This window comes from Elephas maximus, chromosome 26, assembly GCF_024166365.1.
Source record: "Elephas maximus indicus isolate mEleMax1 chromosome 26, mEleMax1 primary haplotype, whole genome shotgun sequence".
Lineage (NCBI taxonomy): Eukaryota > Metazoa > Chordata > Mammalia > Proboscidea > Elephantidae > Elephas > Elephas maximus.
The window spans coordinates 18,593,522-18,837,314 of NC_064844.1; the positions used below are offsets into that span (position 1 = coordinate 18,593,522).

Sequence of the window (243,793 nt, forward strand, 5' to 3'; positions counted from 1 at the left end):
GTAAATGGCCCCTCCATTTACCCAGTCACCCAAGTAAGGTTGCCAGATTAAATGATGATGCCCAGTTAAATTAGAATTTCAGATGAACCACGAACCATTTTTTAGTATCAGTATGTCCCAAAGACTGCACGTATTTTTGTTAAACCTGGCAACCTTTCACCCAAACTGGAAACCATGGAGCCATCCTCGATTCCTCTCTCTTTCCCCAAATTCAATTCCCTTTCAAGTCCTGCTGATTTTTGCCATAGTATTTCTCAACTGTCCCCTGCTTTCCATCTCCACTGCCTCTCCCCTCTCTCAAGGACTCCTGTAACTGCCTCCTGCCTGGTCTGCCTGTTTCCAGCCTTACCCCTTCTACTTCATTCTCTATACAGCAGGCCAACTGGTCCTTCTAAACGGCAAACCTAACTGCTATGGATTGGTTTGTGTCCCTGAAAAATATGTGTTGGAATCCCAACCTGTGGATGTAGTCTAATGTAATCATTTTCCATAATGCAATCTAATGTAAAACAATCAATCAACTGAGGTCATACTAGTTAGGGTGGGTCCTAAACCCAATCACTTCTGAGTTATATAAAGAGCAACATAGACACAAAGGCACAAGCACATACTGGGGACAGCAGGTGTCATGTGAGGATCATCAAGGGACCAAGGAATCACGGGGCTGCCAGCAAAGAAGTAATCCACATAGCTGTGACCCTGATTTGGACTTTAAGCCTCCAGAACTGTGATAAAATTAATTTCTGTTCTTCAAAGTCATCCACTTGTGGAATTTTCTTCTAATGGCAGCACTGGGAAACTAAGACACTGGCCATATCACTCCCGTTCTGAAAATCCTTATATTGCTCCCCATGGCTTTCAGGATAAACTACACACTTAGCCGGGCCAATGAAGTCCTTGATCATGTGGCTGCCCTCTCTCTAACTCTCTAGCCCCGTTTCCCTCAGGCCCTGACTCATACCCATCTCCCATGCCCCAGCCACTCAAGCCTCTTAGAGCCCTATAGGGCACCCCACGTCATGCGTTTTGGCACTGTTTCCTCCACATAGCAAGCACCTTCATTCCCACCATCATCTCCACACTCACCCTACCCTCTTCCTTTGTCTGCCTAATTGGAATCATTTTGAAAAACCCAGCTTAAATGTCGCTTCCTCCAAGAAGCCTTCCTAGCTTATTATCTTCAATACATATTTTTGCTCCCACAGTTCTTGACACAGTAACCAGCACCAGTAGACAATGAATAAATATTTGCTGGGTGAATGATGGTTCTCCGACTTAAAATGTTCCTATTCCCAGACAAGAACTATTTTAGGTGAAGGGAAAGACAACACACAATACAGAAGAGGTTAGCACAACTGGACTTTACCAAAAACAAAGAAGTTTCCTGAATAAACCGAATGCTTTGAAGGGCAGAGTAGCAGGAGTGGGGGCCTGGGGCCCATGGTTTCAGGGCACATCTAGGTCAATTGGCATAATAAAATCTATCAAGAAAACACTCTGCATCCCACTTTGGTAAGTGGCATCTGGGGTCTTAAACGTTAGCAAGAGGCCATCTAAGATGCATCAATTGGTCTCAACCCACCTGGAGCAAACGAAAATGAAGAACACCAAAACACAAGGTAATTATGAGCCCAAGAGAGAGAAAGGGCCACACAAATCAGAGGCTACATCGGCCTGAGGCCAGAAGAACTATATGGTGCCCAGCTATAACCTATGACTGCCCTGCAAAGGAACACAACAGAGAACCCCTAAGGGAGCAGGAGAGCAGTGGAATGCAGACCTCCAATTCTCATAAAAAGACCAGACTTAATGGTCTGACTGAAACTAGAGGGACCCCCAAAGATCATGGTCTTCAGACCCTCAAGGCTGGAACCATTCCCAAAGCCAACTCTTCAGATAGGAAAATGATACTAGTGAGGAGTGAGCTTCATGGCTCAAGTAAACACATGAGACTATGTGGGCAGCTCCTGTCTGGAGGGGAGATGAGAAGGCAGAGGGGGACTGAAGCTGGCTGAATGGATATGGGAATACAGGATGGAGAGGAGTGTGCTGTCTCATTAGGGGGAGAGCAACTGGGAGTACACAGCAGAGTGTATACAAATTTTTGTGAGAGACTGACTTGATTTATAAACTTTCACTTAAAGCACAATTAAAAAAGCAAAACAAAAAAAGTCCCTACTCCCATCCCTGGCTGGTCCTGCGTGTCTTAGTTGGAGCTTTGCTCCATTTCCTGATGCAGGCCTTTCTGCACTAGCCTCAAGCCTGCTGTATCTTTATCCTCACTGAAACTCTGGGCTTTGATTTCCATGGCTCAACTATGATGCCAACGTTTCTTGTGCACTCCATTGCTCACCTACGTAACAGATGTTGAAATACAGAAGGAGGTCCCAGCTAGTTCCCCTTACCCAAGCTGAGCTTCAGATCATGATTCCAGCTGACACTGGGCAGCTGTTGGATGAGTTTTTCCCTTGTCCTCCCAGCCCCCATCACATGTCCCCAGCCCTCCCTCAGCCCCTGGGGAAGAGCTTCTCTTTTTTATGTTTTGGACCATGGCAGTGTTTAGCAGGAGCGAGTAGCCGTGCCTTGTTTGAGCTCTGATCTAACACCAGCTGACAGGTGGGTTTCGGGGTGTCTCTGGGGTCGTGGCCTGTTTAGTGGATTTACCACTCTAAACTCAATTACAGGAGACTTTCACGCTCCACAGGCAACTCGGGTCCCTTCTTGATAAAAACTCTGGTGAGTAAATAAGTCATGATGGTGATAGGGGCCAGCCATTTAATATTCATTGAAGTACACATGTTTGAAATTGGAAGCAGAGTTTAATCCATTTTCATATTTATATCAACACGCACCTTTAAAGAGCTCTCTTTTTCTCAAGCCATCTTGTCAAGTTCTTGTTGGGAAAGATAAAGGTAAAATGGGCACGAGTTTTATTCCCCCACTCCAAAAAACAGATAGAAATATCTAGAATGGTAATAATTAAAGTGTGAGTTTTAGACCTGTTCATTTTTAACTCAGAACTAATTCTTTCATTTCATTTGAACTCGGGGGAGAGGTGGGTACCAGATAAATCAGTCATCACTGTTTCTTGCAGTTAAAATTTTGGATTTAACTTTGCTACGGGGGCTCAGTAAAAAGGAAAAGTCGGGGAATACAGTGACCTCAGCCCCAAGAGCTTACAATTTAGGGGAGTGTTTCATAGCCTTGCAAACGAAGGTAAAAATATCACTTTTTTGGAATAAAGACAAGATTCACAAAATAACAGGCATTTATGTTCAACCGAAAAGGTTATAGGTCTGTTTGTTGAAGGAGACAGGGGACCCGGGGCTGGGGAGAGAGTGAATACAGTGAAGGGTTTGGGTCATTGCGATGTCGTCTTTCTCGCTTTCTCCCTGGTTTTTTAAAAATGTGGATGAATGTTTAAGTACAGTGCTGTGGCTGAAGTCATCTCCTTTAATAATGCAACACTTGGCTTCCTGAGGGGACAGCAGTTGATTTGGAAACAGAATATGGCGCACTCTAAATTCTCGTCTCCAAGGAAGGCTGACTAACTGATAAGTGCCATGAGCGAGCATGGGGACTCATTCTGTCAAATCAACTTGCCGGGAAGGCCCGGTGCAGAATCTTCTCCAGTCTCCGGAAGCTAATGTGAGCAGACACTTGTGACATTAGACAGTGCAGCAGGCCTGGCGTGAAGGAAAAGTTCACCAGCTGACGACAAGGTGGTCTTTAGATGACAAGGATAAAGAAATCAGTGCAAATTTGTTAATGTAACAACTTGGAAAAGTATGCTTAAAAAAAAAAAAAAAGCCACTCTTTGGGGAGAGAGGATCAAAAGAAAAAGGAGGCAACAATAGCAGTTGGAAGCTTTCTTGGACCTTTCTGCGCTGTTGTAGCCGTTGCATTTTCTCCTGATCCTTCTTCTAGTATCTTCAGTTCAGTGAGTGAACCCCCAACTTCGTCCTCCCACAAGCCACTGCTCCACCTAAAACAGAATAAAGTAAAAGAAAAGAAATGGAAAAAAAGAGAAGAGAAATTCTGCTGTCTTTTTTGCCTTACAGAGAAAATAGTATCTTTCCCATTTCAGATTATTTCTAAGTGAGAATTCTTATCTGATTTTGGTTCATCTGGCCTAGAGGAAAACAGAAGTGATTATGACCTGGAAAGAGATACAAAATACAACTAAATGTCTATTACTGGATCATATGAAAGTATCTTAAGAATTAAATAGTGCTAGAGGGAAAAATCTTTTTTTTTTTTCTTTTTCTAGTTATTAACATCAGTTAGACTAATTTTATTGTTTTCTGTATCTGATTCAGAGAATTGGTTTTAACTTTCCTCCACCCCTTGGCTGGGTGAATTCAATCAAAGTGGAAATTTGTTACAGGATGCTGTTGTTCTTAATTGTCGTTGAGTAGATTCCGACTCGTGGCGACCTCATGTGTGCGGAGTAGAACTGCTCTGTAGGGTTCTCAAGGTTGTGACCTTTTGAAAGCAGATTGCCAGGCCTATCTCCTGAGGCACCTCTGGGTGGGTTCCAACTGTTCACTTTTTGGCTAGTAGTTGAGCACATAACCACCTGCACCACTCAGCAACTCCTTGTTACAGCATACACACTCCAAATTTCACCTAGAAAACCATACGGCTCTTGCCCTCAAGTATGACATGCAGAGTCAGCATGGAAGGTGTGAGAACATAGGCTCTAGAGAGAGTCTGTCTGAGTTCAGGTCCTTGTGATCTTGGGAAAGTTGTTTAATAAAAATACCCATCTCATAAGATTATCATAACAGGAGTTAATACATATGAAATTCTGAGAAGACTGCCTGGGGTATACTAAGCACTCAAAAAATGTTGGCCATGATTATTATAAAAATGAATCTAAATAGGTTCTCATTGGTTCTTAATGACTGCAACTAAAAATAGCAGTTCTGTGGTCAAATAAGTTTGGGAATCAGGTCTAACACAACTCAATGCTTTTTAAAAAAAAAAATCATGTTACTTCTCAGAGCCTTTGCTCTGTGAATGTCCATTATGAATACTCAAGGAAGAATTTACTTTCTAACACTTGACCATAGAAAGATTTTTCATAATCAGTGCTGATCCCAAATGAAGGAACAGCAGAATTCCCAATGTCTAGCTCCCATACTTTGTACATGTTATCAGGAGAGAGCAGTCCCTGGAGAAGGACATCATGCTTGGTAAAGTAAAGGGTCAGCGAAAAAGAGGAAGGCTCTCAATGAGATGGACTGACACAGTGGCTGCAACAATGAGCTCAAGCATAGCAACAATTGTGAGGATGGCACAGGACTGGGCAGTTTTTTGTTCTGTTGTGTGTAGGGTCACTACAAGTCGGAACCAACTCGACAGCACCTAACAACAACAGCTCAAAAGGAAGCTGTGGCTACTAATCAAAAGGTCGACAGTTCAAGTCCTACAGCTGGTCCTTGGAAACCCTATGGGGCAGTTCTATTCTGTCCTATAGGGTCATTATGAGTTGGAATCGACTCAACGGCAACCCATAGCTCAGAAGGAAAAGGAATTGCTGAGTCATGGTGTCTGAACCACTAGGACAGTAATTTAAAGCATGGTAAGTGGTTATCATATAGACCTCTTACCCACTGCTGAGTCAATTCCAACTCATAGCAACCCTATAGGACAGAGCAGAACTGCCCCATAGGGTTTCCAAGGAGCAGCTGGTAGATTCAAGCCACCTACTGGTTGGCTTTTCTTGATGTATATATTCCAACAGAGGGACTAATATTTGTCAACAAGTAATGAATTAGTTATTCTGTTCTCAATCACTCTACTTATCCAGAGCGCTTGGTGCCTCTAAGGTTGCAGTAAGAAAAAAAAAAAAAATCACTGTAATGGAAATCAGCACCTGTGAATTTTAGAGCACCCTACGTCATTCACTTGATTGAGTCGTTAGTTACCAAAGTTACCCTATCTCTCTATGCTCAGTTTTCTCATCTCTGGGGGAAAAAACACTTTTCCTGTTGTCTCAGGGTTATTGTGAACATCAGGAATACTTGTGTACATAGGATTTGTTAAACTATGAGGACCTATACCTTTTTCAAACGATAATTTATTGAGTGATTACTATGGCCCGGGAAGTGCACTAGGTCTTACCTGCAATTCTTCATCTTAACCCTTGCAATGAGGTGGATATTATCATATCTATTTACATTCAGGGAGGCTAGGTACTGCTAATTTGCCCCAAAATCTCATAGCTAATAAATGACAGTGCAAAGAATCTATTTCAGCTTTGTCTGACTCCAAAGCGCCTACCTAGAACCACTGTGCTTTAAAAGATAATAATATTAAGACACATTTTAAGCTCAAAATTAGTATTGGGCATATATAATTCATCTTTCTACCAGGCTCTACAAATATCTTTTTGAAATTGGAAAAGTCCTTAACTTGGACAGCAGTCACCAGTTAAATGAATGAAGATGATGCATCGGATAAAAAATAGAATGGTCAACACAAGGCCCAGGCTCTTAATTAGATGATTATTTATGGACACTAGGTAGTTGATTAATTTCCCCTGTGACCCATGTGTATTTTCTATGATTATTATTATGATTAGCATATGTTTGAGGACACCAATTGGGGAAAGTCCAGCCACCTGTAGTAATTGATTACTACCCCCCGATGTTCCTGGATGGTACATTGACCTACACAGCAAACAGCCTCAAGAACTGAGGGAGAGCAAGCCCCGTTAGAGAGGGAAAATCTATATTAACGCTATGCTATAAAACACTTTTTGTTAGTTACATATATTCCTTTACTTTCATTTCCCAAGAATAGCTCAGCTGTCAAAGCATTTCCCAGATTTCTGTAGATTCGACAAATACTGTGCGATCGAATTACTGCTCTGAGAGGAGCTACAATTAAAACACGTTAATCATTGTAACAAAAGATCCTTATTGAGGCTGACAAAGATGGTGAAATCTGATGAATAATTAGTCTGGTTCATCTTTTAAAAGTGAATTAAACTGCTAACAAGTTAAATCACTGTGATTTTCAAAATAAGCCTCCAGGGTGAGCAGAGATCAGGGTATTATTGTTATCACTTTAAAAGATATTTTCTTCCTTTCTTCTCTGGGGTTGCACTGGAGGCCCTGTGGTTAGAAGAGTAGGACCCTGAGAGCCCGCTGAGGAGAATATGGCTGGTCAAGGTGTGGAGGCACGTTCTCCACTTTTTTCCCCCAATGATTTCTGCATATATCTCTGAGAGTTGTACAGTGGCTGGAAGAGGAATCACGTATGACCTTTCATTCTGATCCAGAGTCAATATGCCACTTACTTGACAGTCATTCTCCATGACTTCAGTTGGATCCATCGTGATGTTCTCATGTCTTCTCCACTGTAAGTCAACCAACCGGGACAACGGGGCCACTCTGTGTAATTTCCCCTTATTGTCACCTTTCTCTCCAGCCAGATAGCTTAGTCTTCCAGGTGTCACCTCTTCTCTTTGCATTTCAATTTACTGGGGAAGATTTGCCATGCTCTGAAATAAACTGAGATGCTTATCAGTTCAGATGCAAATATGAACTGATAAATCATGGAAAATGGTTTATTTGAGCTTTAAAGTCTTTAGCTGAGCTCCTACACCTTTAGGGAGTTGTGGTGGACACTGAGGTGCACTGTCCAGATTCTTCTTCAGGAATGGAGGACTTATTCCAACTGTTGAGAGTGGTACTGGAAGACGGTCCTCAGGTGTCAACTCCCTGTGGGGACTGCCTAGCATGAAGAAAAATTACCCATTCAAGGTCATATTTCCTTCCAAGGGTATCTGGTCTCCAATTACTGATCGATGCAGGGTGTAAAGATCAGCCCAACTTGGGACAACTCTGCAGGGCCATCCTGGTGCCAGAGCTCTCTGTGGGGCTGGCTGAGACGTTTTTTTGGGATGGCTTGACAGCTCAACTTCTCCCACTACCAAATCCTAATGTCTTCTCCTTCTATCCATTAGGTTTGATCACAAGAGTCCTTTCTAATAATAAATGTCCTGAATGCTAGTCTCCATCCAGAATCTGCTTCCCAGGAGTCCCAACCTATGACAGGAGAGGTCCCACTTCTGAGGTGCAGATCTTTGGTAACTATTGGTACCATGAAAACAGGTAGGAAAAATGAATCAGCGAGGCTCCCAATTCAGCTGGTAGGAAAACTCTCTACTGCTGTCTCTGGCTGCCTATCGCTCCCATACCGAGTGTGTTCCTGTCAGCAGCTGCCACAGGAGATACCAAGAATCATAAAAAAGAGAGTTGTGGTCACTGGCAAAAGGCTTATAGCCTTTAAAAGTGTTCTTTGTATAGTCCCTATCTTCTATCCCTGGCACATTCAAAGTCAGAGGGACCTTAAGCAAGTGAATGAATTTGGGCTTAGCTACTTAACTTTTCAGAGGTTCTGTTTCCCACCTTCAAAGTGGGAAAGTACAATTGGCCTCACACGGTTGTTGCGTGTTAAGTGATATGATACCTGCCAATTGCCTAACCCCAAGCCCAGCCTTTGGTAGGTACTTAAAAATAAAACAGTTGCCACCAAGTCAACTCTGACTTACGGCGACCCCTTGTGTGTCAGAGTACAACTATGTTCCATAGGGTTTTCGACAGCTCATTTATTGGAAGTGATTGCCAGAACTTTCACTTCCAAAACAAACCAAACCCAGTGTCGTCGAGTCGATTCCGACTCATAGCGACCCTATAGGACTAGAACTGTCCCATAGAGTTTCCAAGGAGCGCCTAGCGGATTTGAACTGCCAACCCTTTGGTTAGCAGCACATAGCACTTAACCACTACGCCACCAGGGTTTCCAGCCTTTCACTTAGGAAGGGTTTATTCTTCTTCTACATCCCCTGTCTTCCTTGTCAAGTTTTCCGGATTCCAGGAAAATCAGTGCTTTTCCTTTCAGGCCTGCCCCCAAGAGGCATTGGGTGTTCCTGAGGATGCTTAGCCACCCATCTTCACAGCAGTCCTTCTCTAGATGATTGATCTAATCAGTTAGATGTTCGTACTTTTTAGTTCCACTGGTCCTAGGGGCACCTCACTCTAATCCCCTAGGGACTGCTGGCCCTTCCCATTCAGAAAAGACAGAGGACAACCAGCCAGTGTTGAAATGTGATTATTGCCCATTTAAATCTGGGCTCTGTTCTTGATTTCACGCGTGGCAGTCACTTCTCCCCACTGAGCTGTAAATTCTGTGAGGACAGTTAGCATATCCTGTCCAGTAACCAACAGGATCTAGCCCGAGGGAGCATTTTTTGTTTGTTTGTTTTTTGCCAAATTACTTGGGGTCTTGACAAAGGAACTGTAAAGAGAATAAGCAATACCCTTAATATTTAATATTTTTTGGGATCTCCCCAATCAGTCCACGGCAATTACCAAGCCACATTAAATACCCTTTAACCTCCTGGGGGTGCTCCTGCTTGAGTAATTGTGAGAGATGGCCAAATTTACGATGTCCTTGCCATGAGTCAGATCTCTTAGGCTTGAACCTAAAAAAATCTTCATAAAATTGCAAAGTATCAAGGGAAAGTTTTGGCAGCAGACTAAAATTGGACCTCAGAGAAATGGAAAGTAGAATTGAGATCATTTGGCCCAGGATAAAGGAAGTTCTGTTAACTGCCTTCCAAGGCAAAAGGTCAATTTTGAGGAAGCTGAGCAAGCTTTTCTTTGACTTAACATAGGAACAAGCAAGGTTGAGACAGGACAGACTGGGCTAGAATTACTAATCTCCTTGTATGTGTGTTTGTTTTATTTTTTATTTTCAGGATTGCTTTTTCAATATTATTTTGCTTTATAGTGATGTAACATACATATAAGGAGCCCTGGTGATGCAATGGTTAAGCGCTCAGCTGCTAACCAAAAGTTTGGCGTTTCAAACCCACCCAGCCTCTCCTCCAGATTAAGACCTGGCGATCTGCTCCTATAAAGATGACAGCCTAGAAAACCCTCTAGGGAAGTTCTACTCTGTCACATGGGGTCGCTACGAGTTGAAAATTGACTTGACAGCAACTAACAACAGACATACGTGGTTTCAAAGTCAAATCTCCACCCATGAACACACCTAGATCCAATTCTCTGTATCCCATCCCTCACGCCTCAGGAACTTGCTCTACCAATTGCCGGCTCCCCTCTTTTTCTGTATCTTTAACTTCTCCCTCTCCACGGGTCCTTTTAATTCAGCATATAAACATGTTTGTAAAACAAAAACTCTCCCCTTACCATCTTGTTGTTGTGTGCTGTTGAGTGGATTCCAACTCACATTGTGTGCTGTTGAGTGGATTCCACCTCATAGTTAACACTATACGACAGAGCAGAACTGCCCCATAGGGTTTTCTAGGCTGTCATCTTTACAGGAGCAGATTGCCAGGTCTTTCTCCTGCAGAGCTGCTGGGTGGGTTTGAATTGCTGACCTTTCAGTTAGCAGCTAAATGCTTAACTCACCGTTACCCTCCTTTAGCCACCCTCTTCTCTAATTCTTTTCTTAGGCAATTTTTGCAAGGTCTGTCTCCATGACTTTATTTCCCCTTCGCTTGTCAACCCCTGAAGTCTGGCCTACACCTGCGAGACATATTTTTCAGTTTTTATCTTCTGTGACCTCTGTATGCTCTCTGACATTCATCTGTTCTCATTCCGCCCAGTCTCTCTCACGCTCCTTCATTCTGTCCGCTCTGAACTCATTCATCTTCTCAATTTCCACTACTCATATGCTAATAACTTCCTATTTACTTATATCCCACCTTATTTGAAAGTGAACTTACAATGCCTTCTAAAATATATATTGAAAAAAAATTAGAAAATCTTACTGGGTGGTGGGTAGACAACAAGTACGAGGTAAACGTACAAGTAAGATCAGAACACAAAATTCAGCTCTAAGATTTCTTAGAACCAGTTAACCTATTGTCATCAAATTGATTTGATTCATGGTGACTCCATGATTAGAACTGTGCTCCCTATGGTTTTCAGTGGCTGATTTTTCGGAAGCGGATCACCAGGCCTTTCTTCTGGGGTGTCTCTGGGTGGGCATGAACCACCAACCTTTTGGTTAGCAGCTGAGCACATTAACCATTTGCCCCAGGAACTCCAAATTTTTCTTATGGTCAGTGCCAAAAGGAAAACAGAATAATTTATGTTTTGCTGTGTTCCTGAAATAAAAACAATCTGTTCATTCAATAGAAACACAGAATTCATGGTTATGACACAAACATGTTGCCCCACGGGTCCGCATAAAGAGGACACCACACTATGTAATGTAGTGTTCTCAATGTATATCAGGATAGTGAATACAGCAGTGTTTTTCTACAGGTTGTTTCTTATAAAGCCCCTCAATATTGTTGGGTGAAAATTTTTAAAAAGTAAACATATGAAGGCCAAAACAATGCAGTCCAGGTACTCTGGTCTCTGACAACCAAGCCCGCAGTTTTCATACTTCCTTAATAGCAAATTACCAAAAAAAACCCCAGTGCCATTGAGTTGATACCGACTCATAGCAACCCTATAGGACAGAGTAGAACCACCCCATAGAGTTTCCAAGGAGCACCTGGCAGATTGGAACTGCCGACCCTTTGGTTCGCAGCCTTAGCACTTAACCACTACACCACCAACTTTGTTAAAAATGAAATCACATAGGAGATCCCAACGCCTGAAGCAAATTAAGGTGGAACAGTTCCTGTTGAAAGAAACGGCAGTCCATTCCTTATACCTCCTGCTTACTTACCAGCTAGCCTCATCATAACTTAGATTCAAGGGTAAATTCAGAGAAATCAATTATTGGAGATCTGAGTCGCCTTTAGGCAATCTATAATTATTTCCCTAAACTGAACTTTGGATCAATATTAACCAAGGACATGGGGAAAAGTTCTTTGTCAATACATTAAGCAAATTAGCACGAGCATTTTGGAATATAATTTAGCAATATCTATGAACACCAAATAATAAGTAATAAGTAGTAGGGAGGTCAAGGAGCCCTGGTGGCATGATGGTTAAGCACTCGCTACTAACCTAAAGTTTGGCAGTTCAAACCCACCCAGTGGCTTTGCAGGAGAAAGACCTGGCGATCTGCTTCCGTAAAGATTACAGCCAAGAAATCCCTCTGGGGCAGTGCTGCTCTGTCACTTGGGGTCACTATGAATCAGAATTGACTTGAAGGCACCCAACAACAGTAGGGAGTTCAAGGTTATACTCCCAGTCAAGTACAAGCATTCTAAGTTGCCATTTAAGTATAGAGCTGTGTAATAAAAGTGTCATAGCCTCCTAGAGCTGCCACAACAACATATCACCAAGCTTGAAAGAACAGGAATTTATTTCCTCACAGCTCTGGAGGCTAGAAGTCCGAATTCAGGGCATTGGCAGGGCTGTGCTGTGTCAGCTCTAGGGTAAGAGCCTTCCTTGTTTCTTTTTGCTTCTGTGGCCCTGGCATTTCTTGGCTTTTAGAAAGAGCCTCATATGTTGTCTTCCCATTTATGTGACTCTGTTTCTGTGTCTGTCCTCTTTTATAAGAAGGCACTTGGAAAGGATTAGGACCCACTCCCACTGGTATGACTAAGTTGAATTTAATTGCTAACATCTGCAAAGAAAGACTCTTTCTCCTCAAACAAGGTCACGTTCATGGGTCTAGGGGTTAGGACTTCATTACATCTTTTGGGGAGACACAATTTAATTTGTAACAATAATGGCCGTCCAAGTTGGAGATAGGATTGAGATCCTTATACACAGTAGTTCTCAAACTTAAGCGAGCATCAGAGTCACCTAGAGGCTTGATAAAACAGATTGCTGGGCCCCACCTCCAGAGTTTTGGATTCAGTAGGTCTCAGAAGAGGCCTGAGAACTGCATTTCTCACAAATTCCCAGGTGATGGTGATACTGCAAAGCCTAGGGACCACACACTTTGGGAATCACTGCTCCTAAGAAACTTAATGAACCCGAAGGTGGTTGTCTAACTAAGAAGCTACCCCACCTCTCTAGAGGGAGCATCCGGTGGCAGGTGGATACTTCTCCTCCAAACATAACCTTAGAGTACAACTTAACTCAGGGATATTTACCAATAGAGAGATTTTAAAGAGCTGTAATTAAAAAAAAAAAAAGTAGCAATAAATGTTGTAGTGAGAAAAATCCTAAAACACAGCTGTCAAACATCCATCCTGATCTTAAAAAAGTAATATTGGTAAAGAACCCTAGATGTCTAACTGACTGGTACAACTTCCTGATAAGCAAACAATCAAAACAAAATACCCCCGACCTAGAATCTTGTCTACTTTTCTTTAATTCTGAGTGAGATTTCATGTCTTATTTCTTTTTCTGTGAACTACCTTTGCACAAATATCCATTTTAATAGGGTTGTTTATCATTTTCTTGTCGATTTAATATAACTCTGCGTATGTCATGTGTGCTGGAAATATTTTTCAGATTTGCCTTAACTTTGTAATAGCCTTTGATATACACGTTTTGACATGTGGTACATTCAAGCAAACATACCAATCTTTTTATTATTTTTTTAAAATTTACTGTGCTTTAGGTGAAAGTTTACAGCGCAAATTAGCTTCTCATTCAATAATTTATACACATATTGTTTTGTGACATTAGGTGCAATCCTTGCAATGTGTCAGCACTCTCCCCCTTTCCACCCTGAGTTCCCCATGTCCATTTGTCCGGTTTTCCTGTCCCTTCCCACCTTCTCATCTTTGCTTTTGGGCAGATGTTGCCCATTTTGTCTCATATACTTGATTGAACTAAGAAACACATTCCTCACCTGTGTTATTGTTTGTTTTACAGCCCTGTCTGATCTTTGGCAGGAGCCTTAGTGGCACAGTGGTTAAGAACTCTGCTGCTAACCAAAAGGTCAGCAGTTTGAATCCACCAGTTGCTCCTTGGAAACCCTGTGGGGCAGTTCTACTCTATCCTATAGGGTAGCTGTGATTCGGAATCAACTCGACAGCAACTGGTTAGGTTTATCCTTGGATGAAAGGTGGACTTCAGGAGTGGCTTCTGTTCTGAGTTAGCAGGGTATCTGGGTACCATAGTCTCAGGGGTTCCTCAAGCCTCTGCCAGACCATTTACTCTGGTCTTTTTTTTTTTTTTTTTTTTAGTTTTTTTTGTGAATTTGAATTTTCTTCTACATTTTTCTCCCGCTCTGTCCAGGACGCTCTATTGTGATCCCTATTAGGGCAGTTGGTGGTGGTAGCTGGGCACCATCTAGTTCTTCTGGGCTCAGGCCGGTGGAGGCTGTGATTCATGTGGTCCATTAGTGGTTTGGACTAATATTTTCCTTGTGTCTTCGATTTTTTCATTCTCCTTTGCTCCAGGTGGAGTGGGACCAATAGATTTAACTTAGATGGTTGCTCATAAGCTTTTAAGATCCCGGATACTACTCACCAAAATAGGATGTAAAAAGTTTTCTTTATGAACGACGTTGTGCTGATTGACCTGGATACCCCTGGAGACCATGGTCCCCAGCCCTCAGCTTCAGTAGCTCGCTTGGTCCCTCGAGATATTTGGATGTGTCTAGGAAGCTTCTATGACATTGCCTGGTCAAGTTATGCTGACTTCCCCCATATTGTGTGTTGTCTATCCCTTCCCCAAGTTAACACTTGTCTACTATTTAGTTTTGGAGCCCTGTTGGCACAGTGGTTAAGGATTTGGCTGCTAAGCAGAAGGTCGGCAGTTCGAATCCACCAGCCGTTCTTTGGAAACCCTATGGGGGGCAGTTCTACTCTGTCCTATAGGGTCACTATGAGTCGGAATCCACTTTTGGTACTATCTGGCTAGTGATTTCCCCTCCTCACCTCACCCTGTCCTTAATCCATTGCCATCATGTCAATTCTGACTCAATTTTTTTTCCCTGTGTGTAAACCTTTTCTTGAGTTTTTATAATAGGGATCTTATCCAGGCTTTGTCCTTTTGTGATTGACTTACTTCACTCAGCATAATCCCTTCCAGATTCATCTATGTTGTGAGATGTTTCGAGGATTCAACATTGTTCTTTATTGTTGCAGACTATTCCATTGTGTGTGTGTACCATAATTGGTTTATTCTTTCATCTGTTGATGCGTTCAATCTTTTCCTTAATACCTTTTGGTTTTATGTTTTGAAGCTTAGAAAGGGATTTCCCACTTTGAGAGTATATTTTTAAAATTCCTCTGTGTTTCCCTCTATCACCTTTTATGGATTCATGTTTTTCTATTTAAATTTTTGATTTATCCAAAATTCATTTTGATATACAGTGGGTTCCAGCTTTATTCTTTTTCCCCTAATTATTAGCCAAGTATCCTTAAACCATTTATTAAATTATCTACCTAATATAAAGCTGCCTTTTTAAAAGAAGGAAACCCCAGTGATGTAAAGGTCAGCAGTTTGAATCCACCAGGTGCTTCTTGAAAACCCTATGGGGTCATTCTACTCCATCCTATAGGGCCACTATGAGTCGGAATCAACCGAATGACCAGTGTTTCCCATACTTCTCTGATGATAAGAGTCCCCTAAAGCACTTATTTAAATACAAATTCCCAGGCCTTCCCCTACCCCCCACCCAGACTGTAACTAACTAGCTCCATGGAGAGGGCCAGGAGTTTATATTTTTAACAAGTGCCTCAGGTGATTCTTATCATCTGGGAAATTTGAAAAATACTAGATACATTCTTCTCTGGGTCTAAATAGACAGGACCATGTCACCAGAGACTGGATTCTGACGTTTCTTGAGAAATTCTGGAGTAAAGGAGTAAATCTAAACCTATGTTTCTGACCTCACCTCCTAATAATTCTCCCTAGACCCCCTCTCTGCTTTATTTTTCTGCCTTGACTCTATCATCACCTGACATACTATTTGTTTCTTTATCAATACAGATAGGAATTTTTTTGTTGCTGTTTTTTTGTTCACTGCTATATCAACATTAGGACATAAATAGATGCAAATAACTAGTTGTTGAATGAATTAGTACTTCTCCAGTTCAGAGGTCTCTCCTGTGATTCTAACTCTATTATCTCTTCAAAGACCCTGACTCCATTTTCCACTGTCTAATAGGTACTTCAAGGAGCCCTGGTGGCAGGGTGGTTAAGTGCTTGTCTGCTAACCAGAAGGTCAGCAGTTCGAACTATGGGTTGGAATCGACAGCAATGGGTTAGGAGACACTTCCATTTAACAGCTTCATGGGGTGCTCGCTTTGGCAGCACAAATACTAAAATTGGAACGATACGGAGAAGATTAGCATGGCCCCTGCACAAGGATGACATGCAAATTTGTGAAATGTTCCATATTTTTATTAGATAGCAAACAAGGGTTATTTTAAGTTAAAGAAAGGACAATACACAATACAGAGGAAGTCAGCACAACTGGACTAAACCAAAAGCTAAGAAGTTTCCTGAATACCACGAAACACTTGGAGGGACAGAGTAGCAGGGGCAGGGCTCTGGGGACCATGGTTTCAGGGACATCTAGGTCAAGTGGCATAACAAAGTGTATTAAGAAAACATTCTGCATCCCACTTTAGTGAGCGGCATCTGCGGTCTTAAAAGCTAGCAAACAGCCATCTAAGATGCATCAATTGGTCTCAACCCACCTGGAGCAAAGGAGAATGAAGAACACCAAAGACACAAGGAAAATATGAGCCCAAGAGACAGAAAGGGCCACATAAAACACAGACTCTATCAGGCTGAGACTGGAAGAACTAGATGGTGCCTGGCTACCAGCAATGACTGCCCTGACAGGGAACACAACAGAGAATCCCTGATGGAGCAGGAGAAAAGTGGGATGCAGACATCAAATTCCAGGAAAAAGATGAGACTTAATGGCCTGAGTGAGACTGAAGGGACCCCAGAGATCATGGCCCCCGGACTCTCTGTTAGCCCAAAACTAAGACCATTCCTGAAACCAACTCTTCAGACAAAGATTAGACTGGACTATAGGACATAAGGAAACCCTGGTGGTATAGTGGTTAAGTGCTACGGCTACTAACCAAAAAGTCGGCCATTCAAATCCATCAGGTGCTCCTTGGAAACTCTATGGGGCAGTTCTGCTCTGTCCTATAGGGTCGCTATGAGTCAGAATTGACTCGATGTCAACGGGTTTGGTGTAATTTTTGGTTTTAAGACGTAAATGCAACTGGTGAGGAGTGTGCTTCTTAGCTGAAATAGGCACATGAGACTATGTGGGCAGCTCCCGGCTAGGGGTGAGATGAGAAGGCAGAGGGGGACAGGAGCTGGCTGAATGGACACAGGAAATACAGGATGGAGAAAAGAAGTGTGCTGTCACATTGTAGGGAGAGCAACTAGGGTCATATAACAATGTGTGTATAAGTTTTTGTATGAGAAACTGACTTGAATTGTAAACTTTCACTTAAAGCACAGTAAAAAAAAAAAAAAGCTGAAATAGGCTTTAAAAGAAAAAAAAATGCTTCATGGGAATTTGAACTTAACATGTCTAATATCAAGCTCATCATTTCTTTTACCCCCGGTCCAAACCCTGTCTTCTTCCAGTGCCTTTACAGTCACTCTGCTGCTCAGGTAGAGGTCATCCTTGAGTCCCCCTCATCCGCATCCTATCAACCACTAAGGCTTGTCCATTCTGCTTCTCATCCATGTCTCAAACTTGTCCTCTGCTCTCAGAGCCTTAGTTCAACTGATAACCTCTTGCCTGGATTATTACAAAAGGTTCCCCCTGTCTTAACTTCCTCCCCAGTCCATTTTCCTTACAGAGTGATTGTTCTAAAATACGTATGTGATTATCCTTAAAACCTTTCCATGCTTCCACTTTACTTTTAAATGAAATTTAAATTCCTTAATTTGAGGGATTAGCCTTTGATGACCAACCTCTATCGTCTATTTCCCCCGCCCCCTTCACCCACTCGATCAAGACAAAATGAGCTATTCATTCTTCTTTTCTCAAACAGACCAGCAGTGACAAACCCAAGAGTGGAGTGGTGACAGCAGTCTGCCATGAGTGTAAGCAACAAGGGGTGCATTCTTTATAGGGAATTTTTTTTTTTTAAGTTAATGTGCTGACAATTCTAAATGAGGTCAGTGAGGAAGAAGAAAGGCCATCCCAGATACTGGAAACTGATCTGTCACAGGGAGACCTGCATGTTTTTACAAACTGGTGTGATGCGTTATGCCGTTCTCTTGTTGAACGTAAACATTCTACAGAACATCCCCTCCAGACAAGATCACTGGGCAACACAAACAGCTAATGTGATCGACTACTCCTCTTTGTCAGCCATAGCTTTACCTTCTCTCTGGTCTGTCCTCCCTATAGATAAACTTTATTGAGATGCCCAGTCATAGAGCTGCCCCTGCTTTCTCACAGCACCCAACTCAGGGCAAGCCCCTGCTTCCTTAACCCTCCCCAAAGTTATTCAACCGAAGCACAAAACTGAAATAGGTTCTTTTCTAACACTCTTGGAGTCCCTGGGGGGCACAAACGGTTATGCGCTTGACTACTAACTGAAAGGTCAGCACTTCAAACCCACCCAGAGGCATCTTGGGAGAAAGTCCTGGCCATCTGCTTCCAAAAGGTCACAGTCTTGAAACCCTATGGAGCGCAGTTGTACTCTGCAACACATGGAGTCTCCATGAGTCAGAATCAAGTTGACAGCAACAGGTGAACTGGTAACACCGTCTTACTAAAACACCCCACGGTTTCCCATGGTGTGTTCTCTCATGCTGCAACAGAGGTAAACCCAACTTGTTCACTTACAGGTGTGTTCCTCCTGATAACTGACTAAAGTTGTTGTTGTTAGGTACCGTTGAGTCGGTTCCGACTCATAGCAACCCTATACACAACAGAACGAAACACTGCCTGGTCCTGCGCCATCCTTACAATCGTTATGCTTGAGCTCATTGTTGCAGCCACTGTGTCAATCCACCTTGTTGAGGGTCTTCCTCTTTTCCGCTAACCCTGTACTCTGCCAAGCATGTTGTCCTTCGCCAGGGACTCATCCCTCCCGACAACATGTCCAAAGTACGTAAGATGCAGTCTCACCATCCTTGCTTCTGAGGAGCATTCTGGCCACACTTCTTCCAAGACAGATTTATTCGTTCTTTTGGCAGTCCATGGTATATTCAATATTCTTCACCAACACCACAATTCAAAGGCGTCAGCTCTTCTTCGGTCTTCCTTATTCATTGTCCAGCTTTCACATGCATATGATGCACTTGAAAATACCATGGCTTGGGTCAGGCGCACCTTAGTCTTCAGGCTGACATCTTTGCTCTTCAACACTTTGAAGAGGTCCTTTGTAGCAGATTTGCCCAATGCAATGCGTCTTTTGATTTCTTGACTATTGCTTCCATGGGTGTTGATTGTGGATCCAAGTAAAATGAAATCCTTGACAACTTCAATCTTTTCTGTTTATCATGATGTTGCTTATTGGTCCAGTTGTGAGGATTTTTGTTTTCTTTATGTTAAGGTGTAATCCATACTGAAGGCTGTGGTCTTTGATCTTCATTAGTAAGTGCTTCAAGTCCTCTTCACTTTCAGCAAGCAAGGTTGTGTCATCTGCATAACGCAGATTGTTGATGAGTCTTCTTCCAATCCTGATGCCCCGTTCTTCTTCAAATAGTCCAGCTTCTCATATTATTTGTTCAGCATACAGATCAAATAGGTATGGTGAAAGAATATAACCCTGACGCACTCCTTTCCTGACTTTAAACCAATCAGTATCCCCTTGTTCTGTCCGAACAACTGCCTCTTGATCTCTGTAAAGGTTCCTCATGAGCACTATTAACTGTTCTGGAATTCCCATTCTTCCCAGTGTTATCCATAGTTTGTTATGATCCACACAGTTGAATGCCTTTGCATAGTTAATAAAACACAGGTAAACATCCTTCTGGTATTCTCTGCTTTCAGCCAGGATCCATCTGACATCAGCAATGATATCCCTGGTTCCACGTCCTCTTCTGAAACCAGCCTGAATTTCTGGCAGTTCCCTGCCGATATACTGCTGCAGCTGTTTTTGAATGATCTTCAGCAAAATTTTGCTTGCATGTGATATTAATGACATTGTTCTATAATTTCCACATTTGGATGGATCGCCTTTCTTGGGAATAGGCATAAATATGGATCTCTTCGAGTCAGTTGGCCAGGAAGCTGTCTTCCATATTTCTTGGCATAGACAAGTGAGCACCTCCAGTGCTGAATCTGTTTGTTGAAACATCTCAATTGATATTCCATCAGTTCCTGGAGCCTTGTTTTTCGCCACTGCCTTCAGAGCAGCTTGGACTTCTTCCTTCAGTACCATCGGTTCCTGATCATATGCCACCTCCTGAAATGGTTGAATATCAACTAATTCTTTTTGGTATAATGACTCTGTGTATTCCTTCCATCTTCTTTTGGTGCTTCCTGAATCATTTAATATTTTCCCCATGGAATCCTTCACTATTGCAACTCGAGGCTTGAGTTTTTTCTTCAGTTCTTTCAGCCTGAGAAACACCGAGCGTGTTCTTCCCTTTTGGTTTTCCATCTCCAGCTCTTTGCACATGTCATTACAACACTTCACTTTGTCTTCTCGAGAGGCCCTTTGAAATCTTCTGTTCAGTTCTTTTACTTCATCAATTCTTCCTTTTGCTTTAGCTGCTTGACGCTCAAGAGCAAGTTTCAGAGTCTCCTCTGACATCCATCTTGGTCTTTTCTTTCTTTCCTGTCTTTTCAGTGACCTCTTGCTTTCTTCATGGATGATGTCCCTGATGTCATTCTACGTGTCTGTCAGTTTGTCATAGTGTGGGAGCTTGTGTGTTGCTGTGATGCTGGAAGCTATGCCACTGGTATTTAGATACCAGCAGGGTCACCCATGGAGGACAGGTTTCAGCTGAGCTTCCAGACTAAGACAGACTAGGAAGAAGGACCCAGCAGTCTACTTCTGAAAAGCATTAGCCAGTGAAAACCTTATGAATAGCAGTGGAACATTGTCTGATACAGAGCCGGAAGATGAGCCCCCCAGGTTGGAAGGCACTCAAAAGATGACTGGGGAAGAGCTGCCTCCTCAAAGTAGAGTTGACCTTAATGACGTGGATGGAGTAAAGCTTCCCTGACCTTCATTTGCTGATGTGGCATGACTCAAAATGAGAAGAAACAGTTGCAGACATCCATTAATAATTAGAACCTGGAATACATAAAGCATGAATCTAGGAAAATTGGGAATCATCAAAAATGAAATGGAATGCATAAACATCGATATCCTAGGCATTAGTGAGCTGAAATGGACTGGTATTGGCCATTTTGAATTGGTCAATCATATAGTCTCCTATGCTGGGAATGACAGCTTCAAGAGGAATGGTGTTGCATTCATCATCAAGAAGAATGTTTCAAAATCTATCCTGAAGTACAACTCTGTAAGTGATAGGATAATATCCATATGCCTACAAGGAAGACCAGTTAAAATGACTATTATTCAATTTACACACCAACCACTAGGGTCAAAGATGAAGAAATAGAAGATTTTTATCAGCTGCTGCAGTCTGAAATTGATCAAACATGCAATCAAGATGCATTGATAAGTACTGGCGATTGGAATGCAGAAGTTGGAAACAAAGAAGAAGGATCAGTAGTTGGAAAATATGGCCTTGGTGATAGAAACAATGCTGGAGATAGAGTGATAGAATTTTGCAAGACCAACGACTTCTTCATTGCAAATACCTTCTTTCACCAACATAAACGGTGACTATACACATGGACCTCGCCAGATGGAACACACAGAAATCAAATTGACTACATCTGTGGAAAGAGACTGTGGAAAAGCTCAATATCATCAGTCAGAACAAGGCCAGGGGCCGACTGTGGAACAGACCATCAATTGCTCATACGCTGTTTCAAGCTGAAACTGAAGAAAATCAGAACAAGTCCACGAGAGCCAAAACATGACCTTGAGTATATCAGTGAACTGACTAAAGAGCATTAATAAAATACAAAAAAAATCTCTTGTGGGGTGTAAGTTCTAAACAATTGATGTGGTTACCATTGAGCTTTAATAATATATACATAAGCTTCAAATTAGCATATTTTTATTACTTATCCTTTAATAAAAACTGTATTCTTTGTGAAAGTTAATTTGGAGAACTTTGAATGATATAATCTGGCCCTATGCACATATACTCAACTATATGTCTTTGTTTCAAGAGTAAGTTTGTTAACAGTTCAAGACCGTTATGGCTGTCAAGTCTCCAGCCCCTGTAATACTACATATTCCTTTGATTATGTGTTCCAGTACCTAGTCTAGTGGAAGAAGAAGTAATCCAGTAAGCAGGGAGATTTCAAATAACAATAATGGCACAGTGATTGTAAAGTTGAAGAAACACACACAAAAAATTTTTTTTATTTTGCTTTAGGTGAAAGTTTATGGCTCAAGTTAACATCTCATTCAAAAATTTATACACATACTATTTTGTGACATTAGTTGCAACCCCCACAATGTGACAGCATACTCCCCTTTTCCACTCTGGGTTCCCTGAGTCCATTCAAGCAGCTCTTATCCCTTCCCACCTCTGGACAGGCTGCCATTTGATCTCGTGTATCTGATTGAACTAAGAAGCACATGCCTCACATGTATTATTTTTTGTATTATAGTCCTGTCTAATCTTTGTCTGAAGAGTGGGCTTCGGGAATGGTGAGGAAACACAATTTTAAATACAAATCAAAAACTCCAAGTGGAGGCATTTAAAAGTTGCTAGAGGCAGTTCTGATGAAATAAAGGCATGGATAGTATGGTAATTTCTGGCAGTCATTGGTGGTAGCCAGGCACCATCTAGTTCCTCTGGTCTCAGGCTGATGGAGTCTCTGGTTTATGTGGCCCTTTCTGTCTTCTGGCCTAATATTTTGCTTGTATCTTTGATGTTCTTCATTCTCCTTTGCTCCAGGTGGCTTGGGACCAGTTGATGCTTCTTAGATGGCCACTTGCTAGCTTTTAAGAGCCCAGATGCCACTCACCAAAGTGGGATGCAGAACATAAAAATTATTGTTAATAAAACTTTCTTTGATTGATATAAATGAAAATAGATTGGCAAGTCTACATTGACTGCTGAATGGGAATATACAAAGAAAACCAATTTTGATGTAGTCCTCGACAAATGTGCAGAAATTAAGTCTCAAAAACAGAAACTGTATTGTTTTATTCAGTCAGCTGCAGACCAATACATGTATGAAATTAGAAATGTTATTTTATTAATTTTTTCCTTTGTAATATTTTAAATGTTTTATTTTTATCAGTTTTTTCTTTTATATGTTGTAATATCTATTGCACTTTCTTTACATTTTTTTACAGGCATTTAAGTTTTTTTTTTTTTTATATGATGCTGAATAAAAGAAAACTTTCACAGTCCGGTTTTGTTTTCTGGCCATCTTTTTCTTTGTTTCATTTCATGATTATTTCCAAATAATTTTGTCGACTAGAGAAGTAGGTACTTAAAAATAATCTGCTCCAGATATTCGGTACACTAGGTCCACAGCTACAAACCAGGTTCTCAGCCTCAGGACCTCAGCCTGGATTGCTCTTCCTCCTTCTTTTGCCAGGTTACCTCTACTTGCCCCTCTTCCAGTCCCTACCTCTCCTCACCCTCTAATATCATAGAGGTGTCCCAGGAAAATTCAGTGTAAAGATAAAGAAGGTAAAAACCCACTGGAGATGTCTGAAACCAAACTGAATACCAGAAGGGAATAGGGGCAGGAGGGGCGGGGGAAGAGAAGACCACATGTGGAAAACGTGAGGGGTAGGCACTCCCCTCCTTACCTTTAACCCCAACCTGCCATACGCAAAATTCTCAGCACTGAAAGGAGTGAGGGACAATAAACTTAGGCCTTCAAAGGGAATGGCAAACCCAGAGGGAAGAAAATAAGAGAGTGACTCCTGGGAAGGGAATCAGAGAGCCTGCAGCTTTCCTGCGGATCCACCGATAGCCCAGGTCAGCAGGTAACAATCGAGAAGCGGCTAGGCACCCTCTCCAGGAAATGGCTGGAAATCCCTTGTCTTTAGCACTTTGACATGAGGAATACTCACAAGGGACCCACATTCCTGGGAGGCCTTGTGTCACTTGTGTCCAGGGATGATACCCAATCCACATGACGACTCACAGGTACCCTGAGCAGTGCCACAACCCTGACCACACACATTGCCCCAGGAAGGTAAAACAATATGATATGGAGATCCAGTATTGGGATGGCTGTCCAGTATGGATAATCGAGTCTGCTTTCCCAGCAGAGAAATATAGCATTCCACATATAGTATTACTGTACTATTAAAACATATGTTTTGAGGCAGAAAAACATTCCCTACGTTATAGCAGGACTGAGAACTCACACATCAGGCTGAAGCTTGATCCAAATTAAACAACTGAGCAACAAACCTTTCCCAGAGAGGAGCCTGTAATGGAAACACTGACGGGATATAATTATGATCTGAGTTTGATCACTACATTCTATTGAAGACACCTTTGGTATCCAGTAGTTATATAAAATACTTGTACACTGTTGTCAAGTGGCACTTTAGAAAAGCGTTAGGGTAAAGTTAATTTTTTAAGAGCCTCAAAAACCACGGTGATGATTAAATGAGGAAGAGAACACAGCATTCTCTTTGCTACAAAGGAATTTGGGAGAGACTGGTTTGGGGATTGGGGCAATCCACTCAGGTTCTGTCTATTTTTCCTTCACTACTGAGATGTTCTCAGCCCTCACAGTCTGCACTGAAGGTCTAATTTAGGAGCTGGTACACAGATGTAGCCTGATACACACAATTTTTCCAAATAATGAAACTCAACCAGTATTTATGAACTGCCCTGAGGTACATACAACATAAGGCCCAATTGCTGCTCTCATGGAGCTTACAATCTAGTGGAAGGAGAGATAACGCACGGAGGACTAGTAGGCAAAGTTATACATTGTAGGTGCTATTAAGCCTTGAAACCAAGCCAAACCAGTTGCTGTCGATTCCAGCTAATGGTGACCCCGTGCGTTTCAGAGTAGAACTGTGCTCCATAAGGTTTTTAATTGTTGTGACCTTTCAGAAGTAGCTCACCATCCATGGTTTCAGGGGACATCTAAGTCAATCGGCATAATAACATCTATTAAGAAAACATTCTGCATCCCACTTTGGAGAGTGGCATCTGGGGTCTTAAACACTAGCAAGAGACCGTCTAAGATTCATCAATTGGTAAGCCACCTGGAGCAAAGGAGAATGAAGAACACCAAAGACACAAGGTAATTATGAGCCCGAGAGACAGAAAGGGCCACATAAACCAGAGACTACATCAGCCTGAGACCAGAAGAACTAGATGGTGCCCAGCTACAACTGATGACTGCCCTGACAGGGAACACAACAGAGAACCCCTGTGGGAGCAGGAGAGCAGTGGGATGCAGACCCCAAATTCTCGTAAAAAGACCAGGCTTAATGGTCTGACTGAGACTTGAAGGACCCCTGTAGTCATGGCTCCCAGACCTTCTGTTGGCCCAGGACAGGAATCATTCCCAAAGCCAACTCTTCAGACAGGGATTGGGCTGAACAACGGGATAGAAAATGATGCTGGTGAAGAATGAGCTTCTTGGATCAAGTAGACACGTGGACTATGTTGGCGTTTCCTATCTGGAGGGGAGATGAGAGGGCAGAGGGGGTCAGAAGCTGGCGGAATGGACACGAAAAGAGAGAGTGGAGGGAAGGAGCGTTCTGTCTCATTAGGGGGAGAGCATTTAGGCGTATGTAGCAAGGTGTATATAAATTTTCGTATGAGACTGACTTGATTTGTAAACTTTCACTTAAAGCACCATAAAAATTAAAAAAAAAATAAAAGTAGATCACCAGGACTTTCTTTCAAGGCATCTCTTGGTGGATTGTACTGCCGATGTTTTTGTTAGTGCTTAACCATTTGCGCTAGCCAATGACTCCTATTGGATCTTAAAGCCCCTTATTTAGTTGGGAGAATTAGGAAAAGCTTATGAAAACAAAGGGTTTAAAACATGGGTACAATCTTCAGGGCACGCCAGGCAAATGGGGACAGTGAGAACTATGGCATGAAGGCCCAAAATGTCTGACTGAGGAAAAGCAGTTGATGAGAGAAATAGAGCCTTCTGGTGGCTGTTGGTCATTAGTATGAGGTCAGCCTAGAGAGAGCCTGGAAAAAGACACCGTGAATACCATGTTAAAGACTTAGAGTTATAAGACTGCATTGTCTATTGAAAGCTTGTTAATCAAGAAAGGAATCCCATCAAAGCTGTGTTAATATCTTCAATAATAGGAAAATTGATAATGCCTTTCTGTGATAAGATTGTCCTTTTTTTTTTTAAGGAGAAAATTCGCTTCAGATGTTTTTTGTAAATTCTCGATAACTTTACATTCCTCTTTCCATCCTTTTCTTCAGCAAAGAATGCTATCCTATCTTGCCTCCAGCCCTGAGATGTCATTTAAGCTCAACCTTGATCTAAGCCCAGTCAAGAAGTTTGAAAATGAGAATTAAAACACCAACAAAACTCAAAATTTGCTCTTAATATTGGGTCATCTAGCCCCTGCAGGGTTTTGTCCTTTTTTAACTTGGGTCTTAGCAAGAGACAAACTGAGGGAGGGCCGCAGACCAAGAGAAATGGGCTGATCTTGGGATGCTCAACACCATGACCAGCTAGGTCCCATGTCTTGGCTCTAGGGAAGGCTGAGTTCAGAAGGCAAAATCTCCACTTCAGAATCTCCCTATTTTCTTTTTCCAGGGTCTTTAGTTTTTTTTAAAGAAGAATTAGCTTTACTCCACTGAAAGCTTTGAGTTCTGTGTGTGTGTTTGTGTGTGTCTGCATATATGCACACCAAGTCCCCACAGAGACCACACATGGGGCTTTCCTCTTCCTGGCAGGAATCCAAAGAAAAGGAAATTTGCTAGAAAGATTAGTCTTGAAATTCACCAAAAGATTCCATTCCACTGGTTGGGTTAGACAGACCTACTACATCAAGTTTAAACTCTTGCCAGAAGACAAAGCGTGTAGCCATGGTATGGCTGTCCATGGTGCTGACATAGCACTGTAAGTTGGCATGATTGCTTTTCTTAACCCTGGGACACTGATGATGGTGGATTGAAGGTCCTTGTGAGTAAAAAAAAAAAAAAAAAAAAAGAGTACTTATGTCAAAATGGCCACAGTTGTACGAATTTTATTTTCTATCTGAAATAACATGTAGTATTTACCATATTGCAGAACAAAATAAAATTTTGATTTATATACCCCAATGTATGTAGAAGATTCACATACACTGTGGTGGCTTGTGCGTTGCTGTCATACTGGAAGTTATGCCACTGGCATTTCAAATATGAACAAGGTCACCCAGAGTAGACAGGTTTCAGTGGAGTTTCCAGACTAAGATAGACTCCAAAAATTATTCAGTGAAAGCCTTACAGAGCACTAGAGAAAACTGTTGGGCTTGCTTGCTTTGGACACATCATCAGAAGAGACCAACTGCTGAAGGAGGACATCATGTTTGGTAAAGCAAAGGGCCAGCAAGGGCAAGGGAGACCCTCAGTGAGGTGAACTCGCACAGTAGCCACAACAACAGACTGGAACATACTGGTGATTATGAGGATGGTGCGGGACTGACAGCATTTTGTTCCATTGTACATAGGGTCACCGCGAATTGGAATCAACTCAACAGCAGCTACCTATCTAACCATGAAAGATAATGCTTATAGTATGTGTATGAAATTACATATACAATATAAATTATTTGGCACACAATTGGCTCTCAATATGTGTTTTTGTTCCCTTCCTTTTCCCCACTGTAGCCTTCATACCACTTAACATAATGTTGAGAACATGGTAAATGTGGCTCTCTTGAAATGTGTAGATAATTGAGCTTGTCCGCTCAACTCTTCTGTGTGATCCACCAGTAAGAAACTGGCCACCTCTGAACAGACACATTTTGGTCAGAGAAGTGTCTGCAAAACCTGAGAGAGCAAACATGAGAGAGGCCATTTTGAGGTGATGCTGAAAACACTTGGCTCTTGAAATGGTTGTGCTCTCAATCAAAGCCTAATGAATGAACGGAAAACAAAATGAACGCATTCATAGGTATGGGCATCGGCAAAGGGGGCAAGTGGACCTGGAGACCTGACTTCTGCACAGGCCCTGCCCAAATCCCTGTGAAATTCTAAGTGCAGTGCTGGAGAAAATTTCCACTCTTTAAAGCATGTGAAATTTTGACATTTCCCCCCTGACATTCTTTTATTTTCTATTATCAGAAAGGGCAGAATTTCTTCTGAAAAAGAGAAGAAAAAGAAGATACATAGAATATCACTTTTGAGTGTTATTTTTGTTCTTGAAAAGGCTTCTCAGAGACTTTAAAAGAAGGCTTTTTTTCCTTCAGAGATTTATTTTGATAGAATTATCTAAGTCTTGTCAGGGAGAACAAAATTTTTGTGAGCCTACCGTACCGGTAAAATGCCAAATTACATGCTGTAAGTTTTTTGTTTTATTATATCTGGGTCCAGCCAAAGAAAGAAAAGATTTTGAATCCAGAGCTATTAGCATTGGAGACAAAGGAGAGCCTTCACTGCAGCCATTCTCCAGGGGCTTGTTGTTTCCAGCCCTCCAGGCTCCAACACTCAGGTGGGAAGATGCTGCACTCCCCTCCATACCTCGCTTCCAGAGGGCCAAGGAGTTTACAAACAGGATCAATTTCCTCAGCAACCTCTTTCAAAAGCCTTTAGATCAGCCTTGTAAGAAGCCAAGTCCCTGGGTGGTGCGCATGGTTAATGTGGAAAGGTTGGAGGTTCAAGTTTACCCAGAGGCACCTCTGGAAGAAAGGCCTGGGGATTTACTCCAAAAATCAGCCTTTGAAAACCCTATGGAGCCCCCAGGGCACCCTTTTAAATCAGTACTGAAGTCACTTCTCAAGTTCAGCCAAAGCTTAGACAGGCCCATAAAACAAACAATAATACACGTAGCTCAACCACACATATGAGATTAAATGGGCATCCCAGCTCATGGGCAAGGACGAAAAGGCAGGAGGGGATAGGAAAGCTGGACAAATGGAAATCGGGAATCCAAGGTCGGGAAGGGGAGAGTGCTGACATGTCACGGGGTTGGCAACCAATGTCACAAGAACAACATGTGTATTCATTGTTTAATGAGGAACTAATTTGCTCTGTAAACCTTCATCTAAAGCACAACTAAAAAAATAAAGAAAGAAAGGAAACCATATGAATACATAGGGTCACTGTTAGTCTGGATGGACTCAATGGCAACTGGTCAAAAATATTTCTATATTCTGTGTTTTATTTTACAATAAAAAGTTAAAAGACAAAACAAACAAAAAACCCCTATGGAGCACAGCTCTATTCCGACACACATAAGGTCGTCACAAGCTGGAATTGACTAGATGGCAGGCGGTTTGTAACGAGCAGGGATCCCAGAATATCAGCACCCCTCCCCTATCCTGCTTGCCAAAGTGAAATGTTACGGAGTGTTATATATTGAATTGTGTCCCACAAAAATGTGTTATCAACTTGTGTAGGCCATAATTTCCAGGATTGTGTGGTTGTCCACCATTTTGTGGTCTGATGTGATTATTCTGTGTGCTATAAATCCTAACCTCTATGATGTTAATAAGGCAGGACTCAACCTACAGAATTCGGTTTCATCTTGAGAAAATCTCTTTTGAGATAGACAAGAGAAAAGCGAACAGACAGGAGAGGGACCTCATTACCACCAAGCAAGAATAGTCAGGAGTGGGGCACGTCCTTTGGACTCGGGGTCCCTGGGCTGAGAAGCTCCTAGACCGAGAGGAAGATTGATGACAAGGACCTTCCTCCAGAGGCGACAGAGAGAGACCGTTTCCCCGGGAGCTGGCGCCCTGAATTCAAACTTGTAGCCTCCTGAATTGTGAGACAATAAATTTCTGTTTGTTAAAGCCATCCAGGTGTGGTTTTTCTGTTATGGCAGCACTAGATGACTAAGACACTGAGGGTCTCCAGTCAGCATTGGGGTATCCTGGGTTACAACGAGGGCACAAAGGGCAGTGCAATGTAGCAGGAAAACTTTAGACTACAAAATCAGACAGATCTGGATGTGAATCCCAGCTCTGCCATCTATCTATGCTACTTTGGGCAAATTACCCAGCTTCTCTGAGGCTCCGTTTCCTTGTTTGTAAAGATGGGACAATAGTGCCTATGCTGAGGGGTCATGGCTAGGATTAAAAATTATGTATGTAAAATATCTAGTGGACTGGCTTTCACATAAAGGAGCTCAATAACTGGGAAGCTGTTATTATAAATGAAACCTGGACTATGATGTCTGAAAGACAAACGTTAGGTGTTGGAGACAAAGGAGGGAGGCTACTGTGAGTGGAAAGAGGCACCAGAGGGAGCATGTTGGTGAGGCAGGAGAAGTGAGCAAGGATCACATCATGTAGGATCTTATACAACCATGGTAAGGACTTTGGATTTTTCTTCTAAGTGTGATGAAAAGCTATAGAGAGTTTGACCAGGGGAATAAGAGGATCAGATGTAGACTTTAAAATGTGACTTTGATTGTTGTGTGGAGAACATAGTTAGGAGGCTATCCCAGGTGTCCAGGTGAGAGGTAAAGGAGGTGGGCACCAGGTGGTGATGAGGCAGGTGATAAGAAGTGTTGAGAATTTGCATTTGTTTTGGTGGCGGAGTAGGCAGGATTTGTTGATGGATTGGATGTATCAGGTGAAAAGGAGGGGAGGACAAAGACGATTTTTAGGTTTTTGATCTGAACATTGGAAGAACCATAAATGAAACAGGGAAGACTGTGGGAGATGCAGTTTTGGTCCTAGAGAGTGGAGAATGAAGAGTTCTGCACTGGACATGTGAGATTCAAGATATATATTAAACATCTAAGAGGGGATCAGAGGCTGGAACTCAGGGGAAAAGATAGGAATTTGGGTGCCATCATCCATAAAATGGTATATAAAGCCACGAGACTAGCTTAGGTTGCCAAAGAGGGGACATAGACAGAGAAGAAACCCAAGGACTGAGCCATGGGGCGCTGCAAAGTTTAAACGTTGGAAAAAGAGGAAATCCAGTAAAAGAGAATCAGGAGGTGGTCGGTGAGGTGGAAAAGAAACTAGGAGAAAGCGGCATCCCAGAAGCCTGACGAAGAAAGTGTTTCAAGAAGGAGTGATCAACCATGTGAAGTGCTGCTGATAGGTCAAGTAAGATGAGGACTGAGATTCACCCCTGGATTTGACCACATGAAGGTTATTGATGAGTGGGATGGTGGGAACAAAAGGATGTTTGGAATGGGTTCAAGAGAGAATAGAAACTGACGAAGTGGAGGAGAAACTCACATGAACAAACAAACCTGTTGCCGTCAAGTTGACTCAGACGCCACGTGTTACAGAGCAGAGCCAAGTTCCATAGGGTTTTCTTGGCTGTAATCTTAACAGAGAAGGAGACCTGGTGGTGCAGTGCTTAAAGCACTCAGCTGCTAACGGAAAGGTTGGCAGTTTGAACCCCCAGCCGCTTAGCAGGACAAAGATGCAGCAGTCTGCTTCCGTAAAGATTTACAGCCTTGGAAACCCTATGGGGCAGTTCTCTGTAACACATGGGTTCCAAGTCAACTTGACGACAACAGGTTTGTTTGTTCATGTGAGTTTCTCCTCCACTTCGTTTCTATTCTCTCTTGAACCCATTCCACTATGAGCTGGAATCAACTCGACGGCGATGGGTTTTGGTTTTGGTTTAATCTTAATGGAAGCAGTTTGCCAGGCCTTGGTATTTCTCTGTGGTACTGCTGGCTGGGTTAGAATTGCCAAACTTCGGGTTAGTAGTCAAGCGCAAACCATTAACACCATTTAGGGACCTTGAGGCCGATACGTACAATGCTATTCAGGAATTCCATTGTAAAGGAAAAAACAAAGAGGGAGTTGCTGGAAGAAGAAGTAGAGTCTAGATAGTTTTTTTTTCTTTTTTTAAGATAGAAAATGTGCTAGAATGTATGCTGATGGGAATTGTCTAGCGGAGAGGGGAACATGAACCAAAAGTCATTGCTGTCGAGTTGATTCTGACTCAAAGCAACCCTACAGGACAGAGTGGAACTGCCCCATAGGGTTTCCAAGGAGCACCTGGTGGATTTGAACTGCCAATCTTTTGGTTAGCAGCTGTAGCTCTTAACTACTATACCATGAGGGTTTCCAGGGGAACATCAAGGATGCAGAAAAAAGAAGAGAGAATTTCAGGAGCAAAGTCCTTGAGCAGGCAAGAGGAGGTGACATCTGAACGTAAGTGGAGGGTTGGCCTTAGACACAATGGATTAAGAGGAGAAAAAGCCAAGTTTATGGGCACAGACGCAGGAGGCTGGTAGAATAATTGTCTTGTATATTCCAGAACAGGGCCTGGGCCAGGGCACTTTACTGGCTAGTACCCTATGTAGGGAAAGGAGGGCATTTTATTAGCACGAGATTTCACAGCACAACGTATGGAAAGTTAGTTTTCTTTTTTCTCCTGACTCCCTTCTCATCATCCCTCCTCTGGTCTCCGTGGCTATTCTAACCAGGCTCTTGCATGGATGCTGCATGCTAATGAGACAACACTTGGTCCAATACCAGGCACTTGTTTTTGAATAATTAATCTGGCGCTTCACCAGCACCTAGAAGCCTCAGTTTTACTGAGGATTCAATAAAAGGCCAAAGCTCTTAACAACTGCCAACTAGCCCTTCAGGATTTGGTTTGGCTTTGTGACATATTAACACACTGGGGAGCTGGGAAGATCTGATAGAGAACACGCTCCCCCCTTTTATGTCCCCCCACAACCCACAGCTCAGACAGCAGGAGGTTCAACTCAGTCATTCCAGAAAGGAGGAGGAAGACAGGGTCCCCAGACAATTCCCACCTCTCATACCCATTTCAAGGGTCACCTGGACCCTCTGGCTTTCCTAAGCCCCTTCTCACCATTCAAGTGCCTTATTTTTGTTTGCTTTCTGGCAGTTTAAGACTCCCTCCTCTTTGTCTGGAAACCCTGGTGATGTAGTGGTTAAGTGCTACGGCTGCTAACCAAAGGGTCGGCAGTTTGAATCTGCCAGGCGCTCCTTGGAAACTCTATGGGGCTGTTCTACTTGGTCCTATAGGGTCTCTATGAGTTGGAATCGACTCAACGGCACTGGGTTTTGTTTTGTTTTGTTTTGGTGCCTCTTTGTCCTCCAGTATATTTCTCCTGAGTGTGATTAACGTCAGCGTAAGTTCCCCAGACTGTAGCACCCAACCCCTAAATTCAAAACAAAAGAAAGTCTTCTTTCTTCTAAGAATTAAGGGGAAAAAAAATCAGATTTCTCTAAATTCAATTTTGAAAATGCCAAACAAAAGCCCCACCTTTTAAACAAGCTTCTAGGCTTCTTTAAGAATGACTTTGAACCACTATTGAAGAGAAAGGGAATGGGTAGCAACTGGTTTTCAATTTCACAAAGTCCTGCCAGCCTTGCTGAGCTTCCTGAATTCACAAGGGACATCAGAGGCACTGAGATGGCAGAGATTTTTGTGGCAGAAGCAACTGGAAAATGTCTCGAGACTGAAACAGACAGGTTAACATCACCCCGGTGGACACTAACGACTTGCACTTTGAAATGCCAGAGGCTCACACTGCCAGTTAAGACAAGGAAAAAACACATTTCTCGTCTCCAAAGACCTTAGATCTTTCCAAAGTCTGCAGGCAAATGCAGCCATCATGCATTTTTGCAGCAGGGCTGGGCAGCCCCTTTGTGCCGCTAGGGGAATCATGCCTAGAGTTGCTATGGGCAGCGTAGTCAGTAAAGCTGAATAAAACAATCACTGAAAACCTCCCAGAGGTTAAGTTAGTAATGATTCAATTTATAATTCAGTGCAATCAAGCCTGCAGCATCTGCAAACATCAGGCTTAGTTTAGCAGCAGTAGGCAGCTCCATTCTTTACTCTGAACATTCACAAGCTCAACCAATGAGCTTCCAAACAAGTTTCATGATTCGCTTTCGACGCATCATTAGAATGTCTTTCCAATCACTGGCATCTGGATAAGTCGTTTGGCCACAGCGGTGGGCATTTCTAGGAAGCAAGCAAAAGTCAAAGAGGAAAGAGCTTGCTGGAAGCTTTCTCAAAAGTCCAATCTTTCAAGAGCTGATCTTAGCTGCAGGAAGGGCATGTTCCCACAGCGCTTTGATTAGTAAAGTATAAGTGGATTCTGAGTAATGGAGATTAAGAAAAGTATTTCTGATGGAACCGAAGAAAGAAATATCTAGTTAAACATCTAAAATTGCAAAAAGGTAGGGCCTGATAAAATGTCATGTAAATCTCATTGATTCAGTCCTAAATAAATCTAAAATTCACAAGTAACAGGTTTCTAAAGTCCACTTGCCAGTTGCCATAGAGTTCACGGCGACCCCATGTGTGTCAGGGTAGAACTGTGCTCCAAAGGGTTCTCAATGGCTAATTTTTTTGGAAGTAGACGTCCAGGTCTTTCTTCCAGGCACCTCTGGGTGACTTGAACTCCAACTTTTCAGTTAACAGTCAAGCACCATTAATCTTTTGTGCCACCCAGGGACACCTAAAGGTCACTTCCAAAAAACATGCACTTTGCCAGGTGCTACAAGAAAACAGAGAAGTAAAACTAAACCTGAGTTTTCAGTAGATTGCTGATGTAGTTGAGAAGGCAAGGCCAACACAATGAAAGGGGAAATAATTAAAAGCTAAATTGTGTGATAATGATTTTAAGTATAAAGAATATAGAGTTCAAAATTGACAGGAATCACTGTTGGCTGGAGTAGGAGAGCTCCTGGGAGGAAGAGTAGCAAAAGACTCCAAATGAACCCAACTATGTCTTCTACCAGCCCGCCTGCCTGTAATGGTCACCATGATAGTTGCGCCTTTGCATTAAGGCCATGTGTTCACGTGGTACATGGTACTGGTTAAATTCACAGGCTTTGGAACCAGCCTACCTGGGTTTCGAACCTAGTTCAAAAACTAATGGTGTGATCTCGAACAGCTTATCCTTCCTGTGCCTCAATTTCCTCATTTATAAAATGTGGTTAATGATAGAATCCGTCTTGCAGAACTATTACAGGTGTTAAATGAGTTGATTTATGTAATTTGCTCAATAATTTTATAATTTGGTGTACATCAGAATCACCTGGGGAATTTATTTAAAATATGTATGTCATGAGATCTGTAGAAGTTGAAGCAATTATACTCGAGCAGATGGTAGAAGCACGTAGCGTAGAATTTCATTGAGACTGTTTTCTCTGCAAGTCTCATTTCCAAGCTACTTGATTGGCAGGTCTTTTTTTTTTTTTTTTTAATAATTTTTATTGAGCTTCAAGTGAACGTTTACAAATCAAGTCAGTCTGTCATATATAAGCTTATATACACCTTACTCCATACTCCCACTTACTCTCCCCCTAATGAGTCAGCTCTTCCAGTCTCTCCTTTCGTGACAATTTTGCCAGTTTCTAACCCTCTCTACCCTCCTATCTCCCCTCCAGACAGGAGATGCCAACACAGTCTCAAGTGTCCACCTGATACAAGTAGCTCACTCTTCATCAGCATCTCTCTCCTACCCATTGTCCAGTCCCTTCCATGTCTGATGAGTTGTCTTCGGGAATGGTTCCTGTCCTGGGCCAACAGAAGGTTTGGGGACCATGACTGCTGGGATTCCTCTAGTCTCAGTCAGACCATTAAGTCTGGTCTTTTTATGAGAATTTGGGGTCTGCATCCCACTGATCTCCTGCTCCCTCAGGGGTTCTCTGTTGTGCTCCCTGTCAGGGCAGTCATCGGTTGTGGCTGGGCACCATCTAGTTCTTCTGGTCTCAGGATGATGTAAGACTCTGGTTCATGTGGCCCTTTCTGTCTCTTGGGCTCATAGTTATCGTGTGACCTTGGTGTTCTTCATTCTCCTTTGATTCAGGTGGGTTGAGACCAATTGATGCATCTTAGATGGCCGCTTATTAGCATTTAAGACCCCAGACGCCACATTTCAAAGTGGGATGGCAGGTTATTTTACCTTTACTTTAGATGTCTCTCCTCAACCTCTGGCACTGTTTTGCTGTGGAATATTGTTGGTGTGTTAGTTTCAATTTGGAGTATATCTGGTCAAATTTTTTTTTTTCACTTATCCTTGACATTTTCCCTATTGTTGAAACTTAGGAATATAACTTGTTTTTTTTTTTTTTTTTTCAGTGTCCACCTGATTTAATTAGCTCACTCTTCATCAGCATCTCTCTCCCCCCCACTGACCAGTCCTTTTCATGCCTGATGATTTGTCTTCGGGGATGGTTCCTGTCCTGTGCCATCAGAAGTTCTGGGGAGCATTGTCTCTGGGATTCCTCTAGTCGCAGTCATACCATTAGGTATGGTCTTTTCATGAGAATTTGGGGACTGTATCCCATTGGTCTCCGGCTCCCTCAGGAGTTGTCTGTTGTGCTCCCTGTCAGGGCAGACATCGATTGTGGCCGGGCACCAACTAGTTCTTCTGGTCTCAGGATAATGTAGGTCTCTGGTTCATGTGGCCCTTTCTGTCTCTTGGGTTCTTAGTTGTCGTGTGACCTTGGTGTTCTTCCTTTGCCTTTGCTCCAGGTGGGTTGAGACCAATTGATGTATCTTAGATGGCCGCTTGTTGGCATTTAGGACCCCAGGTGCCACAATTCAAAGTGGGATGCAGAATGTTTTCATAATAGAATTATTTTGCCCATTGACTTAGAAGTCCCCTCAAACCAAGTTCCCCAGACCCCAGCCCCTGCTCCGCTGACCTTTGAAGCTTTCGTTTTATCCCGGAAACCTCTTTGCTTTTAGTCCAGTCCAATTAGGCTGACCTTCCTTGTATTGAGTGTTGTCTTTCCCTTCACTCAAAGCAGTTCTTATCTACAGATTGATCAATAAAAAGCCCTCTCCCTCCCTCCCTCCCTCCCCCCTTTGTAACCACAAAAGTATGTGTTCTTCTCCGTTTTTCTGTTTCTCAAGATCTTATAATAGTGGTCTTATACAATATTTGTCCTTTTGCAACTGACTCATTTCGCTCAGCATAATGCCTTCCAGATTCCTCCATGTTATGAAATGTTTCAGAGATTCGTCACTGTTCTTTATCGATGCGTAGTATCCATTGTGTGAATATACAATTTATTTACCCATTCATCCATTGACGGACATCTTGGTTCCTTCCAGCTTTTTGCTATTGTAAACAGAGGTGCACTAAACATGGGTGTGCATATATCTGTTTGTGTGAAGGCTCTTGTATCCCTAGGGTATATTCCGAGGAGTGGGATTTCTGGGTTGTATGGTAGTTCTATTTCTAACTGTTTAAGATAATACCAGATGGATTTCCAAAGTGGTTGTACCATTTTACAATCCCACCAGCAGTGTATGAGAGTTCCAATCTCTCCGCAGCCTCTCCAGCATTTATTATTTTGTGTTTTTTGGATTAATGCCAGTCTAGTTGGTGTGAGATGGAATCTCATCGTAGTTTTTATTTGCATTTCTCTAATGGCTAATGATTGGGAGCATTTTCTCATGTATCTGTTGGCTGCCTGAATATCTTCTTTAGTGAAATGTGTGTTCATATCCTTTGCCCACTTCTTGATTGGGTTGTTTGTCTTTTTGTGGTTGAGTTTTGACAGAATCATGTAGATTTTAGAGATCAGGCGCTGGTCTGAGATGTCATAGCTGAATATTCTTTCCCAGTCTGTAGGTGGTCTTTTTACTCTTTTGGTGAAGTCTTTAGATGAGCATAGGTGTTTGATTTTTAGGAGCTCCCAGTTATCTGGTTTCTCTTCATCATTTTTGGTAATGTTTTGTATTCTGGTTATGCCTTGTATTAGGGCTCCTACGGTTGATCCTATTTTTTCTTCCATGATCTTTATCGTTTTAGTCTTTATGTTTAGGTCTTTGATCCACTTGGAGTTAGTTTTTGTGCATGGTGTGAGGTATGGGTCCAGTTTCATTCTTTTGCAAATGGATATCCAGTTATGCCAGCACCATTTGTTAAAAAGACTATCATTTCCCCAATTAACTGACACTGGTCCTTTGTCAAATATCAGCTGCTCATACGTGGATGGATTTATATTTGGGTTCTCAATTCTGTTCCATTGGTCTATGTGCCTGTTGTTGTACCAGTACCAGGCTGTTTTGACTACTGTAGCTGTATAATAGGTTCTGAAATCAGGTAGAGTGAGGCCTCCCACTTTCTTCTTCTTTTTCAGTAATGCTTTGCTTATCCGGGGCTTCTTTCCCTTCCATATGAAATTAGTGATTTGTTTCTCTATCCCCTTAAAATATGACATTGGTATTTGGATTGGAAGTGCGTTATATGTATAGATGGCTTTTGGTAGAACAGACATTTTTACTATGTTAAGTCTTCCTATCCATGAGCAGGGTATGTTTTTCCACTTAAGTATGTCCTTTTGAATTTCTTGTAGCAGAGTTTTATAGTTTTCTTTGTATAGGTCTTTTACATCCTTGGTAAGATTTATTCCTAAGTATTTTATTTTCTTGGGGGCTACTGTGAATGGTATTGATTTGGTTATTTCCTCTTCGGTGTTCTTTTTGTTGATGTAGAGGAATCCAAGTGATTTTTGTATGTTTATTTTATAACCTGAGACTCTTCCAAACTCTTCTATTAGTTTCAGTAGTTTTCTGGAGGATTCCTTAGGGTTTTGCATGTATACGATCATGTCATCTGCAAATAGTGATAGCTTTACTTCCTCCTTACCAGTCTGGATACCCTTTATTTCTTTGTCTAGCCTAATTGCCCTGGCTAGGACTTCAAGTACGATGTTGAATAAGAGAGGTGATAAAGGGCATCCTTGTCTGGTTCCCGTTCGCAAGGGAAATGCTTTCAGGTTCTCTCCATTTAGAGTGATATTGGCTGTTGGCTTTTTGCATAGATGCCCTTTATTATGTTGAGGAATTTTCCTTCAATTCCTATTTTGGTAAGAGTTTTTATCATAAATGGGTGTTGAACTTTGTCAAATACCTTTTCTGCATCTATTGATAAGATCATGTGGTTTTTATCTTTTGTTTTATTTATGTGATGGATTACATTCATGGTTTTTCTGATATTAAACCAGCCTTGCATACCTGGTATAAATCCCACTTGATCAGGGTGAATTATTTTTTTGATGTGTTGTTCGATTCTATTGGCTAGAATTTTGTTGAGGATTTTTGCATCTATGTTCATGAGGGATATAGGTCTAAAATTTTCTTTTTTTGTAATGTCTTTACCTGGTTTTGGTATCAGGGAGATGGTAGCTTCATAGAATGAGTTGGGTAGTATTCCGTCTTCTTCTATGCTTTGAAATACCTTCAATAGTAATGGTGTTAAGTCTTCTCTGAAGGTTTGGTAGAACTCTGCAGTGAAGCCGTCTGGGCCAGGACTTTTTTTTGTTGGAAGTTTTTTGATTACCGTTTCAATCTCTTTTTTTGTTATGGGTCTATTTAGTTGTTCTACTTCTGAATGCGTTAGTTTAGGTAGGTAGTATTGTTCCAAGAATTTATCCATTTCTTCTAGGTTTTCAAATTTGTTAAAGTACAATTTTACGTAGTAATCTGAAATGATTCTTTTAATTTCATTTGGCTCTGTTGTGATGTGGTCCTTCTCGTTTCTTATAAGGGTTGTTTGTTTCCTTTCCTGTTTTTGTTTAGTCAGTCTAGCCAATGGTTTATCAATTTTGTTAATTTTTTCAAAGAACCAGCTTTTGGCTTTGTTAATTCTTTCAATTGTTTTTCTGTTCTCTAATTCATTTAGTTCAGCTCTAATTTTTATTATTTGTTTTCTTCTGGTGCCTGATGGGTTCTTTTGTTGCTCACTTTCTATTTGTTCAAGTTGTCGGGACAGTTCTCTGATTTTGGCTCTTTCTTCTTTTTGTATGTGTGCATTTATCGATATAAATTGGCCTCTGAGCACTGCTTTTGCTGTGTCCCAGAGGTTTTGATAGGAAGTATTTTCATTCTCGTTGCTTTCTAAGAATTTCCTTATTCCCTCCTTGATGTCTTGTATAACCCAGTCTTTTTTCAGGAGGGTACTGTTCATTTTCCAAGTATTTGATTTCTTTTCCCTAGTTTTTCTGTTATTGATTTCTAGTTTTATTGCCTTGTGGTCTGAGAAGATGCTTTGTAATATTTCGATGTTTTGGACTCTGCAAAGGTTTGTTTTATGACCTAATATGTGGTCTATTCTAGAGAATGTTCCACGTGCGCTAGAAAAAAAAGTATACTTTGCAGCAGTTGGGTGGAGAGTTCTGTATAAGTCAATGAGGTCAAGTTGGTTGATTGTTGTAAGTAGGTCTTCCGTGTCTCTATTGAGCTTCTTACTGGATGTCCTGTCCTTCTCCAAAAGTGGTGTGTTGAAGTCTCCTACTATAATTGTGGAGGTGTCTATCTCACTTTTCAATTCTGTTAAAATTTGATTTATGTATCTTGCAGCCCTGTCATTGGGTGCATAAATATTTAATATGGTTATGTCTTCCTGATCAATTGTCCCTTTTATCATTATATAGTGTCCTTCTTTATCCTTTGTGGTGGATTTAAGTCTAAAGTCTATTTTGTCAGAAATTAATATTGCTACTCCTCTTCTTTTTTGCTTATTATTTGCTTGATATATTTTTTTCCATCCTTTTTTTTTTTGAGTTTTAGTTTGTGTCTCTAAGTCTAAGGTGTGTCTCTTGTAGGCAGCATATAGATGGATCGTGTTTCTTTATCCAGTCTGAGACTCTCTGTGTCTTTATTGGTGCATTTAGTCCATTTACATTCAGCGTAATTATAGATAAATAAGTTTTTAATGCTGTCATTTTGATGCCTTTTCATGTGTGTTGTTGGCCATTTCATTTTTCCACATGCTTTTTTGTGCTGAGACATTTTTCTTAGTAGCTTGTGAGATCCTCATTTTCATAATGTTTAACTTTGTGTTTGTTGAGTCGTTACGTTTTTCTTGGCTTTTTTCTTGAGTTATGGAATTGATATTCCTTTTTGTGGTTACCTTATTATTTACCCCTATTTTTCTAAGTAAAAACCTAACTTGTATCGTTCTATATCGCCTTGTATCACTCTCCATCTGGCAGTTCAATGCCTCCTATATTTAGTCCCTCTTTTTGATTATTGTGATCGTTTATCTATTGATTTCCATGATTTCCTGTTATGTGTATTATTTTGTTTATTTATTTATTTTTTAGAATTAGTCTTAATTTGTTTTTGTGCTTTCCCTATTTGAGTTGCGTTGATATCAGGGCGTTCTGTTTTGTGACCTTGTATTGTGCTGGTACCTGATATTATTGGTCATCAGGCCAAACAATCTCCTTTAGCATTTCTTGCAGTCTTGGTTTAGTTTTTGCAAATTCTCTAAACTTGTGTTTATCTGTAAATATCTTAATTTCTCCTTCATATTTCAGAGAGAGTTTTGCTGGATATATGATCCTTGGTTGGCAGTTTTTCTCGTTCAGTGCTCTGTATACGTCGTCCCATTCCCTTCTTGCCTGCATGGTTTCTGCTGAGTAGTCTGAACTTACTCTTATTGATTCTCCCTTGAAGGAAACCTTTCTTTTATCCCTGGCTGCTTTTAAAATTTTCTGTTTGTCTTTGGTTTTGGCAGGTTTGATGATAATATGTCTTGGTGTTTTTCTTTTTGGATCAATCTTAAATGGGGTTCGATGAGCATCTTGGATAGCTATCCTTTCGTCTTTCATGATGTCAGGGAAGTTTTGTGTCAGGAGTTCTTCAACTATTTTCTCTGTGTTTTCTGTCCCCCCTCCCTGTTTTGGGACTCCAATCACCCGCAAGTTATCCTTCTTGATAGAGTTCCACATGATTCTTAGGGTTTCTTCATTTTTTAAAATTCTTTTATCTGATTTTTTTTTCAGCTGTGTTGGTGTTGATTCCCTGTTCCTCCAGAAGTCCCAGTCTACATTCTAACTGCTCGAGTCTGCTCCTCTGACTTTCTATTGCATTGTCAAATTCTGTAATTTTATTGTTAATCTTTTGGATTTCTACATGCTGTCTCTCTATGGATTCTTGCAACTTATTAATTTTTCCACTATGTTCTTGAATAATCTTTTTGAGTTCTTCAACAGTTTTATCAGTGTGTTCCTTGGCTTTTTCTGCATTTATCCTAATTTCATTTGTGATATCTTTAAGAATTCTGTGAATTAGTTTTTTATATTCTGTATCTGATAATTCCAGGATTGTATCTTCATTTGGGAAAGATTTTGATTCTTTTGTTTGGGGGGTTGGAGAAGCTGTCATGGTCTGTTTCTTTATGTGGTTTGATATGGACTGCTGTCTCCGAGCCATCACTGGGAAACTAGATTTTCCAGGTAATCAGCTAAAAAAAATGCAGTCAGATCCCTATCTGAATTCTCCCTCTGGCTCCAGGTATTCGGATGTTAATGGAGCCGCCTGGGGAGGGTGGGGGAGGGATCAGAGAGCTAGGAGTGTAGCACCACAGAATACAGAGCTGATCACCACATTCACGCTCCGCCTCCGTCCGCCAAAATCCGGGTGGGACGGCTCCCCGGTTGGGACGCTACTCTTCCCACTCCGAGATCTGTCACTTCCTCCCGGGAACTTCTCCCTCCGGTGCACGGCACCGCTCGCGCGAACTGGGTGGGCGTCTCCCGCACGAACAGGTGGGCCCGCCCCCAGCGTCTATTCAGGAGAATATAATTGGACCCCGCGCTCACGCCCTGCCCGCTTTTGCCAAAATCCCAGCGGGACGGCTCCCCGGCTGGGATGCTGCTCTCCCCACTCTGAGACCAGTCACTTCCTCCCGGGGATTTCTCCCTCCGGTGCGCCGCACCGCTCGCGCAAACTGGGTGGGCGTCACCCGCACGACCAGGTGGGCCAGCCCCCTGGGTCAATTCAGGGGAATATAATTGGACCCCGCGCTCACGCCCTGCCTGCTTTCGCCAAAATCCCAGCGGACGGCTCCCCGGCTGGGACGCTGCTCTCTCCACTCCAAGACCAGTCACTTCCTCCCGGGGACTTCTCCGTCCGGTGCGTCGCGCCACACGCGCGAACTGGGTGGGCGTCCCCCCGCACGAACGTGTGGGCCCCGCCCCGGGGTCGCTTTAGGGAAATACAGCTGACCCCGCCCCCCCGCTCGCGCCCCGCCCGCTTCCCGCCAAACCCCCGGCGGGACGGCTCCCCGGCTGGGACGCTGCTCTCCCCGCTCCAAGATCAGTCACTGCCTCCTGGGTGCTTCTCCCTCCGGCTGCGCCGCTACGCCGCCCGCGCCAACCAGCTAGAGTCTCTCCCGGGATGGGTTCGGGGGGGTAGGATTGGGCCCCTTGTCTGTGCCGTCTGCCCCCCTGGGCTCTGCCCCAGATCGAGCTCCGAAGGTCACCTGCCTGGTACGCTGGCTCCTAGTTCTGAAAACGGTAGCTGTCTGCCTGTATTTGTTCGTTTTCTGTCTCTAAGTCTGTGCTTGTTGTTCAGAGTTCGTAGATTGTTATATATGTGATCGATTCACTTGTTTTTCCGAGTCTTTGTTGCAAGAGGGATCCGCAGTAGCGTCCACCTAGTCCACCATCTTGGCCCCGCCCTTTCAGGAATATAACTTGTTTTATTTTAAGCTTTTGCCATTTTCAGTGCATCATTTTTCAAAAATGAAGTTGGGTTATAATCAACAAAATGATAAAAAGAAATTATGGTAACACAGAGAGTGAATTAAAACATTTAAATAATAATAATAAAGAATCAAAACCCATTTGTGTTTAATGGCAACATGCTGTTAAAGAATTAAACCTAATACTACAGAGAGTGATGATCTTACTTAAAATTCAACATGTATTGTCAGACTTCCTAGTGCAAACAGCAAAAACCTCTCTCAAACTAGCTTAAGTACAAAGATAATTTATTGGCTCATGTAACTGGGAAGTCCAGGGGTAAATGTGGCTTGAAATACAACTGGGTATAGAAACCGCAGTGAAGTCATCAGGCCTTACTCAATTCCTTGGCTCCACCCTTTGTGTTGTTTTCATTCTTTCCTACTACTGTTTTCTTTGTGAGGCAGGGAGGATAGCCACTAGTGATTACTGATGCATATTTTTATGGATCACGACTCAATGATAAGACATCTTTGCTACTAACCCTAGTTAATACAGTTCAATGAATTATTTTGGTTGACTTAGTTTCCACCCCCCACACAATCAATCTAGCCAAAAGGATAGGATTCTCCCATAGGCTAGGCCTGGGTCACATGCTAATCTCTGTGGCCAGGGGTGGAGGGTGATATCAGAAATCAGAACAAGATGCATGTTTGGTGAATACTGTGGGACAACCAAAAACAAGCTGACATAGTCTACTCCTTGGCTTCTAACATGCAACAATGCACAGCTATCTTTCCTCCATATATAATTCAAAAAATACTTTAATTTAGCATAATTCAATTGTCCCACACTGAACAGAAAACACCTCACTCATTCTGCAGTGAGAGACAACCCAAAGACACACATAGGCACTACACCCTGCTCTGTGTACAGTATTTCTAGGTAATGTACGTTCCTCCCAATTAGGCCTGGATGTGGCTGCTCATGATCCAATAACTTAAAGCTCAATAACAACTTTAAGTACCCCTACATGCTCAGTGGAAATGCTGGTGGTGCAGTGGTTAAGTGCTATGGCTGCTAACCAAAGGGTCAGCAGTTCGAATCCACCAGGTGCTCCTTGGAAACTCTATGGGGCAGTTCTACTCTGTCCTATAGGGTCGCTATGGGTCGGAATCAACTCGATGGCACTGGGTTGGGTTTTTTTTTTTTTACTTGCTCAATACACAGTGGTAGAGGGCAAACCAGATAACCACAACAAAAATTCACATTTAAGAAAGGAAAGAGGGGCAAATAACCAGCAGTGGCACAGTCCAGAGAATGTACCATTTCCTGTCAGGCAGGGCTCATGAAGACTCCTTTCACTGGGAATGGGGTAATTTTCTTGATTTGGATATAGCAATGCTACCTGGTGGAAAGATTTTCTTGTCCGTTATTCTTAATGGCTATATCTGAAATCAATACTTGAGTGAATTTTATTGGTGAGTTCAGAGCGCCTGGGGATTATCTTAGAGTTTGAGCAATCACAGGGCCCTATTTACCAGGGTCATGGTTTCTCAGGTAGTCCTTTTACCTCAAAATCCTAATTAACTGTAGACCAGTTCCATTTCTAGGGCTTACATTAGGTAGTAAACAATGCCAGAAATCTTATCAAGTCATGGGTCCTGAGTCTGGACCCCGTTCTTTCAATTTCTATCTCTTGGTTACAGAACTCGGGTTTTATCTCACCTTAACAACTTTAATATGCCTTCTCCCTCTGAGTAAAGTGATACCATAGACTGGTGTAGTGGATACTTTGCCATGCCACCCAGATTCCCTCTGCAGAACTGAGGTACTCATTTCCCCGGTTGCTGGGAATGTTGGCAGCTGATGGCTTTCAGCTTGAGCTTTGTGGGACTTGCCCTCAGTCTCACGTGTACGACTTTTAAGAGGTAATTATTTTTCAACCCGTAGAAAGTCAAGAACTCAAAGTTCTACATCGTCTATTGCTCAGAGAGAATTAAATACATTTTCTAGTTTCTTAGTAACAAAAACAAAATAATAAACATAAATCAACCAGGAATTTAAAAGACCCATGTCACATTTTAGGAATTAAAAAATGACTGATCGATAAAGACTTCCTAAAGTTTATTTTCTGCTATTACAAGAGTATACCGTTTTCTGTCTTGAGGGGGCTCAGTTCCTCAGGACACTGAGATGCCAATTATGTTTGACTACTGTTCTATATTGATTTGTCCAGACATATTTGCCCTGTGGGAAACACATAAACTTTTCAGCCTTCACACATTTTATCACTGGGAAAATATCAGCGACAACCTCTCGTTGCCAGCCCTGGTTACTTTCTTAAAGTAAATGGCCCCACTTCTGTCTTCCTGGTTTGTGCACTTATGAAAGAATCATTGTTTGACAGAAGTGTTGCTGAAGGGTGTAACAATGACAAACCGGGCCTCCACTTGTAATGAGAATCTTGGGGCTGTTTACAAATAAAGGTCTGAGCAGAAAATTTGAATAATTGGGAATTACATACATGAATACATTTGGAGATGGAAAATGTAATTGCAGATGGACGAAGGCCTTAAGAGAAAACACAATCATAGCCTGAATCTGCTGCTTAAAATATGCTGAGGCTTTTAAGCAAAATAGGCTTTTAAACTCAAGGCAATCACTTGGTTCTTTGCTCATGCTATTTTGAATGAGTTTGTGTGAAAATTGGAGGAGACTCCAGAAAGGCTGGTATACAGTTATGATAATCAGTTCTATTTTCTGATTTTGATTCGTTGCAAATTGTTATGAGGCCAAAAAAAAAAAAAAGTTAGCTGGTCAAAGCAGAAACAAAATCTATGTCTACTGCGGTCTAAATTCCCCATTCAGCGTGTTGAGTATCATAGTTTCAGCTGAAGATTTTGAAGATAAACATTCCTTTCTTTACTTTTAACCTTTGGTCTTAAAAGAAAATCTTTGTCTTAGACTGTCATAGCTAAAACCATAGCTATTTCCTCTTTTATGTAAAATGATTTAATAACAAAAGCAAGTTTTGATGCTTGAGCAACTCACTGGCTACTCCTTGGAGAAGTCAATTGTCTATGTCTTTTGTCCTACAAACAGGTCTCCAGCTTTCAGAAGGTACAGTCTGTTGCTTTTGTCTACTGTACATTTATATTTCCATGATTGAGTGCAGTGTTTTTCAAACTCCAAGTCTTGCTGAATTAAAAGAAAGAGTAGCGAAATCAGAGTATAACCAGCATTTAAAGCGTTTTACTTTGTGAATGTTATTAAACATACACAAAAGTAGAAAAGTCAGTGCTGTTGAGGTAGTTTCCAACTCATGGTGATCCCATGTGCGTCAGAGTAGAATTGCGCTCCCTAGGTTTTTATGTGGCTGATTTTTTGGAAGTAGGTCTTTCTTCCCAGGTGCGTCTAGGCGAAGTCAAACCACCAAGCTTCCCATTAGTAGCTGTCATGGATTGAATTGTGTCCCCCAAAAATGTATGTATCAATTTGGCCTAGGCTATGATTCCCTGTATTGTGTGATTGGCCGCCATTTTGTCATCTGATGTGATTTTCCTATGTTTTGTAAATCCTGCCTCTATGGTGTTAATGAGGGGGGTTAGGCAGCAATTCCGTTAATGAGGTAGGGCTCAATCTACAAGATTGGATTGTGTCTTGAGCCAATTTCTTTTGGGATATAAAAGAAAAAAGTGAGCAGAGAGACAGAGGGGACCTCACACCACCAAGAAAGCAGCACTAGGAACAAAGCACGTCCTAGGGACCTGGGGTTCTTGCCCAGAGAAGCTCCTAGTCCAGGGGAAGATTGATGACAAAGACCTTCCTCCAGAGCCAACAGAGACAGAAAGCCTTCCCCTGAAGCTGATGCCCTGAATTTGGACTTGTAGCCTATTAGACCGTGAGAAAATAATTTTGTCTTTGTTAAAGCCATCCACTCGCAGCATTTCTGTTATAGCAGCACTAGGAGACTAAAATAGTAGCCGAGTGCATTAATAGTTTGCACAACCCAAGGACTTCACACAAAAATAGAGAGAACAGTAAAAAAGAATCCCATATACCCATCACCCAGCTTCAATAATTATCATGATTTTATTACATTTGCTTCCCCTATCCCTTAGCTTTTTTTTCTTTGGTGAAATATTTTAAAGAAAATGCCAGACATCATATTAATTTACTTCTACATATGTTAGCACACACCTTAAAAAAAAAAAAAAGGATACCATCTAACATAACAAAGCCCACCAAAACTAGCAATAATTCTTGTATTTTATAGCACCCAGTTCATAATCAAATTTCCTTGACTGTCCCAAAAATGCCTTTTTTTTTTTTTTTCCTCTATCTGCCTTGATCAGGTCAGGATCAACCAGCATTTTTAAAAAATTGCATAGAAGAAAATAGATTAGTAAATACCAAAGGGCATCACACATAGTAAGGCTAATTATTACTTCATGAAATTTCTTACTGTATATGAATACTTTCATTTATATAACTATTCCTTACTATTGGTCACAGTCACACAAGCTTGAAAGCCACCGGGTTAATGATCCTCCCCTTTACTCTACAAGCTCTAGGCAGGCCTCTGGGAATTCTGTGTCCAAAACCACTTTCTGCAATTTAAAAAGGAGTTTATGGTGCAAGAAAGAACGCTCTGTACCTGGTTCTTGCTGGTCCCTCTACTTGCAACTCCCCTCTGTCTCTACTATTTCACATCTTCCCTGATCTTCAAGGGTCAAAATGCCATTTGCACCAGGAAACCCTCTTTTCTCCCACCCAGCTGTCACTTGGTTTGCCTCTTCCTTGTACTCATCACACTGCCTTATGGAATGGTTATCTGTGTTTTAGCCTCCACTATGAACAAAGCGGAAACCCTGGTGACATAGTAGTTAAGAGCTACGGCTGCTAACCAAGAGGCGGGCAGTTCGAATCCACCAGGTGCTCCTTGGAAACTCTATGGGGCAGTTCTACTCTGTCCTATAGGGTCGCTGTGAGTTGGAATTGACTCAGCAGCAACTGGTTTGGTTTGTTTTTGTTTTTTTTAATATAAACAAAGCAGGAACTCTGGAGGCACAGTGGTTAAGTGCTCAGCTGCTAACTGCAAGGTCAGTGTTTTGAACCCACCAGCCGCTCCATGGGAGAAAGATGTGGCAGTCTGCTTTCATAAGATTACAGTCTTGAAAACTCTATGGGAGCAGTTGTACTCTATGCTATAGGGTTGCTATAGGTGGCATGGGTTTGGTTTTTTGGTTTTAAACAAAGCTCATCAAGTATGCATAACTTCTTTGCCCTGGAATGTCACTCACCTAGTACTTTGCACACGCTAAGCATGAACAATTGAATGAACTGAATTAGAAGTTCGAGACACCATCTATAGGTTATATGGCAATGAAGATATTGGTATCAGAGATCAGACACCAAGGAGAGATGGGAGAACAGCCCAAATTCATGGAGTTTAGACTTGATAACGAACAGTAAAAACAATAATAACCACAGCCACACTATTTTTCAGAGTCCCCCATGTGCCTGGTACCATAAGCACTGTACTGATGTTATTTTCTCAAAAACCTCTGTGAGGAAGGGCTGGTTGTCTTCAGTTTTACGCGTAAAGAAGTCAAGCAGTTAAGTACTTTCACAAAGCCTGGCTTCTAAGCTATTCTTAACAAGAGTCTGCACAGAGGAGATTCTGCTTTCTGGGATAGGCACCCATGATTTTCTACCTGACATTTGAGTCCCTTTCTTATTTTAGAATACGCTAAGGGAGAAACCAAGGATGATCAGCCTGGACTTCTCTTTGACTTTGTCATAGCTCCTGAAACCCAAAAAACCAAGCCAGTTGCTGTGGAGTTGATCCCAACTCATGGCAGCCCCATGTGTTACAGAGTAGAACTGCTCCATAGGGTTTTCTCGGCAGTGGCAGGAAAGTGGTAAGCCCTGGACTACTAACTATAAAGGTTAGCAGTTTAAACCCACCCAGAGGTACCTTGGAAGTAAGGCCTGGTGCTCTACTTCCAAAAGGTCACAGCCTTGAAAACTCTATGGAGCAGTTCTACTCTTTATACATGGGATGGTCACGAGTCAGAATTGACTCCATGACAACTAACAACAACAACAACAATCATACCAAAAGCAGATTGCCAGGCCTTTCTTCCAGTGGGTTCCAACTGCCAACTTTTAGGTTATCAGTAAAGCACAAACCATTTGCACCACCTAGGGTGTAGCTAAAGAAATCTGAGAAGACCCTGGGAAGTCTGAACTGAAAAACAAGCAAGCAGCAGTCTTTCTTTCTCTCACACACACTTTCTCTCCTACACACACGTACCAGGCACATACAGACACACGTGTGTGCACACACCCTGCAAGTGTTAACCCCTATTCATTCTTGAGACCTCAACCTAAGGGTCCCTTCCTTGGGAAGCCTTTCTGACTCCTCAGGCTAGGGCTACTCTTTCATGGAAACATGTCTCTTTCCTTCAGACACCCTATTTCAGTGTGTAATTCATTTAGTGTAGTTATTTTATTAATACAGTGAAACCCGTGAAAGCCAGAACTCGACAGGACTGCCTTGTTTTTCCAGGTCTTGAACGTTTTCCACCTTTGACAGGATACAGACTTATCATTTTCTATTGCTTGTTTTAGTGGAAAATATTTGAGTTTTCCTTCTCTGACAGGTTTCTGCCTTACACAGATTCCAGCTTTCAAGGGTGTCTTGGTCTGGGTTCTCTGGAGAGGCAAGGAAATGGCTCATGGGGTCGTACAGGCTGGAATGTCCCAAGTCTGTGGGTTAGGATAGAGGCTTCTCCTGATTTACATAGCCACAGAGGCTGGTGAAGCCAAGATCAACAGGTCAGAAAGCAGGGCTCTTGCTCACAGGCTGAGAAGACTGACAAATCCCAAGATCAGCAGGCAAGACTGCAGGTAAGCTGCTAGCTCAAGTCCCAAGAACTGGAGGTCAGACTAACAGGAGCCCCCTGCAGTATCCAGCATGAGCAGAAAGCACCCAAGCCTTGCGAGAATGTCCACTTATGTTCAATGGAGGCCACGCGCCCAAGGAAACTCCCTTTCAACTAATTGGCTACTGACAGCAGATCCCATCGTGTGGGTGATCACACATCAATTCTCAACAGAGAAGTGATCACAAAATTATACAACTGCCAAAACACTGAGAATCATGGCCCAGCCCAGTTGACACACTATCTTAAGCACCACAGAGGGCTTTACTGTACCTGCATTGCTCTCTGAAACATAAGCTTCATAATTGTAAGGATCACTCCTGCTTTTGCCCACTATATTTTTCCTAGCACTTAACTTGTTCACTGGCAGATAGTTAAAAAAAGATGCTCAATAAACAGTGAATATATTCATGAGTGAATAAATGAGTGCCTAGGCAAATTTCATCAGTAGTTGCTCCATATTTCAAGAGGCAACGTGGCACAGTGGTGGAGCAAATGTTGGTTGGAGATTAGAAGAGGAATACTTACTCACTTCCACGACTGCCTCTACTGGCCTTGTTGCGTCTGTACCCACATTCCTTGCCTTCCCTTTTCTGACAACAGTTGGACTGTCTGGATTCCTATCTAAAGCCACCCCCTTGACTTTTGTACTAGATCCAACCCCTCTTGCCTACTTAATGTACTCTCCCTCTCTCGCATTATCAGTTTTTTACTCTCTACTGCAGCACTGGATCTCTGGAGGCACAGTGGTTAAGCACTTGGCTGCTAACTGAAAGGTTGGTGGTTTGAACCCACCAGGCACTCTGCGGTAAAGAGATGTGGCAGTCTGCTTCTGTAAAGACTACAGCTTTGGAAACCCGATGGGGCAGTTCTTCTCTGTCCTACAGGGTCGTTATGAGTTGGCAATGGGACTGCAGCTCTGTCCAATAGAACTTTTTTCAGCAACGGAAATGTTCTCTCTCTCTGTTGTCTAACACGGTAGCTACTAGCCACGTGTGGCTAATGAGTACTTGAAATATGACTAAGTGACTGAAAAACTAAATTTTACATTTTAATTAATTGAAATTGAAATAGCCACACGTGGATAATTCCCATTAGCATCAAACATGCTATTATTTCTCCTATCTTAAAAAAAAAAAAATCTCTCTTGACTTCACACCTCCTTCTAGACGCTACCCCATTTCTCTTTCCCTCCTTCAGAGTATACTCTACAAAAGATTTGTTTATACTCCTTGTGTTCACTTCCCCTTCTTCCACATACTCTTAAGGTAGCTTCAGTCAATCTTTTGACTCACCATGTCGCCAAAATGTTTCTTCTCAGTGTCACCAACCTGTTGCCATTGAGTAGACTCTGACTCATAGTGACCCTAGAGGACTGAGTAGAACTGCCCCATAGGGTTTCCAAGGAGTAACTGCTGGATTTGAACTGCTGATCTTCTGGTTACCAGCAGAGTTCTTAACTGCTACACCACCTGGCCTCCCTCAGAAATACCAGGGACCTCTAAATTGCCAAATCCTACAGTCAGCGTTGCATTGAAGTCTCATCTTACCAGGATTAATAGCAACATTTTATGTGATTGATAACTTCCTCCTTTTAAGACTTTCCTTACTCAGTTATCTGGACTCCTACCACTCTTGCTAGACTATATGAAGAAGAACGTGGCATCAGGACTGAAGGGAGATTTATTAACAACCTGCGATATACAGATGACACAACCTTGCTTGCTGAAAGTGAAGAGGTCTTGAAGCACTTACTGATGAAGACCAAAGACCACTGCCTTCAGTATGGATTACACCTCAACACGTTGTTGTTGTTGTTAGGTGCTGTCGAGTGGGTTCTGACTCATACAGATCCTATGCACAACAGAACAAAAAACTGCCCGGTCCTGCACCATCCTTCCAATTGTTGTTATGCTTGAGCTCATTGTTGCAGCCACAATATCAATCCAGCTCGTTCAGCGTCTTCCTCTTTTCCGATAACCCTGTACTCTGCCAAGCATATGTCCTTCTTCAGGGACTCATCCCTCCTGACAACATGTCCAAAGTACGTAAGATGCAGTCTCGCCATCCTTGCTTCTAAGGAGCATTCTGGCCACACTTTTTCCAAGACAGATTTGTTCATTCTTTTGGCAGTCCATGGTATATTCAATACTCTTTGCCAACACCGCAATTCAAAGGCGTCTACTCCTTCTTCGGTCTTCCTTATTCATTGTCCAGCTTTCACATGCATATGACGCGACTGAAAATACCATGGCTTGGGCCAGGCACACCTTAGTCTTCAGGGTGACATCTTTGCTCTTCAACACTTTGAAGAGGTCCTTTGCAGCAGATTTACCCAGTGCAATGCGTCTTTTGATTTCTTGACTACTGCTTCCATGGGTGTTGATTGTGGATCCAAGTAAAATGAAACCCTTGACAACTTCAATCTTTTCTCCATTTATCGTGATGTTGCTCATTGGTCCATTTGTGAGGATTTTTGTTTTCTTTATGTTGAGGTGCAATCCATACTGAAGGCTGTGGTCTTTGATCTTCATTAGTAAGTGCTTCAAGTCCTCTTCACTTTCAGCAAGCAAAGTTGTGTCACCTGCATAACGCAGGTTGTTAATGAGTCTTCCTCCAGTCCTGATGCCCTGTTCTTCTTCACGTAGTCCAGCTTCTGTTAGTATTTGTTCAGTATACAGATTAAATAGGTACGGTGAAAGAATACAACCCTGACGCACTCCTTTCCTGACTTTAAACCAGTCAGTATCCCTTGTTCTGTCCAAACAACTGCCTCTTGATCTCTGTAAAGGTTCCTCATGAGCACAATTAAGTGTTCTGGAATTCCCATTCTTCGCAATGTTATCCATAGTTTGTTATGATCCACACAGTTGAATGCCTTTGCACAGTCGATAAAACACAGGTAAACAGCCTTCTGGTATCCTCTGCTTTCAGCCAGGATCCATCTGACATCAGCAATGATATCCCTGGTTCCACGTCCTCTTCTGAAACCAGCCTGAATTTCTGGCAGTTCCCTGTCGATATACTGCTCCAGCTGTTTTTGAATGATCTTCAGCAAATTTTGCTTGCGTGTGATATTAATGACATTGTTCTATAATTTCCACATTCGGTTGGATCACCTTTCTTGGGAATAGGCATAAATATGGATCTTTTCCAGTCAGTTGGCCAGGAAGCTGTCTTCCATATTTCTTGGCATAGACAAGTGAGCACCTCCAGTGCTGAATCTGTTTATTGAAACATCTCAATTGATATTCCATCAATTCCTGGAGCCTTGTTTTTCGCCACTGCCTTCAGAGCAGCTTGGACTTCTTCCTTCAGTACCATCAGTTCCTGATCATATGCCACCTCTTGAAATGGTTGAATATCAACTAATTCTTTTTGGTATAATGACTCTGTGTATTCCTTCCATCTTTTTTTTGATGCTTCCTGCGTCGTTTAATATTTTCCCCATAGAATCCTTCACTATTGCAACTTGAGGCTTGAATTTTTTCTTCAGTTCTTTCAGTTTAAGAAACACCGAGCGTATTCTTCCCTTTTGGTTTTCCATCTCCAGCTCTTCGCACATGTCATTATAATACTTTACTTTTTTTTTTTTTTTTTACTCTCTAGAGGCCCTTTGAAATCTTCTGTTCAATTCTTTTACTTCATGAATTCTTCCTTTTGCTTTAGCTGCTCGACGCTCAAGAGCAAGTTTCAGAGTCTCCTCTGACACCCATCTTGGTCTTTTCTTTCTTTCCTGTCTTTTCAGTGACCTCTTGCTTTCTTCATGGATGATGTCCTTGATGTCATTCCACAACTCTTCTGGTCTTCGGTCACTAGTGTTCAATGCATCAAATCTACTTTTGAGATGGTCTCTAAATTCAGGTGGGATATACTCAAGGTTATATTTTGGCTCTTGTGGACTTGCTCTGATTTTCTTCAGTTTCAGCTTGAACTTGCATATGAGCAATTGATGGTCTGTTCCACAGTCGGCCCCTGGCCTTGTTCTGCCTGATGATATTGAGCTTTTCCATCATCTCTTTCCAAATTGATGTAGTCAATTTGGTTTCTGTGCGTTCCATCTGGTGAGGTCCACATGTATAGTTGCCGTTTATGTTGGTGAAAAAAGGTATTTGCAATGAAGAAGTCGTCGGTCTCGCAAAATTCTATCATTCAATCTCTGGCATTGTTTCTATCACCAAGGCCATATACTCCAACTACCGATCCTTCTTCTTTGTTTCCAACTTTTCCATTCCAATCACCAGTAATTATCAATGCATTCTGATTGCGTGTTCGATCAATTTCAGACTGCAGCAGCTGATAAAAATCTTCTGTTTCTTCATCTTTGGCCCTAGTGGTTGGTGCGTAAATTTGAATAATAGTTGTATTAATTGGACTTCCTTGTAGCCGTATGGATATTATCCTATCATTTACAGCGTTGTACTTCAGGATAGATCTTGAAACGTTCTTTTTGACAATGAATGCAACACCATTCCTCTTCGAGTTTGTCGTACTGTGGGGGCTTGCGTGTTGCTGTGATGCTAGAAGCTATGCCACCGGTATTCAGATACCAGCAGGGTCACCCATGGAGGACAGGTTTTAGCTGAGCTTCCAGACTAGGAAGAAGGACCCGGCAGTCTACTTCTGAAAAGCTTTAGCCAGTGAAAACCTTATGAATAGCAGCAGAACATTGCCTATATAGTGCTGGAAGATGAGCCCCCCAGGTTGCAAGGCACTCAAAAGATGACCGGGGAAGAGCTGCCTCCTCAAAGTAGAGTCGACCTTAATGACGTGGATTGGGTAAAGCCTCCGGGACCTTCATTTGCTCATGTGGCACGCCTCAAAATGAGAAGAAACAGTTGCAAACATCCATTAATAATCGGAACCTAGAATGTATGAAATATGAATCTAGGAAAATTAGAAATCGTCAAAAATGAAATGGAACTTATAAACATCGATATCCTCAGCATTAGTGAGCTGAAATGGACTGGTATCGGCCATTTTGAATCAGACAATCACCTCAACATAAAGAAAAGAAAAATCCTCACAACTGGACCAATAAGCAACATCATGATAAATGGAGAAAACATTGAAGTTGTCAGGGACTTCATTTTACTTGGATCCACAATCAACATCCATGGAAGCAGCAGTCAAAAAATCAAACAATGCATTGCATCGGGCAAATGTGCTGCAAAAGACCTCTTTAAGTGTTAAAAAGCAAAGATGTCACTTTGAGGACTAAGGTGGGCCTGACCCAAGCCATGATGTTTTCAATTGCCTAATATGCATGTAAAAGTTGGACAATGAATAGGAAAGACTGAAGAAGAACCCATGCCTTTGAATTAATGGTGTTGGCGAGGAATATTGAATATACCACAAACTGCCAGAAGAACGAACAAATCTGTCTTGGAAGGAGTACAGCCAGAATGCTCCTGAGAAGTGAGGATGGCAAGACTTCATCTTACATACTTTGGACATGCAACCAGGAGGGACCAATTCCTGGAGAAGGACATCATGCTTGATGGAGTAGAGGGTCAGTGAAAAAGAGAAAGACTCCCAATGAGACGGACTGACACAGCGGTTGCAAGAAGGGGCTCAAGCATAACAAAGGTTGTGAGAATGGCGCAGGACCTGGCAGTGTTTCGTTCTATTATATATAGGGTTGCTATGAGTCAGAACCAACTCGATGGAACTTAACAACAACCACTACTCTTGCTTGTTCTTCTTTCTCTCTATTTCTTCTCAGTTCCCTTTTTGGATTCTCATCTTCACATTCTCTAGTATTGAAATGTCGCAAGCCTCAGTCCTCGGACCTCTTCTCTTGTCTATCTATATTTTCCTCCTAGATGCTCTCATCCATTTCTGTGGCTTCAAATATTAAGAATAGGTTGTAGACTCCTACATGAATCTCTACCCCTGACTTTCCCCCTGAACTCCAGACTTGCGTATCATATATAGCCAACCACCTACTCAAACTGGACACTTGGATATCTAGTAAGCACCTCAACTTGACATCACCTTTTAAACCTACTCCTTCCTCAGTCTTCCCCATTTTAGTCAATGCCATCTCTATCTATCTTAGTTTCTTAGTGTTGCTGTCACAGAAATACCACAAGTGGGTGGGTTTAATGAACATAAATTTATTTTCTTACAGTTTAAGAGGCTAGAAGTCCGAATTCAGGGCGTCAGCTCTCAGGGAAGGTTCTCTATTTACTCTGGGGAAAAAATCCTTGCCTCAGCTTCTCTAGCCTGCCATTCTTGGAGTTCCTGGGCTTGAAGACTGGTCTACCTCCATTGTCTTCGGATAGCCCAGGTCTTCCCGGTATGTCTGCCTTCTTCTGTGCTAATCTACTCTTTTACAACTGAAAAGTGATGGTTTAAGACACACCCTACACTGATATAATATTCCGAGAGCAAATAATCCAAGAAGCTGGACTATATAAAAAAGAACCGGGCATCAGAATTGAAGGAAGACTCATTAACAACCTGAGTTACGCAGAAGACACAACCTTACTTACTGAAAGTGAAGAGGACTTGAAGCACTTACTGATGAAGATCAAAGACCAGAGCCTTCAGTATGGATTACACCACAACATAAAGGAAACAAAAATCCTCACAACTGGACCAATAAGCCACATTATGATAAATGGAAAAAAGATTGAAGTTGTCAAGGATTTCATTTTACTCGGATCCACAATCAACACCCATGGAAGCAGTGGTCAAGAAATCAAAAGATGCATTGCACTGGGCAAATCTGCTGCAAAGGACCTCTTTAAAGTGTTGAAAAGCAAAGATGTCACCTTGAAGATTAAGGTGCGCCTGACCCAAGCCATGGTATTTTCAATTGCATCATATGCATGTGAAAGCTGGACAATGAATAAGGAAGACTGAAGAAGAATTGATGCCTTTGAATTGCGGTGTTGGTGAAGAATACTGAATATACCATGGACTGCCAAAAGAATGAACAAATCTGTCTTAGAAGAAGTACAACCAGAATGCTCCTTAGAAGCAAGGATGGCGAGTCTATGTCTTACACACTTTGGACAAGTTGTCAGGAGGGATGAGTCCCTGGAGAAGGACATCATGCTTGGCAGAGCACAGGGTCAGCAGAAAAGAGAAAGACCCTCAAAGAGATGGATTGACACAGTGGCTGTAACAATGGGCTCAAGCATAACAACGATTGTAAGGATGGTGCAGGACCGGGCACTGTTTTGTTCTGTGGTACCTATGAGTCAGAACCGACTGGACAGCACCTAACAACAACAACAACACTGATATGGCCTTATTAACATAAAAAAGAAATCCTATTCCCAAATGGGGTTATATTCAGAGGTATGTTGTTCTTGTTGGATGCTGTAGAGTCAATTTCCACCCAAAGCCACCCCATGTGACAGAGTAGAACTGCCTCATAGAGTTTTCTAGGTTGTAATCTTTATGGGAGCAGATCACAAGGTCTTTTTCCAGAGAAGCTGAAGCCACTGGGTAGGTTCAAACTGCCAACCTTTCAGTTAGCAGCCAAGTGCTTAACCATTCAGCCCCTAAACCCATTGCCGTCGTGTCGATTCTGGCTCATTGCAACCCTAGAGGACAGAGTAGAAGTGCCCCATAGGGTTTCAAGGAGCTGCTGATGGATTCAAACCACTAACCTTTTGGTTAGCAGCCAAATGTTTAAGCACTGCACCACCAGGGCCCCACGTTTAGCCCTTAGGGTTTCCTATACCCATAGGTATACCGGAAACCAAACTCATTGCCGTAGAGTCAATTCTGACTCATACTAACCCTATAGGACAGAGTAGGACTGCCCTATAGGGTTTCCAAGGAGCGGCTGGTGGTTAGCAGCCAAGCTCTTAATAGGGTATAGGGGTTAGGATTTACAACACATATTTTGGGGGGACATAATTCAATCCATAGCACCATTCTTCCCATTGCTCAGGCCAAAAAACATCGGAGTCATCCTTAATTTACACACCACAGTCAATCCACCAGTAAATCCTCTCGGTTCTACTATGTAAATATAGTGAGAACTTGAGTCTCACCACCTCAATGACACCTCTCTAGACCAAGCTACCACCATCTCTAGTCTGTATTAGTACAAGAGCCTCCTAACTGGTCTTCTTCCTTTTATTTACCTTTGATCCCTTAAAATCTCTCCCACATAACTGCAGGAATGATCCTTTAAAAATGCAAATAGGGAGAACCCCTGAGGGAACGGGAGAACAGTGGGATGCAGACACCAAATTCTCATAAAAAGACCAGACTTAATGGTCTGACTGAGAATAGTAAGGGCCCTGGTGGTCATCACTCCCAGACCTTCTGATGGCCCAGGACAGGAACCATTTCCAAAGCCAACTCGTCAGACATGGATTGGACTGGACAATGGGTTGGAGAGGGATGCTGGTGAGGAGTGAGCTTCTTGGATCAGGTGGACACTTGAGACTATGTTGGCATCTCCTGTCTGGAGGGGAGATGAGAGGGTGGAGGGGGTTAGAAGCTGGCAAAATGGATACAAAGAGAGCAGAGGGAGGCAGCAGGCTGTCTCAGCAGGCGGAGAGTAATTGGGAGTATGTATCAAGGTGTACATAAGTTTTTATGTGAGAGACTGACTTGATTTGTAAACTTTCACTTAAAGCACAATAAAAATTATTTAAAAAATGCAAATAGGCTTATGTCACAGCAACACACCAAACTTTCCAAAGGTGTGTTCCATCTCATTCCATTTAAAGGTTCAAGTCCTTACAGCGGTCTCTGACGCTGCATGATCTGACCCCAACTACCTGACTTCCAGGCCCATACCTCCTCTCTTGCTCATTCCTCTTGATCACACAGTCCTCCTTAGTATTCTTTGAAGAGGCTAAGACTGCTGTTACCTCAGGGCTTTTGTATTTGATGTTCTCTATGCTCAGAGTCAAGGAGCCCTGGTGGTGCAGTGGCTGAAGCGCTTGGCTGCTAACTGAAGGCTCAGCGGTTTGAACCCACCAGTCTTGGGAGAAAGATGTGGCAGCCCGCTTCCATAAAGATTACAGCTTTGGAAATGCTATGCGGCATTTCTACTCTGTTTCGTAGGGTCACTATGAGTTGAAATGGACCCACTGGTTTTTTTTCTTTTGTTATGCTTAAAGCAAGGTCCTTGGGTGGTGCTAAATGGTTGGCAATAGTTTACTAATTTAAGGTTGCTGGTTTGAACCCAGCCTAGCCGGCTAGTCGAAGAAAGGCTTAGTGATCTACAGAGAAGTTTTTTTCTGACCCATTTTACCCAAAATGGTAACTCAATCCCCTTCCAATGACACTCTCAATCCCTTTCCTTGACTTATTTTACCTGACTGTTCTTATCTGTCTTCTCCCAAACTAAGAAGAAGAGGGCTTAGTCAGGGTCTGGACTTGCTATGTTTTTGTTCTCTGCTGTATTCCCAGGATCTCAAAGTGTCTGAATATATGCTGTGAGAGAGTACAAACAGCACTGAATATATATGCTCAATAAGTAAGTGTTGAAAGTAATATATACATTATGTAGCATCCCCTCCCCCACAAAAAAACCCAAACCCACTGCCAGGAGTCCATTCCGACTCATAGTGGGCCCATAGGATTTCCAAGGCTGTAAATCTCTTCGGAAGCACACTGCCACATCCTTTTCCTGCGAAGCTGTTGGTAGTTTCGAACCACTGTCCTTTCGCTTAGCAGCCGATGGCTTTACCCACCAGGTTTTTATAACCTAGAGTAATTTAACCTTTATTAGGCCTGAGTTTCCTTATCTCTGAAAGAAGAGGCAGGCTAGGTAATCTCCAAATAAACACTAATTCTGCAGATATTTAATGCAACCTACTGGGTGCCAGGTAGTGAGGTAAGTGCTTCGTTTATAATAAGGTCACAGTCCTGGCTCTTCAGGAGCTCTTTGTCCAGTGGGTGAAACAGCCAAATGGGAAATCCGTGGGACAGTTTCCCGAGGAAATGTCTGTGAGTTCACCTGGGGTGGGTAGGAGACAGCTGAAAGAGTGGAGATTCCTGGCCTCTCACGCGTGGAGACTGGGAAGGCTGTAAGCCCTGTGGAGGCAGGGGCGTGTTTAAGTTTGTCTTATTGTTTTGTCCTGAGACTTGGCTCCAGACTCATAGGGCAACAGGTTTGGTTTTCGGTTGGCCCAGACTCTTAATTCATTTCCTTATATTATCTCTTGATGCTGGTGCATTTTCCTGAAGGAAGGAGTAAGGGGGGGAAGATAATGAGTTCAGTTCCAGCTTTAACCTTGGTTAGAATTAATCTATTCTCCTGAGCAAGGCATTGCGTTTGAAGTCTCAGGGCTGGATGTACATACTCCTGTATGTACATCCTGTATACCGTCCTCAGGCTCCAATAACACAAATCGCATCATATTTAACCTTGGAGGCCTTTAGCGTAGTGCAAAGACCCTCGAGCTTTTTCTATCTCACGTTTCTGACGCTACAGCACGTTCCTGGCCGTAAGCGCCAGCAACTTGGGTTCTAAGGAAAGAGCCGCGGAAACGACATCAGCAACCTCCGCCACTCAGGGAAGAGATTTGCCCCACACTCTGGGATCGTTCATAGTCGGCTCTTCCTGAGCGTTCCCAGGTGTTCTCGCTAGTTGGCCCGCGGCAAGCCCTTGCGCTAACCAGGGCGCCGTCGACCGCTGCCGACTCTACCAACTGAGAAGCGGAGGTGTGACTTGATTTAACACGGGAAGATAACTTCAGACGAAACAAGAAGCTCAATTTCTCAATACATAAAGCAATTGGATTTGTTTAAACACAGTAAGAAGTTAATATATCTATATGGAAGGACGTTTTTCTCCTCTCCAACCTAAAAGAACCCTTGTCTCCCCCTCCACTTGGCGTGCTCCGCTTTTGGTCTCTCCCGCGCAGGGCGACCCCGCGGTCACGTGCTCCTTCTGTCCTTCTGCGGAACGTGCTTCCTGCTGTAGGGTCGACGGAGCCATGGCTGCTCTGCTGAGATCATCGCGCTGGCTCCTCCGCGCCGGGGCGGCCTCGCGCCTCCCGTTCTCCTTCCGTCTCCTCGCGGGCGGCCCAGGCCGGCTGCACCCTCTCCCCTGTCTGCCCGCCGCTCGCGCGGGCCCAGCCGCCGGGTGAGTGCCCAGGCCTTGCCCCCGCCAGGCTGTAGTGAAGGGAGCCGATGTCGTGGGCCTGGGCGGGGGTCGGGTCCGGCCTGCGACCTCGTGGCCCCAGGGCCAGGCGTCTCGAGGTGTCGGCCTGCTCTCCCCGCCTGGGGTTTTCGGGCGACAGGGCCGGGCGACTTCAGAAGGTCATCGCCGCGGTCATGGCTCGCTTCCGGCTTGGATCCCTCCCCCACCTCTCCTGAGCTGGGTCTTTCTGCCCTGGGGCTGCCGACGGCGGCCCTTGGTCGGGGCCTATGAAGTTGAGGGGGGCCTTTGTAGGTTGCGTGCAGGGGTCAGGTATATTCCACTTGTCAGAGTTGGCGGGCTTTGGGGCCTGTCCCACGTGGGAGCCTTGTCGGGGAACATCAATCACCTAAGATGTGGTTTTCGAGAGCTTCGGTTTTTGGGGTTGGAGTTTTGGATGAGCGAAGACAGCTAAGGGATGGACGTTTAATTATGATAGTTTGGGGTTTCCTATGCATTTTCTTGAATGGCGTTTTCTTTCATAATACACAAGGGTGTTGTATGATTTGGGAATTGTCGCGGTAGGCTACGTATCAATAAATGAATGAACGCATGCTAGGAACTTGTCGGGTTCTGGGGTGCAAAGGCAAGTAAGACTTGCGGTGGACGTCACGTGTTTGAATGAACGTTCTAGTGGGTTGAGGTCTTTCAGGATATAGTCTTGTATGGATTTTTGGGATAAGAAAGGTTGTTGGAGGTGTCAACTTAAGCAGGGTGATGAGGTTTTTTGCCATTGGGCAAGCTACTTAACAGGCCTCACTTAGCAATGGGAGTAATAGTGTTGAGTATTGAATGAGATCATCTACGTAAAGCACTTAATATAAAACAAACAAACAAAAAAACCCCACAAAGCCAAACCCAGTGCCGTCGAGTCGATTCCGACTCATAGCGACCCTGAAGGACAGTAGAACTGCCCCATAGAGTTTCCAGGGAGTGCCTAGCGGATTTGAACTGCCGACCCTTTGATTAGCAGCCGTAGCACTTAACCACTACGCCATCATCTAGGTAAAGTCTTTAATATAGGACTTGGTATATAGCAAATAAGGAGCTTTGGTGGAGCAGTGGTTAAGCGCTTAGCTGCTAATTGAAAGGTCAGCCGTTGGAACTCATCAGTCGCTCTCCCCAGAAAGATGTGGCAGCTTGCTTCTGTAAAGATTCACAGCCTCGGAAATCCAGTGGGAAAGTTCTGCTGTGTCCCGTAGGGTAGCTGTATGATTCGGAATTAACTCGATGGCAGCGGGGCATATAGTAAGTACTTCATTAGTTATTATAATGGTGATAATAAATATTATTGATTATGTGGGCATTTGTAGAGCATCCTGGAAGCCTTATCTGTGCATAAAATTATATGGGGGGAATGTTTTATGATTTCTTAACAACTTAATTATAACAGTTTGGAATGAAGCCTATTTGTAATTTGGAGCTTGTCTGTATTTTCTTATTAGACTTGAACAGTGATCTTCAGAAGTCATGCTTCTGTTTTCACAGGACTACGTCTGTTGGCTTTCAAAGAGTTTCTGTTAAAAGTTATGCTAATTATGCTGTCCTTATCCTCAACAATGGGCCAGAGCAGGGTTGATGATTTCTTTTGTCTTCTATGTTGCATTTGAGGAAGACTAAATAAAGAGGGAACACGAACTAATAGAAAGGGTGTTGGTTCTGAGGTCAGACTTGGGTTCCATTTACTTGCTGTATTGATCTTGGACATCTTACTTAACTCCTTCATCTCCGGTTTCATTATCTGAAGTTACAGGGCCTTTTCCTCTTGTCTTTGTAAAGCTGGCTTTGGGGCTTGGCTCAAATGTGATCTCTTCAGAGAAGCTTTACCTCAACACTGAATCTAAAAGGTTGTATGACCCTATTTCAGGTTTATCCATGGCACGTCTAACTGGTCTGATATTTTTACTTATTTGTTTTCTTAGTAGAAAATGAGCTGCATGAGCTCAGGTCCTTGTTGCCATCTAGTCTGCTTTGACTCAGGGTAACCTCATTTGTGACAGAATGAAACAGTGCCTCGTCCTGTGCTATCTTCACAACCGTTGGTATGTTTGAGTCCATTGTTGTGGCCACTGTGTATTTTGAGTGCCTTTCAACCTGGGGGGCTCATCTTCCAGCCCTATATCAGATGGTGCTCTGTTGTAATCCATAATGTTTTCATTGGCTGGTTTTTGGAACTGGATCACCAGGCCTTTCTTCCTAGTCTGTCTTAGTCTGGAAGCTCTGCTGAAACCTGTCCACCATGGGTGTCCCTACTGGTATTTGAAATGCCAGTGGTGTAGCTTCCAGCGTCATAGCAGCACACAAGCCACCACAGTGTGACAGACTGACAGATGGTGGCTCAGCTCGTAGTAGGCAATTAAATATTTGTTCCCTCTTTCTCCTGACTCTGAACATTCTACACTTTCTTCTACCCGATAGCCTGTAAGCATGCCCAGATCTTTCCCATATAAACAACAAAACCTTTCCTGGGACTGTACTTTCACTAGATGCTCCCCTGTCTCTCTTTGTCCCTGCCCATACTCCCCTTTCTCCTTCATTTCCTCACTTCTCACTCACTGTTCCACCTACTGCAATCATACCATTGGCAAGGGCCATCGTTGATTATTTATTAACTTTTTATTGAGTTTTAAAAAAAATTACAAAACTCATGTTCCTTGAGGAACAATTGCAAAATACAGGGGGGAAAGCGATGAAATAAAAATTATTCTTAATTCTCTCCCCCTGAGAGAGCTATCTTTGTAATCATTTATGTTATGTGTGAGATGTATGCGGTCTTAGTTATCTAGTGCTGCTATAAGAGAAATTTATTTTCTCACGGTTTAGGAGGCTAAAAGTCCAAATTTAGAGTGCTCTAGGGGAAGACTTTCTCTCTCTGTCAAATCTGGAGGAGTGTCCTTGTCTCTTCAGCTTCTGCTTCCTGGTTCCCTGGAGATCTCCATGTGTCTTGGCATCTATTTTACCCCGTGTCTTCTCTGCTGGCTTGCTTGTTTAATCTCTTTTATATCTCAAAAAAGATTGACTCAAGACACACCCTACGCTAACCTGCCTCATCAACGTAAGGAAGAACTCATTCCCAAATGGGGCTATAGTCACAGGCATAGTGGTTAGGATTTACAACATGAATTTTGAGGGGAACACAATTCAATCCATAACATATGCTTATTTTACTTAATTTTTCCAAAGGTCCTCTTAATTACCAAATCCATTTTTTAGGCGTTGATCTCTGGCATATTACTGTGTTTCTCATTTTCCCCTTCCTGAGACCCTTTTCTTGGCATTAATGACAGTATTTCTTGATTCTCCTCAATTGCTCTTATGCTTCCTCTTCTCTTTATCTCTTAAATGTTGATGTCCTTGGGGGTTTTGTCTGAGGCCCTTTATGTTTTCTCCACTTTTCATTTGGGTGACCTCTTTCATCTTCAGGGTGTCAGCCTGAACTAAAACTATATGGTGATGGCATAACTCTTAACTATATGATGATGGCATTATTTCTCTTCCTCGATACAGATTGTCTATTAGACACATTCACCTGATTGAACTATGGGTAATTCAAATCCGGCACAGCTCAAATTGGACTCATCTGTCCTCCCTAATCTGTTCTCTGTGTAGTCCCTGTCTCAAAGAATGTTGTTATTTCTACCTGCTGCCCAGGAAGAACCTGGCCTTCGTTGTGCTTGACTCCTAATTCACACCTCACTGTCTCCTTCAACCCCCCAGCTTAGTGACTGAACACGTGATCTAGTCCTGTTAGATCTACTTCATCTGGGATGAATCACCTCTGCCGGTAATCTCCATCATCATTCCCTAGTCTCCCTAGTAAATTTGATCATGTTGTTTTTCTATGTAAAGCCAGACACTCTGGTGGCTCCTGTTGTCTCTAGGATCACGTCTAGAAACATTAGTACAGGTACTTTGTGATCTAGAGACGCCCCTGGAACCTAATCTCTTTTAAGTTCCTTCCTGTGGTATCTAATTCTAGCCATACCAGGCTACTGCTTCTAGAGCAGAGCTTCTCAAACTGTAATGAACATAAGAACTCCCTGGGGGTCTTGTTAAAATGCACACTCTGACTGGACTAGTTTAGACGGGGGACTGGGATTCTGCATTTCTAACAAGCACCCAGATGATAGAGGCCTTCTTGGTCTGTGGACCAGCAAGAGTCTACTGTTCTCTCTTGGGATGTCTCTCCCACCTCCCACCTACTCAGGTGTCCCCATCTTCGTTAAACCTTGTCTGCTTCTTCCATTTGACCATGCCTTTCTTGTGCCTCATCTCAGATCCTGTATCGCTTAAAGCACCCGTTAACACTGTTATATGCATTCCCACCCACACCCCGGACCTGGATATAAGTTCGTTGAAGTCAGGGACTATGTCTTACTCTTCTTGCGTCCCCCTGTTGTCTGACTTTGTAGCATATAGTAGGTTGTGTAAATCAATGAAAAGCCTAGAGGCTGAAGAAGAATGTCGTGAGATGCAAAGAAGAGTGAAGGGTACCTAAGCAGATTCATGTAGTGCGGTGGATTGCCAGTTCCAGAAATCTCCTGTCTGTGAAGGACAGATGAGTATTATTGAGTGAAATTACTAAAATTTTTAATCATTTGTTTTTAAAATTAATGCACCTAAAAAGTATGCACTTTGTATCCTTTAGCTTTGTTCTTTATTTTTCTATTTCAGCATTTTTTTTTTTTTTAAAGAAATGTTTTTTAAAAACCAGTTGTTACCCTATCCTCTGTGGGGAGGTCAAGGAGTAAAGACTCTTTCTTTCTTGTGAGAATTTTTAGAATAGTATTTGTGTGCTCCAGAGGAAAGGTGAGCATTGAGCTAAATACTTTTGAGAGTAGGTCTAGACTAACCATCGGCCTAAAGGTGCAAACCACGTATTGCTGTCTGATGGAATGCTGTGGCTTTTGCTTCTAAAGTTGGAGGGAAATAAAACTTTCCCTTGTTTTTCTCTTTTTAAAAATGATATGATACCGAGTGAAATAAGTTAGACACAGAGGGACAAATATTGTATGAGCCCATTTTTATATGAAATATCTTGTAAAGGCGAATGCATCAAGACCAAAGTTGATTAGTGATTATCAGGGATGGCTGGAGGGGGAAGCGGGAGCTATTGCCTAGGGTACAGTGAGTGTCTCTAGTGGGTGAGGAAAAACACTGGGCACGGGTAGTGGCAGTGGTTGCCCAACATAATGAATGTAATTAATGTTACGGAATTGTACAAGTAAAAATGGTTGAAACGGCAAATGTTTTGTTGTATATATTTTGCCACAATAAAAAAAAAATACCAGCAAAATAAGTAAAACTACCAAAAAAAGTCTTATCTGGGTGCTTTGGGGGTTGCAAAGTCTGTAAGATTCAGCCTCTGCTCCCTGTGTGTATAGGTTTATGAGTTTATCACAGAGGGCTGTGACAGCACACATACAGCTTTATGTATGTGCTGTCCATAAGAGAGGAATTTAATATGTGGTACTGCAGAGAGGAGCTGTCACATTTGGTTGGTGGCAGAGTATCACTTGAGGTTAAAAGGGAATATGCTAACGGCTCTTCAGAGTGTTCCAAGGGTAGAGAAGAGCATGAAAAGACTCAGTGGCCGGATTTCTATGCCTTGAGGCTACGTGGAAAGTAGAAGTTGGTATTGGAAAGAAAGGCCTGTTGATGCCTTGAAGCTAGCAAGGCTGGCTGGAATTCTGTTTGTCCATTTGATGATTGGGATTTGCTGAAAGATTTTGAGAGGTACAGGTCTTGACAAAGTTTGTTTATGCTTCCAGAGAGATGGAGACTGGGGATGAACACACCCCTGGGAACAACATTCGTACTGTAGATGAGGGGTAGTAGGACCTCAACTAGGTGGTGTAGAACTGAAGAAAAAATAACTTCCTTTTCTTCTTGAGAGAAAAAAAAAAAAGCAGAAGGTTGGTAAAGACATTAGCAGAATTAGGAATAATAGATTTGGATGCTACGATAAACACATAGTACGTTTAGCATAGATCTTCCCATTTTCGAAGTGTGTTTTCATGCCTGTGTCATACATACACTTCGTCTTTGTTTTTTAAAATTATTTTATGATTTTTCTTGAGAATATACACAGCAAAACATACACCAACTCAACAGTTTCTTAAAAAAAAAAAACCTATTGTCATCAAGTCAATTCCGACTCATAGCAACTTTATAGGACAGGATAGAACTGCCCCATAGGGTTTCCAAGGAGTGTATTTGAACTGCTGACCCTTTGGTTAGCAGCCAAGCTCTTAACCACTGAGCCACCAGGGCTACCAACAGTTTCTACATGTACCATTTAGTGCTGTTGATTACATTCTTTCAGTCTTGCAGCCATTCTCACTCTCCTTTTCTGCGTCGTTCCTCCCCGTTAACATAAACTCACTGCCTAGCTATCTAATCTTTCAAGTTGCTGTTGTCAGTTTCATTCCATATAGATAATTCTTAAAAGAGTATAATGCTCAAGGCAGTTCTTTTTTACTAGTTAAGCTAAACTATTGTTTGTTTCAAGAAGACTTCAGGGGATATTTTTGGTTTAAGGTTTAAAGATTATCTCGGGACAGTAGTTTCAGGGGCTTATCCAAAATCATGACTCCAGGAACTCTGGATTCCACTAAAATTTGAAATTTTGTTGTGTATTTTCCTCCTTTTGATCAGGATTCTTCTATAGACTCTTTGATTAAAACGTTCAGTAATGGTAGCCAGGCACCATCCAGTTCTTGGAGGGAACACATTCTATATCTTCCTTCTATTGCTGAAACTCTTTGTAGTTCCAGGGGAATTGAGACCAATTGTTGTGCCTTTGATAGCCTCTTGCAAGCTTTTAAGACCCTAGGCGCTACACAATGAACTAGGAGGTAGAACAGAAGCACTAAACACATTATTAGGCTAATTAACTGGGATGTCCTGTGAAACCATGACCCTAAACCTCCAAACCGAGAAACCAAATCCTATGACGTTTTTGGTTGCACGTAAGTAGCTTAAGCTTTATCATCACACAACTATTGCCAATTCAACTTTTTACAGGTGTACAGCTTACTGACAGCGATTACAATACCCAGCTGTGCAACCCTACCCTTAATCAATGCGATGTTTCCGTCACTGTTAACCGCCTTTCCCCCCGTCCTTGGTACGCATCCCAAACTCACTGCCTTCCAGTGGATTCCAACTCATAACGACCCTATGGGACAGAGTAGAACTGCCCCATAGGGTTTTCAAGGCCGTAAATCTTTACGGAAGCAGATTGCCACATCTTTCTCCTGCTGACTGGCTGGTGGGTTTGAACTACCAATCTTTTGGTTAACAGCTGAGTGCTTAACCACTGTTCAAACCACTGACCTTTTGGTTCTCAGGTGAGTGCTTTAACCAGTGCACCACCAGGGCTCCTTCCTGCTCCTGGTAACCACTAATAAACTTTGTTCTCTGTACATTTGCCTTCTTACCTTTTTATATGTGAGGTTATACAGTATTTGTCCTTTTGTGATTGACTTATTTCACTCAGCAGAAGGTCTTCCAGCTTTGTGAATATTGTGGCATGTATCAGCACTTCATTTCTGCTGCTGGCTGAGCAGTATTCCATTGCATACATTTCCTCTTTTGTTAGGTTGATATTAAAATTAGGAAACTGAGGCTTAAAAGAGTGAAAGGATTGATCCAGGATCTCAAGTTGGGATTAAACTGCAGACACCATGATTCCCAATTCTGAAGTGTTTTGAACGTATTGTGTTTTAGGTGCTGGAGGAATTACTTATGTATATTAAAACATTTAAAAATTTTTAAAAAGGCAATACATTATAAATTTTGAAATTAAGATTATCACAACCAAGTAAGCATACGATAATATCTCAGAATAGAAAATCTGGAGGGCACCTTTAGAATGATCTAGTCCATTGCATTCTCATTTTATAGATCTTAAAGAGGAACTTGCTCCACATTACATCATAGGTACCCACCTGCTCACCTGACTCTCTACCACCTCCTGTGACGCTGAGAGATAGGGCGCCTTCCCTTGGCCTTGGAGGAGCCTGAGACCAGGGAGCAGAGCTTGGCCTCCGAGTATATGACTTCTGGATAGTTGGAAAGGAGTAGGATTGGGATTTCAGGCTAGGAAGCTTAAGCAAGTGTAGGAGGCTTGCTGGTGGCTTTTCTAGTCTACAGTTCTCTGACTAAGCATAAAGCTGGTATCTGGGAGACAACTGAATTTGGCAAGACTTCACGGAAAACCTTTCAGGGAGAAAGTTCAGTGTGACTTAGGTTACAAAAGTTTTTTTTTTTTTAAAGATCAGTCAACCGATACTTAACACCTTCTTTAATAAGAACTATTATTATTTAGTACTACTTTGTTAGAAGTCTTACTTTCGTTTGATTTTTTTCCCATATAATCTTCACAAGGTAGATTTTTTTCCCCCTTTTCTTCAGATGAAGAAATTGCTGCTCAGAAAGACCACGTCCCTTGCTCCAGAGTCACATAGATATTGTATAGCAGTTGCTGGATTTTAATAGACCTTTTAAAATAAGCCTTGTGATTTCAGCTAATACATTTTTAAAAAGAAAAAAATGCTGTAGTAAATGCTTAGTTAACATTTATTAAGCCTCCTTTTAGCCGGGCTGTTTATGTATACTTCCTCAGTATTGCCCAAGCTTTGGGCATTTGTGTACCTCCTTCAAAATTTTTGCCAAATCGGAGTACTAACCCTTATTTATATTTCATACATATTTTTTTAACTTTAGGTTAAACTGACTTTTTAGGTAACTTAATGTAAAATAAATAGCTTGATATGAAAGTTATTTTTTGGTATTCATTATAATAAAGTCCTAAAATTGAAAATCTTTGTTTAAATGCTATCTAAAATCATCTTGGCTAGCAGAAGTGTGAAATTTTGGGAAATGCTGCATTATCTCAGTTAATCTTTGTAATGTCCCAGTGAGGTAAGTACTACTATTATCCCCAAATTAGAGACGTAACATGGTAGCAACTTGGCTACAGTCATACTGCTTACAAGTGACAGAGCCTGAACTCAGGCCATCTGTCGGATTCCAGAGCCCATGCTCTTAAAGCCCGTGATGTCCCATCATGCCATGAAGCCTCCTGTTTGGGTCTCTGAGATTGCGCTTGTAAAGTGTCCATAAAAAAAATGACATAATACGGTAATAGGTTAGGAGGTAGGCAGAGGACCAAGTAAGGCTCTCCAGGCACTTTTACGTGAATTTCTTTTCATTCCGTGGGAGTGAGAATTAACAAATTGTATTGATGAGACCTTTTGCCAAGAATTTGGAGTTCATTCAGGTGGGGGCCTTGGTGATCTATATATTTTTTTCCCTCTCCACTGCCAGCCCGGGCCTCGGCTTCCATGCTTCTTACTGGGCCAGTGCAACAGCCTCCTGACTGGTATCTCCACTTCAGTTCTTACTGCCTTCTCTTCTACACCCAGCAGCTAGACTCACCTTTTCAAAACAGAACTAGATTATGCCACAACTCCGGCTTTCATACCCTCAATAGTGATCTAATTGTATACCTGGAATAAAATCTGTACCTAGGATAAAATCGAGACTGTCTGCCTTCAAAATCCTTCATGTTCTGGTCTGGTCTTTCTTCTCTATTGCTCACTCAGTTGACCTGCTGACTATTCCCCCATCTGCCTGGGATACTTAACCCCTACTTGAGATAACTGCTCCTTCTCATCCTCAGTTAAAACTTTCAAATGTCATCGTACCTGAACATTTTATCTAAAGTAAGACCTTGCTTGCTGTTATGCTTTTATCACAGTCCCTTGTTTATTTCCTTGGTAGGATTTACCACAGGCCGTATTTTGGTTTTGGGCACGATTGATCTGGCAGGTATGTGTACACCTGGAGCAAACCTAAAGCTTAAGAAACTATTAGGGGCTCACTGCAGAAATCCAGGGCCTCACAAATGGAAATAAAGAGGTGTCTGAATACTCAACAGATGGGGTATGAAGGGTGAGAGGGATTGCAGTAAGCTAATTACACTTTTGAGCTTGAAGGAACAATGTAGTAATGGTAAAAAAAAAAAAATCTTGCCATGGAGGGAATTCCACCTTACAGTAACCCTGTAGGACAGAGTAGAACTGCCCCATAAAGTTTCCAAGGAGCACCTGGTGGATTTGAACTGCCCACCTTTTGGTAGTAACGGTAGTAGTAGAGAAATCTTAAAGAAGCACCAATCACTTTCAGAAGGCATCATCTTTCTGAATTTTTAACAGGTTAAAACTCAAGTGGAATCAGCAACACATGTCCAGGTGGGATTTATTCTGGTAATGCAAGGGTGGTTCAACGTTTGAAAATCAGTAGATGTAATACACCGTATCAACAGGCTAAAGAAAACCCAGTGGTATGGTTAAAAGAATTGGTGAGAACACAGAGATTCCCATGGCTCACAGATTGGTGCAATAAAAGAAGCGGAGAGAGCAGCTTTATGGAAATCAGGCTTGTAGTTTATAAACGTGTCATAAAATCAAAGTTCCTTAATTATCTGCCATGGGAGGTTCTTTGTAGTTTAGTCTCACCTTCCCTGTCTAGGTTTAATTTTTACCACTTTCCAGTGCAGATTAGTATGCTTGGTCCCCTTCAGCTTCATAGAGCTCATTTTAGAGACTCCCGAGTACAAAGCTGGGCCCTGTCATCAACTAGCTTTACTGGGACTTAGGGCAAGTCACTTCAGTTTTCTCATCCATAAGTGGGAATTATAGTAATAATTTTTTAGTACCTGGCATGTATTAAATGCATAATAAATGTTAAGTGTTTATACCTTATCCATCCTATATGTATATCCCCCTTCTTTAAATTCCTGTAGCTCTAAATGGGCGCTAGACAGGGTGAAAAGGTAGAAGAGGGTAGAGCTGGGCTAGAGGAGGAGCACAGGTAGGTGGGGAATTTAAGGACACAGGCGCTTAGTTTGGTGCACAGTTGAAGTTAGGGAAGAGTGAGTACCACGTTAATAAAAAGGTTACTTGAAAAAATAAGTACTGAGGGGGAAAAAAGACTTTTTAAATGCCAGATTTACCATAGAGTATTCATGACTAACCTTAGAATATTAGTGGTGAGTTGCCAGGAGTCTCAGGAGGGAACCTGAGAAGTGTAACTGGAAAGTGTAAAGGAGCCGTTATGATACTTTGAAGAGGTGTTGAAGTAATTTTCCCTTGTGGGTGGGGTCACATCAGCTTTGGTCGTGAGAATTTAGAGGCGGTGTGTTCTGTTTCATACGCGCCATCTTGCAGGGACCCACCTTAGCCCCTGGGCTTGTTCTTTCCTTTATGTCACATCATACCTGTTGTTTCAAGCTATGAGTTCTTCTTTCCTTCAGGGTGCATTCTGTGCCACCGTTGTAAACGTAAAAGTGCTGCCACTTGGGGACGCACTGGAGAATCCGCTTGAAGAGTGAAGAGTCCTTTGGTTAACTGTGTAGTCCTTCCCTCCTACTCCAATTTATTTTATAGTAGATTCATATTTCTACTAGCCTTTTTTTTTTAATTAAAGCTATGGATACCCTGGCGACATAGTGATTAAGAGCTATGGCTGCTAACCAAAAGGTCGGCAGTTCAGATCCATCAGGTGCTCCTTGAAAACTTTATGGGGCAGTTCTCCTCTCCTCTAGGGTTGCTAAGAGTCGGAATTGACTTGTTGATGGCAATGAGTTTTTTTTTTTTTTTTTTTTTAATTAAAGCTAAGTTTACTGGAGGCTTGACTGCATTTAAAGATTTATTGTAAGAAAAATTAGCCTTAGAATGTTCAGAATGATGGGCTAGTTTATAAACATCCCTATCTTCCCTTGTCCTGAATTTTATTTGTATTTATTTGAGCTTACTTTTTTCAACTGCATTTCAGTAATGGTTTTATTTTTGTGCTCTCTCACAGTTTATCAGATTAGAGTTGTCTTCCTTTGCTTAAACTTTGGCAAATAGACTTCCCTACAATTTTGAGATTTCTATATTAATCGGCTTTCATGGTTGAACAATATTCCCACGCAGTCACCTGAGCTTGACACATTGGTCTGGCTGGTTTAAAATATTGCTATTTTGTGTTTGCCTGACACTAACATGGAAGTAGTTTAGTAACAATTCATTCAGTAACCAGACAAATGGCCATACAAAATTCTGACTCGTAGTGACCCTATAGGACAGAGCAGAACTGCCCCATAGAGTTCCCAAGGCTATAATATGAATCTTTACAGAAACAGATTGCCACATCTTTCTCCTGCTGAGTGACTGGTGGGTTTGAACTGCCAACCTTTTGGCTCACAGCTGAGCGCTTAACCACTGTGCCACCAGGGCTCCTTTAAGTGGCCATAGAGTCCTTTAAAAGTAAGGGAGAGTAGGAGTGTATCTTTTGTGGTTTACATGTAATAATTAACATTTAATTAATTCAGCTCATTTAACAGTGAGTTAACTACCAACAATGTGCTAATCATTAGATTTACAAAGATAAGTCTTTGTCTCTTTTGGTTAGTATCCTGGCTTTTTTTTTTCCCCCCCTATTGTTTTCCAGTCTGTTATCTGTAGGTGTGGTCATTGATGGTCAGAGTGGTTGTGATTTGCCCCAGATCATAGTGGTAGAATTGGGGTTACCATCACCGGTTCCACTGAGTCACCCCTGAATCATGGTGATCCCATGTGTATCAGAGTTGAACTGTGCTCCATAGGGTTTTCAATGGCCGATTTTTCACAAGTAGATTGCCTCGCCTTACTTCCAAGGCACCTCTGGGTGGACTTGAACCTCCAACCTATCAGTTAGCAGCCGAGCGCTTAGAGTTAAGGGTTAGAACTAAATTAATCTCCTTCCTAGTCCAGTATCGTTTTCTTAACTGCTCCTGTAAAGGTCAGCAATTTGAATCCACCAGGCGCTCCTTGGAAACCCTGTGGGGCAGTTCTACTTTGTCCTTCAGGGTTGCCATGAGTCGGAATTGACTCAACAGCAATGGGTTTGGTTTTTTTGGGGTTCTACCTGTGGTGAAACCTTTGAAATAGCTTCCTTTAATGCAAATGTCACAACTTAATCATTCAATTCGTGACTGGCTTTCCAAGTTAACAACCATAAAATGCTATGACATAGGTTAAGAAACCAAGAGTAGTTTTATTTTTAAACTCACCAGGAAGTAAACATTTTGATAATTGCTGGTGGTGCAAAGGCACACACCCGAAGACATTCCTGGATTAATAAGAGTATTATCTAGTTAGTATATATTTAGTAGTATATATACTTCATTATACTTAGTGGCAGCTGGTGGAAAGTTTACGCTATTTTGAAGTATATGTGTACGTCTCTAAACACAGAGATTTTGACTGTTAATGCTGTTTGAACTCAGACATAGAGTTTAGATAAAAATCAGTGATTTTTTGACAGGGTTTCCTTCACACATAAGGATTATTTTCAAGTTTGTCATTTGTAAACCAGGACAGCCTGTATGCAGCGTGGAATACCTCTGGTTTCATGTTTTAGGGCTTAGCTTTGCACACTAGACTGTATTGTTAAAATACTGAATTGTTCACAGTTGTTTCCTCTTTGCAAGCACACATGTACTGTTCTGAGCTTACCTCGTTCGTAAACATTTTTCCTTCCTTTCTGACTTCCCTAAAATTAATGATGTTTAACACCAGAAATCTAGTTTTCTTTTTGGTGGTTGCAGTTGCTCCTTTTCTGCATATGGATAATTAGAAAAATGTTAAACTTGCATTTTGAGAGGTAGAAAGCAGGTGTGAAGAAAGAGCTGGAACACCCTTTATCACTATCAAGTGTTTTTCATTTATTTAGACAGATAGGAAATTATTTTGGCCTGAATGAGCCTTTGAAAAAACTGCTTTGTTTTAAAACTTAGACTTTGGTCTTCCTTTAAATTCATACTAAGCTTTTTTATGCCCAGAAAACACTGAAGGTATTTATTATCATTTTGACTATATTTTAGATCTCGTCTCATTTGTAGAAGTGCGAAGAGCTTTGTAGCACATGCTGCTTCGTTTCTATTCATTAACCTGGTTTTGGTTAAGGGCAAAAAAAAAAACAAACTTAAAACACCGTATTGTCATCTTATTTTTTATTAAACGATTCCATGTGGAAGGTTGTGGGAAAACTCAGTTATTCAAGAGATTTATTGTACTCTGTGTGCTTGTGCGCATGCGTACAGTTATTTAAAGCCAAAGTCGAGACTTCCTACCAGTTCATGTTTTTCTGAGTATTTTTGATATTGCACTAGGATTTTAGATATTTAATAACTAATAAATGAAACTTCGTATATATTTTACTCAAAAAGATGACCTACATGGATAGTAGCTGATTTAGTTAATTATTCATCGTGTTTTATTTTATAGAGACCTAGCCAGCCAAGCCAGGCAATATGCTGCTATTGCTGCTAAAGAACAGAACGACCTTCAAGAGGAGTCCGCGTCTGCTCGTGGAAAGAATGTCGGACAATTTGAGTGGGCTCTAATGAGACTAGATGATTCTGTCCGAAGAACTGGCCGCATCCCAAAGACACTTCTAGAAAAAATCTTTATGAACACGTGCCGCTCAGGTATTTCAAAATTTTCTGTTCAGAAAGTTGAACTCCTTTATGAGAATGTATTTGGGGGCAAGCACATTATAGAGTACATCATCGAATGTTTTTAGTTGCTTGTCATGCTCTTTTCATCGTCATGATTTTTTGCTATGACTCTCTTTGTCTTTTCAACTCAGCTGGACAAAATTGGGACTATCTAGAATATTTTGGTTATTTGTTCTAGAGTCAGCAAATAAAAATTGTCTTTTTGCTTTGCGTAGCTTGTAGAAGAGTCGCTTTCGGTGGTGAACTGTTTCAGAAGATACCAGTTTGTCTTCATCTTCCGTTGTATAATGTCAGCTTTTCTTAAGATGATCGTATGTGACAGATTTCCAGAAAGACTAATCATTATTTCCCTTTCATTTTCACTTAGTTACTAAAATCTACCTGGGCCACTTATACCCTTCATACTCTGATGAAAGCTATAGGTACTCCACCCAGCCCCCCCCCCCCCAAAAAATGCCCACATACAGATTTTTATATGCACTTCCAGGGTATTTATCAGCTTGATGAAGCCCATCTTATGGGTCTCAACCAGATAAGAAGCATAGCTATAAAACTTAAGGATGAAGGATACCAAAAAAGTATAAATTGTAACAGTATAATTGTGTGCATTTCAAGATTCTGTATCATTTGGCACCCTGGTGGCTCAGTGGTTAAGAGCTACAGCTGCTAACCGAAAGATCGGCAGTTCAGATCTACCAGCCCTTCTTGGAAACCCTATGGGGCAGTTCTGCTCTGTCCTGTAGGGTTGCTGTGAGTTGGAATCAACTCAGTGGCAGTGGGTTGGGTTTGGTATCGTTTCTTTCTCTAACCTTCATTTCTTTTGTTTTGATTTTTAATAGCTTTATTGAGATACCATACAATTTGCCCATTTGAAGTATACAATTCGGTAGCTCTTCAGAGTTGTACAGTTGTCACCATCATCGATTTTAGTACACTTCCATCACCCCATCCTCCTAGACACCATCCCCAGTCCCTTCCAGCCCTAGGCAACCGCTAGCCTACTTTCTGTCTCTGTAGATTTGCCAGCTCTGGGTATTTCACATAAATGGAATCATACAGTAGGTTATTTTGTTTTGTTTTAAGTCATGCTTTTAGGTGCATGTAGATAAAAGTCACGGATAAAGAGAGAAGGAAGTTTGTGTTATTTTGTAACTGATTATAAACCTAAATTTATTATTCCTAGGTTTTACTTGTCTGGCTTTGTACAATTTCATAAGATGCTGAAAGGCTTAGCCTTTGAATTGCAGCAAACACTGTGTATAAATTAGGCTTTTTGTATTTCATAGATTCGTGTTCTTAGCCGTCTTAACAAAGCAAACCGATGATAAGAATTCAAGTTATAACTTTTAATAAAATTGTAAAAGATACCTGTGGATAAGGATGGGATTTTCCAAATTTATGCCTACTTTCTTAATATTACCTGTGGTGGGCCGGGAGACTCTTGAGTATTTATAGACTTCAGTTTAAATTTTGATATTTATCTATATGATACTGGTTCTGTGTTAAATAGTATTTTAATCTTTTTTTTTAGTAGGTACCCCTGGCAGTAATCAAGTCTTGCTTCTTCTGCGCAGCTGTGGTTCTCTCTTGCCTGAACTAACGCACTCAGAGCGAACAGAATTTGTTCATAGGATATGGGACCAACTTCAAAAATTGGGTATGATTGTATCATTATAGATAACATATCAAAGGTGTAGGTATTTTTTCTTTTAGAAAAAAAGTGTTTCTTTACATAAATGCTGTAATTCAATCTTGTACAAGGGCGACTTGATTTACTTTTTTTTGGGTAATACGATTTATTTGGTGAGTTATAGTGACATCTAGGGGCATTAATAATGAAATAATTTTTCTTAATTTTTCATAAGCATTACTTTTATAGTAAGTTAAGAAAAAGAACAAAGTAGAAAACTTTTTGGTCTGTCAAAGTTATAAATGCGCACGCTGTTTGACCCGGCAGTTTCATTTGTTAGAATTTAGATACAGATATACTCACATGGACAAAAGGACATCGTTTATTGTAGCTTGTTTCTGATAGTGAGAAGTTGGAACCAATTCTCCTGTCCCTCAGTAGGAGATTGGATAAATAAATTACGGAGGATCCATAAAATGGAATGCTGTGCTACTGCTAAAAAAAATTAAAAATTCTTCAAATACTCATAGGAATATTCTTTAAGATATAAATGAAAATTAAGGTACAGAACTTGTGTGTAGTATCTTACCATTTTAAGGAGAAGTCTTTACGTGTGAGTGTGTACACATATGCATATCAAATATTAAAATAATTCTGGAAGGATGTATTAGAAACTGGTAAATACTGGATACAATTTTTATTCTATACCTCTTGGAACTTTTTCAGTTTTGAACCATGAGAATATAGTACCTATTCAAAATATAGTTTTAAAAGGCCATTTGAAAAAATCTTTAACATATTAAAATCTAAAACCAACAACTAATATGTGTAATGGCAATGGAATAAGCTGTGAAACAATAATAGAAATTATTTTTTTAGGTGTCGTGATTGTTTGCCTGTAAAATCCCATAAAATTAACTTACAATAAGGTAGCTAGGCATATAAAATGTTCAAGAATCTCTAACTTTCCTAGTTAGGGAATAAAATGGATAAAAAAATCCAATTCAGTATAGCCACAAAAAAGAAGTGTGTAGGACCTATATGAAAAAAACTACTATAGAATAGACAGATCCTTACAGTTTTGAATGGATCTAGAACTGTGTAGGACCTATATGAAAAAACTACTATAGAATAGACAGGCCCTTACTCACAGCTTTGAATGGATCTAGAATTCATTCTGATGACTAGTTAATTTTTGTAAAGTTTTAAAAAAATTTTATAGATAAATGTTGGATTTCAGGAGGAAATATTTTTGCCATCCATAGAACTGTGACCTAGTAGCTATTAACCTGCCAGTGTGGCAAAAAAAAACAAACCTGGTAGTGTTCTGCTGCTGAACATTGTTCAGTTGGACGTGGTTGCCTGTAAGGCCCTGTGTAGAACGTTAGAGGTTGGCTTCTCTAGCCTAGATTCCTAACATGTTGTCTAGGTTCCAGTCCTGTGGTCACTTACTAGCCCTGTGGCCTTGGACAAACAGAAGAGGCGGTTTTCCTGATCCATAAGATAACAGTACCTGCCTCAGTGCTGTGGTGAAGGATAACTGAGCCTCTGTATTCAGAGCACTTAGTACAGTGCCTGAAACAGTAAGTCTACACGTTTCCTATTATCAAAACAAGTACTAATTTAATAGAACAGGTTTCTGCCTCATAATCTAGCGCCAACCGTGATCACCGCCCTCTGTGGCCACAGGCAGTTGAATAAAAATAAGAAATTTGATGGTTGAAAATTTAGTGAAACATATGGTAGGGTTTGAGACTGATAAGGCGGCCATGGTGTCAGGAGTGGAGTTGTAAGGCCGAGCGGCGGGAACCTTAATTGGTCCAGCCTGAGGCAAATGGACGCAAGGATTTCGAAGGGCATTTGGAATACAGGTAGTTAACAGTGTCAGACTAGAAATGGTGCTGAGCAACTGGAATTGGAGTGGTTCCTTCAAAAAGAGGTTTTGGGTAGCCTGGGTAGTGAACAAGCAGAATTGCCAACACAGTCTTACCTGTGAAAAACCAACTGCAGCCACAACCCATCCATCTCAGGGACTGTAATGTGTGAGGACTGCTGGATATGGAAAAATCTTCCAGTCGCTTTTAAATACAGGGGCATTGTCAGCTTTTTCTAACAGAAGGGAGTACTGTGCTTCAGAAGTAAGAGACCTCTTTTTTTTTAATTGTGCTTTAAGTGAAAGCTTACATTCAGGTTAGTTTGTCATACAAAAATTTATACACACGTTGTTATATGACCCTAGTTGCTTTCCCTGCAATGTGACAGCGCACTCTGCCTTTCCACCCCGGACTTCCCATGTCCGTTCAGTAAGAAACCTCTTAATATCTGAATAGGCAGTTACTTATGACTGTATGGTAAGTATGTCTTACATGCTGAACTTGCTCTGTTCTGACAGGATTTCTGTATAGATGGGTCTAAGTATTAAGGTAGATGGGTGAAATGCTAATGTGGTATACCCCCACCCCCATTCCCCCTTTTTGGGCTCAATTTAGGTGCACGTGATTTATTTCAATTGTGATTGAGATACTTTTCAAAACATTTGGTTAACAAAAATTCGATTACCATTTCCTTTGTAGGTACTACATATGACATAAGTCACTACAATGCTTTACTTAAAGTCTATCTTCAGAATGAATATAAATTCTCACCCACGGACTTCTTGGCAAAGATGGAGGAAGCAAATATCCAACCCAATCGGGTAGGTGTTTGCTGCTGCAAATCATTAGTGGTCACATTCACTTCTTTTTTTTTTTACCGATAAGAAAATATTCACTGGCCCGTTTCATTGACAGGTGACATACCAGAGGTTGATTGCTGCTTATTGTAACGTAGGAGATATTGAAGGTGCCAGGTACGGATCTCTGTACATTTGTAAATTCTGTAAACCTAGAATGTTTTCACTCTTTTTTAGAAAAGAAAGTTTCTTCTTTAGTTAGGGAAATTATTTTGGAAGCAGTTTAATCTAGCAAGTATAATTTGAATAAAGTATAAAATTGTTGTGTAAGACAGGAAAAATAGGTTCATAATTGATGTTTTAATGAAAAATTTGTTTTACCGGAACGGAGGTTTAAAATTGTTGAGGTATAAAACTATCTTTGCTTTTTTTCTTTTTTTGAGTATTGCCTAATATTCTTAGCTGTTTAAACTGTTCATTTGAAGAACTGGGTATAATCGCTTTACTTCACTGACTCCTTTAAATTCAGTAGGAGTGTTTCTCAGCTTATGTAAAATTTACTGCTCTTCTGGATGGAGGATTTGGGAAATCAGGGATAACTTGAAATGTACAATCTCATTTTTAAGTAAATGAATCTTATTAAGCCTTATGCTTTTTAACGGTTAATTAGTAGTATATAACAAACAATCAGATTTTTAAAAATTACCAAGTATTCTTTGTGAGAGTACCTCTTATTTATATTTTCAGGGAATGGAATTGAGTAGGAAGGAGTAGGTTTTCACTTTGAAGTTTTAAAAACAAGTATGTGTTACGGTTATATTTTAGAAACAAAAAATAAGACAAAGTAATTCAAGGCCTGATTCTATAGATGTTGTAAAAACTGTTTTTGATGTATATTTCCAAGAAATGTCTTCCTTTCTTTTTTCGTTACAGCAAGATTCTTGGATTTATGAAAAGCAAGGATCTTCCAGTGACAGAGGCCGTGTTTAGTGCCCTTGTTACAGGGCACGCAAGAGCTGGGTAATGTTCAAAACAAGATCTGGGTTCTTAAGGGAGGTTTCAATTAGAAATTATTAAACCATGTTTATCTACCCCCTCAAAAAATCTGTGGGAGGTAGAGCATATTAATTCTTTCAATAACTTGCTCGTAATGTTTCACACAACTTTAAAATTATCCTGCTTTAAAAATTGGGCCTGAATTGTACATGTAGAAACTGTCGAATTAGTGTATGTTTTGCTGTGTATATTCCCAACAACAACAACAAAATAAATTAATTTAGAAAAAAAAATTGGGCCTGATCCAAAGTAACTAACTTTGTGAAGCTTATTACTGCTTTGTTGGTGTCCTGGAAAATATTTTTATTTTTGAAGAGTCAGTTAATAAATGCTATTCTTCCCTTAAAAGACTAATTTTAGCTTAATGTAAGAGAGCACATTATTTAATGTTCATGTAGTTATTACACAATTTGATTTCTTTTTTGGAAAAGTTACTTGTCCAAATTTGAGGTGTTTATGATCTTGTTTCAAAAACATGCAACCAGTTGAAAATATACTTGCCCCTTTTTGAGATTATCATGATTCTGAATTGTACTGAAGAATTTTCAATTTTGTAAGAATAGGCAATAAATTGTAGATTGAATAGTAATATTATGTTTTTGACAATTTGACCTTATTATAGTAGTCTGAAGGAGCCCCAGTGGTGCAGTGGTTAAAGTGTGGTTGTCTGCTAACTGAAAGGTCAGCGGTTCATATCTACCAGCTGCTCCATGGGAGAAGGATGTGGCAGTCTGCTTCCGTAAAGACCTCAGCCTTGGAAACTCTATGGGGCAGTTCTACTCTGTCGTGTAAATTCCCTAGGAGTTGGGATTGACTTCAGTGGTAGAGGGTTCCGTTTTAGATAGTAGTCTGTTTTCTTTTGATTAACTTACAGGGATATGGAGAATGCAGAAAACATTATCACAGTTATGAAAGAGGCTGGAATTGAGCCTGGTCCAGACACATACTTAGCATTGTTGAATGCATATGCTGAGAAGGGCGACATTGACTGTGTTAAGCAGGTATGACTTGTGTGATGTAAATAAGTAGTATACTTCAAAATCATTTGTGTAAACTAGTATGTTTTGCATAAGGCAGAAAAGTATAGTTTATACAGCTCTTTTTAAAGTACTGCAGTGTTTAAGGATAATTCTTATTATAATTCAGAACTTTGGTATTGATATTACTGTTACTGTCGAAGTTGAGTATTTCCCACTATTTTATAGAGTAAATCCAGATAGTGTTTATTTCTAATATTTTGTATCTTGTTATTTTAACTTATCTAACTTTAAAATAAAATGCGAAATAACACTGGTTTCACAAGAACACCAAGGTCACACGACAACTATGAGCCCAAGAGACAGAAAGGGCCACATGAACCAGAGCCTTACATCATCCTGAGACCAGAAGAACTAGATGGTGCCTGGCCACAACCGATGACTGCCCTGACAGGGAGCACAGCAGAGAACCCCTGAGGGAGCAGGAGATCAGTGGGATGCAGACCCCAAATTCTCATAAAAAGACCAGACTTAATGGTCTGACTGAGACTAGAGGAATCCCGGCGGTCATGGTCCCCAAACCTTCTGTTGGCCCAGGACAGAAACCGTTCCTGAAGACAACTCATCGGACATGGAAGGGACTAGACAATGGGTTGGAGAGAGATGCTGATGAAGAGTGAGCTACTTGTATCAGGTGGACACTTGAGACTGTGTTGGCATCTCTCCTGTCTGGAGGGGAGATAGGAGGGTAGAGAGGCTTAGAAACTGGTGAAATTGTCACGAAAGGATAGACTGGAAGAGCTGACTCATTAGGGGGAGAGTAAGTGGGAGTGTGGAGTAAGGTGTATATAAGCTTATGTGTGACAGACTGACTTGATTTGTAAACGTTCACTTAAAGCTCAATAAAAATTATTTTAAAAAAAAAAGAGATTGACTCAAGATATAACCTAAAAAAAAAAAAAAAAACACTGGTTTCTAACTTTTCTTCTAATTTCTGGAATTGTCTGTAGACTTTGGAGAAGGTGAAGAAGTCTGATATTTATCTTATGGACCGGGATTTATTGCAAGTTATCTTTGCCTTCAGTAAAGCCGGGTATCCTCAGTATGTCTCAGAAATTTTGGAAAAAATTACATATGAAGGAAGATATATTCCAGGTAGTATTTTAAAAATTGATTTGCATAAAAATTTGGATTGTGACTCTAAAATGATGGAAAAGGCATCCCCTTAACAGTAGGGGAGTATGGATTGTGGTTGATGAACACAAGACTCTTAAAGACAGCATAGTAAGCTAAAAAACTTGAGTTGATGAATGGCAATGTTTTGATTTGGAAGTATTTCATCATTATTTTTAACATATACCTTAAAATAAGTCAGGCAGATCTTTTTGCTGTTTGCAGTCATAATTTTGTTTTCAGTCCTGGTTACAGTGTAAAAATATTGTTCAATTCAGTAAAAAAAGATGTCTTTTCTTCCCAGATGCAATGAACCTCATTTTGCTTTTAGTCACGGAAAAAATGGAAGATACAGCGTTGGAAATTTTATTAGCATGTCCTGCACCAAGAAAAGAGAATCTGAGTGATTTCGGAAGTTTCTTTTTACAGCATTGTGTGACAATGAATACGGTATTCTATCCATTTTTACTTTGTACGTAATAAGCAGTGAAATAAGATTCTTTAAAATATAGTGAAATATTATAAAATTAGAATTAGAAATAGGATGAGGACATCAAATCCTGAAAGTGGTAAAATATTTGCAGAAGGTCAAATGACAGAATCCTTGCAAATTTAGCTGATGTGTGACTTTTTTTTTCCCCCTAGCCTGCAGAGAAGCTGCAAGACTACTGTAAGAAGTTAAAGGCAGCCCAGATGCATTCCTGTCCTTTACAGTTCACACTGCATTGTGCTTTGTCAGCCAGAAAAGCTGGTACTGTATTTTTATAATGGAAATCAATGTAAATAAATTTTGCTGAAGTAGCTTTGTAATAATATTTTATGGTATCTCTTTCAGATTTGGCAAAAGCTCTAATGGAGGCTCTGAAGGAAGAAGATTTTCCTGTCAGAGCTCATTATTTCTGGCCACTGCTGGCTGGTCATCAGAAGGAGAAAAATGTTCAAGGTTAAGTTTTCCCTTTATAGATTTGTAATGGTTCAGAGATCTAGTTTATATACACATCGAACTGAAGTCTTTGGGAAAACATATTTATTCCTGAGTAGGAGATCTTCTGAGAAAATGGAATCATCATAAGTTATAATAAAAAGTATTTCTAAAGCATTTTTAAAAACAAAACCTGATGGACTTCTTTCATCTTAATTTCATTTCTTAATTGATCTCTAATCTTGATATTCAGGTTCGTAAGCATAGTTTTAAACAGCACAAAATTTTTAAGTTTTTAAGAAACTCTAGTTCTTGATTTCACATCCACTGTTTGAAATTAGTTTGTCTAATCCTTAAGGAAGATTTAAAGGTAAAGTCGCATACAGTCAGGTTCATCACAATAAGAAGCGTGGCCATTTTCTTTGTGGGCCAGCCTGTCTCTTCTTAGCTGAGCTGTGTTACAGTAAGGAAAGGCGGAAAACTTTGATTGGAAAGTGAGTGCTCGTGACCTGACAGTCTGGTGATTGAAGGACAGAAATGCTCAATCTTTCAGGTCCTTAAGTAGGTTTAAGCATTTAGCATGCTTTTCCCTGGTACACATGGGATGTCTATAGGATGTGAATAAGAATCGAACAAATATTAAATTTTAGAGTACAGTATCTAATTCTTGGGTTTGCATTATTGGTAATTCAGAAAGAGTAGTCTCATAAAAAGATGCTTTTAACAGAAGTACTTCCCCCTTGGGGAAACAAAAAATGGTCTTTTTCATTTTATCTCTCAGTATAATGTGCTTTAGAATGAGATGTAGAGTTGTTAGGGTGACATTGGGTGACAAACAAAATGCACAAACAACAAAAAAAAAGTGCTTTTAGCACACTTTCATATTGCAATTTTATTTTAAATATATAGTCGTCTTTGGGTTTAAAGGAATATTGAAACAAGTATTCCCTAATTGTTTCTGGCTTTAAAAGTCTCTAAATCCTTTTTAGAAAAATCCTTGTAAAAACAATATGCTATTTGATTAACTCTTTACGTATCCTCCAGCTCTGAAATCTTCAAGAGGAACCTTTAACTTCGTGTTTTTGAACCACAGAAAGATTACATCATTCCTTGAGAATCTATAGGTATATTAGTGTTGTCCACCTTTACACAGGATATGAAAATAGTTTTGGTCCCCTGTTGAATATTCGTCTATTCTTCAGGTAACTTTGCTTCCCCCAACCATCTCACGGTACCTAGACTTGAATTAGGTAAATATAAAAGAAGTTAGGTAATTTCTTTTTACGGTTGTAGCTTGAACTAGTAGAAAAATAGGCTTTATCTTGAATTCATCTTTTCTTAGAATCTTAGAAGTTAGATTTCAGAACTGGCCTCTTGAAACCTCACATTTTATGAACGAAGAGACAGAGGTGCAAAGAGGTTCGTTGACTGACCTGTGACTCCGTAAACATCTACCTGTTGGTAGTCCTAGGATTAGGGCTGAGGTTCTCCTCCTCCTATTTTAAACACCCTTTTTATACCACATCACTTTCATATTAGACTTTGTAAATATTATACTGCATTTGTAAAAAGTCTTAGCTTTTGGTTAACAATCGGGTACCAGTTTTTATTTACCATTGGGACATTTAAAAAAGAGATACCAACTTTTTTAATCAAAGAAAATTTTATCTGGAAAACCCAAAAGCTTATCTTTACTGAGCACTGTGACTTGAGAATATAAGGGATTGTCTATAAAAAGTAGGTTCTCCCTGGCAGAAGGTCCTAAAAATATATATTCTGTAGCCTTTCTTCATATGACAGGGAGCTGGCCGTGTATTCCATATAGTTTCTTTAGTGTAAGGTAAGAAGTTAATATTCATATTAGTGCAGCGAACTTGTTGTTTGTCTTATGTTGGTTACTGCCTGTCCTGTGAATTCACCCATGGAAATTATATGTAAGGAGCCCTGGTGACGCAGTTGTTAAAGCACTTGCCTGGTAACTGAAAGGTCGGTAGCTCGAACCGGCCAGCTGTTCTGCAGAAGAAAGATGTGGCAGTCTGCTTATGTGAAGATTTATAGCCTTGGAAACTCTGTGGGGCCATGCTCCTCTGTCCTGTAGTGTCGCTGTGAGTCAGAATTGACTTGACGGCAGTGGGTGGTAGTGGGTGGCCTGTGAAAGCTAGGTATAAACTGGTAGAAATAACAGGAAAGCAATGACTGGAATGATGTAGATGCCGAGGAGCGTTTCATAAGGAATAGATAAAATTCTTCAGGAAATAAAGAGATTTGGAGGTTAGATAAAACCGAAGGAAGAGGTCTCAATAATAGAATGATCAAATTTCTATTGAACTGTGGAATTTTCCTTGCTAAAAATTAAGCTATCCCCAACCCCTTTAAAGGGTTCCTCTAATGACTTTCTCGTGGTTCGTCTTAACCATTATTTTTCTCAGTAGCACAAGTAGAAAAGTCACCACTTAGAGTAATACATTTTTAGCAAGTTGGCCTAAATGAGGTGGACTAACCCAGAATTATTGGGGGTCTGCACCCTTTGGCATATTTAGAAAATATGAAAGTAAGAATATAAGAGGGTAAAATGTATAAGGAAGGGCCAGTCTAAGGTCTTGGTGCCAGCTGAGCAAAGTGGCTAAAGAAAGGGAAGTTACTTTTCAAGTATTGAGCTATTGCCTCGTAATAAAGTGAACGCGCTGGGCAAGGTCTAAAATCATTTAAACAGTTATAGTCAGGTAAACCATCCTATCTTTTCTAATACTTTGCACTATTTTAATTCAAAGCATTTTGAAAGGAGACTTCTATCCAGATTCATGAGAATTTTTTGTGGCTCCTTTTGAGATACTTTATTAGAATGTTTATTTACTCTTAGGTTAGATTTTCTAAGTTCACAGACATTCCGGATTCATTGTTATCAAGTTAACATAAAATTACTTCAACCAGCTGGCAAAATTGTCATGAAAGGAGAGACTGGAAGGGCTGACTCATTAGGGGGAGAGCAAGTGGGAGTACGGAGTAAGGTGTATATAAACTTATATGTGACCGTCTGACTTGATTTGTAAACGTTCACTTGAAGCTCAATAAAAGTTAATAAAAAAAAAAAAAGATTACCTCAACCCTTTTTGTTTTAAAAAGAAATGAGTTGTATTTTTTGAGGATTTATTGTAGTTATCTTCAATCAAACACTTTTTTCCTCCTGATTGGTAAGTGCTTCCCTCCTTGATCTGATGGTAGTTATTTAAGTGAATTATCTTTGTAGCCTCTCAGGATGACTGTGGGAATGACTGAACTGACCTGAGCAGAAGTTGCAAGCCCAGGTTTTTTTTTGAAACCTGCTTTTGTTTCAGCTAGAAAGATACACCAAGTTACAAGTAACAGCATTACTGATCATCTAAATGACCAGAATGTGTCCCTCCCCCGTAAACATTATTGAAAAAAATAAAAAATTAAGACACTGAAATACATCATTGTTACTTTTAATACTGGTATTTTTAGGGTTTCAACACAATTTGTTTTTTTCTTTAATTTTAAATGGCCACGCTGAGAGGTAAATAAGGAGCTTGGTTATCATCATTCCTGTATTACAGACAAGGAACCACTAAAGGCCACGCCTTTTGGTGGCAGAACAGGGTCTTGATCCCAAGGAAAAAGCGTAGGTGTTAGCAGTCTTGTAGTGTTCCCATAAGCACCTGCCAGCAGTTGGGAGGCTTGGTTTCAGATCCAAGAGCTGCCACTAACTGTGACCTTGGAGAAATCACTTTCTTAAAATGACTAGATGACTTCTAGAGGTATTCGCCAGCTTCGTTTACATAGAAAAGTACATCCCCTAATTGAATCCAAAGCATCGTTAATACATTAGAGCTTGATACATAGATCCAAGCTGAGTTGTAATACTGGGATTCTTTTTGTTAAGCATGTTACAGCCACTTTTCTTGATGTCATCAATATCGCACTAAGCGTAGACCACAAGAATGTCTTTCATATTCCATTGTCCCTTCCACTGAGTGCCTTGAGACACACTGCCTCGCTTAATCCATGTATGGTAGTTAGAAGAATTAAGCAAACCAATATGTATAAAAGTGTCTGGAAAGCAGTTTCCATATTGCCATTTCTAGTATGTAAGCTAAGAGATAAAGGCTCAGAAAGGTGAAGTTATTTGCTCAGAGTTAGACTGCCATTAAGTGACAGAACCAGGGTTGAGAGCTAGGTTTCTTTAAGCTACAAAGCTTTTCGTGTCACTTCACCAGAGTGTCTCACTGTAAACCTAATTATTTACCTTAAATGGTGGTCATGGAAGCAACGTTACTGGCCAGAAAGGATGTTGGGGACATTAGATTAGCAGTTGAAAGGTAACTTAGCTTCGTTCTTTCAGATGCTTAGTCATCTTTGCACCTGAAGAAGAGCACGGTGTGATCACCTCCTTTTATGGTCATTATAAATGTTATTAGTACTGATTCCCAGTGAATTGTTTGAAGAATCATTCTAATTTTTTTAATTGTGCTTTCGGTGAAAGTTTCCAGAGCAAATTAATTTTTCATTCAAAAATTTTTACCCAAATTGTTCAGTGACATTGGTTGCAGATTTTGCAATGTGTCAGCACTCTGCCCCTTTCCACCCTTTTCTGTGGTTCCCTGTGTCCATTAGTCCAGTTTTCCTGTGCCTTCCTGCCTTCTCATGGTTGCATTTGGGCAGGTGTTGCCCATTTGGTTGTGTATACTTGAGTGAACTGAGAAGCTCGTTCTCCACGTGTGTTATTGTTTGTTATATAGGCCTGTGTAATCTTTGACTGAAAGGTGGGCTTTGGGAGTGGCTTAGCAGGGTGTCTAGGGGCCGTAGTCTCGGGGGTTCCACCAGTCTCTGTCAGACCAGTAAGTGTGTTCTTTTTTTGTGAGTGTGTGAATTTGAATTTTGTACATTTTTCGCCCACTCTGTCTGGGACCCTCTACTGTAATCTCTGTCAGAGCAGTCTGTGGTGGTAGATGGGTACCATGTAGTTTTTCTGGACACAGGCTGGTGGAGGCCGTGGTTCATGTGGTCCATGAGTCCTTTGAACTAACATTTTCCTTGTGACTTTGGTTTTCTTTCTCCTTTGCTCCTGTTGGGATGGAGCCAATAGTTGTAACTTATAAGGACGCTCACAAGCTTTTAAGACCCCAGATTTTGTTTAAAAATATTGTTGTTTATGTGTATTAAATGGCTAACTACACACACATTCTCCTAAGTTTATAATAAATAAGCACATGCTTTTGTTTTTTTTAATTGTTTTTACGTCTTGAAAAATACATTTAAACCTCTAAGATTTTGAAGATAATTAGGTAATTTTAAATATAAAGATCTTTTAAAATGTAAAAAGCTGTCCATACTCTGCATTTTATTTAAAAAAATATATACAAATATAATGTAGTCAGACATGGCCATATATCTTTGTACTAGAGCACATTATATAACACATTTATAGAAATTTTTTTTTCTGTAGGGGATATAGGGCAAAAATGGACTTTCAGGGGAAGTTTTAATGTGAAAGTAATGAAACTTAGAAGTAAGTTTTAAAAACCAAAGCTAGCGTGTCCTTTATGTTAAACTACAGCACCTGTCAAGTCAGGTGACACTCCAGTAGTTTTACACTTTTCTAGAATTAACTGGGTCTAATATAAAGAAATCAGTTTGTACTATTTGAAGCTGACTGAGGTTTTGGAAACCTTGGAATGGCCATTTAAGAAGTTATTAAAAGACTTTGCGGATGGGGAAAGGAGAAAAACAACTAAACTTTTTAAATTTTAAATGCAAAGAGACAATAATTCCTTACAATCAAATTGCTCTCTATCCATTTTATATTCTTATATTGTAAAATATGAAGGAGTCAGAAGTTAGTAACAATTAGGGATTTTTTCTTTTTTTTATGTAAGTACTTAAAAGCACTTTTGAAACTGGCTTTGTCTTTGACAGATTTCCCCTTACGAACCCCACCCTGCAAAGTCCATCTACTTTGCTAGCATTTATTCTTGCCAAGTTTCATTGTCTAGGTCCCCCATTGCCCTATAATAGCAGTGGTGTTTTATCATCTCTCTTCAGTTGGGGTGCCAAATACATTAGGCATATTGCTTAATTGTTTGAAGTTTCGTTATAGTCATAATTTCTAGGGCATTTCCCTAATACTCACTGGTGAGTTAATAGAGGGAAATGAAGAATAGAGGAATTTATTTTTTTCTTTTATCATCTTACTTCCAATTCTGTTTGCTTTTCTGCCTTTTAGAAGAACAAAATACTGAGGATTTTTCCTGCATTGTGATTCAGAAAGTAATTGAACCAAAGTTTGTGATCTTTTGTAATTTATTTCAAGTTTTTCATCACTGTGCTTCCATTTTTTATCTTCTAGGTATTATTGAAGTCCTCAAAGGAATGCACGAAGTGGGGATCAATCCTGATCAGGATACTTACATAACCTACGTGTTTCCTTGCTTTGATAGCGTAAAGTCAGCACGGACTGTTCTGCAGGTGCGTGGAACTGCGGTTTTAATTTCATAATTGAAGAGAATTTCTTTTCTCCTTAATGTTTAATGCAGTGGTGACCCCCCAAAAAAGGTTATTGAACTTTATTTTCTAAAGCTTTATAAAAATATAGGGTAACATCTATATAGATTGAGCTTAAAAAGGACAAGCTGCATTTTCCTTCTGTGTTAAAAAGACAGTATGCCAATATTTAAATAAAACGATATTCACTGCTTAATCTCACCCTATAATGCAACTATGGAAACCCTGGTGGGGTAGTTGTTAAGTGCTATGGCTGCTAACCAAAGGGTCGGCAGTTCGAATCTACCAGGTGCTCCTTGGAAACTCTATGGGGCAGTTCTGCTCTGTCCTATAGGGTCGCTATGAGTTGGAATCGACTCGGTGGCAATGGGTAATGGGTGTAATGCAACTGTAGTTTTCATTTTTTGAATATTACTTTTCAGTGTATGTTTTTATGAACGCAAGCATAGTGTATTTGCTATCCTCTGTTATTTTTTATTTTAATAATCTTTTGTTTGTCTCCAAATCATTGTTTACCTGCCAAATACTTTTTGTCCCAGCAGAATAGACAAGGGTCTGATGAGGGGCATATGAAGAAGTTGACTCAGGCAGTGAGTTGGATCAGCAAGGGTTGCTGTTTCCATTTTCAAAGCAAAGAGCTGTACAATTAGGAACGACATGGCAGAGTAACAAATAATTTACCAGGGAATATTTTGTTCCAAAGATCTGCTTTCTAGGCGCTTACTTACATAATGCCTTGGTTTTTCTAATATTGTTAGAATGTTCCTTTCTTTCCTTCAAATAATTACATAATTATAATTCTCTTACAGATAGAGTTTATGTCTTGAGTGTTTATTTCTTTTACCTGAAAACTTAGAGTATTTTGAGCCTGTGCTATACATATTCTACTGTTAAAAAACAAATAATCGTTTCCACATTTTATCTCCCAGAATGTTTTCTTTCTCTGCAGAAATATGACCCAGGATTTCAATGCCTTCTTGATACTACTTTTGGTTTTTCACTAGTGGCTTATCTTAGGGAAAATCAGATCTCATTTGGGAACTTGTCTTAAATTTGGTTACATTCATTCTCAATTACCTTTTGCATCCATTGCCAGAATTTCAGTATTCAGTATTTGTTTTGGAGACAATGACTCTGTTATGTGCTTAATAGAATCTACAATATTGATACATTGTTATCTTTAGCTACACATGGATACAGTGCATATTGTATGTATTTTCAAAAAATTACATAATACATGTTTACTGATGTTAGGAAATAGAAGTGATATGACTACACAACTCATCCACAGTTCTTTGAGCTAGCCCTTATTGCTTAACCTCTGTAGATCCTCTCAGATGTGAGTGTATGCTTGAAAAATGTTTTAGAAAAAGATGGATTATACTATCCATATTACCCAGCAATGTATATGTTCAGTTAGCACCTTTCCATATCAATATAATTCCATAAATTCTTTTTTATGCCTCTATACTGTTTGTTGTATAAATATACCAGGATTTATTTTTATCAATTATTATTATCAAGGTGGCTTTTAATATTGGACTATCATAAAATGACCCAGTGAATATATTTGAGCTAAATTTTGGCCCGTATACTTAAATTATTAAACAAATGATGATATTGGGACAAGTGACTAATGATTTAGAGTTACAAAACAAATTGAATTTGATCCTCACCTCACTTTTTACATGCTGCTGTCCTGAGACGCGCTTGAGTTGGTTATGACTTGTAGCGACCTTGTGCACGAAGGACAAAGCACAGCCTGGTCCTGCGCCATCCTCACAATTGTTGCTATGTTTGAGCCCATTGTTGCAGCCGCTGTGTCAGTCTATCTCGTTGAGGGTCTTCCTCTTTTTCACCGACCCCGTACTTTGCCAAGCATGATGTACTTCTTCAGGGACTGGCCCCTCCTGATATTATACCCTAAGTATGTAAAACGAAGTCTTGCAATCTTTACTTTTAAGGAGAATTCTGGCTGTACTTCTTCCAAGACAGATTTGTTCTTTCTTATGGCAGTCCATGGTATATTCAGTATTCTTCAACATCATAATTAAATGCATCAGTTCTTCTTCGGTGTTCCTTATCCATTGTCCAACTTTCTTACGCAGATGAGGTGATTGAAAATACCATGGCTTGGGTCAGATGCACCTTAGCCTCAAAGTGACATCTTTGCTTTTCAACACTTTATTTGCCCAAGGCAATGCATTGTTTCTTGACTGCTGCTTTCATGGGTGTTATTTATGGATCCAGGTAAAATGAAATCCTTCAATCTTTTTCTCCATTTGTATGATGTTGCTTATTGGTCCAATTGTGAAGATTTTTGTTTTCTTTATGTTAAGGTGTAATCCATACTAGAGGCTATAGTCTTTGGTTTTCATCAGTATTTCAAGTCTTCACTTTCAGCAGACAGGGTTATGTCATATGCTTATTGCAGATTGTTAACGAGCCTTCCAATCTTTATGCTGCATTCCTCTTTATACAGTCCAGCTTCTCAGATTATTTGCTCAGCACATAGATTGAATAAGTATAATGAAAGAATACAACCCTGACATAAACATTTTCTAATCTTAAACCATGTAGTATCCCCTTGTTCGGTTTGAATGACTGTTTCTTGGCCTATGTACAGGTTCCTCATGAGCACAATTAAGTATTGTGGAATTCCCGTTCTTTACAATGTTATCCATAATTTGGAGCCAAGATCCATCTGACATCAGCAGTGATATCCCTCGTTCCGTGTCCTCTTCTGAATCCGGCTTGAATTTCTGGCAGTTGCTGTTGATATACTGCTACAATTGGCTTTTAATTTATCTTCACCATAATTTTACTTGCGTTTATCGTTAATGATACTTTTCGATAATTACCATATTCTGTTGAATCACCTTTCTTTGGAATGGGCCCATATATGGATCTCTTTTAGTCAGTTGGCCAGGTTAGCAGTCTTCCAAATTTCTTGGCATAAACAAGTGAGCGCTTCCAGCGTTGGATCCATTTGTTGAAACATTTCAATTGATATTCCGTCAATTCCTGAAGCCTTGTTTTTGCCAATGCCTTCAGTGCAATTTGGACTTCTTCCTTTAATATCATGGGTTCTTGATCATATGCTACCTTATGAAATGGTTGAATGCCAACCAGTTCTTTTTTGTAGGGTGACTCTTTTGTATTCCTTTACTTTATCTTCTTTTGATGTTTCCTGCATCATTCGGTTTTTTGCCTGTAGAATCCTTCAGTATTGCAACTTGAGGCTTGAATTTTTTCTTCAGTTCTTTTAGCTTGAGAAATAGTGAGCATGTTCTTCCCTTTTGTTTTCTAACTCCAGGTCTTTGCATATTATAATATTTTATTTTGTCTTCTCAAGCCACCCTTTGAAATCTCTGTTCAGCTCTTTTCAGTCATCATTTCTTCCATTCACTTTAGCTGCTTTACATTCAAGAGCAAGTTTTAGAATCTCTTCCAACATACATCTTGGTCTTTTCTTTCTTTCCTGTCTTTTAATGACATCTTGCTTTTTTCATGTTTGATGTCATCCCACAGCTCGTCTAGTCTTCAGTCATTCGTGTTCAGTGTGTCAAATCTGTTCTTGAGATGGTCTCTAAATTCAGGTGGGATATACTCAAAGCCGTATTTTAGTTCTCGTGGACTTGTTCTAATGGTCTTCAGCTTCAACTTGAACTTAGATATGAGCAATTGATGGTCTGTTCCACAGTTGACCCCAGCCTTGTTCTGACTGATGATATTGAGCTTTCCCATCGTCTCTTTCCACAGATGTATTCGATTTGATTCTTGTGATTTCATTTGGCAAGGCCCACGTGTATAGTTGCTGTTTTTATTGTTGAAAAAAGGTATTTGCAGTGAATAAGTCGTTGGTTTTGCAAAATTCTATCGTGCGATCTCTGGCATCATTTCTGTCACGGAGGCCATGTTTTCCAACTACTGATCCTCCTTCTCTGTTTCCAACTTTCGCATTCTAATCACCAGTAATTATCAGTGTATCTTGATTGCATGTTTGATCAATTTCAGACTGCAGAATTTGGTAAAAATCTTCAGTTTCTTTATCTTTGGCCGTAGTGGTTGGTGTGTAAATTTGAAAAACGGTTTTATTTGTTGCTCTTCCTTGTAGGCTTATGGATGTTTTCCTTTCACTGGCAGTGTTGTACTTCAGGATAGATCTTGAAATGTTCTTTTTTGACAATGAACGCAACGTCACTCCTCTTCTATTTGTCATTCTCGGCATAATAGGCCTTATGATTATATGATTCAGAATGGCCAATGTCAGCCCATTTTAGCTCACTAATGCCTAGGATATCAATCTTTATGTATTACATTTCATTTTTAACGACTTCCAGTTTTCCTCGATTCATACTTTGTACATTCCATGTTCTGATGACGTTCTCAGCTGTTTTTTCTCATTTTGAGTTGTGCCACATCAGCAAATGAAGGTCCTAGAAGCTTGGCTCCATCCACATCATTATGGTCAACTCTACCGTGAGCAGGCAGCTCTTCCCAGTCGTAGTTTGGGTGCCTTCCAACCTGAGGGGCCCATCTTGCACTGTATCAGATAATGTTCCGCTGCTTTCCATAAGGTTTTCACTGGACATTTTCTTCAGAAGTAGATTACCAGGTCCTTCTTCCTGGCCTGTCTTAGACTGGAAGCTCCACTGAAACCTGTCTACCAAGGGTGCCCCTGTTGGTGTTTGAAATACTGGTAGCCTAGCTTCTAGCATCACAGCAACAGACAAACCACCACAGCAGGACAAACTGACAGACAAGTGGTGGACTTTTTACATAGACTCACTGAAATTTTATTTAGCTGTGAATGAGAAAATAGTTACAGTGTCTTCAATAGTAAAATCTTCTTAGAAGGAAGGTGTCTCTAAGGGTAACAGATTATCTGTAATTTGAAGGTATCCACTAGATCTGAAATGTTGGAATTCCTTTATCTTAACATTCCTAATGTCCAGTTATTCAATTTATGTATTCTAGAAAAAATTTTTTCATAAATGAAAGATTATCAGAATATGCTGATACAGAGAAATAGGAAAAGTAGGAAATTTCAGTAGCGTATCATCATATTTTTAGCTAAGGCATGTTATTATTAAAATATGCTTTATCCCTAGGAAAATGGATGCCCGGTTGACAACGGTACATTTTCACAAGCTGAATTGAGAAGTGAAGCACTAAATGGGAACTTAGACTTTGTTTTATCATTCTGTAAGTATGTAACATTAGCAAGTAAACTTGACAGATACTGATTTCGGGTACTTTTGAGAGCATACAAGATAGTCCATATGATGAAAGCAAGGAAGTTTTTATATATTTTGTGAAGGCCAGACTGATAAGACAGTTTATGAGTTGAACTCATCAGTAGTTGAGAAGCAGTTTTAAAGTTGGAAGGACATTGGAGATAATCTAAGAAATTTTAGGTATGGCATAGTGTCAGGGTAGAGTTTGGAGTGGGGGCCCTGTTGACGTGAGTCTTATTTATTCTTCAGTTGCCGATTATGTGGCCTGGAATAAGCCTCTGCTCTGTGCTTCATCGTAATGAAATAGAGTTAGTGCTACATATCTGTCTACCTTGTGGGGTTGTGAAAATTTGATATTTCTGAGAGTGCTTTCTAAACCAATGTCTATTATAGTAGTAAGTTTTATGAAATCATCTGCCTGTCACTATTTAAAAAACAAAAGAAAACACACACACACAACAGACCTTTCTTAAATGCTTATAGATGCTGGGGTGCTTTACAGCGCTCATTGCACGTTAATCAATTACCCCCACTTATACATGAAGAAAGGCATGTTGTTGTCGTTAGGTGCCATCGAGTCGATTCCGACTCATTACAATCCTATACGTCAGAGTAGAACTACCCCATAGGGTTTCCGAGGAGGATTCAAACTGCCAACCTTTTGGTTAGCAGCCATAGCTCTTAACCACCATGCTACCAAGGCTCCAAAGAAAGGCTTAGTGAGGTTAAAAGTCTTGCTTTGTTTTTGCCCATGCCCATCACATTACTTGGTAGTTTTTCAGATCTTGTGAAAAATATATCATACAAACCTACCAATTTATAGCTTCCTAAAATGTTAAAAATTCAGCTCTGATTAATGTATATTCACATCATATAGGTGGGAGCTTTGTAAAAACCAGATTATTGCTATGTATTAGCCTTGTATGTCATTTAAAATAGTTCATCATAATATTGGAAAGGAAAAAAGTGTCCAGTGTGAAAAGTGTCCAGTATGAAAAATGATGCCTGTCAGACTCAGAGGTTTAATTGAGTTGAAGGTTGGCTATTAATGCTGGCTGCTATCAGAGTGTATTGATTTTGCTTTCCATTCTGTATAGTACATACTGACAAGGTGAAAACAGAAATATTAGCCGAAGAATCTGGGCACATAAGGTGCATACATGAGAGCTGCCTTTTCCTTTTAGCATACCGTCTATTCCACTTCATTGTCAACCTCTTGATTTTTCACAACTGTTTGTCGCTGAGGAAACTAGATGCCTTTTGTCAGTGGCCTTCCAGCTTGCTGAGATGTTTCTGGTCGTCTTTTTTTTTTTTTTTTTAATTAAATTTTATTGAGCTTCAAGTGAACGTTTACAAATCAAGTCATTCTGTCACATATAAGTTTATATACATCTTACTCCTTACTCCCACTTGCTCTCCCCCTAATGAGTCAGCCCTTCCAGTCTCTCCTTTCATGACAATTTTGCCAGCTTCCCTCTCTCTCTATCCTCCCATCCCCCCTCCAGACAGGAGATGCCAACACAGTCTCAAGTGTCCACCTGATATAATTAGCTCACTCTTCATCAGCATCTCTCTCCTACCCACTGTCCAGTCCCTTCCATGTCTGATGAGTTGTCTTCGGGGATGGTTCCTGTCCTGTGCCAACAGAAGGTTTGGGGACCATGACCGCCGGGATTCCTCTAGTCTCAGTCAGACCATTAAGTCTGGTCTTTTTATGAGAATTTGGGGTCTGCATCCCACTGATCTCCTGCTCCCTCGGGGGTTCTCTGTTGTGCTCCGTGTCAGGGCAGTCATCGGTTGTGGCCAGGCACCAACTAGTTCTTCTGGTCTCAGGATGATGTAGGTCTCTGGTTCATGTGGCCCTTTCTGTCTCTCGGGCTCTTAGTTATCGTGTGACCTTGGTGTTCTTCATTCTCCTTTGCTCCAGGTGGGTTGAGATCAATTGATGCATCTTAGATGGCCGCTTGTTAGCATTTAAGACCCCAGACGCCACATTTCAAAGTGGGATGCAGAATGTTTTCATAATAGAATTATTTTGCCAATTGACTTAGAAGTCCCCTTAAACCATGGTTCCCAAACCCCTGCCCTTGCTCCGCTGACCTTTGAAGCATTCATTTTATCCCGTAAACTTCTTTGCTTTTGGTCCAGTCCAATCTGGTCATCTTTTTAATGAATAAAAAACTTGACCATATTCCTATAAGATACTATCGTGAATAATATAAAAATAAATTCTCAAGAGGGTATTTATTAAGTTTGAGGAAAAAAAAAAAGAAACCTGGAACTCTAAGGCTAAAGACTGTTTCAGCGTACTCCTGCCTGTGCCCTCCCTTCCCTCTTTGATTTGCAGGTCTTTGAAGAGCATTTCATTCTTTAATTGTTGTTACTTGGATCAGGCAGCCCCTAGGTATCGCTATTGGTAACTACATCATATGGACTGTCAGGTAGTAAAGTAAATGGCTTATCTTGATCAAGTCTGTGGGGTAGTAAGAAACATTTTCCCACTTGTGCTTGTGGGCATGGAAAATCACCAAAAATTTGATCAAGCAAAATTGAAGGTTGCTGAGAGATGTGGTTGTATCTACCTTGACACTTCTTGAGTGGCTAAGCATAGGTCAGTTTATATGATTTTTAGATTTTCAATCACTATGAAACCACAGAGAAACTTACACTCCTATTTAAGGAATAGAACAGCTGATCTAAAATATTTTTTCCTATGTGTGTTGGCTAATTTTTTATTTACATTTAGAGGAATTGAGTAAGTAATCTTAAAATGACTATGACTTCCCAAGAGTTTGTTCTTTAAGCCAACCAACTAAATTTTCACCTAACTGTATTTATTAATTGTTTTCAGAATTTACCTTTACTATGAATTTCCCTCTAATTCCATCTATCTTGGGTCATTCATTGGAAATCCTGGTGGTGTAGTGGTTAAGTGCTACAGCTGCTAACCAAAGGGTCGGCAGTTCAAATCCTCCAGACGTTCCTTGGAAACTCTATGGGGTAGTTTTACTCTGTCCTGTAAGGTCTCTATGAGTCAGAATCGACTCAGTGGCACTGGGTGTGGGTTTTTTTGTAGAGGGGGGAGGTCATTCAGTAGCCAGTTACATTTATCCTGAATAGCTTAACTTAGTTACTTATAACATGGTGCCATTTTAATACACTGGCACGGTAAAATAAATTCAGGACTTGCCTCCTTGATGCCGTCCCTTGTGAATCATGGCAAGGGTTATGTGAAGAAAAAGCATGAGGCCTGATTTTTCCCTTAAAGCAAATCAAGCTATAACATCAGCATTGAAACATACGAGTTGTGGACTGTTAGATGCCAAAATGGGTAGTACAGCAAACAGAAGCTCCAAAAAGGGCAAGATCAGTGTAAATCAATTACATAGTAGCTGCGAAGATTTATTTTACCGTGACTTGGGAATGTCACTCTTGTATGGATGCGGATCATTTATCGTAGCAGAAAATAGAATGGAAAAGTGTGGATGGTTCAGCAGAATCCATCACCACTCTTAGAAAGAAAAGCTTTCCTCTTCATCTACCGTCTTTAAAGGACAGAAGTCCTATAGGGTAGTTACAGTCTCTCCCTTCATAGTGGTTACAGTGCCCAGTAAACATACAGCCTCAGTGTGTGGACCAAGCAGGCACTTGATTATGCTGGTATATTAGTAATTACCATTTATATGAAAGACTATAAATTCATTTGTTGTATATATTCGTGAGAATAAAGTAAAAATGCTTTAAAAGGATATTTTTTTATTATAAATACATATTATTGCATTTAAATGTATATTATTGCAAATTATTATTATTTTTTAATATGGAAGCATTTTTATTTTTTAAATAAGACTTCCAAAATGAAATTTAAAAGGAATTAGTGTCAATGTATTTTCAAGTAAATTGATAATTTAGAATTTTTTACCGTCTGGGATTTAATGATGATCATTTCTTTTGCAGTGAAATCAAATACATCGCATTTCTCATATCTTTATTTGAGAGGCAGCGTGATTTTAGCCTTTAGGAGGTAAGATGATTATTTTATATAGTGTTCTTTGCCTGATTTTCACTATTTATTTTCTCTTGTCTTTCTGATCTACTCTAAGAGCAAATACAGATGTTTTTATCTTCCAAAAATACCGATTACCTGAAACAAAAGTGTCTGCCTTATTCCTCCTGATAGTTGACTTGAATTTAGGCAGCTTACCTTCAATGTCTGTGGTCCACTTTTTTGTCTTTTCCAAGAAATACATGCAGATTTGATAAAGGTCCTGTTTCAAGAAAGCACCATTTGAAAATGGCAAGTTGGAGTAATAGACAAATTTGAGTGTGTGTTTGGTTTGCGTACTTTGAACATTTAATTACAAGGTGGCTTTTACTCAGTATAATTCTACTCTCCTCCTCACTACTTTCTGTACAGACCCTATGCTCACGTCCTCCTGCCCTATTTTGTTAATTTGAAAGTGTTGAAACATAAAAGTTGAAAAAACACTATAGGGAACACCCACGTACCCTTTAGGTTCACCAGTTTTTCGTATTTTGCCATATTTATTTGATCTTGTGTGCACTTTTTCTGTTCTATATATGTGTATATATATATGCTTTTTTTTTGACACTGAACTTGAAGTTACAGAGATCATGGCCATGGACCCTTTACCGTATGTCTCTGAAGAATAAGGTCATCATCTCCGTAATTATAATACCAATATTACTCCTAAAAATCTAACAATCTATAATATAATCTGGAACCCTGGTGGAGCAGTGGTTGAGAGCTGCGGCAAACTACACCTGCTAAGCAAAAGGTTAGCAGTTCAAATCCACCAGGCGATCCTTGGAAACCCTACGGGGGAGTTCTACTCTGTCCTAGGGTCACTATGAGTCAGAATCGACTCAGTGGTAGAATTCACTCTGCTGTGTGAACTCTGATTGTAAGCCTTGGAATTCTCAACTCAGGAGACCTCTGGGTTCTGGGTTTTCCTTTCTTATGCTGCAGCGTAGAAACTCTCCAAGCAATAAGCTAGGACAATTGTAGGGCTTCTCTCAGGCCTCCCTTCTTTCCGTGTTACCTGTTATTTAATGTCTGAAAACCATTGCTTCCAATTTTTTAGTTGTTTAAGGTAGGAGGTAAATCTGGTTTTTGTTATATTCCATCCTTGCTGGAAGCAGAAGCCTTTTTGAATCATTTTTGAATTAGATTAAGCATGAGGTAGAATGTCGGAGGTTTCCAAGACCACCTGTGGGTTCTCAAGGAGAACCCGTAAGATTCAGCATATAGTCATACTAAGATTACTTACAGTGAAAGGATATAATGCAAAATCAGCAAGGGGAAAAGATACATGGGGCAAAGTCTGGAGGAAACCAGGCTTCCAAGAGTCCTTTCCCAGTGGAGTCGCATAGGAGGTGCTTAATTCCTCCAAGAGCAAGTTGTGACAACACGTGTGAAATGATGTCCACCAGGGAAGCTCACCTGAGCCTAGGAGTCCAAGCTTTTTAGCAGGGATCGGTCATGTAGTCACCCTTTGCCTAGTATGTACTAAAATTCCAGACTTCCAGAAGGCAAACAGTTGTTCAGTCTAGACCACATTTTTTGTAGGAGCAGTTGAGGCACAGTGAGCCACTCTTACTATTTAAGGAATGGTAGGGACCCTTTCAAAATCTGCTCTTTGACCGATTGGCCAACCAAAGGCCAACCTTATAAGCAGGACTTTCTGAGGATAACAGTGTCAGCCCGCTATGGATGTGGGTATAACCAGCAGGTGAGTGATTAAAGCTGTACACCATTGAGGGAAAGAAGGTAGATCAGTGATTCTTAAGCTTTTTTGTGTCATGGATTCCTTTGAGAATTACTTGAAAGCTGTGACTCATCTTCCCAGAAAAATGTACATATGTATAAAATTTTAGCTGTATTTTTACAGGGTTCACAACGTACTCTCCTTTTCCCAATTCAAAAACCCTTGTTGCGGAAACGAAAATTAAGAACCTGGAATGTATTCCTGTACTCTTTCTCTAAGTATAAATGAACACCTGTAAAAAAAAAAAAAGTTTCAGTTAAAAAACAAGGTATCATACTTTACATACCACTGTCCAATCTGTGCTCTTTACAGAACAGTACTGCGTAGATACCTTATTGGGCCACCAATATAAATCTAATTCTTTTTTTTAATAGCTGCAGAAGATTCCGTGTTATGGGTATACTGTAATTTTTAAAACGATTCCCCTAATGATGGACTCAGATGGATTCTAGTTTTTGTCACTACCAAAAAATCAAAATAGTGCAATAAACATTGTGTACATATAGCTTATGTGGAAACTCCGGTGGCGTAGTGGTTAAGTGCTGCGACTGCAGTTCGAATCTACCAGGTGCTCCTTGGAAACCGTATAAGGCAGTTCTGCTCTGTCCTACAGGGTCGCAATGAGTCGGAATCAACTCGACAGCAATGGGAATAGCTTATGTATTGACTTCTTTTCTTTTCCGTAACGTATAGACCCTTAAAAAGAGATTGCTATGTCAAAGAATATGTGTATTCTTTATTTTCATTGCTACTGCCATATTACTTTCCAAAAGAAGTTATCTTGACTCATACCAGCAGTTCACACTTCTACCAGCAATGTATGAAAGTGCCCATATTCCCGCAGCCTCGTAGGTACTGGATGTTATAATGCTGTCCCATTTTGGCCCAGCTGATTTGTGACCAGTGGTATCTCAGTGTCTAATGAAGCAGGTTAGAACATAGGTTCATGTGCATATTGGCCCTTTTGGTTTCCTCTTCTGTGAAGTACCTATTTAAACCCCTTGCCTGTGTTCTTCTGGGTCCCATGCTTTTGTTTTAACCACTGTGTGAGATACATTTGTGTATAAGGATGTTCATCCTCTGTCATATGTGTTATACATTAAATGTGTGATCCTTGTCCTGGAGCCAGTGTGAAGGAGAAGACAAGAGATGGAGTGAGACTAGTAGAATCTCAAAGGCAGATTGGAGGCTGTGAGAATCTTGATGTCTAACTGAATTATATACAGTAAAACCCAGTTGATCTGCTCTTTGGAACCATGGAACTATTTGTATTTTTACTGCAACGGTTACATTTAGAATTTTGGAAAATCGCTTGGCCGTTAGCTTATTATTGCTCCGCTGTTCACCTGACTTAAATACTCCAGTCATTTTCCTATTAGTTAGCATCTAAAATATCTAATTGATTCCTGGGGTTTAAAATAGCCACCTAGCACTATATTTTTAAAATACGTTTAACAAATAACTCAGCATCCGGTGTTCAGACAGTTGCAAATTCCTTTTTGTTCTTGTGCTACCATAGCTTAGTAAAAAACTTTAGTCCCTTCCAGCAAAGTTTAAAAACATGTAGGTTCTAAAATTGTATTTGCTGATGATTTTTTCTTATTGCGGATATAGAAAAATTTTAGGATGTGGTAATTTGGCATTATCCATAAATGGTGTGCATAATTTGAGACATTTGTAACTGAGGTGATTTCTTTCCCTCCCCCCCCCCAAAACTACTAAAAATTCAAAACAGTTGATGTAACTGCAGTCCATTATCTCAACATTAATGTAATCAAGCCATTCTTTCACTCAATTCCGAATCAAATGGTATGTGGATTTTCAAGCCCCGTTGTCAGTACATTCAGTGCAGTTACTGAAACAGTCTCCCTATCAGGTGCTTCTCGGGGTCCTGTTGTACTCTAGCAGCTTTAAAATTGGCTAAGTGACAAAGAGAAAACTGTTCATGGCACTGAATCGCACGTCAACCCTAGTAGCCAGTAGAGCCCAGATTAACCACCTGTAGCTCCTGTAAGGATTAGTCTGTCAGGAAAAAACCAGAAGTTATTCCTTGACAAAAATTGTTCATGGTTATCAAGACATAGTTACAGAACCCTATCGTGAAATGTAGTAGTCACTTCAGCGAAACGTAAGGGAACGTTGAATATGTATTTCACTATTGGAATACAGTTTTTGGAATAGCTATGTACCTTTAGATTAGTCGCCTAACCTTGGTAGGTCCAGTGTCTTAAGAAGCAGTGGCCTGAAACCGTTTTGTTTTGGCACAGTTACTTTATGATACCCCACAATATTTTTTATTTGCTGTTTTGTTTGCATGTTTTGAGAGCAGTGTTTAAGTGACAAGCTAGTATTTATTTTTATAAGTTGATAATGCTCAAAATATGGTAATACCAATAAAGTATAAGGCTTTCCTAAATTTTTATAATTTATAAATTAATTTAAATAGTCTGTTAACAAATGCAGGCAGTGTCACCTTTAGAAAATATTTAAATTCAGCACTGCTTAATTAGGATGAGTTATTCAAGATTATTGGAGCCCTGGTGGTGCAGTGAAGCCCTGCTGGCTCAGTGGTTAAAAGTTTGGCTGCTAACCAAAAGGTCGGCAGTTTGAATCCACCAGCCGCTCTTTGGAAACCCTGTGGAGTAGTTCTGCTCTGTCCTGTAGGGTGGTTAAGAGCCGAAACCAAATCAATGGCAACAGGTTTACTCAAGATTATTACGGAGTTTTTATTTCCAAGCTTTATAAGACTATTTTAAAGGGATTTAAACCTGACTAATAAAGCGAAATCTTAAGTATAATCCAAGATGAGAAGATGTTTAATACAAACAAGTGTTTTTATTTATGTATTTTTTCTCCCTAGCATTAGCTGGATAAAGTTTAAATGAGAAACAGGGCAGTATGTTACTGAAAACTGCACCACGAGAAGTGTCACTTCTAAGACAAAATGGCAATAAAGCTAGTTCAAAACTTGACTGGGAATACAGCATCAAAAAGAGCAATGTGTCTATCGGAGTTGGCAAGGAGGGATATAAGTATTTGTAGCACATAGAATAACAGTTCTGTAGTGTAAGGAGGTTTTTCTGACCCAACGCATCATTCTGAACTTGGCAAGCGGGAGTCTGTCCCGTCAGAGTACTGCCTTCCATGTGTTGAAAAAAATCAAGTTTCTAATCCTGAAATCTTAGGGTCAGGTGATAGCCCTGTTGAGTTCACAAAATTAAATGCTACATTGTAAGGTTTTCTTTTCAGACAGTGAAGCACCCAGGGATGACATTCCGACCTCACCAGAATTGGGAGATGGAATGAAGTGTTTGCTCTTAATTCTATCCTAATCAGTGTAGAAAATGAGTCATATGTTCAGGGAAGAGAAATAATGAGAAAGTCAGAAATTATTGACATTTGTATCTCTGTCTGGTGCACCACATTGTTGTTCACCGTGGTCAACAGAAAGTCTTTTGTAATTTTAACCCCCCTTTCTGCCCTCACATGTGCATGCTGAACTCTTTGCCAGATAGCCACAGGCACGCAGAATAGTTACTAGGAGCGGTCTGCATTATTGTTTTCCTTGTCTGACATCATATTTGAAAATCCTGGTGCGTGGTGGTTAAGAGCGGCGGCTGTTAACCAAAATGTTGGCAGTTCGAATCCACCAGGCGCTCCTTGGAAACTCTATGGGGCAGTTCTGCTCTATCCTATAGGATTGCTATGAGTCGGCATCGACTTGACGGCAACAGGTTTGGTTTTTTTAGCATCATATTCTTAATGTAATTTCTGCTTTTAATTGAAAAGGAGGAAGTTGAATATACACCCACTCCTTACTGATATGAGTATTTTCCAAACACCAGGCCATTATGCAAAAATCGGTGTTATGTGAAAACAGGATGACCACATTAGATCACACAATGGAGGATAACTACATCATTACATAACTGCCTAATTACACCATTACATAACCACCAAATTACATCACTACATAACTGCCAAACCATTGAGGATCATGGCCCAGCCAAGGTGACACATAACCGTAACCATCACAGCCAGTGTTACTCTTGCCTCACATCTTGGCTTTCATTACTGCCAGATGTACGTCAATAATGTGCAGAATACAATCTAGTAGCCCATCCACGTATATTGAAAGAAAACAAAACAAGATAAGACTCAGTGAGCAAATATAGAATAAATCACTACTATATCTTAGTGATGGCTCAGAGACAGCAGTCGATAACAAACCACATAAAGAAGCAGACCATGACAGCTTCTACAACCCCCCAAACAAAAGAATCAAAATCTTTCCCAAATGAAGATACAATCTTGGAATTATCAGATACAGAATATAAAAAACTAATTTACAGAATGCTTCAAGACATCAGGGATGACCTCAGAAATGAAATAAGACAATCTACAGAAAAAGCCAAGGAACACACTGATAAAACAGTTGAAGAACTCAAAAAGATTATTCAAGAACATAGTGGAAAAATTAATAAGTTGCAAGAATCCATAGAGAGACAGCATTCAGAAATCCAAAAGATTAACAATAAAATTACAGAATTAGACAACGCAATAGGAAGTCAGAGGAGCAGACTCGAGCAATAATGTGCAAAATAGCTGGATGGTAGATTTTTTACTGTAAATGCAGAATGTCGGGTAAGAAGATAGTTGATAAATGACAAGTAGGGCTATCTTATTTTGTTCTGCCTTTAGTATTTATTATATGAAGTAAACTGTTTTGTGAGTTTTTTTTAAACTAAAATTTATCAGAAAATGCAAGCTGAAAGCGTGTGTGTATAAACTCTTAGGGATAATGCAGAAGTGTTACACAAAGAGAAGGAAAGGGGGGAAGGGATGGGAGGAATATAAGTACGTATGTAAAATAAAGAGTATGTGTTAATAAGGGCTAAAACTGGATAAGACCTCAAGCTTTCAGATAAAACTCAGATTACGGTTCTGTGTTTTATCGATGTTTTATGGGCACGTGCATGTATGTGATCCTGGGTAAGTTAATATTTCAGTGTCTCTGTTTTCGAACTTGCACGATAGAAAAATATCTAAGTGCCTATGGTGATTGATTAACATAAATGTTTAACGTAGTAATTTGAATATAGCAAAAGCTTAATAAACCCAAAGCTAACCCCACTGCTCTGCTGTTGAGGAGATTCAGACTCACAGTGACCCTATAGGACAGAGTAGAACTGCCCCGTAGGGTTTCCAAGGCTGCAAGTCTTTATGAAAGCAGATGGCCACATCTTCTTCCCTCGAAGCGGCAGGTGGGTTTGAGCTGCTGACCTTCTGGTTAGCAGCCAAGCACTTTAACCGCCATGCCACCAGGGCTCCTCAAAAACGTATTAATAAAGTGCTGGTTATTATTATTCTTGTGAATACTGTTATTATTCTTGGGAATACTACTATGTAGTAGGCCTTGACTGTGTCACTAAAAGGATGTTTCCGAAAGATTATTTGTACATATATTCTCATTTAGGGGCTGTTTTGATGGGTTATTCAGCTTTAATGTGTGAAATTTATAAAAAGTACTGTTAAAAAGTTAACCAGGTCTTATAGGCTCCTCTGCCTATTACAGGGGTGGAATATTAATGATTAGGTGACGTTTTTTTTTTTTAATTTCATTTATTCTGCTAGAAAAACCTCACTTAAAAGTTGAAATCAGGTCTTACCAAAAATGGAAGGAGTGGGAAGAAAGATGTGAATGGAATTGAAGTGTCAGAAAAAGAATGCCTTTTTTTTTTTTTCAAATTCTGCTTCTTCTAAAATTAATTCTGGGGTTGGGTAGAGGAGAAGGCGAGAATTAATTTGTTAAATACCTAACACTTAAGATTGTAAGAGAGACTGCTTGATTTCAAAATGACTCCGCTGCTTTATTAGTATAAGAACTTGGAAATTTTTTTTTCTAAATTTTACTTATTTTGTTGTTATTGAAAATATACACAGCAAAATATACGCCAATTCAACAGTTCCTACATATATGATTTAGTGACATTGATTACATTCTTTGAGTTGAACGACCGTTGTCACCCTCCTTTTCTGAGCTGTTCCTCCCTCATTAACATAAATTCACTGCTCCCTAACCTTTTGATCCTATATAGATCATTCTTAAAAGAGTGCAATGCTCAAGGCAAACAATTTTTCACTAGTTAAGCTAAACTATTATTTGGTTTTAAGAAGACTTCAAGGGGCTATTTTAAGTTTAAGGTTTAATGATTATCTCAGCGCAGTAGTTGGCAGGGGTTCGTCCACCTTCCATGGCTCCAGAAAATCTGTTCTGCATTTTCCCCCTTTGGATCAGAATTCTTCTATGGAATCTTTGATCAAAATGTTCAGTAATGGTAGCTGGTCACCATCCATTTCTTTTGGTCTCATGACCAAGGAGGCAATTGTTCATCGAGGTGGTTGCCAACACATTCCGAATCCTTCTCCTATTCCTGACTCTCCTTGTTTCTCTGTTGCTTTAGGTGAATAGAGACCAATTGTTATACCTTGAGTGGCCACTTGCAAGCTTTTCAGATTCCAGGCACTACACAGTGAACTGGGAGATAGAACAGAAGCGTTGAACATGCCATTAGGCCAATTAACTGGGATGTCCCGGTTTTATTTTTTATTGTGAACTGTATTGGAAACCCTGGTGGCGTGGTGGTTAAGTGCTATGGCTGCTAACCAAAAGGTTGGCAGTTCGAATCTTACAGGCACTCCTTGGAAACCCTGTGGGGCAGTTCTCCTCTGCCCTGTAGGGTCACTGTGAGTCAGAATTGACTCGACAGCAGTGGCTTTGGTTTGGTTTATTGTGCACTGTATTTTTTTTTTTTTATACTTTAGGTGAAGGTTTACAGAACAAACCAGTTTCTCATCAAACAGTACCCACGTTGTTCTGTGACATTGATTAACAACCCCGTGACATGTCAACACTCTCCCTTCTCAGCCCTGGGTTACCTGTTACCAGCTTTCTTGTTCCCTCCTGCCTTCTAGTCCCTGCCCCAGAGTTGGTGATGCCCCATTAGTTTTGTTCCATGGGCCTGTTCAATCTTTCACTGAGGTGTGAACCTCAGGAGTGACCTCATTACTGAGCTGAAAGGGTGTCCAGGGGCCATACTCTCAGGGTTTCTTCAGTCTCTGTCAGGCCAGCAAGTCTGGTCTTTCTTTTTGAGTTAGAATTTTGTTCTACATTTTTCTCCAGGCCTGCCTGGGGCACTGTATTGTGATCCCTGTCAGAGCAGTCAGTGGTGGTAGCCGGGCACCATCTAGTTTTACTAGACTCAGTCTTGTGTGCTCCCTAATCCAGGACTCCTTCCCCAGAGGCCCGGCTGTCCTGACTTGTGTGTTAGTCATTCCTTTGCTTTTCTCTCTGATTGTGCCATTTTACATACCCCTGAACAAAGTATTGTTTAGTTTTGAAAAACTGAGTAGCAAACCAGTCTGGCAGTGAGGACAGAGTAATACTGTCATCAGTGTATCAAGTCTTCCAGGAGGAGGTAAACTGAACAGTCTCTGGGTGAAGGTTTCCTAAGAGTTTACAAAAGCCCTTTCCAGCGAAGTCCGTGGGGAAGGTCATGAGCTCATGATTTCATGAAGTCTGGAAGGGCTCTAGTGTGGCCAGGCAACTAGGCATGTGGCAGAAGTATAAACAGGTACTTTCGCGTCTTCTGCGTCTAAGCTCACCGTGCTGTTTCTTAAGCTTACGAGGTGGTCAGAGGAAGAAACTTCTATGGGATGAAATGAGAATCCTCAGCCAGTCCTGCAGCAGGGCATGAGGAAGGGGAGAAGGAAGTGCTTTGATCAGTACCTTGTCACAACGGTATAGATAATAATACAGCTAAGACTCCGGGCGCGACTGCACAGGCATTGTTAAGTAAAAAAGAAGGCATAGTGACAGGCACGCTTGTAGTGACAGCCCACAACATACCTGTCTCTCAAGTCACACTGCTTCAGTCTGGACGAGCTTCACACATCTACTTATCCCTCCACCCAGCTTCTTCCTTAGCCTTCATCCAGGAGATTCTCTTTGCTGTTTTCTTGTGAGTTGAATCTTTTTTGCTTTCTGTGTCTGGGACTTTCTCGGCTTCCTCTCTTTTTTTAGCAGACATCTTTCAGTAGCTTCTTTTTTTTTTTTTTTTTTAATTGTGCTATAGGTGAAAGTTTACAGAGCAAATTAGTTTCTCATTAAACAACTTAATACACAATTTGTTTTGTGACATTGGTTGGAAAAACCAAATCGTTGCAACTCATAGCATCCCTATAGGACACTGTGCCACCAGGGAGTAGAGGATGTAAAGACTGATTGGGAGTTCAAATGGGGCTTCTTGGCTTGGAGCTTCACTCTAGGGTTGTCTAAGCTGTCTGTATATGGCCTGTTGAGATGGCCAGTGTCAGTATCATTGTGTCTGTCTTCTTAGGATGGTGACATTCCCTAGTGAAAAGTCTTTTGGATACTGCATGAGGAAAGTTCTGGGGACTCCTGTGTTCGTTCAGCAGGCATTGTTAAGTAAAAAAGAAGGCATAGTGACATATTCCCTGTTGTCATTTGGTAGCGTCAAGTCTATTCCGACTCACAGTGACCCCATGTGACAGAATAGAACTGCCCCATAGGATTTTCTCAGCTGCAGCCTTTACGGAAGCAGCTTGTGAGATCTTTGTCCCACAAAGCCACCAGGAGGATTCAAACTGCCAACCTTTGGTTACCAGCTGAGTGCTTAACTGTTGTGCCAGCAGGGCTCCTGTTTGTGCATATTGTTACTTAATTCTGCTCAGTTGTCTAGAGACTCCAGAGAGGAAACATCCAGATGTCTGCTTGGCTAGGAGAAGGGTGGTATTCCAGCTGTGGAGCTGAGAGAGGGAATCTAGGGGCCTACTTAGCCCCTTTTCTTCTCCGTTTGTAATGCAGATCCTGCGCCCTGAGAAGATTCTGGTGTTTAAATTGGTTTAGCAGAAAAGAGAATGTCAAACCCGTCTCCACTGATAAGGGAATTGACATTCATTCTCTGTTCTGTACCCACAAAACCTCTGGGCACCTTTTAACTACTTTGTCACTCAGTTTCATCATCTTTGTCATTAAAAACCTAAACCACTGTGAGTCAGTGCCAACTCTAGCAACCCTGTAGGACGAAGTAGAACCACCCCATAGGATTTCTAAGGCTGTGATCTTAACAGACACAGACTGCCACATCTTCCTCCCGCAGAGCAGCTGGTGGGTTCAAAACCGCCGATTTTTTAGTTCTCAACCGAGCGCTTAACCACTGCACCACCATGGCTCTTTATCTTTGTAATAGCTCTGATAATTGTATGTAACTCAGAGATCATTGTGACCATTAAATAAGGTAAAGTGCTTAATACATTTGTGAGTACTCAGAAAATTTTCTTAGTAGCGGTGCCAAAGGCTAGGAGTGCTAGATGATAGTTAATTAAAAGGTAAATAAGAAACTTGTTGCCCTCAAGGAGGTCATAATCTGTGGGAGACTAGAAAATGAGAAAACAACTGTAATCTTGGTAAAGGATTTATGAATTCTTAGAGGAGGAGGCCTTTTCTTACCCTGCAGGCTGATGGAGGGATGGGGCAGGGTAAGATGTGCAAAGAAGATGCTAAGCTTAGTATTGAAGGATGAATAAGAATTTGTCCAGGGAAAGAAGGCATTCCAGGTAGAGGGCATAGCAAGTATGGAGGCATGAGGCGGAGACAGCGGTGCCAGTGGGTGCCTACAGGTAGATTGAGATATTAGTAACCCAGGAAACCATGAAATAATGACAAGAAATGCAGCTAAAATTGTAGCCTGGGGCTTGTCATGAAGGGTTTCATTTGAAGGTGTGAGGTTTGGACCGGGAGGGATGATGTTGACTCGTTGAAAGATTCCCCTGATGAAGAGAAAGTGGACACTGGATATTAGAAGAGGCGGGGAAGGGAAGGATGCAGAGGAGGGTAGATAGGGAGACAGGACAACATTAAGAGATGGTTAACATACCACATTAATAGAGCAAAGGGAAAAAACACACGATCGTCTCACCTGGAGGAGGTATGAAACACAGGGAAAGAAGCAGCTGGCTCTGAGTGTGTTAGGTGGTAAGAAGCCTGCCTGGGAATTAAAGTTAAGTGTCTGCATCCTTCCTTGAATTACCAAGGCCTCCACTAAAACCCACTGCCATCGAGTCACTTCCGACTCATAGCGACCCTATAAGACAGTAGAACTGCCCCATAGAGTTTCCAAGGAGCGCCTGGCAGATTCAAACTGCCGACCTCTTGGTTAGCAGTGGTAGCACTTAACCACTATGCCACCAGGGTTTCCAAGGCCTACCATAGTCTTATTTTGCCAGTTCTTCAAGGCTTAAAATATAACTAATGACAAGCTCCGTAAATATATTTGAGATTCCACTTGTTAAATGACACTAACAATATCTGTCTCCCTCTTCAGTTACTCTGAGCATATAGGGAGGACCTAAGAAATATACATGAAAGTCCATCAAGTTCTTTGGAAGAAACAGTATAAATTATTGAGCTTGATTCTCCCTTAGCACATGACAGTAAAGCCAACATCTAGGTTCTCCCTGTCTCCTTGGCCAGCTTCTTCAAGGAAACATTACAAACAAAAGGTTCATTATATTTACTATAGATGACTTCAAAGTGATGGCCATAATGCTCTGAGTCATTTCCGCATTTCCACCTGGGGTCAGGATTTTGGAGCGCCATCTTGAATGGCATTTGGTACTGGCATCATAGTCATCATACAGTGCTCGATACACAGAACAACTCCAGGAGCTTTTGTGGCAGTGCCGCCATGTACCAGAAGGAGGAGTGTGATCTGAAAGCTGCTGGAAGATAAAGCTGTATCTCTAGATGCAGAGGGAATATAGGGAAAGGAAGAAAATATCTACTCCTCTCCATCTTAGTGTACCTGAAGAAGGTTGCAGCTAGTGGCTCAAAAACTGGGAAATAGAGGAAGAGTATAAAGGTGAAAGGCTGGGAAAAGTTTGGCAAGATCCTTCTATTTCTAATAATAGACAGCAGGAGCAGGGAGAGCACAGCATTTACTGGAGGAACTCCTTGGGTGAGGTGCTATTGGTGCAGAGGATGAGATCTCAAGGACATGTTCATTCACCCAGTTTGCTAAGCTGCTATTCAGAAAATCAGATGAAGAATTTGTTTTTCTTCTGAAAGAGACAGAGAGAAGTGAAGCCACTGAAGGGACTTTCTATGAGTTGACCCCTCTTCATGATCCCACATACGTGAAGTCTATTAAAATTCACAAAATGGTGGGGAAAAAAAAGAGATGGTTAACAATTTGGAGGCTCTTTTGAGGGACTGCTCAGACTTCCAGGTGAAGATACCTAGCCTTTCGAAGTCTTTTTCCTTATCTGTGAAACAGGGAATTTAAAACTGTACATGCATGATTGTCTTCAAATAAAGTGCACTTAGAGCCAAGTACACAGGTCACTGTTAAGGAGCAGGTAGGAAGGAGAATTTCTGAAAGGGATTGAAGAGCACCAAAGGGAAGTGGATAGAGGATCAGCTAAGCAGAGAATGGTCAAAAGCAACACAAATCCAAAAAACTTAGTCAAAGAGGACCAAAAAGTGTTAGTTGGATTTTGAGTTGAGACTGTTGGTGACTTTAGCAAGGGTTCAGCGGACGTATGGGTCAAAATTTAGACCAGAGATAGTATGTGTTTATTTTTTATTATGGAGTTTTTAAACATTCACAAAAGTAGAATCTCCATGTACCCATCGCCCAAAGGGGTCAACAGAAAAGACGAAGGACCATTGCAAGTCTTGGCACTTACATTGTTCAGTTTTAGCCATTGGCCTCTCATTTCCTCGCACACTCTGATTTCCCACCTTTCTCCTCCTGTTCCTTCAATGTGGTAAGCATCTACAGACTGACATTCCTTGAAATTAAAGCTGATTATAGCCTAACCAAAAAAAAAAAAAAAAAAAAACACAACACTAATTTTAATCAACATGGGTTTTTATTGTATCTCAGTGTCACTGGAAAGCACTTACTCTTCATTTTCCAGAGGGACACAGAAACATCTCTTTTTAATACATAATTTTTTATCTTGAAATAATTGCTCGGCTGCTAACCATAAAGTTAGTGGTTCGAACTCACCAGCCACTCCACAGAAGAAAGATGTCTGCTTCTGTAAAGACTACAGCCTTGGAAACTTCATGGGGCAGTTCTACTTTGTCCTGTAGGGTTGCTATGAGTTGGAATGGACTCCATAGCAGTGGGTTTGGGTGTTTTTTTTTTTTTTTTGGGAGAGGTGTGGTCGGTAATAGAATCATAGGAAGTTGCAAAGATAGTATACAGGGAGCCTATGTATCCTCCACCTGTTTTCCTCCAGTGGTTCCATCCTGTGTAACTAGTACAGTATGAAAACCAGGATTCTGGCATTGGTACGATAGGTGTGCATAGTTCCTTCATTTTATCACATGTAGGTTTGTGTAACCACCACAAGTATCCCCCTTGTGCTAGCACTTTATAGTCACACCCATCCCCCTCTTCCTAACCCATGGCAACCACTAATTTGTCCTCTATGTCTGTGTGATTTTGTTATTTCACAAATGTTACATAAGTGGACTCATACAGTATGTGATCTTTTAAGGTTGACTTTTTCTTCGCTCGGCATAATCCCCCTGAAATTCATCCAGATTTGTTTCATATATCAATAGTGCCTTCCATATATATTTTAAAAGTAAAAATAAGTGCCCGATTAACTCCTTATATCAAAACTCAGTCTACCCAAAACTGTCCAACTTTAAAAAAGCCTATCTGGATGTATATTTTATATTGTGTAACTACCATTAAAACACATAACAAGGTTACTTAAATTATATGCTTGAATTAAGATAACTCAAGCTTTGAAACAGTACAGGCTAAATAGAATTACAGGAAGTTGCAAAGATAGTACACAGAGAGCCTGTGTTCATTGGTTGTCCTGATTTATAGATGGTTTCTCATTTAAACAGAAAATTGGGGTCGGCTCTGCTTTTTGGTTTCATTTTGTAATAATTTCAAATTCCTAGAAAACTGAGAATATCACGGAGAACTCCTATATACTCTTTACCCAGATTCACCATCTTTTAACATTTTGCCACATTATTTTTATTTATTCCCTCCCTGTCCTGTAATCTATCTGTATATACATACAGACACCCGTATAAAGACACACACTCACATACACGCACATATACACAAATAGATGTAGATTGCATGAAGCATGTCCCTTTACTCTTTAATCCATCAGTTGGTAATTCCAGGGTGCGAGGGTATTCTCTTCACGACAGTACCCAAAACCCACTGCCGTTGAGTCAATTCTGACTCACAGTGACCCTTATAGGACCAAAGTAGAACTGTCCCGTAGGGTTTCCTGGTGGATTCAAACTGCCTACGTTTTGGTTAGGAGCCCAACGCTTAACCACTGCGCCACAGGGCTCCCTTAACAGTTAACAAGTTAAGAAAATGTAACATTGACGACTTTTTTATCTAATATAGTCAGTATTCCAATTTTATCAGTAGTGTCCATTTTGGCATTTTTCCCTCTACAGAATCCAGTTCAGGGATGGACGTTAGTTGACGTTTTTCTCTATAATTTCCTTTAGTCTGGAAGAGTTCTTCAGCCTTTGTTTCTTATGACATTGACGCTCTTGAGCAATATAGACCAGTTATCTTATAGCATGTTCCTCATGATGGTTCCCTATGGTCAGCTTCAAGTTACGACTTCCCTGCTGGAAGACAACGTGAGTGACTGTCCTTCTCAGGGAGTTACACTAAAGGCACACGGTGAAGTCAGTGGGGACCCCTCAGTCAGGGTGTTGTGTGATTTCTCCATCATACGGTGAGTATTTTTCTGTTACGTGTAACGAGCATTCCACCGTGAACACTTAGAGACCGTGCGCATATCCTGTCCTTAACCAAACTCAGACCCCTAGATTTAGGACTCACTCTTGACAGTTCTTGCCCAAATCAGTCTTTATTTTGATGGTTCAAAATGGATGAGGGTCATACCTTTCCGATTACTGTGCCCTGAAAATTTAGCCTGATTTTTGCGGTGTCTATTTATTTATTTGAAGGCTTTGATCTGTACGAAATGTGTACGTAAAGTAATTGCTAGTGCATCGGGACCTGAAATGGTTTTAAACTTCTGGGTCTTGTTTTGTTTTTAATCCTCTGCTGCCCTCTGCAGGTGTGTGGATATAAATCTTTGGAGCAAGGTAAGTTCTAATGTCACAGATCATGAAGTGATGTATAAAAAGTCACTAAGAACAAAAATCATCATTTATGATGTGCTGTTAAAAGTGAATGAATTTAAAGCCTTGAAACGGGCAGTTTTAAAACTCTTCTCCTGGAACGTAAGATTTATTTTTGAAGTAGTCCTTGACTTCGGTCCAGAATTCTTCGTAAGACTTTCAGTCATTCCAAAAGCCGTCTGTGCAAAGTATTGCAGTGACATTTGCCATACCTGTGTAGTAATGAACTTTTCAGATATATATGTGTGTGTCTGTGTATGCATCTATATAGAGGAACCATATGCAGACAGACATTAAACTGCTGTCTTTTAAAAAAATATTAACTGATTTTATGCAGGAAGCACACTATCCTTATGCTGAATTCCAGGAACGACTTGTGTCTTAATAAAATACACGTTATCAGTTGAGATTCAAATTTATATATTTTATAAAATCCAAATTTAGTTCATTTTTTTTTAATATTGCTTGTACTGCCATTTAAAATACTATGGTCAGTTCTCATATATGGTTGGGATATAGTTTTTTGATTAGAGAGATTTTCGTTGGTTTATTCATTAAATGTGCCTTTTTTGAAAATTTGGTATTGAATGTGGCTGTCTTATATCTAACGTTTGGCTACAACTTGTGGCATCTTCTACATATGTCTGGTTTAGTTACAAAATAGTTTGAAGGCTTAAAAGGTTCTCATTTCTACCTTAATTACACTTTGAATTGCCATTAAATGCAACATAAATTGCAGGGTGGAGCAAAGTAGGATATGGTCAATTTTGCCAAATTTTCCATATTACCAGATAAATAGTAGAAGTAACTGTAATTGTGAGTTGTTAGCACTTAAAATATGTGCCAGGCACTGTTTTAAAAGCTTATGTGCTCAGTCATAGTATATACAAAAAATAATTCAGCATTTCTAACCAATATCACTTTGAAAAGCAACTGTATGTTACCATTCTTATCTTCAGCCTGAGGATATGTAGTCAGATACTGTGTGCAAAAATTACTTAGGTTCGTTCCTTTTTCTTCTTCTTTCACTGTGGTTATTCTATTTATTAGGAATATACTAAAGTTTATATTTCAAGATTTTCCCTCATCCTAGTGGATATAATCTGTCTATCCATTTATTTGTGAATATATGGAACATTAAAGTGGTTCCAAAAGTCATATTTTTGATCATAAAATACACATTGGGAAATTTTTTGTAATTAAAATTTTGCCTGTAGAATAAATGTTTAAAAGTAAGTGGTGTGTACATTTTTTAGTGTTTGTGGATTTAATTGATGAGACTCCATGAGAACAAACACGTTAGAATTTTTTACTCCTTTCGTTTAGTGCTGTTAAAATAAGTGGAAAAATGTCATTGAGTGATTATAAAATAAGCTATTTAGTACTCCAGGGTATTTTATCATCTTATTATTTTTGTACAACCTCATTTAAAAGGAATAAACTGGTCCAGTTCCAACAAGACCAAAAACAGTATGATGAGAAATAATTTTGGTTGATAATTCTGATAAGCTGTTTCCTATTTATAATTATTCATTTAAAATGACAGAAACAAATCAGATTAGAGACTAAGTGACATTTCATAAAACATTGCAGTTTTTCTTTAACATGGGTTTGTTTTGTTTCTAACAGGCAAACCTGTTATTTAAGAACAAAACTGTTTCCCTGGCGGGTGGGGGTGATGTTGAATTACTGTGATAGAGAGTAATACCTTACTGGGGAAAGGCTTTATTATTTCAAGAATTCAATTTCAGATTGTATTTGTTCTCGTTTGCTTCTCTTGCTGCAACGCACGAATTTTCTGTCTTACCAGATAACAGAACTGTTCTACAAGGATAAACGTTATTACCTGGGCCCTCAAGGACCAACAGGTAGCGTTTCAGTTTCGATGATTGTAACTTATCTGTAAATCCATTCTTCTGGGTAATGGTGGGCTAGAAGAATTAGAGCAGTAAACACTTCCTTTTTGAAAGTGAAATTTGGGAACGTTTGGTTATAAATCTTTATATTGCTGGCACAACATTTTGAGATGCATGAGGTTTTTGATTATTCATATATATATATATATATTTTTTTTTTTAAGGCCGGGTTGAAATAGTTTTTCTTTTCAGCTGTTGAGGGAATGTTTCTTAAAGCACCTATGGAAACAGGGTTAAAATCAGTAATTATTAGTATGCATGTGATTTTAATGTTTTGCAGGGTATAGTTACTTTCAAACATGAAAAGCAGTGAAGAGCTCTTGGGGCTTTTTTTCCTACTTAAATATATTTTGTTATCCAAAATACAGTATTTTGACATTTAGTGGTTTTCCTTTTCCATATAATGAAGCCTTGAATATATGGCATTTTATAAGTAGGTGCCCTTATTGAAAGTTCAGATTTTCTGTCCTAGGTATTAACACATGGCCCTATATGTTTTATGCTTGAATGCATAGGAAAATTACTGCTGTTAGAAAACATCTTCGTTAATCTCGGTTTTTCATTGGCTAATAGGCAGCTCTCCACAGGATTACTCTATCTGCTTATTAAAATTATTTAACTTTCTATACTCAACATTTAATGATCCTTTCTAATTTTATGTGTTTCCCTGAATATTGTCTACACAAAAAAATCAGTATAGTATAGAAATGTGTGCAAGACAGTATTTGTTCTCATTACTTGTGATTTGGACAGGAAAGGGGTAAGGCCTTGGGCAGGACCGCTCTGTCACAGAGTGGTGGAAAAAAATAGATTTGAAGTAAGATTCAGTACTGAAAAGCTGTCACTCGGTCTGAAAATAATTAATATTCCTTTCACTCACCAGTTAGATATGTGCTCCCAAACCACATAATCTCTATGCCTCAGTGATCATTGTTGCCATTTCAGAGCCTCTCATCAGGGTGACATCTCACACCAAAATGAATTCTTATAAATTAATCTTGATAACATGACAGTCTCAGTAATTTTAGTGGAATGCTTTCTCGTTTTTTTCCGCAGAAGCTGTTGGCTATTTTCTTTACACCTTGATTGACAGCATGAGTGACTCAGAGGTACAGGCCAAGGAGGAGTGTTTGAGACAATACTTCCATCAGCTGAAGAAGATGGTACCGTTTCATTTTTTGCTATAGAATGCCTGTCCTGCCTGACATGTATCTATTAGATTTGAAATTGCTGCTTTTAAGTACAGCCAGACCACTTCTCAATGACCTGCAAGAGTTGGAAACTTAAATTATGTCTGAGATAATATCTGTTAGACAAATTTCAATTTGGTTGTCTAAAATTCACTTTTTCCCCCCTCCCTTCTCTTCATACAGAACATAACAATTTCTCAAAATATCTACAGAGGCATTCGTAATATACTGGATAGCTATCGTGTTCCTGAATTGATTAAGGTGCGTTTGAAATAATTGTTAAATGCTTAATTTATATATAAAAACATGTTAAAATTTTATTGAAGTGATGATGCTTTTGGCAAAAAAAAAAAAAGTTATTTAAATAACCATTAAAACAAGGTCTTTCGTTGATTGTTGGTAAATACTGTTTATATATGGGACAACATATTTAAAACATTAATTACAATGGTTTATAAAGCATGAACTGAATTCCTAGGAAATTTTAGAAATAAAAAAATAGAAGTAAAATGAGGTTAGACTTTCAGAATTTGTTTTTGACTTTTGTTATTATATTTTCCCATGTGCTTTCTAATTCTGTGCTAATTTAAATTCCAATCTCAGGATGTTAATGTGTTGGTTGAAGTAGAGAAGACAGACTCTGAAAAAGTAAGTAGGTTTTTTAATAGATCTACATGATGTACATGATGTAAAGACAGGCTTAATGCAAACTCTAGGCTGCATCCTTAAAAGACCGGTGTTTCCAAATATTTTTATTACCTTGTATACCTCTGAGGAGTTGGTAAATGTTATTCCCCATCTCAGAAAAATTAACATATGCAGGAAATTTGCATATAATTTCAGGAGATGATAAACTCCTGGAGTCCATCTCCGGATCTCCAGGTTAGTATCCCTGCTAGCATTGATGACATTTAGGAAAAGTAGCAAGGGGAGGTCAGATTAAAGGCAAGAAGGACAAGGGTACATTTTTTATTTTTAGTAAATTCCTTTTTTTTTTCTTCCATTTCTGTAGACTTCGCAACTTAAATCATCTGATTTGGAGTCTAAACTTGAAAACCTGAAAGCTGAAAATCAACCTATAAGAGATACCCTAAGGCAACTCATACTAGTGTTGTGTTCAGAAGAGGTAACATTTGTTTAAATATTTTAAATATGTTATTAAAGTTAGAAAAAAAATCTTTATAAAGATGAGTAAGCAAAGCCAGATACAGTAGTTAATGATTTTTACGATTAATTATTGTAAGTCACTCCTGTGAAGAATGCAATTAAATGAAAGGTTAACTAATTTCAGCTACACCTTGAATGGCATGTTTTCGGGTTGCTGTAGTTTGTTTACGATAATCTGCGAAGTGAATGATAGTAACAGCCGTGATAGGTTTATCATACATGCCAAATGTCCTTTCAAGCCATGGCTCCAGTCTCATATCTAGATTGTCAAGCAACTGATACATGCGGTAGTCATTTGCAAGTCAAATATTACTAGGTTGTTAATGCAGGGATTGAAATTCCATTTTCCTGCTGGAAAAAAGCTCTTTCTGAGATAAAGGGTCTTTTGCCTTCTTTCAGCAGGCGTCCAGCTGTACTTTGTGTTCATTTTAGCGTGTGTCTGCAATTTGTGGGATATCACTAGACCTTTTTTTTTGGTTTCTAGTTCAATATGACTTGGTCATATGCTTGTGGTTTCAGGAAAAAAATATCATAACTGTCTTTAGATTATAACATTGTACTGTTAAATTCTAAAGTATTCATATCATGTGGCTATTAAACTAGACTGCAAGGAACTTTGCAATGATATATATTTCTGTGTATGGAAATTAGATTGTGAGTAGGGTTTGGCTTGGTAAATATTTAATCTGGAAGTCGTTTTTTAAAAAAACATAACAGTACACAAAGCTAAAACATCAAATTTGGCATAAATAATGGCCCGTTTTGCCTTATAGGTAACAAAATTTTAAACTCCGCACATATATCTGACTGGCCTGCTTTTTAAAAGTGAATAAAAATACCGAGGAGCAAGATCAATTGAGAACATGAAACCATTTATTTTTAAAGAACTATTAACTTTTTCTCAAATGTGAACATGAAAACGAGAAGCTTGTTATTTTTACCTTTATAGTCATTTCTTCCTCCTTTTTTCCTTCTATGTTTAAGAATATGCAAAAAGCCCTTGAAATAAAAGCAAAGTATGAATCCGACATGGTTGTCAGTGGTTACGCAGCTTTAATAGGTTTGTGCTGTCGACATGATAACGTGGAGGATGCCCTGAACCTGAAACAAGAATTGTGAGTACCCTGGCACTGAATCAAGTCCTCGAGATTTATGCTGATATACAGGGCTCGATGGATCCAGTAGATGGAATATTACTTTCTTACGTAATGTAATTTGTAGAAATTCCTTTGTTCTCAGTGTTTTTCAAGTTTTGTAAAGTGAGGCTCTTTGATTAATTATGGCTTGTTTTCAGCAAGATGTCTTTGTTTAAGTATGATAAGACATTTCAGTTTTTAAAGCCAAGTGTGTATCACAACAGTGTGGAGATGGCGACTGTTTTATAAGGCTAGTTAAACATTTTCCTTTCTACATTGTAGTGTGAACAAAATTCTGCCCGTTTCTTGGGTATCTTTAGTTGCCTGTCCTGATAGGTTTAAACCCCAGAAATGAAAATAGACCTTGGGATTTCAGTGTTCACGATAAAGTTAGAATCACCTAAATTGTTACAAAGTCAAAGAGGTTCTTCCTTGTATCGATTGTAAATGGATGATATAGTGTATATGTAGTGTTGGTAGAGTTCACTTTTGTCACTCTGAATATAACTGTGAATTTGTGTACGACTTCAAAAACAAATCCTAACAAACCTAACTCAAGTGTAAGGGCCAGTGTTCAATGTGGACTTCTGACGAGTTTGTGAACGCGATGAGATGGATATTGCTGTCCTTGCAGTTGATCAATTTTTAACGTAATATAAATCTGGCGTTAATTTTTAGTGACCGCTTAGATTCAACTGCTGTCCTTGACACCAGAAAGTATACGGAACTCGTAAAAGTATTGGAAAAGCATGGCAAGCTCCAAGGTAAGCCTGGGCGTAGAAAGGAAATACACAATGCCAGTATCTTGCCACTGGAGTAACATGTGAATTGGTATGAATGGTATATCACATCCTGCAAAGTGCTTGAACGCTTTGCATACAAATTTACATGTGAATCCAACCAGAGCTGCATGGACAGTGTAGGCCATTAGTTTTAATGGATTGGCAAGCTTGTCATTTACATTTGCACAGCTCAGTGCTTTTTACATTGCTGCAGCTATTTTTTATTAGCGTCGCTGTTTGGCTTGAGTTTGAAGATCATGACTTATGGCACAGTTTGCTTATGTGCCTGGACTAATGGCTTTGTTTTTGCTTAAGAAGTCTGAAGGTGGAACATAAAACCCATAAACATAACCTCATCTATAAGAATCTGAACGTGGTGGTAGTCCTTGTGTTATGTTTTAATAACATTAACAAAATAGATACTTGAATAAGTTTTTGTTTAGGAATTCATGCAAAAAGCATCGCTGACTATATAGCTGATTTGCATAGTCTAATTTTCTTGTTATGATAATGCCAAGCCTCATAGTTAAATTACACTTGATGATAAATTCTTACTATTTGCTTGTTTCTTAGCTTTTTGATTGGGCTTTATTTTCAAACTTCCTTTTTATCCTTCTCTTCCTTTTATTCCAAGATAAGCCGGGTTTAATTTTATTATAGTGCAAAAGGCATGGGGAAAATAATTTATCTGAGTATTGAATTATTTTCCTAGAGAGCCTTTCTACCACAGAAGACTCTTTATAAGGATTAGCTTATTTTGTAATAGCTTATTTTAAAATAGTGCTTATTTTAAATCACTTTTTTGTCAAGTGGTCAAAAAACATTTCGTCTGTGCAATAATGAAGAAGAACATTATAAAAATGCGCTTATTCCGTATCCTAAAATGTTTGTTTCTGCCTCCCTAATGAAGCTTAATGAACCTAATGTATTAACATGCAGTCTTTTGGAAAGCTTTCGTTGGCTCTGCTTGGCTAATTAGTATCGACAGAGCAAACAGGCCCTATCGGTATCAGACCATTAGTCTGGCTGTATGTACAGTGTAAACACATCTTTATTATCTGGCCTCCTGACAAGCCATCTGCGGAAGAAGTAATGGCGTGACTTAGCAGATGTTAGCACTGAACGATAGAAGCATCCATTTAGGAGGGCCGCACAGCTATAGGGCAGCCCGTGCAGGGCTGCATGGTGCAGAGTGGGCACACAGTCCCTATCTATAATTTGTAGTCAAAGTTGCAGGGAAATGATAAAACGACGCTATTGTGGATTTATAATTGTAGTCTCGTTTAGAAATGCAAGTAGTAATTAACTTGAAATCGGCATTATACACTAGAATTTACATTCCTGCTGGGCTTGAAATGCTGTTTTAATAGCAGTTTGTTTTCCCTACATGAAATTACCTAAGGGTCTTTTGTGTTACTTCATTGTAGATGCTGTTAACATTCTAAAGGAGATGAAAGAGAAGGATGTTGTTGTCAGAGATGGAACAATCCTGTCCTTTTTCCACATCCTCAATGGCGCAGCGTTAAGAGGTGAAGTTGAAACAGTAAAACAGCTGCATGAGACCATCGTGACTTCAGGGTTAGCGAAACCATCCATCGCCATAAGCTCCCCATTGGTCACTGTGTATCTGGAAAAGTAAGTTAACTGAATTTAAACGTTGGCATTTAAAGGGTGAGACTAATGATCTTGTGATTATACTTTGTAAATACACTGTGGTGACGTGGAAGCCTTTGGAGGTTATTTGCCACATTGTGGAATAAGAGGATTTATGTGGAGTAGGCGACTTTTGGGGACTCGGGTAGGTGACCTTTGGAGCCCTGGTGACAGTGTGGTTAAGAGCTTGGCTGCTAACCAAAAGTTTGGCAGTTCGAATCCACCAGCCGCTCCTTGGAAACCTTATGGGGCAGTTCTGCTCTGTCCTGTAGGGTCGCTACAAGTCAAAATCAACTCAACGGCAACGGGTCTGGTTTGGTGACCTTTAAGATCACTGGTAGCGCCGTCATCCTGTGGCTTACTTCCCGAGGGAATGAACTACGGTGATTTTTTGGCAGGGCATATGATGGTATTACATGAAACCGAGTCTAGTTTTTCCCAGCTTTGAGTCTTATAAGTGGTGATGGTTGATAAATATAAGAAAGAAGGCCCTGCCCTCTTCAGCTTTTGGTCATATATCATGACTATTTTAGCAATAAAGTAGAAGCATCTCTTCAGTGTTCCTTTTCTGTATATGGTATTATGTTTTAATTGCATGTATCAGTACCGTGATTCTAGAGTTGATAAATGTTTTAGAAGATGTCTCTGCACTGTAGGAAAAAAATGAATTCTGTTGAGACAGGGCCAGAGTTATGGAGCTTGAAAAGTCTTCCATCCCAAATGCTCAGGTGCCTAATTTAAGGTATTATTTGCCATGTAAATCAAATCAATCTGTAGTAATAAGTAAAACACTTTAGCAAGATTATAAAGCATACTTTATTGTCTCTTTTTTCTTTTGGGTTTGTTTTTGTTGTGTGTGTGTGTGATCTGCTTGTTTTGTGAATGGGATTTTCTGGTTTTTGTATGGATGTTTCCTTACCAGTGCCAGGAGAAAAATAACAGATATATCTTGACAGTTGTCTTATTTGTCCCTAATTTCTGGTAGTTTTTCTTTATTTTTAGTGGGTATAATTAATTGAATCTGATTTAGTTTTGAATAAAAAATGTAGGATAAGAAATGTCTCTTTTACCACCTTTATGGTAGGAAATGTATGCATAAATACACGTGTACATATAGATACATGTTTATGAAATAATTCCTTTGCCATTCAGTCGTCAAACAGTTATCAAGTTAGATGATCGGCCAGATCTTAACCTCCACAATCTTGGCATTATATCCTTTTAAAGAAATAGCAATTCAAACAATTACTGTGTTACTAAGTTCTTGTATTCACAGCCAACTTTATATAGAAATCCTATAATTAATATGCTTCCTACTAGAATTTTTTTGATTGTTTAAAAGACCCATCTCTGCAAATTGCATGTGAAGTTCTGTATAGGGATTTGAAAGAAATGGGCCCAGTGCCCAGAAGACTTAGGCCCTCCTCCACTACTGGGCAAAAATAAAATAATTGGCAGTGAAAACCAGGCCTTGGTACAAAGATACCTTACAAGCAGAAATGCTTTGAAGAAAGAGGAAACATAAAAGTTTTCCTGAAGAGGTTTGCTGGTGGGGTCATGAACCAAGGAGCACTTACCCAAGTGACAATGGGAACAGCGGGGAGTTCAGCTGCTCCAGGGTAGTGTAGAGGGAGTTGGCTGCTCTGTGCTTCCCACTGCATTATATATATATATATATATATACAGTACATGCAGGTATTTGTGCATCTCAGTAAAATCTGGCTGCACTTAACCGAACTACCCAGTGCCTAGAGGAGTCTCAATCATTAACTTTTCCTTCATGGCTTCTTCTTTCAGATACATATAGAAATTATTTTTATTTGCCTAGGTTTTGTTTGTTTTTGCTATCTTTTCTCTTCATAGGCATTCCCCATGGCAAGACCTTTCAGTTTCATTTATGATAATAAAAAGGCTTTGTTGACTGTTCAGAGTCATCAGAATAATAAAAGGGAGATAAAGTGTTTCATATTTATAAAATTGCAGAAAACAGTGGTGGCATTCCTGGTCGGGGAAATGTTAGAGGAAAAAGGGATTTTGAAACTTGTTTTCATTTCTATTTTTCCCAAATGAATGAAGATATCTAATGAATTCAGAATCATGACAAGTACTCTAGTTACTAGGATTAACTGCCCTGCCAAAAAGTCCACATGTATTTGATTTGATTAAATATGTTTAATCTTCAGTCATACCGTGTAAGTTGACCTCAGCAGGTATGAGCTCATCTGAGAAATGAGCCTCATTTATTCAAACTTGAGATAAAATTATGAAAAACATTTCAGAACATTATATAAAATTTTCATCCTTTTATTTAAAGGTGAGTGTCTTTTGGGGGATGTCGTTGCAAAAGTCTGTGAAGAGAATATCACATGTATATTGATGTATTACTGTAATTCTAAAACAAATTCATGAGATTGAGTTACTTAGAAAGGTGATCTTGAAGATTCAGTAGATTTTAATTTTGAACTGACTTCCTACATTGGATAAAGCACAGGAGGGATTAATACTGTGTCAGTTTATGTTACTTGGATAATGTAAAAAATCTTTGTGGGTATGCAAACGATGCATTTTGTTTTTAGTCCTTTGTCAAGGGAAACCCAAAACATTTAACAGGTTTGCAAAATTATAGAACTTGGTAAACTCATCTGCTTCTGTACGTTTTGGTAATACCTACTTGCATTGAACAGAAAAGAAATATTCAGTTGAACAAAATAATTTTCATGTTTTATTTACATTAGATTATTTTCTAAGTCACGTATCTAAATGTAGTCCAAATGAATGTTATTTAAAACATTTTCATTTGTAACTATTTCATTTTAAAATCTATTTCTTTATTGAGATCATGCCTGATTCAGGGAGATGACATGGATTCTTCATGTTAAAGAAGAAAGAAATCCTTTAAAATAGGTTAAAAGAGCTTGATGTTATAGTAAAGGAAGTGAAATTAATAAAATCTGGGCCATTCCATTAGATTTAAAAGTATAAACAAGTTTACATGTTTTATAGGTGATTCATTTTGGCTTCATTGCATATGAAAAATATCTGAAGCTATTTAACTGGATTATATCAGTGCAAGATATCAAAGCAGCTTTAATTTTGGCTTGTCATTAAGAATTTTGCTGTGCCAATTTGTGCTATAATCTGTATACACACATACGCATTTCGTTTAAGTGCAGCGTGGACTTTGTATTTACAGACAGTCCCTGGGTTACAAACATCCGGCTTACGGACACCTCGATTTAAGAACGGACACCCATGAAGCCTATAATATTAAAAATTTGGGTTAAATACAATGGTTTGTAATAACAGGCACATTAACGAACTCACACACTACTTTGTGATGAAAAACATCTCGTGGTTTGGAAATGTTTCTTAAGTGTTTTGTATGCATAGAAAGGTAAAATATATACTGTACGCCGAAACAAACATTTGACTAACTGATGCTAAATAAGAACCGTATGTACCTGCTCCAACTTACTACAAATTCAACTTAAAGACAGATTTAGGAACGGCCTGTGTAGACGTCCCATAACTCTTGCTAAATTAATCTTGAGTTCTTCACAGAGAGATCACAGTTTCTACAAGATTTACCTATCACAGTATAAGTTTTAAAATTCACGGTTAACACTTTGATGTGTTACATAAATGGGAAATACCAGACTTTTTAAAATCTTGGTTATTCTGTCTCGCTCACACACACCCCCCTTCAATTTTAGCATCTTCATTTGTACTAGATACTTTTATTATTTGTGGGAATGCTTGCCTTCTAGAGTAAAACTCTTTATGTACTGAAAGGAAATTAAGGAGGTTTGGCTCTTTTACTCCGTTATTGCAATTAAGAATTTAGCATCATCAGTGCCAAAGGACAAAAGTGGTTCATTTGCCCTAGGGGGACAGGACAGTGATAAGATGATTCTTCGTCAGGGATCATTGGGTCGTAATTAAGTTACATTCATGGCTATTGCTTTTTGAAGGATGATTGGTAAATGACAGGCTTCGTGTGCTCAGTACGGACAGTGTTCAGTAGGGTTTTTTCTCCCTCTGTCAGAAAATCCTGTTGAGCCTGGTAATGTAAATGTGGCATTTTATTCTGAACAAAAGAGCAGGGAAATGAGCTATCTTGTCTAATCATTCAGTTGTTTAACACCGACTTCCAGTTTAGACTCAATTGGCTGGAAAGCACTTGACATGTGAAGTTAGTGCTCTTCCCAACGCATGTTTGAGTAAATTTTAAAGTAAGTGACAGCTAAATTGTACCTAGGGAAATTACAAAGCCTTCAACACAGTTAATTTTTTGGGGAGGATTAGTTGTAATTGCAACACCAGTCTTCTTGCAGATTACTCATTTATAGATGATGAGCAGAAAAAACATTTAGCTTTTTCAAGGGCTGGTTTTCTCAACAATCATTTTTGTGAAGATGATGGTGTCTCCTGAATTGATTTCTCCCCATACTGAACATCTGCGTAAGGTTTGCAGAATAGCTTGTTTTTAGGGTGTTGAGGCTTTATTTTGTTGTTTTTACGCTCCCCCTCCTTGTTTTAAACTTTTTCTTTCTTCCCCAGTCCCCTTTTTTTTCCAGCGATTGCAGATTTGAGAGCTTTTCCGTCAGTAAGCCCTTTAGGTAAATTGCCACTTCACTAACATGGTGTGTGTAATGTTGAAGCACTTTCTCCAATTAAAATTTAATGTTTGTCATCTTTTTTGTTGTTTAAATTAAGTATTCCCTGTGGATTGGAAAGTTACTGTAAGTAAGGAGACTTAAGTTTACAGCTGCTGATTGGTGAATAGATATTTGTCACCGGTCATTCTCATTTTAACAGTTCAAGATCGTATGAAGCACACTGGTGATTTTTACAGTCACGTGTATTGAGGAATTTGTTTGACTTAGGAGTGCTTTGTTTCCTGATACCTTTATGGAGATATTTTCAGGATGGGTAGATGCATCGTACGAACGTAGTCCAGTCAGCTGACATTTTTTGTGTTTCTGTCACCGACATTGCCGCATATTTTAATTTCATAATAAGGACTATGAGCCGTATGAGCTTCAAGCTTGCCTTTTTGGATGTTCCTTCACATAATAACGAAAAATTACAATTTTTAGTAGTTTTATATATGATGATGTTTTCTTAAACTACGAACTGTAGATTCTTGACTTTTGATCTGAGCTAAGTGATACCTTTCAGTTAATATGTGGCATTCTTTTGTAAGTGTTCACATTACTTACTGGGCTCAGCTGATTACATATACATATATACATATATGTATTCTGAAAATTTAGAATCATAGGATCATATTTACACTGTTTTGCCTTTATCTCACAGGGTCAGAATTTTGGTAGAGCTTATACTAATTTGCATCAATCAAAACATTACTTTTTGTATTAGTATATATAGTTTTAGTCATGCAAGTTGTTCTATATTCCATCAAAAATTTTTTTGGCACTTTAAGGGGTGGTAGTATGTTATAGAGTTTATTTTCTTTTGGTGTTATTTGAAGTTTGAAAGCATAGTGACTAAATTTTTATCAGGAATGGGCTTTTTAAAATTTGTGACTCACTTGTGTATAAAGCTTTAGTTAGTTTTAGATGCATAGAAGCTATGCTTGTATACTGGAATAAGCATGCAATCAAAGTTCGGAATCCAGAATTAATGTTATAACAAGATTTCTTCGAACAATTGCTGTGATTTTAGAGTAGAGTTTTAAATCAGTTTTAGTGTCAGAATTGACTCCATGACAGTAGGTTTTTTTGTGTTTTAAAGTGTACAGAGAAGATCACAGAATCACTTTAGGTCACAGAAACCCATTGCCGTTGAGTCGATTCTGGCTCTGACTCATAGCGACCGTATAGGACAGCGTAGAACTGCCCCATAGGGTTTCCAAGCAGCAGCTGGTGAATTCCAGCTGCCGACCTTTTGATTAGCAGCCAAGGTCTTAACCACTACGCCACCATAAAGCAGCGGTTCCCACCCTTCTCCTTTAGATATTTTGCTGCCCTTACTGATTTCATCTTGCCTAATAGGAGTGGCACTTTTACGGTTTATTCCCCTTTTTCAAAAAGGGGAATAAACAGTGAAAGTGCCGCTTTCATTGATGAATTTCTCTGCTGGTGCCAAACATCTTTTACTAAGTAAATTTAATAGCACAAATTCATAGAACCTCACAGTTATTAGAACTGGGAGGGAACCCAAAGTTCTTTAAGTTCAGCCGTTGTGACAGTCTGCTTCTTATCACCACTTCTAGAAAGAAGTGTGTTACATCGCTACATCCAAGCTGTATGTAGTACTTATCAATTGGAATTGAAATCCAAAAGTCATAAGAATATGACTGTCTGCATAAGCAGTGTGAATTTTAGATAATATTGTCTTCATATTTTTCTTTTCTGTCACCCAAATCTTTAAGCTTTAATAATAAAAATTAATGAAGACATCAGATTGTGTGAGGAATATGAGTTTTTTTTTTTTTTTTCTTTTTTTAAAGTGATCAACCACAAGTCAGAATGTAGAAGAAGGGGATTGGAAAAACCAACTGGTCATTTAGTTCATTTCTGTCTTCGCTACACTTTGTATGAAGTTTTTCGTTATAGATTTCTAATTCATTTTGTTGGTAACCTAAGAGGAGTTAACATTGGTTCTTAGAATTACTAACAAATATATGAATTATTTCCATTTTGCTATTTGTGTCTTTTCTGTTGTTGTTCTGAGCATGTATAATCTTCAGAAACATGTATTTGGAGACCAAGACTATTAACATGTCCCTTTGATTGACAGAACAATTATTCACTCATTTATTGATAGCCTTGACCTCGTGTAGGGGAAATACAGTTGAGACAATACAATTCTAGTTTGGGAATTGATCTGAAAAAGCGAATCTTGCCATTAAAAAAAAAAAAAACTAGTATGTGTTAGTTTTACCCTTAAAGATGTTTTAGTTTTCCATTAAATGGGATTGTAGAAAGGTAATAACTGAGCCTACGTTGGAAGCGCAGGAAAATCCTGATTATATCAAGCTTTATACGGTATGTGGTAGCTACTGTAGCATTTCTCTTGTATGACAGTAATCTAGCCTGCAACATCTACTTGCGGTTTTGAAATTAACCTGTAATTTAGTCTTCACCCCCAATGACAAAAATTCAAATGACTCTGTGGGGTGCCGGAAGATGTACTGTAAACAGGGCTTACTAAGGGGCTAAGGTAGAGATCCGTCAGGATAGGCTCGTTTTTCACTGTGTCAGTATTATTGCAATAAAATTAACACTTCGTCTTCATTGTATTTTACTCTTTAGTACAGCTTAAAATCTTAATCTAGATAAAATAGTAATTCAATCTAGGGCAACATAACATTTGTGTAATAGACAAAATTGTTAGGGCTTTGAGGGAAAATAAGGCTTTTCTTCCTTTTGAAAACTGTTGCATGTGTGAAAGAAATTTGTTTTCTCTACAGAGATTCTCTCTGGTTGTCACTAGTTGTGTTTTGGTCCTTGTCTCTAACCAGGCCTCTTTTTTATGTGTCTCACAGTCTTTTCAGCACTCTTTAGTTTCTTATTCCAAATAGCACCACCTTCTTAGGTTAACAGACAACGGTGCTTTGAACAGAGCATAATGTTTAATTAGATGGGCTGAACTGAGAGTGGGAGGGAAGTCTGGGGTCCTGCTTCCAGTGCCTTCTCTGTATGCTTTGGAGCCTTAGGCAATCAGCCAGTCTCTAGATGCCTCAATTTCCCCACCTATTTAGAAGTAAAGGGGACTGGCCTGTAGAGTTGGATCACATAACCCCTGTAACTCCCCCAAGACCCTACATTTCATAGCAATATTTCTCATACTCGACGTTTTCCTTTTAAAGGAAAAAAGGGTACTTTTCAAGGACCCGTAAGAATATATTTGCATACTTTTTAAAGACACTCTGACTTAATTAATTTTTTAAATTATCTTAACTAATCACTACATAAGCAAAGCCTTGCCTTCCTAACTGAGGAGAATTTTTAAATAAAAAATTTTAAAGGTCTCTTAGAATTCACTGGCTCACAAAAATATCTGAGTTTTAGCAACATTTCGTTCCTGCTATATGTAAATCCTGAGGCTATTCTCTGCTTATCTCAGAAAGCTGCCAGTATCCAGAAATATGATGACAAAGTGAAAAGTGCTTGAAAATTCCTTGATAACTATTAATGTAAATTTAATAAAGTTTCCAAAATCTGAAATTGTTGAGGGCTGTGAAGGTACATAAAAGTAGTTGGAAAAGATATTTGACAGTAGTTCTTGCTTATAGAAATCATGCAATCTTATAAAATCAGATTTCACTTAAAATTAGTTCAGAGCACACCTTCATCTATTTAGACTTTTAAAAAACACCACGAAGCAAGCTAATAAAGTATGAAGCAGAGAAAACAGGGAACCGCTCATGATGTCTGTATTCAGAACATTGTTTATATACGAGGACTGTTTTCTTGGACTTTTTTCTGTTTTGTCTTTGTGGTTTTCTACCTTAGTAAAGCTTAGTCATGTACATTTTAGTCTCTCCAAACTGCTACTGAGTCTAAACAGAATTACTCATTGTGAACTGTTGATGTTTCTAAGGGATGACGTACGTGCTGCTCTTGAAGCCTCCGTGGAGTGCTATGAAAAATATAAAGTACTACCAAGGATTCATGATGTCTTATGCAAACTGATGGAGAAAGGCGAGTCTGATCTAATTCAGAAAGGTTAGTCACCTTCTAATATCTACTATAGTTGGGCTTTTTTCCCCTCTGGCTTTGCCATGAAGAGAAAATTTAACAGGAAGGAAGACACATCCAGAGAACCTTGGTCACAAGTCTGAATTGAAAAGAAAAAAAAAAATCAGGTGGATTTTCAATAGTATAAATGTTCTTGATTTTAATACCTTCATTTTGAAAAGTTGTCGCTCTGTTATTTTTGTGCTCTACTTCTCGGTGATCACCCTTTAGAAGGGCTGTTTTAACCTCAGTCTCACCAGTTCTCTTTGAAGGCCCTTAATGCCGTACATGTATCCTGTTAGCCAAGGAAGATGACAGAAAATTGATTGATGCAGCTGTAATTTTTAAGTTACTCTGAATGTGTAGTTTTAAGATGTATATTTGTCCAGAACTTCATGCTGTACAGTGCTTCTCTGTGTTTATTTCTTCTGATACATCTTCTTCTTTCTTCCCTAGTGATGGACTTTGTGAGCCATGAACAAGGTGAAATGATGATGCTGTATGATCTGTTCTTCGCCTTCCTGCAGATGGGAAATTACAAAGAGGCCAAGAAGATCATTGAGGTGCGGTTTGAACCACAGTGTTCTAATGGTGCAGCTATTTGGACTTTAATTAGAGCACATTTAAAATTTTTAACCTTTAATTACACTCGTTCTGATTCATGTTAATAGAATTCAATCCCGATAATGGGGTAAAAAAAAAGAACTGGGCCAGCTTCTTTATTGTATATAATTACAGTTCAGAAAAGGCAGTCGGGTTGTATATTGCATTTGTTTTCTCACTTTGTTAAATTCACTGTTATATATCAAAATGATATTTGCATATTAAATCTTGGATTGTGGAACAATTAAATTAAACTGGCATTCCTGGGTGTAAAGTTGCTAATCCTCTTTGCCAAGGAATTCTTTGTTCTTAAAAGCGGTGGAATTTAATTTGCCGCAGGCCATGCTCCGTTATTTGTAATGCTTGTCTACAAGTTAATCAGCCAAACAGGTGCTGTCTGCAACTGTTTGGCATTTAATTTAAAGTTTCTCCTTTTTTTTTTTTCCTAACTGTGGTAAGCTGCTTATGGGAAGTGGTAGGTGACAAACCTGGCCTTTTTAGGATTAGTATATTTTATCTAAGCTTGATTGAATTTTGCTTACTGACACTGATGAGTCAGAGGGCACCTACAATTCTGTGTCCCCTAAGAAAACAAAACATTCCACAGAAAACATACCTGTTGCCTTAAGAAGAATGATTTCACGTGATTAAAATCATGGACTTATAAATAGATCAATAGTCATGTTTCTCTTAGATCCTACTTTATCCGTCCTCCTTCCTTTTCCCAAAAGCGCCTGTGGGGGATGGGAGGCAAAGGTGGGATTTGGCCCCCGTGTTTGCATACTGATGACTGCTTATCGGGAAATGTAAAACAGGCATAAAACCCAGAGAGGTATTGTTTCTCCTGATGTTTTCCAAAGAAAAGTCTAGTATGGGAAAGGAGGACTGTGAAATTAATTCAGAACTTTCTTCTCTTTCTGTCTTATGACTCCATCTACCCACTTGTCAGAGGGCAGCGGAACATGCTGTCTCAGGCTGATGCTTCTGTAGCTCAAGCAGTTTGTTTGCGTTTTCTGGAAAACGGTATAAACTCTCGCACTGAGCATGCACAGTGCTGCGGAAAATGAGGGGGCCTTCTGCTTGTTGAGTTTTGTTCTTTATGTGTGGTATAGGTAGGTATTAGACACTCATGAGAGTAAAATGAAGCTCAGGTTTTCAGGTGATAGTGGTGAGAGGCTACAGGAGAGAGTCATGTGCCTCTCTTTACAGAATGGGCAAGGCATAGCAGAAAGAGCCAAAGGCATCAGAGTCAGTTCTCCTTTTTCCATCGACCTCTTTATGGGATAATGGAGAAGTTATGAAACCTCTCTCTGCTTGCATTTCCTCATCTATAAAGGGGAACATAGTATGTCTTTAAGGTTCAGTCACATAATATGTATAAGGCATCTTGCGTGTTTCCTGAATTACAGTAGGTGATCAATAAATACACTTCTCTTTGTCCCTTAAAGGTACGGATTGTATTGTCTTCTTTAACTTCCCCACATAATTCACACTATGATGCTTAGTGTAAGGTACGTTTGTAACATAACTAGGCAAGAGAAGACTGCCTCTTAAATTACTTCAGAGCTTTGCCAGTGTATATTAAGGGTAGTCTTTTAGGATTGGCTGTCTGCTGATGCCCAGAGTTTTCATGGTAGATGTAGGCAGTATTGTATAAAGGGTAAAAAGTAGTTTTTACAGAGCTCCTATAGTAGCCTGGGATAGAATGGCAAGGTGTGAAATGCTCTGAGAATATACTGATGCACATTTTCAGTTGTGTTTTTTTATGGTTAGTGGGAAGTGAGCTAAAGATGTGCTCTTTAGGCGGGAAGTTCTTTTTTCACCATTAGAATTCAAGGCCTGGGACTTCTGTCTTACAGTTTTCTAAGGATTATTGAAAATATAAAAAGTAAGGAAAATTAATAAGCCAGGAAAGAGTACTGAGTAACATGTTATCATTTCCCAAAAAGCAGTAGTATCAATGGATAGACTCACTACAGTTGAATTTCCAAAACTAAATATACAATAGAGCTTTGTATCTGCTGTACTGTGGGAGGTAATCAGGTGAACCAGTCGGAAAAATACTCACGTTAAATGACAGAAGATTGAGGCAGGATTCAGTGCATGCTCTGTTTTGTTTTAAAAATAAGATGGTGTACATATATTCTGTATCATCTATAATACATTTAACATAGTTTTATATTTTGTTTCTACACATGAAGTATTGCTGGGAGGTAGGATTATACCTGGTATTTTTCTTTATACTTTTCTGTATTTTGTGAGTTTTCTATAATGAGCTTATATTCTTATACTCAGAAAAAGTTATTTTCTTCCAAAAGAAAGAGAGAAAATGAATCAGACTAAGATCAAATGCTCAAGGAGCTACTGTGAGAGTAATACGTGGAGATAACTCCTATGTAAGACTAAAAAGTTGCAAATAGTACTGAGCACTTAAGAGTGAAACTTATTCCCGGGGTAGGAAATTCAGTGACTTTCTGGAGGAAATGGGATATGAGGTGGGGTTTGATGGATATTGACTCCACGGCAGTGGTGGGTGGGTTTGATGGATACAGTAACATTTTAACATTCAGGAGTTTGATGGGGTTGGGAAGTGCATTAGAGGCGGAAGGGAATACCCTAACAAAAGAAGGAAAATCTGTTAGCAGCTCATTTGTCCTGGAGTATAGGATTTGTGAGGAGGGCTTTGGAAGGAGAGATTGTTTCCAGATCTTAGAAACCCTTCAATATCAGAATAAGGAAGTTGGGATTCACTCAGAAGACAGTGGACTCTGAGCAGTGTCAAAAAGATTTCATACTAGCAGAAGGATGTGGTATATATAGATTAAAGGGGGTTTGAGGCAGTGAGATTTAATAAGGATCTGAGTTGGGATCATAGCTGTGGGGATTTTTCAAGATATTTTTCTTGGTCATCTCAAATGATAGTTAACAAAGTATAGTGACCTTAGTTACCAGAAGGCAGGGTGGATCAGGAGTCCCTGGGTGGCACACTCAACTACTCACCTCAGGGTTGTTGGTTCAGACCCACTCAGCAGCACCATGCAAGAAAGGGCTGGCAACCTGCTTCCATAAGGCCAAGAAAACCCTATGGAGCAGCTCTGCTCTGTAACACATGGGGTCTCCATGAGCCTGAATTAACTCGACAGCAGCGAGTTTGTTTTGTCTCTTGGTGTGGTTTTTTTTTTTTTTTTTGGGTACGGCAGGTTGCAGCTGGTTAACATGCTTCGCATTTGGCTGCTAACCGAAAAGTTACAGGCATGTTTCTACTCAGAGATGTCTTGGAAGAAAGGCCCAGCAATCTACATCCCCAAAATCAGCCATTGAAAACCCTGTGGAGCACAGCTGTACTCTCACACACGCGAGGTCATCATGTGTTGGGGTTGACCCCACAGCAGCTGGCACTGGTACCAGAATGAATTAACAGATGACCTCCAAGGGCTGACTTAGATCTGATGTAGCATCTCCCACCATGCTGGGAGTTAAAGTTGACATTGGCATGTTTCTTCATCTGAAACTTCCTTAATGAAACCCTTTAACTAAGGTGAGTGATAGCATTCGAGTGGCTTCCCAGTTAAACCAATTACTGTCCCTCCTCTTCCTCCCTTCCTTTCTCCCTCTCTCCCTTCCTTTAATTACTGATAATGACTCTTGACAGTAGAGTCGGAAATCTAGACCTTAAAATATGAATCTGTGAAATGTCATAATGGCTTAAGAGAAAGGACCTGTTTCAGTCTAGATCTTTCTCAGGAAGTAGTGTCTGAGGTGAGAACTAAAGGGTGAATTAGGAGCCAGCCACACGAGTGGAGACAGCAGTCTGGGCAAATTGAACTGCCTGTGCAGGGGCGGGAAGGTCTGTCTCTGAGGACTCTGTCAGGTAACACCAAAAAGACCACATTTGCAAACTCCTTGTATAAGACATTCTTGCCAGTGTTTGAGAACAACCGTTTGTCTCTTCTGCAGTCTTACCCTCTGCAGCCTAACCATTCCTAGTTCCTTCCGACGTTGTTCTCATGACACCTTGTCTTATGAGATGGGCCATCAGAGAATTCTTCACAAATTCTTACTTTTACAAACTTACGTAAGAATATCAGGTAAATACAGTTTGTGAAATATGTTGACTTACCAGTAATGATGCTCAGTCTGATTTTTTTCCTTGTGTGTAGTCTCAAGTAAATGTGTTATTTTTTAAAATATGCCAAGTCTAAGGTCTCATTGGAAACCCTGGTGGCATAGTGGCTAAGTGCTACAGCTGTTAACCAAGAGGTCAGCAGTTTGAATCCTCCAGGTGCTCCTTGGAAACTCTACAGGGCAGTTCTACTCTGTCGTATAGGTCGCTATGAGTCGGAATCGACTCGGCGGCAGTGGTTTTGGTAAAGTCTCATTATTAGTTACTAAAATCTTTACGTATAATTGAAATGAATCAGAACTTAATACTTCATCCTACGTCCACATGTAATCAAGGCCGCGTCGTTCCATTGTACATACGAACGAAAATTTATTTGCTCATTTCTCTTGAGAAAAAAATTTATGATAAGTATTAATTGTAATTCATATCTTTACCTACAGACGTATTTGGTCCTTAGATTATTTACTTAGGGTCATTTCTCAGAAGTGGGTTAAATGTCATGCCTGTTTTTAAGGCCCTTGATACACAGACAAAAATGTAACTCTTTATAGATGAGGAAACCTCATTTGTGGTTCATAGTAGACAGATTGGACTAAAACCCAGACCTTCTGAGTCCTAGTCCAGCACCCCTTTTGCTACGAATTATGAAGTGGTATTTCTCTGTAAGCCAAAAATTGACTTTATTCTTTTAGTCAAGTACATTTTAAGGTATGTCAGTCACCTCCCAGGAAGAGAGTATTGCAGATTATTTAAATAAAGTAACAAAGCACCTTTTGCATAATTCATTCCTGGTTTTAAGCTGGGATGAGATGATACCTGCAAGTGTCAAAAGTTAAATAATAGTGTGAAATGTTAAATAACCGTATCAAAGGTTTCTATAAAGAAATACCTGATTTAATTTTATCTGTAGCCCTGTGCTTCCTGGCACAAACACAAAGCTGCATAAAACCTTGTTCCCTGACGTTGAGACCTGAATTAGCAGCTTAACAGTAACACTTTTTTACTTCTCAAATGGATTTCATGTACATCTTCACATGAGCCTCACAAAACAACTCTGAGAAGTAATTCAGGGAGAAGAACTGAAGTTCAGAGATTGGTTGTGGAGCTTGTTAGCTAATAGTAATCACGGGGTTTGAAGTCAGGTCCTGATTTCACATTTTTGTTGGTTCCCCTGCCCCCACCTCCGTGATCTCCTGACCCCTCAATATCCAGACTATCAAAACCACTCACCGTTCCTTCAAAACAAGCCTTTCTTGACTTTCCCTGGGGCTACTGTCTAACCAGTCATCAGAGCTTAAATCTCCAAATCAAGTTTATACCATTTTCATATCTGCTGTTGCCCTTCCGCCTCATCCAGTCACCACACTGCCTCCAGAGTACATTTACTGTCTTCTCACTTGGGGGAAGAAACAGGGAAACAAACCCCTCGTGGTATGGCTGTTGTTTTAGGATCAAAAGTTTGGATTACAGTGATCTCCCAGTCTTTGCTACTCTTCCCTTTGTTCTTTCTTAGATAAAATTCAGGGTTTTATCCCGATTTGCCTTCCTTAATAAGCCGGGGTGGGTCTTAACATATACAGAATGGATTGTAGAGGTGGTTGCTTTGTTTTCTGACTCCCTCCAAATTTCAAGAGATGTCACTGCTCATACACGTTCATACCCCCTTTCCCGTGAATTGTTTTCCTTAGTAGCTCCTGTAACAGCTGGTTAAGTGCATAATGTTTAGTTTATGATGGTTAGACTGTTAGACTTGTTCAGCCACAGACACAGTCTTTGAGTCTGCCTCTCAGGATTATAGAGACAAGGACAAAGTACCATGATACCCTTTTTCTTACCTTGTCGTCCCAGCTGTGAGGAGAGATAGTTGGGTTGGGTTTTTGTTACTGTTGTCATTTCTACCCTCTGCCCCTCATGACATGATTTTTCCTCCTAAAGGACAAGAGGTCAGGGGTGCTTCGTTTTGGGTTTTTCCCCCCATTTTTCATTTCTACAGTAGTGGTAAGAAAAATCAAAACTGATGAAAATTTCTATACCTCTTTGGGTGAAATTTAGGATGATCTTACTTGAGATGGAGTTCAAAATACAGTAGAAGAATCTTCATTTCTTTTCACTTTATATGGTAATAATTCTTTGATATATATATTTTACTAGAACACTAGTAGAAAATACATATGTTTACTAGGATACTAGTAAATGCTACCAAATTTATTACATCAGAGTAAACTAATGAAAATTATTTTGTATTTTGGATTACTTTTTCTTTTCCTGCACAAGTAAGCCTAGTACTGCACTGCCAGTGGCAGAAAGTGCTTTGAAACACAGTAACCCAGGAGAAAACAGCCCTGACAGTTTTTATTATAACAATGACTATCCTCACTGTCCATGAAATAGATTGCACGGAGCAAAAGCATAGAAACTAGAAGTGAGTTCATTGTTTTAATTAAGCAGTAGCTCGTTTTTGGTAAGCTATGCTCACATCCCAGTGAGGTTTTTTTTGTTGTTGTTATTATAATTTTTTTTTCTTTCTAAATTTTATTTTGTTGTCGTCATTGCAAATACACGTAGCAGAACATACACCAATTCAACAGTTCTAGTTAGAATGTTATTCTCCATGTTTTCATTACATCCTCTTTCTATTTCTGCTTTCAACTTACAGTGTTTAAAATTCAGTAAGATGCTAAGAGATAAGCCGGAAATGTAGACCGTTACAGAAGCCTAGGAGATTTAGTTGATCTGACCTAGATGTTCTTTTGATGATTGAGGTTCATGTATGAAAACCATTCTCAATTTCAAAATGAAACCTAGGAATAGCTGCCGTCTAAGTCAGCTCTCCTGCCAGTGATGGGCAGATTAATCAGCCCAAACAGGAGGAGTTTGCCGTCACAGTTGTCCCATTTCTTATCACTGGCCTTTGGATCAGCAGCAGTATTGAAAGGTGCAAGTGAATGTCGCCCTTGCATTTTGCCAGGTTCTGAAGAGGATTATCTACAGTTTTTTTCCGAGGGCTTTTTGTAGACATCGATGTCGACTTCATTTTCAGTCTGGTGCCTGTGAAACAAAGCAGATAATGTGAGAAAATCCTTAGTAGAAATTGTGTTCAAATGTAAATATTAATGATACCTGAGCATGTAGTCCAACGATGAATTTATTCAACTTTTATTTCTTGTATCGCAAAATGTGGGAAGTTTAGACAGTCAAAATGAGAACTCTCATAAAATCTCCTCTGCTGTGCCACCTTTGCTATTATTCTGCCAAAGATGTAAGATATTAGTTTCTTCTTCAGGCCTTAATTTAAAATTGGACATTCGTCCATCAGTATCCCACGGCCCCCGCCCCCGCCATGTGCAGATACCAAAAGCCGAGGGTGTTTAAGTTCCTTGTAGAAAACGGCACAGTATTTGCATATTACCTCCGAACATCCTCCCCTATACTTTTTTTCCTCCATTTTGTTTTTTTTTATTGAACTTTAGATGAAGGTTTACGAACAAGCTAGTTTCTCATTAGACAGTATACACGTTGTTGTATGACATTGGTTAACAAGCCCACAGCATGTCAGCACTTTTCCTTCTCAACCCTGGGTTCCCTATTACCAGCTTTCCTGTTCCCTCCTGCCTTCCGGTCCCTGCCCCAGGGCTGGTGTGCCCCTTTAGTCTTGTTTTGTTCCATGGGCCTGTTCAATCTTTGGCTGAAGGGTGAACCTTAGGAGTGACTTCATTACTGAGCTGAAAGGGTGTCTGGGGGCCATACTCTCAGGGTTTCTCCAGTCGCTGTCAGGTCAGCAGGTCTCGTCTTTGTTTGTTTGTTTTTAATTGTGCTTTAAGTGAAAGTTTACAAATCAAGTCAGTGTCTCATATAAAAACTTATATACACCTTGCTGTGTACTCCTCGTTCCCCCTAATGAGATAGCACACTCTTCCTCTCCACCGTGTATTCCCCGTGTCCGTTCAGTCAGCTCCTGTCCTCCTCTGCCTTCTCTTCTTGCGTCCAGACAGGAGCAACCCACATAGTCTAATAGGTCTGCGAGCCAAGAAACTCCTCACCACTATCAATTTCTGTCTTACAGCCCAGTCCAATCCCTATCTGGCGAGTTGGCTTTGGGAATGGTTCCAGTCTTGGGCTAACAGAAGGTCTGGGACCATGACCTCTGGGGCCCCTCCAGTCTCAGTCATACCATTAAGTCTTGTCTTTTTACGAGAATTTGAGGTCTGCATCCCACTGTTCTCTTGCTCCATCAGGGAGTCTCCGTTGTGTTGCCTGTCAGGGCAGTCATTGGTTGTAGCTGGGCACCATCTAGTTCTTCTGGTCTCAGGCTGATGTAGTCTCTGGTTTATGTGGCCCTTTCTGTCTCTTGGACTCATAATTACCTTGTATCTTTGGTGTTCTTCGTTTTCTTTTGCTCCAGGTGACTTCCCATATACTTTAAATCATCTCTAGATTACTTCTGATACCTAGTAGAATGTAAATACTATCTAAATAGTTGTTTCATCACAATTGAAGACTTGCTCTGGAAGCTCTAGAGCTCTTCTGGGAACGCCGATGCTGCCTGGCCATCATCTGATGGGATTCACTCATAATCTTGAAGTCCTTGAGGCTGTAGTCCTTTGCAGAGCTAGCCAGCCATCTCTTCCTCCATCCTGCACTCCTTCCTCTCGCTCTCAACGTCCTCACAGTAGTGCTCATAGAGGTGAAGTGGGTTCAGTGTAGTGCTCAGTGTGCTGCAAATTCAAGTTTTGCTTTTTGGAACTTTCTTTTTATTTCCCCAAATATTTTCCACCCAAGGTTGGTTGAATCAGCAGATGCGGAACCCGTGGATACAGAGAGCCGACTGTACAATGTTAACTTATGTAAAAATAAAAATAATGGGAACTTACAAGTAAGAGATCATATGCAAGTGATACCTGATTTCGTCTACAGAGCTGAGTGGAGAGAGCAGTATAGACACCTCCTCGGCACGCAGCTGCCCGGCTAGTGAGCATGTAGTTTCCTTATCGTAATGTGATTGAAATGAAGCCCTCGCACAGACGATGGAAATACTGTAGTTAGGGTGATAGATCCTTGGAGTTACGTTGAAATGGTTTCTCTTTTATTCCAGTATCTAAAATTATAAATTACTTCGAAGCCAGAGTTAGTAACTGAACCTTAGCAATTCCTAATTGGGGATATAACATACATCTCAATTACTGAAATAAACTAAGACTATGAACTAGTTTTAAGTACTTGGCTTGCTTTACTCTTCAGACATTTAGTTTTAGGTACTAGGCAAGCATTTGTGTTGTTAAAGTTCTTTCATCACTGTAAATTTTACAAAACATATTTCTTTTAAAAACAGAAGCCAATCACTTATTGTTGTGACAGTTGAATTGTTAATGATTTGGTGTAATAAAGTAATAACTAACTTCCTGAATCTATATAAATCACTGGAGTAAGCGTGTGTGTGTTTTACATATTTTGGAGTTATTTAGTTCATTACTTCAAAAGATATCTTTTTCAACCTAAGAGAGCTGAGCTATTTTTATTAATGAAGGATTTAGAGTGAACATTGGCCTGCAAAGCAGCAGTTTGAAATAACTTGAATCTTCTTCTGGACACAGGTTAAATACAGATCCTAATTAAAGGTCTTCGATAACTGTGGGGCTAAGTTAGGTTTCTTTCAGTGTATACGTTTGGAAGGGAGGCAGTGAGTTCATTAGAAGGAGAACTGTCTTTGAGGAAAAATTAACATTTCATCAAAAGCCTCATTGTGTGTGCTTTATGACTTGTATTTTACAGACTCCAGGCATTAGAGCCCGCCCTGGAAGACTTCAGTGGTTTTGTGATAGATGTATTGCAAGTAATCAGGTTAGTGTTTAATTTCTGACATCTTAAATCGTATTTGAGCTTTTGGGGATTTCAGGGGATATAGCACTATGGAAAAAGTGTGTGGTAGTTTTCCAAAAGACAGTAGTTCTTGTTTCGGAGGTCCAGTAGAATCCCTGAAGATTTTAACTTGGGCCTGAAGATTTTAACTTGCTTTATCCTAGTTTTTGGTTTGGGGAGGCTGACTTTGTTGCCTTAGCAATTGAAACCTGCATCAGTCTTTAGTGGCTGGAGTTGTTGCTTGGTGGAGCCTAGCGGACGTCCTGCTTAACCCCTCTCCATTGCAAGTATCCGTCCACGCCGTGCCAAGTGAAAGCCATGGGGAGGAGGAGTATAATGCTTGGATGAAGGAGGATATGCTCATTGAGTTCTCCCCACCCCGACCTCCTCCCCAAGTATCTTTGCGTTCTCCACAGTGTGGCTTCGTGAAGGGCCCCTCAGCTGGATAGTTAGTTGTTCATGTGGTGTTCTTGAGTCCAGAGTGTCCTTCAGCCGTCTAGCTTTTGAAGTGAAGCTAATCTACCCTTTGAGTGACACTAATTTGAAAGATTATTCAACTGAGATTTGTCAGCTATAAAATATGTTCTTTACATGATCTAAATCCATCTGTTAATCTTATTTTTAAGGTTGAAACCCTGGAAAAATTAGTGGAGCTGACACAGAAGCTGTTTGAATGTGATAGAGACCAGCTGTACTACAATCTGTTAAGACTATATAGTAAGTGGTCTACTATTCCTCATATTTGCATTCTGAGGCATTTTTTTATTCTGTTGAAGGCAGCAGCAAGAAGGAAGTATCAGGCTTTCAAGAAGCTTCCGGAATTATCAAATGCTAAGTCTTCAGCAGAGGCTTAAAGGGAGGCCAGACTGAACTTTGTCACAAAATGTTATATTGTATCACTAGACATTATACAGTTTCTGACATTTTTCTGCAGCGATGGGAAGCTGAGAGAAAATCTTTATCAGAGCCGAAGAACCATCACTGTTTTAATTTGTATAGGTCTTTTTCCAGGAAAGTGCACATCTATACAAATGCACTGTTAAACACTTTTTTAAAAATGTGATCATATTATAATTGTTTTGACTCAATAATACACTATAATCTCTCTCTTTTTTTTTTTTTTTTTTACATTTTATCACCTATAAATGACTAATTAATACACTCAGTGTATGTACTAGAATTTATCCAACCAATTTCTTATTGCTGGACGTTGAATAGCTTTCAGTTTTTCATATTCTAAAGCAACAGTACATTATTAATCTTTGTTCAAATACTTGTTTCCTTAGGCTGAGTTCCAAGTATTTGTATTAAGGGTTAAAAGTGACTGACATTTCTAAAACTTTTAATCTCTACTATCAGACAGTGTTATTTAGTAAGATGATACCAGTTTACACACTTGGGAGCTTTGCCTACAGTCTCTTTCAGGGGAGTTGAGGGGAAAAAGACTCTTAAAACAGACAGCGCCCTTTCCCTTTTTCTTCTGTAGATATTTGATCTAGATTTATTGGTGTCTTTTTCTCATGGCAAATTTTCCTTCAGCAAACATAGACAACAATGAATAAATTGACCCATTAGTCTTTTTGAACTTGTATTTATTATAAGCTTTACCTTGGATCTTGGTGGTGTAGGTATAAGACATACCTGCTTTAAAATATACATACCAGTTGTTAGCTGCAGGCTTCATAATATTATTCTTAAAACTTTGGCTTGAATGATGGTTAAAGTCTAGCACACGTTGCTGAGGTTGCTGTTGAACGTACAGAATAAGAAGTCTTAATTTTTCACTATAAGCAGCACTATTTTTGATTGCAGAAGCCCTGGTGGCGTAGTGGTCAAGTGCTACAGCTGCTAACCGAAGGGTCGGCAATTCGAACCCGCCAGGCGCTCCTTGGAAACTCTATGGGGCAGTTCTGCTCTGTCCTGTAGGGTCTCTATGAGTCAGAATCGACTCGATGGCACTGGGTTTGGTTTTTGGTGATTTTTGATTGCTAACCCCCCTCCCCTTTTTTCTTCATTTTAAAGAGCTATTTCATGCTTAAGTATTATTATTTTTTAATTGTGGTGAAGATATACATAACAAAACATACAGCAGTTCCGTGACATTGATTGCGTTCTTCAAGTTGTGCAACCATCTCGCTATCTTTTTCTGTATCATCCCACTACCGTTAACGTGCATTCGGTGCACCCTGAGCAGAAGTTCTTGTTTCCTCTTGTCAGTATTAATTTTAGGCAAATTAAAAATAAAGGTTATCAGAATTTATGATTCCAAATGAGCCTCTGCATTTAACGTAGTCCGCATAGAAGACTGGATGAACTTTTATTCAGAAAGAGTACCTGTGAAGCGCTTACTCTGCGAGCCATTTTGGCAGGCACCGCAGATGTGAAGGCTCTAGTGACAGGACACGTAGCCGAGAGCTGCAGTAACAGCATCTAAGGATACACGAGGTAAAGGTGGTAGTCCCAGGAGCGGGGAGAGGTGGCCAGCCTCACAAATTCTTTTTCCTGTGCAGATGAACTTTTATTATTGTTTTAAACAAGAAAAACAACTTTTAGATTCTTCTTAAAATTTCTCTTAGTAGTCTCTGAAGTTTAATACTGTTTTTTTCCTCCTTAATGGCCTCTATCCGCTCTGTTGACAAAAAAAAAAAAATAACAACAACAAAAACCACTTGCTGTTGAATCAGTCTCAGCTGGTAGCGGCCCCACACGTGTCAGAGTAAGCGTGTCCTCCGTAGGGTTTTCAGTGGCTGATATTTTGGAAGCGGATCGCCAATCAGCAGATTAACAAATGGAAAGTCCAGGATGCCTCTGGGTGGACTTGAACCTCCAACCTTTCCATGAGCAGCCAACCAAGTTAACCTTTTGTACCACCCAGGGACTCTGTTGGGCACCTCCCTCTAATTTCGTCTTGCTCTGTATTTGGGCCAGAAGTCTAAGGAGCTCTCCGGGGTGTCTTTGGCCTCTTGCGAGGCTGGAAGCCAATGGAATCCTTATGGGGAAGTATACTTTCTAACCCTAATTGTATACTTCCTATCATCTGTAGCTCTATAAGTAGATAACCTGGTTCTAATAACCCCAGTTTTTTCCTTTCTGAAGAAAAAGCAAGCTGTCCCCTTCCTCTGCCCCCTCTCTACATTTTATCCTCTGATTTTGACCCCTACTAAATACTGTTACGTAGTTGATGAAACACTATTAAAAAAGCTGACTGCCATCGAGTTGATTCCGACTCATAGTGACCCTGTAGGACAGAGTAGAGCTGCACCAGAGGGTTTCCAAGGAGCAGCTGGTGGATTCTAACTGCTGACCCTTTGGTTAGCAGCCAAGTTCTTAACCACTTCACCACCAGGGCTCCAATAAAACACTACAGATTTGATTTACTTTAAAAGAAACGTGGTATATAATGATGTGTGAAATGTGGTCCTGTTACACTGGAAAATCCGTATTTTGGATTGTGGATTTCTGAAAAACTGTTTGGCTTACCTGAATTTTTTACAACTTGTTCTTTTTCATAGTGTAATTTTCACGCTTGGAAGCGTTGACTTAATTATTTTTAGATATTTGTTGAAGAGCGGCTTCTCTCTGTTTTTATTTTAAAATATCCTTAATTTTGTTGGGAATGGCAGCATATTACAGAAATGTACACAAAACGAAGATTTGTAGCTCAGTGATTTTTCAAACCCAACACCGAGTAATAAGAAATAGAAAGAGTAAGTCCTTTGTACCTTTAAATGGTAACTTCTAGAAGTGTTTTCATTTTCCACAGATACCAAAAAGTTTAATGTCTGTCCGTCATCTGTTAGGAGAACTTGTCATAACTCACACTTCAGTTCTGTCCTTCCAGTAAATTTAGACTTTTCATTGGGCCAGACGTGCAAAATTAACTCCTTAACCTGCATAAGGAATGTCCAGTTATTTCTAAATGACAAAATGACCTTCTTACCATTTTCTTATTTTTTAAACACTTGAATTTCTTCTTTACATAAAGGATGTTTATTCTTTTTACACATAAAGTACTATACCTAAAAATAAAGCTGCCTTACATTTACAATATTCCAATAAAAATTTTTCAAATCAATTAAAAAAAAAATTTTTAAACCTCAGCATTTCTAATATCTCAAAATTTATTCACCTGTCATTTTCTTCCAGTGTTTATAGCTGTTAACATTTCTTTTTATACCGTGTGGGCTTTTTCCCTCTATTATCATATGAGTAAAACATTACTAAAGATCCAGATAATACAATTGAAAAAAACGTTGCTGCCAAATCAGTCCTGACCCGTGGTGACCCCATACATGTCGGAGTAGAACTGTACCCCATAGGGTTCTCAATAGGCTTTTCTTACGAGGTGCCTCTGGGTGGACTCAAACTTCCAGCCTTTCAGTGAGCTGCCAGACGTATTAACTGTACCGCCAGCGACTGTAATACAATGGTGTACGGAGATAAATGTGGAAATGTTGTTGCTTTTCCTCACCGTCACCCCAGCCTCCCCACCTCAGAGGCAGCTTGGTCCGTGGTTGTCCGGTGGCCATCCTTCCGATCCTGTCTCTACATTTAGATCCATATATTTTTACGTATTTCTTATTCTGATTGCTTTACCCAGGGATGGCATTATACTCTACACGAGGCTCTGAGGCTTCCCTTTTTTACTCAGTAATATGAAATCAAAGGAAAAGAAAAGATAAATGCTTAGTTTTTCTCCCTTTTGTGACCAAGTTTTAAAATGATGAGCTGGTGTCCTTGCAATCTCTAATGTTGATCAGTGATTTTTTTTTTTATTTACGAATTAATGGATTTTTATATGTTTGTGTTTCATTCCGTTACAGTCGTAATTCTTTTTGTTGCTCAGATTGTCCCGTCTTTTCCGGCGGGATCCTCTTCATGTTGGCTCCTATGTCACCTGAGACCACTCCGACAGTCCTTGCTAGTTCCTTGTTTTCAGGCACAAGAAGACAATCAGGCTCACGTTGCATAGTTCCTGCCCTAGGCCTGGAATCCTCATTTTAGAAAGGAAAGCTATTTAGAGACCACAATCAACTGATTAACAAATGGGGAGTTTGGAGATGGCCTCATCATATCAGTAACATGTTAAAACTATCAGCTTTGTAATTAAAGTTCTGAACTAGAACCTTAGCACCATAGAATATCGCGTGTGAAGCGCCAGCCATTACACCTGGTCACAGAGCTTGAAAGTGTGGCCTCACAGCTGTGCTCTATTCTTGTAAAATTCACTAATAATGTCAAAAATCTTTGCTCTTGCAGCATTAAGAGTTCCTAGAGATCATTTAGTACAGTCCTCTCCTTTGTTAAAGGGGGACCGTGAGTTCTAGGATGGTGACAATAGAGGCAGAACTTCCATTTCCTGGTCACCACCTGTGGCTGTTTGATTCTTCCAGTAGCAAGTATGATCATTGTTCTCTGAGTGGAAAGACTATGAAGCCGTGAAGGCTTAATAGGGAAGTCATAGCCTTTCAGCACCTTTGTGAGATTTTATACACAGCTGCAGATTTTGACATACTGACTGGTTTGATAGCTTCAAATTTTTGTTAAGTGTCTTATGATCCAGGTACATTTCCGTGAGATTTTTTTCCCCTTAAAACTTTTCATGTAGGTATATGATGAGTTGTTTCATGCTGTATTACATTAATTCTCATCTGCATTTTGAAATATTGTTAGAAGTTGCTGGTCCATTTTAACAGGTGCGCCTTGGTAATGTCTTGTCCTCCCAAAGCATGGTTTTGGAATACTTTTGTGAGCTTAAAAATTCTCTCTCTAAAAGTAGCTTAGCAGTACTGTTACCTTCTCTTGGGAACCTCCCATAACTGTGTATTTCCTATAGTCCACAAGTCGTCTTTGGCAGTAAATAGAAAAGCTCTGTTTTTCTCTTTGAACTTTAGGCTAATTTCTGTTATTTGGGCCTCCTTTCAGTGTACTCTGGGTGAGAGTTAACGCTTCAGTCTGTGTATGACGTGGCGAATATTTTCTACTCATTATTTACCTGTTTCGTTTTGCTCTGTTAGAGATTTCTGATGGAGTGTGGGTGTTTTTTCTTCTTTGAGTTCTGCAATTCTAGGAGCAATTAGTTTTCATTTTGGTGGGGAAAAGCCTAGGAAGATCACATTTATTTTAGTGTTTTGGTAATGTTCCTCTTGAATGCCTGGAAACAGATTTATTCATGTTTTCTGGAATGCTTCTGCTGTAAAACAAACCTTCTTCCTAGAGCTAAAGATATTCTTTATTTTCACATTTGAAAATAGAAAACATTTAAAGCAACAGTTCTTTGTGCTTAATAATTATGTTGAACTCAGTGTCGTGACATTTTTCATATTTTTCAATTTCTATCTAAGCAAAGGTTATTAAATTAAACGACTTGATCTTTTCTCCCACTCAGTGGTTTAGAATGCCTAAAACCAAAGTCTTGATTCTTAAGTTCTGGCTATTTATGAAGATGGGTTTAGTATTTAGAAGGAAGTGAACTTTTCAATGTGAACGAATCTGCCTATTTCCTTTTTAACAAACCTCCTGTCCCATTTAACACTTATTTAGTCTGATAGTATCATTCTGTGGAAATTGGAAATCTAAGAAGGTACAACGTATCACACACTGTCTTAGAAATTCAAGTCAACAGGAGAGACACAGGCAATCCTCTCCACTTGGCTAAGTGAAGCGGGTTTATAAATTTGTCACTTTTGGGGAAAATTATACATTGTAAAACTTCCAATCATTTTAGACCCTCAGCTGTGCACTCCACAATATACGTGTTTCCGTTGTTTTTGCAAAGACTAAAAAAAGGCATCATTGAATTAACTGTCACCTGTTTCTGATTTTGATTTCAGCAACGGGCAGTTTTCTCAGTTACTTGATTATAATTTCTGCTACCTGATCAACGTGCTTTTCAAAATGTTTAACAGATAAAGTGTGGTATTATTATTTTTTTTTTTAATAGGTAAATTTAAAAGATACAAGAAGGTACACAGAAAATAGCCACCTCTCACCTGTGGTCCACAGTCACCTTTTCCTTTCCCTGGAATCACCATTTGGAATAATGCTTCCTTCATCATCAAATAAGACCAAGTTCTAAATATCCTCATGAATTCTCTTTAGTGTATCTGTTAATGTCTGCCTCATCACATTTTACAGAAATGAATGGTGACTGGCAAAGAGCTGATGTTGTCTGGAATAAAATACAGGAAGAAAATATTATTCCTCACGAGAAGACGTTGAGGTTATTAGCGGAAATCTTTAGCAACGCTAATCAGGAGGTTCCATTTGACGTGCCTGAGGTAATTTGTTTTTTACTCAAAGCATAACAGATTTCATTTTCTGTATACTAATTTAGAATGTAGATTAGCCCTATTTTACATGAAAAGATCACTATATTTACCATTTGGTGTTTAACTGAGAAATTTTGTTTTTAAGTTGTGGTATGAGGATAAAACACATGGCCGGATAGTTTTATCACCCTCACATGAAGAAACTGATTTGCAGAACGAGATGTTGAAAGCCTGCCAAAGGAAGGATAGTAAAGGTAAACATGTACGCTGGGGTCTTTCTAATAGCAAAGTGGATCTAAGCCCAACAAATTAGAAGCGCTCTGGGGTATTGATGGAGCTTGAATTTTATGTATTAGTTGTTTCTTTCTTACTTTAAATTAGTGAAGATATTTTGGGTTGGTAAAATTAAAATGTTGACTAAGTGGTAGGTGATATTAAGAAATTGCTCTGGTTTTTATTAGATATGGTAATAAACAGTGTTATTATTTAAAGGAAGATATCCTAAAATGTTAAGAATCGTAATGAAGTATATTGAGGGATGAAAATAAATCATGATTTCTGTAATTTATTTTAAAATACTTAAGCTACAAAGAGCAAAGATAAAGCATGTCTAGAAAAATATAATAATAATTGTTAAGTATGGGTGATGGGCATATGGGGGGTCATGATAAGATTTTTTATAGTTTTCTGCACATTCAAAAATTTTCATAATAAAACCCTTACAGGCATACATTTTATCAAAAACTAATTTGAAAATAGCATAATCAAAAATTCTTTTGGCACATATTATAACTTTTATTTGGAAGTGAAAAATGATTACGACATTAATCATCGTACTAGTGTGTGTTAAAGTGATCAAGCCAGTGTCTCAAGGTTAGAGGCAGGACACGATGAACCGCGCTTCTGGCTCTCCTTCCCTTTCTCTTGTGGTAAATCTTCCTAAAGACATTCTTTCTGTTTTCTGACCACTTTAAAATTTTTATGGCCATCTTTAACCCTCTGATGTAAGCTTCCTTATTGAACTCTAGATGTTTTTATTTAGACTTTCTTGTACCCTTCCCAAATCACATCTTATTCTTATTCCCATATTTTTGTTGACTTCTCTTCACGGAGTGCTACCATTATCTTTAATTCCTTCAGCTTTTGTGTGGATTTCAAGGACACTGTATGATGATTTAACCATTAAAGCAATAAATGCAGCAAAAAAATTTTTTTTTTATTTTAGTATTGATGGCTTTGAACTCTAAATCAGGGGTTAGGAATCAATTTAGAAACTTAAGAGCTTCTTGATTTTCTGATTTAACTAGAAATTTTGTCATACTGACATAAAGTGTATCAAGTAAGAATAAGCTAAGTTCTTAAGCTTTGCCAATCACTCAGGGTCATTTTTTTTTTTTTTTTTTAATTCTTAATCGTTTTCCTTTGTTCTGTATTCATTCAGTCTAGCCTTGGCTCTTTACTGTACGTCTGTTTTAGTTCCATTTCTGTCTCCTTTCAGTTTAACCTTATCTAATGCCTTGTGATCACAAGAACCTTCTAAAGGAATTTCCCTCAAGTGTACCATAACTGTATGCCTGGGTTTGAAAAGTCATTGTTTCCCTCTTGTCAACCATATCATTTTCCAAAATGAGGTCTTCAGATCCAGGTCCTTTGGGATGTTAATAGATCTTATTTGAAAAAAGCATCCTGGGGTCAGCTGTTTGTGAAATGCTGTTAATCCGGGTTTAATTCATTTCTCAGAGTTCTAATATGCAGATCTGCATTGTGAATCTCCAGGAGGGGACATAGCCTTTTGCATTTACAGGTCATCATCACAAAACCTTTTTTTCTCTCTGGATCAAACTTATAAAGTAATTGCAGGACAAATCCAAGCTGTCTTGTCTGACAGTCAGGGATGTCCCCATGTCTAGCTTCAAATGTCACATCAAACCCACACTCCTGCCCGCTTCATGTGAATTTTAGTGATGAGGGTCAAATTTTGCTAGGCTGTTAATGTGAAATTTCCATAGAATCCTTTATATTGGATTAATTGGCTTGCATTTTTATGCTCTTTTTTTGGGTGTAGGACTAAGGACTTGAGTTGCCGTTGAGTAGTATAGGGTCGCTATGAGTCGGAATCGACTCAACAGCAGTGGGTTTTTTTTGGTGGGGGGGTAGTTGGGGCACAGCCACAAGGACGTATCCTGTACAAAGAACTTGGAGATTATAGATTTCTCTAAACTTTCTCTCAAAAATTAAACCCCCAATAATTTATTTAGAAATATTTTAAAGATTATTGTATATTACTCATTAGTTAAGGTAGTAGTTTTAATCTTTGTATAATATCCACATTTTAAAACATATATGATTGCTAATTTCCTGAGCATAAATGCATGAAGTTCTTTGTCTGATGAGTTTTGAGAGTTGACAGCTTGATTGGAAGTTGTTTTCTTTCCCCAGGTATCGTAACTCTTACCTTGTTTAAAACTAATCATAAAATTTATTACCTTTGTCGATTTTATTTAAATATTCTGGTGAAATTTTTATTTGACAAAGATGATTATAAGGTTAATGTACGGTTTTTGTTTAGAGATTCTGAAATCCTTCATATGCTTTATATATTGCCCTTTTTCACTGTTGTTTCTTATTGAAACATTTAACCAGTTAACAAAATATTATGTTTATGTATAAACATATAAATGTAGATGTTTATTATAAATGTAAGGATAAATCCCCATTCTGGTCTTAATAAACAATTTATATTTATCTAATTGATTTCTTCCTGTTAACCTTTCAGTTTTTAGTTATTTTGTGTATATTTCAGGATTCGAATGCTTAGCAAAATACGATTTCTTTGAAAATTAAATACTTGAGTTAGCACTTTATCAATTCTTAGATAGCTTAGTCTACTTAGTGGGGTGTTACAATTTTCACAGCAGAAGTAAGCCAATGGTGAATGAACTTGATAGATTACAGTGGTAACTTTTTTTTTTTTTAACTAATGGAGAATAATAAAGACTGCCCCTTCAATTTGGTGTGAAGACCAGGGTTTTAGAAAACAACTAGTAAGTTTTTCCAGATTTAGTTTGTTGATCTTAAATATTGAAAATGCACTTACTTTATATCTGTATTCACCAAACTAGAGAACTAGTTATTCATTCTTGTTAGCAAGTAGATGATAATTGCATTACATCTTACTTTTTGCCTCCTTTACAAAGAAAATGTGTGCACTGTGTGCTAAACAGCACACTCTATTACAGTCATGTTACTATGTATCAGGATTTAAAATATTTATTTAGCAGGGATATTCTGTGACTAACAAGTAAATAAAACATTCTTTTTGAATTTGTAATGGGTTAATACTGGTACTCAAATGAAGATATGACTTTAAATTTTCTCCCATTACAGAAAAGTAAAATACACTGAATAGACTAGGTGTTTGATAGAGTAATCAATAAATAATAGTCAAATTCCTTCTCAAATATTTGTTTGTTTTCCTTTTCTATCAGTTCATTGTTTGCCAGTGTCATGGAACGTAGAGTTATTCACAAACAAAAGTCTGATACAAGGCACTTGGTAGTTTAGTGACTAACAGAGATTGTTCTTTGGAAGGACTAATTTACAATTTGATTAACTTGTGCCCCTTTCACATGCCCAAACTGTTCTCCTCAGTTAAGAGACAAATATAAATATGTCTCTTTTTCTTCAAATTTAACTTGGCGGGATAAATTTTTGAGACTGCTACTTCAGTCTGAGGGGCTAATGGAAACTCCTCTGCCCCTGTAACTTACAAGTCCAAGCATAACAATTTCTGCTTGTTCAGAAACCTCTAAATTAGCTTCGTATGTTCTGCCGAACATTAATACCGTGTTCATTCCTAGTCGTGTGTTGTCTCTTTACGCTTGAGTCGTATATTCCCGGAAGGTCGTACGTGATTGTTCAGTTATGTCCCCTCTTTATTGTGATTTGTTTATACACACAAGAAAGTGGATTGTGGTTTCAGTTGGGTGTTTATAGCCAGGCAGTTTTATTTCAGAAAAGTAAGTGACTGAAAAGTGTAGTTACTTGTCTTTTGGTAACATCTTTTCAATTTCCTGACAGTTATTGTGAACGAGTGAAATAAAACTGTTAATCAGGCAAACAAGTGTTGCTTAGTTTACTTGTTAAATATCTGTATATTTGAAAATTGTATGTTTTTGTATAAGTCCTGTCGTAGCCAAATAATCTGATCTCCTAATTTTAGAATTATAGGCTATATTCACTTCAGTGCTATTGTGCTGCAATGCTAACCATTGTAACCACCCACTTAGAGATTAAAGATTGCTTTAAAATGAATCTTTTGCTCCCCTCAATCTGAATTATGCCTCTGGCTTACTTGGACTTTAACACACATTTTGCAATTTATGTTGAAATTGATATCAGCTTTTGACACAAATTTAGAAGAGCTGTTTCTTGCTTTTATTGGCATGAAAATAATTTATCAACCTAAGAAAGCTACTATGGAAAGTAATTTTTTTTTTTTAATTTTAAAAGGATAACTTTTCAGGTACTATCCATCCGTTTGAATTAAGTAGTTGTTCCTTAGAAGGTCTGTTAAAAATTGGGAGAATGACAACATCTGCTTGCTCAGCCCACGTGTGTAACATTGTAGAGTGGTAAGAGTGGGTGGGTATAAAAAAAAAAAAAAAAACAAATATATGGGCTTGGGGCTTTGTTTTGTGTTTCTTACCCTGTTTGCCATTTCAGAATATCTCATTTTTTGTTGCTTTTTTCCTTGTAGGTGCATATGATATTTTCCTGAAAGCACAAAATCAAGATACTGTGTTTTGCAGTGAAGCTTATAGAACTCTTGTAAAATTACTGTTGGTGGATGGTTACACAGACGCAATGGAGGTGAAACAAGCGTAAGTACTGTATTTATAGTCCATTTATTATGCCTCTCACTTCAAAAAATATTGGCCACTGTTAGGATTTTTCTAAAGATGTGTTACTATAGTGGCTTAATGATCACCTACCCCTAAAAACCATGTGAAATGGTTAGCCAGTTTTATGGCTTTTTTTTTTTTTTTCTACCATGTAAAAAATATAACCTTTCCTGTTTCCACACAGTACTATACATTTTATTTACTTTATATTCCTTAGTGTCTCATTTAAGATCCCTATACACAGGAAGTGTGGAGCCCTGGTGGCAAAGTGGTTAAGAGCTCGGCCACTAAGCCAAAGATCAGCAATTCTTTTCTACCAGCCAGCCCTTGGAAGCCCTGTGGGCCAGTTCTACTCTGTCCTCTAGGGTAGCTATGAGTCAGAATCAACTGAAGGGCAACGGATTTGGTTTTTGTTTGTTTGTTTTTAAATACACAAAAAGTAACTTTTTATCAAACTGTTTCTTGTTAAGCAGCAACAAGGGCTATGTACCTTTTGCAGTGGTAGGAGCAGCCTGATATAATGAAGACATTGAGGGCTTTGAAGTTAAGACTCAAGGCTTTGAACTTAAATCTCACTTGTTAAGTTCTGTGACCTCGGGGAAATTGCCTCCCATCTCTTAGTCTCAATTTTTCTCCTATGTGATGAGCAGGTGATAATATTACTTAATAGGAAAGGTTTCTTCTAGGTACTAAAGGAGATAGAGTGAGGTGGAAAAACCATAGGTGTTCAACACATTTTAGATGCTGTTTGCCTTTCTTCTGCTGTTATGGTTTTTGTTTGTTTTCAGATTATTTACTGATTGGCTGTTTGGTGGTGGTTTCGTCTTTCTGGCTAGTTCCCAGTTTAAAATACTTTGCTAATCAGAAAAAGGGTAAAGATCTGTTACCTGGTGTGCCAGTTAGCCTTTGTCTGTCTGTTGTCTTATCCTCAGTGAGCTGTGTTCAAAACTTGAGTTATTAATCAGAAAGGGGTATTATTAGTCTAGAAAAGGAGAGACCAAGTTCACCTGCCTTGGAACATAGACATATCCTCTTGGTGGCTCAGTAGCTTTATTTGCAGTGGGAAAGGCTAACCTTTTCCTAGTGTGTTGTGAACTGTGTTGTGTGTGACTGGGTCTTGAATCATAGTTTGTATGACTTTATAATGGGACCATCACACTAAAACGTCTAAGCTCAGGTTTTTAATGCACCGTGTGTCTCATTTGTGTGTTTGTAATTGTTGTTAGTTGCTGTCAAGTTGGCTCTGACTTAGGATGACCCCATGTTCAACAGAACAAAAAGTTGCCCAGTCCTCTGCCATCTTCACAGTTGTTGGTATGCTCAAATCTATTGTTGAAGCCACTGTGTATTTTGAGAGCCTTCCAACTAGAGGACTTATCTTCCAGCATTAGTGTCAGACAGTATTCTGTTACGATCCATATGGTTTTCTATGACTAATTTTCGATAGTAGATCGCCAGGCCTTTCTTTCCTGCTGGTATTTGAAAGACTGGTGGCATAGCTTCCAGCATCATAGCAACACATAAGCTACCACAGTGTGACAAACTGACAGACAGCTGGTGGATTTTTGTGTTTACTGAATTATTAAATTATGCACCTCTAGAATACTCAATATGGAGCCCTGGTGGCACAGTGGTTAAGAGCTACAGTGAGCTACGGCTGCTAACCAAAAAAGGTTGGTGGTTCGAATCTAACAGCTGCTCCTCGGAAACCTTGTAGGATTGCTATGAGTCGGGATCAACTCGACAACAGCGGTTTTGTTTTTTTGTTGCTGTTTTTTGGAATACTCAGTATACTCTCAGTTAGTGATTTGGAAATTGACATTGAACAAAAGAATCCTGTCATCTGTAACCACTGAGATTGAAGGTGTGGATTTGTTGCCACAGTTATTTTTCTCAGAAAATGATTGTCTAACACTTTCCATAATTTAGGTTTTCTGAGGCATTGGTGATTTGGGAAGAAGGAGAGGTAGAAAAAAGAGAAGAGCATTTTCTGTTTAAAATTGTGTCTGATTAAGTAAGAGAACCAAAGAGAGAACACTTAAAAATAACTTTAAATCCTAAGATTGGTAACAAAGTCCTCTGAAATACTCCTCAAAAGTACAGATTATAATTTATTTTAAATGGACTTGTTCTAGAACAGTGATGCTCACTCACACTGTGGTAGCATAAAGATTCCCCACTGCCCACCTCAGTGGCTCTGATTCAGTTGATCTAGTGTGAGGCCCAGGAATATGCGTTTTGAAAAGTGTTTGCACGTGTCTCAAACATTTTGATCACATACCGTTAATAGTGAATTGTACTAACATATCTCATGTAAGTGTATTATAAAACATGCTCAAGAAATAGAAACCTTTCATAGAATGAGATTTTAAAATACTAGAAGTTTCTCATGCCTCACACCATACACAAAAGCTAACTCAAAATGGATCAAAGACCTAAATATAAAGCCTAAAATGGTAAAGATTGTGGCAGGAAAAATAGGGACAACACTAACCTGTTGCCGTTGAGTCAATTCCAGCTCATAGCAACCCTACAGGACAGGGTAGAACAGCCTTGTAGGGTTTCCAAGGCTGTGATCTTTATGGAAGCAGACTGCCACATTTTTCTCCCATGGAATGCCTGGTGGGTTTGAATTGCCTTTCGGTTAGCAGCTGAGGCTTTAACCACTTCACCGCCAGTCCTCCCTCAGGATGCTATGCTAGGGGGCCCTAATGCATGGCATAAATAGAATACAGGCCATAACTAGCAATTCACAAACACCAGAAGATAAACTAGATAACTGGGAGCTCCTAAAAATTAAACACTTATGCTTATCAAAAGACTTCACCCAAAGAGTGAAAAGAGAACCTACAAATGGGGAAATAATTTTGGGCTATGACGTATCTGACAAGGATCTAATCTCTAAAATCTATAAAATACTAAAACACCTCAACAATGAAAAGACAAATAATCCCATTAAAAAAATGGGCAAAAGATATGAACAGAGACTTCACCAAAGAAGACATTCAGGTGGCTAACAGACACATGAGAAAATAGTCCATTAGAGAAATGCAGATCAAAACTACAATGAGATACCATCTCACCCCAACACAACTGGCACAAATAATAAAAAATAAAAAAATAATAAATTAAAAAAAAAAAAAAAAACAGAAAATAACGCATTTTGGAGAGGTCGTGGGGAGATTGGAACTCCTAATGTACGGCTAGTGGGAGTGTAAAATGGTATAACCACTACGGAAAACAATATGGCGCCTCTTTAAAAAGCTAGAAATAGAAATACCATATGACCTAGCAATCCCACTCCTGGGAATATATCCTAGAGAGATAAGAGCCATCACATGAATAGACATATGCATACCCATGTTCATTGCAGTATTATTCACAATAGCAAAAAGATTGAAACAACCTAAGTGCGAATCAGCAAATGAATGGGTAAACAAATTATGGTCCATACACACAATAGGAGCCCGGGTGACGCAGTGGTTAAGAGCTCTTGCTGCTAACCGAGAGGTCGGTGGTTCAGATCCACCAGCCGCTCCTTGGAAACCCTATGGGGCAGTCCTCCTTTGTCATATAGGGTTGCTTTGAGTCCAGATTAACTCGTTGGCAATGGGTTTTAGACACAATAGAGTATTACGTAATGATAAAGAACAAGGATGAATCTGAGAAACATCTCACAATGTGGATGAATCTGAAGGGCATTATGCTAAGTGAAATAAGAATCACAGAAGGACAAATACTGTATGAGACCACTCTTGTAAAAACCCAAGAAAAAGTTTACACACAGAAGAAAACAATCTTTGATGGTTACAAGGGTGGAGAGGGGAAATCACTAAGTAGACAGTAAACAAAAGGTAATTTTGAAGAAGGGAAAGACAACACACAATATAGGGGAAGTCAGCACCACTTGACTAAGGCAAAGTCATAGAAGCTTCCTAGACACATCCAAACATCTCGAGGGACCGAGTTACTGAGTTGAGGGCTGGGGACCATGGTCTTGGGGAACATCTAGGTCAGTTGACATAACAGTTCATAAAGAAAATGTTCTGTGTCCTACTTTGGTGAGTAACATCTGGGGTTTTAAAAGCTTGTGAGTGGCCATCTAAGATACATCTACTGGTTCCATCCTGTCTGGAGCAGAGGAGAAAGAAGAAAACCAAAGACACACGGAAAATACTAGTCCAAAGGACTAATCACATGAACCATAGCTTCCACCAGCCTGAGCCCAGAAGAACTAGATGGTGCTTGGCTACCACCACGAATTGCTCTGGCAAGGATCACAGTAGAGGGCCCCAGACAGAGCAGGGGAAAAATGTAGAACAAAATTCAAATTCACACAAAAAAAAAACCCAGACTTACTGGTCTGACAGAGACTGGAGGAACCCGCAAGACTGTGGCCCCCGGACACCCTAACTCGGAACTGAAGCCACTCCCGAAGCCTACCTTTCCGCCAAAGATCAGACAGATAATAACACAAGCAAACAAGATCAAATGGTCAACACCTGCCCAAAAGCAAAGATGAGAAGGCAGGAAGAGACAGGAAAAGTGGACTAATGGACATGGGAAAGGTGGAAAGAGTGCTGACACATTGCAGGAATTGCAACCAATGTCACAGAACAATTTGTATATATATTTTTGAACGGGGAAAAATAAAACAGTAGAGCTTATTACCCTAATATGTTCATGGAGTTTGCACACCTCTATTTGAAAGCCACGTATCTAGACTGGTGCTTTTCAGACTACAGCTGTAACCAATTAAGGGGTCATGGAATCTGTTCGGTGGGACAGGACCAGCTTCTTTTTTTTTAATGAAATAGAAAATATCTGAGCATTTCATGTGTAAAGGTATTATGTTGTGAAACTTTGATTTCAGTCGTATGTGTATGCTAGGATGTAATCTAAAATACCATTTCTTGACTGTACTCTTAGTATGAATCTTAAACAAGTTTGAAGCTGCCAACTCAGAAGTTGGTGAGAAGCACAGCCCTTTTTTCCCCCCTTATGGCACAATCTGTAATATGTAGGTTTTCCTTCTTTCTTTCCTTCTCTCTCTAGATCTTCACGAAGCTTCTCTGTACTCTTGAGGGCACTTTTTTCATAGCTTTCTTATCCTACCAGGATTATTCCATGTCGCTGGGTAGGCAGGATCAAGAGAATCTTGCTTCCAAAGCCCTAAAATGCCCAGAGGCACCTAAGCTGGGAATTGGATGCACGTCCTTTCCCTTAAACCAATAAAATGTTAGATCTGGCTATATGTAGAATTGTATCTTGGTTTGAAGATAACCGTGGCCTGGGATCTCAGAAGTGGAAGTTCTAGTTGGAATTCTCCAGCTGATTAACTGTTATCGGAGGAAAGTCACCCAGCTTCTCTGGATTTATTTCCCAGTTTGTTGCCAGCATTAGACTAGGTCATCTCTCTCCAGCTCCATATCAGTGGTCAGAGTAGAAAAGCACCATTGCTTTGATAGGCAGCTTTATTGTAATGTGGTGTGTCAGAACAAGCCGCTGTAGCAAGTGACAGTGCACGCTAGGATGACTCTCAGTCCGTAAATAGCAGTCACTTGTCCATAATGTCACCTGTTCACACTTAGGAGCAGTGGTTTTCCTCATGAGCTGAAATGCAGTCTTTGTTTTTATTATACCTTTGCTGTCTCTAACGTGTCGCAGATTCACTTGACCCCCAATGAGATTCCTTCAGTTTTATTAACAAGGTAACTTAACCTTCCAAGAAATTGCAAAAGCAACAGCAACGACAGACAGCCTTTAGAATTTTAAAAGGAACCAACTGTATTTGATGTTTGGTTAGAATTACAACATTTTCTCATGTTTCAAAATAAAAATTTACCTACAGTGAGTTCTTTCAAGGGAGGGGAATTGCTTATTCAAAGAGCACCAGAGAATATAATTATTATTTTAAATCTCTGGTAACACTAAACTGTATTCGTAGAGAATTTGAGAGTCATGTAACAACCGCTCCTCTTTATCTTTGAAGCAGTTCTTCATTTTCTTTAGTCTTTACTAGCTTCGTGTTTCATTCTGCTTAGAAATAATGCTGTGTCGCTGGTGGTTGTTACTGGACTGGCCAGTTTTTGTTATCCAGAATAATGTAAACGATAGTTTATGGGTGTGTTGTGTAAGCATAGTCCGTAGACCAGGTACTGCTCTGAAATTTCTAATGTGACACTTCTCCTGTAATACTATTTTCTTTGGTTAAAATAGATTCATTTTTGCCAAAGATTGTTAAGAGTTTGATAGCCTTTTCTCCCTGTAATTTTTTTTTTTTTGGCACCTGTGAGAATGTAAGCAAAATGTCTAGAATTCTCAAGTGTATAGTAGCGCTGTGTGACTACCACTACCCCGTTGGACAGCACAGACAGAATAATCCCCGTCTTGGCAGGAAGTTGGGTTTGGCAGTGCTGGACTAGAATTTTCCAAAAGGAAAAGTCAAAATTATGGATCAAAAATAAATTCCAGAGAAATTGTATTATGTGCACACCTGAATGATTGCAATACAGAGATCTCTACTGGTAACTTTTTGTAGTTTTTCTCTTTTTGCCAGTTTGGAATATATTTTGAATTATGAGTAGTCAGCTTGTACATACGTAACGTCAGTGTGTTCGTGTGTGCGTTCAGTAGGTCTGGGGAGTTCTTTCCAGCCTGTATTTATCTTCACTTTCATGTTTGTAATGAATAAGCAGCTTCTTGAGATACGAAGAGATACTTGAAAGAATATGTTTTGTTTTTTGAGGTTCCAAAAAGTTTGCAGATCATGCTTGATGTCAGTTAAAAGAGAAGTTTTGTTACCTCGTGATTTTAATGAATTTTAGGTACTATTTTAAGTGCCTGTGGTATAATGAATGTAATAATATTGGCATGAGAAACGAGTCTTTAAATAGTGTTAATGTTTATTTAATCATGCTGAAGATTGAGAAAGGAAATCCTTTGTTTTATGCAGTTTATGGTCTCACGCATAAGTTGTTGGCTTAAGAGCTTTGACAGATGGGACAGAGAAGGACGTCAAACTGAGCAGTGGGTGCTTTGCGGGATTAAGAGGATTGGTGGGGAGCACGGAAATCCTGCGCCCAGGGACTGCGGAGGTGAACGTCAGAGGCCAGGCTCATCGTCGTCGTGTCTTTGGAGGATTTTCTTGGGACTGATGAGAATAATTTAGCAGTGACCCTGCTTTTCTCGCCATCTGCTCAGCTTATGTGTTCCTGTTGGCAGGCCGTGCACTTGTTGGCAGGAAGGTCATCACTGAGCTTGATAAGGCCTGATGGGGAAATGAACCCTGGGGCATTGAGGTGCTGAAATTTCACCAGAGGAGGTGTGCAAACAGAGTAGGAAACAGATCATCTCCAGCTAGGCTTCTTTCTTTCTTTTTCTTTTCTTTTTTTTTTTTTTAACTCTCACAGGTTTTAGTGATAAGTAAAACCATGTTTTGCTCCTGAATGTTAAAGAGTTGGGTTTTTTGTTTGAAATTTAAGACTGCTTGGGGTGAGACTATTGTGTGAAATTTTTAGTTTTCATGTAGCAACGGTTGTAGTTCTGCCGTATGTTCAGCTTTAAAAACTCGTATCTGCGTATCTGGATGACAGAAAAGTGAACGTTAATCAACGAAAGGGTAGGACGCGGTGTTAGTTCATAATATGCTTTAGTTTATATTTTAAATATACAGCCCTGAAAATAAATGTTCATTTTTGTTGCTGGAAGAATAGTTTTGCATTTTATAATTATGGTGAATGTAGAAAAAAGAGGAAAAAGTACCCAGCTTAGGATACAGCCGAACAATAGAGGGCATGCGGTTATTTTAGTCATCGAATATGTCAGCATTCAAGAATCTGAACCGATTGTTTAAAAAAATCTTGTACTTTGTTTCTTTTGTTGCTCATTTCCAACTTTGTCATCTGTCAGAATGCAAAAAAAAATTATCCTTCTATAACCATTGACAGGATAACACAAAAGCTGTCTCCAGGTCGATATTTTGCGGCAATATTTTTAACATACGAACAGTAGTTTTTATAATTTCACCTTGGTGCTCAACCATTTATTATCGTATCAGAAGCATGTCAGTAATTCCTTTCTAAATGTCTGCTTCTTTTAGCGCTGAGACCCACATCAAGGGCTTCACACTGAACGAGGCTGCCAACAGCCTCCTCATCCTAGCGCAAGTTAGGCGGGATTATTTGAAAGGTATGTCACAATGCTTGACCTTTACGTCACATTAATGCCTCTGCAGATTTTTCTTGTAACGCCCTTCGAATACTTGGATAAAGGAGTCCATTTAGCAAATTACCTGCTTATCAAGAGCCTTTTGTGGTAGCTGAGAGCCGTAAATTACTGTACACGCATTTATAATACAGCTTGAATATGAATGTGCTTGTCATTTGACCACTTAGTCCGGTTTCCATTCCATTTAACACAAGATGGGTTTTCTTAAGATGAATCACAGCTCTTCAGACATGCAAAATTCGTGTTCCAGAATGAGAGAAAGTACAGGCTTTCAAGTGCGTTAAAATTCACAGCACAAGTCATTTTGCCCTGGAAATTAACATACTTAGAGCATCTGAAACAATTCCCGGCCGTTGTTTCTTGAATATTGTGTTGGTTGTGTGTGAGATAGCAAATGAGTTAAATTGAGTGTTAAATGTGTGGGATTGTGCACCAAATGATTATAATATTGATTTTTAAAACTTAATCTAATACTTTTTTAATAGTTCATAATACCAACAGCAATGAAAATACGATGTTTGTTTGGGGTCAGAGTTTTTAAGTGAATATTAAGAGAGTAACAACACCAGAAAGATGTGGAAACGACGTTGGGGAGAACTGGCCGGGAACCATTTGTTTGGTAGAGACTGTTCATAGGTTTGCAGTGGGTGTGTTTGCATCTGGAGGTCTTATGAGTGAATTCCCAAGACAGAAAGAAAACGGTGAATCTCTTAAATGTAGAGAAGTATCATCTCATGTTGTTTGATATTTGAATTTTAGTCAACACCATAACACCAGCTTTACCAGTACAGTAAAACTCACTTAGGAGATCTGTAAGGAGAGTTAAAAACACTCTTTAAATGTTACGTATGTTATCCCATTTCATCCCCTGTCTGTGGTAATGGTGGTTTTCCTCATTTACAGGTTCAAAAATAATCCCACGTCACTGAAAGAACATTGCCGTCTGATTGTGCAGCGTTAGTGTTGCCTGTAATACCTAATCACACTGGTCTTTGGCCATCTCCCTAATTGAATGAATATTTAAGTGGCAGTTTCTCCCTTTGCAAAACTACCACCTCAGCATTTCACAGGCAGGGCCAGCCCATCTAGGCAGCCTTTTTAGACAGTCTTAAGTCAAAAGTGAGTGGTAGAGGGCTTATTATTAAAACTTTTAAAAAGCTTTCGTTTTATTTCCAGGAGTAGAGAAGACTTTTTGTCAAGTCAATATTTTATGTAGATATGATAAATTAAAAGCATTGAAAAAGTAAATTTGTTCTCCATATAAGTAAGCAAATTTTAGTAAATAGCTCACGTTTCTGTAAACATAGAGATAAGAACAAAACATGTTTTTAATTTCAAAGGATTAATTTTTTTAACTGAATCTGAATTGGATTTGTTTAACTTCGTTACTGTCCTTGACTTGTATGTTAGCTGCCCTGTGACAACTACAAGAAAGACATGATGCAGTTTTACAGCCACTCTTAGCAGCTAGTCAGCTCAACTGGAGGCCCTGTGAGAGCGGGAGCCACGAGCCCCGTGCTCCCCCACTGCTCCTCCACACATGTACACCCCACACCTCACCACAGTGATCACCGGGGAGGGGAGGAATGGGACCACCCTATTCTCATCTCCTTATAAACTGTTCTTGAATAGTAATAGCTGATACAAAGCCCCTTTGAAATATAATCAAGATCAGTGGTGACTAATTGAGTAAATGTGGGACTTAGGTGACCATGGGAAAAGAACTAGGGAGAAAGGGCAAGATGGCTACCACTTTTGGTGTCCCTTAAACTGCACAGAAGGCAAGTCCTGTATGGGAGTATGCCCCAAACTGCCTTCGGATAGACGTAGAGTGGTCTATCCTGCTGCCCTGCCCTCCCCCCACACGCACACCGTTGATGCCAGCTGTGGGGTGGTTAGACTCTTAGAGTTGGCGTCTAGCACTATGATCTTGGGTAAATTAGTAAACTTTGCCTCAGCTTTCTCATCTGTGTAATCAGACTTGCCTCAGGATAGTTGGGAGTGTATGTGCCTAGAACTGTGTTTGGCACGTACTAAACACTGAACACAGGTAGCAAACGCTCAGTGAATGTCAGTCACCACTATTACCATCATCATCTTTGTTTTTGTTGTTATTTTGATCCATTTGGGGGAAGAGCCTCTGTAAGGACATTCACAAGTCGATGATCTGTGCGTGGCCACCAGTGCTGAAGATTGCTATCGAGCTTGTTTTCTGTAGGTTATGTTTTTTAAAATAACAGTAGTAACGTTTTTTTCTCTCCTATATGTAGATGTGTATTTATGGAATGTTATTGACTATACTTTTTAAACTACCAATTTTCCTTTTTTCCCACCTGAGAATCACTTTCAGATTATAGATTTGGAATAATTACGAATCAAATGTTTATTCAGTAATAAATCGTGAATTAATCATGTCTTTTACTTATTGTTTTTAACAGACTGTGTAATTATTCCCCTTTTCCCATTCGTCTGTATGAGATAGGCTGTGCCTACTTGGAAAGCTGCTTTGAGAGTCTTGGCTTTGTCACAGTTACGTTGCCTTTAATGTTAAAAAGCCAGGAAGTTTTCTCTGAGAGTAGAAATGGTGGTTAAGTGTTGTATCCCCACCCCACCCCCCCCAGTCTACCACTTTATTTAGTATAATGATTTGCTATACTTGCACATGAGTCAGTTAATCAGGATATTTCATGTCTGTCCATAATCAGGTATATCTAAGTGTGATACTTTTAAAAAAACAAACAAAACTTCTTTGACTGTATCACGGGATCAGAGGGGCTTTATTTTCTTTGTAAAATGAATGCAAGAAAATATCCACAAGGTATTTTTTTATGTAAAATAAATTTGTGAAAGTTGGCTACTCCAGTTTGGCTGCTTCTGTGTGATCCTGTTTGGACAAGGGAGATACGTTGTTTTCAAGAAAGAATCTTGATACTAGAAGTTTTTGGTAATCATGTCATCGTTGAACATAATAAAATCTGGGAAAGTATGTATGTGGGTGGAAGTTACATATTTTTGGACACTCTTAATGTGTTTATTTTTCTGTTTATTTTTCTCTGAATTTGTCAACTTCCTTGAAATTAATCACAAAATGTTATTCCTGATTGGAACCCATGTCTTTTCAGTAACATTTGTGTTTTACCTGTGATGTAATGACCAATTTCTCTGGTCTCTGTAAAACACTTACTTTTTAATAGATTTCTCATAAAATATTAATATTTTCTGTAACCTAGAATAAAATATTCATAGCTTTTTTGTGCATAGCCGTTTGATGCTCATATTTAAAAGCTAGTTTTCAAAATGCGTTAGAGTCATTGTGGGTCATATAAGCAAACCCTGTCTCCTGCTCTTGTGTCTTAGAGGCTCTAACAGTGCTCAGGACGGCCTTGGATCTGGGGCAGTTGCCTTCGAGGATGGCAGTGACTCGCCTCATCCAGGCGTTTGGCTTGAAGGGTGATGTAGAAAGCATACAGACAATTCAGACGATGGTAAAGGGACTCGAGCATACAATTGGACTTTCACGTATGATTTTCATCAATAACATTGCTTTGGCACAAATAAAGAGGTGAGTGTATTTGAGCTTTCTTTTCCTCCATTGGCTCTTGGAAGGGGCACTATCTCACAGACACTTTGTGAACTTTTTTAGGCTATTAGAAACCCTGTCAACTGCATAGGAAGTAATTGATACCAATTGTTGATTATGCCCTAATTAATAAGGAATAATTATATGTTCCAAAATTTGTTTCAGCCTTAAATTAAATCTTAGAATAAACAGTATCAAGTTCATATAATGCTGAGTTTTCTCATTTGTACGTAAATTACATACTTAAGGCCGCTGCTTATCCAAACACTTCGTTTGTCAGCAATACTTGAGAGTGACCCTCCGCTGGAATACAGTGGAACAGAGGGCCCAGCAAGTTAGTCCACACTCCCCACCCCTCAACCCCAGCCCCTCCTGTCAGCCAGCACACACCCGCTGACCCTCCCACCCCAGCCCCTCCTGACAGCCAGCACACACCCACTGACCCTCCCACCCTAGCCCCTTCTGTCAGCCAGCACACACCCACTGACTCTCCCACCCCAGCCACTCCTGTCAGCCAGCACACACCCACTGACTCTCCCACCCCAGCCCCTCCTGTCAGCCAGCACACACCCACTGACTCTCCCACCCCAGCCACTCCTGTCAGCCAGCACACACCCACTGACTCTCCCACCCCAGCCCCTCCTGTCAGCCAGCACACACCCACTGACTCTCCCACCCCAGCCCCTCCTGTCAGCCAGCACACACCCACTGACTCTCCCACCCCAGCCCCTCCTGACAGCTAGCACACACCCACTGACCCTCCCACCCCAGCCCCTCCTGTCAGCCAGCACACACCCACTGACTCTCCCACCCCAGCCCCTCCTGACAGCCAGCACACACCCACTGACTCTCCCACCCCAGCCACTCCTGTCAGCCAGCACACACCCACTGACTCTCCCACCCCAGCCCCTTCTGTCAGCCAGCACACACCCACTGACTCTCCCACCCCAGCCCTTCCTGTCAGCCAGCACACACCCACTGACTCTCCCACCCCAGCCCCTCCTGTCAGCCAGCACACACCCACTGACGGGAAGGTATTTGCAGGGGATTCTCTGCCACCATCTCTAGATTCCTCGTTGAGAACCACTACTGGAAGTTAACAAGGGCTTGATTTTTATTCACCTCACTAGCGCAGTACTTTAAGTTAAAGATTCAAGGACGTAGTTACAGAATTGACGTTGTTCATACCGTTAGAAAAACATCTTCTTTAGTATACAGTCTTAACACACATTTAATGTGATGTGATAATAAAATATAAATGTTTGCTTTTGAAGGGTTTTTTGTTTGTTCTTGTTTCTCTGGGTGGAAGGTCCGGGTTCTTTGTTTAGTTTTGCTTTGCTTTTATGTTTTAAAGCTGTTCCCCCAAATAGAACTTTAAATTTTCTCTTTAATAAAGAAAACATAATTGTATTAAGTTGGAAGGTTGAAGAAATACAGGTTAGATCTGGGTGAATTTGAAAATGGTACCATATAAACAGTTTCTATATAATACAGGGTATATATTTTTATTCACTGTTAAATAATTCTCTAATTAAAATCCACAAGAAAAATTTACAACTTGTGTTCGTTGCTAGAGAATTCTTCTATTTTATGTAATAATATCAACATAAAATTGATTCCTTAACTTTGGAGTGCCATGTCCATACTAAAGCATCAATTAAAGTTGCATTAACCAAAAGGATAGTCATAAAGATAATTTTTATCATAACTTGTTAAAGCAGACAAGGTAATTTTCTTTTTTTCCCCAGTGCAAAATGTGAAAGATACTTTCTTTTCTGAGAATTTTAGTATAAACTGAGTCTTTCAAATGTTGTATAAATCCTGAATGGAAGAAGTCGACGGGACTGTGGGTTAGAGACATGAAAATACATTTTTTGAAGAAATCGTCAGTCTTTTTAAGAACCCTTAGATGATACAGATAGTTTTTACTTCATGCAGTCATGACCATTTGTGGATTATAAAGCCATAGTTGTGGCATTTGCATGGGTTTTCATGTTATAGCCAGAGAACTACAAGATCAAGTTAAATATTTCAGATACGATATTTTTTTAATCTTCACTAGTTCTTCTGTATATAGTTGTTTTGTCTCTTTCTAGAGCAATGTTTTAAAGTCAGCAACTACTTTAACTGCTACTTCAGCCGCCTGGCAATTGCTTGCGCCCTAAACATGGTTGGGTTCTAGTTGCATAATGTGTTTGTTATCCAGTTATCCATAAATACGTTTCCTTTTTTCCTAATGTATTTGCATGAGTGAATCCAAAAGCAAGTTCTCATACTAAAACTGCAATAACCTTACAAAAGCAAGTATTTCTGACAATTTATTTAACTTCTTTTGACAGCAATAACATAGATGTTGCCGTTGAAAACATTGAAAGCATGCTCACTTCAGAGAATTCACCCGTGGAACCCCAGTACTTTGGCTTGACATACTTATTCAGAAAAGTCATAGAAGAGCAGTTGGAGCCGGCTCTTGAAAAGAGTAAGTTAGTTGTTCTTGCCAAAGAACACAGGAGCAGATTTTCTCCCTAGTGAAACTGCTGCCACATTTCTTTGGTGGATGAGTTGTCCACTGTTTTAATGAAAGAGTTTTCTTACCTGTCATTTTTCCAGTAAGCATCATGGCAGAGAGATTGGCCAATCAGTTTGCAGTTTACAAACCGGTTACCGATCTTTTCCTTCAGCTTGTGGATTCAGGCAAGGTGGACGATGCCAGAGCTCTCCTCCAGGTATGACCCACCAGCTGTGGTGCAGCGAGGCTTGCAGCTTGTGAGGGGAATTGGGAAATTATTAGACACAGGTGTGTGATAGAAGCCCGGAAATGAGGTACAGTGCTGCTGGCACGTTTACATTCATTGTGAATCAAGGTCGGATGACAAGGACTGAATTGTAGGTCGTGGGTTGCTGGTTTTAAAGATGCCACATCAGACTAGAAAGGTCCTTAGATTTAGGGGAGGGGGGTGTGCTTTGCTGAAATGATTTAAAGATAAATGTTTCTGTGCAGATAGTTAATGTGGAACAACAGTTCCTTTGATTTCCTACTTTAATTTTTCTAATGCTCTTAAATACAGTGCATCACCATGGCAACACAGTTTGCAAACAAAAAGCAGGAAATGTTCCCTTTTCAAGTACAGCTTCTCACTTGAATCCTCAAACATTCTCTGTGCCTTATTCAAGGTTTATGAAGAGTTGAATCTGCTTTCTATTCACTTGTGTGTCACCGACACGTTAAATGACAAATGCAGGCCTCTGTGGTCTGCACTCGCAGTTAAATTAGCAATCTTCCGGGAGGGAGACAACCATATTCATGCCATTTTAACAGCACTAAATATAAAGCCACGCCAAGTGCCGACAGAACGGTGGGTGATCGGAGCTGCCACCGGCAATGTACACAAACAGGCACGCCAGGGAGCCCCTTCCCAGCAGGTGGCAGTCAAACAGTCACTGTGATCTCGGCAGCGGCTGTGTTTGTGTAGACTCCCTGTGTCAAATTGAGGCCTGGGACCAATTTCTGATAGTAAATAGTATAATATTCACTTACATTTTTACCAGCTGCGAAATACCTTAAGTAGTACATCGGGAAGGAGAAACTGCACCCATTTGCTGGAGCTCTCGCTTGGGTCCTTAAAGGTCATCTAATTTGACAGTAGAATCCAAACCATTTACAAAAGAATTCCTGAGAATTTTCTCGGTGTTAGCAGTTTTGTGAAAAGCGTAAATTGTTCCTGCTTCTAAGGCTTTTTACTTTTGTTCTCAGATGGAGAGAAATTCCAGTTAATTGAGGATTTTCTTGTTTGGTTTCTTCTTTTTCTTGCCCTTTTTTTTTGAAAAAAGGAAAAGACAATTGATGATTGATAGAGATTTCAAGAATCTCTTCACTGTTCTGTCTAGCTGCCTTTAGTGTTAAAAGATACGGCATATACCCTTAGGCCTTATCTTCATGTGTATATGTCTATTAGTAGTATAATTCATGAATGCATAATTCATGTATGTGTACTTAACTAGTAGCATAAGCATATAGAGATATAATTATACATGTGATAGTATGCATTCAATTTTAGCCCATTTTTTTTATGTTGATAGAAAGTGGCTCTTGGTACTTCATCTACCAGCTTGTTCTGAACCCTAGTCTTCTAGACTCTTCTTAGACCGACTAGCAGCAGCCCAGGGTGGGAGACAGCAGGGATGTTCCTGCTGTCCTCCGCGCTGCCTTTGCTCTCGGTGGCCTCGTCTGGGGCCCTTAGTGACAGCTGACTGTTGAGGCAACCGCAGCAGTCATTTCATTTCAGATGATAAACCCTTTGCCCATCCTTTACCTACTTGTCAGACAGTAAAACATTTTCCTTGCTGTAATGAAGAATACTTTATTCACAGATGTCGAAAACATCAGTTGATAATGTAAATCTTCTGTGTCCCCAAAAGTTCTTTTTATACTATTCATTTTAGTATTGACAGTGTTTTAAAGCTTTGAAAGAACGCTGCGCTCTTAGAAACTTATGAGAATGACATCCCTGATGAGTATAAACTAAAATATTGTCTTGCCATATTTGATTTTACTATAGCATCTAAGATTGGATAGATACTTGATTCATCTGGTCTGTCATATAAACTTTTTTTTATTTTCAGTTTAACTTTTGTCTCTTTCTCAAGCACTGGCTGTCTGTTGCAATGAAAGCCTTTTATAAAATAGAGAGATTGAAATCAGTCCTTTTGTATGCATAAGTGTAGGTAATTATACTTTAAAGAGAACTTGCTTTGTACATTTTAATTTTTATAAAGAAACGAGCAGTTATCTCTCTGACACCTTATTAAATGTATAATTAACCTTGTGATCCCCGGCTCACTTGTGAATGCTTGGCAGTATAATTGGAGAGAAATAGTGTTTCTTTTTTTCCTTTCTTTGCAGCCCTGAGCCTTATTCTGTGGTTGTTGAAGCATTAGTTTAATTTTCCCCTTTTCTTTTTAAACAAACTTTATACTTGCCGTGCCAAGGACAGCGTTCACAAAAGCTTGGCAGAGCTTGCCCTTGTTTTCTTTTTTTTCCTCACTTTAGAAAAATGGTCGACTCTTAGGCCTTCCTATTGGTAATGATACACTACTGTATTATTGTGAACTTTCTTAATTGGAACTATTCACCTTGGTCTGCTTGTTTATCAAAAACCTTCACTTGCTGAATAACGTTTTAATTTTTAGAGATGTGGTGCCATCGCTGAACAAACCTCAGTTTTGTCGGCCTTCTGTATTAGGAAGTCACAGACACCAGGACAGGTACTGTTCTTTACTCGCTAACAAGCCAGTGGTGCTGCAAGCCAGTTTTGTTGAAAGACATTGGGTTTAACGTAAGAGCTGGTTGGTTAGGGCTATATCTAAAAGCATAACACTGAAGGAATTGAAGACGTTGCTTGTCCACACTTGTTCATAGTGTTAGGTTGTTGGTAGAGTCCATTGTGGCTCCTTGGAATGAAATGCAGAGCAGGTTTGTGCAGTGAGTTCTCTAGCCCTGTGGCTGTGCACTGGGAGGGAGCCCTAAGGAAGGGCCCTGGGAACAGAAGAGAAGACAGACGTACAGCCGACGGCCACTTACCTGCTGAGTGTTGCCTACCAAGTATCTGCTTTTGACCATCAGGCAGATGAGCCATTTGCCTTTGAAAAGGGTATGGTGCCACAAATTAATGCCCTAAATTTGCACACTTACCTTATTTGCACTAAAGTGTGTGTGTAGTAATAGCTATGTAGTATGTTTGATGTTTTTAAAAACGAAGAAAATCATATTTCAAAAACTTTCTTAGACCTCTTTTTACCTGTTGAGCACTAGAAAGCCCGTTCTTTGTTTATTTGGGCACATTGTGGAGTTTCCTGCTGCATTTCAGTTGAAATGTTTATTTATTATGAAACATTCAGGTTGCTTCCAGTCTGGGCACTCAAGTTTTCCTTAATTTCCACACACTGCCCACACAAACACACATACACTTTTTTTTTTTATTTACCTAATTTCACCATTTATCTCAACTTGTATATTTACAACAACCAACCTTTAGAGAATTTTTTTTCTACGTTTTTTTCCTATCAAAGAGACATTTTCAAAATTGTGTGATGAAATCCAAAAAGCACCTGTCAGTCCACAGCTGGAGCTGTCCTGAGTTCCTCCTGCCCTTCTCAGGAAGGGACCGGAAATGTGCGGTAATTTAATATGCCTGCTTAGAACATTCCTCCCAGGAGACTTTAAAATGCATGAGCTCCTGGAGAGGTGCAAGTCCAGGCAGGGTAGGATGGAATAAACGTACTAAAAGCCAGTTAGGATTTTTAAAAATGCCCGTTTCAGTATCCAGCTCTCTGGCAGTAGACTAGTGAAGCCAGATTTAGTTTTTCTTGGTGAGAACAGGGCACAAATGCATATAAAACCTGTCATTGATTTATCCAGGGACATTAGAGCGTATTTGGAATGTTCAGTGGTTATTCAGTAGGGTGCTGCAGTTCTGTAATCGCAAGAGGGAATGAAGCCATAGCCATGTCTGCGTAGCACTGAGTAACCGAGTAAAAGTTCCAGCGAGTGCCTGGAAGTGCTCTGTTTATATACCACTTGAGGAACACTTCAGAATCTCTACGGAATTTTCCACATTTCTGAAAATCTTGGTTCCTGAAGACACAAATATTCTCTTTTCTACCTTTGGGAATCTCATAACTTTTTGATGTGGTCACCAGTTGACATAAAAGAACCAATCTTCATAATAGTTCAGAAAAATCTTCAGAGAAATGTAAATGTAATTATGTTAACTTTTGAGAAACACTATCTTATTTTGGCTGTAAATTATTGACTGAACATCAAATGCTAAGATCAAGGAAAAACAATTCATTACACTGAGTAGACTGTTCTGTTGGAATTACTGTCAAAAAGATTTTCTGATATGTCACCTTTCTCTTCAGTCTTTGGTAATGTTAACCTGTGTTTAATTTCTTAGACACCAACTCTAAAATCTTTGACAGAATTGATTCCTGAATTAAAGGAAAAGGAAGCAGCATACACTTCTATCATAAGAAGCTACGGTAATAAGTTTTATCTGACTATATTATTTAAGTGATTTAAATATTTGTAGTACAATAACTCTTAGTCTACAACTCAGAGGTAGCAATCCTAAACATCAGGTAATTACTTGGATATAATTAATTTACTTAGCTTTAGAATATTTTAAAACTATATTTAAGGAAAACGTGAAATTATTCTCATAATTTTAAAATAAAAAAGCATCACCGAGGATCTTCAGAGGGGCCCAGAATCCCAGGCTCCTGGAGTGACCTGGAAGTTCACTTGGACCAAGCCAGTTCCCCCAAGCCCTGAAGAACCAATCCAGTCCCCCAAGGCCGTGCAGCCTGAAACATAACATGAATTGGGTACATATCTGAGACTGTCATTCAACCATTGTATTCTACTATCTTCTTGCTCCTCGGTGCCCACCCTGCCTGCCTAAGTGGGCCACATGGTTTTACCATAATTCCTAGTTGAAATTAATAACTGTAGTCTTTGAGATCTTTTAAAAAAGCACCAGTCAATTCCCTGATTGCCAGGCAATCGCATGTGAAAGGAAACCAATCTAAAAGCTTCCTCAGGATTCAAAATAAATGGCAGCATTTCTAAGACATGGTCTTTACCCATCTGCCACCCACTGTTCTGCTCACCTGAGGTGCTGGGGAAAATGGAGAATCACTTGGTTGATTTTAGTCTTGGCAGGACAACAGCCTCAGCAATCATAATTAGTAAATGGGTTCTTCATTTTTCCACCTTTGTAAGGGGTACATTATGTATTTCAAAATAGAGTTATACTCATAAACATTCTTATACTTTCATTTTGGAAATTGGCATATAATAGATACAAAACAAAAAAAAAAAATCCAAACCCTTTGCTGTAGAGCCAGTTCTGACTCACAGCGACCCTATAGGACAGAGTAGAACAGCCCCATAGACTTTCCAGGGAGCGGCTGGTAGATTCGAACTCCTGACCTTCCGGTTAGCAGACATCGCTCTTAACCACTATGCCACCAGGGTTTCTAGATGATAGATAAAGAACATGAAATGGTGTCACATAGCATAAAACTATATATATGTCACTACTAAATTGTATAATCCTACTTGGGAATTGGTGGGAACAGGGAGATCAGAAAGTAGTGAAGTGAAAGATTCCAGAATTTTCTGAACCACTTCCTTGGGGATGATAGAACTTGAGTGGGCCCTTGACAGTTTGCGGAGACAGGATTTAGACCCTAGAGGAATAAAGGTCTTAAGCAGAGGAAACTAACTTCACCCAAACTTCGAATATCTGTTCTCACTCCAACAAGAGCTGGTGAGTCAGTCACCGTGGTTCCCTTTGGGATTGATCTCTAAACTTCACACATTCCTCCTGGGTGCTCACCCTGGAGCTGCTGGGACTGGGGATGGCTATACAGGGTAAGAATTTGTCAGGTGTTTTTTTTTAGATGTTAAAGATCTAAATGCAAAATTAAAGAGTTACCAGCAGTGATTGTTAGCAGAGCCCTTGGCAATAAATTAAAAAACAAAATTCCTGCAAATCGGCTACCTTGAGAAGGTTTTATTCTTGAATAATGGAGAGCCGGCCAGACTTTGCACCTCGGCTTCATTATTCATTGACGTGACATATTGGTGTAACTGGTCGTTAATGTTGCCCTTACAGATTTTCTGCCATGGTAGCTAGCTGTATTACTCACACTGGTTTAGTTTATAATAGGAGACTGTGTTGAAAGTCTGTAGTCTTTTTGGTGTTAAGATCTTAATACCGAGCATGTAGATCTGCGCAGTCCGCAGCCTGCTCCACAGCAGTCCCTGGATGAGCTTGATTTCTAAGTGTGGTTTTAAGCAGAGGGGGATCGAATGGTGTGTGCTCACCCCGTGATCGAGGCTTCAGTCTGTAGTCAGTTTAACTACCGTGGGTCTCCAGAATAATGTGCTAATCTGTATACACAATGCCACTGATACTATTCTAAAACCTTTAAACACAGCATGTTTACCACTGTCGTCCTCCCCCACGGTGGATGATGCTGAACGAGGGTGGCGAGAAGGGGTGGGGGAGCATGTGGATTTGAAATGTGGCTTCTTGCTGAAGGTAGTTAAGCAATTCATTTGCTTTGGGGTAAAGGGATCCAGGAGTCCCTGAAGGACCGTGTTTTGGTGAAAAGAGGTTGTCTGTCTGTGACTAACATCTTTTCTTCAGCCCTGGACAGTGACGTCGCCTCTGCCAAAGCATTGTATGAACATCTGACCGCAAGGAATGTGAAATTGAATGATCTGTTCCTAAAGCGTTACGCGGTTCTGCTGAGTAGTGCTGGAGAGCCTGTCCCTTTCACCGAACCCCCGGTGAGTATTTCTTAATTAAGGGAAAAAAATACCACTGCAGATTTGTGTGTGCTTCATAATCACGCATAAAAAATAGGTTGAATAGCTAATTACGTGAGGCTTAGATCTCTGTGAAGCACGCCTCAAAGTTGGCCTTGGGTTTGGCTGTGGGAGAACATTGCCCTCTGGGGCTTAGGCTTAAAATACAAGCTTCCTAAAAGACCTTCACCCGCAGGTATGGATTTATTGAGTGTCCTTGGGGCTGTTCTCTCATCATTTCAACTTTAAATAGAATCTAATAGCCCATGATTCCATAGCTAAGCATATACCTCTCCATCAACTGCTTGATTCGGTGTAAATATTAATGGGTTTGTATGTCTTCATCAAGGAAATTTTGTTTTATTTAATAAAAGAAATCACATACAGAATTTCTTTTTATTGCCATTGAGCTGAAACTGCTCCACCATGTTTATTTTAAAACCTCAGCCTTCCTCCCAGTTGTAAACATGATGTGCACACGCGCACGCACACGTGCACACGCAGCAGAGGCGCCTGGTGCTAGTTTTAACATGGCTGGAAGGAGTGCTGAAGCTTGGGGAATGAACTGTGCCGGGGCCCAGCAATCTTAACTACTAGTTTGCAGTATCTTATGATTTTAAATTCTGGACCATCACTTTTTGCTGGTAACTTTACCTGTAACTTCCCTTCGTTTTTTTCTCCTTACAGGAAAGCTTTGAGTTTTATACAAAGCAGCTGAAGGAATCAAGGGAAGACCCTTTGTGAAGTGTGCAGGCATTACCTTGTTTTATGTGTGTTTGTGATTCTGCATCTAAAATGTTATTTTTTAAATGTCTTTGAAAGGAAAAAATAAAAAAAAAGAAAAATTAATTTGTTTACATTTATTTATTTGTAATATATGACGTGCTCAGCATCTTACAATAACTGTGTACACTGAATCACTAGACATTTTTGTTTCTGGCTGTGACATAAATCTACAGCGTTTTCTTTGAGGCTCCTAATGTACGGAGCCCTAATTTTTCAGGATTCTCCCAGTTGACTCCAGTTCTTCTGCTCTGTTTCATTCATCATTTTAACAAAAATATTGTTCCTTTATTAATAGACCTGTGTGTTAATGTTGTTTATCTGAAAAATTTTGGACCGGACAACATGAGGGTCAATAATTTCAAATTTTAAAAAATGTTAGTGCTAAAAGACGTCTTGGAAGTCCTCCAATCCAGTCCTCTTCATTTCATAGTGAGAAGCACTTCCCAGGACCAGGGTGCTGTTAGCAGTGCTTCGTGGCGCCTCAGCGGGCCTCTGATTCATAGACACCTCTGAAACCAGGTCTCAGTCGTGACTTTTCACCATGACATAAAGGGGTTTCAGGTCTTTGTTGGCACAGGCTACACTGTACCCCTACCCCCAGCCTTGTGATTTATGTTCATTTCCTGTGAGTGTGTGATTTCATATATGAAGGGGAAATCTTGGTTTGTATTCAGTTTTAATAAAAATCATCCCCATATTGACTTTCATACCTGCTAATGTCTACATTGTGAATAGTTACTAAAAAAACATTATTACCTGCCAATTTTTAAGATAGGTAGTTAAGACAATTTACCACCACGTAATTGTCTTAAAATTTATAATCTCGACCGATTAGGTCATTAATTACCAAAAAAAGTTGAAAATGTTTCATTTGAGAATGATCCCCATTTTGGGTATTCCTCTTCTATTTGAAGGCCGTGACTACCTACTTTTTTGGCTTCTGTGACTTTTTTCCACCATTTATGTGGAGGGGAGACCTTGCCTTCAGGGAATAAGTGGGTGTCTTGCTGTCTTGGCTGTTGACCTTGTGGTCAGCGCATCCGCACCCAGTGCCTGCAGATGGTGCCAGAGGGAGCGTTCGTACAGGGAAGCCAGGAGGTAAAGGTCATCGTAGCACCGGCCATGCTCTTTCTGTTTTTTTATAGTTAGGCCTGAAGAATCCCAGGCTCCACAAATGCTGAGCCCCGGCCTGGAGGACTTGATTTGGCTTGCCTTTGTGCACTCTCAGGTGTGGGACCACTGCACGAGGTGGTTTTGCTGTCTGAGTTTCCGGGAGCCTCTCTCCTGTGCACTGGTCTTCAGTGATTCCGCTGAAGCAGGGCTTATTTGGTGCATTTATGTGAACCACGTGTTAGTTAAACTAAATTTTTTTTTTTTTTTTGGTGTCCGTGAAGCAGTTCTCTAAAATGAGGCCTAACCTTGAGCATAATCTGGACTTCCCAGTCACCTTTTGGAGAAACGGAAAGTACAGTCTCATTTGCATAAAGTGACTCCAAGCCACTCTTGTATATGTGTAAAATGTGGGCGTAGTGCAGAAGAAATCAGTAAAAATCCCTCATCAAGCGTTCCAAACAGCAGGCTGGGGCCATTTAATATATTGCATGTATTAACAAATATTTAGTCGGGTACCTGCAGCACAGTATTGGCTTCTCCTTTTGCGTGTAAATATTTAAGTGTAATAATTACATATTCTAGATGGAATTACGGATGCTTTCTAAATAAGCCAAATTGAAAGAAGCATACACTGTATAAAATTACAGCAACACTCTATCATACATTTAAGGCTCAATTATAAGCAAACAGCTAATTCTAAAAAAGTAAACATTGCAAACTTTTGGAAAGCATAGCCTTTTGTATGTAATTGTACATTCGTCTTTTTGAGCCTGTTATGATTTTGGCATGAAATGCTTTGAATAGAATGTTCGCAAAATACCTATGGGCTTCTTTGTTTTCATCTTCTCAGATTCCTGCATGATCGCTTTAAGCTATTGCCTGGACTTCAGTGTAAAATTTTGAAATTAAAAACTGTACAGTGACCTACGGTGTGGCCAGAATTTCTTAAATGGCTTAGGTCTTGTGTGTGGAGAACAAATGAAATGACTGCTTTATCTGTTGAAAGGATCAAAACCAAAGCAGTTGAGTTAATTCTGACTCAGTGGCCATTTTAGCTTCCCAGGAATTCACGTTTTAAGGATAAGCAGGTGTTTAATTTGGGACCTCTGAGGTGCCAAGTTGGCGAGACTTAGAATATGGAGTTTGGATGTATGGTAAATGGACACATGAAGGGGTTTTATTTCTTAGAAGGAACACTTTCTATCTCCAAAGATGACAGGGGTCATTGCTGACAGACACAGGTATCTCCGGGACTCTTCCCCTAATCTCTGCCTTGACCCTCCTGTTCCTTCTTGAGTATCCCCTGAGGCCCTGCATATCACCTCTGCCTGTGGCTCTCTCAGGCCCTGGTCCTCACCCAGCATATGAATTGCCCCCTCTCCGGGGCTCCCACAGCCACTGAAGCAGAGCAGGTGTCTCAGTGCCCAGTAGTTGTCTTCCACACAAATTGTGAGCTCTCTAAGGCCTGGTGCTGTGCCTCACGGCCTGTGTCCCACGCCCAGCGCAGTCCTGGCAGTGGCTCACAACAAATCAAGTAGTCTACTGTAGTCAGGAAATTCTGGGGTTCACACAACACCTGCTGCCATGCATCAGGCACCACCCTTGTAGGAGAGAACTTGACTTACAGATGTTAATTTGCCCAGAATCGTAGCGGTATGAGAAAGCAAAAAATGGAGCAATCCTACCCAAGCCTTAAATTGGAATCTCTTCGCAGGTTAATACAAGTGGTCCCAGTTTCTGGGCACCTTGCATTTTAAGGGTATTTTCTTCCATTTAATCAGCTACCTGATTCAAGGCATCACCAAGTTCGCAGATACGAATCACTAAGCAAGCTTTATTGCAGATGGTTCTTCCTGGTACAGTTTGTTTCTCAGGTCTGCAACGTGTGAGCTCTGCACACTTTTTCTCACGCATTTGAGCACAATTTTTATTTAATATTTGTTTTTCTTCCAAACCAGTGTTTGTAGTTCCTATAAACGAAAATATTCCCGAGGTATGGTCGAACTAGTAGCGGCAGGGGGTACACAATCACAGTAATTTCTCGCTTTGCTGTCGTACAATCATGCAAGGGAGTGTTTCCATTAGAAACATATCCTGCTTTCAGCCCTGCGGACTTTACAAAGCTCACATTGTGAAGCCCACATACAAATAAATTTCCATTAACCCAGTACCCAGTGTCAGCCAGTCGATTCCGACTCATAGCATTAGCAAGTTCAGATAGGCACTTTTCCTTTTTTGCATGAAGAACAGAAACATCAGGTCCAGGTAAAGCAAAAGTATCTTAAGGTACAGCTGCTGTGCCCCTGCACCTTTGGTCGGACAATGGTTGGCTGTTGAGATCTTCCTCAGAGAGCCCTTTTTAGGGTAGCATCTTCGCCAACCCTGCCCCCAGGCACTCGTTCACGGCACTTTGTGAGAGTGTCTTCATTATTGGTTTTGTTTCCTCCCCAAGGACGTGAGCTCTGCCAGTGCTTTGCAGGCCCACCGCCTAGAACCGAGCCTGGCACTGGTAGGCGCCCAGGAAGCCTCAATGAGTGGATGAGTGCAACCCCATGCCCTTTCCCTTCCCAAATCACGTTCTTTGTAAGGATGTGTGGTTTGTGTGTGCGTCGGAAGGTGTCCTCACACTGGCTTCATAAGGAAGTCAAAGATACCACTTCATTTTCAGAGCGTTGGGGGTTGAGGCCCAAGACACCCTTCAAAGCACATGAAACCATTTTCAAGTTTGTCAGGAGGCAGAGATCTCTCGTGTTGAGAACATGAAAGACAAACTCAGCTGAGCTCAAGCATAGTGCAAGGGCTCTGTGCAATGGTGGAATCAACAAAAAGCTTGGCTTTTTAACATGGGCAATAGAGCTTTTGAGCAGTCTGGGGAAGCAGACTCCAGTTTTACAAAAAGACAAGACACATGCAAACGGTAAATGTGGCTACTAGGACTTAGAAAGCTGGGAAGTGTTAGCCAGCTTTTGAGTTGGTGTGTTTAAAAATCTCAACCCACTGCTTGAGCATTATTTTAACTAATAGCTGCTCACACCGCAGGCGCTGGTGTTTCTGGGCTGGGCTCCGTCTGCCTGCCTGCCAGCGTCCGCGGGAGCCACCTCAGCCAGAGACCACTGATGTGGACACAGACTACGGCTCTATGGCCAGGCCGTTTGAAATCAGGGACCAACTGGTTTATGAAAAACGAATGACAGATGACTTTTGAAATTTGAACTACCTAATTCAGACTTCTTGCAAATACGGACGTTTTCTTTCAGGCACGAGCATTGGATATGCTTTCCACGTGAGCATGGGTCAACCAGTGACAGGTGTCACCACTTTTCTGCATCCCAGCCCCCTTGCTCCCTTCCTCAGAGCCTACTTGGTGCTCCAGCCCCAGGGCCAATTCAGGGCCCCCAAGGAAAGTGGGTAGGGAAGGTTGTGCTAAACTCCCCTGTAAGTGACTAACTTGAAGCTCAGTAGAACCTCTAACTTGAGGTCTGTAGTTGACACTTGGATTTGATGTTGATTTAAATATCACGGCTGCAAGCTGCTTAATCTGGGATCAAAACAAGAATTTGAGAAAAAAAAGGAGAGAGAGAAAAAAAAGGCAAATGCAAGATCCATCTCTGTGAGCTTGGCCAAGGAAACTAGCTTGACCCAGGGCAAGATTATGACTTACATAGTTTCTATAGGAACTAGAGCCATTTAAAAAAAAAAAAAAAAGGTCACAGCAAGAAATATTTGAGTCAATATAGGTAATTATTTTCTGCTTAATTAAAATTGCCCCATCAATTGCATAACTTGAAATTGGAGGGTTTAAAATGCAAATTTCAAAACCTTGACCTTTTGATAAAGGGTCACTGTAACCTGCAGCCTCGAGCCAAATTGAGCCACTACCTGTTTTTGTAAATACTGTTTCACTGGAGGAAACCTGGTGGTGTTAAGTGGTACAGCTGCTAATCAAAAGGCCGGCAGTTTGAATCCACCAGGTGCTCCTTGGAAAAAGTCTATGGGGCAGTTCTACTCAGTCTTACGAGGTCACTATGAGTCAGAATTGACTTGATGGCAAGGTTTTTTTTTTTTTTAGGGTTTCATTGGAACACAGCCAAGCCACCCATTCTTCTACATCCACTCTAGCGGCTTTTACACCAGAACAGCAGAGTTGAGTAATTACAACACACCATATGTCCCGCAGAGCCTTAAATATTTACTGTTTGGTCCTTGACAGGAAAAGTTGGCATCAAATTTGAGCGTCACGATTAATAATGATAGTAAAGGATTACTTTTGATATTTATAAATGGACAAATCTCAAACTCTGCAACGCAGAGATAGGCTCATAAGGAGCATTCGCCTCTCAAGCAGAGGTTCTCCGTGGCTTCACATGCTCTGGGGAGCATTTTAAATAAAACTGACACCCAGGTGCCAACTCAGACCAGGTGAATTGGAATCCCTGGGGTGGGTCCACCCTGTTATCTTTGAAAGCTCCCAGTATGGACAGCCATCACTCTAGAAGAAGTCCAAGAAATGGCAGCTGCTGGAGTTTCTCTATCTCTCCTGCCCTTGCCCGTTGCCCCCTGCAGCCCTGCACCCCAGAGCCCAATGGGAAGAAGACAGCATCGCTTCCGCGATATTCCTGCCAGGGGTGTGTAACCTGAATTTAATCATGAGAATACACCAGACAACCCCAAAGTGAGGATATTCTACAAAATCTTCAAGTGTCAATGCCACAAAAGTCCAGGAAATTCTGAGGAACTGTTCTAAACTGAGGGAAACCAAAGACATATGACAACAACATCCAACTCTGATTCTGACCTGTGTCCTTTTGCTGTGAAGGATGTTGTTGGACAGGGTTGTGTTGTATAAGGCGGAGTCTCTGGGTGGTGCAAATCGTTAATTCAGTTGGCTGCTAACCGAAAAGTTGGAGGATCGAGTCTACCCAAAGGCACCTTGGAAGAAAGGCCTGGAGATCTACTTCTAAAAGATCAGCCATTGAAAACCCTATGGAGCATCTGGGGACCATGGTTTCAGGGGAAACTCTGTGGGGCAGTTCTACTCTGTCCTATAGGGTTGCTATGAGTCAGAATCGACTAGATGGCACTGGGTACTGGGCTAGGTCAATTCGCATAAGAAAATGTTCTGCATCCCACTTTGGTGAGAGGCGTCCGGGGTCTTAAACACTAGCAAGCGCCCATCTAAGATGCATCAATCGGTCTCAGCCCACCTGGAGCAAAGGAGAATGAAGAACACCAAAGACATATGGTAAAGATGAGCCCAAGAGACAGAAAGGGCCACATAAACCGGAGACTCCATCAGCCTGAGACCGGAAGAACTAGATGGTGCCCGGCTACCACAGATCACTGCCCTGACAGGGAACACAACAGAGAATCCCTGCTGGAGCAGGAGAACAGTGGGGTACAGATCTCAAATTCTCATAAAAAGATCAGGCTTGATGGTCTGACCGAGACTAGAAGGATCCCAGAGGTCATGGTCCCCGGACCCAAGATTGGAGACATTCCCGAAGCCAATTCTCCAGACAGGGATTAGACTGGACTGTAAGAGAGATAATGATACTGGTAAGGAGTGAACTTCTTGGCTCAAGTAGACACATGAGACTATGTGGGCAACTCCTGTCTGGAGGGGAGATGAGAAGGAAGAGGGGGACGGGAGCTGGTTGAATGGACACAGGGAATACAGGGAGGAGAGGAGGAGTGTGCTGTCTCATTAGGAAGATAGCAAGGTGTGCATAACTTTTTGTATGAGAGACTGACTTGATTTGTAAACATTCATTTAAAGCACACACACAAACACACACACAAAAAAAACCCATGGAGCACAGTTCTTCTCTGACACACGTGGGGTTGCCATGAGCTCTAGTAGACTCGCTAGCAGCTGGTGGTCTGTAGAAGGGCAATATGCTACAATGGTGTTTCTCAAACTCAAATGGACATACCAGTCCCCTGAGGATGTTCTTAAAATGAAGATTCTGACTCAGTAGATCTGGGTGGAGCCTGAGATCCTGACAAGCTCCCAAGATACTCGTGCTGCTGCTGGCCAGTCACTGCAGTTGAAGTAGCAAGAGCCTACGGAACCTGCGATGATCTTCTCCTCTTTGCCTCCCAAACATCCGCCTTCCCCCTACTTTTGGTTCCAGACTCTAATTTTCCTTTGGGAACAACCCTTTCCCAGCCTCAGCACGCACGTCCTGGATGACATGGTCCTGACGCTGATGTGACAAGCATATAACCTGGGTCTGCACTATCCCATGCCTGGCCACTAAGATGGTTTGGAGGCTGGTCCTGAGACCCAGCCTGGGCCAGTGAGATGCAATTCTGAGAGGCCTGGCTGAGCTGTAAACCTCTTGTCTCCATCCCCAGGAGCCTTCCTGGGCACCCAAGCCATGCAGGGGCCACGTAGACAGTGGTTCAGGGCTGGCCTTCCACCCTCTAACTCCTAAAGGCCTCAAAGGCCTTTCCGACCCCTACATGGCTCCACCACATAGTAGCTGTGTGACCTTAGCAAAAGGAATTTTTCTGTGTCCCAGTTTCCTCATCTATAAAACAGGATCTGCCTATCTCAGACACTGTTTGGAGAGTCGAACGGTGTCGTTCGCTTTAAGTGTTTCGCTCTGTACCTGGAGCAGAGTAGATGCTCAATAAATGTAACTTTTTTTCAGTTTGGTTCTTCCATCCCATGAGTCCACACAAAAGGAAGGGATGGCACCTCGCTGTTATGTTTCAGAAGATGACTTTCTACATTGACAGTGGCTTCACACAGAGCTTTGGGAACCCTGCAAGATGAGGCCAAACCTTTTGCTAATTGTATTATTGTTCCCTCTGGGCCCTACCTATCCCTGTACAGCCTAGCTACTCAATTCTTACACAAATTTTCCCCCATCCTGCAGTGAATGGTCTATGTAAACACATATCAAAAGGAAATAAATTAGCAACATTGTAGATGTCACAGGTTTTCCTGTTCCCAGTAATCACCAGCTCCAGGCCAGCGAGCAGAAATCCCTTTCTACTGTCTTTATTCTACTGCCATCCCGTGGCCGACTTCTGCCACTGCAGCCCCACGGCTGGAGATAGCTGATCGGCTGTGTCCTCATTGTCCTCTTTGTCCCTGGGAAGGGCCCTTGGGAAGAAGGCAGTGCAATTGGAGGCTCTGCTCAGGTCCCCCAGCAGCAGGCAGGATTCTGGGCACGCGTCACCAATCCTGTCTCGATTTCTGTTTGATGAACCTTAAGGCCATGTAGTAGAGGGTAACGAGGCTGACGCTGATACTGACGAGGATGAGGTAGACGGCGTAGAGGGGTTGCGAGTTCAGGCCCATGTAGTCGGCGATCTGGAGGCACAAACACCCAGCGAGCTCATTAAGTAACGTTCAGTTGGATGTTCACCCGTTTTTGTGAAAAAGAAACGGGTTAAAATCCGAGGCCCCGTCACTGCTTACTCTGTCTCCCGAGATGCGGATGGTGAAGTTGCCAACCTTCAGGTAGTAGGTGTGTCCGTTAAATTGAACCTGCATCAACCCTTCAAAGCACCACCGGAGGAAGGACGCTTTGGAAACCCACGCCGGCACTGGAGACAGCGAAAGCCGCATCAGTACGCGACCTCACGCATCGGCACAAAGGCTCAGCCTGCTCCCTGGGAGTGTGCACACCCTCGGTGGTGGCTGAAGCGTCCCTGAGAGAGGGTGTGGTGGCTCTCAGGGAGCAGGGAGAGAGAACAAAGGGGCAAGAGCACAAGAAGGCCCACTTGGGACACTGGGGTGGGATTGAGAGGGTCGAGTGTCTAAGGGGTCATCCACATGTTTGTTCTGCAAGTGCTAGTGAGCCTTCATCTGCCAGCAGCTGGCACACACTGCACGGAGCTATGGGCTGCAGAGACTCAGCAGGCCCAAACCAGAGGTTCTAAAGTCCATCCTCTGCTTCCTATGGAGATATTGTGGGGGGCGGGAGGTGCAGTGAGAAAGCAACAAACCCTGCCTGGGGTAGTCAGGAAATGCCTTGCAGAAGAGAGGCGAGTAGGAGCTCACAGTAGACAAGGTGGAGTATGCATGCCCTTAGAGAAGAGCCAGGAGTCCCTGGGTGGTGCAAAGGGCTAAGCACTTGACCACCAGCCAAAAAGTTGGTGGTTCAAACCCACCCAGAGCTGCCCAGAAAACAGGCTTGGTGGTCTGCTTCCGAAAGGTCACAGCCTTGAAACCCTGTGGAGCAGTTCTACTCTGCACACATAGGGTCGCCAAGAGTCGGAATTGACTCGACAGCAACTAACAACAGAGATGCCAGATGCAGACTTGGAGCTGAGAGGGTGGCTGTATTGGGGGCTTCAGAGAGCTGGGTTGAGTTGACAAGGAATTAGCCACCCTGGGAGTGTTGGAACAAGGTAGTTACACAGATTTGCATCTTAGAAAGCCAACTTGGCCCCAAAGGCTTAGAGGGAAGTGGGGGACCAGAGTCACAGACAGGTGACTGGTGCATCAGCCCAGGATCAGGTGCTAGGGGCCAGGGCTGGGAGATAGAGCAAGCAGGCATTTCAGAAAGACCTAGAAGGCAGAAGGAGTCCCTGGGTGATGCAAACACATAATGCACTTAGCTGCTAACTGAAAGGTTGTCAGTTCAAGTGCACCCAGAGGTGGAGAACAAAGGCCTGGTGACCTACTTGTGAAAAACCAGCCATTGAAAGCCCTGTGGAGCACGGTTCTTCTCTGACATACATGGGGCCACCATGAGTCAGAACTGACTTGACGGTAATTGGTTACTGGTAGGAGGCAGAACTGGCCCGGCTTGCTGGTGAAAGTGGAGACTGAAGGAATAAGAGAGTCAAGAGCTACTTCCCAGTGTCAGCCGTGGCATACGAGAAGGTGTCATCTTCACCTCCTAATAGAGACATTCCCACTACGCACAGGATAGCTGGACAGTGCATTGCTCTCAGACAGCCAGCCTCAGTTGGAATCTAAATGGTGGGCTTTCATCTCCAGACAAAAGCAGGCTTCATGCAGACACACAAGGGCTAACAAGACTTAGTGGGTAGGGGGGAGCAGCCCTTACCTGTCCACAGGTTGTGCAAGCTTATCATGAAGCCCCTGGTGAGGAAGCAGGCATTGTAGAGAGCGTTGCCGAAGAAGGAGGACATGTGGAAAGTGGGCAAGAGCGTGGTGGTGCACAGGGCCATGGCCCTGCAGCAGAAGACCACCAGCCAGACCAGCAGGAAGTACAGCAGGAAGTGCTCCAGGCCCGGCCGCAGGTTGACCAGCCAGTAGATGGGCAACCGGTAGATGACAACGTAGGCGCAGTGCTCTGGAAGCTCCCCCAGGATCTGCAAAGAAGAGCACCAGCCAGGATGTGGAGCCTGTGTGTCATTGACTGTTATTTTTAAAACCCCTCAAGGTTTCTTGTTGTGGTTAGTTGCTCTTGAATGGATTCTGACTCCTGGTGACCCCATGTGTGCGGAATAGAACTATGCTCCATAGGGTTTCCAACTTGCTTCCCAGGCACATGGTAAGGCTCAGGAGAGATAAACTCTGATAGCTGTTTCCCACCTTTTTTTGATTTTAGGTTCATGCTGACCAGATAAGTGTCATTCTTGATCCACAGTCCTGGGCCTTCTTGTAAAGGTTTAAAAAATATCAAGACTCTGGATAGAAGAGTCTTAGAATGTGGCATCTGCAAACAAAGATGGCGTACAGTCTCACGGGGATGGCCTGCCCCTGTGTTCTGCATGCCAGTGTCAGCTAACTGCTTCTCTGTAGTTTCTGTATGATGCAGGGCAGCATTTTCTGCCCGAACCCCCCACCCCAGGGTGGCCACTGGGTCTCAGCCCTGACCAGTCACCTTGGCAAAGAAATAAGGGCCTGCAGTATACAGTCCATCCTCTAGCTCGCAGTAAAGCATCGCCCTCTCTGAGTAACCTAAGACAGGGAAAAAAGAGAACGAAAAAGTAACATTGATTTACAGTATTTGAGTCCCTCTTCATACAACTGAATATAGTTACATTGTCTGTATTTGTTACAGTTTTAGAAAACAGGACCAGAAAAACCACCCTAGTTTAGATGTTTGGTCAGGTGAGTCAGATCAGGGAAGGCCCTTTATGTTTTGCCGTTCTGTAACTTGTACCTTGCTGGCAAGTATAAATACTGCTAGGATAGAGTTGGCTAAGACTCATCCGTCATTTGCTTTCATTTGTATACTAATATTAATGTGCAAGCTTTAAAACAATTATCATCTTTTATTTCACAATCCTCATGAAACTATTCAGCAAACCCTTGTCCGGGAGCTCAGAGGAACACATGAGCCTTCGACCAGCTTGTAGGATGGTGATGCCGTCTCCGCTCAGGTGACACTCACATTTAGCTATGACATCCAGGATCACATTGAAAGGGATGAGAGCACCGATCAGGAACAAGAGGGCTGCTGTGTCCACAAAGGAGGGCTTGATGTCCCCATGGCCATAATACAGGAACCCAATGGTCAGGGACATTAGACAGGCCTCCGCCCCATGGATGAGAAGTGTCAGCCAGTCTCGGAAGTTGTTAGAAATCTGACAACTTGAAAAACAAAAGAAAGTGCCCAGGGAACAATACATCAGGGCCTTGGTGGCCTTGGGAAAGTCACTTACTCTCTGTAAGCCTCAGTTTTTTCATCTGTAAAGTGGGGATGATAATACCTGCCTCAGAGTCACTGTGAGGATTAAATGAGGTCATTGATAAGAGCATCTACCCCAGAGCGCAGGTGCTCAATAAATGATTATTATTCTTATCATCAACATATCAGCCTTGCAATTTTACAGAAATTATCCTAAGGGCACAATCAATCAAATGCACAAAGATGTATGGACAAGGATGTAGCGTTGCTTGTAATAGCAAAAGCCTGGAAATAATCTGAATGTCCATCAACATGGACTTAATGGTCACAATAGCCAAAAGGTAGAAACAACCCAAGGGTCCATCAGCAGACGAATGGAGAAACACAATGTGGTACACTCATATAATGGAATACTCCAAAAAACCCCAATGCCGTCGAGTCGATTCCAACTCATAGCGACCCTACAGGCCAGAGTAGAACTGCCCCATACAGTTTCCAAGGAGCGCCTGGCGGATTTGAACTGCCAACCCTTTGGTTAGCAGCTGTAGCACTTAACCACTACGCCACCAAGGTTTCCAATGGAATACTACTCAGCCATAAGAAGAAATGAAGTGCTGGTCCTTGCTATAACATGATGGACCTTGAAAACATGACGCTGAGTGAAATAAGTCAGAACCAAAAGGCAAATATTGTATGACCCCACTTAAATGAAATATCTAAAATAGGCAAGTGTGTAGAGACCCAGGATGAGGAGTGGTTACCAGGGACTGAGGGGAAGGAAAATGTGGAGTTATTGCCTTAAGGGGCACTGAGTTTCTCTTTGGGGTGATGGAAAATGTTTGAACACAGGCAGTGGTGATGGCCAAACAACATGGTGAGCATAATGGCAGTGAATTTTATACTTAAAAATGGTTAAAAGGGCGAACGTTTTGTTACATATATTTTGCCACAACAAAAAACTGTGACTAGAGCCACACCAGGGAATGCCAGTTGTTAAGAAGAATGAGGAAGATCTAGCCGGGTGAGAGGTATAGGAGCGATTGATTCTAAGTGGAAAAAAAAATGGCTACAGAACAATACCCAGAGTAAACCAAACCAAACCCAGTGCCGTCAAGTCAATTCCGACTCACAGAGACCCTATAGGACAGAGTAGAGCTGCCCCATAGAGTTTCCGAGGGGAGCCTGGCAGATTCGAACTGCCGACCCTTTGGTTGGCAGCTGTAGCACTTAACCACCACGCCACCAGGGTTTCCATAGGCAGAGTATGATCCCTTTAAAATGTTTATATGCATAAAGACTTCCAGGAAGACACACACCAAACAGTTGGCTCTGGTTTTCTCTGGGGCCTGGCATGACAGGGGGCCTCCCTTTTTTCCACTTGAGTTTGTCCTGTATTGTCTGAATTTTTCACAATGATCTTGTGTTGTTTCTACCATCATCCAGCCGGTGAAGTTTTTTTTTTTTTTTTTCATTTAAAGAATAAAAAGTAAGAGGACTGGGGACATTGGCTGCTCTGTATCACGCTGGGGGCTGGAGCTGGTCTCAGAGACGCCATTTTTTCAGAGAATTCTATGTCTCAGTTCCACCTTCGAATTCACTTTAGACACTACTTAATCTGATTCTACAGATACTTTCTTGGGGGGAAATGAAACGACGGCCAATTACCAGATCAGTGTGGTAAACTGCTGGGCCAGTCCTGGCAGCTGGGGATCCGTGGGCCTCGGGAGGTCATTGGGGCCCTTCTGGAGGGCTGGGCTGTGGGAGGCAAAGGGCCAGATGGGTCACTGGCAGCCTCGTCAGCAGGGTGCCCGCGCCCTCAGTGCCCAGCTGCCTTACCTCTCCACACATGGGCCGACGCCGAGCTCCTGAGGCCCTCCTCTCCACAGAAAGTCGTCAAAGCCACGCACTTTTTCAAGAAACAAGGCCGCCAGTGACCGAGCCTTCTCCCTGGTGGCCACCTCCTGCTCTCTGCTACGTCTGTCGATGCTGGTCAAGTCCACTGTAGGCAGAGGGTATGGGGAGTGAGCGGCCCTTCCCTGGTGTGGGGATGGGGGGGGGGGGTGCTCCGGACCTGCTCTCCACATTCCCAGGTGAACGGGAAGTGAGGGTCAGAGCGTCTTTCAGAGGGAGGCCCTTAGGGCTGCCTTGCCCTGCCAGGCCTGACCATGTAGGCTTACAGAGTGCCAGGCTATGGGGACAGCGAGGCCCTGGTGAATCTGGCCCACCCCCAAGGACCACCACCAGGCTTGGTCTGGAGCACTCCCAGGACAGGACAGAACCAAACAGGAGGCACTTGACCTTCAGAACCAGAGGCCACGGCACAGGCATGCCAGGGCTCCAACTCCAGCTGTCCAAGAAGGTGAGGCCTAGTCTCCCAGGTCGGCCTGTGCCCAGGGAGAAGATGGGCTGGTCAGGGGCTCCTGGGCACTTCTGCTTCTCATTATAAGTTGCCAATTTGGCACATGGCGACTGGGCTTCCCAAGCAGGCTGCTCAAAGGGGAGCAGGTGTTGGCCCAAGGACACCAGGCCCCGTCTCTCACAGGTAGAGTTCTCCACGGCCTTTAGTCAGCCGCGCTGCCCTGGGTGGAGCCAGCAGACCAGCCGCAGAACCACTGCTGATGGCAGACCCTGAGATCCCAGGGGAGGCTCCAGGGGAAGCAATGGCAGCTCCAGCCCCAGCCCTCGCTCTCCCAGGGCCTCTGCCTTCAACCTCCAAAGCCCCACGCTGCTGGAAAAGGCAAACCCCGCCCAGTGCAGCCAGGGCCTTCTAAGCCCACCTCACATCAGCCCACAGGGGCTTTCGTCCCTCCATTCCTTCTGCAGAGCCTGGACTCGGCTGGGGGTTATCCCCTAGCCTCTCTCCTGTTTCCTCTTCGCATTTCACAACACATCTCAAGACCGATATATCTAGGAGGGGAGCTGGAGGTTTGAATCCAACCAGAGGTACCTCAGAAGAAAGGCTTGATGAGCTACTTCAGAAAAATCAGCCTTTGAAAACCTACGGAGCAGAGTCCTACTCTGACCCTCATGGGGTTGCCATGAGTCGGAGTCAGCTTGGCACCTGGCACTGACACTGGCGTTATGGGTGTTTGACTTCTCTTAACCCCTCTCCAGGGTTACTTCAGATCTCTTCCTAGAGGCCAGGTTGGCATATGTACTCTGCCCCCTTATCTCTGAATGTGACAGCTGGATTAACGATGGCACGCACTAGCAGGAAGTGAGGAGGGCACCTGACCCCAGGGAGGGAGGGCAATGGTTATGTGAGTTCATGCGGGGTGGTGTGGGTGCAGAGGGTGAGGGCTGCTGCCCGGACAGACTGGCCTGTCCTTCCTGGCGGATGGATGGAGGGCGGCTAGGAGTGCTGGTGAGGAGGGCAGGAGAACAGAGCCAGGGTCAGGGCTGGGACAGACACTCCAGGTGGGGGTTCTATTTCTGCACCCTACGACTATGCCCAGGCAGACAGGTTGTTTAGCACTTTGGGCTCCAGTTTTAGCTGTAAAGATGGAGATGACCCTGATGTAGAGTGTCAAATGGGAGACCCCTGGAGGTTGTCACCTCTGGTCCTCAAGTAAATGGTCCTGCCCTCATGCTTATTGGTAAGGTCCTTATTGCACCTTGCCATCCTGAGAAGAAGGTTGGGCTCCTTGACCACCTTGGCCCATGTTTCAAGGCTATGGGTCAGGCGCCCTGTGGGCCCTGATGCAACCGTGCCACAGTCAGGCAGCCACTTCAACCCTCAGCACCCAGGGTCCACAGTGGGTGCCTGGGAAGGCAACTGTCCCCCCAGGAATGAGGGGAGAGTCTCATGCTGCCCTTAGGGCTCTATGCTGAGGACTCAGGCAGAGCTGAGCCAACCTGAGCAATTTTCGTATCTAGAGATTCGCTGGCCAAGGCCACCAACAGGTCCTGAGCTGGCCCTCGCCTGCACCCCCTCGCCCCCAGAACCTTCAGGCTCCCTGCCTCCGAGGGGGCACCGCGGCCCAGGTTTAAGATTTCATCATGGCTTTATGACCTCAAATTCCCTAAATTTCCCTACAGAGCCTGAACAAGGTCACATTCTAGAAATTGAACCAAACCCTCTTGAATTCTATCCCCTCCAGTCTCTGGAATGCCCAGAAGTTTTTTCTCTCATGTGTGCAGAAGCATGGCTGTTTGTCAGAAGCTGCTCTTTGCAGGTCCTTATTTCTAGCATCTGATACTTGGCAAACAGACCCATCGCTTGCACCCCACTCTGCCCACCACCTGCATCCTGGTTCCCCTCTCCTGAAGCTTCTGCAAGCTTCTCTCCTGGATCTTTTCACTCAGCTCCAGCAGTGCATGGGCCTGCGGGGAGCCCCTGTATACCCGCACCTCTGGCCCCATGGCTCACCATAGAAGTCAGCAGGGTTACTGTAGCGAGGACAGGGGTGGCCGATCTCTGTGAAATACTGGACCATGTGCTGAGCTTCCCCCAAGTAGACGGTGGTGCCAGATGTCATCAGGAGGACCAGGTCAAACAGCTGGAAGATGTCCGACCGGGGCTGGTGGAGGGAGATGAGCACCAGCCTGTTGCCTTTGGCCAGCCTGGACAAGGTCCTCACCAGGTTGTGAGCTGTGAAGCTGTTGAGTCCCGAGGTTGGCTGGTCCAGAATGAGGATGCCTTCCCAACAGAGAGAGGAGCCTGGTGGGTCAGCAGCATGCTGGCCGGGCTAGGCCGAGGTGGACAACACAGGTCACTCGTCTCCCCACTGGCCCCATGGCTCTCACCTGGGTTCCACAGGAGCTGCACGCCAATGCTGACTCTCCTCCATTCGCCCCCCGACACCCCCCACACGTATGCTTGCCCACACGCGTGTTGGCACACTGCCGCAGCCGAAGCTCTGCGATTACGTCCTCCACCTGGAGGCAGGAGAGAGCTGAGGGCTTTAAAGCTCACACCCAGGGAGCCCTGTGGCATGGTGGTTAAGAGCTCAGCTGCTAGCTAAAATGTCGGCAGTTCGAACCCACTAGCCACTCCTTGGAAACCCTATGGGGAAGTTCTACTCTGTCCTGTAGGGTCACTGTGAGTCAGAATCAACTCGACGGCAATGGGTTTGGTTTTTGGTCCAGGGCTGGAAGGTCCCTAGGTGACACAGTGGCTTTCACTCAACTACTAACCAAAAGATTGGTGATTCGGACCCATCCAACAGTGCTGCGGAAGAAAGGCCTGACCACCTGCTCCCATAAAGTTTATAGCCAGAAAACCCTATGGGGCAGCACTCCTCTGTCCCATGGGGTTGCCATGAGTTAGAATTGACTTGACAGCAGCAGGGTTGGTTCTTTTCCAGGGCCGGAAATAATTCGACTCAAAGTAAAAATGCCTGCACCTTCGGTTGGGTTTTAAAGTGAAGGAGGACAGCTCCTGCTGCTATGTTCATCCCCCTGATTCTTTCCACAGATGCTGAGCAGCTTCTGTGTGCTGGGCACAATGGCACGTGATGGAGACGTGGCCATGTACAGGGACAAGAGCGCTGGGATCCCTGCCCATATGGAGGCTCAGAAAGCAAGCCAACAGGCAAACACACAAATCATAAGTGTTTGCCTGTTGGAGCCCAGACGTGCAGGGTAAGACTCTGGGGGCGTTTGGGGCAGACGATAGTGAGTTAGTTGCTCAGATTCCACCTGTGGCCGGGTCCTGGCCGGGTAGGGAGGGGTGCAGAGGGGAAGGAGACCATGGCTTCTCAGATCTCGAGGGTCACCACTGGGGTCAGGGAGTTACCCTTTTGTCGCGCTGGGCCTGGGAGAAGGTTCTGGGCAGGCGAAGCTGGGCGATGAAGGCCAGGGTCTCCCGGACGGTCAGGTTGGGCAGCAGCTGGTCGTGCTGGCGCACGTGGGCCACACACTTCCTCACCAGCTACGGGGTGCTAGGCTTCCCGTTGATACAGATCTGGCCCGACTTGACACCACCACAGACTCGGCCAGTGATCACATCCAGCAAGGAGGCCCTCCCACAGCCTGTGAAGCCCCCAGAAAACGTCCCTGAGAGCAGAGCTTTTGTGGGTCAGCTTGGAAGACACCGCTCCCTGTAATTCTCTGGCCGCCATCGACAGCTCTGGCCTTACAGAAGGGACCAACCCTAGGCAAAGTGGCAGGGCTCTCAGGCCTGGATGGGGTAGCCCCAGCACATCCACTGGGGCTCCAGGCTTTTGCCTTCAGCCGACGTGAGCACCCGTAGAGGCTGGGGGTACCTTGGTGCTGGGGGCTCAGGCCAGGGGAGCTGGAGGCTTCATGAGGAGGAGAAACTGGAGCCCTGACAGCCACAGGCTTGCCTGAGCCTGGAGCCTTCCCCTGCCCACCACTAACAAAAGTGCAAGGCTGGCGTTAATTGCAACATGAAGCGTAACTATTTTTGGCTGGCAAACACGCCAGTAATATCTCATCACACAACATTGTTTGGCTCAGAAGCTGGCTTTGTGAGAAGGATTAATGTGGAGAAGTAATAGGATGCCTTTAAAAAATGCAAAACCAGAACCTGTTTTGAGAAATAAGGGAGGAAAAAAAAGAAACAATACATGTGGAAATGATTTTTAAACTATAGCACCGTGTACACGTATGCTCTAAATTTCCCTTACAACCTTCCTGCTCTCATTTTTCTTTGTGGTGCTTTTTACTCTCTCTCTAAAAATTGGTTAACGCTGGGGGCTGATGACCCAGAAAGCAAGGTAAGCACAGGCTTACTTATGCTTACTAACTAATCAATCTGTAGTGACCAATTAATTTCACGTGGGTTTCACCATATTTGGGTCATCCGTCCCTGTCAGGGATTATAAATTTGAAAAGAGGCTTTGATTCTGTAGGAAACTGATGTGAGGTTGGGAGAGAGACAGATGCCAGCCATACTGAGAAGCCGAATCTTTGATGTGGTGAAAAAAATGTGAAATTGTTCACTACAAACAATTCGGTAAGTGAGGTAAGCACCATGCTTACCTTGCGTATTGGATAATCTGCCCCTGGTTAACGCCATTCACTTCCAAATGACATATTGGTTGTTGTCAGTTTGGGAAAGAAAGCATCAGATTGGATGTCCCTCCCCAAAGCATTTATTCCGTGAGGCCTATCGTCAGCCCTTCTGTTTTGTTGACGGCTATTTAAGTTGTGATGTACCCTCAAGCAAGACTATACAGAATTCCCACAGAAGAAACCCGGCTGAATATGAGTGCACATTCCAAAATTACAAAATATACAAGGTGCCAATGCATCATAACGAAGCGTCAGCAAAAACAATGTACAGTAGAATTAGATCCTCAGTCTTTAAATAGTGTAATTATCGTATAAAATATAAAACCTTTACAATAAAGATATTTAAAGAAATAAACAAAAATGAGTGAAGAGCAATATATGATTTTGTTTGTTTGTTTAAAGACCAGGCAGTTTTGAAAAGGAATCAAGTAGAATTTCTCAAATTAAATTTTATTAAATTAAAAAGCAAAAGAAACCAGCTAAACAGCAGATTAGACACCAGTGAAGAAAGAATGGCCTGGACAATAGATCTGAAGAAATTAGTAAGAACTAGCATAGAGATGGAAACCCTGGTGGCGCAGTGGTTAAGAGCTACGGTTGCTAACCATAAAGGTTGGCGGTTCAAACCCACCAGGCACTCCTTGGAAGCCCTGTGGGGTGGTTCTACTCTGTCCTTTAGGGTCTTTATGAGTCAGAATTGACTCAGTGGCAACGGGTTTGGTTTTTGGATTTTGAGCATAGAGACAATGAGATTGAAAATGTAAGAGAGAAGTTAACAAAGTGGATAAAATTAACACCAGAGTGTATCTTACGTGATTTCCTGCCAGAAAGAATGAAAAGAATGGGGAAGACAATGTTTGAAGAGACAACAGCTAAAATTTTTCTAGCACTGATGAAAAGTACCAGTTCTCAGAATCAGGAGTCTCAATCAATCCTAAACAAGGTAAATAAAAATAAATTCACACCTAGACACATCAAAGTGAACTGCAAAAAGCAAACACAAAAAGAAGATCTTAAAATCAGCCAAAGAGAAAACAAAACTAAACAGATTTCTACCAAGGAGCAATTAGGCTGGTAACAGACTTCTCATAAGCATCAAAGGAGTTCAAGAGACATTGAAATAATGCCTTCAAAGTACTGAGCAAAAATAAATGTCAGCCTTGAATTGTATACCCAGATAAACTGTCATTCAAAAACTAGTAAGATGAAGACATTTTCAACTAAATAAGAAACAGTTTACCGCCAGCAGACCCTTACATTTCTGAAGGTTGTACCTCAAGAAGAGAGAAACTAAATTCAGAAGGAAAGACGAGTAAAAAAAAAAAAAAAAATAGGTACCTAAAAAAGTACATTTAAACAAACATTGGTGGTATAAAATTATTACAATAATAATAGTTAATTGATGGGGCTGAACAACAACAACGAAAAAAAAACAAGGAGAATATAAAAATTCCAAATAATTACATATAGGAAGGTAGAGTGTTCTTTGTGGGAAAGTATACTTGGGTCCTTTTATTGTTCTGATAGATTATAGAGATATCAATTGGCTTTAGACAACAATGTGCATGCTGAAAACAGTAAACACAAAAAGAATACAACAGAGGGAATAACTTCCAAACTGGTAGAGGGAAGAAAGATGAAATAGAAGGAGACTGTAGTCTGTTTGCCATAACCCCTTTCAGCTCTGACATTGTATAATTTACAATTTGGCCTGTGGAAGCGACAATTTCAGGTACGTCAACAATCTGGATCTTTGCCGAGAGTTGAAGCTTGCTGTAAAACTGGAGGGGCTATCTGAGAAGAGATAGTTGCCATGAGGGCTGTGTCTACCAGCTGTCGGGCCGTAACCAGGACTCTGTGGAAGGAGCAATCTGAAGGAGTGCCTCTCAGTGGCTGGACGGGGGCGAATTAACCAGTAAGCAAGGTACACACAGGCTTAATGGTGTTTACTTACTGATCTGTGGAAACCCTGGTGGTGTAGTGGTTAAGAGCTACAGCTGCTCACCAAAAGGTCAGCAGTTCAAATCCACCAGGCACTCCATGGAAACCGTATGGGGCAGCTCTACTCTGTCCTCTAGGGTCGCTGTGAGTCAGAATTGACTTGATGGCAACGGGTTTGGTTATTTGGTTTCAATAATCTGTAGTGTGTAATTCCACATCTTTGATGTGGTGAAAAACAGGTGAATTGTGCACTGCAGATTAGTGAGTAAGCACAAGTAATCCCGTTCAAAGCTTGCTTATTGGGGAATCTGTCCCTGTGGTTGGAGGGACGGAATGAAACTGCCTGATCTTGGGAAAGCCTATTGCCTTATCTCAACAGAGAAGTTATCTAAAGACATGCAGCTTGAGGTGGACAAGAGGTACACCCATGAACCTCTAGCATAATAACAACTACCTAAGAGCTAGTAAATGGAGGAGCTAGGATTTGAACCCAGGCCTGTCTGACCCAGAACCTGTGCTCTCAACCACAGTGCTATATTATTCCATGGGTCAGAAGCTCTGTAAGAAGCATCCTTTTGTCCCAGGGCGCATTCTGCACCCCAGGAGAGAGGGAGGCCAGGGCCCCACTATTTGCCTGTAGTGTACCTGAGCTTCCTACGACGGCCAACATCTGCCCACTTCTCACTTTGAAGCTCAGGTTCTGGATACCCAGCTCATAAGAGTCCTGGCTGTGGTGTGACTTCCAAGGCACCCTTAACTGAGCCAGATTCTCAAACCAAGGCACCTGGGAGGCCAGGTTCACCTGTGGGGAGACAGCAGAACGTTCCTCAAAGAGATGACTAGACCAGAGGCCTTCAGCAACTTCTGTCCAGCTTCCTTGTGCCCAGCGTGGCAGGGACATCTCCCTACCAATACACAACAGGCAACTTCCCCCGCTGTCCAGGTCCTACCAGACATGAAGGCTCAACCCAGCCATGCTGAGAGCCTGAAGCTGCCATTTCCAAGTTTGAAAACAAGGGGGAATGGAAAGTACATGCAATAGCAGAGCAAAAATAAAAATACAGTCGAAAGCAAAGCAACAAGTTCATCTAATAATAAATTGTAATTAACTAATAATTTATTGAGTGCTTATTATGTACAAGGCGCTGCGTTAATTGCTTCATACCCTCTATCTCACTGAAACCTCATTGCAAACCTGTAACATAAGTCCTACCGAAATCCCTGTCTTACAGGCTCAGAGTAGTTAAGTAACTTGCTCAAGGTCACATAGCCAGTAAGTGGCAGAGCAGAGAAAGGCTCTGGTATGGCTCATCAACTATTCCTAATTCACAGTCACAGGAAGCCAGACTCAGGCCTTTGAGGTTCACCATCCCAGGCCCACCCTGTTCCGTCTGGAAAACCTGTGATCTGCCCTTGGGGAGGTGTGGGAAAGAGGCATCCTTGAATCCTACCAGGAGATTTCTGAGTCTTTGCAAGACCAGTGGTCCTTTTGCTCTGGATGTTTTGTTAGCTCCAGGGGCAGTACATTGTATAATTTTAAAAAATGACAGAAAAGACGGTGAAATCTAAATAAAGTCTGTAGCTTAGTTAATACTGTTAACTAACGTAGCGCCATTGTAAATTGCTTAGTTTTGATAATTGCAGTATGTCTATGCAAGATGTTAGCATTAGGGGAAGCCAGGAAAATGGTCTATGGGAGCTCTCTGTGCTATCTTTTTCTCTTTTCCGAAAGTCTAAGATTATTTCAAAATATAAAGTTAAAAGAGGATGGCAGAGATTTTTTTCCCATAGGTTCACGCATTTTGCTTTACATTTTAACCACCGTCCCATTCTCTTTTCATGCCTGTCCACCTCCAGGTAAAATATGTGTAGCTGATGAGCAAGGGAAGTCACTGCGGTGCTTGACCCTAGCACGTGAGAGATCAGCTTGGGCTGGATTCTGTCCCTGCCCTGACCTTCAGGGCAGCAGGCCTTCAGAGAGGTGGCACCCTCCCCTTCCACCTGGGGAGCTGTTTGGCTTTCCCTACTCACTCTCCCCACCTCATGCAAACTGTAAATCAGGTGTCACCTGACCTGGTAGCTGAGGTCTCGAATCTCCAGGATGTTGGACTGGCCGCTGTAGGTGAAGTACAGGCTGTTGTCACATTCAGAGGAGAATAAGCTGTCCTGGAGGTCCTGCTGGGAGACATAGCAGGGGAGGGACTCATCTGGGAGCTGCTGAGGATGTGGGAGAAGGCAGGAGGAGAAGACAGACAGGGGAGAGCAGCAGCATGGGTGAGGCCCCTACTTGGCAAGATGGGTTTGAGCAGGTGGAGCCCAAGGGTTTTGAGAGAATAGTATCGTAGATGAAGACACATCTCTCCTTCCCGACAGAGAGGGCTCTGGGGCTTCCCCCAGCACAGCTCCTGGCCCCAGAGAACCTCAGCCTCAGGCTGGCAAAGCCTGAAGCAGCCCATGGGGAGGAGTCCCAGGCCCTGGGCTGGAGAGAGCTGTGAGAGCATCAACGCTGGGAAGGCCTGAGCTGGGAGCTGGCCAACCCTTGGGCTTTCATGTTCTCCTCCCTGGCTCTGGGCTAATATCTCCTGATGACAAGAGTTGCGTACCCAGCGTGTGAGAGGAAAGCAGGTGTCAACAAGTAAAATGCTCAATATGTGTGAGGATACCATCATGAGAAAAGTCACGTCTTATTTCCATGAGGAGTTTTGCACAACAAAGCCATTGAAAATGTGGTTGGGGACTTCAGAGGAACTCCCTTCTCATCATCATCATCGTCATCGGTGTCACCTCATGGTATTGTTGTTGTAGTTATTATTGGGGTGGTGGTATATTTGAATGTACAGTAAAACCTGTGAAAGCCAGAATCTGTGTAAGGTGGAAACCTGACAGAGAAGTGAAACTCAAATATTTTCTGCTAAAAAAAGAGGAAAGTAGTAAGGTGGAAAACTTGCAAGACCCAGAAAAATAAGACCGTCCTGTCAAGCTCCGGCTCTCACAGATTTCACTGTACATCAACCAAATCCATATCTGATGGTATCAACTGATATCTTTGAGTTCCATTTGTAGCTGAAAGGTTCTTCTATTTCACCAGTCCCATCGTCTAAATCTTTGAAGCTGAACAAAGAAGAATCCAACCACTGAGGTTTCAGTGTCTAGTGCATTCCGTTTTTCTTCTGCTTCTGTGGTACGGGGAGAAGTGTGTACACACACTCATCACTTAGAGACATAGTTATGTTCCAAAGACCAGGTCGTTATGTGGAAATTGGCATACTAAAATGGAGGATGACCACAACAGATCACAAAACAGAGGATGATTACATCATTATGTAACTGCCAAATTACATCTTTACGTAACTGCCAAACCACTGAGAATCATGACCCAGCCAAGCTGACACACAAACTTAACCATAACAACCAGCGTTATTCTTGCCTCCAACCTCTGCATTCATTGCTGCCAGATGTATGTCGTTAGTGTGCAAAATAGTCGGATAGTAGATTTTTACTATTGTAAATGTGAAATGTTGAATAACGAGACAGTCAATAAGTGAGGAGTAGGTACATTCATCAACAAGTTCCTGCTGACTCTGGCTTCCTTCCAGCAGAGCCACTTCTCATACTGATGCTTCCTCCCTTCAATCAATCAAGCACCCAACAAACGCTTATTGGGAGCCCATATCATGCTCCAGTCTTAGAGTTGGGATACCAAAACCAAAAAACCAAACCCAGTGCCGTTGAGTCAATTCCAACTCACAGAGACCCTACAAGACAGAGTAGAACTGCCCCGTAGAGTTTCCAAGGAGCACCTGGCAGATTTGAACTGCAGACCCTTTGGTTAGCAGCCATAGCACTTAACCACTACGCCACCCGGGTTTCCAAGTTTGGGATACAGAGGTGAAAAAGACAGCCCTCCAGGAGCTTAGATTTTAGTGGACAAGACAGATGATTAGAATGGAGGGCCAGACAGGCCAGGACATAGAGGCAGGCTGACCTCAAGCGTCTGATGACAGCATTTTTTCACTGTGCCCACATACACACTTGCACCTTACATGAAATAACCAGTTTAAAACAAAACAAAACAAAAACAGTTGCCTTTGAGCTGATTCTGACTTACGGTGACCCTGTGTGTGTCAGAGTAGAACTATGCTCGATAGGGTTTTCAATGACTGATTTTTCAGAAGTAGACTGCCAGACTTTTCTTCTGAAGTGCCTGTGGGTGGACTCAAACCTCCAACCCTTCAGTTAGCAGCCAAGCACACTAACCATTTGTACCACCCAGGGACCCCTTACATGAAATAACATGGCTGAAACAAACACCCCATGGTCTCTTTGTCAAAGCAGCCCTGCAATGGTGAGCATGAGAGGTCCCCAGAAACGACTATGTTCCAGGCCTACAGAAGTGGAGTGAAATAAATACAGCACCTTGTAGGGTGACTTTCTGCCACAGCCCCACAGTGAGTAGCACCCAGAGGTCCCGTACAGCATGAAAAGCAGCAGACCATCGCCACTTACATTGTTTCATGTTTGAGCTATTACCAGAAAGACGTGAAATTATACGGGAAAACTGGGAAAGATAAATATCAGTTCACAAGAGAGGTTATCAGGTCTTCAAAGCTATCGGTGATTATTTAGTTCAGTCATGGGTACATGGGAGTTCACTATTCTTTAAATCGTTTTGTCTGAAATACTTTAAAATATATTTTCAAACTGAAAGATTGAGCACCCAGAGAGAGCAGGACCCTGGGTTTTACCTCCCCCTTGTCCGGGGCCCCAGCTGCCAATGCTGCCAAAGCAGGAGTGAAGATGGGGTAAGGGGTGGGGGTGGAGGCAGCTGGAGGTCTGCACCCCCAGAGATGGAGAGTGATGTTCTTGGGAAGACCAAGAACAGCTCAGGTTGCTGCTGGGCCACGGGAGGTCAGCTCTGCCTCTGTGGCCCACACCCTCACTCTCCACCTCCACCATTGTCACACACAATGCTTAGTTTTTCCATTTGAGGTTGTTAAACTACCAGAAATCCTATCAATTTCTCAGAGATTGATTTGGGCTAACAAGCATCTTTTTTTTTTTTTTTATGCAAATATCCATAGGAGGGATATGGAGCCATTAGTCACGTAGTAGAGGATTATGGGAGCCCCTGGGTGCTGTAGACGGCTAAGAGCTCAGCTGCTAACCAAAAGGTTGGAGCTTTGAGCCCTGGTGGTGCAGTGGTTAAGAACTATGCCTGCTAACCAAAAGGTCAGCAGTTCAAATCCTCTAGCTGCTCCTTGGAAACCCTATGGGGCAGTTCTACTCTGTCCTATAGGGTCACTATGAGTTGAGATTGACTCAATGGCAATGGGTCATAGGTTAATCTACTTCTGAAAAATCAGCTGTTGAAAACCCTATGGAGCACAGTTCTGTTCAGATACACGGGGTTGCAGTGAATCGAATTAGACTCCATGGTAACTGTTTGTTTTTAATATAAGATTATGAGTTAGCGCAGACGTTACCTTGTGGCCAAAAGCTCCCAGGCTAGATTTAGGGGTGGGGGAACTGCCAAGGATGGAAGGCTAGACATTTTGGGGTCTGGAGCAACGTGTGGAGGGGTGGAGCTGCGCTCTAAGAAGGTGGAGGGGCCGGGGGAGACTGAGATAAACGAAAGGCAAGAGGTGGCAGCTCCCTGCTCCCAGGCTCCCCCTCTGCCTCTCTTACTCCCAGTGGCCAAGCGGCCTGCGTAGGCCCGCCCAGGCCCCCACGTGCCATCCGAGGACTGTGCCTCCCGGGAGCTGCACAGGCAACTCAACTCTCGGAGAAGAGAACTCACACCTGGGTTTGGGCAATGCCTCCATTCTGGAATATTCTCCTTGGCTCCCAGGAAGGATTTGTTAGATTCTTCCTGAGGTTTTGACAAACTCTCTGTATTTTTCAAAGACTTAAATATCTATTCGGCTGACATCTTAATCAGTATGACTGTCAGGACATCACTTGATTTTCTGACAGGTGACACCCAAAAAAGTAAAAGCAGCTTTATTTGTAGGTAACCAGCTCAGCGTCTGCTGGGCTACGTTGTAATTTCTCCCTGTATTAACTTCTGATCAAATTCCTGAGTCAGAACCACAGACTGAAGGAAACTCGGGGGGCCAGGAGTTCCTCGTTCTGCGATGAGCAGCCTGTGCCCCAGAGAGGGAGGGCGACGTGACGAGGCCTCAGGGCTGGTTTTCACAGCAGCCATGTAGGGTTTTGGCTGAAAGGGTGATCCTGGGCCTTTACTAGAATGTTCGGGCTAGATCTTACACCGGCTCTGCCCTGAGGCCCGGGCACCTCTGTTAATAATAATTGTAATTTACTTATAATTTATCAAGTGCTTATATGTACAAGACACTGTGTTAATTGCTTCATATCCACTTTTTCATTCAATCCCCATTACAAACCTGTAACATGAGCACTACTATAATCCCTGTTCTACAGATGAGGCTCAGAGTAGTTAAGTAACTTGCCCAAGGTCACACAGCTAGTAAGTGGCAGAGTGGAGAAAGGCTCATCGGGCTTCTCTTCTCTGTGAGTTCTTCTCCTCCTCTGGCCATGCAACTGCCACAGATGAGGAGTCTGTGGGCCAAGGACACTCACCGCTCCAGGTACCTCAGGCCCCAGAATCCCCTGTGCAAACGGCCCCAAGCCCACTCCCAGGCCTGTGTGGGCCTCCTCACAGGTCTACCCTCCTGAGCACTGACAGTGCCACCCGACCAGGCACCCTAGGCCAGAGAGGTGGCTGTTTGTGGAGGGTATGGATGGGATCCAGGCAGGCAGGCTGGGACGCCCACACAGGAGTGAGGTGGGACAGAGCTGGGGTGGGCAGATAAGGGGACAGACCGTGAGCTGGAGTTGGAAGCCACCTCCCCATGCAACCGCAGTCTCACATGCCACTCCAAGAAAACCAAAACCAAACCCATTGCCGTGGAGCTGATTCTGACTAATAACAACCCTACGTGACAGAGTTGAACTGCTCCGTAGGGTCTCCTAGGTTATAACCTTTACAGAAGGAGACTGCCACATTTTGCTCCCGGTGAGTTCAAACTGCCAACCTTTCGGTTAGCAGCCGAGCACTTACCTACTGTGCCACCAGGACTCCTTATGCCACCGTTAGGAATCCTACAATTTCTAAATTTAAACCTGGCCTTCCAGGTTGTTGATAGACCAATAGTTAAGCACTTGGCTGCTAAGCGAAAGGTTGGCGGTTCAAACTAGCCCAGTGGCTTTGCAGGAGAAAGACCTGGCAATCTGCTCCTGTAGAGATTACAGCCTAAAAAGCCCTATGGCGGGCAATTCTACTTTGTCACATGGGGTTACTATGAGTCGGAATCTAGTCGACAGCACCTAACAACAACTTCCAGGTTGTTGGGAAGATGTATCAAGGTAAGAGAACAGAGATTATTTTATTCAACAAGTTTTTAGCTTGATTTACAACTTTTAAAAAGCTAGACATAATATGTGACCCCTATCCTCTTGTTCCAGGCCCCACAAATGTTAGGGGCAGAACACTGCTTGACATCTTGAGTAGCAGTGTTGCAGAACAGAAAATCGAAAATGGCAGAATCTGCCCACATTCCTGGGTGTTGGATTCGGGCAGTTTTTCCCCCCACGTTGTGGTGGCTGAATTGCCAGACCTTCTAGGCAGAAAGTGTCCTTCAGGCCACCACTGACTTTATATACTGTGTCGGCATTGCTCTCACAGCTCACAGGAGTCCTTCCTGGCCGGGGCTGCCCCCTGCGGTATTCAGGGAGCAGAGATGGTCATTTGCTGTGGCTACAGAACTGAAAGGTAGGGTCCTCAGGCCCTCCTGAGGTCAAGCCCTAGCGATTCAAGGCCAGCGCAGGTGGCCTGTGGCCGTCCCTGTTGGTGTGGAGTCCTCAGTCATTCTTGTCTTTCTCTCCCTCCTCCTCACAGCAGGCAAAGACAGAAAAGGTGGGGTGGGGTGAGGGTAATTAGTGGGCCGGCTTCCTCTCTGCCTTCCAATTTAGCCTTCTGCTTCAAATCCCACTCACAACCCAATTTCCTCTAGTAACCCTTTTCTCAGGACAAGCAAGGGAGGAAACTTTTACCTCCACCTCTTGGCCACCTGGCTGAGGTCTATTCCTTCCAGGCCTCCCCTAGATCTTGCTATTGCCTGTGTAGTCATATTTTGAGCATAAGTTCTGATGTCTCTACAAAAGCCATCTGTCAGCTGTCTTCTCATTTTACTGCCACTGGGATCCTGAGCTTGACAGCCCCATGGCCAAAGAAGACACAAGCAGAGTCCCTGGTATTTGTAACTACATTTCTGTGATCAAGTCTCATTTGGACAAAGCTAAATCAGCCAGCGTTGCAAACCATGACATTGTTTTCCTGCAGGATGTTACCTCAGAGGCCCTCAGCCCCTGAATCTGCTCTCCTCAGCCCTTTGATTCCAGGGAGATGGAGTTCTCCCTCTGATTGTCCTGGGGTCAAGTTAGGACAGAAAGGCCCTGAGGAATGAAGGAAAGGACTGACCCCTCCGGCCCTCCAGGGCTGAGGGGATGCCCATCACTCACCAAGCCATCCTGGGGAGCAGCCTCATTCCACAGCCCTCTCTTGGCTGGGGCCATCTCACCCATGGGGCCCAGCAGTGTCTGCCCCTTTGCGGTAGCTCCCCAAGAACATTAACTGCTACCTGCCCTGACCAGGGCTTTTTCTTCCCTTCCAGAGAGGCCAACCTCTGGCCCTCCCTCTCTGTGACACCATCCGCCTCTCCCAGCTTCCTCTCTTGCAAGCCCTCACACGAACACACAAGGTGTATTCCGCCCACTGTCAAGACAAGGACACTCTGGCTAAAGGTACATCAGATAATGGTATTAAGTGGCCTAACCCCAGGGCCACACTAGGAAGGTCAGGCAAAGTGTCCAGAGCTGGCGGGGAGCAGACAGGACAGTCACCAAGGACTCCTCACCTGAGGGTGCTCGGGGGCCAGGCCACCAGAGAATCCACCTGGCTTTGTCCCTGTGGGCCATCAGTGAGCTCTCATTGTGGACCCCTGCAGGGTCATTGGGACTCGAAGCAAACAGCGGCTCTCAGGGGGCCTCAGAGGAGGTTCCAGCAGCTGCCTCAAAGCCCTGACACTGCCTGAGTATTCTCCATGCCTCCTACAGCGTCAGGTAAGGCACTTTCTGGGCTTTGGGCTGGGACAGGGACAAGGATGACCCAGAGGGAATGGACCTCTCACCCACTCACTCATCTGGCTTTTCTTCCTAATGGGGGTATGCATGGAGGCTTGGGGATCCCCCCTCAGTGGATCAGGTGAAAGAGGACCGGGAATGGACTGCCACTGGGAAATGAGGGGCAACAGCAAACAGGCCCTCCTCCTGCAAAGGCAGGGCCTGGAAACTATTAAAAAGCGAGGCACACTGAATAACGCTGCAGAAATTGTTGAATTGGTGTGTATTTTGCTGTGTATCACACACCATGCCACCTGGTGGTTGAGTGGTTAAAGCACTTGACTGCTAATCAAAAGGTCAGCAGTTCGAACCCATCAGGTACTTCGTGGGAGAAAGATGTGGCAGTCTGCTCCCGTAGAGATTACGGCCTTGGAAACCCTATGGGGCCGTTGCATTCTGTCCTGTAGGGTCACTGTGGGTTGGAATCAACTCAACAGCCCTGGGGTCCCTGCCTGGCTTTCCCAGCGTGGCCCCGGGGCTGGGCCACCGATGCCATTATCTGATTTACCTTTAGCCAGAGCATCCTTACCTTGACAGTGGGCAGAATACACAGTATGTGTTTGGGTTTGTTGTGTATATTTCGCCACAATACAAAACAAAAAATAATAAAAATGTGGGGCAGTGCCCTGCCTGATGCCTTTGCCTCTTACCCACCCCTTTGGCCCCCAGCCTCCCCTGTCTGTGGGCCTGGGGAGTGGGGTGCTGGGGACACGAGGTGTAATAAGGCCTGTGAAGGAACACAAGGTCGGCCCCAGGGAGAAGCAGTGCCCTGTTTGCTGGCTCCCAGACAGAGAACCGACCTCAGGGCACTGCCAGCAGGTGCTGGGCAGAGGTGAGCACCTTCAGTCACTGCCTCGCCAGGTTTACAGTTGGGGACATTGAGGCTAAACCACGTTTAAGAACCTGTCAGGGACCAGTGGGGTGGGAAAAGCTGAGACCATTGCTGGGGAGGGCAGCATCGGGCTCCTCCAGGACCCCCTGCTGCCTCTACCCAAAGGGTTTCCTTTGAAGCCACCGCGTCGGGCCTTGGTGGCACATTACGTCTCGTCGGCAACGGTGGGACAGGCAGGTCCTCAAAGACGTCTCCTTGTACATCGAGAGCGGGCAGATCATGTGTATCCTGGGCAGCTCAGGTAAGCCTGGGCAGACGTTCCCTAAACTCTCAGTGAGGACTCGGAAAATGCTTTGCTTGATTTAGATACCACAACGCGGAACAGATTTAGGTTATAGCGGAATGAAATCTACTGACACGTCTGACTGTGAATGGTGTAAAAACTAGGAGCCTGGTACCAATGGGAAATCTTTAGAAAAATCCTTGAACAAGTGTAAGGTGCTGTCTAACATGTCAGTGGATTCGTATTTCAAGGCATGGGAAGAGCGTCTGGCATATAGGGGTGCTCAGTAAACTCTCCTATCTGTACCCTGCCTGGGGACAGGAAAAGGAGTTAAATCAGCACAAAGATGCCCACTTAGCCTCCATATTTGATGCCTTTTTTTTTTTTTATGATGTATTTCAAGCATACAGGCAACAACAGAGAATAATATAAAGAATGCCCATGTTTTAGCATCTGGCTTTATGAAATCTTAACATTATACCATATTTGCTTCAGATCCTTTTCTTTTTTAAGGAATTAAATATTACAGATCTCATCAAGGCCAACTGCGTGCCCATTCTCCACCTCTTCCTTCTGCTTCCCTTTCCCAGGGGTAACTATACTTGAGCCTGAATTCCAGTCTGTCTCTGTGCCCCTGTACCAGCTCTGGGAGGGGTATATCCTTCCAGGAGGTGGCCCCTTGTGATGGAGGGCAGTGCCCTGTAGGGGTCACAGCTGTGAATCCTCAGGAGCTGACACTCCCAGCAGCCTGGGGTTGGGTGCCCTGGCCCTGAAGAGGGTATGTCAGTGGTACCCCACAGTGTCCACTACCCTGTATCCTGCACATGTTAAGGCTGAAAGATTCTGACAAATTGGCTTCATAGAAGCCTCCTGATGGAGTTCTCCCTTGCAATTGTTGACATTTGCTGCCACTGTCCACTTGCACTCTCTTTCAGGGAGATGGATAATGCCAGCCAATGATGAAAAGATAGCATGGTCAGTCTCTTTAGACCTGGGGAGCTAAATCCATAGTCATTCACTTGCTACAGCCAGTGGACAAGTAGATGGCAATAGTAGGGTTGCTAAGATTAGGTGAAAAGGAATTCGCTGACTATACCTGTTGCACTGTCCTGAGATTTCCTGTCAGTTCTTGTTTCTAATTTTTAGCCATTTCCAGGGGTATTCTAATTTGCCTTTGGCTAAAGATAACATGCCAAATAAAAAGCTGGGCTATGCCTATAATAATTTGTCACCTGTTCACTTGTATTCTCGTGTGGAATAAAAGGGTGGCACGTAGCACACATACAGGGGACTGAACTCATCCCCTCAAGCGTGTGTCCCACAGGCCCATGTCATCTTCATGCGTATCTCAGCAGGAAAACGGCAGGAGTGCCCCGATCTGGGAGTCCGTGGGCTGGTTTTAGATGATCCCTTTATATTGAATATGAATTCCCAGTCGAAATGCAAGTCCCACAAGTCAGGAGTTTTATCTTTGTTTTTTTTCCTGCTGTATCCTCAACACCTGAGGGCAGTGACGGTTCCTTGGTAGGATTCTCGCCTGCCATACAGGAGACCCAGGTTCAGTTCTCTGCCAGTGCTCCTCAGTGAAGCCACCACCCAGAAGTGTAACAAGGGGAGGAGGGGGTCAAGGAGGGCACTTGCAAGTCCAAGGGAGCACCAGAAAGGCACAGAATGATATTCCGAGGAGCCACGAATATGCAAGGCACCTGACTGAGGCAGCCGGACAAGAGGGGGAAAGGCGTTTCTGTTGATGCTTTGCTGCTATCAATGTCTATCCATCTTGAGATGGGGGGTGGGGTGGTGGGACGCAACTTAGCGATTGCCCCTGGGCACTCATTACCCTCGCTATGCCTCCATCACCACACATCTGTCATTGGAGGCTTGCGTGTTACTGTGATGCTGAACAATTTTCAGCAGAGCAGGAAGAAAGGCCTGGCCATCTACTTTTGAAAATCAGCCCATGAAACCCTATGGATCACAATGGTACGATCCCACTGTGCATGGGGTCGCCATGAATCGGGGCCCACTTGATGGCACCTAACAACACCCTCAACACTTAGAGCATAGTAGGTGCTCGATGAATATTTGTTGAATGAATAAAAAAAGAATCAATTGTTTGAGTACTGATAGTATTTCATAAAAATAACAGGAGCTCATTGGTGTCTTATCTAACACAGTGTCGTCTATCAAATCTTTATTAGTGAGGCAAAAGGTGACTGTGTGTGTTCAAAGTCTTGCTAGAACGTAGTCTAACACAAGCCTGCCGGGGTCACCTAACACTCCAGGGGAGGGTAACCTTGTTTGACTCGCTATTTGTTATGAATTAGGGTCCAGACTTGGGGCTGGATGCTCCCCTGCAGAAGATTGTTTATATTAATGAATAATTTCTGTCCTGACAGAGAAGATAATCCCAGAGGTCATGGCTTATTGAGCATTCGGCAGCTTTGTGTCTAACTTTGCTATCTTATTCCAACCTTCCTTTTCCCACTGATTATACATGTCACGGGAGCCCTGGTGGGGCAGTGGTTAAGGGTCCAGCTGCTAACCAAAAGGCCGGCAGTTCGAATCCATCAGCTGCTCCTTGGAAACCGTATGGGGCAGTTCTACCTTGTCCTATAGGGTCGCCGTTAGTCAGAATCGACTCCATGGCAAAAGGATACCTATCACTTTCTTGTATGCTCCATTGAATGAGTTTCATCATCCTGCTGTTTTCCTCATTAATGAGGTAATAAATATTTGACACATGCTCAAAATTAAAAATCTGTATTAGTTATCCATTTCTTTGTAACAAATAATCCCAAAATTTATTGGCTTAGAGCAACAATAACAATTTATTATCTCTTAGTGTTTCTGTGGGTCAGAAATTTGGAAGTGACTTGGTGGGGGTGGTTGGGGGGTTTGGGGTCTCTCATGAAGTTGTAGTCAGATATCAAGCGGGGGTACCGTCGTATGACGGCTTGAATGGAGCCAGAGAAGCTGCTTACTAGGTGGATCTCTCACGTGACGGCTGGCAAGTTGGTGCTGGCTGTTGGCGGGAGGCCTCAGTTTCCTCTCCATGCCAGGGCTGCTTGAGTGTTCTCCTGGCATGGCAGCTGGCTTCCCCCAGAACAAGCAATCCAAGAGCCAAGGCAGATGCTGCAGTGGCTTTTTATGACCTCGTCCGGAAGCTACGCACTATCACTTCTGCTGTATTCTGTTGATCACTCAGTAAGTCTGGGGTGGCCCAGAGCTCTGTATTTTTAACAAGATCCCAGGTGATGCTGATGCTGCTGGCCCTCCTGCCACACTTTGATTAGCAATGCTTTGGGCAATGTTGGCTACATTCAGGCACAACCAGACAATCCCAGAGGGCCACAAAAAGAAATTTACATGTCCTAGAACCCAGATGTTTCCAAGAACTTTTTCCTTTTATCCTTGTCCTCCATTTTCTTTTCCAACTCCCCAAAACTTTAAAAGCAAATAAATAAGCAGAAGAAGAAGAAAAAAAAAAAACATCCAGTTTTGACCAGTGTCCCGGATGAGAGAAATGGCGTTTGCCATTTGGAACGTTTGACCCATAAGGTGGCTAAAGTGAGAGGCAGTCAGGGTTGGACCTTGGGTTAAGCTACTCCACGGAGGGTCTCGGGAAGTTCCTTCAGTGCCCTCATGTGAGGGATTTCTCGGGGCTTTCTCTCCTTGCCCCACAGGCTCTGGAAAACCCACGCTGCTGGACGCCGGATCTGGGAGGCTGCTTTCCTCGGGGAGCTTTCCTGGGGGAGGTGTACGTGAACGGGCGCAGGCTGCACCGAGAGGAGTTCCGGGACTGCTTCTCCTACGTCCTGTAGGCAGCGCGGGGTCTCGGGCGATGCTGACACCTCCCTCTTCCGCAGAGCGACACTCTGTTGAGCAACCTCACAGTGCGGGAGACGCTGTGCTACACGGCCCTGCTGGCCATCCGCAGGGGCCCCCAGGGCTTTTTGCAGAAGAAGGTGGGTACAGCCCGTCTTCAGGGCAGTCCTGGAAAGAACCCAAGCAGGGTCGCTTGGAGGCACAAACCTGACAGATTCAGCAACCCCAGTGGCTTTGCACCCCATATTTCACCTGTTGGCCTCTACTCCTCCATCCTTCCCCTTTACTCTCCATGTCCACCCTTTATTCCAGAGTCTAGACCTGACCTGTCCAATAGGCAGCCATGTGGCTTTTGAGCACTTGAAATGGGACCAGTCCATACATGAAATTTACCTCTGAAATTGGAGATTGCTGAGAGACTGAAGAAAGAGGCAGCCAACTCCAGGGTGGGAGCAAAGCAGCTTATTAGGGAGATATACAGACGAGGCCAAGTCCTGGGTGACAGCAGGATCAAGCAGATCACTGCACCCTGCAGTGGGAAGGCAGAGGTCTTATAGTGGGGGTAGAAAAATAGTGGCCCATGCCAGGGGCTTTCATAAGAATGCAAACTGTAGCGAACTAGCAGACCACATGGGGGGCGCCCATGTTTGGCCTCACAAAGCCTGTTTCCCCTTCAGGATCCGTCCTAAATGAGATGTACTATAGTGTAAAATACACAGCAGATTTGGGAAACTTGGTCTGAAAAAAAAAGAGAATGTAAAATATCACAATAATTTTGCTAGTGTTGGTTATATGTTGAAATGATAATATTTTGGATGTATTGGGTTAATAGCTATATTATTAAAATTAATTTCACCTTTTTGCTTTTTAAAATATGGCTACAAAAATTTAAATTCTCTATGTGGCTTGCAGTAGATTTCTATTACACAGCTCTGTACTAGGGGCTCTATATTTGAACAACCACAAAAAAAAAAAAAACAGAGGTGATTATTCCCACCCTGTGCTTCAGTCAAGAAGCCCTGGTGGTACAGTGGTTAAGCAGTTTGGCTGCCAACTGAAAGGTCTGGGGTTCAAACCCACCAGCCTCTCCACAGGACAACAGACCTGGCAATCTGCTTCTGTAAAGATTACAGCCTAGGAAACGCTATTGGGCAGTTCTACTCTGTCCTATAGGATTTCTATGAGCTGGAATCCACTCAACAACAATGGGTTTTTCATGCTTCAACTTACTGCCTTCTTGAGATTTTCCCCAGCTTTCTTTGAGGCATCTGGAATGGGCTTCATCCAAGATGGATTAAGTTAATGAAGGAAAGAACTATCAAATCATTAACTCTTTCTAGTTTCAAGCTCTTTCTTAAATGTGCCCAATTTGGAAGTAGCCACAAGTAAACTTACTGGGGTTTTACCTGGAAACATTGTCTTCTTCCTGTCTGGGCTGTGAAGGTCTGTGAATGCACAGGGAACCAACAACAAGTAGAGGTGCCACCTGAAACCTGGCATTGCTCTCTGGGCAGTGGGCTCCCTGAGCTGCCAGAGTGGAGCAGTGGCCTGTGCTTCAGAGGCTCCACCACCCTGAGGCCTCAGCAGGGGACTCAGGCTCCTTCTCAGCACAGAAATTAAATTTGCAGTTCAGGCTCCAGTTCAGGCCCCAAGACCAGCCTTTCTTTAATGCCATGTAGGCTCTCAGGTGTGCCTCCACATCAGCTAAGAGTACAGGCAGCATGGTACCCCATTTTCATCAAGCACCACTGAGCCTGTCAGCAGGGAGGTTGCTTATCCCATCTCTGAAGCTAGACACTCAGGGCTGAAGGAGAGTGGAATTAGATCTGACCGAGTCCTGAGTACTACCAGCGTGATTTGCTCTTGGTGAAGCACTAAGCCCCTCAGTGGCGGGACACATTCTAAGTGAGTAGTTGGCCCTCTTCTGTTTGAGGGTCTCAGATAATCCTGGGGTACAGCTTTCACTCTAGAGGAGCCTTAATGAGGGACCTGGCCCTCAAGAATGACCATCAGAGAGATGCTCGATGCTGTTTCTTCCCTGTAGGTTACCTTAGGGTACTCAGAAATTATTGCAAGATTGTTGCTATTTTAGGAGTTTGTACTCTGACCTATCATATCTGGCTGGCATTAAGGCTTGCTCATACACACTATCGTATTTCATTCTTATGTCAACCCTGGTAGGGAGATATTATCTTCATCGTTCAGATCAAGAAACTGACACCTAAGGAGATTAAGATCAGACAACTGGTGTAATGGCAGAGCTGGGACATGAGCCCAAGGCCCTCTAGCTTTACCGTGTCTCCCTGAGCCCCAGGGCCTCCTGAATCCCTCTGGGGTCTGAAAAGAAGGAGGTCAGAGTCAGTACATGGTGAGGTTAGCCATATTCACATGACTTAGTGGCCCTGACAGTGAATGACAGGTGAGAAGGCCCTCTGTAGGCCTTCTCTCTACTTGATTTAGTGTTTCTATTTCTAAACTAGATGGAGAAAATTCCATTGGTATTTGGGTGGGATCTAAGTTAGTGATCCATTTATATCACTTACCCCATTGAGAGAATCTGAGAAAGTCATTGAACCCTTTCCCCAGAAAATACACATATCTGCATAAATATTCAGAAAATTTATGGGTACCTTGAAATTGATTCACAGCAAATTTGCTCCCCTAGTGAAAGACCCCTCTCCCTGGCACTGACAGCCCCTTAATGTCCTGCTAAGGTTGATAGCACATGGTCTCCCTGCTTGAGAGTACTTTCTGAGCAAAACCAGTCCACAGGGTGTAAACTCCTGACAAGATAATTTAGTGGGAAGGAAGTGTTGGTGATAACAGAGGAGACAGAACAGCAGATCTGCTTCTGTCCTCTGAGGAACTGGGAAATAAAGCCATGGTTGAGGTGGGCAAGTGTGTCTGCTGGGCTGTAGGCCAAGCTGGTGCTTCCTGGGACACTTAAGAGAGCCCAGACAGTCCTGCTTTTAATGCCAGCTCTGCCATTTTCTAATGCTGTGACCCTAGGCAAGTTAGGGGTGTTTCTGAGAATCTGTTTTCTCCTGGGGTTGATGTGAGGGTTCAGTCAGATTATGCAGTGAGCGTACATAGCATAGAGTAGGGGGTTCAATAGATGTTAGTTCTCCCCCTCGCCCCCCACTTCTAAGCCCCTGGCCTGCCCCTAACTGTTCTAGGCAAGTTAGTCTCTGTAGACTTTGGTCTTCTTGTCTATAGAGAGGGTTGGACTTGATGATCCCAACGGTCCCTTCTAAGACTGTATAAATTCCATTCTCGAAAGCGTTTGCAAAACATGGGGTAAGCTTCCTGCTGGTGCCTGAGACGTCCGAGACAGATGGAGTACGCGTCTCCTCTGTCCATCCCTTCAAGCCAGGAGGGGCAAGCTTTACTCCTTTGTTGATGTTGGAGAGCAGATGAAAAGGAGGCTCAGGAATCTGCCCTGGCTCGTGAGTGCATAAACCTAGCCAAGGCAAGCAAAGCTCAATTCTAGGATCCTTCCACGCTGATGGCAAGAGGAGGCCTTTCTTTTTTCCTGGACAAATCACAGAAATTTATTTATGCATTTTTACCTCCTCATTATTCCTTTCTATCAATTTCAGATGTGTCCCCTCTTTTAGCCAAAGCTTCATCTATTCTGCTGATCCTACTTTCCATTCCTCTGAAGCCTTTTTCCATGAATCATCTCCTCTTTAATCCAATTCGTTTGGATTTTTAATGCGAAGTTTCATTTCTCTTTTCATTATGAAGGTAACACGATCTCATTAGAGATGTATGCGGACAAAACTCATTACGATATAAGTATTTTCAGACTCTTTCCACCCACTCCCATTCCCCAAGGCCTTTTGCAAATAGGGGTCATCACTAAGGGGAGGATCAGAAATCGAGATCTTTGAATGGGTCTCGGTAGATAAGCTCAGGAAGGAAATGGGGAGAGGGAGGAAAAAGACTAGCCGCCTTGATTAGAAAGTCAGTAGAGAATATTTTTCGTTGTTATTGTTGTGGGGTAGTTGAGAAGGAAGAGAGAGAGGTTTCAGGGAGCAAAGGGGTATAAGCAGAGTAAGGAGAATTGGGGGAAAGGAAATTTTAAGAAGTGTGGCTGTGATTCCCTTTAAAGTCCTCAAAGAGATTAAGCTAAAGATAGGAAGTATTTTTAATTACTTTTGATCACTGGATTATATTTCTTGGATGCAAAAGCCACACGGAGATTGGGCCATATGGGACCCCAGGACTTACTTGGGTTACAGGGGAGAAAACAGGTCTCTTGTCGTTAGGTGCTATGAGTCGATTTCAACTCATAGCAACCCCATGTGACAGAGTAGAAATGCCCCACAGGGTTTTCTAGGCAAATCGCCAGGTCTTTCTCCTGTGGAACAGGTGGGTGGGTTTGAATCCCAACATTTTGGTTAGCAGCTGAGCACTTAACCTTTGCAACACCAGGGCTTCTTTAAAACAGGTCTAGTTACAAATCAAATTGGAATTTATAATAAAAAGGCTTGATTTCCCCAGGGTGCGGTGGGTCTGAACATGGCTCGGGCAGTCTAGAGAGGTATGTTTCCTCTCCTGTGCCATCCCCGGCCTACACTGGCACAGCAGCCACAGCAATGGCCAGCCCTTCCTGGACCTTGTGTCTCCTGCAGGTGAAGGCAGTCATGGCAGACCTGAGCCTGAGTCATGTGGCAGATCGACTGATTGGCAACTACAACTTTGGGGGAATTTCCCGTGGTGAGCGGCGCCGGGTCTCCATTGCAGCCCAGCTCCTCCAGGATCCCAGTAAGTGGGGCCCAGCACTGCTAGAGCAACATCACTGTGTCTGCTGGGAGAAGCCAATGAGTTTTGGTGTGACTAAAAGCATTTATGACATGACAGGAATTGAAGTAGGACTCTGAGTGATACACTCAGAAGTGTATGTGTGGTTGGGAGGGGCTATTAAATGGAGTAACCAGGCACCTGCTCCCCTGCCTGTTTTGCTCATTCTCCCACCACCTGGGGAACCTCACCACGTCTATGCACCTGGAAGAGGACATATTTCTTCTGGATACTTTATGCTGGGATAGGCCCAGACTACCTGCTCTTCAGATGCTCCTTGGTCACCAGAAGGCAAATAAGAAAGATATTTTCAAGACCCCTGTTTACTTTTTGGGTAGAAATACAGCTACAGTTAAACTCTCTAAAGAACCTAAATGCCTGCCCCACCTCAGACAATGTTTCCTGAGTGAGATTTTTATTTGTAGTGGAGAGAGCTTGTTAGTGTTGGAAAATGCTAGTCATGAAATGAGGTTAGGTCTCTTTAACCAACCTTCCCCTTGTCCTTTTAAAAATAACCTATCGGCCACTGTTCCCTGTCAGGGTCCCCTGGAGAAGCCGAGATAGCCCATGGCACCGCGTCAGAGGACAGCTGGCTGCTCCTCTGTCCTGTCAAGGATTAAGGCCCAAATGTGCTTCAGAGCTGGGGCTCAAGCCTCCCAGTTTGGAAACTTTCTCCTGGAACCAGGCTGAATGCCAGTTTACATGTAGCTACCTTTCACTGTGCAGTTGGGATGGGTCAAGGCAGCTCAACAAGGGACTGTTCGAAATTCTGAGTTTTTAGCACAGACCCCAGGCTCAGCACAAGTCTGCTTTATGGACAGAGGTCATGCTGTTTGATGAGCCAACCACAGGACTGGACTGCATGACTGCCAATCAGATTGTCATCCTCCTAGCTGAGCTGGCCCGCAGGGACCCTATTGTGGTCCTTACCATCCACCAGCCCCGCTCCGAGCTCTTCCAGGTAAGGGTGACGCCTCTTGTTCCTGACCAACAAGTCAAGGGCAGGTGGAGTGTGCTAAGGTGGGGATGTCAGGATGTGGGCAGAGACTGCTGTTGGTTACCATCGAGTCAATTCCAACTCATCACAACCTTCGTGTGCACTGAGTAGAACTGCTCGATGGGATTTTTAAGGCTGTGACCTTTTGGAAGCAGATCGCCAAACCTTGCTTCCGAGGTGCCTGTGGGTGGGTTTGAACTGCTAACGTTTCTGTTAGTAGTTGAGTACTTAATTATCTGCACCACCTAGGAACTCCTGGGGCAAGCCAGAGGAAGTGGAACCAACAGCTCCAATGGGAAGGGCAAAAGATGGAAATTACTTTTTTTCACCACCTACCATGTGCCAAATTTTTACCATGTGCCAAATTCTAAACACTAGCTCATTTAATCCTATGAGGTGGGTTTCAGTATATCCACATTATACAGGCAAAGTGAGAGACTTAGAAATGATACAAAATTGAGACAATATCACAGTTAGTAAAAAGCTGGCATTGCCACTCATGATCCAATTGTCCTCAAACACTGTTTTTCTACTAGATCATACAGATTCCCTTCCAGAATTCTCACTTTAACCTTCTAGTATCCTATTAAAACCCCTTGCCATCAAGTCTATTCCAACTCATAACAACCCTATAGGACAGAGTAGAACAGCCCCATAGGCAGTTTCCTAGGCTGTAATCTTTACAGAAGCAGACTGCCACATCTTTCTCCTGTGGAGCAGCCGGTGAGTTCAAACCACTGACCTTTTGGTTAGCAATGACCTTTTTGGACCATTGCACCACCAGGGCTCCTTCAGTATCCTATTAGGTAAATATCATTTGCCTCTTATAGATGAGAGATAAAAAAGCAAAACAAAACAAAAAAACCAGCATGTCCAAGTCATTTACTTGGTGAAATGGCTGGGCTCAAACCCAGGTCCACTACTGGTAGCTCTCCTGCTACATATGTGGCACTGGGGCTCGGGCTGGGGTGCCGCATGATCCGAAGAGCCAGCCCAGGCTGAAGCAGAGAGGTACTCTGGGTGTCTCCATTGATACATTAAGAGTACTGATGCTTGGCTGAGATAGTCAAAGGACTGGCTGCCTGGAAACTTATTTGCTGTAACGACCTGATGACCTGATGACACACATACACTAACACAGTCTGTTGTCCTATCAGCTCTTGACAAAATCACCATCCTGAGCTCTGGAGAGCTGGTCTTCTGTGGCACGCCAGGGGAAATGCTTGATTTCTTCAATGGCTGCAATTACCCTTGTCCTGAGCACTCCAACCCTTTTGACTTCTATAGTAAGTCTCTCCTTCATATTCCCCATCCTGAATGTGTTTTGAACTTTATCATCTCAAGTTTTCACCTGGACAACACCAGCACTAGGGGAATTTATCCTTGCTTTTGTTTGGGTGTTTTTACTCTACACTTCAAGGAGTGATTTTGGCCGAGTCAATAAACTTGCCATAGACAACCTATCGGGATACAGCGGGGAACCGCTCTCAAACAAATTGGTGCGCTCCCATTTTGTCTGAGAAAAATTAGCCAAGCTTCTGAATTCTCCCAGACAGCCCTGAAGGGATTCTCATGGCCTTGCTGGGTAGCCCAGAAATATTCTGATTTTATAGGTGGGCATTAGAACAGGTTTGAGGTATGATGGAATGAGGTATTATGGGACTGTTCAAAATTCTAAGTTTTAAGCAGTTTTAAATACTTCTGAATCAATGATAAAACATATTATTATCTATAAACACATGTTTAAAAACACATGGGTCCTATCTTTTGGGAAAAATTCTAGTGGACCTGACGTCAGTGGATACCCAGAGCAACGAACGGGAAATAGAAACCTACGAGAGAGTCAAAATGATTGAATCTGCCTACAGGGAGTCAGCAATTTATCACAAAACTTTGGAGAATATTGAAAGAACGAAACACCTGAAGACATTACCAATGGTTCCTTTCAAAACCAAAGATTCTCCTGGAGCTCTCTGTAAACTCTGTGTCCTCCTGAGGTAAGAACCTTGCAAATGTAAGCAAGGCCCATTTTAGGTCTTTAGACATCACTAATGAAGAAAAGAATTAAAACAGGGTTGTTTGGCTTTCAGGAGAGTGGTGAGGAACTTACTGAGAAATAAGCTGGCAGTGATGATGCGTCTCACTCAGAATCTGATCATGGGTTTGTTCGTCATTTTCTTCCTTCTACGGGTCCAGAATGATGTGTTAAAGGGTGCTTTCCAGGACCAAGTGGGCCTCATGTACCAGTGTGCGGGGGCCACCCCGTACACAGGCATGCTGAACGCTGTGACTCTGTGTAAGTGCACAAGGGCAGGAGATGTGCCTTGAGGTTGGAGGTGCCCCCTCTCCCCAGATAGTCCCCTTGTCCGGCTGTCATCCACCATCATATGGGTATTTCTCTGAGCTAATCTGGCCCTCTCCAAGTATTCTCTCTGGGGAAAGATAATGCAGTGCGTTACTAACGCCTTAGGGTGAATCAGCTCACCAGATGGTTCTCTAGGGTCTAAGGAGAAAAAGAATCCAGGGAAATGTGAAGTTTGCTGGGCTTGTGGGGAGGGTTTGGGAAGGGCTTTTCGAAAGGCCATTCCTCAAATCCTATCTTGGTCATTAGGATGTACAGCCCTTTGGGGTACCGTTATTGGACCAACTTTACACCCTTAGGTTCTTCTTGGAGCCTATTTTAGGACAACCAACACCTAAGGTTCAAACTCAGGGGGGATCCAGAAGCAACACTTAGCTGCCTGACGTTATAGCTCATGCAGGGAAATAGATGTTAGAGGGATCCCCAACATGTCATGCTAGGTTCAGGTACCAGAGGGAAGGACAGTACATCTGCACAGCTGGTCCTAGAGCTGGAGATAAGCCTCTGCAGACACCAGGCCTTCCTGGCCCTCTGAGAGTCAGTGCAAAAGGCAGGCTGCTGTGGGGCCCAGATCCTGTGCAAAAAGGGGACAAAGTGCCTCAAACCACTCATTTGTGCCCCTTTCGCAAGTGCTTTTCTTGAATTGGTGACAACTCCCTACTTTAGAGAGAAGGAACTAAATCATGACGACTCTTGCAGCTGCATTGAAATCCAGGTAGAGTACAGATTTCTGGGGTCGAGCCCTGTGGATGGCAGGTTCATTCCTTCCATGACGAGCGAGTCTGCCTAGTCTGCCCTTGCCATCCAGCCCTGACAGACCTTGAGTTCAGCTTTGGCCAGCCCTCCGCCCCTCAGCTATGTAATGACTGACTGCTCTGGAACCTGCCTTCCATGTCTAGTCCCTGTGCTGTGAGCTGTCAGCAACCAGGAGAGTCAGGATAGCCTGTACCAGAAGTGGCAGATGCTGCTGGCCTATGTGCTGCACGTCCTCCCCTTCAGCGTCCTTGGCATCATGATTTTCAGCACTGTGTGCTACTGGTAAGGGGGTGCTTGGGGGTGTTCAGTTCACCCGGGGCCAGGCCTGCCATGGAGTCATGGGCAGCCAGTGGCAAGTATGAAGGGGAAGCTCCTGGGTGGATAATGGCGCACTATCTGCTCTGCAGGATCTATCTTTGCCCATCGGTGTCCAGTACAATGTCCTGTCCTTCAGCACAAATAAAATAACTCAACTGTGGGCTACACGGGACCTGAGAGAAAACCAGCAAGACTACACGTGGCCAGGGAATAGTATGTCCCATATTCACTGCAGAGCCCAGGCCAGAAAATAGGGCTCTGCAGTAGCTGAGACCCGATGCTGGTGGGATCCAAGGGCAGGAGCAGTAGGCCACCTGCATCAGCGTGGCCTCCCCAGGCTGCTGGAACCTGGAGCAGCTCCTCTGCCTGGGCTTTCACTGATGGACTGGAGACATCATAGTTGGGGCTGGGGACAGGGGAGCTTGAGGAATAGAGTGACGATGAGAAGAAGGCACTGGGGGACTATGAAGCATCTCTGATGCTGGTTGGGTTTTGACTGGTGGCTTTGAGGCAATGTTTCTTTCTATTTCTTAGAACTTTATAAAGATACAAATCTGAAAACGTGTACAGTTAAGGTATTTGCATGATGAGTTATTATAAGTGTCCCTTATCACTTTGGCTTTCCCTTAAGAAAAGATGGAAGTTGAAAACTTTATGCTGCGTGAAATAAGTCAGTCGCAAAAGGACAAATACGGTATGATCCCACTTACATGCAAGAGCCAAATATTGAGAAACCAAAGACTATCAGTGGCTACCAGTGGCGGGAAGGAGGGGGAAAGGGGGAGTTTTTGATTGGGGGCAGTGAGTTTAAGTTAATGGTGGTGGAATGATCTGGAAAAGGAAGGTGGGAATGGTCGCACGACTTGAAGAATGCAATCAGTATCACTGAATTACACCTGTAGAAATCGTTGAATTGGCGGATGTTTTGTGGTGGATATTTGCACCACAATAAAAAATTTTAATAATAATAATAAAAAGAGACAATCACCAGGGATTCTGTGACTTTACTACTGTATAGGTGCCCAATTCATCCCAAGAGAGAACTTCAGGCAGGTTTTTGTTTTTTTTTTTTGATTGCAGTAAATATACAGGTAACAAATCATTTGGCACTTCAACATTCTTCGTGTGTGTAATGCAGTGACGTTGGTTGTGTTGATCATGGTGTTTAATCATTACCATTATCTGTTTCCAAGTTTTCCCATACATTTCACAGAAGCTCAGTATCTATCCCCCAAGCGGTGAGTCCCCCCTTTCCTCTCCCTCCCAGCGCTAATAAGCTTTGGTCTGTATATACTTGCCTATTCTAGGTATTTTGTATAAGTGGAATCATCCAATATCTATCCCTTTGTGGTTGACTTATTTCACTTAGTGTAGTTTTCAAGGTTCATCTGTGTTGTAGCATGTGGCGGGACTTCATTTCCCTTATGATCCAGGCAACTCTGGAGACACTGTCTTTCTTCAGATCACTGGATTCATATCCAAGTACTCCTAACTGTAGCCAATATAAAGGCCCATGTTATGTAGTATAAATAATTATTATAAATTAAATGACATGTAAGTAAAAAAAAAAATAAACGGAGAAGAGTCTTGGAGCCTAGTTAGTTTGAGGTCAAGATGAAGAGTGTCAGGTCTTGGTGCAGGCTCTCAGAAGAAGGTATCACTGGAGCATGTCAGAGACAAAGCCACTCATTTCATGTCAGCAGGAGGGTGGACTGTCTCAACCAAGGGCAGTGGTGAGGACCATGTGGCCCTCCTTGCTGGCCTTCTAGAAGCTCTTTCTCTGACACTAAAGGACATGCTGACTCTCCAGTTTGTGATGCAACTACACGCCCGTCTAGTTCCATCTAAATGAAACAGGAACAAATTTTTAAAACTTGCCCACTTTTGAGTCAAACAAGGTTAGCTAAAAATCGAAGACCCTGTCCACAGACCACAATGCCAGCATCACTGTGGGGCTTGTTAAATATGCAGAATGGCAGCCCAGGTGAGTAACAAGATCCTTGGGTGATTCATGCGCACTTTCTCACTTGCAAAGCACTGATTTTGAAGACTAGCCAGTCTTTGAGAAACGGGTCAAGAATTGAGTAGGACTTGTGTAAACAGGGCAGTTTTAAACTAGGTTCAGTGCAAGCATCCAGGTCGTGACTATTTTTGATAAAAATCTGGCACGAAGGTGCAAAATCATTTTCTTGGCAGCACAGCAGTTGGCCATGTAGTAAATACTTAAATACCGCAGATATTTGCTGAATGCCCAAGCACCAGGCACAGTGAGTGCTAGGTGCTTGAGGGGATTCAAAGCAAATGAAAGTGCTGGCTTCGAGTTTGCAATTCCGGAATCTAAGCATCTCTGAAAGCCAAGTGTTTTGGTAACTCATTTAGCCCCAAGACCTGACCTGAACTCATTTAGTGGCAAAATCTGACCTGAACCGACCTGAGTTTCTTCATATTTGTCCCTCATGAACCTTCCTCTTTAGCAGAAATATTACTGTTCAGTTACTGGTGGAGTCCTGGAGCCCACTGAGGCTAGCATGGCCTATGCAGTTAAAACCTCTCCAAGATCTGTAAAGTTGCACATTCCCCAAACCACATCTGGCCCTAAAGTGCTTCAGATCATGGATTGTGGAACTAGACAGATCTCCAATGACTTTAATTCAAGAAAGGGTAAGATGAGTATTACAGAGAAGCACAAACACGGTGCTGAGGGAAATAATAACAATTGACGCCTACTGAGCATTTCTTTGCTTTATGCCAGGCACTAAGAGTTTTATGTATATTAGTTCGTGTAATCTTTGCAACCATTATGTAAAAGTGGTACTAGAATTATCCTTGCATGTAGATGAGGAAACTGAGGCACAGAGAGGCATGGAGAGGGTAGGTATCTTTCCCGTCTCACATCCATTATCTCAGTTAATTACAAAGGAGACCAAGAGACCATTTGGTTGGGTGGAGACAGAGAGTATGGCGGAGAAGGGCTCTCGGAGGCTTTCTGGACAAGAACTGGAGAGATGAACAGAATTTAATCAGCTGGAAAAGGGAGCAAGGGCATTCCAGGTAAAGAAAGTACATGTGTATAGGTTCAGAAGCGAAAACACACAAGACCTTTCCAGAGAGAGGGGAATATGTACTCAGGTGCGCTGGACGGAATGAAGCGTTGGAAGGAGGTGTTGTCAGCTGCCTTCGAGTAGTGGAAAATAAAACTGAAACCCCAGGGTCCTGTGGGGAGGCACTGAATGCCAGCCTAGAGCTGGCACATATTTGTTAATGGGATATGGGAGAGAATTTTGAACCAGGGAGTGAACCATCTGTGTGGGACTCTGGAGGGTGAGCCTGGTATCACATTGGCAGCAGACTGGAGTTAGGGCAGGGATGCTGGGCAGCCTGCTGAGGAGTATTTTCAACAGTTTGTGGGAAAGGCAGAGGGCCCTAGATGAGGAGAGTGGCAGTGGTAACAGAAGGGGGTCAATTTGAGATATTTGGAACGCAGAATCAAATGGACTCAGAAGTCAGGTGGATTTGTTTGGGGGGTAAAGAGCGTCAGAGATGATGCCTGGTTTTCAGCCTGAGGGAATAGGAGGATAACAGCATCCTTATCAAGTTTTCTGGGAAAGAGAATCAGTTTGGCTTTGGACATGTTGAATCTGGGATGCTACAGAACACTCACCTGGAGGTGTGAATCTGAGGTATACATGATAGTTGGAGTAGAAAGAAAAAGTAAGACAAAAAGGAAGAGTAAAGACCTGGAACTGGATGCTATTGAGAGAGCATGAGAAGAGGGAGGAAGCAGTCTGAGTGCAAAATCTCATTGGGAGGTTTGGAGGGAGAGGAAAGTGAGCCAAAGAAGGGGGCATGGGGCGTGGTCACAGAGGTAGAAGAAGAAGCAGGATTGGGCAGCTCAGACAAAATGAGGGTGGAAAGAGTTTCAAGGAGGTATAATAAACTCTTCAAGAGTGGTGGGGAGGGGTGGGTATAAGGCATGAGTCTTGGTCACCTAGTGCTGCTATAACAGAAATACCACAGGTGGATAGCTTTAACAAAGAGAAGTTTATTACCTCACAGTAAAGTAGGCTAAAAGTCCAAATTCAGAGTGTCAGCTCCAGGGGAAGGCTTTCTCTCTCTGTCAGCCTTCTCATTCTTCCCCTGGACCAGGAGCTTCTAGGAGCAGGGACCCAGGGTCCAAAGGACGTGCTCTGCTCCCAGCATTGCTTTCTTGGTGGTGTGAGGTCCTCTGTCTCTCTGCTTTCTTCCCTCTTTTATATCTCAAAAGAGATTGGCCTAAGACACTATCTAATCTTATAGATCTCTTCAATATAACTGCCACAAATCTATCTCGTTACATCATAGTGATAGGATTTACAACACAAAGGGAAATCACATCAGATGACAAAATGACAGACAATCATACAATACTGGGAATCATGACCTAGCCAAGTTGACAGGTATTTTGGGGGGACACAATTCAATCCATGACAGCATGCTAATTCTTTTTCCTTACTCCACAAGTGGAAGAGAGAGCAGGATGTCTAATTGTTACTGAGGCCATGCTCTCACCAGGGAAATGTAGTTTGGTAAATGGAATATAAGAAGAAAGGGGCATGGGTGTTGAGTAGTTTGTTTACAACAAATGAGGGTTAAATCAGTGGAAGGGATTGGTAGAATACAAGAAAATAATAGCACGGAATGAGGGCAGTGATGGTTCAGAGGTAGAATTCTTGCCTTCCACACAGGAGACCGGGATTGAACTTCTGGCCAATGTCTGTCAGCATATCTACCACCCATTTGTCAGTAGAAGCTTGAGTGTTACTATGATGCTGAACAGGTTTCAGTGGAATTTTTAGACTAAGACAGACCAGGAAGAAAGCCTTGGTGACCCACTTCTGAAAGTCAGTCTGGCCTGTAACCCACCATGGGACCGGCAGTGTTTCCTTCTGTTGTGCATGGGGTTGTCATGAGTTGGAGGCTGACTCGACATCAGCTAACAACAATGTAAAATGGAACCAGGCTCAGGAGGGTTAATCTGGTCAGGGATGAAAGCAGTGAGGGGATTTCACACTGGCAATAAATGCATGTAATAGGAGGGATGAGGTTGGAGGGAGGGGCTGAGAGGCAGCTGGATGAGCCCTTAGCACCATGGAGGAGCGGTGCTACCCAGGCAGGATCCCGTTATTTATGGAGAAGCCTGGTGAGTTCAACACCCTAGTTATTGCAGTCAGTTGTGACCGTTGTCTAAATGACTTAATATTTCCCTGTGAGAGATGAAGGAGTTGTAAAAGGGAAAAGGTGGCTTACATTGAGTTGAAGCCAACAGAAATAATCTGCAGTAATAAATGGTCCCAAATGTTGGCTCTGTTCCAAGGAGGCCTTTCAAAGGGGAGGTTGGCTTGCCCTGGAAACTCTTCTCACCCACTAACCACCGTGGATTTGTTCTGTACAGGCAAGTGTGGTATTTTTCTTAAATGATAACCCTTGGAGAGAGACTGAAGAAGGCTGTATGTTTTTCTAGGACTCTGGGCTTATACCCTGAGGTCGCCAGATTTGGATATTTCTCTGCTGCTCTCTTGGCCCCCCACTTAATTGGTGAATTTCTAACTCTGGTGCTACTTGGTATCATCCAAAACCCAAATGTCATCAACAGTGGAGTGGGTGTGCTCAGCATTGCTGGAGTCCTTGTTGGATCTGGACTCATGAGGTAAGATAGAATGGCTTAAATAATTGAGATTGTTATGATTTGTTGTTAATGATCACCTGATAATGACGGTTATAAAGGAGTTTCAGAAGAGAGCTCTGTGATACTGGTTAAAGGTAACACCTTATATATAGTCCACCATCTGGAGTGTTTACAGTGCTTGCTAATCATTATCGCCTTAGGCCTTGTACTGTTCACCATTCCCTTACAAAATGTCTGTATGTTGGGAACCAGGAACTGACAATATAAGCATTACTGATACGATTAACATGTAATAAGCCATGACAACGAGCTGAGGAAAACCAAGCTATCCTCCAGAAAAACCCAGAGCCCATGTTACAGACTAAATAACATGCATATTAGTTCATTTCTGTCCTGGCACTGTTAAATCTCTATTCCAGTCCTCGATTCCCAGTTATTTTTAAGAAGTAAGAATAGTTGGGTATGAAAAGAGGCTGGAGAATAAAAGACTGCTCAAGAAAGTAGCAGGACTAGAAGAAAGACATGCCCCCAATGTTAGCAGTAGTTATCTCAGTGGTTTTTGTTTCCATCATTTTCTTTGCATTTTTCTGTACTTCATGAGTTTTCTATAGTGGGCACATATCCTTTTATAATCAAGAAAGAACTGTAGATTTTAAAAAGTAGTAGCAAGAAAGGTGGAAAATTTGGAAGGGTGAAAATGATCCCAAGCAGGTAGAGTGAATGGGGGCAAATAACTAAACTGTGAGTCCCTAACAAGATGTGAAGAAGGCTCTGTTTCTTTGACTTAAAAACAAACAAAAAAATACTGAGCATCTACTATATGTAATTATATGTATAACCCCCCCCCCCCAAAATCCAAACCTGTTGCTGTTGAGTCAATGCCAACTCATAGTGACGCTCCAGGACAGAGTAGAACTGCCCCATAGGGTTTCCAAGGAGCAGCTGGTGGATTTGAACTGCAGACCTTTTGGTTAGCAGCTGACCTCTTAACCATTGTGCCACCAGGGTTCCTATTATAGTTACAGGTTTAGTTATTTAACTCTCAGGGCAACCCATTTTCAGGTAAGAAAACTAAGCTCAGACTTTGCTCAAGTCATAGCACTATGAAGACTCTCTCAGGAAGCATGGGGTTCTGGGAAGGCAAGACTGACCTCCCAACCCACCCTGCCCTTGAGTGACCTAGGAGTCAGAAATGCCCTCTACTGATTGGCTGCCATGTGACCACGGGCAACTTACTTTTCTATCTTAATTAGTTTCTTCATTTGTAAAATGGAGATAATTATCTCAGCCTCACCTGCCTCAAGGGAGTTCTATAAAGGTGAGATATTACAAAGCAAAGTGAGCTAGTTTTTTAATCAAAAAAAGAGGGTTTATTTTTCAGAGGCACCATTACATTATCTGTGTTGTTGAAGTGGACTGTTAAACCCACCTTAAAAAAGGCACAAATCAAATCAACTCAAAGGTACAGAATCAAGCCAGCATCATTAGGAAGTACAGACCCAACTTCAGGCAGCTCCCCCACTTTCTGATTTGAGTCTGGCACTATGTCATATATTTAGGTTTTTAGGACAAGAGGATTAATTGCTCTTAAAAGTGAGGCAGGAGGCAGGGCCAAGATGGCGGACTAGGTGGACGCTACCGCGGATCCCTCTTGCAACAAAGACTCGGAAAAACAAGTGAATCGATCACATACATAACAATCTACGAACCCTGAACAACAAACACAGATGTAGAGACAGAGAACGAACAAATACGGGGAGGCAGTGATTGTTTTCAGAGCCTGGAGCCAGCGTACCAGTCAGCGGATTTTCTGGAAAAACTAGTTTCCCAGTGATGGCTCGGAGACAACAATCCATATCAAACCACATACAGAAGCAGACCATGACAGCTTCTCCAACCCCCCAAACAAAAGAATCAAAATCTTTCCCAAATGAAGATACAATCCTGGAATTATCAGATACAGAATATAAAAAACTAATTGACAGAATGCTTCAAGACATCACAAACGAAATAAGGCAAACTGTAGAAAAAGCCAAGGAACACACCGATAAAATTGTTGAAGAACTCAAAAAGATTATTCAAGAACATACTGGAAAAATTAATAAGTTGCAAGAATCCATAGAGAGACAGCATGTAGAAATCCAAAAGATTAACAATAAAATTACAGAATTAGACAACTCAATAGGAAGTCAGAGGAGCAGACTCGAGCAATTAGAATGCAGACTGGGACATCTGGAGGACCAGGGAATCAACACCAACATAGCTGGAAAAAAAATCAGATAAAAGAATTAAAAAAAATGAAGAAACCCTAAGAATCATGTGGAACTCTATCAAGAAGGATAACTTGCGGGTGATTGGAGTCCCAGAACAGGGAGGGGGGACAGAAAACACAGAGAAAATAGTTGAAGAACTCCTGACACAAAACTTCCCTGACATCATGAAAGACGAAAGGATATCTATCCAAGATGCTCATCGAACCCCATTTAAGATTGACCCAAAAAGAAAAACACCAAGACATATTATCATCAAACTCACCAAAACCAAAGATAAACAGAAAATTTTAAAAGCAGCCAGGGAGAAAAGAAAGGTTTCCTTCAAGGGAGAATCAATAAGAATAAGTTCAGACTACTCAGCAGAAACCATGCAGGCAAGAAGGGAATGGGACGACATATACAGAACACTGAAGGAGAAAAACTGCCAGCCAAGGATCATATATCCAGCAAAACTCTCTCTGAAATATGAAGGCGAAATTAAGATATTTACAGACAAACACAAGTTTAGAGAATTTGCAAAAACCAAACCAAAGCTACAAGAAATACTAAAGGATATTGTTTGGTCAGAGAACCAATAATATCAGATACCAGCACAACACAAGGTCACAAAACAGAACGTCCTGATATCAACTCAAATAGGGAAATCACAAAAACAAACAAATTAAGATTAATTAAAATAATAATAATACACATAACAGGGAATCATGGAAGTCAATAGGTAAAAGATCACAAGAATCAAAAAGAGGGACTAAATATAGGAGGCATTGAACTGCCAGATGGAGAGTGATACAAGGCGATATAGAACGATACAAGTTAGGTTTTTACTTAGAAAAATAGGGGTAAATAATAAGGTAACCACAAAAAGGTATAACAACTCCATAACTCAAGATAAAAGCCAAGAAAAACGTAACGACTCAACTAACATAAAGTCAAACACTATGAAATGAGGATCTCACAATTTACTAAGAAAAACGTCTCAGCACAAAAAAGTATGTGGAAAAATGAAATTGCCAACAACACACATGAAAAGGCATCAAAATGACAGCACTAAAAACTTATTTATAATTACGCTGAATGTAAATGGACTAAATGCACCAATAAAGAGACAGAGAGTCACGGACTGGATAAAGAAACACGATCCATCTATATGCTGCCTACAAGAGACACACCTTAGACTTAGAGACACAAATAAACTAAAACTGAAAGGATGGAAAAAAATATATCAAGCAAACAATAAGCAAAAAAGAAGAGGAGTAGCAATATCAATTTCTGACGAAATAGACTTTAGACTTAAATCCACCACAAAGGACAAAGAAGGACACTATATAATGATAAAAGGGACAATTGATCAGGAAGACATAACCATATTAAATATTTATGCACCCAATGACAGGGCTGCAAGATACATAAATCAAATTTTAACAGAATTGAAAAGTGAGATAGACACCTCCACAATTATAGTAGGAGACTTCAACACACCACTTTCGGAGAACGACAGGACATCCAGTAAGAAGCTCAATAGAGACACGGAAGACCTACTTACAACAATCAACCAACTTGACCTCATTGACTTATACAGAACTCTCCACCCAACTGCTGCAAAGTATACTTTTTTTTCTAGCGCACATAGAACATTCTCTAGAATAGACCACATATTAGGTCATAAAACAAACCTTTGCAGAGTCCAAAACATCGAAATATTACAAAGCATCTTCTCAGACCACAAGGCAATAAAACTAGAAATCAATAACAGAAAAACTAGGGAAAAGAAATCAAATACTTGGAAAATGAACAATACCCTCCTGAAAAAAGACTGGGTTATAGAAGACATCAAGCAGGGAATAAGGAAATTCATAGAATGCAACGAGAATGAAAATACTTCCTATCAAAACCTCTGGGACACAGCAAAAGCAGTGCTCAGAGGCCAATTTATATCGATAAATGCACACATACAAAAAGAAGAAAGAGCCAAAATCAGAGAACTGTCCCAACAACTTGAACAAATAGAAAGTGAGCAACAAAAGAACCCATCAGGCACCAGAAGAAAACAAATAATAAAAATTAGAGCTGAACTAAACGAATTAGAGAACAGAAAAACAATTGAAAGAATTAACAAAGCCAAAAGCTGGTTCTTTGAAAAAATTAACAAAATTGATAAATCATTGGCTAGACTGACTAAAGAAATAAAGGAAAGGAAACAAATAACCCGAATAAGAAATGAGAAGGACCACATCACAACAGAACCAAATGAAATTAAAAGAATCATTTCAGATTACTACGAAAAATTGTACTCTAACAAATTTGAAAACCTAGAAGAAATGGATGAATTCTTGGAAAAACACTACCTACCTAAACTAACACATTCAGAAGTAGAACAACTAAATAGACCCATAACAAAAAAAAGAGATTGAAACGGTAATCAAAAAACTTCCAACAAAAAAAAGCCCTGGCCCGGACGGCTTCACTGCAGAGTTCTACCAAACTTTCAGAGAAGAGTTAACACCACTACTTCTGAAGGTATTCCAAAGCATAGAAAATGACGGAATACTACCCAACTCATTCTATGAAGCCATCATCTCCCTGATACCAAAACCAGGTAAAGACATTACAAAAAAAGAAAATTATAGACCTATATCCCTCATGAACATAGATGCAAAAATCCTCAACAAAATTCTAGCCAATAGAATCCAACAACACATCAAAAAAATAATTCACCATGATCAAGTGGGATTTATACCAGGTATGCAAGGCTGGTTTAATATCGGAAAAACCATGAATGTAATCCATCACATAAATAAAACAAAAGATAAAAACCACATGATCTTATCAATTGATGCAGAAAAGGCACTTGACAAAGTCCAACACCCATTTATGATAAAAACTCTTACCAAAATAGGAATTGAAGGAAAATTCCTCAACATAATAAAGGGCATCTATGCAAAGCCAACAGCCAATATCACTCTAAATGGAGAGAACCTGAAAGCATTTCCCTTGAGAACGGGAACCAGACAAGGATGCCCTTTATCACCGCTCTTATTCAACATCGTACTTGAAGTCCTAGCCAGGGCAATTAGGCTAGACAAAGAAATAAAGGGTACCCAAACTGGTAAGGAGGAAGTAAAGCTATCACTATTTGCAGATGACATGATTGTATATATGCAAAACCCTAAGGAATCCTCCAGAAAACTACTGAAACTAATAGAAGAGTTTGGCAGAGTCTCAGGTTATAAAACAAACATACAAAAATCACTTGGATTCCTCTACATCAACAAAAAGAACACCGAAGAAGAAATAACCAAATCAATGCCATTCACAGTAGCCCCCAAGAAGATAAAATACTTAGGAATAAATCTTACCAAGGATGTAAAAGACCTATACAAAGAAAACTACAAAGCTCTACTACAAGAAATTCAAAAGGACATACTTAAGTGGAAAAACATACCTTGCTCATGGATAGGAAGACTTAACATAGTAAAAATGTCTATTCTACCAAAAGCCATCTATACATATAACGCACTTCCGATCCAAATTCCAATGTCATATTTTAAGGGGATAGAGAAACAAATCACCAATTTCATATGGAAGGGAAAGAAGCCCCGGATAAGCAAAGCATTACTGAAAAAGAAGAAGAAAGTGGGAGGCCTCACTCTACCTGATTTCAGAACCTATTATACAGCCACAGTAGTCAAAACAGCCTGGTACTGGTACAACAACAGGCACATAGACCAGTGGAACAGAATTGAGAACCCAGATATAAATCCATCCACGTATGAGCAGCTGATATTTGACAAAGGACCAGTGTCAGTTAACTGGGGAAAAGATAGTCTTTTTAACAAATGGTGCTGGCATAACTGGATATCCATGTGCAAAAGAATGAAACAGGACCCATACCTCACACCATGCACAAAAACTAACTCCAAGTGGATCAAAGACCTAAACATAAAGACTAAAACGATAAAGATCATGGAAGAAAAAATAGGGACAACCCTAGGAGCCCTAATACAAGGCATAAACAGAATACAAAACATTACCAAAAATGATGAAGAGAAACCCGATAACTGGGAGCTCCTAAAAATCAAACACCTATGCTCATCTAAAGACTTCACCAAAAGAGTAAAAAGACCACCTACAGACTGGGAAAGAATTTTCAGCTATGACATCTCCGACCAGCGCCTGATCTCTAAAATCTACATGATTCTGTCAAAACTCAACCACAAAAAGACAAACAACCCAATCAAGAAGTGGGCAAAGGATATGAACACACATTTCACTAAAGAAGATATTCAGGCAGCCAACAGATACATGAGAAAATGCTCTCGATCATTAGCCATTAGAGAAATGCAAATTAAAACTACGATGAGATTCCATCTCACACCAACAAGGCTGGCATTAATCCAAAAAACACAAAATAATAAATGTTGGAGAGGCTGCGGAGAGATTGGAACTCTTATACACTGCTGATGGGAATGTAAAATGGTACAACCACTTCGGAAATCTATCTGGCGTTATCTTAAACAGTTAGAAATAGAACTACCATACAACCCAGAAATCCCACTCCTCGGAATATACCCTAGAGATACAAGAGCCTTCACACAAACAGATACATGCACACCCATGTTTATTGCAGCTCTGTTTACAATAGCAAAAAGCTGGAAGCAACCAAGGTGTCCATCAACGGATGAATGGGTAAATAAATTGTGGTATATTCACACAATGGAATACTATGCATCGATAAAGAACAGTGACGAATCTGTGAAACATTTCATAACATGGAGGAACCTGGAAGGCATTATGCTGAGCGAAATTAGTCAGGGGCAAAAGGACAGATATTGTATAAGACCACTATTATAAGATCTTGAGAAATAGTAAAAACTGAGAAGAACACATACTTTTGTGGTTATGAAGGGGGGAGGGAGGGAGGGAGAGGGTTTTTTATTGATTAATCAGTAGATAAGAACTGCTTTGGGTGAAGGGAAAGATAACACTCAATACATGGAAGATCAGCTCAATTGGACTGGACCAAAAGCAAAGAAGTTTCCGGGATAAAATGAATGCTTCAAAGGTCAGCGGAGCAGGGGCGGGGGTCTGGGGAACATGGTTTGAGGTGACTTCTAAGTCAATTGGCAAAATAATTCTATTATGAAAACATTCTGCATCCCACTTTGAAATGTGGCGTCTGGGGTCTTAAATGCTAACAAGCGGCCATCTAAGATGCATCAATTGGTCTCAACCCACCTGGAGCAAAGGAAAATGAAGAACACCAAGGCCACACGACAACTAAGAGCCCAAGAGACAGAAAGGGCCACATGAACCAGAGACCTACATCATCCTGAGACCAGAAGAACTAGTTGGTGCCCGGCCACAATCGATGACTGCCCTGACAGGGAGCACAACAGAGAACTCCTGAGGGAACAGGAGATCAGTGGGATGCAGACCCCAAATTCTCATAAAAAGACCAGACTTAATGGTCTGACTAAGACTAGAGGAATCCCGGCAGGCATGCTCCCCAGACCTTCTGTTGGCACAGGAGAGGAACCATCCCCGAAGACAACTCATCAGACATGAAAGGGACTGGTCAGAGGGTGGGAGAGAGACGCTGATGAAGAGTGAGCTAATTATATCAGGTGGTCACTTGAGAGTGTGTTGGCAACTCTTGTCGGGAGGGGGGATGGGAGGATAGAGAGAGAGGGAAGCTGGCAAAATTGTCAGGAAAGGAGAGACTGAAAGGGCTGACTCAATAGGGGGAGAGCAAGTGGGAGTACGGAGTAAGATGTATGTAAACTTATATGTGACAGACTGGATTTGTAAACGTTCACTTGAAGCTTAATAAAAGTTAATAAAAAAAAAAAAAGTGAGGCAGTAGCAGACATTACTAAACATTCTTGGGTTCTTTGCAAAATCTCAATATCCCAAGGGATCATTACCTGGTTTCCATTCTATCGCTACATGAAACTCCTCTCTTGAAGGCCACATACACCTTCTAGTTGTTACATTTATATTTATAAACCTCCTCATTATTCAACTTATATTTTCCCCCAAGTCATTATCTTTCCTGCAGCATTTGGGCTATTGGCTGCCTTCTGTTTTAAATAAAAATGGAAGTAGCTTTGCTGCTCTTTCTGCTTACAAAATAACTCACTGCAATTCACTGCAAAAAAAAAAAAAATGCACACAATACAAAAATGTACAAGGAAGAAAGTAAGTCATCTGAAATGTCAGAACCCAGAGTTAATTTTCTTGTGTATCTTGTTAGAATTTTATATATTTTTAATAAGAACAAGACCATTTTACTGTATAAGATGCAAAGTATGCATACTTTTTTTTCCCATTTAACAACATGTGGACAGTTTTCCAGGTCAAATATACATCTAAGGTCTGTCCCTCTTGAAAGTACCCTTAAGATTTCTATAGCCTGGGTCTGCTCCTGCCTTTCACTGATCCATCTGTCGTCTTCTTCTATCTGTGGGAAGCCTGCCTGTTCCCTTGGCTAGGTGTTCTCTGTGAAAAACCCCTTTGTTCTCTCTCACAGCGCATTGCATGCGGGGCCACCTTGCAGTCTTCCATTAGTAGAGTGTTAACGCCTAGTAAGCTCTGATTCATCACTGTAGTCCTTCTCAGTGGCCAGCCCAAGTCTTTGAACCAATTAGCTTTGCAAAAAATATCTGTTGGTCCATCCACCTACGGTGAGCTGATCTTTGACGAAGGGCCAAAGTTCATTAAATGGGGAAAAGATGGTCTAACAAATGGTGCTGGCAAACTGGATTTCCATCTTTAAAAAAATGAAACAGAACCCATACCTCACACCACACACAAAAACTAACTCAAAATGGATCGAAGACCTAAATATAAAACCTAAAATGGTAAAGATCATGGAAGAAAAAATAGGGGCCTTTTTTTAAATACATGGCATAAAGAGTATACACACCATAACTAATAATTTACAAACACCAGGAGATAAACTAGACAACTGGGAGCTCCTAAAAATTAAAACTTCATCGAAAGACTCCACTGAAGAGTAAAAAGAGAAGCTACAGACCGGAAAAAAATTTTTGACTATGACATATCTGACAAGGGTCTAATCTCTAAAATCTATAGAATACTTAAACACCTCAATAACAAAAAGACAAATAATCTAATTAAAAAACAGGCAAAGGATATGAACAGACACTTCACCAAAGGAGATATTCAGGCAGCTAACAGATACCTGAGGAAATGCATGCGATCATTAGCCATTAGAGAAATGCGGATCAAAACTACAATGGGATACCATCTAGCCCCAACATTACTGGCACAAATCAAAAAACCAGAAAATAACAAATGTTGGAGAGGTTGTGCGGAGACTCGAAGTCTTATGCACTGTTGGTGGTAATGTAAAATGGTACAACCACTATGGAAAACGATATGGCACCTCCTTAAAAAGCTAGAAATAGAAATACCGTATGATCCAGCAATCCCACTCCTAGAAATACATCCTACAGAGATAAGAGCTGTCACATGAATAGACATATGCACACCCATGTTCACTGCAGCATTATTCTCAATAGCAAAAAGAAACAACCTAAGTGCCCATCAACAGATGAATGGATAAACAAACTATGGTACATACACCTAATGGAATACTATGCCACCATAAAGAACAATGATAAATTTGAAAAACATCTCACAACATGGATGAACCTGGAGGGCATTATGCTGAGTGAAAGAAGTCAATCATGAAAGGACAAATATTGTATGAGACCACTATTATAAAAACCCAAGAAAAGGTTTACACACAGAAAAAAACAATCTTTGATGGTCACAAGGGAGGGTACAGGCGGGGAGGCAAAATCACTAATTAGATAGTAGACAAGTGTTAACTTTGGTGAAGGGAAAGACAATACACGATATGGGGAAGTCAGCGCAACTTGACCAAGGCAAAGTCATAGAAGCTTCCTAGACACATCCTAATACTATGAAGGACCGAGGTTACTGGAGCTGAGGACTGGGAACCATGGTCTCAGGGGACATCTAGATCAATTGGCATAACATAGTTCATAAAGAAAATGTTCTACATCGTACTTTGGTGAGTAGCATCTGGGGTCTTAAAAGCTGGCGAGCAGCCATCTAAGATCATCTACCGGTCCCATTCCATCCAGAGCAAAGGAAAATGAAGAAAACCAAAGACACAAGGAAAATATTAGTGCAAAGGATTAATACTGGACCTCATGAACCACAGCCTCCACCAGTCTGAGCCCAGAACTAGATGGTGCCCTTCTACCACCACCAATCACCCTGACAGGGATCATAATGGAGGGTCCAGCCAGAGTGGGAGAAAAATGAAGAACAAAATTCAAATTCACACACACACACACACACACAAAAAACAGACTTACTGGTCTGACAGACTGCCAGAACCCCTGAGTCTATGGCCCTTGGACACCCTGCTAACTCAGAAATGAAGCCATTCCTGAAGTCCACTTTTCAGCCAAAGATTTTTTATAGAACAAACACGTGAGGAACGTGCTTCTCAGTTCAATCAAGTATATAAGACCAAATGGGCAACGTGTGCCCAAAAGCAAAGACGAGAAGGTAAGAAGGGAGAGGAAGACTGGACATGGAGAATCCAGGGCAGAAACAGAAAGGGGGAGAGTGCTGACACATTGCGAGGATTGTAACCAGTGTCACAAAACAATTTGTGTATAAGTTTCTGGAGAAACTAATCTGTGCTATAAACCTTCACCTAAAACACAATAAAATTTTAAAAAGGGGGAAAAAAATTGTTGAATTGAGTGAATAAATGGATGACAATTCTCTCTCCCTGGCCTGCCTATACACTGGGTTAGTTACCATGTTGGTTTTTCCTTTCTGATGCCAATCCACAAATTCATGTGCAGCATTTGTGTTTAGCCTAGTAGAGCGCAGTGAGAGATGAAGGGACATGGTGCCTGCCACAAGGAGGTAACCTTCTAGCTGGCTGGGGGCAGCCACCCTGTTGTGGCCATCGTGCTATTCCAGGCCTTTGTCATCTTATACCTGAACTTTTGCTGAAGCCTGCTCCCTTTTTTGCTTTTTTTTAATTAAAAAGTTTTAAAAATTTTATTGTGCTTTAAGTGAAAGTTTACAAATCAAGTCAGTCTCATACAAAAATTTATAAACACCTTGCGATATATTCCTCATTGCTCTCCCCCTAATGAGACAGCACACTCCTTCCATCCACTCTCTTTTTGTGTCCATTTAGCCAGCTTCTGACCCATGTGCCCTCTCATCTCCTCTCCAGATGGGAGATGCCAACGTAGTCTCAAGCGTCTACTTGATCCAAGAAGCTCGTTCTTCACCAGTATCATTTTCTATCCCATTGTCCTGTTCAATCCCTGTCAGAAGAGTTGGCTTTGGGAATGGTTCCGGTCTTGGGCTAACAGAAGGTCTGAGGACCATGACCACCAGGGTCGTTCTAGTCTCAGTCAGACCATTAAGTCTGGTTTTGTAATGAGAATTCGGAGTCTGCATCCCACTGCTCTCCTGCTCCCTCAAGGGTTCTCTGTTGTGTTACCTGTCAGGGCAGTCATTGTTGTAGCCGGTCACCATCTAGTTCTTATGGTCTCAGGCTGATGTAGTCTCTGGTTTATATGGCCCTTTCTGTCTCTTGGGCTTATAATTACCTTGTGTCTTTGGTGTTCTTCATTCTCCTTTGCTCCACGTGGGTTGAGACCAATTGATGCATCTTAGATGGCTGCTTGCTGGCATTTAAGACCGCAGACGCCAAAGTGGGATGCAGAATGCTTTCTTAATAGATTTTATTATGCCAATTGACTTAGATGTCCCCTGAAACCATGGTCCCCAGACCCCCGCCCCTGCTATGCTGGCCTTCGAAACATTCAGTTTATTCAGGAAACTGCTTTTGGTTTAGTCCAGTTGTGCTGGCCTCTCCTGTATTGTGTGTTGTCTTTTCCTTCAACTAAAATAATTCTTATCAACTATCTAGTGAAAACTCCTCTTCTTCCATCCCTCCCTCCCCCTTCTCGTGACCATTAAAGAATATTTTCTTCTCTGTTTAAACTATTTCTCGAGATCTTATAATAGTGGTATTATACAATATTTGTCCTTTTGTAACTGACTAATTTCACTCTTTTTTGCTGTTCTTAATCTGCCCTTGCTCTAGTCCATTTTACTTGCTGGTACCACATTCATTTTCTTAAAACACTGCTTTACATACGGTCTTTCTCACGGTCAGGCCTTCAGTGGCAATCCACTGCTTAGCCTGTCATTCAAGGCCCTGCACAGGCTGGTTCCTGGCTATCATTCCAGACTCATCTCCGACTGTTCCCAATTTGATTCCTGTGCTATAGCCTTTCTGAGCCATTCCAGCCCTTATGCAGCCCTTGACCATGTCTGTGCTCACACTATTCTGCTCTCCTAGAATTTCCTTCCTCTTCTCCTAATTCCTTCCTAGATCCCTACCTATCCTTTCCAAATTACAGCCTCTCAATATGAGTAATTCAATTTTGTGCCTTAGAAAATGACCAATAACTGAAAGCCATGGAGCTCTGCAGGTCACCTGGGAACAAGCGAGACCACAAATATTAAATACAAGAATATCATGGACATGTGGTACTGGCTTCTTATACTTTCTTGGCACAAGTCATCTACTACATGCATTGTTACAGTCTTAAGGATATATATTTTGTGTCTTCAACCGCACTGTGAGTTCTTTAGGGATAGGATACATCTGTTGAATTCCTCAGTCACCTAGAAACCAAAACACCCCAAACTCATGGATACTGAGTCAATTCCTGACTCACAGCGATCATACAGGACAGAGTAGAGCTATCTCATAGGGTTTCCAAGGTGGATTCGAACTGCTGACCTTTTGGTAAGCAGCCGAGCTCTTAATCACCACACCGCCAGGGCTCCATCACCTAGACCTTACAAATAGAAAGAATTTAATATATATTTGTTGATTGACAGAAGCTGTAAAGCAGACCTAGAAAGCCACAAGGCCAGTATAAAGCTTCTCCTGAAATGGATTAGTTGTTCTCTCCATCCTTTTCCGCCTATGGTCTAGTCTAGTTTTATTTCATATACTAGTACTCTCAAATCTGTTTAGTCACAAATAGCCCCCTCTAATGCCCTGTGTGTGTTAGCTATGTTTTCTTTTATGTTTATATCAACGGCAGTTACAAAAAGTTACACACCAATCCATCATCAGGAGTTGTTAAATTAAGGTTACCACTACAATGGAACACCAAGCTATGATTAAAAATGATGGCATGCTATGCTTACTGACTTGGAAAGATGTCCAAGGCATATGTTTGGGAGAAAAAAAAGCATTTTAGGAAAGAGCACGAAGAGTTTAATTACATATATGTAAAATTTTATAAGCACACACTTATTTTTTATATATACACACACATATATCTATATATGTCTATACATATATATACAGTGAAACCTGTGAGAGCTGGAACTTGACAGGACTGCCTTGTTTTTCTGGGTCTTGCCAATTTTTTTCCTTTGACAGGGTGCAGCCTTACCACTATTCTATTGCTCATTTTAGTGGAAAACATTTGAGTTTTCCTTCTCTTATATGTTTCTGCCTTACACAGGTTCCAGCTTTCACAGGTATATATGTATATGTGTGTGTATATCACAATAGTTATTTCTGGATAGTGGTATTTCAGATAACTTTTACTTTTTTCTTTATACTTCTCAGAATTGTTCAAGGTTTTTTATTGTGAGCATAATTTTTATGACAGAGAAATAAAAAACTATATTCATGTTGGAAATACATAAAATAAGGATTGCCTTTCTTTTCATCTGGTAGGACTATTACCAGAGTCTATTGAATTTCATCTCTTTCTTTTTTTCTTTTTCTTAAGAAATATCGAAGAAATGCCCATTCCTTTTAAAATATTCGGTTATTTTACATTCCAAAAATATTGCTTTGAGATTCTTATAGTCAATGAGTTCTATGGACTGAATTTTACTTGTGGTAAGTATTCTACTTGGGACTATTACTTTTTACACATGATTCTGAGGAAGCCGTTTTCTGAGGGAGATGTATTTTTTAAATTAAAGCTCTATTTTATAATAAACAGATTTAAAGCCTTGCTTTGAAAGAAAAGTCCAACATTTTCTCTAATTAAAAAAAAAAACAGTTGTCAAGTTAGTCACCTGTTGAAGGTCAATAGCTTGAGGCCACTTTGATGTTATTAGAAAATGACAGGTCTAATGTACACTGAGGTAAATGCTAGCATATTCTGGATGGAATTAGTTCTACAGCTACTGAACAGGTTGAAGCAAGGTGAAGTAGCTTCTTGTTCCGCAAAAATGTACATGGTCTATGGCTGAGTAAAGTCATTTTGGGCAAAAGGCTGTTCCCAAACTGCACAGGAAGGCAGTGGGGAGCATAACAAGGTCCTCATGGCCATTGGAAATACCAGGGCCACCCTGGGAACACACCAAGTGAACAGGGTGGAAAGTTAGTAGTTGTTTTAAATATTCCTGGGTGATGACACCAATAATTTTAGGCCATCCATTGCTAAGTGATTTTTATCAGTACTGTGATAATGAATATGGTATTCTAGGGGGAATTACGGAGTCCTTTTTTAGTGGTGCACAGGTTAAGCACTTGGCTGCTAACCCAAAGGTCTGAACCCACACAGTGGCTCCATGGGAGAAAGGCCTGATGATGTGCTCCTGTGATGACTACAGCCTAGAAAACCCTATGGGGCAGTTCTACTCTGTCACTTGGGGCCACTATGAATTAGAGTTGACTTGATGGCATACAACCACCACCACCAAAAAACCAAACCAAAACCCTTGCCGTCAAGTTGATTCCAAGACTACAGGACAGAGAAGAACTGCCCCACAAGGTTTCCAAAGCTGTAATCTTTAAGAAGCAGACTGTCACATCTTTCTCCCTCAGAGTGGCTAGTGGATTTGAACCACTGACTTTTCAGTTAGAAGCCAAGTGCTTAACCACTGTGCCATAAGGGCTTCTTTACAACAACATGGTAATGAGCCTATACTCGCAATAGAAACAAACTCATTTATGTTTTCTATGATGCCAAGTCTCAGAACACTCACTGTTGCTTTGTTAAGTCTGAATTCTGGGCTCTTTAAAATGTCCTGGATCTTTAGCAATGAAAGATATTTGGCAACGCGCTGAGCACTCAGTGCGCATATGGTAAATATTGTATTACCTGGGACATACCATATCTGACACTGTCAATTTTTTCCCTGACAGGCAGCTCAAACAATCCTGTGACAACTAACCCATTGTGTGCCTTTACTCAAGGTGCAACAGCAAGATTCACAAAAAACTTTCTGATTTTATATGCATTTATCCCAGTTTTTGTCATCCTAGGAAGAGTTGTTTTTAAAATAAGGGATCATTTCATTAGTAGATAGCAAAAATCATTCCTATAAAAATAGAACTTAAGCTCCTAGGTGTGTATGACTCTCTTGAGTGTCTGAAAAAAGAATGCTGTGTTCCTTTCTTGATGCTACATTTTAAGTCTTTTAACCCTTAGACTCTGTGCCCCTCAGATCCTGCCAGGCCTTGAATGAGGTGGAAATGGTTCAGAGTTCCTTGCTATTCCAACTTGCAGGGACATGTGGCATTTGGAACCTGGGACCAAAAATGTAAATAACAATAATTCATAGATGTATGAGGGATTAGTGTGAGTGATTTGTTTTCCTTGTTCTAGACACAGAAAAGTAGGTCATTAAAGAAAATTATCTTACGTTTGCTAATGGACTTGGTGAAAAGAAAACATCTGCATTATTACTGACTGTAAATAACAGAAAAGAGTTGTGCATTTGATTCAAGCAAGGCATCGTACAGAATTGGGTTAGAATGCTTTCGACATCATTTAAAAACCCCTGCCTATGCACATGTCCAAGTGCAGGGCTCTGTGTTACCTGATCACAGCAGGAGGGTGTTGGACAGCTTCGCTGAACCTTCAGACAAAACACCCACTGATTTTACCGAGGGATAATTTCATGACAAAAACTGCGGGGGTGGGCTGAACTGGGGACAAAGCACACTAGACAAACCTCTGGTGATGTTTTTAAGTATTAGTTTCTGCTTAGATTATTTAGAAAACTTAAAGTAATGTGACTAGACAAAGTATATGCACTGAGAAATGACATCTTTAAGATTAGAGAGCAGCTGTGACTTAAAGTCCCTCCAGAAAAGATGCTCAGCTGACCCAACCTTTACACTAGGAGGAACAGGGTTACACACTAGGAATTCATGTCCTTGAATTGGAAAGAGAAAGAATGCTGCTGAACACAGGCACCCATAT

At 41.4% G+C, this 243,793-nt stretch overlaps 3 protein-coding genes and 1 non-coding gene across 4 annotated transcripts; 3 read left to right on the forward strand and 1 right to left on the reverse strand.

Annotated features, from left to right (window-relative positions):
- The first annotated feature begins 16,153 nt into the window (after positions 1 to 16,153).
- Positions 16,154 to 16,260, forward strand: LOC126068212 (U6 spliceosomal RNA). The gene has a single exon (XR_007515580.1). It is a non-coding gene; the product is annotated as a U6 spliceosomal RNA (small nuclear RNA).
- Positions 16,261 to 61,291: 45,031 nt separating this feature from the next.
- Positions 61,292 to 177,659, forward strand: LRPPRC (leucine rich pentatricopeptide repeat containing). Its single transcript, XM_049870147.1, has 38 exons — positions 61,292 to 61,483; positions 75,859 to 76,061; positions 77,623 to 77,748; positions 80,295 to 80,416; positions 80,511 to 80,569; positions 81,326 to 81,412; positions 82,323 to 82,449; positions 83,436 to 83,580; positions 83,903 to 84,048; positions 84,244 to 84,349; positions 84,434 to 84,541; positions 90,885 to 91,003; positions 96,154 to 96,247; positions 100,237 to 100,303; positions 116,241 to 116,268; positions 118,115 to 118,172; positions 119,277 to 119,383; positions 119,594 to 119,671; positions 120,014 to 120,058; positions 120,423 to 120,536; positions 121,562 to 121,692; positions 122,392 to 122,477; positions 123,923 to 124,130; positions 132,720 to 132,844; positions 133,313 to 133,419; positions 143,352 to 143,420; positions 144,065 to 144,155; positions 150,576 to 150,718; positions 150,855 to 150,963; positions 155,469 to 155,592; positions 163,715 to 163,803; positions 167,200 to 167,404; positions 169,762 to 169,901; positions 170,033 to 170,148; positions 172,613 to 172,687; positions 174,379 to 174,463; positions 176,641 to 176,783; positions 177,489 to 177,659. The coding sequence occupies exons 1-38, from the start codon at positions 61,335 to 61,337 to the stop codon at positions 177,543 to 177,545; spliced, it is 4,191 nt and encodes a 1,396-aa protein (XP_049726104.1). The 5' UTR covers positions 61,292 to 61,334; the 3' UTR covers positions 177,546 to 177,659.
- An 8,227-nt stretch (positions 177,660 to 185,886) lies between these two features.
- On the reverse strand, positions 185,887 to 204,389 carry ABCG8 (ATP binding cassette subfamily G member 8). Its single transcript, XM_049870158.1, is given in 15 exon segments — positions 185,887 to 186,024; positions 186,133 to 186,260; positions 187,733 to 188,000; positions 188,516 to 188,592; positions 189,029 to 189,228; positions 190,931 to 191,020; positions 191,102 to 191,264; positions 193,635 to 193,904; positions 194,012 to 194,083; positions 194,086 to 194,143; positions 195,003 to 195,238; positions 198,830 to 198,986; positions 200,258 to 200,401; positions 202,930 to 203,017; positions 204,223 to 204,389. Coding segments are annotated over 15 exon segments (2,256 nt in total).
- Positions 204,390 to 205,560: 1,171 nt separating this feature from the next.
- Positions 205,561 to 242,894, forward strand: ABCG5 (ATP binding cassette subfamily G member 5). The gene is given in 14 exon segments (XM_049870159.1): positions 205,561 to 205,570; positions 207,142 to 207,325; positions 208,397 to 208,518; positions 212,187 to 212,245; positions 212,247 to 212,468; positions 216,966 to 217,098; positions 217,956 to 218,101; positions 219,273 to 219,417; positions 219,915 to 220,128; positions 220,222 to 220,427; positions 221,393 to 221,531; positions 227,068 to 227,253; positions 241,361 to 241,473; positions 242,731 to 242,894. Coding segments are annotated over 14 exon segments (2,043 nt in total).
- Positions 242,895 to 243,793: the final 899 nt, after the last annotated feature.

Bases quoted from the DNA above. Each gene is read 5' to 3' on its own strand.
- LRPPRC (XM_049870147.1), top strand. From the start codon at position 61,335: ATGGCTGCTCTGCTGAGATCATCGCGCTGGCTCCTCCGCGCCGGGGCG. The intron at 116,269-118,114 runs GTAAGTTCTAAT...CTGTCTTACCAG, and splicing joins ATATAAATCTTTGGAGCAAG to ATAACAGAACTGTTCTACAA. The intron at 167,405-169,761 runs GTGAGTGTATTT...TTCTTTTGACAG, and splicing joins GCTTTGGCACAAATAAAGAG to CAATAACATAGATGTTGCCG.